The sequence below is a fragment of the Netta rufina genome, assembly GCF_964035555.1.
Source record: "Netta rufina genome assembly, chromosome: 6".
In the NCBI taxonomy this organism is placed as follows: Eukaryota; Metazoa; Chordata; class Aves; order Anseriformes; family Anatidae; genus Netta; species Netta rufina.
In genome coordinates, this window is record NC_140129.1 from 32,622,471 (window position 1) to 32,866,263 (window position 243,793).

General features: G+C 53.3%; 17 protein-coding genes across 18 annotated transcripts; 12 read left to right on the forward strand and 5 right to left on the reverse strand.

Moving 5' to 3' along the window:
• Window positions 1–17,149: 17,149 nt before the first annotated feature.
• Window positions 17,150–46,653, forward strand: ESYT3 (extended synaptotagmin 3; the record flags this gene model as incomplete). Its single annotated transcript, XM_084288606.1, has 23 exons — window positions 17,150–17,461; window positions 22,187–22,228; window positions 23,078–23,212; window positions 23,302–23,378; window positions 29,349–29,415; window positions 29,956–30,045; window positions 31,137–31,192; window positions 33,272–33,392; window positions 34,442–34,615; window positions 35,191–35,273; window positions 36,233–36,281; window positions 36,919–37,008; window positions 37,643–37,705; window positions 37,803–37,871; window positions 39,103–39,168; window positions 39,933–40,019; window positions 40,857–41,006; window positions 41,544–41,986; window positions 43,158–43,247; window positions 43,353–43,484; window positions 44,982–45,087; window positions 45,713–45,762; window positions 46,617–46,653. 23 exons carry the CDS (start codon window positions 17,150–17,152, stop codon window positions 46,651–46,653), a joined length of 2,589 nt encoding a protein of 862 aa, XP_084144732.1.
• Window positions 46,654–48,076: 1,423 nt separating this feature from the next.
• CEP70 (centrosomal protein 70) lies at window positions 48,077–60,331 on the reverse strand (the record flags this gene model as incomplete). The annotated part of the gene is made up of 17 exons (XM_084288607.1): window positions 48,077–48,210; window positions 48,595–48,674; window positions 49,527–49,641; window positions 50,952–51,120; window positions 51,650–51,796; window positions 52,470–52,640; window positions 53,297–53,399; window positions 54,504–54,578; window positions 55,199–55,287; window positions 55,681–55,780; window positions 56,460–56,519; window positions 57,660–57,829; window positions 58,148–58,328; window positions 58,635–58,758; window positions 58,913–59,012; window positions 59,496–59,834; window positions 60,311–60,331. The coding sequence occupies 17 exons, from the start codon at window positions 60,329–60,331 to the stop codon at window positions 48,149–48,151; spliced, it is 2,106 nt and encodes a 701-aa protein (XP_084144733.1). The 3' UTR covers window positions 48,077–48,148.
• Window positions 60,332–62,122: 1,791 nt separating this feature from the next.
• FAIM (Fas apoptotic inhibitory molecule) lies at window positions 62,123–65,510 on the forward strand. The gene is made up of 4 exons (XM_084289612.1): window positions 62,123–62,248; window positions 62,526–62,754; window positions 64,101–64,150; window positions 65,030–65,510. Exons 1-4 carry the CDS (start codon window positions 62,138–62,140, stop codon window positions 65,177–65,179), a joined length of 540 nt encoding a protein of 179 aa, XP_084145738.1. The 5' UTR covers window positions 62,123–62,137; the 3' UTR covers window positions 65,180–65,510.
• A 1,664-nt stretch (window positions 65,511–67,174) lies between these two features.
• PARP9 (poly(ADP-ribose) polymerase family member 9) lies at window positions 67,175–77,872 on the reverse strand. The gene is made up of 10 exons (XM_084288774.1): window positions 77,612–77,872; window positions 77,397–77,434; window positions 75,560–76,383; window positions 74,612–74,839; window positions 74,314–74,529; window positions 73,576–73,651; window positions 71,326–71,700; window positions 70,413–70,561; window positions 69,160–69,334; window positions 67,175–67,938 (listed from the first exon to the last, which is right to left on the reverse strand). Exons 1-10 carry the CDS (start codon window positions 77,698–77,700, stop codon window positions 67,649–67,651), a joined length of 2,460 nt encoding a protein of 819 aa, XP_084144900.1. The 5' UTR covers window positions 77,701–77,872; the 3' UTR covers window positions 67,175–67,648.
• A 32-nt stretch (window positions 77,873–77,904) lies between these two features.
• DTX3L (deltex E3 ubiquitin ligase 3L) lies at window positions 77,905–85,832 on the forward strand. Its single transcript, XM_084288773.1, has 5 exons — window positions 77,905–78,197; window positions 78,324–78,553; window positions 79,654–81,189; window positions 81,763–81,980; window positions 84,807–85,832. The coding sequence occupies exons 1-5, from the start codon at window positions 78,026–78,028 to the stop codon at window positions 84,874–84,876; spliced, it is 2,226 nt and encodes a 741-aa protein (XP_084144899.1). The 5' UTR covers window positions 77,905–78,025; the 3' UTR covers window positions 84,877–85,832.
• Window positions 85,833–87,675: 1,843 nt separating this feature from the next.
• PARP14 (poly(ADP-ribose) polymerase family member 14) lies at window positions 87,676–105,731 on the forward strand. Its single transcript, XM_084289297.1, has 19 exons — window positions 87,676–87,886; window positions 87,971–88,077; window positions 88,157–88,202; window positions 88,632–88,706; window positions 89,212–89,406; window positions 90,360–90,647; window positions 92,195–92,431; window positions 93,318–95,572; window positions 96,748–96,984; window positions 97,258–97,479; window positions 98,478–98,556; window positions 98,742–98,891; window positions 99,388–99,450; window positions 100,259–100,426; window positions 101,291–101,497; window positions 101,597–102,190; window positions 103,239–103,384; window positions 104,625–104,799; window positions 104,982–105,731. Exons 1-19 carry the CDS (start codon window positions 87,700–87,702, stop codon window positions 105,269–105,271), a joined length of 5,721 nt encoding a protein of 1,906 aa, XP_084145423.1. The 5' UTR covers window positions 87,676–87,699; the 3' UTR covers window positions 105,272–105,731.
• A 1,841-nt stretch (window positions 105,732–107,572) lies between these two features.
• ANKZF1 (ankyrin repeat and zinc finger peptidyl tRNA hydrolase 1) lies at window positions 107,573–113,206 on the reverse strand. The gene is made up of 15 exons (XM_084288976.1): window positions 113,032–113,206; window positions 112,772–112,935; window positions 112,559–112,661; window positions 112,038–112,222; window positions 111,666–111,781; window positions 111,308–111,461; window positions 110,860–111,082; window positions 110,592–110,693; window positions 110,233–110,388; window positions 110,044–110,157; window positions 109,199–109,472; window positions 108,913–109,024; window positions 108,631–108,798; window positions 108,453–108,523; window positions 107,573–107,839 (listed from the first exon to the last, which is right to left on the reverse strand). The coding sequence occupies exons 1-15, from the start codon at window positions 113,129–113,131 to the stop codon at window positions 107,719–107,721; spliced, it is 2,163 nt and encodes a 720-aa protein (XP_084145102.1). The 5' UTR covers window positions 113,132–113,206; the 3' UTR covers window positions 107,573–107,718.
• Window positions 113,207–113,358: 152 nt separating this feature from the next.
• ATG9A (autophagy related 9A) lies at window positions 113,359–122,091 on the forward strand. Its single transcript, XM_084288771.1, has 14 exons — window positions 113,359–113,479; window positions 113,776–113,819; window positions 114,243–114,307; window positions 114,578–114,739; window positions 114,844–114,985; window positions 115,922–116,670; window positions 116,995–117,148; window positions 117,328–117,507; window positions 118,072–118,317; window positions 118,529–118,749; window positions 119,205–119,322; window positions 119,468–119,690; window positions 119,839–119,981; window positions 120,064–122,091. Exons 1-14 carry the CDS (start codon window positions 113,377–113,379, stop codon window positions 120,067–120,069), a joined length of 2,556 nt encoding a protein of 851 aa, XP_084144897.1. The 5' UTR covers window positions 113,359–113,376; the 3' UTR covers window positions 120,070–122,091.
• Window positions 122,092–122,380: 289 nt separating this feature from the next.
• ABCB6 (ATP binding cassette subfamily B member 6 (LAN blood group)) lies at window positions 122,381–127,803 on the forward strand. Of its 2 annotated transcripts, none has more exons than XM_084289184.1 (20): window positions 122,381–122,464; window positions 122,895–123,427; window positions 123,523–123,660; window positions 123,735–123,924; window positions 124,223–124,315; window positions 124,409–124,601; window positions 124,683–124,804; window positions 124,886–124,995; window positions 125,081–125,146; window positions 125,255–125,380; window positions 125,463–125,539; window positions 125,623–125,686; window positions 125,762–125,847; window positions 125,949–126,006; window positions 126,167–126,271; window positions 126,361–126,535; window positions 126,662–126,774; window positions 126,890–126,984; window positions 127,275–127,343; window positions 127,445–127,803. In XM_084289184.1, the coding sequence occupies exons 2-20, from the start codon at window positions 122,912–122,914 to the stop codon at window positions 127,572–127,574; spliced, it is 2,526 nt and encodes an 841-aa protein (XP_084145310.1). In that variant the 5' UTR covers window positions 122,381–122,464; window positions 122,895–122,911; the 3' UTR covers window positions 127,575–127,803. The 2 variants fall into 2 exon arrangements, with proteins under 2 accessions (XP_084145310.1, XP_084145309.1); XM_084289183.1 differs by lacking the exon at window positions 122,381–122,464 and adding an exon at window positions 122,566–122,636 and having other exon boundaries at window positions 127,445–127,802.
• Window positions 127,804–128,081: 278 nt separating this feature from the next.
• On the reverse strand, window positions 128,082–130,828 carry ZFAND2B (zinc finger AN1-type containing 2B). Its single transcript, XM_084288801.1, has 9 exons — window positions 130,733–130,828; window positions 130,482–130,576; window positions 130,160–130,291; window positions 129,777–129,928; window positions 129,443–129,538; window positions 129,285–129,351; window positions 129,117–129,193; window positions 128,767–128,845; window positions 128,082–128,618 (listed from the first exon to the last, which is right to left on the reverse strand). Exons 1-9 carry the CDS (start codon window positions 130,785–130,787, stop codon window positions 128,580–128,582), a joined length of 792 nt encoding a protein of 263 aa, XP_084144927.1. The 5' UTR covers window positions 130,788–130,828; the 3' UTR covers window positions 128,082–128,579.
• Window positions 130,829–131,325: 497 nt separating this feature from the next.
• Window positions 131,326–144,322, reverse strand: RETREG2 (reticulophagy regulator family member 2). The gene is made up of 9 exons (XM_084289216.1): window positions 144,047–144,322; window positions 141,803–141,909; window positions 137,803–137,833; window positions 136,935–137,070; window positions 135,557–135,641; window positions 134,670–134,807; window positions 134,236–134,330; window positions 133,214–133,349; window positions 131,326–132,814 (listed from the first exon to the last, which is right to left on the reverse strand). The coding sequence occupies exons 1-9, from the start codon at window positions 144,295–144,297 to the stop codon at window positions 132,078–132,080; spliced, it is 1,716 nt and encodes a 571-aa protein (XP_084145342.1). The 5' UTR covers window positions 144,298–144,322; the 3' UTR covers window positions 131,326–132,077.
• A 144-nt stretch (window positions 144,323–144,466) lies between these two features.
• CNPPD1 (cyclin Pas1/PHO80 domain containing 1) lies at window positions 144,467–149,403 on the forward strand. The gene is made up of 8 exons (XM_084289627.1): window positions 144,467–144,568; window positions 144,806–144,908; window positions 146,590–146,671; window positions 146,966–147,086; window positions 147,179–147,307; window positions 147,438–147,499; window positions 147,710–147,827; window positions 147,951–149,403. The coding sequence occupies exons 1-8, from the start codon at window positions 144,500–144,502 to the stop codon at window positions 148,596–148,598; spliced, it is 1,332 nt and encodes a 443-aa protein (XP_084145753.1). The 5' UTR covers window positions 144,467–144,499; the 3' UTR covers window positions 148,599–149,403.
• Window positions 149,404–150,185: 782 nt separating this feature from the next.
• SLC23A3 (solute carrier family 23 member 3) lies at window positions 150,186–153,523 on the forward strand (the record flags this gene model as incomplete). The annotated part of the gene is made up of 11 exons (XM_084289642.1): window positions 150,186–150,299; window positions 150,486–150,646; window positions 150,777–150,872; window positions 151,294–151,521; window positions 151,635–151,758; window positions 151,881–152,028; window positions 152,102–152,349; window positions 152,490–152,595; window positions 152,675–152,842; window positions 152,995–153,090; window positions 153,180–153,523. The coding sequence occupies exons 1-11, from the start codon at window positions 150,192–150,194 to the stop codon at window positions 153,521–153,523; spliced, it is 1,827 nt and encodes a 608-aa protein (XP_084145768.1). The 5' UTR covers window positions 150,186–150,191.
• Window positions 153,524–154,536: 1,013 nt separating this feature from the next.
• Window positions 154,537–183,379, forward strand: NHEJ1 (non-homologous end joining factor 1; the record flags this gene model as incomplete). Its single annotated transcript, XM_084289572.1, has 7 exons — window positions 154,537–154,722; window positions 155,118–155,327; window positions 156,111–156,249; window positions 157,095–157,153; window positions 182,463–182,580; window positions 182,805–182,908; window positions 183,187–183,379. The coding sequence occupies 7 exons, from the start codon at window positions 154,537–154,539 to the stop codon at window positions 183,265–183,267; spliced, it is 897 nt and encodes a 298-aa protein (XP_084145698.1). The 3' UTR covers window positions 183,268–183,379.
• A 3,982-nt stretch (window positions 183,380–187,361) lies between these two features.
• Window positions 187,362–195,195, forward strand: IHH (Indian hedgehog signaling molecule; the record flags this gene model as incomplete). Its single annotated transcript, XM_084288662.1, has 3 exons — window positions 187,362–187,664; window positions 191,869–192,130; window positions 194,534–195,195. 3 exons carry the CDS (start codon window positions 187,362–187,364, stop codon window positions 195,193–195,195), a joined length of 1,227 nt encoding a protein of 408 aa, XP_084144788.1.
• Window positions 195,196–203,028: 7,833 nt separating this feature from the next.
• Window positions 203,029–208,730, forward strand: LOC311210599 (uncharacterized protein; the record flags this gene model as incomplete). Its single annotated transcript, XM_084288597.1, has 3 exons — window positions 203,029–203,455; window positions 208,032–208,192; window positions 208,413–208,730. The coding sequence occupies 3 exons, from the start codon at window positions 203,029–203,031 to the stop codon at window positions 208,728–208,730; spliced, it is 906 nt and encodes a 301-aa protein (XP_084144723.1).
• Window positions 208,731–211,929: 3,199 nt separating this feature from the next.
• On the forward strand, window positions 211,930–241,247 carry CFAP65 (cilia and flagella associated protein 65; the record flags this gene model as incomplete). Its single annotated transcript, XM_084288608.1, has 33 exons — window positions 211,930–212,004; window positions 212,320–212,474; window positions 213,154–213,256; window positions 213,803–213,969; window positions 215,146–215,345; window positions 216,018–216,163; window positions 216,838–217,060; window positions 217,401–217,666; window positions 218,108–218,308; window positions 218,693–219,055; window positions 219,571–219,708; window positions 220,251–220,496; window positions 220,870–221,094; window positions 221,770–221,922; window positions 222,480–222,645; window positions 223,310–223,438; window positions 224,118–224,343; window positions 224,622–224,750; window positions 224,975–225,151; window positions 225,500–225,566; window positions 228,975–229,085; window positions 229,849–230,040; window positions 230,764–230,922; window positions 231,393–231,536; window positions 231,985–232,101; window positions 232,454–232,591; window positions 233,157–233,222; window positions 233,817–234,031; window positions 234,671–234,811; window positions 235,291–235,587; window positions 236,221–236,358; window positions 240,529–240,689; window positions 241,048–241,247. 33 exons carry the CDS (start codon window positions 211,930–211,932, stop codon window positions 241,245–241,247), a joined length of 5,634 nt encoding a protein of 1,877 aa, XP_084144734.1.
• Between the last annotated feature and the right edge of the window lie 2,546 nt (window positions 241,248–243,793).

A 243,793-nucleotide genomic window follows, 5' to 3' on the forward strand; every position in this document is an offset into this window, starting at 1 on the left:
AGCATTAACATCTAAATCAAATAAAAGGTGGATTTTAAAAATTAAAAAAAAAAGTAATGATTTTATATGGAAATGATCTGTGAGCTTGAGTGCTCAGTAATTGGGTATCAATCTCACTGTTCCATGATGAGAGAAAACCCATCAAGGCCTTTAAAATGTAGATTAATTATATTTTATAAAATGGCTGGGAGAAAAACAGCAGTGTCTGTCTGGGTGAAATCATATTTTCAGTGCACAGGAACAGTTTCATAAACCTCAAACTACAGAAACCTTGTTACCTCTGGATTTGTAACACAAGGTTCAATTATTCCAAGCTCCAGTTAAAGTTTTTCTTGTGGTTTGGGCATTTGTTTGGTCTTTCTCCCGCTCAGGGTTTCTTGTGTCTAATAAAAGCGACGCTCACAGGACAGCCTTTGCCTTATGGAGATACTTTAAAGGCTTCTCTCCAGCTGTATAACCACTGAGGATTTTGGTTCTCTCTAAGAGTTCCCTTGCTCCTTCTGTTTAGTTGGAAAGAGCCAGCAGGTTTAGAAGTCATCAGGTGAGATGTACACAAACAGTCATTTCCTCAGGAAGTCAGACAAATGCAGAAAACCAGGAGTTTTTGTACTATTGTGGGTAAATTTCTTTGTAAATGTTGTAATTGTGAAGTGCTGCCCAGCAGTTAGTAAGTGTGTAACTTACACAGTTCTTGTAGGGACCTCAAACAGCAGATGCTCTGAGGGCTCCTGTTACCTCTGAAAATCGGAGCTGTTGCTGATACACCTTGGCTCTTTGTAGAGATGAGTTTAAGGCAGAATTGTTGTAAAAGTTTTTTTGTACTCCTATTCCCTGCTTCTCCTGCTGTCAGCCTCTGCGCTAGTTACCCACACTTGTTGCTCAAATGAGTCTTATTCTTCAGGCTAGCAGAATACAGTGATAAGAAAGCCCTCTCAAAAAGCCAGACACATCCGATAGGGCTATTTTGTGTCACTAGCACTTGCAGCAGCTAATTGTTTGTGAGGGACTCTCCAGATTTTGTCTGTGTGACCACAGCAGGGACTCGAAAATTAAATCAAGCAGCTCCTGAAAAACTCCAGGTGATTTCAGAACACCTGCAGGAAGTATTTTTCCAAAGCAATGGTACATCAAAAAAAACATCTTCTGATGAGCTGCTCTCCTTGTGCCAGACAGTGGTTAGTTCCAGCACACTCATTTTTCCCATCCAAAGGTTAAGCTGTGTCTGAGTGAGGGCTCTCCGGGGTGAAGAGCAATAGCACTTTATTCTGTCTTTAAAGAAAACTTCCAGGACCCAACCCTACTGTTAGTTGAGCATATTTCTTAGATGTGTTTTTTTTTTTTTTTCCTGCTGTTTAAGGCCTTTCCTACTACTTCAGTCAGGTTTTATGAGTTTTTAATTGCACAAGGGACTGAGTTAACTGTGCTTTATTTTTAATCGGCTGATTTTATCTGGCTTCAGAATTCTGAAGCAAATTATCCCTTTCTCACCAGCTAATTACTGGTTTATAATCATTTCACAGTGTGGAGTCTCCAGTAATCCAATATGCGTTGCCTATAAATCAACAATGCACTTTGTCACCTCAGGGATACTGCTTGTATGTATTGTTGGCTGAGTTTCAGAGCAGCAGATGAAGAAATGAAGGCTTATTTCCCTTGAGTTTGGATTTGCATGATTAGTTCTCTGTGTGTTACCCTGAAATGGACATCAAGTATCAAGAGAAAATTGCTTTCTTTTTTTTTTTTCTTTGCTTCCCTGCCTCTGAAGCACCCTTCCCTGCAAATAGCATCCTGTTTCAGCAAACTTGCTGCTCCGAATAACGCAGCAGGCACAGATGGCCCCATGCAGGTACCGTCGGCAACCCCAGGCAGTCATTTAATGCATTTGAGCAGGAAGGCCAGCTGCAGCTCAGGATGCTGAGAAGTGTTGATGAACACACAATGCCCACCACCAGGGGTAGTAGCCCAAAAGTTTCTGAGTACCCTTGTAGCTAACAGACCAGGGGCTCTCAAATTTGTGAAGTTTAGTTCCTTCTGCTAATAACCCCTCACGTCAGCGCAAGGAATACTTCCATCCAGTGCTGGAACACAGTGCAATTTGTATTAGCTGTCTGGAAGCACTGTGGAACAGCTGGAAAGGAACAAAGAAGCTATGAGTGCAAGAACAGTAACATCCACCTTAGTCACTCATTTATCCCTTCTGCAGTCAGCTCTCTGTTTGTCTACACTTTCTCAATGTGTCCTTCCACCTGGGAAGCACTGAAGACCCCGTTGATAAGTCCTCCTTCAAACCTGCCTTCCAGAAACACAGAGCTGGGGTCCCAGCCCAGCAAGGCTCTGCTTCCACATCTCTCCCTGCTGATCTGCACCACTGGAAATACCAGTGTAGGGAGCCAGGGGCATTTCGGTGCTGGTTCCAGCACATCACCCATCATTTTGCAGTCAGTCGCTTTCTGTGAGTACACTCACATTCTTGCCTTGCCAAAAGCAGGTTGTATAGAAGCTGTAGACTTGTATTCATGCTGCATTTATGCATGCTCTTGCTGAGAAGCATGATTCAAGTTTAGCTAAAATTCTGCAGAAAAGGCAGGTTTCAGTTCAGACTCGTCACCGATGTCTGTGTTGAAGGTGGGCTCACAGTGTCCACATCCAAATTGACCTTGATTAAGACAAGCATGCACAGCTTTTTTTGTGTTGCAGACCTCCTGCCTTTGCAGAGACATGCGTAAGGACTCATGCATTTTAGAACTTTATTTATGCAAAATAGAATTACAAGTGAATAAAAATGACAATTATATGCAATGAGTGTTCCTGATTACCTGATTAACCAGCAGAAAAAAACAAACAAACAACAGAATAGAGATCTGAAAGGGCACCCCTAGGTATCAGGGTGAAACTTCAGCTGATGTAAACTGATCCAGCCCTTTCTTGAACATGCACAGAATTTTAAACGTCTTGTTAGTAGTCTGCATTTAGGAACTGAGAGAAGAGCTTCATATGACTTCAGTGTTACAAACGAGTGCCAGAAGGCAAGACTGCTGGCCAGATATTCAGCCAGTGTGCTCGGTAATGCCAAATGCAGACGTTTAAAGCTCATGAGCCAGATCTCCAGAATGTCTGAAATGTTTTAAAATCAATTTGCTATTCTTTCTCTTTTGTTTCTGGTTTCTGAGCTGCAGTTTATGCTCAGAGTACATGTTCAAGCTTTTTCTGAAATTATGGAAGCTTGAAACAATTTAAAATGATTAAGTGACACAGTTCTTAATTTATCAGCAAAAGGGTCATCTGTAACAGTGCTGGACGCTGTGAGACTCAGAAATGTTTGTAGGTGTCTTAAATCTTTCCTGGTATCAGTAAAGATCAACCAGCTTCACCTCAACACTGGTTTTGTGCCTAGTCCTGTTTTTAGGGGAATAATCAAGCCTCTGAAAAAGTCATCCCCCTTTGACGTTATTTGATTTCTTCTGCCTTTCGGTGTAGTCTGAAGTTGCTGGCTGCCATCCTTGGTGCTTTGTGGTCTGAAGAAGTTGTAATAAGAGTAGCGGGCCTCAAAAAAACTTCAGCAGTGTATCTATAAGCACGAAACTGTAAACAGCAGAGTCTGTGTTATCATTAAACTACTTTTATTGTATTTCATTTGAAGATTCAAACACTGTTGGTCAGAAGAAATTCAGGCTCACAGCTAAACTGAGTGTACAGATTGTGGCTATGTCTAGAGCTGTTGTTGGGTTCATTATCTTGATGTATTTATTTAGACTCTTTTTATACCAGTAGGCAGATAAAAGGAAAGTTACTTTTGCAGAAATGGCATGCTGAATTTTCTTCAGAGGTTTGGAATTTTAGCTCTGATTTGCCTTGGCTGAAAACAACAGGCATTTTGTCACTGAAATCAGTATTAGCCCTTTTAGGCTAATCATTTCCGTGCTACATTCAACATTTGCTCCAAAGACATGTATATTTAAGGTGATAGATAATTTGGAACTTGGTGCCTGGGAGGGCACTTGATCCTCCTAGCCTGGGATTGCACAGGAGGAGCCTGACTGTAGCCTGCTTTCCTTGAAGAGCCTTTACTTTGTTCAGCTGTTAAATGCTGTTAAATGTTCTCTGTTAAATGCCGTTCATAATGGCATCAGATGCTGCTGGGAATCACTGAGGGACCAAATGGCAAGACATTCAAGTACCTAACTCCCTCTGGTGCCACGGGCAGTGAAGCATCCAAATATCTTCATAGGTTTGAGCCAGAGAGCTTTGCCAGAATGCAAACAAAGGGATCTTTAACCTCAGACGTTGCAGCAACTCGCTGATTGTGGACAGTCCTCCTTTCAGTCTTCCAGGCCCCACAGGTTGTTTATGCTTGTTGCTCTGGAGTGTGTTAGACTGCCAAAGGGAGAGAGTGACATTATTAATTTATAATAATCACTCTAAAAATAACCAAAAAGCTCTGGAAAAAATATCTGGGAGGAGGCAATGGAAAAGCACAACTGTTCTATCTGTTCTCTTAACCTCACAAACATGCCAGATCACAATGAAAATCTCCTCTTTAATGAAACAGGGCGACATGTCTTTCATTGCACTTACAAAATTATTGAAATTTCCCACCCTTTATAGTGATGACATCTCACACAGAAATAGAGCAATTCCTGTACCTTGGGGAAAGATGTGATGAATTATTACTGTGATTATGGTTGTTATTTAAGTAAGTGTCTAGAACACTTCTGGACACTCTTCCAGAAATTGGAAATTGATGTACAATTGAATGTGACTGCTAAGGTGGATTGTATATATTAAAATATTAAAATATTCAGGTAGAAGGAATAGATAAGGGAAGAAAGTGCCAAAAATGATGAACTGAAACTAGATGGATCTGTCTTATAGAATCTAGTTGAAAAATATTTTCCAAAATGGGCTCTGCATCAAATCAGAACAATCCAACTCTCATAAAGTGTTGATAAAGAAAACCAAGGGGTGCACCTGTGATAGAAAGATGTGCCTGTGTTTGGTCACAGACTTTTTTTGGCTTTAAACAGAAGTTACTGGTTGAAACTGAACACATTGACCATGTGAGAGGTCATGATAGTCTCTTATCATTCAGACAAGTGAATATACCACTCTGTCTCTGTTAAAGTTTAAAAATGTGAGGAAGTGATGTTCACAGCTTGATTTCAGGACACTGAAAATAAAGAAATCCAGACAGTATAAAATAGTGTCAAATATTTTGACACAATATTTGTCTCAATAGACACAAAAATAACTATTTACAACAAATTATTTTTTTAACCTTCAGGGAGAATGAGACCAGTTTGAAGTCATTTATATACAGTTTAACACTGAAAAGTCTTACTTGTGTATGGACTCTTATTTGTTTTTCATAATTTCTATGTTTGCCTGTCTTTATCTTGATACCATTTAGTAACCGTTGTACTGATATGTTTAACAGAAGCAGTGTCTGTAAACACCCAACAGAAGTCTAACAGCACAAAGCTTTCCACTGACAGCAACGGGATAACACCTTCTTGTCGTGGAGCAGTTTTGGAAGGTCTGTTTACAGGTAATGTACCTGAGGCAAATTCTGAGACTAGATGTGAGTGGAGAAGACCCTGATAATGTTTTAATTTTATCACTCAATTTAATATTGGTGTTACTCGTTCTTTGTCTTCACTCATGGTAGCCAGATCTCAGAGATGTACTTGGCTCTGATGAACTTCCCTTCAGCTGGAAGGATCCTTGTGCCTTCATAACATTTGAACCTCTGAATATGTTAAGGAGTGCTGGCTTTTACAAATACTCCCCTGACAAGTCTTTTTCAAATACATTCTTTCTGTAACTGACATATAACATGACAGTTTTGCATTTTCTTATCTTATAGTAGATACTGCCAGGAGGATGTTTTGTTTCTTATAAATTTGTTTCTTTCTTTTCTCTTTCCTTAAAGATATGATTACACTTCTGGTTTTCTTCAGGAAGAAAGGCATGACCGTTTCTCAGGCCCATTCTGTCAAGATAATGTGTTTTCCAACTGCTTATTTGGAGGCTTTTTAATATCTTTTCTTTGAGATTATCACCAGCAGCTCAACTCTAAATGCATTGCTAGCCATTAATAATGTAAGTACCTGGGTCATCACCTTACTCACATGTCCAGGTAAGGCAGAAAACAGATCCTAATTTATTTAAAAAGTTTGCAGCTGTAGAGTTGTCCTAATGGATGCAGTGTAGCTGATGTCTTAGTGGGTGCTAGCATTGGCTATTTGGCCAATGGCTATTCTAATTTAGATCCTGGTTCTGATTTTAGACCAGCTGCTGAGAATTCCTATAGAACTGTGCTAGTTTCTACCTCCTGATAGCTGCATTGCTTATAGGCAAGATTTTCGGAAAAGCTACAGATGTTTTGTTTGATACTATGAGAAGGACATGAACTTACAGATTCCGTGCAATTGTAAGGTGTCTCCAGCCAAGCACCCAGAATTTCTAGTCAATTTTAGAATTATGGCTTGAGTCATTTCATTAAAAGGCAGTAAGTTGTATCATAAAACTAATTGATTAAAAACTTACTATTTTTGAGTTATGTACCTTAAGCATTTTGAAATCTTTTGACTTAATGTATTTTTCTGCAGCTACTTGAGTAACGTAAGAGGGAACAGCTTGTTTCCTTTGGAATGGAGATACTATTTGTGAAATAGCCTTTCAAGGAGTGAGTCACTGGTGAAAGGAGGAAGTTCATTAAATATGCACTCATGAAAACTGTGAGGAGAAATTGAGTTTACAGTTTGTCAGAAGGAAAACTGGGTGTTTTAAAAATCTGGTAATATTAAATATGGGATCTTCAGCTGCCACATGAAATAAATTCCTTCCTTTTGTTATGATATATGTGGCATTTAATCCAAAACATATCTAGATTGTCTAAAGTCTAGCATCTCAAACTGCTTAGCAAAGCTCAGTCCCTGCTAGAAATAAGTGTAGTATGAAGTATTTGATCAAGTGGCATGTAATTAACTCCAGGGCAGAGCCATCTCCACAGTGGTGGGGGACCTGGCAGTAGAGTGTGCACAGATTGCAAGGGCAGGCAGTGGGACATCAGGTGCACACCCAGAACCATCCCTTCCTGCGTGTGCCTAGGGTCTGGTCTGGCTGTGAGGCTGAGGTGGAGCCAGACGCCACCTCTCCTTGTGCACATCCAATATGCCTCTGGACTGCAGGCACAGGAAGGGCCCTCTGTGAGGTACCTCTCACTCCAGGGAGCTCAGAGCATGAGTCCTGCGTGCCCATGCTGGAAGGCAGTGCTGCAGTGAGAACACACAAATCCTGTGGGCCAAGTTCAGTCCCGGGTCTCAGCGCCTCTGAATTCAGTTGGTGATTGTCAGAGCAGCTGAAAGTCCTCTGGAGGCTTGCTGACTTCAACTAACAATGTCACAACTTTAATTAAAGCCAAGCTCAGAGATTCATTTAGGACTCTTATTAGACGTGAACAGTGAGAACCTCTATTTCTGGACTTTGTGTCTGAAACATAGGACTACTCATTCAGAAAAAAACCTGCTCTTAACTAATGAGTCTTGAATGACTCATGACAGCTTCCATGCAGCTGACCATAACATTTTAATCTTTCCTTCAAGGCATTTTCAGCATCTTCTGCCAGATTCAGGCCTGCCCTCCAGTGGATGCATTTTTCTACACTTTGATCTGACTTTAGTTTGCTATGAGAAGGAAAAGCATTACTTTAAAAAAAAAAAAAAAAAAAAAAAATAATTAAGTCTTGTGAGCCTTTACTTTGCTCCCCTGAACAAAAGAGGTTTTTCACCTATAAGATAATTTTCAGGAATAAAACAAATGGAAGAGAGTTTGGACAGACAGAATAGACAGAGTTACTACTGTGTTTCCAGCTTGAGATCTGCATGACTTTATTGAACTTGGAGCTCAGAAGAGGAACACTTTCTCAGTAGACAGAACTGTTGGCTTTTTCACACTCAGTAATGAATGGGGCATCCCATCTCACCAGATTTTGTTGGTAAATGAGGTAAATAGATAGCTTAGATAACTTTAGCCAATCTAGATATCTTTTTTTTTTTTTCTTTATAATACATGAACCCCAAATTTTGTAGGAACTCTTTTGAGAGGAAGAGGAGGTAGGATTTTTGTTTTGTTTTCTCACAGAATAAAATAATCAATCTTTCTCTTTTTTGTATCAACAGGCTTTTCTGTAAGCAACTACTGGAATCAGGAAGCCATAAAAGACTGGGAACTGACAGAAAGGTAAGGAGAAGAACATGGAGCAACTGTATCTCAAACAGAATTCCTGCAGTGGAAGACCACCAACTCCCACAGAGTACCAAACAGAAGAATATCAGTTTATAAGGACAGGGTAACTTAAGATTCTTCCAGCAGCAGAGAGTTTATGCTCTCTAGTATTGGGAGAGTATGAAGAAAAACCTGATAAGCTGGAAAGCTGAATTTACACAAAGTTAGGGAGAACACTAGGAAAGCAGTCCTATTTTTCTGATGGTTGGAAAATAGCGGGCATATGCTTTTTGCAATCTTTTTGGCAAGATCTCTCAGCTGAAGTGCTGAGTAATCAAAATGATATTTTCTATTTCCTTGGGCGCACTTCTGTTCACACCTTTGTCATAAAACTGCTGTTCTTGGAAGAGCAGATTGCTCCCAGCTATGCACACTCCCAGTCAGTGCCTTATTTTATGGTATTCCTACAGCACCATGTAAAGCTGAAGGTTTTATAGGCCTGATTTTCCATCCTTTATCTTTACCAATAATGCTTTTCCTGCTTATTCCTAACTTACATTGCCATCTTGCACGTACAGTCCACCAGTGGTACAAGCCTCCATGGCTTGGTTGTCCACTTCACTGAGCAGTGTCTTAGAGTTGGAGCCTTAGGATGTTCTGAGTCCTCTCTCCTGCTGAAATGAGGAAATTAGCCTGGTGAAAAAATGGCATCTTATTCGTTGTGCCAAAAAAATAAAGGGGGGAAGGTGAACAAAGCTAGCTCCAAGCCACAGAACTGAGGACACCAAGACCAAGGGACACAAAGTCCCTCCCCCCAATTGTTCCACTCTTACACAGTGTACTGTGACAGAGATACAAATTGTCACTTCACAGACAGCAGGTGGGTGACTTCTTCACTTTTTTTTCCCTTTCTCAAGCCCTTCTAGAGTCTACTAAAATTCACAAAAGGATTGCACTGTGCAAAAAGTAAAAAGTGCAAAAATTAGTACAGCCCTCCTACTAATAATGTTCCCTAGTATTCCCTTAACATCTGGTTTAAGGAAACTGTTTCAGCCTGTGACACTGCCCCTCCTTCCTTCCTCACTTGAGCCTTCTCCTTGCAGGGGGATAATTTAATCTCTCACTGACAAATACTTCCTCAGGAAAAAAAAAAAAGTTTTATTCCTTAAATTTCATGTGTGTTAAATTTAACCTACCTGGTAAAGAATGGTTATAATGAATATCACGAGTCTGAAGTTTTAGAAACAGAGGGGCAGAAGCTAGCAGTTGATGTGATGTAATTTTCCAGACAAAGGGTTTCTCTAGTGCAAGTACACAGTGAAAACCCGTGAATTTGATTTCCAGGCCTCCAAGTGGTCACATTCACATGCTGCTCCCTAAACACCCATTTGTTTGCATTTCATGTGCAGCAACTGAATGTACTCTGAGAATGAACAGTGTTGGCCATCTGAAATCAAACTCATAACAGACCAAGATTACATCAACAGCTACCTCTTCCTAAAGCAGAAAATACTGTTTTTATTTGACAGTGTAATTTTTTGTTGTTTTTTTTTGTTTGTTTGTTTAACATTTGAAGCGTAGGCACCAGAGCAGGAAACGATAATTCCAGTTAGTGCAACCCCAGAGGTAGTGCTAGCTTCCCTGATTGAATAACACTCTCTCCTGCTGCCCGAATAAGACTGAGACCACAAACACACTGCAAACATTGTCTTGGAAACCAGAGACCAGCTAGGATTCCTCATTGTATTAGTGAGCCAGTCGTTTAACTTCTCTACCCTAGTTTCCGCTCTTGGAAATGGGCTTTAATAGCATTAGTGCTGTGTATCTTGAACTGCAGGTCAGACAATCAACTCCACCGTATTAATTTGTCTCCACTAAATGCAATGGAGCCAAAATAATTTGCAACAGCTGATGATCTTACTCTGATATCCCTCAGTGCTAAGCGTTTACTTACTTTTCTATTTACTTCTCGTCTACCCAGGAGTACTGATCTCGATATACCCCTTATGCCCATTACACACCTTAAGAAGTAATACTTATGGAAGATTTGGGTGATGAAAATTGTCTTTGGGAAGAGTTTTATCTAGGACATAGCTTAGCAGCCTCCAACAAGGATACAAGCACCTACTTGCAGGAGTCTGGTAGAAAAGACTCGGAGAACCTGAGCTATTTTGCAAGGCCCCTACTATTCTATTGCTGTCAGCGACTGACATGAGCCACACGCTTAGCATGAGGTGGGGTGCTTACAGATCGATGCAGAGCTGTAGTGGTGTCTCTGCTGTTGTAACCAGTAACCTACCTACGTAACTCTTGGCTGGGTGCAGGACTGCTGACATTTAACCAGTTGCCAGGCTCTCAGTCCTGGCCAGCAGAGGCCACTAAATGATTATAGGAAGAGCTGTTGTAAAACACCCTGGAGGCCTCACTCAGCATGCCACCTTGCTGGAGAAATAGTATCTGGGCTGGGGGGTTTACTAAAAAGAAAGAATCTTGCAGAGACTTTCGAACTTTCCAAGATCTTGAAAGTAATCTTAAGATGAATATTCCTTTAGCCACGGGTCTGTGCTCTGAGTGGGCTGGTACTTGCAAGCAGTGAGCTGGAGCAGATGCACAGGGAAATCTATTTATAAAATGAGATCCGGGATACCCTTCTCTGTATGCACAGTGCTAGGGAGGGCTTTATAACTACAGTGTGCAGTTCAGTACAGTTGGATGAAGACAGCCTGTCAGCATGCTTATGTCAGGGTTTCAGGGTAAAGAGGAGATGTCACCTACCATCCTTTTTGGATGGACAATAATAAAAGCCCAGATGTAGCCCACTGCACCCAGCTGTCCGTGTCACAGGGATGAGGTGAAGTGGTTGAGGTGGGCTTCGTATCTGCTAAGCTCACGGCAATCTGAAGTCCTCTTGGTGGGGATTTTGTGTTTGTGAGCTGCAGTGTTAGCTTACTCCAAAGTTATCTTTCCTCAACTTTTTCTCAGTCCCTTTGCATTTATAAAACACAGTAAGTACTATCATGTGCCTTTCCTGAGTCCAAACAAATAATCATTCTGTGCCTAAGCTCTTCCAGGTTTAGGGTACGTGTTGCTGCACACAGAGATATGCTGGGTAAAGAGATCCAATTTTCTCTAGTAGGCAATTCCTTTAAGTCTCAAGTTTGTGTGCTGCGGATACTCATGATGAGCTAAGAAAATTCATCTGAAGATTCACCCAGTGCATGTCTTGAAGTCCAAAACCCTAGCACAGAATAGAACTGCCTGCACGAGGAGGTTTCAGGATGCTTTTGGATTCGGCACTGGTTCTGCTATGCACAAGCTTTTCACTGACCTTTCTAGAGCTTTGAAGGCAGCACCTCCCAAGATCCAGACCTTCATCTTAGAGCATCGTCTCTTTCCTGAAAGCACACCCTGAAAACAGGTGGTAGGAGCTCTTCAGAGGGAGGCAGGCAGGCTGTGAACATTTCCCTTCCTCAGAAAAGGCTAAACATGCTAAGCAGAAACGCAGCAGGAGCTGGGAGGCAAGATGTTGTCGTTGTTCCTCGGCAATAACTTGGCTCTAGGAAAGTGGCTTCTGAGCGACTGAGTTCCCAGCACTGCGCCAGCCTGGCTGCGCCGCTGCAAACTCTGCCTGTGCTAGCTTTGGCAGCCACGCTCCAAGTGGGAGACGACGGGCAGGTGCTCCTGTGTCAGGATCCATTACGATGAAGGGATGGCTGGGCAGGCAAAAATGCAAACGGCATTCCTCGTGGTTTCACATGTGTTGCTCCTGTTGTTGCTCTGCAGGCCCCAATCTGATCAGTGTCCTGTGCTGTCAAATACAGACCAAAGGCATGAATAGTGCTCTGGGAGATCTTCACTTTAAATGGATTTGTGGAAAGTGTCAGCTGTACAAAAAAGCCCTCCAAGAAACTTAACCAAGAAGTTTCTCTTTCCTGGCTTCACCGTTGACGGGGAGGTACCAACTGGGACAGCAGTTCTGTGGTTTGTACATTTGCTTCCTCTGCTGCTTGATGCTTTTAATGTGTTTTGCAAAGGTTGAGCACTAATTCCTTAAAGAAGAGGTTTCTGTGAGCTCAGTCAAGGTCTTTAAGCATTTAATATATAGCAAAACATAAGCTGTAGAGATTACAGGCTAAACTATAAATTATTAATAAGGTTGTTCTGTAACTTTGTCATGCACTTGAAAGGCAATTTTTACAGTGTCAGTAGCCTGTGCTAGCATGCTCTTTCACACAGCAAAGTAGAAAAGGATTTAAGGATGTGGAGACATATTTTTCCCAGGGGTATTTTGCTTGCTTTTCACCAACTGACATAACAAAATCCATAAAATATTTTATCCTCCAAGAAATGTGTCGAACTAATTTTAGGCTGTAGACATTGTATCTTGTGCTCACGGATCCTGTTGCAGATACAATTGTTCAAACAACAACAACAAAAGGAATACATCTATGTTATGACAAGGGAAAACTTGAAAAGAAACAATATATTTAACTGACTGTGCTGAGATTAAAGTGTATAGTGCAATAATAGAAGTCGTACTTCTGTGAAGACTTTTAAAAATAAACTGAAGTTCCCCTGGCTTATTTCAGCTCTCTGCTGATTCTGTTATATGGGAAATACAGTCAAATTTCAGCAAGATTTGACTTTTCAGCTGAGAAATTATTTTTATTCAATTCTGATTGTAAATTACCTGCCAAATTGGGTTTGTATACTAACATTAATGATGGGATGCAAATCTACCTTGTGATAACATCCAGGGATAAGTCATAGGCAGAGAGGTCATAACTACTCTCAAATAATTTCTGCTCTAGCTCTATTTGTAACCTTTCTTCCTGACGTAAAAGTTTTTCTGTTCAGCAGGTGGCAGCAACTGCTTATGGGTCAGTGCAGGCTCCAAGATGACACAGAAGTGTTTTGATGTCACTTGTGAGGAAATCTGAGTCATCACCAGAGCCAGGAAAGTGACAGCTCCAACTCACAGGACATCTCTGGAAGCAGTGGAAAACGCTCTCTTTGCTTTAAGTGAAATTTATTTTTTCATTCCAACCCTACAGTTGTAGATCGTGGTTTATATTCTTTCGCTTTCTTGTGCCTTATCTGCAGTTATATAATTTGTGTATAAAGGATGTAGCTTCTCTCAGCATTCTGCTAACCCAGACTGCAAATCCCAGTGTCAGAGCAGTGTGGGATCTGCTGGCAGGAGGAGTGAGGCTGGACAAAGGATGCTGTGCCACGCCACTTTTTTCCTCCTGGGGTACGTACTCTGCATCCCACTGCACTGCCCTCACGCTAGTGACCCCTCTGTAGCAACAGCAAGTGGATGTGTGAAATAAATTGCTCTTACTGCTTTCACTACTATATTGCCAAAAGTGCCATCAGATCAGTGCCTCTCTGTACTGCCCCTTATACAGAAGCAGAGAGAGAAGCCATGAGCCGGGCAGACACAAAGCACGGTATGGGGGAGGCAGCACAGTGAAGCAGTCTTTAAAAATAAGCATCATTTAATCCCAGCACCACTTTTCACATATTCCCGAATAATGATGTTGTCTTCCAGCCTTCTGCATGTGATTATTTCCCCCATGAGAAGTCCCTGTCTCCAGCCAGAACAACATACCTGACCAAACTGTGTAGCACAGGTTCACTTGAGTTGTATAGCTCAGATTTTATTTCTGAACAGAACCTAACAGAATGGAGAAGCCACAGCTGTCCCTGGGAAGATGTTCTCAGTAGGAGTCTTTGCTCAAGAGTGGACAGGAGTAGCAGTCGCAAGGGTTTTGCCCTGTGATGGGTAGAGTCCAGGTATGGCTTTGCTTGACAGGATGAACAGTGCCTGGACAGAATATGAAACCAGGGGAAACTAAACAATAAGGGAGTAACTGCTTTAATCAGGTCTTGGTACAGAAGTCATTCTGTTAATGCAAGGAATAAGGTTTTATCCTTACATAAGTGTTTTCTGTTTTGCTGCGGATGCATAGAGAAAAGACATAGTGCACCTTTAGTATTCAGTTGCATTAATGTGGGACATTCCACACTGGTCACAAGCCTTGCAGCTACAAGAAAGTTAAAAAGTTAGAAAGTCATCATCAGTAAACCCTCTGATATCAAACCAGTATGCAGTATGGATTTTTCAGATTAATTCCTTTGCATATTCTCTCTAGTTAAAAGAAAAAGCGTTGGCAGTGGTTTTTCATAACTCCCCACCTTTAAAATGGGTTGCCTTAGTTACCATGGCCAGCTTGAGAGACAGCAAATTTAGTACTAATACATTTTTAAAGCCTTGCAATTTTCTGTAAAAGCCCTGTGTCATAATCAGCTACAACGTATGCATCTATCATAGTGCTAATAAACTACGGTGGTGATAGCTAGTCAGATTAAATCAGAGGTCAAGCTAGACAAGTTTGGGTGACAACCTTAATGACTGGCCTGCGTACATGGGGAGAAACATTGTGTAATTTCCTTGTACTAGAGAATGAGACTAGCTTCAAGTGGCTCAAAAATCTGATGCTTGAAAGCAGTCTGCTCACAGTCAAGATCATACTTTCCCCAACAGGAAAGGTCTTAAGTTGTCCTCTTGATTGGTGATTCAGTATTTCCTTTGACATTTAATAAAACAGCAGGAAACGATTATTCTTTAAAAGGTAACTACTATCCATCATATACAGAGTTAACAGAGGTCTCAGAGTATTGATTTATCTCATTCTCATGAGCACAGTACTTAGTCTGAGTTTTCTGTGAAACCTGTTTTGATAAAAGCAATTTTTCATCTCTTACTCCTCTTTTTCTTTTGTTCAGTTAAAATTTTTAGTAGTATGAGTTTAAAGAAGTATTGTGGTTTTTTTTGTGTGTGTGTGTGTGTGTGTAATTTTTGTTAAAGTTCCTAGAACCTCTTTAGATATAGAAAGGAATTGTCTCTTCAAAAGGTAAGAGGCAGCAGCAAAGGAACACACAGTGCCCACTAAAGCGTGGTTATTTTTGAGCTTGGGGTCCTGGGGGACAGCACATGATGGAACATGGAGTTCTGCCTTCATGGAAGCATCTCCTTCACTAAACAGCAGCTGCTGGATGTCTTGCAGGACTGAAAGTGCTCTTTTCATTTCTACAGAGAGCTCTCTTATTCTACTTTAACTAGAACGTATTTTTTTGTGATCAGCTGAGTGAAGAATAAGAAAAACAACAAAGAAGTAATTTATTCATGAAATTGGCCACTACGTATTTCACTGCAGCCCCACTGTTTTAGTACTCAAAAAGCTGCCACCTGTCGGTGCTTCTAAACTGCATGTAGTTCTCTGAGTTTGAGCTAAATATCTCGAACGCTACAAGAGTAGTAACTTGAAGGAGGAAAATGATGGATTTACCTTTTATTACAGCTTCTCCTGGTAGCAAAAGCAACTTTTAAGTCTTCGAAGCCCCCATTTAATTTAGATGATTCTATTTTTCTGAAAGGTCAGACTTCGGGGCTCGGGGTTAACTGTGAGAAGGCTCACTCCATGACTGAAATGTCACACTGAAAATGTTTTACAATGCTCTAAATGGCAGTGGGGAAAAGTAAATGACAAGTCAGCCTCAGTTTTTGGTCAGGGGTAGAACAAAAACAGGTGTATTTTTGCATGTGAACATACCTCCTGATAGATGTAATTGTGCAAACTCAGCACTGCATGTTTATTAATGTATGATATCAGAGAAGGCAGATACTCCTTCACCTGTTAGACCTGTTGGTTTTTGGTGTCTCTTCTGTTTTATGAAGAGAAATGCCCTCTGTGGTCAGACCACTGGTCCGCTTGCTCTTGGTGGCAATAGAAATTGCTGTTTTGGGAGAGAGTACGAGCCTGGTCGTTTTCAGAAGTCCTTTTCCTTCAAGCCTCCCCCGCATCCACAGCTGTGGGGAGTACATTTGTTGGCTTTGTTGTTTGAGAATTTGTCTAATCCTATTTTGAACCTGCTGATACTGTCTGTCTTGCAGCCTTCAGCTTCTGGAGAGTTACTGCCCACTGCACAAAGTCCTTATGCATGCTCTAGGCACGTTTATCTTTGCACCACCCCCAGGAAGATGAACATAGTCATCCTCCTTTTGCAGAAGGGGAAGATTTGGGGCTTGTTTCCCAAAGTACCTGTTAATAGATGTCTCACGCATGAGTTTGCCTAATGTGAGGCATTTGAGTCCAAATGTTTTCAGATGCCTGAACTGATTTCTATCCGAGATCAGTCATGTGTGATGAGTAATGTACAAACTAGGATCGCTTGCAGCACTGTTTGATTTTTTTGACTGACCCATTATTAAACGCCAATTCCATGGCAAAATTGGGGTCCAAACCCTGTTATCCAGCAACAGGGCCTCCTTTTCTTGGAGCCAGGCCCACTGTTTGCTATGAAAAGGGGCCGGGGTGAAAGCTGGCACCACTCACGGATGTTCTCGACTCATCTACCACACAAAGCGTAGCCTCTGCCTAATGCAGGGGAAATTGCAGAGGAAAGCACAGCCTGGACCTGTCTGTAGGATCGCAGCGTGTCTCCTAAGGCATATATAGGGTGGTCTGGGATTAATCTGCTGAGAGGAAACGCATCTCTAAGCGCGCCTCATGATTCCCAAATATCTCTGCACCCCCTAACGCATAATTCCCCTTCTTCCAAAGGGTGAACACCCCGGGTACCCCCCTCAAAACGAGAGGAACCGGGACCGAGGAGCACCCCGACTCGGGAGCAGCAGCAGGCGCCCCGCACCGACAGGCGGCTCCTGCCGCCCATCCCTCCCCCGCAGCGGGCTCCGGGCTGCCCGCAGCCGGCTCCCTGAGCACCGAGCTGCGGGGCGGGGACGGAGGGGTTCCCTCCCTTCTCTTCTCTTCCCTTTTTTTCCCTTCCCCTCCTCTCGCCGCCGGCTGGAGGCAGCGCACTCTGCCGGGGCGACCCCTGGCAGCCGGGGCGCGCCATGGAGCCCGCCTCAGCGCCCTCAGCCGCCTCAGCGCCCTCAGCCGCCTCAGCGCCCTCAGCCGCCGCCGCCTCCCCGCCGCGGGCGCTGCTGTCGGCCGCCGGCCGGGCGCTGCTGTGGCTCGGTCCCGTCTATCTGGCCGGGTACCTGGGGCTGAGCGGCAGCTGGGTGCTGCTGGGGCTGGCCCTCTGCTTCTGCTGGGGCCACAACCGGCGGGGGAAGCGCCAGCGGCTGGAGGCAGCCGCGGCGCTGCTGGAGGATGAGAGGCAGGCGGTGTGCAGGGGGCTGGCGGCCAGGCACCTGCCGGCATGGGTGAGTGGGGGTCGTGGGGGTGCTTCTGGGGGTTCTTGTGGGGGTTGTGGTGGTTCTTGTGGTGGTTTTGGGGGTGGTGGTGGGTGCCGGGGGCTGCCAGGGGTGCCCCGTGTGGGGAGTAGCTGAGGGGAGCGCCTGGGACCCCGCAGCATCCTCCCGTCTTTTCGGGTCTTGGCTGGCAGAGCAGGGACCAAAATCAAAGTTAGTTTTGGTCAGGAAAGCTGTGTGTGGTTCTGAGTGTGTCTGTAAAATGGGCTGCTGTGCCTCAGAGAAACCTTCTGAATGCGTGCTGCTGCTTTGTGGCTGTTCCCGTCTGGGGATATGCTTATTTGAGACCTCATCCGAAAAGTTTCCTCCTCCTCTCCCTGCCGTCATTTAAAATAAATAATAATAAACGCATCTATAGCATGATGCACTCTGCTTGCTAAAGCGATAATAGTAATAAATCTATAACGTAACATACTCTTCTTGCTGAAAGCCACAGGTGCTTACCTTCGAAGAGACATCTCTTGGTGGTGCGGACAGCCACCCTCCACTTGTTTGCGTTTATTCCTAGCCATCCCCGGCTTTAAAGCAAGGAAACTTGTAAATCCAGCTGTGCTGCTGCTTCTGGGTCCGGGGCTATTTGCTCCGTGCCCTCGGTTGGCTAATGAGAAAGGATTAGTGGCTTGGGTCTGTTTCTAACCATCGTATGCTTAGCATTAAGAAACGTGCCAGGAACTGGTTGGGAAGTGCTTTTCCTGGCAGGGAGAGACCATCAAAGAGCTCTGTTTGCGAGGCAGCGATGGACAGTCAGCATTGTGCTCTGCAGCCCTTGGTGCTCCTTGGTACGGTGTGAAAGGCAGGCAGTGCTCCCAGCAGCTCCCGGCAGAGCTCACACAGCTCCCTGCTCCTCTTCCCCCTGCCAAACACAGAAGTTTTTCTGCTTGTTTGTTTTCACAACGTGTTTAACACCCCTCGGAGCAGCAAGGAGCAGTGTGGTGCTGTCGGCTCTCGGGCAGGTGCTGCGGGAGCCGTGCTGTGACATCCTCCAGCACCCTGGGTGTTAGGAGCAAGAAAATGGATCCCTTACTTGTCACCGAAAAACCGGGGTCAGCCCCAACACACAAACACAATCTCAAGCCTTTAGTTGTGGTTGGAAATGCCCATACCAGTGCGTGTGCTTTTAGTTCTGACCTTTATCAGTACTGCCACATCTCCTCTCCTATGCTGATAACTTCTGTTCAGCATCAGCTGGCATTTGCTTACACAGTATACTTGACTTTTTTTTTTTTTTAACTTCCTTTCTAATTTTCTTTCTATTCCCTTCATCAGCTTGATCTTCTGCTTCTTTTCCCCCTGTGCCAGTCCTGGAGGCTGCTTCTCACCTGCTGCCTGTTCGGTTTATTGTCTTTGGTGTCATCGTTTTTTATCTTTCTTTTTTGACTTCAGTGTTCACAAGCCTTCAATTGAAATATCTCTAAAAAAGTCCCTTCTGTTCTTCTCTCCTGACATGCAGGGGTGGGAGTAGGATTAAAATTCAGGTGGGAGCATGGGTTGGAGCTGCAGTGCAACGCTAGGAAAGGCGCTGGAGGTGCGGAGCGATGGCTTTGTCTTAGGGGCTCGGTAAATTGTTGTCTCCTCAGGAGCCCTGGAGTGAAATGAGGAGGATCCCTTCAGTGAGGAGTTAAGGCCAGTGGCTGATTGCACCGCTTGGTTAAGCGCTGTGCCCGTAGGAGCAGCAGCACAGGGGCTCCTTCAGCTGTGGCTCAGGCTCTGCACAGTCCTGGTACCAGATCTAAGGAGACGCGTTTGTGTCACTGCCTTTCCTTCAGTGGGGACACCAGGAGGGTTTCCCTTGTCTACCCACCCAGCTGTTTTAGGGAATCTGCAGGGCAGTGCTCCAGCAGCAGCCTCTTGGCCAAAACCTGCCAGTGAGTTTGGAGGAGAGGCATTCCTGTGCCACCTTAGGTGGCTGGAAATCCGCTGGGGTCAGGCAGAGTCAGATCTATGTCTTGGAGAGGTGAGGCTGTCTGACTTCAGCCCAGGCAGCATTTACCTTGGGTTTTGTAAAAACCACTCGGTGCCCGGAGCAGAGGCAGCGCTGCTTCCACCTCCGTTCTGGCTCCGTGGTGGTGGTGGTGGTGGCGGCGGCTTCTCTGTGCTGCTTCTGCAGCTGCAGCAGCTTGCAGGTGAGAACATCACGGTGTGCTGGGTTTCCTCCTGGTGCCAAATGCCTCATGCCAGGAGAATTTGGTATTGGAGGTACAGAGCAGTCCTTTTAAAACTTGGGCTGCCAGTTTCTTGCTCAGGCTTCTTTAGACTTCAGACACACTTTTTTGTCCCTGCACAGGGAGCTAAAAAATCCATCTCCTTTTTTTTTTTTAAAACAAAAACAAAAACAAAAACAAAAAAACGGTGATGCTGAAGGATACATTCCTTTGTTGTATTTGAATGGATTGGCGCTGTCGTGTCTCACATGGTTTTTGCTGTTGCTGGGATCATTGGTGTGGCCTCCTCCGGGGCAGGGTGGAGCCTTGCAGAAACTTACACTTCTCCTTTACTCGCTAGTAATTGCCCCTTACCTGGGGTTTTTGATCTTCAAAGCTCTTTTCAGATGCTAAGTAATTTCTGCAGCATTCCTGAAATATTGGCAAGATGTATGCCTGCTTCTGTAGATGATTTTTGATAGTGAGATTTGCCCAAGGGCACGGAGTATGCCTTATTTTGGGACAGTGCAAACTTTGGCAGCTCTTGGTGGCTGGTTCTGGGCTTAGTAGGAAATATTTTGTGCTTCTCCTGTCTGTGCTGTACCGATTGCAAGCTTGGGAGCAAAACCCTGATGCCAGGGCTCCTGCTAGTAACAAGGGTGGGCATTGAGTCTGAACTCCCAATGGAATTGGAGATGGTTTGGGTTATGTTTTTGTCTTTTGTGCTTTTTCCAAAAAAAATATTAGTACATTTAAGTTGCTTGAGTAAGCAACTGGGTCAGGAGGAGAGCTTGGTGGTGCCACCGAGCTGACCTAGAGCAGAACTCGTCTTCTGGTAGACCCTAGCAGGACGTGCACGTTGTTGTAACGCCCTATGGACAGGCTGTGCTCAGAGCTCGTGTCTGGGTGACCTAAGGTGTGCCACAGCGATCTGTGATTCACTGTGGTTGTTTTGGGGGTTGCCCTCGGCAGCCCAGTTGGGCATCTGTGGCTCAAGCAGTGGGTTTTATTTCTCTTTTCATTGTGGTGGGTCTGGCTGCCACCTCCATCTCATGGTTTTTGCCTGTTTCCTCATGCTCCAGCTCCTATCCACTGGTTTTGCTTCTTGGATACTTCTTGTGGCTACATCTCCAGCAGCTGTGGCCCTAGTGAACAGTCCTGGCAAAGTTCAGGGGTTTATATGGTGCTACACTTCTCCTTTTAATGTTGATGGGTCTCACAAGTGGGCTGTGAGTTCGTTTTTGGGATCCAGTGCCCTGAGTGGTGCCCTGGGTCCTGGTCTGTCCTCTTGGGCCACATCCTGTACCTCTGCACCTCTCCTTCACTGAACCACTTCCATCCCTACTCTGCCCTGCCTGGGACTGATGCAGAGCCATCCTGCGGGTGCTGTGGAGCGCTGCAGGGCTCGCCAGTCACATTGGAGCTGGGGAGCTGCTGCCCTCAGTGCACCCAGGGCCCTCTGGGGAAAGATGAAAGGCTGGCAGGTGAATTGGAGGTCCCCCGATTCACATAACCCTCCTTCATGTGAAACATCAGCTGCGTTGTGGTGGTGTTGATCGTCCCTTCTGGTGCTGTGTTCCCGCTCTATCATGCGGATAGAGCCAGGTAGGAAGGCATTTCAGGGAACCTGCATCTTCCCGTTCAATGGAAAAGCTGCTAGCTAAAGTATCAAAAGAAATTGCTTGTAAAGAATGTGGTAACATCCCTTTGGTTTATAATGTAGTAATTGGAGATCATCTGAAGCATTGTTTGAGCAAGGGGAATGGGCTCTGAAATCATACATCAGGCTAGAGGAAAAAAGCAAGCTACTGTCGGATCCATCCGAATGTCTCTGAGCACCTCTCCGAATGCTGCTAAATAAAGCAGCAAACCTCTGCCTGAAGGGTGCAATTCACAGCTCTCACGTACAGAGGTAGTGCATTGTCCTACCCCGTTCCTGCATCAGGCTAGATGCTGGGATAAGGAGTCCCTGTGCATCCGAGTGCTTTCGGAGAGCTGAGCAGCTGAGAAGCTCGACAAGTCCTTCCCTTGTGCAATATCCTTCTGCCAGCCTGGAGCACCGGCTGAAAATACCATGCCCAGAAGACTTTAATGGGGGATTGCAGTCAGAAGACCGTGGCTCTTTGCTCAGCAGCCCCTTGGTTGGGGCGAGCCAGCACATGGGGTGAGCCAGCACAGGAAACAGGTCCTGTACACCTCGTGGTCTTGAAGGGAAGCAGGTTCTTCCCACTGCATGACCAAGAGGGATTAGGAATCTAACGCTGCTGTTCAGCAGGAGCAGGATGTGACTCCTGCTTTAATCACATAAATGCGCCCAGAGGCAGGCTGCTGCATCAGCACACCTCTCTTCTTTTACCTTTTATTATTTTCGCAGTTTTTCAAGGCCGCAATAAATTATAAATGATGTGTGTATGAGGGCAGAGAGATCTCAGCTTACTCTAAATCCTGTTCTGTGCTCTGTGGTATCTTTTGCATACGATGCAGTATACTGAAACGGGTTGCATGTGGCACTCACTTTATTTTTCTCCGCCTCCAGGTCCATTTCCCTGACGTCGAGCGAGTGGAGTGGCTGAACAAGGTGAGGAGCTCTGAACTCCAGTTTCTGAGGCCCTCTGCTCTGAGCTGAATCCCAGCACAAACTCCACTGGCCAAGCCTGACAAAATTATCACATCACCACAACACATCACAACCATATCAGTGTCTGTGTTCAAGTCTTGGAGCAGGCGGAGTTGTCACAGGCTTTGGTGAAAGCCAAGTGTGTGCCTGGCTGATGTAGGTTTGATAAATTTAACCACAGCGCTTGTGAGATTTAAAAACAAAACAAAATTGCATGTGTGTACATGTGCATATCTATGTGAATATATTATTACTTTAGCAAAAGTAATGGTATTTCCTCTTGCTAGAGAGGTTCCTGGAAAGCTCTGTGCCAGGTGCTCCTATCAGGAGTAGTCAAGCTCTCACTGGAACTGACTCTGGGACTTTAAAAGCAGAACAGCTGAACGTGTAACTCAGTATCTAGTAACCCGCCTGTTTTTCTTTAGCAAACTTTCTTGTGGATGTGAAAGCTCACCTCTTTCCTCTCTAAATAAACCTATCTGCAGGGAACTCTGTGACACTTCTGAGTAATTAGAGACTACTGCGCTTCAGAAACTTTAACCCTGGGCTTTGCTGGCTCAGCCACTGTGGTTAGAAGCAGTCAACAAGCGCCGTGCTGTTGAAAACTCACCCTTCGGTTCCTAAAACATATTCCTTTTCTGAGGAACTGAGATGAATCTTTCCGTAACCATGACTTAAGAGCACAAACGTTACTTGGTATTTTAAAAGGGCAGACATCGGTAGCCAGGTGTTCTTTCTTTGCCTGTTTCTCAACTAAGAGTATCTTACACAAAGAATCTTCAGTGTGTTTTTGCTTTTGCTGTACTTTAGGTCCTCATACAGGCCTGGCCGTACTTCGGGACAATCATGGAAAAAACATTTAAAGAAGTTCTTGAACCCAAAATCAGAGCAAAGAGCGTACATCTGAAAACATGCACCTTTACCAAGATCCACTTCGGCGAGAAGGTAGTGTGACTGCTTTGCAACACTGTAGGACTCTTCTCTTAGACTTAAGGGGTATTAACCACGCCCTATCTTGTCTGTCTTTATTTCAGTGCCCTAGAATCAATGGAATAAAAGCCTACACCAAAGAAATTGATAGAAGACAAATTGTCCTAGACCTGCAGATATGGTAACATTCCGTCCTTGCCTATGTCAGTGGTTCTTAATTCACTGCCTACCTGCGCGTGAGTTGTCATGCTGGACTGGACACATGGTCCGCTAAGGTCAGCATGAGATGGAGCTGCTTATCTTGTATCAGCCCAGAGTGATATGAGATAATCTGTCCCCCAGCTGGATGTCCCCATGTGGTTCCTCTTCAGTCCAACATCTATAGTTCTTCTGGAACTACTTGCACTGTTTTTTTTTAAATTCCTTAAGATTAATCCTCTTATTTTACTCGCTATGTGTTCCTTGTGCCACCCAGCATTTTATTTGATTTTTTATTACAGCTGTTCTTTTAGCAGAAAACTGCCTCTAGCTCTATTAACAATAACAACAACAAAACCAGATAAAACATTTGATACATTCCAGGCTGTTTTGAATGAACTTTTGTGTTTTGTTAACACTGAAGCCACCAGAGAGCTAAACTTTCTTCTGGTTTTGCCTGGAGAATGGAATTACTGGGGGATTTACCACTTGCGTGCTGCTGTAGTTCTGCAGTGGGTTTTTGGGCCACCTAGTTGAAATGGTTTTGCTTCATGGTAGTGCCAGGAAAAAGCAGTGTGAAACTACGGGCTGTCTTGGCAACAGCACAGAGCTGCTCAGGACCGTGCCTGCCGCTTCATGTGGCAGCATCCCCGGCCCTGGCAGGGCACTGGTGCTCCCTGCAAGACAATGTGCTCGGTTTTCAACAATGTTGTGCTTCAGCACAGTCAGTGAAGTGCTCTTTGTAATAGCCAGACCAGTTTTAGGGCCTGTGGCAAATCATTTGTGTTTTCCACATTGAGATCGAAGGTTTCGATACCTTTAAGGCTCTGTGGGAGGTTGCTGCTGTTCTCTGTTAAACTACTTCTGCAGGCTGCTTCTCCCACATACTCATTTTCACTGTCTTTTAACAACGGTAATCTGCAGAGGGATTCCCCCACCTCCTCATCCCTGTCCTTTTGGCAGACCCAGCAGCATCTCCAAACTGGCCACTCACTTCTTTTCCTCCTCCTGACAATAACTTAACCTGATTTATTATCAGATAACCCAAGTGTTTTCTGTATTCACATAGGAGTCTTCAGCCTACCTTGTCTCTCTGATAGGGAAAGCTTCTGGGCTGTGTTAAAGGCTCAGCTTCTCTTGCATTAACAAATTAACATCAGTTTCTGCAAGTGTGCATTGTACAGTTGCTGCAGAAGGTCGTGTACTACTTGCAGGAATGGCGAGAAGCAAATCTGTGAGCAGTGGTGGTTATTGACCTGCTTTTTTCCAGGTTGCCAAAGGAACTATTTTCCCCCTATTTCTTTAATCAAAGAAATTGGCAACCTCTACTTTTCTGGAGCCAGGCAATCTCCTATCACAAAGCAGTCGCCCTTAGCTACATGAATGGTTGTGAGTGTTTGTGTTAACGCAGCTGGTGTTGGGAGAAGAGCTGGTTAGGGGAGATGGACTTGAGCTGCCCCAATGGGAGGCTGCAGCCCTTTGCACAACCTCTGTCATCACGTGCCAGTGAGTCAGGTTTGGGTGGCTGCTCACCAGTGTGAGTCCTCTGTTTTTTTCCCACTTAGCAGAGAGGGAAGATGATCCTTTCAGTCAGACCTGTGCTGATGATGTTGAGAGGGACTGGCTCCATCTGGCTCTTCTGCAGCCAGAATCTTGGCCAAGCTCGAGCTTGTTCTGCTGCCTGAGTGCAGGATGTGACCCTCTGCCTGACCAACTCACTGGATTTGTTGCACATCAGCTGCCTCATTTTTATGTACAGAGTCTTGAGCAGTACTAATGGCAGAGCTTTCTACTCTCACCTGGCCCCTCATCCTTTCTCGTGTTCCCTCTAAGGACAAAGGTGAGATTTAAATGGCTGGTCTCATCCAGAGAGCTGAGCCCCGGCGTACCAGCTCTGGAGGCTGGAGTAACGTGCTGTTGGTGCCAGTGTAGCACTCTTGGCAATGCTGAGGGCACGTGGACTGACTTCCCTCTTGGGTTAGATTTTGGAGAAATGTAGTTATGGCTCAGTGGACATTAAAGAGCTGACACGTCTGCATGTTATTAACGTGACTCCGTGGTGCTTGCAGGCATAATTTGGTGGGAGTTTCCCCTCTGCTGAGCCCACGTGAGCTTGGCCTGTTGGCTGGCTCATCGCTGCGTGCAGCCCCGCTCAAAAACTCCTCCTGTGCTGTTGCTGCAGCGGGGAAGGCTGAGCTGCTGTGTCACATGGATGTCGTTATCCAAGCTCCTGCTCTGCCCCGCTCCAGCACTGAGTAACCCTCTGCGTTAGGCAGCATCCTGCCTCCAGAGATCTCATCACACTCAGTAAACGCAGCAGAACAGGAGGAGGTCCCTGATTTGTATGGGCAAGACCCGTCAGCAGAGCCAGTGATGCAGTACATCACATGGAGTTACCAAAAGGAACTCGAGAAGCTGCTTTAATTAAATCTGTTAATAACAGCTTACGTATCTCTGGCATCAGAGCACCGGGGAAGGTTTTGTCATTACAGTCTTGGCTGCCCCAGATGGGAAGACTGCACCTGAGTTTTTGACAGGCAAACCAAAGCTCAGTGGTGAGTGCTTGTGAGCAGCACAGAAGGAGCACTTAAGCTGTCTTGCAAAATCTTTCGCTTGCTCTCTGAAATAATGATCCCAATTGGTGTAAATTAAGTGGTTTACGTTTTGTCATGGCTCATGGGACCGAGCGGAAATGTTGAGATAATTGCTGCTTACTCTGGGATCTTCTGTACGGATAAAATTTGTCATTTATCTGTCTGAAAGTCCTGGTGTCTGTCTGTTCTGTCTGTGTATCCACTTGCTGCACGAACAGAGCTGATCTACAGCTCTCACATGGCACGTCAGGGATCTTGCAGTGGTTAAATGATCTGGACAAACTGGGATCTGAAATCCTAGGTAGAAAAAAAGATCTGGACATAATAAGAATATAAGAATTATGGATATAATATGGATATAATATAATATTATGGAATATAAGATCTGGACAAACTGAGATCTGAAATCCTAGGTAGAAAAAAACTTTCCTGTGCTCTTGGTTCTCCAAATAATTTGCCCTAGATAGAAGTCATGAATCTGTCTCCTGAGCATGAGGAGCTGACAGTTGTGTTCTCCAGATGAATCAGTGTCAAAGCTTTCCAGAAATGTTCTCCAGAAGTGCCTTGTTCAAAATAGGGACTTCTCAAGTGCAGCCACTTGACCTCCTGCAATCGTTATTCTTCCCACTAATCCTGCAATTCCCCGAGCTACTGTGAAGCCATGTAATCATTTGGCTCTAGTCATCAGAGATTTGAAGTATCTGAAGGCACCATTAGAAGAGTGTCTTGCAATCCAACTGCTACGTGTTTTGTTAATCTGATTTACTACTCTTACCATAACTTCTATTGCAGATGTTTTGAGCGTTCACTTCCTTGCTCTTCCATGGCTTTTACAGTGCATGAGATGTAATAGAAAAATGACTATTTATTTATAAAATAAATACAAATATGCCTTGAAGCTTACTCTTCAAAAAGAGTATCTGAATTTCGTAACTGGCAAGTTTGCAACTCTATCCAGATGGTCTCTGTCATCTGGTACAGGACTGGATAAAGTAGTCAAAAGAAGCACGCAACAACGCTTGGAGCTTTGGTGGGGTTTGGGCTAACTGAGCTTGTGGGATTTTTCGAGAAACAAAGCATTTTGGAAGCCTCTCAGTTTTGAGCAGAAAAGGAATGCTTGCTGCCAGGAGCCTGACTTCAAAGACAGAAGGGGAAAGGCAGACACGGGCTGTTGTTTCTCATATCTTGTGGTACTTGGTCACACTTTCTTGTCTCTTATTTGCCCATTACTGCTTCATCGTTGTCCTAGGTCCACAAACTCGTCAGTATGCGCTCCTGTAGCATCTGTGCCTTCAGCCAGCAGGCTGTCCTCGTATCACAAACACCATGGGCCCAGCTTTTCCAGCTGGGCGCAGAAGAAATGCAGATAAGGGCACTTCTGCAAGCTTCCCCGCTCCTCATCCGTGGCGTAGGTGTGCTTATCTACATCTCTGTGCGCAATGCAGGACTTAGGAGAGAAACAGGTTCATCTTCCAACCCCCAACAGGCAGGCAAAGCGTGCTCCTGGGGATACCAGCACAAGGGCTCAGCCCTACATGCCTGAGTGCCAAGGCTTGAAGCCCAGCAGGACAGCTCAGGCTGCTCTGTCTGGGGGAGCCCAGCGAGGTTATGCCAAGCAGAGGGGACAAAGGAAAGCAGGAGCAACGTGGACTGGAAATAAGGAGTAAAAGTGAAGAGCAGAAGGCATTCTTCCAGGCACCCCATTGTGGGAGTGGTGCTGGTATGAAGCAGACTTAAGGGTGATTAAAGGCTCAGGCTCTGATAAAAGGGGTGAAGGCTGCTCTGACATTCAGGATTGCAAACCTGATTGCACGCATTGATGTGTTACTAGGGAAGGAAGATGTCTAGGGCTGGGTGGGAAGAGTTTTTGGCTGTGGAGAAGCATAAAAATTGTAAATTGAAACACAACACGCATTATTTGTTGCGTTGGACACTGGCAATTAATCCTCTTCGCTTAATTAATGCAAATTGAGGGACTCGTTTTGGCTTCTCATTTAGATGTTTTATTGTGACAAAGCTCTATTAGCGCTCAGTGTAATGAACTGTAAGATAATATCAAAATTGTGTAAATGTTAAAATAAGTGTGTTTAATTATCTGACTAGCTTATAAGGAAGATTGTGTTAAAGTTGGCATAGCCTGTGAGGTTGGCTACTGGGAAAAAAAAAGAGAATGCTCCAACATTAAAGGCTTTAATTTGAGCATTTTGAACTTCTTAGGTTCTGCTAAGTGGCTCTCTAAACAGAAATTCAGGAACTTTGCTTGCAGAAATGGAGACAAATTCACAGAGCTGCATGTTCTTGGCAAGGGTTTTTTTTTGGTGGTGGGGGAATCTGTCTGTGCAAATTACAGTGTGAATTAGCAGCAACTACTGCACTATTTGCCCATATACCTGTGGTCAGAGCAGAAAAAAAAAAAAAGGCCTTTTCCTTTGATTGTGGGGTGAAAGTATGCACCCAGGCAGCAAGCACAGCACATTCATTGTGCTGTGGTACTTTTCACCCCTCTTTACCTGCAGGGCGTTTGTGTTTGCACCCAAAAAGAGCTATTTCTCAGAGGACTGGAAAGGAACTTGGTAGCTCCCTTCAGTTGTTTTCTGCCAGAGGCATCAACAAATCTGCTGGGTTCTGCTCCTAGGGGAGTGGCTATTGTTTTGTTTTTTTTTCTTGCATAAGGTGATGTTTGCACTTTTATTAAAGTCTAAGGTGGTTTCCAAATTGCTACAGTGCCACACTTGGCATTCATTTTATTTAAGGTCTGATGTTCTCCATGGCAACTGACCAAGATCTCATCTTAAACCATTGTCTTTTAATTCAGCTTCAAGGAAACCAGGTTATTTTTAGCGATGCGTTTGTCCTTCAAATGGGCTTTTTGGCTGTGGCAGGGGTGAGCTATAATGTACAGGGCCCCGTCTGTGATGACAGTGTGGCTCTGCATCAGCTCAGGAGTTGGGTCACCGGGTTGTAACACAGCTGGGATCAGGCCTTTGGCAGAGAGGGGAGCAAGAGGGCAATTGCCCTGACTTTGAATTTCCAATGAGCCAGTTGTTCCCCTCCTAGGGAGCAAGAGCAAGCTTGCCCCAGCCAACTGCCAGTCTTAAGAATGGGAAGGTAACCTAGAAAAATGTTGCTTTGACATTTTGCAGATAATCAATGTCCCAGCTGACTGCAGGGTTTCTGTTGTGAAGATCTTACTCTTGTTCAACGTGCTCAACTTTCCCTTTTCAGATGCTTAAAAATTAATCCCTGCCTGTGATGTCAAGTTGCCAATCATGTAACTCATTTCCTTTACACTCTGTACAGCCCAAATTTGCTCATCGAACTATTGCAAACTGTGGAGTAACGTGAGAACTTTCTTTCAGTTATGCAGGAGACTGTGAGATTCACATGGACATATCGAAATTTAATCTTGGAGTGAAAGGCGTACAGGTGCGTGCCGTGCTGATGCTCTTTTCAAGGCCACGAGCAGCAGGAGGTGGCGTGTCCCAGTGGGCAGGACTCTTGACTGGAAAACCAAAGACTAGTAGACATGGGATGAAAGCCTTTATCTGTTTTGGCTGGGGAAATGGTGTCTTGGAAAACACCTTAAAAATAATATTTAGGTTCTTAGTGTGACTCTTAAACAGGTTCATTGCTAGAGTATTGAACTCACAAGGGCCAGCTTCTGCCATTGGAGTTCAAGAAAATTGCGTGTTGCTAGAGAACTTCAAAAGAAACAATTCTGTTAGGGTGTTCATAACCTGTTTTAGATTAGACCAACAACCTGGCCTTGCAATACTGAAAGCTATGTATCAGTATCAATTAGTAGCAATGATTTGAGAGAGAAGGAGGTTATTGTTAGTAAATTCCAAGTAAAATGATTTCAAGCAGGGTTTTTAAAATTATTTCCATCACTGAAAAGCTCGGTTTTGAAACTGTATTCTGAGAGTATCTTCAAACTTGATTCTCCTTGGTCTATTGCATTTGCAGCTGTACGGGACACTGCGAGTGATACTGGAACCTCTTCTAACCGATGCCCCTTTTATTGGAGCAGTGACCTTGTTTTTTATGCAGAAACCGGTGAGTCACTAGTGAACTGTACTCTGCAGCCTTCTTGATTCGAGGGCTGTCTTAGTGCATGGTTTGGTCTTCAGTGAGCGACACAAATTGTCCATTGCTAGCAAGCCAAACTGCATACCTGTGAATACCCAGCAGTGTGGGTACTTGAACAGCAGATTCCTGGTTGCTAAATGCTCGTCTTAAACCCCTAGAGGATGGGAATGAATTTGCCCTACTCTCTTGTAGTAGTGCCTATAGAATTATTTCTATTCTTTGGTCTAAGAAGGGGAGGAATTTCTGATGTTGACAGCACAGCAGCCATTTCATAGGCCTTTGCTGGAAGGATCCTGGCAGATGAAATTAAAGTCTTCCCAGACATGGATTTTAAATGAAGCCATCTTGGGAACCATTTGGTCATGGCCATGCTTTGAAAGCTTGCCTGTTTAAGGTCACAAGTGCTTTGTAGTTGAATTGTGGTTAAATAAGATATGATAAACCTCCTAGCCTTGCTTAAAAAAAAATAATAATAATAAAAAAAAATTAAACAGTTATAGCACACAACTCTGCTTGATTCTGGGTTATGCTCTGCTTGAGTTCCTGGCTGTCATCTGCTTTTGATATTGAATGAGGTAGTTTTGAGTTTGTATGTAGCAGCATTATGTAAACAGATGAAAAACTCCTTTGTTTATTATGCGAACAGAAATACAGATTCCAGTGGTGTTTGTAAATTTCCCTGCCTCAGGGCACAGGCCAACCTCTAAGTGAAAGGTGAGGAAACAACTTCACAGTCTAGGTAAAGCTGCCGGATTTACTGCTCATGACCCTGGGGCATCTGCCAACAGGCATTGCTAGGGGCTGAGTGCTGTATTTTCCCGTGCTTGCAGGATAAGTCCCAGTGATACCTTAATTTCAGGTATGGCAGGTAAAATAGATAAGGGAATTGCTATCAGCTGTTGATTTTAATATATAAATATAGTCATTTGCTGGCGCAGGTTTGGCTTTCTTTAAACAGCCAGCTTTGTTTCAGAAGCATTTGCTTCCTCTTTAAATTCATTTGTCCTGAGATAAATTTTAATGTTCCTGTATCATTTCTCTCCCTGTCCTTGTTGTAGCACTTGGAAATCAACTGGGCAGGCATGAGCAACCTCCTGGATGTCCCAGGAATTAAGTAAGTGTCTGTTTTGTTTCACTTTATTCCTTTTTAAAAAACCTTTGGGAACTGGGAAGGCTTTCTCCAGTAATCTTCAAAGTTATTCTCAAGAGTGATGTGTGGAAGGAGTTATGCTGATACTCGTGCCATTACATCTGGCTGTGGAGTTCACAAACACTTGAGTAGGGTGCTCGTACACTATGTCAAAATTCCTTTTTCACTTCACTGCATTTGGGATTTAGGGTGGAATTAGACCATTGTAGTTTTGGGGATTTACTATAAACTGAAAAACAAGCCCTTCTGTTTCTCATGTGCTGGTTACTTATAAAGGTAGTTGAGCAGATCTAGGTAATTGGCAGTCTGTGCTTATGTTTACTTACCTTGAAGTGAAAAGAAAGGTTAAGTATCACAGGGTTGCAGTCCTCTGATGAACTGAAATCCAATCCATGATAAAGAAAACTGCAACATATTCAAAAGGAGAAATGTTCCTCCCGTTCTAAGTAATCTGCTCATCCATTAGGTTCTTCAGAAAACCTAGCTGCTCCCCAGGGCCTCTTAGGTTGATCTTGTACATAAACTTGCACAGCAAGGATGAAAATCTCATGGGTTTTCACTGCTGTAAGTTTCAATCTGCTCCTCCAGGCTGGAGATTGACATTTTCCTTTTTTTCTCGGTATAATGAGAAAATTCTGTCACACAAGAACAAAATATACATTGGTTACTCAGCCACTGCCTTTCTCCCTTTAGAAATGAACACAGACACCAATGCTTCCCTCCCTTCCACTGCAGCTCTTGCTTTGCAGATACATAGGAAATGGCTGGCTACTTTAGGTGTCAGTTTATGCAGTAAAGGGCCTCTGAAGACCTTTGATGTCAAGTGAGAGGAAGCTTTCTTTTTTTTTGGTTTTGTTTTTTACTTAATTCAAGACCTGAAGTTTGCCCTCAGAGCTCCAGTTTTTATCAGGCAAATTAATCTGTTCTTTTCTGATGCAGCTTTCCTTAATCCTCGCAGGGAGAAGGTATGTAGGTGTTCCAGCCTACAGCCTCTCATATAATTAAGTGCAAATTTGGTGTCCTAAATGTTCACTCTCTGGTTCTCTCACAGGGATTTGAACATAGAAACCTTTGCTTGCTCATCAACACAGCACATGAAAGCCATGAGCAAATCATGTGTGCTGTGAACAGGCTGAAATACAGGTTGAGTAAGAGCTCTCCTTTTCTTTATTCACCTACTTAAGAGTAAAGATACTGGATGCAGATATCTGTCCTCATGTGCAAGCTGCGTGTAGCTGAGTATATCATAAGACTGAAGAGAAGGGACAGTTTGTGATATTCCTGCAGAGGAATTTGTCAGGAAAGCCAATAGTTTGAACAAGGGTTTTCAGACTCCTGGTTTGACAGTGGGAGTAGGAGATTTACAAAAATTCTTTCTTTGTGGATCGGTCTTCATCCATGAACTGGGACAATTTCATTGCATGGCCTTCCCTGAGAAATGCCTTACAAGCACTAGATCTACCAAGAGGATGAAAAAAAATCTGATGTTTGGTGTGCTCAGGTCTCCCTCTGAATATTGTCTGCTGCTCATTCTGAATTGTAGTAGCATGTTGAATTCCTCTCATTAATCACCCAGAGAATATTGGAGGTCTGTGGTAGCCATACACTTCTTGCACAGGAAGAACAGATCAAATTAGTTTTCCCTGCCAAACAAACATGGCAATTCCAAATAAAAGATTTAAAACTAGAAAGCTAAAAATGAGTAAGTGTTAGATCGGACTGGAAAGTCCATGCTCATCTTCTGCTCTGCAGCAGCTCAGTTGGACTGGAATTATTGTTAGGAGATGGCCGAGCTTTCCACAGTGATGTGTATCGATCCTTGGTGATCAATTCTGGTGTTAAACTGCTGTCTCCCATCCTTTTGGTCTAAGCTAAATGTCACAAACCCGAGTTTCTTCCCCTACTCTTTGGGGGAAGGTGGTCTGTATTGCTCATTTTGCAGTGCCTCCTGTTTCTTGTGCTGTGCCATGTTCTTTCATTCTAACTGAAATGGTGATTTGATTGTAGAGATTTAAGTTGTTTGTTTGTTTTCCTCACCTGCAGTGTAATGTCAGACACGCTGATTCAAGATTACATTGCTTCACGGCTGGTTCTACCAAACAGGATCACGGTGCCTCTGAAGAAGAACATGAACATTGCCCAACTGAGGTTCCCTATCCCACGTGTGAGGGTTTTTTGGTTTTGTTTCTTCTTCAGTGAGGATGTTAATCTACCTGAGTGTGCATTTGCTGCAATGCAGACACATGCAAACTTAGAGTGTTGGGTTCCTGCACATCCATTTCTCATCAGCTGTTTCAGCCTGGACTGTAGGCTTTCTGTAGGCACTATTTCAGGAATACAAAAGCAAATATTGGGTAGTTCTTAATTTGGTGGGGGCGCAGGGAGGCACTTAGCTCCCTGTATATGGCCTAAGAAGTCCGTTAAGACACAGATATTTACCAGTTTAAGCTGTTAGTCTCATTTGAGAATACCACAGGTCTTCAATTAGAGAAAGTAAATGCATGAGCACTAAACGTCAGGCTACTTAATGTCTTTACTAATGCAGTGAAGGGGTGTAAATGGGAGTATGACATCAGAGTATGACATCTCTTCATGAAAGAAAAAAAAAAGTTCTGAATGACAAACAAACCCAAACAAGCCCCAACCTCCTAAATGTTTGATGCATCCAGATCTCTGGTCTCCTGTCAAATACCTAATGTATTCATGAATGAGAGTAATGATAAATGAATGACGAAGGGCTGCTTCCTACTGAAGACTTCCATCACCGAATTGAAATTGAATGGCCTCTCTGCAATAAAATATGAATCTGCCAATGAATACTTGGTTCCATCTTCAGTCAGTATGAATTGCTCTTGACTTTACACTCAATTTAACTGCAGTGTATGATCCTGAGTGTATATGTATGTTTCTGGTTTCAAAATAAGTTGAAGGCTATTTCCTACCCAACTGTCTAGATTGAATTGTGTATCTGTTTAAGGTTTTTTCTAGGTAAATGATGAGAAAAGTGATTGTTTTATCACAGCTGTCATTTGAAATGTCTCAAAATACATGTCTTTGAAAACCTGTCATGCTGACTACCCTTGTTGCCTGAAATAACTAGTTTTAGGAGGTAACATATTATAATTATCCAAAGATCACATTTTCACAACCAATTTCATCTCTTTTTTTTTTTCTTTCTTTTTTTTTTCTTTCTTTTTTTTTTTTTTTATCCAGGGAGTAATAAGGGTTCATCTGCTAGAAGCTGAAAACCTTGTCCAGAAAGACAATTTTCTTGGTGCCATCAGGGGGAAATCTGACCCGTATGCTCTTCTTCGAGTTGGCGTGGTGCAATATCGAAGCAAGACAGTTTCCCGAGATCTTAATCCCGTTTGGAATGAGACATTTGAGGTACTGAATCTTTTGTTCTTTCCATCTACAGGATGCACAGCTGTTTACATCCTTGTGTTTGGAGGACCTACTCTTAGCTGACTGCACTGGAGCAAGTGGAATTCCTTGTTACTTGATTGATGAGGCATTTCTGTCTCTTAAACAAATCAAATCTAAATTGCAAACCTGAAATGGAATTCAGGTTGATCTGATTTACGTATGTGGGTTTTTGGAGGACATGCAAAGCATTTCTTTAAATATCAATCAGTGCAGCAGTCTGATTGTGCAACTGTATTCTGCCCTAGCATTGGTATTCTTTTTGTATAGGGTATATTGAGCTCTTTTTGTTTTTGTCAACAGTGCTTATTAGGGATATCAGTTTGACAGGTTTAAGTTTTAATTCAAAGCCAAGAAAACTGTTTTTAAAATATTTTTGTCTATAACCAGTTGTATTTGTAACAAGATCAGCCACAAAACAGCAGGGAATGTCCTTAATGTATTATACAGCTGTAAAGCGTCATGTTCTTGTCAACAGCCTGAGTAGTGAACCCGTGTGAGTGCTTTTTATTTTTAATAAATACATCTTTCTCCTCCAGTTTGTTGTTCATGAATTGCCTGGTCAGGACTTAGAAGTCGAATTATATGATGAAGATCCAGATAAAGATGACTTCATGGGCAGGTAAATCAATGAAACTTTCTTTTTGTTGCTCTTCAAAAGGATCTAGTGTTCTGAAAAGTCTGCTCAATAGATTTTAGAAAACAATTCTGGAGGTTATGTCCTTTCTCTTTCATATCTTTAGCCGTAATCAAGTGCAGTCTAATTGGAATAAGGTCTTGCTGTTGTTTTGTCATGGAGAAATATCCTTATGGTGACATTTGGCATCCATTTTTAATGCAGAAAATGCAAACGACCTGAAATGACTGGTGGCCAGAAAACAACACTCTTCATATCAGATGACAGATAAGAGAGGGGCATTTATGAATAAGCTGTGGATTTCTCAAGTGGGACATTTCTGATGTTCTCAATAACAGCACTTAGGGAAAGGCAGAGATGGTCATGATCACCTCCAGAGAGAGTATGTCAGGTCTTGCTTCTTAGGACGAGTTATCTTCTTACTTGTTTGATTTAAAATAAATGAAAACCCAAAGAAAGAAACAAAACAATCCAGTCCTTGCTCAGATCCAGTGATCTCTGAAACGGAACACCCAGATTGTTTATACAGGAAGTTTGAAGTTGAAGGAAGCTATTCCCTTTGTCCAAATATTGTCATCAAGTTATTAGTTCCTAGTGCAACTAGCTTTGAATGAGTTAGAGAATGGGCCCTGACTCTTGCAGGGAATCTTAACCACCATTAGAGTTGGTGGTCACTACATGACTTAAGATTTATTTAGAATATATTTCAGTTTTGGAAGCATTTCAAGAGGGAGAAGGTACTGTGTGTGGAATTATGTGCGCCACCACACATGCACACAGGTAATATCTAGAAGTTGCTATTTGGAACATCATGTGGGCTTTTTTTCTCAGTAGCCATGGTTTCTGTTTTTTTTTTTTTTTTTTTTCCTCTTCCCTTTGTCCACTAATCAGCAACACACCGTCTGTGTAAACATATGCTGAAATGTTTGCTTTGTGTCTTCCAGCTTGCTTATAAGCCTTGTGGATATAATGAATGACAGAACTGTTGATGAGGTAAAGATTGCAGTTTATTTTTAAATGTGGTTGTGGTGTATGCTTATGTGTACTCATTCATGTTCTCCATATGCTACTACATTGTTTCTGTGTGCTTGAAGCTTCCTTGCACACTCGCACTGTGGTATTTTCTTTTTGTGAAGCTTTCTTTGCTCAGAAAACTTGAAGTAGCCATCACAATAATTTTAACGATCAGGCTGACAACCTCAGATAGCCCTGAGGTTATGCTGAGCCAGCAGTGGGTTGCTATCATGTATCCTGTGTGTACCAAATATTTCTGTGAGGCTACAGATAAAGTTTGGTGAAGCGGTCTGATTGCTGAGGGAAGAAATAATCAGATTGTATCATGGTTCATCCTGCAACCCAACACTGCAAACTATGCCAGAGTGCCTGTCTGATGCTGCTGCTGGTTGCAGATATCTGTTTGCACTGCGTGTGTGTGGGTATCTTACTTTCAGTGTTTCTGGGTTGTGTTCCCAAGTAGATGGCCATGCTGCAATCTAAGTCTCAAAAATTGAAGTTAAGAAGCTCAAGGTACAATTTGTATTGTCTACTGTACTTAAGTCCCAGAGTCTGCAACATGTACAAATTATTCTGCCTCACAGTTCTGAAGTTACGCTTTGTTGTCTCCATTTAGTGGTTTCCCTTGAGCAAGACAACAAGTGGGCACTTGCATTTAAAGCTGGAGTGGCTTTCACTAGTAAATGACCAAGAAAAGCTACATGAGGTGAGTATATTTGCCTAAAGGATTCAGATGCTTTGATCCCTGGCCAGTGATCAATAAAGGAGCATGTAAAATTAGGATTCCTGGGCAAACTCACAGGAGTTTATTTTTGTTTGACAAAGTTTTGATGTATTTTTTTTCCTGTTTCTCCTGGAGAAGAAGGGTGTTTGTTTGCCCCACATGCCTTGGTAACACAGGAGCCACTAAAATCTGGCAGATCTTTTTACTTAAACCAGCAAAACTTTGTTTGGCCAACTGCAAAGTGGCCTCTCGTTCCCTTCTTTGATCCTTTTTCTCTTTCCTCTTCATCTAGGATCTGTGCAGGACCCCAAGCATCTGTATACCTGTACTAGTCTAGGCAAATTGCCAGCACCTGGGAATTTGACCAGTTCTGCACTAAATAAATTGAAGGGCATTAAAGTGAGCAAATAGCAGAGACTTGTGCCTTTTCTTATTGGTCTGCTTGAAACCATCATGCTGTAGGGTATTGGCTCCTCTAAATTGCAAGTTTAAGGAGAAAGGTGAAGAGCTGCTTAGCTTAGGGAAACTTTGAATTTGTCTTGTGCTGTATGTTGTCCTTGATGAGTGATCATGCCTACCTTGTTTTTGTTTTGTTTTATTTTCCTGGCCTTCACAGGATAAGAAGGGTCTGTCTACAGCAATTCTGATAGTCTACTTGGACAGTGCTTTCAACCTTCCAGTAAGTACGAACAACACGCAGACAGCCTTCACTCTTAACCCTTTTTTTTCTGAAGCCCACAAATTAATTGGTTTTAAACTCTCTTTTACTAATTCAGAAAAACCACTTTGAGTATTCGAATGGTGAATGTGGAGCAAAGAAGATCAAAAATAACAAGTACCTCAAGGTAAAATTTCATATTCTTCCCCCATGCCTGCAAAAACACCTTCTGGTTTATGCTGTATCATAGCAACTGAAAATAGCTGTTGTTAAAAAGAAATATTTTCTCCGCTGTCAAAAATCTGTGACCGCTGGTTCAAGATAGTTATTGAAAGCCCCCGCCCCCAGTGCAAGGCTAGGAGGACCAAGGAGGGATGCAGCACAGGAATATTTGATTGTGTGTGTGGGTTGTCTTTTTTTTATGCTTTGGAGAGTAAGAGGCTCCAAACATCAGAGCAAGTCATGCTGTCCTTTCTGCTGCTGCAGGGCTCTTCCAGATGGGAGAGGAGGGAGCAGAGGGCTGTGCTTGTTCGTGGTACCCTTCCCGTCCGTTGGAGACCTGACCCACCGGATTCTTTCCCCCTGATTTTTAATTCAGAAGCAACTCTGTCATTCATGCTTCCTCTCCCTTTGCTTATGGTTACGTTTTACACCTCAAATACTGGATTTTACTGCCATGATACAAATTGTGAATGTAGGAAAGAATGTCCTTCACCCTGTTCTCTTGAACAGGCTACGCACAGTCATGGCTCTGAGCTGTGGGTAAAGCTTGCCTGTCTTCAATGAGTAGCTCCCCTCCTAAATGTGATCTTTACAATTCAGATGAGTTACCGGCACTGTTACGCCACACACATGGCATTCAATAATCCTTAATTCTGGACTTCATTGTAAGCACTTGTTTTCTCAAGACCAACTCCTCAGTGTTAACATCTGTAACGTTAGTGCAAAGGAGCACAGTACGAGGGCTTCCGTATTACTACTTCTGAAAAGGAGTTGTTACTTGGTACCAAAGGTTCACTTGTAGCTGCTTTACAGCATGTTCTGAGCCTAGGAAACCAATTCTGAGAGTCCTATTTCACCAAGAAATGATGAAGTGTCTTCAGTGTGGGGTCTTCAGACCCCACAGTGTCTTCAACACTTTTTTCTATCCGTTTTCTCACAGCTTCTGACAAATATTTACCTATTGAGACCTAAACATGTAGAGCTTTAGCTTAAGTGTGAACTCTTGATGCTAGAGGGTAAGGCTGTGTTGTGTTACGGCTGGAGTCTGCCCTGCATGCTGCACTCTTCAGATGTCTCTCATCTGAAAACTACTGCCAGCTTTCCAGTAATGTATTTCAAGTAAGAATAGTAGTTTGATTTTGCTTTCTGTGAACTATAAATCCTCTTTTTTTTTCCCCCCTTATATTATACGACAGAAGACAGAAAGGGAACCTTCCTCCTTTGTCCTGCTCACAGTAGGAAGCAAGACTCATAAAAGCAAGGTGAGGTTGTTTGGCTCTTCTGCTTGCTTTAAACACCACCTATTTCATGGGTGACCACCTCCAAGTAGCCCCTAGAAGGGGACAGGACCACTGTAGCTCTGTGAACAGCCGAGGTTGTGGTGATAACTGCAGAGGCCAGGAGGCAGGAAACAACCCACATGTGGAAGCACACGCTTCAGCTTTCCTTTTCCCTTGCTGCCAGTACCTGTCACCTGGCAGAAGGAACTGCTTCATGGAGCAGCCTCAGCTGGAGCCCCCTGGGTGGTTTCTGTGCTCTTTCATCCTTTAAGTGGATGACACTGAAGCTGTCCCCTCCCACTCTTCCCACAAGCTCTGCACCCCTCAAACTGCCCCTCTAGCTTTCTTACCCTTCCCTGCCAGCTTGCTGCAGTTTTGGGAGCTGGCTCTGGGTGTCTGCGGGCTGGAAGCTGACTCTCTGGGCGGAGAGGTGGGAGGAAGGGAGCAGTGCCTTGCTGCAGGTGGGGCAGGCTGCTGGTCCAGGCAACACCGGTTGGGGCCAACTGCAGCTTGCCTGACTCGTTCGTCGGCGTTTCCACACCTCACAGAGCTTGTTCTGGTTTTGCCAGAGACTTGGCTTCTGCACACTTCTGACCTGGAAATTTCACTCTCTTTTTACAGCTCGGGTATAGCATCACTGAATAAAACAAGGAGGTCACTGTGCCCCTCTCCAGTGATCAGTGTGACAGTATTCTTTGCTGCTTACAGAATAAGCTAATACAAATGCCACAATCTTCTCGTTGCAGACCTGCAATTTCAGCAAAGATCCCACGTGGGGCCAGGCTTTCACCTTCTTTGTCCACAGTGCTGATTCCCAGTCACTGCATGTTGAGGTAAGAGAAAAGCCTTTCCTTTGGAAACCCAGTGGACATTCACAGGGAGACACCTCCTTCAGAGTGGATGTGATCTCACTGCAGGTTGTTTCTGTCTGCATATACCAGCGTCCTCCTACTTAAAAATTGGAAGGAGCAGCTGGTTTTGCACAGGCAATTCCGTTGGGTGATGCTGTTATCTACCTTTACTCTAGGATCAGATAATATTTAATATCTTGGTACAAAATATGGGACATTTGTGACTGAAAATTGCAAAGGAGGTTTTAGACAGATCTGCATGCAGTAAGGCCGTGAATATTTTGCTGTCAGAAATCAGAGTGCTCATAATTCTCAGCCAGAGTGTATCTCTGCACCTAGGCATTTAGGCTCCTTATGAAGTCGTGTATCTCACTGCCTTACATTAAAGTCACAGCCAGTTCTGTGGCTGTTCTCTGGGCTGCAGAAGTGGATTTAAACTTAGAAGGCATATTGAGGCTAGAAAGGCTGAACTATTACTGTCAGAAAAATGACTTGTGAGGGTGTAGATCAGTTGTCATCCTAGCTGCCTAGAACATTTTCTGCAGGGCAAGTAAGGAAAGTCAAGTAAATTCTAGGGCCTATGTTTTCTGCTAGGGGAGTTTCTTCTCTGTGTAGTTAGAGGTGGAATTTTTACTTCAAACATAGTAATTTGTTATACTTCTGAAATACTGGCGTCACTTATTCAGAAGTAACTACTCTTGATAATACGTCCTGAAGTAAATGAGCTTATTTTGGTCTGTCTGAAATACCTTCTTTGCTGTTCCCAGCTTTCCAGCTTGTCTTCTAATAAGAACAACTTTTTTTTTTTTTTTCCCCTAGATAAAAGACAAAGATCGGGATAGTGCCCTGGGAACTTCAGTGGTATGTCTCTCCCACTTGCTTAAGGACCCAAACATGACTCTGGATCAGAGATTTCAGCTGGATCATTCCAGCTCAGACAGCTTCATTAAGATGAAACTTGTGTTGCGGGTAAGTTGTTCTTTCCTGTATTCACCTGACTTCCCCAGCGGAAGTCTCCAATTCTAACCAGGCAAAAGAGATAAAACGTGGGAGAGGAGAAATGCAGCCTTGCTTCACAGATGGGTAGAAGTGTGACAGGATCCTTAACTGCAGTTAAAAGTGCAGGTTGGAGCTGAGAGCTCTCCCCTGAGGCTTCCTAAAACTTAGTGCAGTGGCATTGCCACAAGCCTTTTCGTGATGTTAAGGAGTGGAACTGAGAAAATCTAAGCTGGGAAATCAAACCAGCAAGGTAGTGAGAAGCACTAATGCTTAGGAATTGTTTTCTCACGGTGTTCTGGTTCAGTGTTCAGACACTTAAATATATACACAGGAGGAAAAAGGAACACAGTGTCATAGCCAGTCCTGTAGGCCTCCTTCATCTCTACTGGCATTTCCTGCTTTCTAACACCAGTAATGTTGTGGTGAAATTTCATCCTAGCTGGTAATGCTGGTGTGAACACCAGTGTTTTGGGAGCAGTGCTCATTTCTCTCCCTCATGATTTTTAGGCCTTGAATGTTGAGGAACCCGATCCACAGAGCATCAAGGCTGGTGGCAATGCCTCGAAGCAAGGTCCGGTGCATGTCACAGAGAAGGGTGGAAACCAGCAGAAGTTTGTCTCCCCACCGAAACCAGAAGTCTCAAAAGTACCTCCTGTGAGCAAAGACACTGCTGTGCTTGAATCCCTGCCAAAAAAAGACAGCAGTGAAGACCTGGACACAAATGACAGTTCAGCAGTGCCTGTAGCAAGTGAAACTATTGCTGGCCTTAATGAGACGGAGAGCGAGCAAAAGCCTGAGCATCACCTGTCATCAGCACTGCATACCAGAGCTGTGGTAGTGCCTACCTTGCCGATTGTAGAGGAACTGAGGCTTGCACCCAGCGTTACTTCCCTGGGTTCTCTGCCTTCTTCTTGCTTTGAACTAAGTAGCAGCAATCTGGACCTTCATAAGTAGGTGGTTCTCCCAGCTGAACTGTTCTTCTCTTGAGAAGGTTTCGTGTTTATAGGTTGCTGTTGCATAAGTTGAGTTCAAGTCATTTGGAGTCTTGAGTCTCACATCACTTTACAAAGAACTGGCCTAAGTCAACAGCAAACAATTACAGGGGTGCTGTCAGATTCAGTGTAAAGTGAATGTGTGTCCTCCTCTGGCTGTCCTAAGGGGTGCTGCACGTGTTGGTTTTGTTTTGTTTAAGAGGCTGTCATACCGAATATCCTAGGTCCCATAGTTTAGTACCGAAGGTGCCTTTCAACAGGAGATTGGAAGTCTGCATTGTCCCACTGCTGCACAAACACAAACTTATGATAAGCATATCTGGCTGCTTCAAGTTTTGGATGCTTAAAGTTTTGAGGCTCACAATGCTGTGAACAAACTTTTCCTAGATAGATTTGCTTGTGTGCACCCTTCCTGTAGCGTTAGGTATCAGGCTGCAGGTATTCTGCTCTGCAAAGGGGGTTGGAGAGCTGGGTCTGTCCCTCCGAGGGTGCAGACTGGAGCTAGTAGAATTCTTAATGAATGGAAGCAGCAAGGAAGGTCTGTCTTGTTTAGGAGAGCATCAGTTATCAGCTTGAACATCAAACCCAGCTACAGCTGTTCAATTTAATACTTATATACTGGCATGTAAGTGAGGTCCTGTTCAGAGCTAGAAAATAAGCCATTGTTAAAATATTTTTAAACAATGTCTTGGATTTGAAACCACTTTGGTAACATGCAGATTGAGATATAAAAAGGGTCCCATTTTATATAAACAAGCATCCTTGAAGGAGTTGTGTACAAAAACGTACAAAACATGTGCTCATCTGTACTTTATTGCTCCATCTACAACAGGCCAAATAGGTGGGTTTTTGGCTGTCTACACAACCCTTTTGGGTCTTAGGGCAGGTACCTGTGCAGAAGTAGGGCTGGGCAGTGCTGGCACTAACGAGTGTTGTTTCTGGGGTCCAGCTGCTTTCTAGAAAGTAAAGCATAAGTTGTCAGAAAGGAACAGTGCCCTGAAAGCTGCTTCTAGTGGAAAATGCATCACCAGCTTCTGGAGCTCATGTGCTGTTTCGTGCTGCTAGGTCTGTGCATGTGGCCTGTTAAATAGCTGTGTTTAAAAGCTTTTCCTGTGCAACTGTCTTACAGCGGGACTGAAATGCCTCTGGGAGAGATTCAGCTCACGGTGCGTTATGCTTCAATACGGCAGAGTCTCGTTGTGCTGGTGAATGGCTGCAGGTAATGCCAGCAATTGCTCGCCTCTATCTGTAAAGAGAAGGGGAAGGGCTCCCTGAGCTTGCGGCAGGCATTCAGCAAAGCTGAACACTGTATTTCTTTTAACAGAAACTTAGTACCCAATTCCAATCGTGGGGTAGATCCCTATGTCCGAATATACCTGCTTCCAGATAGAAGATGGACGAGCAGGAAGAAGACTTCCGTTAAGAAAAAAACTCTGAACCCCCAATATGATGAAAAGTAAGAAAATGTTAATTATGATTGCGGCCGAAATAGTTACTATCTCTGTATAAAAAGGAAGGGCTCACATACCGTACGCACCTGCTGCACCTGAATGATTTTCTCATGAATATTTTCAGGTCTTCTCAAAAAAATGGCATTTTAACTGTGATTTGCAAGTCCTTAGGGCTGGCTTTGCTCCACATACAGTATTGTCACATCCTCCCACCCCCTTCCCTGATCCTAGTGGATGCAGGCTGCTCTTGCTTCTTTGCTCACAGACATTCCCCTACCCATGCCCTCTCACTGCAGAGACAGTTCTGAGTGCTGGTGGAAGCAACTTAAAACGTTGCCACCTCTTTGCCAGTTGCCACATCCACAGTTCTGCCATGGTAAAGGAATGTGTTTTGTACAAAGCCAGGCACAGTAGACCTGGTCTGAGAAGCGGTGCTAGTCCAGTATTTAAAGGTACAAATAATTCATGCAAATACAAAAATATTGGGTGATCCTGGATAATTAACTTCTTGTTTCATTGTTAGGTCCTTTCTATGCATGTCTGTAGGTCAGAAATGGAGAAAAAACCTTTTAAATATTTCCTATTAGCACTCCAAACACCAGTCTCTCCAGTTGTGGGGTCTGCTTCAGCCTATCCTCATGAGCTCCCCTGGCAGGTACTCCACTTAGTGCCAGCGCAGCTGTTGGGAGCAGCATCCTTCTCATCCCCGTTGGCATGTCCTGCACATCCTCTATTACTTATAACAGGTTGAGCAATACTTAGCTCCAAAACACATTACCTGTTTTACAACTCTGACTTGAGGAAAAACTATTCGGGTGGGCAGAACCTAAACGATTTAGCATGGACAAAACTGACCTGGCATTTGATGGTGTGTGCCAGAGCCATGAGTCAGCCCCATTAAGAATTTAATTGCCACAGGTTTCTTTCTTTGTCTTCTCTTAATGTGGTATAAACCTACTTTGTAAACTTGGGGGGGTGGCTCAGCTATTTCCTCTGAGTAATAAAGGTTGCATGGAAAATATGCTGATCTTCCATGAAGGGGAAAACCGATTGGACATGGCATTTCATTATGGATGCACGTTTTCCTTCATCCCACTGGCACGGTGAACAGTCTGACCAGCAGAGTGTCATAGTCTTTCGTAAGGCTTGGAAGAAATATATATAAATCTGTGTGTGTATATATATATATATTTTTTTTAAATATTGATAAAACTAACTATAGAATTACCTTTTCTGTTCCATGGAAAGTAACCTGTATTCACATGTAGATTGTAATCAGCCCTCCAAAATTGTGCTAAAATATGCTGTGGCTGGACAACAATGTTCTCAAGGCTTACAATTGGGCCGTAATGACTTCTTAAACTTCAGGTGTGATTCGCTTCCTGTAAAGGTCATTGTCTGAAGCTACAGTCCTTCTCTGTTGGAATTGTATTTTGGCCACTGATGCTTACAGGATTTCAAGTTTTGACTTAAAACATTCCTTTCCAATTTTTTTCTTTTAGGTTTGAATTTTTTGAATCTTTGGAAGATGTCAAGAAAAGGACACTAGACGTTGCAGTGAAAAACAGCAGGCCATTCATTTCACAAGAAAAAAAGGAGCTGGGGAAGGTAAGATTAAACCAGTGGCACGACTTGTTTACGAGATCAAGAGTTTGAGACATTCCTGTAATCTTGAACTGCAGTTCTGGTGACTTACTATGAATAACAGAGCTAGCAACCTGGAAACAACTTCCTGCCAATTTTTTCTCTGATATCAGGCCATATCCCTGTGGAAGCTGACGTGGTTTCATGTGATTGATCTGCCACCCTGCTTCCTTTGGGAGTGTTCCTGAAATACATGTTTCCTGGGATCCCCTGCTGCCTGCTGGGGGAATAGCTCCAGGAGTTCAAACATGAAGCTGAGAAAGATGAGATTAAAACAGAGAAGTTGCCAACAGCACTTCAAGTTCTCTGTGAACAGCTTTGCTTCTGTGAACAGTAAACATGAATCCTTTCTTCAGTGATAGATACGTTTCCAAAAAATGCTATTAGGAAACTGAGCTTTAGAGGTGAGGCTGGCTGATGCCTGTCTTGGGAATGCAGGAAGCTTGTCTCCCTTGAGCCTGGGCTGCAGCCCTAGACCTTCAAAGTGGAACTGAGTTGGAGTGCTAGATTAGCTAACCAACTTGTATTATATATATATATATATATATATATATATAAAAAATTTAAAAAAATTTAATGTTTTTTAAAGGTGCGGATTGACTTGTCACAGGAGGACTTAATCAAAGGGTTTGCACAATGGTAAGTTTGTTCAACTTCACACTTTACACCCTTGCTAATGGCTTTGCTCAGAGTTGGTGTGGTGGTGGAAGGGCTGCGTGTTTTGGTGAGCAACAATTATAGCTTACCTGCAAACGCAGGACTAACTTGAACTAATCTGATAGTTTTATCTAAAGTTTATGTTAATCTGGTTAGCAGTGTGATCCCTACCCTGTGAAACGGTTTTAATAAGAGGTCTGTATGTCAATTATTCTCAGTCTTCAGCATATTTTAAATTACATAAAAGCCACTGGGACACGTAAGAATTATGTTTATTAAAGTAAACCTGCAACAAATAACTTGGATAAAGATCTTAACTAAATTAACACTCTGATCAGCAATATGTATGTATGATAAAACGTTAATTACAAAGCACTTATATAAGCTGTTTTAATAAGCCACTTGCAGTTCTGCTTATATGGTCATTGTAGTTCAGACGTCAACCTTAAGTATTGGTCTGAGGCAAAGATTGAGAACCAGTGCTTCGTCCTTCTAAGTCTCTAGTTAGTACCAGTCACATTTCCTCCTTTATCCATCAGTGAAGGAGACCAAGGAATGTGGTGTGTGTAGTCTAGTAGCCTGCCACTAGTGTGGGCAGCAGAATAGGAAAACCAAGTTCCCCATGCCCAGCTCGTGTGCATCTTACAGAAGCATATGGTAATAAGAGAAAACTGACTCATTCAACATTCCCAGTAAAGAGCTGAAGTTTGAGGCCATCTCTGAAGCCTCCTTCACCATGCTGCCTGAAGTGCAAGCAATAAAGCAGCCACATTCTCTCACTGCCACTTAAAAAAGTCAAAGCCTTAAACTGTTTGCTTATTTTATCTGTTTTGCAGGTATGAGCTGACAAGAAGTAGACGCAAGAAAAACTGATTTCTTCTCATGTACATAAGTTACTAATTTTTAAAATTTATATAGACTGTATATATATATTTTGTAATTAAAGTGTTTTAAAACAGTAACTGCAAACTTGAAGCCAGCTGCTGTTTAGGACATGTAAATTTAACGATCCTACTCAGACTAGTTCTTAGTGATGTAAAAAAAAAAAAAAAAAAAAAAGAGTTGTGGAAATAACTTCTCTCTAAATAACAAATTATTTATTTTTGCTGTTTCTGGTGTATTCCCCTAAAGAACTGGTAAATATGAATATGCTCTTAAGGAAGCACTGTACCTAGAGCAGATTGCCAGCTATCTGTGATTACTTTGTTCATAGCTTCATTTCCACAAGAGCCTATTCATGTTTTTTAACAATATCTGAAATCATTATACTTTTAGAAGAATAATTTTTTAAACAGCATCCTTCATCTGACCCCTTCAAATAAATTGTTTAAGACTATTAAGAAGTTGTTTTTGAGAAGCTAAAAAATTGATGTTCCACTTCTGAAAAGCATCTTATGCAAAACCACAGCCACAACCTGCTATGAGCTTCCAAAAGCAGGGAGATTAGGTTACCAAGATATCATTAAGGTTTTAGTTTGCGATGCCTTAACATGTTTTGTTCTTTGTTATCCCTCTCTTACATTTCAACATCTCATAAGCCTTGATAGTAAAGCATTCTGCCTGCAGAACAGCAGAGTTTTGTAAAACTAAGCTTTATTAATATTGGAGCAAAATATACCAAAATATTTTTGGAAGCTTGGTGTATTTGTTTGTTTACAATAAACTTTGAAATGTCTTGCTTAAGGAAATTGAACTATGCCCTTCTATAGAATATGAACATGGTAACTTCAACTGCATGCTAGGCAAAAAAAACATAAGTCACCACCTGAAGTAGGTTTAAAATATTTTCAGCGTAGATTACATGAATTCAGCCTGTCTTAATCCATAACCAGAAACAACACTCACTGAACAGCGGTTTGCAACACAAAGCAGGAAACCTGAACTTATGCAAGTACGTCAAAAGAGGATAGTCACTAACTCAAATCCCAAACTTATCTGAAGAGGTAAGCAGTATTTTTAAAATGAGCTCTCCAACCAACCAAGGTAATGATGGAAGTGTCACTGCTAAGGCAGTTAGAGCACCTGCACCTCATGCTTACCCTTTTGATTGCAGCTGGTGTAGTTAGTGATTGTGTTTGTTTTCTGGTTTTGTGCTGTGTTCAGTTTCCTAGATCAATAGTGTCTGTTGGTTCTCTCTCTGGGACTGCACAGACCAGTTGTTTGTCATTATTTAAACTTCTCTTAAATTGACCATGAAACAAGAATTCAGAGAAATGAAGGAATGCAGCGGCAAAGCCAAGTTTTTATTTATGTGAAAAAGTGTGAAACTTCATTAGGATAACAGAGATTAGAGGTAGCCGTAATGGTATTCGTCAACAGGCTGCTTCACGGGTTACATAAGTCTTCCTAGAATAGACCAGACTAACTCTTAACTAGCTGCCAATTTCAAGTTTTGTACAGTAGGTAAAATATCATCCAGGTTACTGATCTCTGGAACAGAATGAAAAGCAAAATGGTAAGACACGTACATAGAACACCCTCAACTTCAGCCAAAATTCTAGCTTAATGTTAGATATACAGCTAGTGAGCAAAAAATACAGAGAATAAGCTCCTCAAACCTTTTAATGATTTTAGGAAAAAAAATAGTTTGTGAGTAATGCAATTGAATGTAAATCAACCCCATTTTTAATGAAAACAAACTTATGTTGGCCACTTTCTCAGGAAAGAGTGAGAGTGAGGCAAAAGTTAGCACCTTTTGTCATACTTTGTGTTTTGCTGCACACCAGGAGTAAACAAAATAGGTGTTAGCTATTTAAAGTCTTAAGAGGAAGCTTTGGCACGAAGATAATTACAGCTGCTACAAATATTACTCACCTAGAAGACGGAGCAAATCTTGAATGAGAGCTTGAAAGGGTGGAAAGAAGCACTCATGTTCTTCTAGCTTATTGATTATACTGAAATTAGTAAATAAGAATATCAGATCAAAGATGTAAGACCATTTTAAGCTCACCCCGTTGGCTGTCTTGCCACACTGTGTCATTGCTTTCTGAAAACACTGCTGCTTCGTAGGATGTAAATGCATCTACACCAAAAACGCATTCTCAAGTTCTGAAAACTGCAGGCAGCAACTATTAATTGTCAAAAGATTCTCTCTAATTTCACTATTTCTGCCCTATATACATCCTTCCTTTCCTTCTTACGTAGCACCATGTAATTTTTGGATAGGAACAGTAGCCCATGTATGCTAAATATACGGCTTGGGGGTGGCTGATGTAACTGCTTCAGAGGTGGAGGCAAGGAATATTTTACAAGCAGCTCATCTCTAGTCAGAATTGTGAGAAGCATAGAAAGGTTGAGGGAGTTAGTACTGTCACATTATTAACTGTGTCAAATTTACTGCTGCAATTAATCTTTTTGAACATTTGTATAGCACGTTCTCAGTGCAAGCTCTCACAATTTGCTACCACGTGTATGTTCTCAGCTGTTGACGATGAGAGTAAGATTTGTCCAGTTCCCAAAATACACGGGTAGGAAGTTTGAGGCATACATTCTCTCAGCAACTAATACATGTCAGTGTTAGACCTGAAGCCTTGAAACACTTTCAGCTCCCCACCAACACGCAGTAGTTGCTGTGTCTCCTCCTGAAACACAGTTCCATGTAGGATAGTAGTGAGTCCTGAACTGTCACAGCTCACTGGTTTTGAAGCAAGTGATTAAAGTCACTTGCAGTATCAGACTTAGACAGGTCTCTCAATTATCAAGTTTGAGGTTTGAAGAATTGTTGTAGATGGAACAGCCCTAAATACCTGTGAATGTCTTGGGTCCCCAGAAGCTGCTGTACCTGCTCATTCACATTCTCGTTAATGATGTCACACAGTTTCCCAACAGTATCCACTACCACAGTGGGTGGAACTGAACTATCTGGAAAACAAACATTCATGTTTCTGGTAACAGTAAAAACAGGAAAATAAGCCACAATTCAACTCTTAAAAGTACCCAGATTTTACTCAGCTTTCACACCTCTTGGCCTATGAGTTTCATCATTCACAGAAAGCAAAGTGCCTACATTCAGAAATAAACTAATGTTACTGGGATGAGGGAATCTCTCATTAATCCTTTAGTAGCTAAACACTTGTCAGAGCCGTACGTTCTCACAACTGAAATAGTCCTAAAGTCTTCCCTACACTGTCAGTGGAAAGCAGCCAACTGAAAAATATAAAGAGGTTATTCATTAGGTTCCTGTAACATGACAGAAGTGCACTGTAGGGGGCTAGGCCAACAAGGAACTTGCTCATCCACACTTTGTGAATAGCCAGAACTTGCTTGGGTATTGTTTTTAACCTGCCTTGACTACTGTGATGAAAGGTAAGGGGCTCTTTTTCCTTCTCTCACTCAGTTTCAGAACTATTTGTGGAGGAGATTTCTGCTGAGCTCCATTGCTTTGTGACTTTTAGGGAGATGAGAAGCCTCCTCAGTTTTGTGCTGGTGGCAGGCAAGCAGGCAGGCAGTTTGCTGCTCTCTTTGACTGAAGCTCTGAAGACCTTAGTCCAGGAGCCTTGCCCTCTGGTTGTATACCCTGCAGCACAGCCAAGCCTTTAAACCCATGAGCTCAGGGAAAATTAACAGCTGCTGCTCTTCAGAAGTACAAAACCAGAAAAGAATGGGCACCTGGAGGTAACTACTGCAGGCTTCTGAGTACTGGCACTTACGTCTCAACATTCAACACCACAAGTTTTTTTAAAAAAACAAACAAACAAACAAAAACTTTAGGAGCATTAGAGGTAAGTTCCTGAGGACTGGACGTACTTACCCTTGAATGAGTTACTGAGGAGAAATATATAGCAAAGGTTATATAGATAACAGCTGTTCCAAAATTATTGAAAGAAGCAACACACCATTCTTAACTTATTTTTCAAGTAGAGAGTGAAAGATGATAAAGGAGAATTACTAAGTGAGTGCAAATGAAACAAAACTACAGCAAAAAAAAAAAAAGACATCTCATGTTGTTCCTTTCTCCTTCCTCTCTGGTATTTCTCAGTGGCTCCTAAAGGCTTACAAGTTTTTTCCAACTCCCAATAACTGACAGCCCGTTTTTATATTTCAGTGAAGGATAAACCTAGTTTTCTCATTACTCAGCAGCTCGACATATCCTCTGTACAGAGCTGGCCTTTCACGTATCATCTTTTTCCTTTGGAAATAGTCTGAAGGAAAGCCAGGCAGTAAGCCCTTACCTAGTTCCAGGAGCTCGTGGAGATTTCTCATAGCGTTGGTCAGTTCCCCCAGTTTTGTGTAAACCTCATTCATTCGTGGATAAATGCCATTCAGAGAATTCACATCAAACAGCTTCTGGAAGTGCGAGATTATTGCATACAGTGCCGGTAAGGATGGCGTCTGGCTGTTCTGTAGTAAGCAGAAAGAGTAAATTGGCAGTGCTGTTGCTTAGCAAGGATTCTTCTAAACCACGAAACATTCTTAAAAGTAGTCTGTGAAGAAAACCAGGTGTTAACCTCCCTTATTAAACCAAGGCATTTCAAATATTCTTAAAGCCGAAGAGTTATTTTGAAGAGGGTTTTCAGACAGATATCCAGCAAACCAAAAATATTCTTTAAAAATACTCTTTTGAAAGTTTTCTGTTGCTTATTATGTCTGTTTATATATTCTCAATGCTGACAGAGAGAAACAGACATAACAGGATAATACCCAAGACTACAGGGCAATGCAAATTCATCATTGGCCAAATGACTTTGATTAAAGCAGTCTTCCCCAGGGTGAATTTATCCATTATGTTAAAATAGTCTCTGACTATTGAACATCTTCACACACCTATTTCTTAAACTCCACAGGGCTTTCAGATACACAGGTCTGATCAACATGCAGAGAATGCATTTTAGTAGGTAACTTTTGTTTATAGGACTCTGGTAAGAATTACCTTTTCCTTGTTTTCTATTTCTTCCAAAACTGTATCTACAATGAACTGAAGGTCTTGAACTCGTATGGATTCTCTGCTTTCCTGTGGATCTGTGGTGTGCCAGGGCACCAGTTCCAGAGTCAGTTTTCTCAATGACCTGTGTAAATCCTTTTAAGAGGGAGGGAGATAGGGAGGGAGGACAGCTTATTATAGTAACTGCCTAGAGTTGCTTTTACTACAGAGATAGACTGATCCTCTGTTTCTCATACGCAGAAGTATTTCAGTTTTAGAAACAGCAAGGTCTTAGTTTTCATGGAATTTAAGCATTTTCTTGTTTACATTCTCTGAATTCAAACAAACACTGATATTCTGAAAGTGAAAAATACTTCATATATTACTGCCTCAGTGAAATAAGAAGTGTTGGTCACAGAAAGCTTGGTTTTAAACAAGATTACTTCAATTGTATTTAAATCAAAAAGTTACTGTTCTGGTAAGGCAAAAGGGAAGGAGAATGTGTCAGCATTTGCGTGCCGAATACAAAAACTCCAAAGCCTACACGTGGTCCTAGGAACTCAACCAGTGAATGAAAACATTTACATAATATACACAGAAGAATTCATCTGGCCTGCATGTTTTTCACTTTACTATGCTTTACAGTCGTATGAACATTTTTAAAACTTTCTGCTGTCCGTTTAATACCAAGTCAGACAACAACAAAGGTTACACACACACACAAAAAAAAAAAAAAAAAAAAAAAAAAAAGAGCTACGTACAGGGAAGCACTGAGGGGTTGTCAGCAGATGAAAGGAAGAATATAAAGCCAAGCGCGATGGTTCCTTACCTTTAGGGCCATTAGTTGATCTGCCCACATTTCTATAGTGAGTGGAAGGTGCTCAAATCCACATTCCTGTCCATTCTCTTTGACATAATTTTGTACTGGCCCTTTACTGCGCCTATATATTAATGGAGGAGCTCTTGGACTTCGTATAATAGAATCAATATTGGACAACACCTTCAATAAAAAAAAAAAAGTTATTGCTCAAATACAACATTTTATAATAAAATCTCTCACCATTAGAATCGTGATTATCTAAACATTAAATCATAAACATCTCCAAAAAGTTACTATCGATGAATTTTATAGATGCATTCAATACATAACAGAGTCAAACGTTTTAAAATATGGTAGCTAAAAGATATGTGAAAGTAATGCAAATAAGATTTCCCACCGAGAGATACTTGATGTTCATCTCCTTGCAACATTGTTACTTCCACTTTACATTTTGCTAATTTTTACTATATTTGCTCTTTCTTTACTCAAGGTGAAATAAAGGCTACCACCTCCTCAGGCATATTTAGAACTGTAACATCAGGATGTGATTTACACAGGACCTTGATCAGATACCCTCTCCTAAAAGGACTTGGGACTAAATCATTGATTTGGTGTTTACCAAGCTAGCCTCTGCTTTTTTGGTGTATTTTCAGGTAGTTTACACTAAGCCCACATTAACCGCCATATGCAGAACATTCCACATGTTATGGACAGGGCTTTACGTAAACTCTTCGATTCAAAATAGCAAGCTTCAGTTTACATAGCTAAACAAAACAAATGCATTATATTTCATTATGAAAGTGCTAGATACACACAGTACGATGAAATTTGCATACCTGTAAGTACTGCTGGCTCACTGCCTGCAGCTGGTCTGCTCCTGCAGTACTCTCAGGCTCTTTCTTTTCTTCTGTTCCTTCTCCGATACCACTCCCTGAAGACCTGCATGCCAAATGCATACAGTAGGTTACACAAATAGCCTTAGCAGAGATACAACATTCAAATGGATTAAAGAACCAGGAATGTAGCACAAACTTACACCTACAAAGTGAAGTCTCCATTTTATAATGCCTGCCAATACCATTCATTCAAACTGAGCTAGTTTAAGAACATAATAGCTAATGTAAGTATCAGAAATTTATCTCAGGTCTCCAGGCTGATGTTATTCGAGACCGCATGCTAATGGAGAGGGGACAATACTAGATGTGCAGTTATTACTTGAAGTTCTACAGTGGCTTTAGAGGTGAAACCCAGAAATTTACTCAAAATAGTGAAATTCTATGCACAGTCTTTATCTACTTCTGCATGAACATCTTTCCTGCCTTACTATATGTAACTCACTACCCTTCTTGTCAATTCTAAGGTGACCTTCAGTCTAAAACTACCGTCTAAATTACACCCAACGCATGAGAGAAATGATCATTTAGACATACACAATGTAAAATGAAGAACCAAATATTTTTAAAGTAGGATCTTCTTCAGATTACGTATTGTGCTACAAAATATGTAACATTCAGTATGCATGTGCATGAATGCTTAAGTGAAATTCCAGATCAAGACACTTTGTCAACACTAGATGTCTAATACCTTTAATGTACTTTCTTGAAACGTTCAAGAAAAAGAGAAAAAATTCTAAGGGCAATATGGACATAACCTCATGTAGCTGCAACAGTTTGCCAACTCTCATAATACTCCCTCATTCACAACCCACAGCACAACCAGTAACTTGCTTTGGAGCTCACAGAGGCAGCAAACACCACTGTTGGGTCCTGCCCATACTGCCTGTGGGAACACTCAAATCCCAAAAGACAAAATGAAATTACAAGGACACACTGCTGTGCCCCCACCTGGGCACCATGCCATCACTTCCTGAATCCATAGGGTGTCTTCAGAGATGCACAAGTGTTTGTTGCCCATAAACCTGGCTCTAGGGAATGGCGATAAGGTACATGCTTTACAAAGTATTTTCTACATTACAGATTGCAGAGTATCTTTGCCTTTAGAAACTCAGAGGATTCATGGAAGTTACTGAAGAAAAACACTTACTGGATAGTTTTCTTTAAAATTTTCTCTAGCTTCTTCACTCGGTGCTTGTAAAGTTTTAATTCCTGTGCAGTAGGCCTGTTGGAAAGAAAAAGGTCCATATTATTTATGTGTCTTGCACTTGAAGGCATCCATAAAACTCAGCCAAGCAAAAAAGTAAGAAAGCTCTGCCAGTACGATGTCTTTCTGGAAAGGAAATTCTACAGTTACTGCCACGCAGAAATGTTAATGCAGATAGTAACTGTAATGCACCACCAAAAACCACTTTTGCTGGCCTAGGTTTTCTTACTAAAGGAGTCTGCATCTCTATGTTGACCAGCAAGTTTTAAAGTGGAAATCAGGCTTAGCAGTAATGCTATTAGTGGAAAGACTACATTTTTGTGAGTGTTCTGGGTCAGCCAGCTCACCAACCCGGGCTGTACTCGTGCGCATTTTTACTGCTTTCGCTAAATAAAGTGCAAATATTGATGCAATTGTCCAACACAATGCACTGCACAATAATAACTGATACTATTATTAGCTTAAGGAGGGCAGGTTGATTGTTGCTGGCCTACTAGAATATGAATTCTTTTACAAATTGCTTTTAAAGGCAGATTTCACACTACGCTTTTACAATTGCTGGTGCGTTCAATTTCTGTCTTTGTAAAGCAAAGCCTACTGAAGTGCCTTTACAAAGGATGATATTTATCCTTTCTCACCTCGTTTCCAAATCTTTCTTGAGATTTGCATTTTCAAGCACAAGCTGTTCATTCCTGGCTTTTGCTTCAACAAGCTGATTCTGGAAAGACTGCAACACAAACTGCATTATTTCTTTTATTTCACTCGTTCCATAATAACAAGCTCGAGCACTTTAAAGCATGTATGTGTTAAGAGAGGTTCCCATTTGCCTTACATAGCAAGGCAGCACGGATGAGGAAATAGTCAACTAAGATCAAGAGCTTGCTGCAGGAGACCACAGGTGGAGAACCTGTGATTAAAGAGGTCTTTGCAGTGCTCAGCAAAGACTCACAATATAGCACTGAATCTTTGCATAAATAGACAGTGAACCCTGCCCAGAGAGTTTACAAACTATGAAGACAAGAACAAGCAGATAGAAATCAAAGACACATGTATTTCTGTGTGGATCTTCAGGGGTTACCATTTAGAGATCTGCATGGACTTATTCTTAGCAGTTCCTTACCGTCAGCAGTGCTCTATAATTAGGAGTAGCATCCAGATTTAAAAACTCTTCCTTGCTTTTTACTTCTCTCTGTGCATGATCTTCATCTTTTTTATATTGCCTATTAGGAAGAATAAACTCTCACAGTTTATTGCAATTCAATTACCTCAAAGCTCTAAGTTGGTTTAGTTAGCAGTTATGTATGATAATGTTTCCATAAATTGAAAAATAATCAGAATAGAAATTTTGCTCTAAGAGCCACTGCTCTCCTCCTCTCTCACTCTGTGAAGCTGTTTCATCTACTAATTGAGTACACTTATTCCTCCAGAGAAATTCCAGTACAAGCAAATCCCATTTCAGCTTTCAAGATAATAATCTCAAATTACAGCAACGTCTCTCAGGTATCTGCTGGTTGCTCTGTATCACATAGGCACCATGATGGAGCTAAGAAGCTGGAACTTTTTTTTTTTCCCCAGTTGAGTGAGCACAGCTAATGCAGTAGTTCTTCCTGTAAACCACTGCAAGAAGGGAAGAGGAAAAGCAACCAAAGGCTTGTAGCTCAAGTGGCTAAATACACCCGCACTCCTAGCTGCACTGGCCTCCTGATCTAGCAGCTGCTTAGACTAACTGACAGTTATTCCCGGGATGAATCCAAACTTCCAAGACCATTAGAGTCCCTTGCTGTTTCTTACATGCTAGTGATGACATCTGGAACACAGAACTTTTACAAGTTTTCCGAGCAGTAAGCAGAAAGAAAAAACTTTGAGCAGTTGGACCACGAGGCATTACGTGAGACCTACCTTAGCTCCTTTTTCATTTGATTGATTTGAGATTCATAGTAATCAATCAGACAAAGAAACCTGAAAAAAAAAAAAGGGAAAAAATGCTATCATAATTTTCAGATCTTTTAAAAATAATCATGTCCTAAAGATACTATAACCAGCCCATTGGAAGAGGACATCTTGCACAACTGCACTGTTTCAGAAGTGACTGCATCAACCAGTAGGTTCTCCCTCATATCCAAAAAAGAAATGTAGAGGCATTAACCCTATATTAGACTCAAAGTGTTAAAATTACTCAAGACAAGACAAAAGCTAAATCCTTCTGACAGCTTCCTTGCCTTCTGCCTGTTTTCCCAGCACACTTTAACAGTATGGCACACTCAGTTCTAGGGCTACAGTGACCAGAACGAAGGGTCCCACATAGCCTGAGAACAGGGATATCCAAAAAACTGCAAGTGCTTTCCAAGAAGTGGTTGCAAGAAAATAAAGCCACAGAAAACTGGACAGCTGAGAAACTGCCTTTCCTCTTGAGCCACTCTGTGATTTTCTGTTTAGATACAGGTGAGAAGACCCAGGGAACCAAATTCAGTGATCCTTTTTCTCATTTAGTGAGGGCACAGCAAGAAAATGTCAGAAGCACACAGACAAACCCTTTGAAATTCTTCCTAGGTTAACATTACTAGTCAGACTTGGATGACCCAGCCACACCAGCACAACTAAGTGACAGGTACACCAGGCCTAAAAACTGTCTAATCTCTGATTATAGTAGACATGTAGAAATTTTATTCCACGAAACATATGCTTAGAATATTTTTATAACTTGCACAAAAGTACCTGGGAAAACTTACAGCATGCCTGCAGTTAGCAGTTGCAAAGACTGCTTTCCCACACTGTTTCTTAAATTTACATTTTAAAACGTTAAATCCCAGAATGAAATCACCCTAGCAGATGCTGAATGTCCACAGTGAATCATTCTTCTCTCTTTGCTGACACCTAGCGTATGCAGTGGCTGAGAAGTTTTACTTTTTGCCATCCAGCTCACATTTATCATGCAACAACAAATTATTGCATTAATGTACCTTTACAAGGCTTCATATTTCAGCTTGCACTCCTAAGGTATCCAACTTTCTTTGTATTAAGTATCAAGAACAATTATTCTAAAATCTGTTTCTTCGTTTAATGCTACAGATCATTTGCCAATACAAGAAAATTTCTTACTGCTGATCCAGAAGCGACTTGGGAGCTCTTTTGCAAAACCGGCAAAACATTTTGGTTTGAGTGGCAACACGCTGCTGCTCCTCCATCCCAGCTTTGCACAGCTCCTTCTGCAAACGGGCAATAATTTCTTCCTGTTCTTGCAGCTTTTCCTGTTGCTGTTGATATTTTGACTGTGAAGAGATTATAGGAGCATTCTGAAATTAGAATAATTTGCACACCGGAGACAGTGCTCTACTAACCCAAGTAGCACTTGGTCCTAAGGAAGCTTAGCACTTGCTTTTTAGACATACTGAAGAGGCATTGGAAGAAGGGTTCATATTTTTTCCAATTTATTATAAGAAAATGCTTCAAAAAATGTAAAATCTTACCAATGAATAACATATTAACTCTGACACAAGACTCGTGTTTATCTTGACCTATTTAAATATTTCTAGTGCTTTCAAAAGAAGTCAAAAGTTTGAGTCCTCAGACAGCACTGTGTGAATTACCTGTGAGACCTGCTGATCTTTTTGAAGTTCTTTGACTTGATTCTGTTGCTGGCAAACTTTAGCTATCGTCTCATCTTCCAGCTGACAAATTTTTGATTTAATGTTTTTCACCACGTTTTCCAACTCATTAGCCCGTTGTTCTTGTCGAGATGCCCGACCTCGTTCCTGTCGTATCTCATCTCTAAAAAGATAAATCCTTGATTCAAATTAAACTCATTTCACTAAATACAGTGAAGGATGTGCAGGCCCGACAAACATTATCTGATAACACCCAGTAATAGCCTACGGCAGCAGATATAGTAAATATGCTGCTGTGAGACAAAGCAGCAGATTAATTACGACAAAAGCTCAAGCAGATCTAGGCCAGCATTGCTGCATACTGGACAAAAATCTCAGGGAAAAGGTCTCAGGCCTTGGGTGTGACAAGCTCCACCTGGCAGAGCTTTTGCTCTGCATTAGCGAGTAAATTCCTTCTGCCACATCTCACCTCAGATTACGATTAGCCTCCATGAGGCCTTGCATCATCCTCTGGTGGCGGTCGGTGTCTTCCACCAGTGTTGTTAATGCAAGCCTTATTCCCAGAGAAGACTGAGTATCTATGACGATCATATCTGGAAAAATACAGAATAAGCAAAGTCTTAGCAAAAGGCTTTTAATAACTGAAGAAGACTGTATCACCGCTACCAAATGGAAGTGATGGCTTTAGAAATACCTTATGAATTCTGGCTTGGTATGCAAGAACTTGTAAAATTGGCTTTTCCTTACCTGATACATTTCTGCTGTTTTGGGGGGCAGCAAGACTCACTGGTCTCAACCCATGCCGCATTAATAGCTTGTTTAAGTTTTCCCATTCGGCTTTCTCCTGCTACAGTTGGGAGAAGAGGCAGAAACATGAATCCTGAAGACAAGCTGGTGGCCTCCTATTCCTCTCGTCGTGCATACAGTGGAAGACACCCAATGCCCCCAAATAAAAACCCAAACCAGCACAACAACAAAAGCACTAGAAGTAACGGACACACAGTCACACCAAGCCACAAAAGCCACAGTCGCTCTAGGTGGATTTGTAAGATCCATAAAAAATATTGGGGAAATAAAAACGCTAAACTTAACACACAGACCATCCAGGTTATTTTGATCACTGTTATAAGAGAAAAATACAAGATCAGGCCCCAGGCTCGGGCTCTCCTCTGGCGGCAGCGCCTCAGGGCCAGCCCTGCCTCACCCCCTACCTCCCGGCCGGGCACAGCTTCTCGGCAGCCGTGCACCCGTTTTGCTCCGTGTTTTATTTTTATTTTTTATTTGGTTTTCACCGCCCGGCAGCCGGGCCACCCCGCGCTCACCCCGGTACCTCAGCCATGGCGAGGAGCGGCCGCTCCGAGTGCGGGGAGCGGGGCGACGGCGGAGAAAAGGGGAAGAGAAGGAAGGGATCGAGCAGCTGGGAGGGATGGCAGCGAGATGGAAGGCGGGCTCCTGAGGCGATGGGGCCGGGGATGGGGATGGGGATGGGGCCGGGGATAACGTCCCGCCCGCTCTCCCGCCCGGTGGCCGTGAGGGGAGGGCAGGGAGGCGGGCTGCCGCCATTTTGAGGCGCGGGGCGGAGCAGGGAGCGGAGCCCCGCTGAGGTAGGAGCGGGGCCGGGCCGGGCCGAGCGCGGGCTCTGGTTCTGGTTCTGGTTCTGGTTCTGGTTCTGATCCGGATCCGGGTCCGCTTTTCTCTCCCTCAAGCACCGCCGTGGATGGGGTGGGCAACAGCCGGGGGTGGGTTAGGGCGGCTGCGGAGCCCGGGCTGCTGCCGTACTGCGTTATTCGGCTGCCAGGAGGCGGCACCACGGGCTGCAGGAGGAGCTGCGGAAACGCGGCTATCGGGGTTTAACTGCAAAAGAATGATCTTTAGCGATAAATTCTTGTTTTTGTCCTTCTGCACGGCACGTTAGAGGACGAGGCAGGCTCTCGGGATGGTGTAGGAGGTGCTGGGAGAGGATTTGTGTCTGTGTGTGTGTGGCTGGTGGGGGAGCCCTGTGCCCTGGGCTCAGTACCTCCTGCTGTACCCACACACCTCACAGCAGCGGTTTGGGTGGGTTCCTCACAGAGACCCTATTTCTGCTTTATTTATAAATAATAAACAAGCCCTGTACAGGACTGCATCCCTTGGGGGGCTGCTCACCTGGGCAACGGGAGATGCCATGGAATGATGCGGCCTTTGCTTAGGGCACTTTCATCTCATCAAAGACAATAAATGATCTCTGAAACAGAACAATTTATTTTTTTTTCGTTTTCAAACAGAAACGGTTGTCACTACTGCCAAAAACACAAACAGTCCTACAGCAGTGTTACGCACGTTTTAAAATAGATGCTTCAGTCAGACTGAAGGAGGTTTAATTTTAAGTGCATGCTTACCATTGTGCTGAAAAGAGACCCTAAAGCTTACAACCTTAATTCATTTTTTCACTAGAAAGTACAGTTATCAAAAAATCAGTTGTCACTTTAATTATAGCTGTTGGTAACTAATAACTCCATTGGGTCAGAGTGAAAGAGCTTGCTTTAGAAGTGCCTTACGGTATTCTTCGGCTTGTGAAGTGTGAAAGTACGATTCCCTGACAACCCATGGGAGTTTCGTTATGGCTTGTGTAATTAGCAGCATAGCTGAGTCCTTTCCTTAACGCGGATAGGTCTAGCACAAACTGATTTGGTTAGTCAAAGCAATGTATTAGAAATAAGCCAGCAGTGTTGTAAAACCACAGTCATTGTCAAAACAAAACCCTTAAGCGAGAAGCAAGTGATTTATTTGTGATGAACGTAGCTGTTACCACAGAATTGCCAGGTTGGATTGCTACCAATGATTGTTGAAAACTTCGGCGATGATTTAGAAAAAACAGCAGGTGAAAGTTGTTCTCCTCTGCTATTTCATGTCCCAAGGTGGCAGTAGCCTCTAGTTACCGTTTGTGACTGAGGTGTGGAGGCCTGGCTTTAGTTCCTGCTTTGGTCAAGCTGTTTCCTTCCAAGCTTTTGTCAGGCAAACCATTTTTCCATCAAAGAAGTGACAAAATTGTGATGTGCTACCAAAGGCAGAGTTAATTGCACATACTGATTTTGTAAATTAATACTTTTATCTGCCTTTTAGTCCAAAAGTGTATTGCCGCTTATATTTCTGGTAGTGCATGACAGTTCATGACACTTTAAAAAATAACCATGACCTTACCTGGAGAAACAAGGAAAATTTAGCTGTCAGCACTTTCCTGCTGCTATTCTGCTTTTCTTTTTTTCTTGCTGCTAGTTGGATTAAAAGCCGTTTTGGTTACTATGGCATCCCGCGAGGAGATTACTGTCTATGAAGATGAAGTAAGGTAAAATATCAGAACTGAGTATGAACAGCTTTTGGAAAGATATCCACCGTTCCAGCAGTTGCTTATGACTGTATCTAAACTTTAAAATCATTTAAATGGAAGGATATCTTTCCCAGTCTTCTCCCCTGTGTGTGTTTGTGTGTGCAGAGTTGTATCTATGAATGATGTAGGTAATACTTATGGGAGATTACAGACAAATTTGTTAAAACAGAGTAAATTATAATAGCTAAACTGGTCATCCCAACTATTTTTCAAGCTTAGAAGCTAAAACAGTTTCTCAGAGACCAAATAAAATACTGCATTTTAGTGCCTGCCAAGAAATAATTGTCAAGGAACATCTGAGCTCTGAGTACAACTTTTTAGCTATGCTGTCACCTGAAATGGATGTTTTAGAGGTTAGACGGATATATGTCTTTGTACGGCGTTTGTCAAAGTGAGTTTATTTACCAGTTTTTTGTGATATTTTTGTAAAACATGAAATTGTAAGTAATTGTGTAAGCTTCGTCTTTCAAGTCTCATTTCACAGCTGTAAAAGGCGACTTGCCTGAAGCAGTGAAGCTTTGAACTGTAGTCATCAGAACTCTTTCAGTGACAACTAACTTACTTTGTTGTGTTTCCGTAGGTCTCGGTACAGCCACTTGGAGAAGATGACAGACCTGGTGGCTGTTTGGGAAGTAGCTCTAAGCGATGGTGTCCATAAGATTGAATTCGAACACGGGACCACTTCAGGAAAACGTGTTGTCTATGTTGATGGCAAGGTGAGCTTGCTCTGTGCTCAAAATTCGCTGAGATACAGATCATCTAAGTGCACTTCCATTCAAAAGCCATCAGAACAAACAAAAAAGACTAATACATGCAAGTGAGGTATATTCAGTTGGCTAACTTTGCCTAATTTAATGAACTACATCATTTCAGTTAGTGTTAGGGTGTGAGTACTGAGCTATTTCCTCAGTTCTGGTTCGTTTTGTGTTAATACTAAAACATGTTTCCAGGTTTGTCCATGAATACCCATGGTCTTTATTTTCTTTTCCCCAGGAGGAAATACGAAAAGAATGGATGTTTAAATTAGTGGGTAAAGAAACATTTACTGTCGGAGTAGCCAAAACCAAAGCTACTATTAACATTGATGCAGTCAGTGGTTTTGCATATGAATATACTTTGGAGATCAACGGAAAAAGCCTCAAGAAATATATGGAGAACAGGTCAAAAACAACAAATACTTGGGTACTGAGCTTGGGTGGTACAGACTATAGGATTGTTCTAGGTAAGTAAATACTGAATAACTTCATGTTGCTGCCTTCCAATAAACTTGTGTGCACTAAATAACTGAAAATTAAGAGAACGCATAGTTCAGTGGCTAACACTATTGGAGAGAAAAATCCTGGGTGGTCTGGAACTTCAGAATTAGATGCCAATGACAGTCAAAAATAGCAGTCTCGTTAGGTCTGTGGGAGCCTGCTGTTAGTTTTCTGTTCTGCAGCACCGTTGTTAACTAGGTAACCAGTAAACAACGCTTTCCTTTCAGAAACCATAAGCCAAAGTCAAGGAGTCTTTAACTGAAGGAGTATGAAGGTGTTACCCTTCATTTTTTGATACATTAATTGGCTTGATATTTTCTGCAGCACTTTTTAAATGCAAATTCAATCTAGAATTTCCAGATAATGCTTTTTCACTTTCTCAGCAGCAGGGCAGTACATCTGTTTTCCTCCACCCCCCCTTTCCAAAATACATTATAAGAAGATGGGTGGGAGGGAATCCACTGAGGAATTTGTCCATGGCATCTATCAGGAGAACTTCCTCTTGGGTATTGCTGTATGGTTAAACCTGGATACAAGACATACTGGGCTCTGATTTCTTCCTAAGCCTAAGGACAGAATGAACTGCCCCAAGGTGACGATGTTGACGGGGAGAAAGGCAGTTTTAATGACAGAGATAACCTGGTCTCCTCAAAGACATTTTAATTTCCCTGTACTTACTTAAAAGGCAAGTAATATTCAACTCTCTGTTGACGGTCTGTGGACAACAGCGTCAGTAATGTAATTTAGGAGGTTCCAGAGCAACGTAATTTAGGAGGTTCTGCTGGGAAAAGTAAAAATGTACTGTTTCAAATGAAAATAAGAATCATATTTAAGGTGATACTTCAGTTTTCAAAGGAATTTGAATTTTCTTAAGAATACAAACAGTACAAATAGATGTTAAATAATGCTGCTTTTGAATTAAGCCTATCTGAAAAAAAATGTTAGCTTCATCGAATAAGCAGTACTCAAATAATTAACACAAATGGCTTCATTTTTGTTTTCAAATTTTTCTGTTAAAGAATGTCAGAACATTGCTTACAATATTGAGAGCAACGCAGTGTTAACCGCCAGGGCTAGAGAAAGGTAAAAATGTGTATTCACAGCAAAAATAGTTTGCCCATTGATGGCAGAGCCTCCCATCTTTCTGATGTTAGAACAAACTTGTAGCTCAGGTACTGCGGTTAATTAGGAACTTTTCTGGGGAATTAAAAGTAACGTACAGTAAATTTTAAAAATTCTCAGATCTCCCTGTCTGCGGGGGGAGGAGGGAGAGTCTTGTTCTTTTTACTTTTTGTTCTTCTTTCCTTCACAGAAAAGGACACAATGGACGTGTGGTGCAACGGTAAAAAAATGGAAACAGTGGTACGTGATCATTCCCAAAGGCTTTTCCTAGGCTATGGCTGTATGACCAAAGCTGACCAAAATCAGCCACAGCACGTATCTGTAACGGGCTAGCTAAGCCCCAGCGAGGAGCACGGTACTTCAGCAGGGAGTATGAGCATACGTTGAGATAGACAGTGTGCTATTGCCTGTCCTGAACTTCCTTTGCTGTATTTTATAACCAAGAACATTTTATATCCTGACTTAACTGTTAATATACCAAAAGTCTAGCCGTATAAGGATAAACAATGCTTTACGCTTTTTAGACAAATCTTCTGGGCCAGTTGTCCAAGGTTTTTAGGGAGAACACGTAGAGGGGAGTGGGAGGGACTCAAGTTTGTCACAGACTCTAGAACCACCTCATCCAGACCCGCTCATGTTAGCGGTGACTGGGAGCTGAACACCCGTATTCTTTTATGGGTGCTGATTTTGGTCGATCTAGAGATGGTCCCTAACACTTTGGGCTTAGGTAATTTTGTTGGAACAAATAAAATCTTCTTGCCACACCAGCATTAATGTGTAGAGCAGATGAGCTGTTAAAAGGCTTCACATATTTGGTGCCTTTATTTTCTGATGGTTCTGTGCAGACTTCCCCATCCTCGAAGGATGTGCTTTCTCACCAGAGCTCACAAACTCAAACGTTGCCATTTCTGCTTACGTGAAATCTTGATTGTCATTTTCACAAACCTTTAACTGGCAAAGCTGCATCTGCGATTCTGCAGTGTTCTTCAGCAACCACCCACGGCTACTCTAATTACAGGAGCTACAAGTGGTCATGACCTTGGTAACAGTCTGATGCACTGAGCTTTTATTCTTACCGAAATACCACGTCTGTTTTTATTCTTGTCTCCTTTCTCCCAGGGTGAATTTGTAGAAGATGGGACTGAAACTCACTTCAGTGTTGGTGACCACAGCTGTTACATTAAGGCTGTCAGTAGTGGAAAACGAAAGGAAGGAATTATTCATACTCTTATTGTGGATGACAGAGAAATCCCAGAGGCTTTGGAGTAGCCTCTGCTTAACCGCTGGCTGTAGGACTAAGATCAGGAATTTCCAATTACTGTGGTAATTATTTGAATAAGAGGCATTTGGATAATGCCCTCGCTAATATGCTTTACTTTTTGATTAGCCCTGAAGTGGTCAGGCAGTTGGACTTGCTGATCGTTGTAGGTCCCTTCCAACTGAACTGTTCTGTGCGTAGTACTTGGCACACCTAGTTGGTGCTGGGTTTAGTTTCTAGGTTCTGTACCTGAAATTAATCTTTTTGAGGACCAGAGGAACACAACTGTATACAAGCTCTTACATTACCATTTTAAAAAAAAAGCTATATAGAGAAAACATGTGACACTAAGTGCAGAGAAGGCAGGTACAGTTATGCAAATATACATACTAGGAAAAAAAACCTTGCTATAATAAATTGCTATAATAAAAAGCAAGCTTAATATTCAATAAGATGCAATCCTTTAAACACGTGTATTTGGAGGGAGAAAGCACATACTGAGCATCAGAATGAGCTGTTAAAGTTCTCTCAGTAATTACTTTTTTTCCTATTAAACTGACTTCCAGTGTTTTTCAGATGCTGTTAGAAAAATAGTTACATAAATCAATAAAAAGGTTATTAAAGGTTGGTACCAGTTCTTGCGTAACTGTATTCAAGTTGTATTGTGCTATGAAAACTTGTTTATCTAGAGCAAGAGGAAAGATGATACATTATGAAAAAAAAAAAAAACTAGTTTTTTTTTGAAAACTGATGCTTGTTAGAAATTTTTGCAGTAGTTCAGAAGCTCTGGGCTGAGCTTCTCGAAAAACAAAACAAAACACACCACCACCACCAACAACAAAAAAAAAAAACAAAAAACAAAAAACACAAAAACACAATAGCAAGTTTTCTCCCATGAAACATTTTAAAACTGAAACCTCTTGAAGGAAGCTGAAATAAGAGTCTATTGTGCGCTGTCTAATCTGAAATCTAGAGCGCTCTATTTTTCTGGAAGTAAGGTGTGACTAAGGAAACATAAGGAACATGTCTCCAATTGCAGCAGCCTTAAGAGTTCAGAACTAGGTTTTTAGAACTTATTTTGTTTGGGGCTTTTCACCTGTTCCTAGCATTGGAAATATTACCTTGGGAATTCCAGGTACAGATGGGAAATCATTAAACAAAGCATTTGAAAATAATTGTTAAACACTGATTACATTTGTATTTTAGGGTTCAAGCCTGCTCAGTTAGCACAGTGCTTCACAGGCAGATGAAACACTTTTTGTATGATAATTTCACTGTTGTTTCTTTTTTTTGTTTTGTTTTGTGTTTTTTTTTTTTTTTTTTTTAATAGTTTTGTGCAAGCCCTTCTCCCCAGGTAATTACAGTTTTTAACCACAGGTAACTCCTCAGTCTAAAAGCAGACCTGACATTGACAGCTGAGCTCTTATTTATGTATTGCATCACTGTTACAACCTGTTAAAATGTTCAATTGTGGATGTAAATGGTGGTTCTAAATGCTTTGGATTGTACAACCCTGCTAGTAGCTTTACTTTTGGATAATGGATTTGTCTGATATCAGGATGGTTTAAAACAATTTCAGGCTTTACTGCAGAAGGTTTTAGAGTACCTGAGAGCTGGACAAAATCCTTTTCTAAATTGAAATGAGTCTCATAGTTCTTAGGTTTTACCACTTACTGTCTTCAGGTCACTGCAGCAGCAGTATGGACATGGCTAGCTACAATGTTGACGCTGTAATCTCTAAAAAGATATCGGTAAAGGCAGATTATTAAAGAACAATTCTAACTGTAACTTGAACCAGTTCTCTACTTTCATTGTAGCCTTGCAAAGAGATTGAATGCCACTGAGAAATCTGTACCATAAGGAAAAAAATATATTAGCTGATAGTATCGTTCATAATTTTTATTTTGAATACAAGAATCTACAATGATTGGAATTTCTTAACCAAAACTGTAATAGCAACTACTGTTAGAAATCCTGAAGCGTTGCTTCATGTTTGTCGTGTGTATTTAACAGCACAGCCCTAGGTGGAAAACAGCATTCACCTGATACATTGTCCATTTCAGTCAAAAGAAGATTTAAGAATCAAATCAACCTCAGTGTTTTGGATTTCACTATTACATGAAATATCTTAGATTAATAAAGTATAGTAGAAAAAAAGACAACTTATACAAACATGTCATGTGTAGTCACGTGCTAAGAATATTAAGATAAATGTTGAACTATTTTATGATGCTTTCCATTCTATTTTCATACACAGATGAACTCAGATTGTTCTGATCTCCTTAAGGTACCAGCTTACTTGTCCTCATAGATAGTTCAGAGCTGTCAAGAGGTTCTTTGGTCACAAGGCATTACTAGGTAGGGCACCCTCTTGAGGTCTTAAGTACCAAACTTTGTTCTAAGGGGGACTTCACCATAGCTAGCATTCTGCCTAATGCTTACTCAGGATGCTGCTGGTTTCTGCAGGGGTCCACGTGCCTCTACTTCACTTGGGAGCAAGTCAACAAGTAATGTGGAAGGGCCTGAACACTGTTGCAAATGACAAAGATGCCAGGATTGTTTTCATCATCTACTAAGCTGTCATACATCTTAGTGGCATCTCCCTCCACTGCTGGTGGGATAATGTAAGACTGCCTGCCTCCAGTGTATAAGCCTGTTAACACATCAGCCTCAAACACATACATTTTTGAGTCTTTTTCCCAATCCCCTCCATCCTCAATTAGGCTTTTTGGGTTCCTTTTAAAGTAAATGCCAGCTCCGTACCTTTGATCTGGAAAAGAAAAATATTTTGAGAAAAAGGTCATTAACAATAGGTTCTTTTGGGGCGGTAGTGCTAAAAGACTGCTTTTTTATTCAGTATTGCATTTAATGTTTTTGCTCAGTATGTCAGCCTCTTGGAAGTAAATTTATGTTAAGTGACTTTTGAGGCTAGCGCTGAATTCCCATTGAAATTACAAGCAATGACAGCTGGTGGCCATTCTGATTTACTATTACTCCAGTGATGACTATTCTGATTTAACTGGTAAGCCGGTAATAGAAACATGAAGGGATAATGTATTTGTATCAAAACTTATGTCACCATGTAGTGGGATTCAGATATGCACCAAAGAAGGTAAGACTTTAATAATGTAAGCTGCAAAAAAGCTTTGGGATTTATACGGGGAGTACTGCATAAAAACGCTACTATGTTGTGGAAAAATGCAGAGAAATAAATGAGACCTTCATATTTATTACTTCGAAACTGTGACTATGTGCTATTTTTTTTGCATAGACTGGGAGAAGCAAATACACATTTATTTAGTTAGTTTATTGCCTGAAATCCCAGTTCTGCGTTTGACAAGCAACATATCACATGCTACTGCCCTCCATCTATTGCAGGGCGAGGCACTAAAAGCTTACTCTTTCTGTTTCTGAAGTCATCTTGAACACCGTCTATTAGACCATTTCATACAAACGGTGGCAACGAGCTTTCTGTTTGAGTGTTTTTACCTACTTTCTTCCTAAGTGTCCCCTGCTCTAGTTTGCCTGGTACTCCACTCAGTCACTGCTTCCTCCAATCGCACCTGCCTTGGGCAGGGCATCAGACCAGGCCTTCACCAGTACCTCCCAGCCTCAATTCTGTGATACTTTTGAACGTGTTTTAAAGCATCGAGCTGATAACTGTCTGTTTGCAGCAAGTCAACGTGGACTTGGACCTTTACAGAGTGATACAACAAAACAAAACTTGGACATGGTGTTACATGTAAATTAACAATTCTGTCAGCAGCGGCTGGGCTAGACAAGAATCCAGGTTTATCCTCCCAGAGCTTTACTGACTACAGTACCAGGAAGGGAAAACACTAAAATCTTGGCTATGTGTATAAAAAAAATAATCTCGTAAAACCCTGGTAAGAAGCACTTCTTGTGTAAGACAGCGCCATTCTTTCTGATTTCAATCCAAGTTCAACAGTAAGCCACTGTTCATTTTGATCAAAGGTACAAGTTACATTACCTGTTGGTGGCGAATACATTCTATGAAATCCTGTCTGGCATATCAAGGTACAGAACTCCGCAGGAACGCGTTGGTACAGCTTGTGGGATACGTTGGAGGAACCTCCTTTTTCTTCTATATTTTTTTTCATTTGTTGGAAGGCAGCAGACAGGAGAGGATTACGGATTTTTTCAATCTGTAACATAAGTCTAGCGTAAGCAAACAGAGCGGTATCCATGACATGCACAAGAGCTCTTGTTCAGGCTACGTTCTTCAATGTAAGAACTTTAGATTTAAGTTACATGCACTGACCACATAGGAGCCATGCTGTTATCCAATGCCTCTCACTGAAATCAGCAGGAACGTATCTTACTGTACCGATTTCCTGCAGTTACATTGTGCTGAGCAGACTGAGTATCAACCATACGTGAGAATAAGCTTTGTGGGTGCTTACAGCCTAATCTTGTAGGCAACTGGAAGTGTCCTGGCAGACACAGAGAACCTCAGCTCTCAGTGATCAGAACTTTACAGCTAATGTAAATTGGACTCTCAGGGAAATAGTTCCATTGATAAGACAGCCTTTATGTTAGCTCGTGTCTTGAATGCACAGCTGCATGCATGCAGCATGAGGAGCATCACAAAGAACTCCAGGCAGCTTGCTATGATTTCAATGCTGATACTTTCCCCATGTGAAAGGCAGTTAGGCTTGTGGCAGTCTGCTTTCCAGTTACCTGCTGTTATCATTAGACAACTCTTCACAAATTCACGTATTTCCCTGTGTTGCACAACCTCATGCTCCTTCCATGAAGTAAAGCAGTGATAACCAAGCAAGATCCCAACTTCAGCAAACTACTCACTGAATCATAACTCTGACAAGTTCAATTGCTGATTTTGGAGGTCAAGATCACAGGAAGAAAACAGAGATACTGCATTAAGGTGTCCTGGAATACTATACTTATGTAACATTCCAATCTCATATTTCTCTACAGTCCTTTTGAGGAACATCTGGAGCATGAAAGATGAGACAGAACATACAGAACAGCTAAAAGGACTTCTCAAAACTTAACCACACCTTTTTTCAGTGATTATTTGCAGTATGTTCAAAGTATTTTTTTATAGGGAATAAAACAACATCTATCTTAAGGATTAGGACAAGCTGATCTTAATTTTAAAGGCAATATATTGAAATAGTTCAAGTTTTTAAAGCACATATTAAACAAGTTACTTCAAATATATCAGTTGAGATTTAATTTTGCCATGAATACCCTCTTTACCTTATGAATGTGAAGCCCAGCCTTTTCAAATTGTTTCTGTCTGTCCCTAAACTCCTGAAGGTGTGATTCTACCTGTGAAATCTGGAAGCATTTAGCAGCATTTGTCTTGTGAAGGGGTCCTTCTGAAAGCTGATCTGCTTTTGGTTGGCCTGGAAACAAATAAGGAAGTAAAATTTGTATATATCGTAATATCTGAAGCAAAGAAAAGGAAGAAGGATCCAATGCATTATTTTGGTAGTTTAGTTAAGAACAAAGAATGTTGGATAGTCTCCAAAGTAATGCCAGAGGCTAATATCGAGAGGAAATTATATATATATTCATATTACTGCTGTGTTTATTAGGAAAAAAAGAAACAGAAAAAGAGAATCAAAATAAAATAATGTATCTTTTCCATTACATCTCTCTACAGCCAAACTTTCATACAGTGGTGTCTCTATTAAATTACTATACAAACACAAGGAACAATGGATCACGCTGTAGCATTTTGTAATTCCACTAATTCTGTCGACTGTTAATGGAAGTCAAGGATGCAGCCCAGTGGTACAACTGTAGCTAGCAAAGAGCTCAGCAAAAAGTACGTGTTAATTAAGTGTGAATTTTGTAAGTCTCCCGTGGTCAGGCTTTAAAGTTAAGCTGTTCTGAAGGAAGCCAGCCTGACGGCTGGCTGTGCAGCAATGGTCAGCCCCTGGATAAACGGTGCCCTGCTGGGAACACTGCCAAGCAAGTGACTGAAGGCAGTAAGCTAACAAATGGTCTTTCAAGGGCTTGTACGATAGCAGTACAGAAATACCAGTAATTAAAGCAATGCTCAGTCTATGTGTGCACTGAATGCACATCTCAGCAATACCCAGGTGCTTCATACTTTACCCTATTTATGTGCTTATTTACTTAATCATTAATTTACTTTACGCACCTATTAGCTGCAGTAGCTCCTCTTGTTTGGCTGTAGTCTTATCTTGCACACGAAGCAGCAATTTCTCAGCTGTAAGCACTGCATCAATGACAGCATCAGGGGGGCCGTGAAATTCCAGGCTTGCCTTCCCACCTCTCACTTTTTCTAATACACGTACACCAGAATGCTGCTCTCGAGATAGTTCTGCAAGCTCCTTTTTACCAAGGCTAAAGATGAAGTTGTTTTCAATACAAGCACAGCGACTCTCCTGAGCTTGTATTATGCGTTGGACCCACGATTCTGCTGCTTTCAGTGCAATGTGTGTGCTCCCCTTAAGTTCGATAGCCGGTTTGTTATTGGGAGTCTTCTTCATGCTTTGACTGTCTGACTCTATACCTGGAACACAAATTGTTTATGTAAGTGCATTGGAAGACTGAGGAACTTTCAAATACTTTTACACATTCCCATATATAATCCAAGACACTCAGTGCAAAAAACATTCTACTACTCTGATACATCCCAAAAAAAAGATTAGATACCAGAGGTTCTACTGGAAGAAAAAAAAAAAAAAAAAAGTAGATTTGTTGTGTCTTCCTCTAAAGGATTTCCAGTAAGTTTAGCACTGGCTGTCATTTTTCGTTGTCTGCACATTTTCTAAGGGCGCATCTAGTTTCGTTCCTATCAATGTCAAAATGGCAAATCTTGTAAGTGAAACGGCCGAGTAATGTCAAAAGTAACAAAGGCAACATATCCTTCTGAAATTTTGCTCTGGAAAACACAGTTACCTGGTACGTTTTAGATTTTTTTTCTAAGCAGGAAGTAAATCAGTGCCATTATATATTTTATTCATGCATATCCTACATGGTTACGTTGCAAGTGACAGTATGATTTCAAACTTTTCAAACTTTTCCTACAGTGGGTATAATCACTTTAGTTATTATTCAAGGCTTCTCTGCATAGGCTTGGCACATTGGTGACTTGTACCCTGAACATATATAACTATTTCCAAGCCTAGGGGAACAACCCCACTCCCCTGAACTGAAAATATAGCCATAAGCTCCATCATGTGTAATCCTCAACTCCCCTGCCTTCCCAGCAAGGTCCCAGCCAAAAGTTAAACTACGATGGAACCCAGTAGCAAGAACACAAAGGACGAGCTTCTTGGCACTAAATCTTATCACATTTGCTTAATGCGATGAAGGTGTGAAACGCAGTCATACGTGCAGCCTAAAATGTAGTCAACAAGGGCCAGCCTAAATTTTATTGCATTTCTTTTTAAATTTAGCCAGAAGTAAATATCTGGGAAAAAAAAATCTGGAAAAAAATCTATAGAAACAAACGGTTTCCAATGCTAAAACCCCAAAAGAAGGAGACTGGTAAAAAGGCATAGAAAACCTTCCATTTAGAGCTGTCTTAGCAATACCATTTTGGCTATGTTTGCTCTCAAAATAACTAAAAAAAAATGAGTATGTGTAACAAACAGATCCCAAGCAAATCCATGAAACGCAGTCAGACTCAGCAGACCTGACAATCACTACTTTGAGGTATCCACATCAGATACTTTCACATCCTCTACATGAATCCCTGCAAACACGGAGGGGAGACACTGAATTGAGCCTGCCCACAGGTATCTGAAAGCATCTGTCAGAGCAGGAAGGAGCGGCAGTCATCGCTTAGAGATGCAGCTTGAGGAGCAGGCTGATGGAAGCAATCTACAAATTTGTGTCTAGCTTGGTAAATTAATTTGAAACAATCCTCCTTCAATTTTTATGATACGCACTGGTTCCTGGCATGGTGGAAATTGTGATGAAAAATGACTACTTTGAAGAAAATATGTAACTATCACAGATAGGTTCTTCAAATTTAAGGAAACTTCAAATCTAAGGAAACATCATTTTGGACATAATTATCTCCCATCTTGAATCTAACTTCAGAAGACAAAACACTGCAGTTTGAGGAGTTTACAAAGGAACTACAAGTGCCAAGTTTAGTCACCTAATAATAGTAAAAAGCAGACTAAATTATTAATCTAGTAAGTCTTCACATAACTTTTACAAAATACAGTTTCAGAGTAAATGTAACCTTCTCCCTTGATCATTACATCCCTTTTAGTGTTTACCAAACACTAGAACTATCAACATGCAAAGTTCTCCTGCATTTTTGCCTTTGCCCATGACACATACACAAAGTGAAGTTTAAAGAAATGTGATTTCAGATCCTCAAACCAGGACCACTCATTCTCTCACAACACCCCTTCTGTTCATGACTTACTTGGATGACTGCTTCCATAGTTATACTGCTTTTCTTGCTCTTTTCTTTCTACCGAATTAAGTTTTCTCTGAAAAGCCTTGAAAGAGAAAAGTTTAGGAGCAGTTTGTAAGCTCTGTTATCGAACATGCAATTAGTCTCTTCAAAACTCTGTTTGGTAAGCAGTTTACAGTTCTAATTACGCAACAAATTCTGATAGCATGTTAACAGTTCGTATTTATCAGCTTTTGCCAAAATTTTATTCCTGGCTATCAAATGCATTTCTGCTCTTCTAAGTCTCCTAAGGTAAGACACCTTACACATTGAATGGCACCTTTCCCAATACCTTGTGGCTGTGGTACATGTGAAATTCAGCAGATGAAGGTGTCCACTACTTGCAATTTAATGTTGACGAATCTTTACTAAGTTTTAAAACTATCTCCCTACCTTTACCCCAAAGCTCCTCTTCCTGATCTCACTTGGAAAGCCCCAGAAGCACTGCTCTGCTAGGCAGTGGATTTGGCATCTGGTAAATTGCTATCAGATCACAGGGTGAAGACTTTTGGATTAGTGAAGAAAAAAATAAATATTTGTAAAGATTAATACCTGTTGATGAACGACAAATAGTTTGATAGGGAATCTGCCACTCACCAATACTGTAAGTAGTATGGAATTCAAATTATTTTAACTTGTAGTCATCTATTGAAGTATTTTTTACAGTTGTTTTGGGGTCACCTTACTGGCAGTTAACAAATTTATTACCTGATAGGAAGCACTGTCATCTGGGCAAAGGACAAACTGCACATCTAACATATCGGGGAATTTCCTGGCAAAATTTGAAACCTCTTCAATCATGATCTCCGCCACTGTTTCCTCCGGTAGCATTACTGACCAAATCCCCTTTGCCGGAAAAAAAACTGAGGGGGATTTCAGATTCTGAATGTAATACAAGCATTTGGTAACTGCTTCTTTCAATTGCTGCAGGAAAAAGAAGTGTTTTAGTCCTCGCATCACTCAACATGAAAATCTTCAATTAAAACCCAGTTTAACTGATCATCACCTCACACAGTAACACCATGTGTCTGTATTGTTGCCACACAATGTGCAGTACATGCTGGCAGGGTAGGTTATACCCTTTTGTTATTATGAGCTCCTTGTAAGAAGAAGAATGCCTAAGCTGAGACAGAATTTCCTCTTGAAGAGCTGGACCCGCTTTGTGCATCATTGGCGATGAAACTGGAGAGTAAAACATGCCATCTGAAGACACGGAGCTAACAATGGCTACAGTCTGCAAGAAAAGAGTTCAAAGTTTCAGTATACCTTGAGTTTTATACTTGCAAGTTTTGCTACAACAGTGAGCATTCTTTCCAGGCACAGTTCCTTTAAGAAATCCCAGCTGCAGCAGATCAGCTTTTTGATAGTTTCTCTCACTACTGCTAAGCACAGTGCTGGAATACATCAAAGTATACACCTACTAGTGGCAGTAAAGGTATATATTTTTATTTAGAAGTTTTAATGATTTTAATCATGTAATTGATCAATTAATCATTTAATGATGCACCATTGAAAGGTAAGGTTCACACCAACTGTTTAAGTTATTTTCAGCTGACAGCTATGACAACATAAATTATAGGAAAAAAAAGACAAGGCAAAGCGTAGACTTCTAGAGAATGCATGATAAAATGTGAACTCCTATGATACTACAATAGAAAAAGAAAACATATGGATATATTATTATTTATTACTTATTATATTATCATCCAATATTTAGCTACTTACTATTATCCTACAGTAGCATGTATACAAAAAAAAAAAAAAAAAAGAAGCTTTCTAACCCATTTAAAAATCTAGCTCCTTGCAGATATAGCTTATTTATCTTTCATAAATTTTCATCAAGATGAGATGGCAATTTCGTGGACCAGTAAAACGTGTTCTGTACTCTTGGCCCCCAAAGCCCGTAGGGACTCAGAGGCAACCCCACATTCAATATATTGCAGGATGGACTTACCTCTTGCTCTTCAATGTGTCCTTTTAAGATACGCAAGCGACAGTTTCCAACTATGACAGGTACAAGATCACTTGGCGAAGCTGGAGCAGTTTCCTGAAGCGAATTGCTATCGCCCAGAAACTTTTCGCAGGCCTTTTTCATTTCTGCTACTGTTTCGTCACAAATGTTCACCAGACGGACTTCCTTGAGACTTCCTGGTGGGTTACTCTCAAAAAATCCCTTTATAGCCATTACAATCACTTGAGCACACAAATTGAGTGGGAAGCCAAAAATACCTGAACTCACTGCTGGGATAGCCACAGAGTTTATACCATTTTCTGGAGCATTAGCGTATTTCAGGACATTCACAATAGCTTCCTCAAGCAGGACACAACATTCTGCCTTTTGAGACATGCACCACCTTGGGCCAACTGCATGAATAATTTTCTTACATGAAAGCTTCCCTCCACCTGTCACTGCTATTTTGCCAGTTGCGAGTTTTCCGTATTTATTAATATAAATACTGCTTTCCTCTTTTATTTCTGGCCCTCCAGCACTTGAAAGAGCAAGAGCAAGGCCTCCTTCATGTGCTAGGTATTGATTGGCTGCATTCACCAAAGCATCGGCTTTGTGTTTTGTAAGATCATCTTTACAAACTGATATTTGAATTCCCTGCTTTAGTATTGTTCTGTACACTTCAGCAGTGGATTTTACACTTCCAAAGGTGAACGTACAAGCAAACTTTTTGTCAATGAGATTACTTAGACACTGCTCTCTTTTCTTAAGAACTTCATAAGCATCTTTGTTGATTGGGATCATCAAGCTGTCCTTGTCCATTCTTGGCTCTAGGATACAGAATAATATAAAGTGAAATCCAAGAAACCTCTGAAAAAAACTTTTATATATATACACACACACATATATATAATATATATAATATATACACATATATATAATGTGTGTGTTTGTTTTAGAGCTCTGAATTTCATCTTAGTCTCACTGCTTACTAATATTTTTGTTATAGTCTGATCTTTTCTCTTCCTTTTTCAGAGGCTGAGTAAGCACAACTAAGCAAAGAAATCAATGCATTTACCACTAAGACTCCAGTTGAAAAAGCAAATGAGAAAAGCCTTGCCATAATCAAGGCTTCAAAACGCCTGCACAAGCAGAAAACACTTCTCCCCTCTGAGCTTGTTTTGGAGGCTGGCCCTTCTCTGCCATCTTCAGGGTGTTCGTGGCATTTTGTTACTGATTTCCAATAATGTCCAAGGGTCTGTACAGCACCTCAGGCCCTTGCAGAGTCTGACCCACAGCCACGCTGCCAGAGGAAGGCTTGTCAGCCCATTCATTCTGTCATCAAGCGGTCTGCTCTTACATCCTGAGAGCGAGTTCTTTCTTTGGAAGGAGCTTAGGAATTCAGAAGGGCTTTTAAAACCACTTTTTTTTAGGAAACAAATTAATGTAACAGAGTAGGTAAGTGTTTGTGTTGTTCCTAGGGCTATATAGTCTCCTGATTGCAGGTGTCAACAGAACTACGTGCAGTAGCAATTTTAATTAATGTAAATCAATTTGTATGAGTTTAATTAAACTTTCATTGGAGTATGCTACTTATAAAAAGAGTCTAACAGCATGCACACCAATTCATCAAGGCACTTCTGAGCTCTGCTTGATAAAAGAGATGCAAGCAAATCCTGCTGAAGTAACGAACAGTAACGTTGACTCACGGCTACGACCTACTTATATGTTTAGGGTTGTTTTTAGCTGTCCCATGCCAAAGTTTTCCAGCTTGCTGGTTGTAGCTGCACTTGCAAACAAAATGCAGGAATTTGCTTTCCAGACAGCGAAACGCAAGGCTTACCTGAGCTCCGAGAGTCTTCTGGGGTCAGCGACTGATGACTTTATCGGGAAAACAGGAAAGAGAAAACAACACATTACTATTGAATGCGCGGGGTTCTTGCAGAAACGGTTCTGTTTCAAGCCAAACCAGCACCCCCAGCTTTATAAAAAATATGTAGGAAGCCTCCTAACACCTAAAACGCCACTCAGAGAGGAACTTACAAGGGATGAACTTACAACGAGCGGCCCGCTGCAGCTGAAGCATCCACACCTTCGCCTAGCACAAACCGAGAGAAGTGGGTGATGAAAGGCCAACTCCAGCTCATCCCGAGCCCAGAGGACAGCGGCACTCGCCCAGCACTCACTTGGTGACCCCGCCAGGGAAGCTCTCCTCAGGCTCTCGGTGCTGGAAATGGGGCCGGGGCTGCCGCCGGCCGCCCTTTAGACCTGGGACGGGAGAAGGCAGCCAGGAGGCGGCTGCTGCCCCAAGCTTTTACCTCACGCCACGGCTGTTCCGGCTGTGCCCCAGAGCCTCTCCCTCAGCTCCGGTCCCGGCCCCACAGGCGGCGGCTCCTCATCACCTCAGAGCCAGGGAAGGACGGCCCCGAGCGGCGGAGCGGGAAGCGAAAGCGAAAGCTGGCGGCGGGCACCATGGCGGCGCCGCTGCTGGTGAAGCTGAGCCCAGCGCCTGATGACGGCGAGAAGGCGAAGCTGAAGCTCCAGAGCTACTTCCAGTCAGGGAAACGCTCGGGGGGAGGCGAGTGCGAGCTGCAGGCGGGCCCCGAGCCCAGCACCTACCTGGTGTACTTCCAGCAGGAGCGAGGTAGGGGTGGAGGGCGTGAAATGGCTGCCCCCGGGCACCATCTTGTGCCCGCTGTGGTGGGGCGGGTGGGCGAGGGGTGGCTGTGGCTGCATGGGGTTCATCGCCCAAACGTCCCTCTGCCCGCAGATAAGAAGAATGTGGAGTCCCGCACTGACCACGTCGTGGACATGGGTGGCAAGTGCCTGAAGGTCAGCATCCAGCCTGAGAAAGGGGGCCTGAGTGGGGACCAGTCGATGTCGCAAGCCACCGCCAGCTGCTCCCAGCCATACCACATCTCCCCACCGCCTCGGGGGTCCGGGGAAAAGCAGGCTGCTGAAGGCCAGCGAGACACCGCAGCTGAAACCGTGACCAAAAAGGTAGGCTAGGAAGAGGTATAAAGCAGCATCACAGCCTGCCCTGCTTGTGGTCCCGTGAGTCCTTTGGGAAAGGCCAAACAGTGCTGCTTCCTGTCACACTCCAGTGTTTCATACCACACAGATGTTAATCATGCTGCCTTAGTCAATAAAACTGGGGTAGGGAACAGCTTTTGATGGTTTTGGCACTGCTGCTCCATAAGCGGTGCCCTGGTGGGTTTCAGGGGGTAGCATGCACCAAGGACTGTTGCCAAAAGGTGGAAGAATTGCATGAGGTTTGGATCTCTTCCTGGTACACAGACCTCCAACACTACTTCAGCATGGTTTGCTTCCCTCAAACAGCTCTAATTACTTCCATCCCATACCTCAGTGTTACAAAAATTTGTATGGGGCATAGCGCAACGAATGTTTCTAACACTTTGAACTAAAAGTCATATGGAAAAGGTCAACTGTGCTTTAGGGCCATGGTGTAAGCTGTAGGGCGAGTCTATAACTTACATGATGCTGAATGATGCTCAACTGAGACATTGACACCCGACCCAGAGAGCTTGTCTTGTTCTGCATCGTAGCATAGATGCAGCTTTGGGGTATGTCACGTGCTGACTTAATGGTTATTTGATATCTGTAGCATTTAATGCAAATTCTCTTCTTTCTGTGCAAAGTAGAGATGTGAACGTGTTTGTTCAGAATCCTGCTTTGTGCCTTAACCCTGAGTTACTGAATCATTTCTTTTGGATTTTTTTTTTTTTTTAAGGAGTGAAAATGACTGGGAAGTCTAATGTAATAAAAAAGAACAATGTAATGTAATGTCTGTGCTGTTGAAATGTGTAGCCTCTCACGCTAAGTAGCAAAGTTTCTTGTTCTTTGTTCCCATAAAACTGATGACATTAACAAACTTCAGTTTTGCTGCTGATTTAGAAGCAGATTGCTTTACTCTGATGTAGTGTCTGTATACATGGCATAAAAGAAACACTGTGCAAATTTCTCTATGTTAATCTGGCCCTACAGAATTGTGTCAAGGTTTTCATTACTCAAACTATAGAAGCACCAAGCTGAGAACCTTAGGGAAAAAAAAAATAAATGTCTTCTTGTCTTCTCTTTAGATTTTTCTTACAGTATCTGCGATATTGAATACCAGTATGTTCACTAAACAGCAAAGGGAGAAAATTGCTCTTATGTGTCCAAACCTAAAAAGAGAAGGAAATCCTGATGTTGACGGCTATGAGAAATTAACAGGAGACTACACAGATATTGAAAAAGCTTATCATTACTTTAAAGATATCCTTGCAGGCTACGACCAACACCATGATTTTTCACATACTGGGAGTAAGAATGGTTTAGAAGATGGGAATGGTCTGAAAAATGAAGAAAGCGATGAGCTTACAGTTCCATCAGCTCTCTATGAATATTTCTGTCATACCTGCAAAGATCAAATTAAGGAACTGAATGAATGTTTTGGGGTGCATTTAAGAAATAAAGATTGTAACAATGGGTACACAACAGTATGCTTCACTTCTAATAAAAGTTCTAAAAGTTCTGCATCAATGCAAAAAGCTAAGGATTTTTTTACCAGTGCTTTTCAGAAAAATATCAAAGATGTGCAACAGGAAAAAATTTCCCTAACGAACAGTTACCAGTTAAATGAGACAATAATGAAATTAAATAATAGATTCAGTAATCTTCTTGCCAAACAGGAAGAAAAGCAACTACTCCTCCGTGGTCCAACAAAAGAAATTTTGAATGCCAAAAAATTTCTAGCAGAGGAAATGCAGAACAGCCAAACTGAAAAGAATGTGGATATACCATGTGAATTGTATACCTACAGGAACGAAATTGCAGTTGATGCTTCTGTGTTCAATCTGTTGGAAACAGCATTAAGAAAAGAAATTGAGGACATTAAAGAAAATTTTGATACTATAATGGAAAAGAAACACAGTTCAGATAGCCAGAAGATGCTCATAATATTTAGGCCAAGGTCCAAAATTTCTGATAGGTTTTCCCATGCTATTGAAGCTTTCATCAATGCATTTCAGAATGCCTTTGCAATGTTAAGAGAAAAACTCATCAGCTGTAAACTTTCAGAGTATCAGGAGCAAAGATTAAATATGCTTGATGGAAAACAATTGGAAGACCTGCACGTAAAATTTAAGAAGAAGGAAGACAAAATAATTTTATATGGTTTACCAAACCATCTCGATGCTGCTGAAAAGCACATCATGAAACTTCTTAATGCTGGAGGCTCTGCAGAAACTAAAACCAGGACACCACTCGGCAACAAAGAAGCTACAGGAGTGTCTGAGAAGAAATACGGTGACAGGCAAAAGAGTAGTTTTTCTTCCAAAGAGGAGGCTAAGGCAAAGACAGAAGAAGACACCGATAGTACATGTCCTATTTGCATGGAGGGAATGAAAGATAAAGTAATACTGACAAAGTGCAAGCATGCGTTTTGCAAAGGTTGTATCACAAAGGCCATGACTTACAAGCAAACTTGTCCTGTTTGTAATACCGTCTATGGGGTCATGCAAGGAAATCAACCCGAGGGAGAAATGTCATTTGAATTTACTTCTTCACGTCTTCCTGGATATCCCACTTGTGGTACTATTGTGATTAACTATGATATGAAAGGCGGGATTCAAACTGTAAGTATATTTAAAGGTCCATACAATACACTGTCCCCCCAGCAAAGCCAATGTTGAGTGTAAAATTCTGTAGTTCTCCATCTTTTCTATTTGTTTGCTACAAATCTATGGAGTGGTAACATATAAGTAGAATCTGGTATGTTTAATGAGGCTTTTCTGAGCCATTCTCTTAGCAAATGACAACAATTGACAAAACTGAAGAGCAGGTTGGCTTCTAAATTTTCCAGCTGAGAAACCAGCTTATGTTCCATGTTTGGGGTCATGACTAGGAATGAAAATGGGATGAATGAGTAAGTCAGGGGTGGGGTGATGAGTATTTGGGAAATCAAAGAGGAGAAAAATAACAATAGCAATGGGATGGATGTATGAGTGATGAAAAGAAAATGTGAATGAAATGTATATAAAAGAAGTTGTATAATGAGAAAAAAACATTTAAAATCAGTCATGCTGTGTCCTTCTGAATGGATCAAAGAGAGATAAAATGTACTGCGAAAGCTAGGATGTGTGATTTCCACACTTTGAAAGAATTTATGGTAACACGATGCATTTTTGTTCTGTTTTTCTACAAAACAGAAGGACCATCCGAACCCAGGGGCACCTTATCAAGCGGTTTTTCGGACAGCGTATTTACCTAATAATAAGGAAGGGCGAGAAATTCTGCAGCTCCTCCAAAGAGCCTTTCTGCAGAAATTGATTTTCACAGTGGGGCAGTCACGCACTACTGGCTTACAAGGTGTTATCACATGGAACGATATTCACCACAAAACCTCCATGTATGGTGGACCTACAAAGTAAGTGGTCTTTAAGTAATTATAATGCTAGTCAGATGCGGCAGGATGGCTACCCTGTACGCTTTCCACATTAGAGCTTTCAGATTTTTCATTGTGCTGCAAGCCACGGGCAAATCTGATGTATCTGACCTGGCTTGTTGCTAAAAAAAGTGATAGTGGAAGGTTCTGTGGATTCAGACTTGAACCACCTTCGCGGCCTTTGAGTGCTGCTAGTGCAACTGGTGATAGGAAAAGCACGGGCAGCACTGCGTGCAGCAACAATAAGCATCAGAGAGACAATTTTGACAGTTGGAACAAGGATGAGTTTAGTTTTCTGTTGCCCCTTAGGCCACTCATTCACCAGTCAGTTGTGTGAGGTACTTAATCAGCTAATGCCTGCTATGATTAGAAACTATCTGTGGTACAGGACAGGACGGCACTCTGCTGAGAGCAGCTAAGGCTTGGCTCCTGATCTCAGCCTCTTCTGCTACCAGCTGTTACCAGGAGGTGCTGGTCCAGTACGACAGCAGAAAGAAAGGCACTCAGACTCTGTAAAGGATCATTTGACATTCTACTTGGAATTAAAGGTGTAAAGAAAGAGCCAGTAGTATCGATAAGGTCATGCCCCTTTAAATACTTGAAACCCTGAGATGTGCAGCATCGAGGAGGCTTCTGATCAGGGCACAGCACACCACGCGGGCTGTCTCTAGAAAGGGTTTCCCCATTTTAGCCATTTCAGCTAAAACAGGTTTTTCTTAGAGGAAAACAACTCTCCAGCATTTCTTGAGAACGTCTTGCTGTGCTGCTGGATAAAAGCAAGGCCACGCAGGTGGTGTAATCGCTGGCTCTGCGTGGGAGCTGCCCTCAGGCTCCTCTGTTATGGTTTGCTGGCTGAGGTTATCCTGTGGCCGAGGAATGTGCATGGCACAACAGAAACTGAAGGCTGTGCTGTACGTGCAGCACTGGTACATGGATCACTAATTCCTCAATCTGTAACGGCCTTCTGGTCAGGATCACGACCTTCCACCCCTTGAGGCACGTACAGTTGTCCTTTCTTAAAGATGTGCCTAATTAGAGATTATATCAGGAAGCTGTTTGGTGCTACTTGGAAAATTGTTAGTTTTCAATACATTTATAGGCAGTTGCTGTAAATAACACTACGAGAAAGATGACAAGTAAAACAAATACTGACTGCAAGAATAAGTGGAGGGTAGCAGTGATGGGAGGGCTGGGACCGACAAAGAAGTTTTACCATCAGGCCATACCCCTCATTCCATGTCCACTTCAACAATTGTGATGCAAATTTCACCAAATTTCACAACTCTGAGTTGTGCAGCACTGACTGGGCCTCTAGTCAGGGCACGGCATGCCACGCAGACCCCATCCAGAGATGGGATGGCATTTTGGTCTTTCAAGCCATTGCAGGATTTTCTTACAAGAAGGCAACTCTGTTGAGCACTTCTGCTGTAAAACAGAAAGAATGTTCACACGAAATCTTGCTGCACTTCTAGATAAAGGCAAGGACACGCACGTGGTGTGGCTGCTGGTAACGAGGGGGAGTTGCCTGCAGGCTCCTCTGTTACAATTAGCTGGCTAAGTTAATTCTGTGGACAAGGCTTGTGCACAGCACTGGCTGGTCAGAGTTGCTGCACCTACAAATCAGCCTCCAATGCATTCTCAGTCATGCCGGCAGTTACAGCCCTCCAGGGTGTTCTCTTGTGTTCCCAGGAAATTTTGAATCTTCCCAAGAGAATCACTCTGTAAATAAAAATATGATGCTTCTGGGTTATTTTAATGCTGTTGCCTATGAAAACAGACATTGGAGCACAGCTGTCTGTTGAATGTGGCAGTTGTCGTGGTGAGTAATATGAAAGCCCAGGACTGAATTGTCTCTAGAATGAAATAAAGTAGATTAAACAATCCTGCACCCCTCACGCATGTCTCAGGAAGAACCCATTTTTTGATGACACTTTCTGCCTTTAAGTCCTCCTGTCTTTAACCTTTTCTTGGTGACCAATGTTGAAGGAATCATTCATCAGTAAGAGGCTTTGGTGCTTTGAATATGTGTACAGGGACACCTTGATTAGAAAACTAGCAACTGAAGCAAAATGCTTCTAACTAGATAAACAAAAATAATGTTGTCAAAGCTCAGAATATAGAATTGGATGCTGGGTTTATTTTTCTTTTTTTCTTTTTTTCTTTTTTTCTTTTTTTCTTTTTCTGTTCTGAACACTCACAGCTTATGTGTACAATAGTAAACATCTTGGTTAAATACTGGTTAATTCTGTAGTAACATGCAAACTTGATTGACAAAGCTCTAATCATGTTGTAATACATATAACAAAAGTATTTTGCTTTCACTTCTCAGGCTCTATCTGAGAGTTTAGAAGGAAGCTTGGAACACTCATTTTAAGCTTGTTGAAGCCTCTCAGGGTGAGGCGTCTTCCAACAAGCTCTAAAGATCTGTGCCTAGAGATACGTACTCCCTCCTGGACTAGGATCATAAAAGAGCAAAAAATATTAATTTTGGTTTATCCTCCACTTTACTGAATGCCCCCTTCTTATCACTTGCTGTGTATATCCTTTCGGTGACATGCTACTTAAAATTCAGAGGTGCTGTTATATTCGTGTTTTGAATGCTCACTTGGAGACACTTCTAGTCTGTTTTTCAGAAAGATGCATATCTGAGCGCCCTATAATTTGCAAGGCCTGCCTTCTCAGTAGGGTGAGAAGTGTGTGCATGAAATTTGTAAAGTATTTTAAGAGATTTTGATGTGAAGGTTCTGTAAAACTGTCAAGTGCTTCTTTGCACAAGTATCCCAAACAAGTCTTTTCTTCTTCTTCTAGTTTTGGCTACCCTGATCCTGATTATCTGAAGCGGGTTCGATCAGAATTGAAAGCAAGAGGAATTGAATAGAGAAACGTACCAGTTGGCATCTTTTAAGTGTAGTAACTGAACATGCAGCTGTTAATTCACCAATTAGGTTCTAAGAAGAAAGTTAATTTGTTCAACTGCTATACTTAAATTGCTTGTATTTCACAGTCAGCTAAGAAAAGTAATCTCTTCTGATCAAAAGATAGATGTTGTTTTCATGCATTATTTGCTTCTGTGAACAATGCTTCCCTATATGCTTCCCTCTTTGCAGAATTTGGGTCTCATGAGCGCAGCATCTGTACTAGCATTTGTCAAATAGCAGTTTGTGTATCTTATTCTCATTTTACCACTAAATCTTGTCTGTACTTGTTCCTACAAGTCTTCAGTCTGACCTCCAAAGTGGCAAATCCATTACTAGCTTTTCTTTGACCAAATACTTCTGCTTCATGTTTTTATACCAGTCGTCATGGATAGCATCATGTAATCTGTGCTGGAGGATTTTTGTGCAGCTGTTACATTATCAGCTGTATATGGCCATGATCTTTTGTTTCTTTTCCTTTTCAAGGTAGATACAGCATTAATGGTTTGGGTTTTAAACATGAAATTGGCATGGATAATGTTGTGTGATAGGTTTTGTGGATGCTGCTATTTTTTCACCTCTGTCCAGAAATGCTGAATGCTGAAAGTCTGGCTGGGACAAACAGAAACTGTTTGTGGTCATCTCTGGTAATGAGTTCCTGGCTCCATGCCTTTCATTGTATTTAAGCTAAAATACTGCTTTTAAGTCAGTTTTGCATGCAACACTATACTTCCCATTGCTTCCAACGTTGATTTAAATATTAGCATGAAGATAATTTTGTCACACTGCTTTGAGCAGTCCAAATAGCTGGCCAATTACCTCTGTGGTGGTAGAAAACAAATAGGTTTCACTTGATGTACCGTAATTTTAATGAGTTAAACTATTTGTGTAAGACATTACATATAATAAATAAAATATATAGTTATCACCTGATCAGTTTTGCATTCTTCTGTACAAGTTTTTCTTCCTGTTTTAGAGACATACAGTTCTGTATTTTATTTTATTTTTTTTTGATTTGGGAGTTTCTCAGCAACTTCTCCAAAGTGATTTGGACCCCACACATCCTCTTTTTAAAAGTAAGTAAATTCCTTCCATGGTTAATAGGCAGCACTACCTTACCACCATGAATTTCAGATTTCCTAGCAGTGGGGACAGTTTGGTTCCCATGTGAGCTGAGATGACTTTCCCACTGTGTTTTGTTTTACTGTATTTAGTTTCACATTTAATGCTGTTGCAAGCTTTCTCCATTTTCTGTGCCCTAAGATACCAATATACCAGTTGCTTCTAAATGACCATGTTTTCATGTGGATCTGCACACTGAAACCAGCTGTGAAGTTCAAATCTCCTTGGTTTTGTCATTAGGACAGTCTTTTCACTTTTGAGCCCAATAAGCCAGTTCATCAGCGTTAGACCCCTGTCTGAAAATTCACCTGCCTCCATTTTATCTATGGCAAAGTGTTACGGGCTGAGAGCCAACAGAGGAGTAAGAGCCCTGCCAGCTGTCAGGGAAAGTTGCCAAGCCTTTATCCTGTAATTAGAGCTGCACAAGACCTTTATCTTTGAATCATACCTGTGCAGCTGAGGAATAAATCTGTCTGATTTAGTCAGATATTTTGTCTGGGGTCTGGCAAGGGAGGAGAGCATGTACCCAGGCTACCTGTTGAGAGAGCAGCATGCTAGGAAACAAAAGATTATTCGTTCACCGAGAGACAAGGGAATTCCCATGGGGTCTGCTTGGCGGTGTGTGTGACAATACCTATATGTATCTGACATCCATCTGTGTTTGTCATATTTAAGGACATTTTGGTTTTTAGCCACTTCCTAGATGTGCCCTCACTGATGTTAGGGGAACGTGTTTCCATTCCTTACCCGCTGTTTCAGTGCCTCATATTTGGGCACAACAATAAAATACACAGCGAGAAGCTTCCTTTAACTGTATGCTCTGTGACTGGGTGCCGCAGCTTGAGTGCTGTGTTCAGTTTTGGACCCCTTAATACAAGAAGGACATCGAGGCCCTGGAGTGTGTCCACAGAAGGGCTACGGAGCTGGTGAAGGGCCTGGAGCACAAGTCCTGTGAGGGGCAGCTGAGTGAGCTGGGGGTGTTTGGTCTGGAGAAGAGGAGGCTCAGGGCAGACTTTCTTTCTTTCTACAGCTGCCTGAAAGGAAGGCGTGGGGAGCTGGGGCTGGCCTCTTCTCACAAGTAACTAGTGGTAGGACTAGAGGGAATGGCCCCAAATTGTACCAGGGGAGGTTCAGGTTGTAAATGAGGAGACATTTCCTCTCAGAAAGAGCAGCCAGGCGTTGGGACGGGTTGCCCAGGGAGGTGGTGGTGTCACTATCCCTCAGGGTGTTCAAGGAGAGGTTGGACGTGGTGCTTAGGGACATGGTTCAGTGGGTGACATTGGTGGTAGGGGGGTGGCTCCTGGAGGTCTCTTCCAACCCTAATGATTCTGTGAATCTGTGGGTGTTGTGTATGGGTCAGGAGAAGGAGAGGCTGCTGCCTAGCATGGGGTTAGCAGGGGATTTTACTTCACAGGAGGAGGAAGAGCTGCGGTACCCCATGGCCACTACAAGCTCAGCCACCGATCGCAGCGTCTCTGGAGCTCCCCGCACCCCTCCGCGCGGCGAGGAAGGGCCCGGGAGCCGCCTTTCTCCTCAGGGCCGCCCCGTCCCGTCCCCTCGCCCCGGTGGCGGGGCGGAGCCGTGCTCGGTGGCTTTTTCCTCGCCGGGGAAATGAAAGCGAAAGCAGCGGGGGCCGAGGGACGGGACGAGGCTGCGGGGCGGCCATGGCGGGGCCGCGGGCGGCCGCCTTCCCGCTGCTGGTGCGCGGCGACTGGGGAGCGGGCGAGCCGCCGGCCGCCCTGCGCAAGAAGCTGCTCCTCTATTTCCAGAGCCACAAACGCTCGGGAGGCGGCGAGTGCGAGCTGCAGGGAGGCCCCGGCCACCTCCTGGTCTGCTTCGCCCACCCCGACGGTGAGGGTTTGCTCTGAGGGGCGGTGGGGACGCGATGGCGGCTGCCCGCCCCCCTCACCCTCACTGTGTGCTGTGTGTTGGCAGTGAGGCAGCGGGTGCTCGACCGGCCGGGCCATGAGCTGGACCTCGGGGCTCGGGGGAGGCTGTCGCTGCTCGTCACCGAGCCCCCGGTGGACGGGGACCTGCTGCAGGTGAGGAGGGACCGAGGGGGACACACACGGGGGGCTGCAGCCGCTGCCTCCCCCCCTTAACCTCTCATTCCGCCCTCAGGAGCCCGGCCCGGCTGAGGAGCCAGCGCGGGGGGCTGCGGGAGGAGGTAAGAGCCCCCCCGTGCTTTGTGCCCCCCTGGGTGGCGTTTGGAAGGGATTTTCGGTCACAAAGCGCTGCCCTGAACCATAAACTCCTCTCCAGGCACAGCTGGAAGGAGCTGGTGAGGTTCTGGCCGAGATCAGCTCCTCCAGGATGGGGTTTCCTCAGCTGCACGCCCATCTCCGGGACATGCTCCTCTGTGGGGCAATGCGCAGGGTGGGGGTGAGGGTCTGATGTCTGTTGCCATCTCTATCTTCTCCTTTGGCTGCATCCCTTGCTGTTTTAAAGCAAACAGCAGGCAGGGAGCTCACCAGGAAAACCTTACCGAAGCGCCTGGGTTTTCAAGGCGCTTCCCTCCAGAGGAGGGAGGTCTTGCAGGTCCCACGTTCAGCAGCACCGTAGCCAAGTGTTGTCATTTATCTCTATTTATATCTAGTTAATGAGCCCTGCGCGTCTCTTCCCACTGGCAAGAATGAAGATGCTTCTGTGTGCCTTCAGCAGGAGAAAACAGGTAAGGATGCCACCTACCAAAAGACCAGCGTGTTCATACCTCAGGGGTTTTCATCAAGCTTTATGCTGCAGCAGTGCCTTAGTCACCTCGATGGCTTCTGGTGTTTGTCTAATCTAGTGTAGAAATCATTATCTTAGGCTAAAAGATAAAGATACATAGATCTTCTTCTCCCAAGGTGATGACTTCCTAAAGGGACTCACACAAATCAAAAATATATATATATATGTACTCAAGTCTCTTTAAGAAACTCTCCTACTTCACTGAGTGTCTCAGAAAGTTCAGCTCCTCAGGAAGCACGCAGTGGATGCTGACCCCTTCAGGGTAAGGATGTCGCTGCCCAGAGAAGGGAAGCCGTTTCTCCTGCTATGTTGGTAGGAAAACTCACAGCACTGATACGCTGGGTTTGTTTGGGCTTTAAAGGATGTTGTGTAACAAAACTGAATTACTGGTTATTTGTTCTCTTCATTTCTGCCTAAAGGCATCAGGGTGTGATCTTTCATTTTAGAAACACGTGAGAATCTGGAAGCAGAAACAGACTCCAGGAATTCTGTCATAGTAGTAACCACTGCCCCTGGGGAAGAAATAGAAGATGAAGTTGTGGAAATGTACTTTGAAAATAAAAAGAAGTCTGGTGGGGGGGCCATCAAGTCCTTGGTCAGAAAGGATCGGCTAATTTTCATCACTTTTCATGATAAAGAAGGTATTGTTGTATCTTATGGCTGTTATATTAATAATGATCCCTTTTAAAAACAGACCTCTGCTGGTGGTGGATTTCTTTGTGGGCATTTCTATGATAGAAGTGTCATGTTATTCTGGAGAGTGACAGGATGTAAAAGCAGTAGGTGTGCCTGCCTGTCCAATTTAGATATGGTTTCTGGCAGTGTTTGTAATGGTTATTACAAGGAAAGAAGTGGTTCTCTAGACCCGTCCCAAATGCTTGATGAAGGTTTACAGAGAATAATACAGGAAAGCTCATGTCAGGAGCACTGCAGAACAAGTCAGCTTTATTTCTTGCTCAGGAGACAGTATAAAGCATAGTGCATAAGTTAACTGCAGATCATAAGAAAGAAAAGAAAAAGTATTTACGTATTAATTTCAGTTGCCAGGGTTTTGGAGACTGGGAAGAAAAGAGGCAGTAAATTCAAGGTATTTGTAAAACAGAGGTGAATGCTCGCCTCTGTTTAAAATAAATAAATAAATAAAGTTTAAAGTAGCCTCAATTTATCTGTAATTTTCCTATGCTTTGCTCCAGGCTAACGTAGTGTTGACTACTTGTTAGCAAGTGAAGGACGTGTACAAAAAGATGAAACTGTTTCTGCAGAAGAAATAGTCATATCTGTTAAATGCACAGATAAGCAGGATGAAGACCCCTTTCTTTATTTGCTATTATATCTAAAACAGATACCTAGAAAACAGTTTTTTTTGCACTTGAGGACAGTAACAGGAAGGAGGTAGTGCTCAAAAATAATTCCCCCCCCCCTTTTTTTTTTTTTTTTTTGGCCTTATTTCTGTTTCTTCTTTTATCTTTTCTTCATATGAGGAAAATACGGCTGGCCAGACTTGAGAGTATAGCTTTACAATATTGATCTGCTCTCGGGAGAAAGGAGGAAGATGAAAATCACATCTTTCTTGTTTGTTTCCATGTGGAACTAGATGCCCAAGAAGTCTTGCAAAGGGAACATCACTCAGTGAAGAAGATCAATCTGTTCGTGAAGCCTTGGCAAGTGGAGACTACCCAGGAGCCTTTCCGAGTGGAAAACTCTGAAGCATCCCTGCATTCCCCCTTCGTTGTGCTTGAAAATGTGCAGGAGACAACAAAAGATTATATGTTAATTATGCTGGTAGAGAACATCAGTGGCTTGTCAGAGGAAGATGGGCACTTCAGTGTGGAAATGATACCTGAAATACAGGCTGCTGTAGTTGCTTTTACTGGAAGTACAGGTAAGGAGAAGTCTGGGTTGCAGATTTCTCTCACGAGCTACTTTTCTGTCTGTGGGAGGGAGACTAAGTGGGAAGTGAAGAATATTTTGTCATTGGCTTGAGAAAAAATCTGATCCTGCGTCATTTTAAATGAGTAGTGGCTCTAGGAATGTTGATGATACCCTTTATCTGTAAGGTATAAAGGCCTGTGTAAATGAGGAGAGTGAACAGGAAGGGTAGGGCTAAAAATAAACTGTATGAAAGCAACAAAAAGATATGGTGTGTCTTAAAATAGATCAATGGTCAAGGTTCTGCTTGCCAAAAGGTGCTACGTGTAATAAGTTTGCATGGGTTTAAGGGCAAATCAAACAACTGCTTAGAACAGACCCTTTTGTGGTAATTAGATAGACTGCATCATGCTTGGGAAATTTCTGTGCTAAGAAATAGTTGGAGGTTGGTCGAGGATTAGGGAAGCAGCAGCATCTTACAGCTGTTGAGATACCTGCTGTGGCTGTTGCAGGATATTGGGCTGCATGGAGTGGTCCCCGCCAAGATTTCTGGGTGACACCGTTAACAAATCCCATCCCAGGACAGGGGCAACAGCAAGGGGTGTAAGCCAGTGCCATATCTGATGATGTCGAGAAAACAAAGCTTCATTTCCTGGGGAAATGAATTAAACTGACAGCAGGAAACTGGCTGCAGCCTTCTGTCAGTGCTGCTGTGCTTCAGCACACTTAGGGACAAGGTGATTTCACATGCACTTGAGTTTGGGTGAGGAGGGGGGACAGGAAAGAAGAGAGAACTGTTTCTTCTGTGGAGGAAAAGCTGGAAGTCTCTTTAGAAGGCAGAATGTGATGAAAAGAAGTTACGTGCCAGTTTAAATCAAGCTCATGGGAGCGGTTGTAGTACTGGTAATATATAAGAATGAAGTTGCTCAGAAATCTTAAAGTTGTGAAGGGATTAGTCAATGGTGTAACTAAACCAAATAAGCTTTTAAGTTTTGACAAGGCATGGAGTTTTCTACTGTAGAAGTTGGATAGAATTCGCCTCTCGTTGTGGTCTGGTCCCAGATTTCTGGTGTAGCCTGGAGGGAATAAGTAGATCATTAAAATACAGGTCTGTCAGGCAAACACACACCTAAAAGTGACTTGTTTGTCTCTTACCATGGTGATATCAGGGTGGAGAAGGGCCAAAATAATAGGATGTATTTATCTTAAGAGTTTAAATTTGGATTCTTTCACTTTTGACTTCTGTCTGATTCATTGTGTATAAATGAACCTGATCTTATTTTCTTTTGGGGTTAAAGAGACCAAGTGCTACTCACTAGGAAAACTAATGATGAATTCTGTCTGCAGTCATTGTACCTCAGTTGTGATCAACCTTCTGGTGAGGAATAGGTGACAGAAGCTGAGTGTGTGCAAGCAAGTTAGCTTTGTGGGCACCACCATTTTGACAGATGCTTCATAATTCAGTTCTGTGGCCAGTGCATACAGTGATAGTCTGCTCACATCAGAGCAGAGAATGAGCTATGGGTTTGATCTTGTTTCTTTCCTCTCTTCTCTTTCCAGATACAGAGGAAATTGTTAAGAAGCTAAACCAAAACCAAAGAGTAAAGAAACAAAATATTACTGCACGTTGCCTTGAGTTAACAAAAAGTATTAGGGCTGAAAATATACCCCCTAACACACCCAGTGACTACATAACTATCTACTTTGAAAGCAAAAAGAATGGAGGTGCACAAGTGGTGGATGTTCAGCAACTGCACGACGAAGGAGCAGCTGTCATTACGTTCAGCGATCATAAAGGTAATGCAGAAATGCAAAAACCTTATTTCTTGTAGTCCTCTCCCTTAGCAATCAAAATGCGGATTTGCTGAAGAAATAGCGACTTTGCCCTCATAAAACGGCAGATCTGCTGCTTTGTAAGCAGATCTCTGCCACCCAGAAGTGCAGACTAAAGTTTTGGACCAGCTGGGTATGATGTATAGAACTCTTCTTCTTATATAGTTTGTTTTTCACCCAGATCTCTCCCCTTACAGAGTTCAGGTTACATTTTAAATTCATTTGGGGAAAGCACAGCCCACACAGTGCAGAGTCTTCATCACTAGTTGCCCAATGGCAGTGTGTGCTGTCTGCCTCATCTGAGGACAATGTATTGAACATTTTTTTGGCTAGACAACAAGTTACGTGGCTTGTCCAGCCAGTGCCAGAAACATGAGCTTCTGTGGAAGGTGGAGAAGGGGAAAGGTGGAGGAGTTGCAGAGAAGAGGAGAGCTAAGGGAAGTGGAAGAAAAGAAGATAGCTCCTCAATTTTCACCCAAAAAAAGTATCTGTGATTTGATACTGCTGAGTAATAGCCCAGAAAACTATTGAGTTGGCCACTTTGAGTAGAGCATAACAGAGATGGGGACAAAAACAGCCCTGTGCTATATTTGTTTCCTCCTGGAGATGGACAGTGTTGGTTCTTAACTGGCTCTCCCTAGTTTAGTTTTTGGCATTTAACACTAGTAACTCTTCAATAATTCGGAATTCTTTTTATCTGGGAAGGTAGGAAAACTCGTGTAAGACTCTTCTTATGCATAAACATTAATACATATTAAACTTTTTTTTAACTGTTGCTTTACTATTTTTCAAAGATCCTTGGTTTTAGGTGCTAATGTTATTTTTTTTTTGTCTGCTTTGCTTGTTTTAGATGTAAACAATGTCTTGGAAAAGCAGCATTTACTCAACAAAACACCCATCTCTGTCTATCCTTACTACGTGTCACTGGGAACAGCTCTATATGGAAAGGAAGGGCCACCAATAAAGATGCCAGATCCAGTTTCAGTGCCCCTGGATCCCTACATCTGTCAGTTCTTACGGAGAAAAAATGGCCTAACTGAGGCGATAAGTTCCAAACTGGCAAATTATAACTGTGAGATAACATGGCCTAAACCCAGTTGTGCAGAACCAGAAGTTATCTTGAAGTTGTCTTCAGCTGCTTTGTCTGAACCAAAGAGATCAGTGGCTCGACTGATCAGGACATGGAATGAAATGGTTTCCACAGCATTTTCACGTAGCATATCAAAGTATGTAGCCATTAAATACCAAGTAAGTGCAGAGGTGTGGGAAGCCATTAAAAAAAGCTTTGTCCACGATGAACTTTTGTTAATCCCATGTGTTTCCAAGGATATCCTTGTCCTAGTAGGTGACAAAGATGTTCTAAAGGATGTTGAACAGGAACTGAAGTTTCTCATAGAAAAAACCACCAGAGAAATCGAACGACAAAAGCAAAGAATTGAAGATATAGTGGTGCTAAATCCAGGGGATTTTGCAATTTTACAGAGTACTGGTCTTGAAGAAAAAATTCACATGGAATTCCCAGCTCTGCAGGTAACTTACGATAGTACGCAGAAGATAATTAACCTGTGTGGAGTGCCCGAGGAAGTTTATAAAGTCAGAGGGGAAATACTGGTTAACATGCACAAAATGGCAAAGAAAACCATTAGTATCCATCCTTACATTTTCCAGTTTTTACAAAGTGTTGATAATGAAACCCTGTCACAGAGCCTGTTCATGTCAAAACAAATTAGTGCCTTTTATGAGCTTGGCACAGATGCTGTCATCTTGAAAGGGAATGGTGCTAAAACTCTGTTAAAAGCAGAGGAAGAAATGAAAAAGGAACTGGACTATAAAAGCATTGCTTTGGAGGATGAGTCAGTCCTTGAGAAGAAGGAATGGAAAATGCTCACCCAGCAGAACTACTCCAATGAAGCTGTAGTGGTCACGCAGATAGGGAGTGAGATCATTGTTGCTGGTTGTTCTCAAGCAGTAGGAAAAGCCTATGAGGAACTCTTTGACTTCATAGATGAAAACACACAAATAGAAAAGGTCATCGGAGGGAAGCCCACCGTAGTCATCATGTACTTTGAGAAAGAGAAGACCTCTGTTCGGGATGACTTAAAGAATAAAGGTGTGAAAGTGGACTTTGGCATGCAGGCAAAACGCAGAGTTATATCCTTGAGTGGGTCAAGAAGAGAAGTGCAGAAGGGAGCCGCCGTAGTTGAGCAAATCCTGTCCAGCCTGCATTATAAGCGTGTGGTAATTAATGAGCCAGGAGCCAAGTCGTGTTTCAGAGAAAAAGAACACTTCTTTGTTGCCTGTTCGAAGCAAGATTTTAACTGTCTAATCAAGCTGGAAGAAGAGCCAGAAGAACAGCTGGAAGAACAACAAGGACACAGTAACGTAGGCAAGCCCCTTATGCAGGTGACCATGCATGGAGTTTCAATAGGGGTTTATCAAGCTAACCTGTGCACTCATCATGTTGATGTTGTGGTGAACGCATCAAACGAGGACCTGAAACACATCGGTGGCCTTGCTGAGGCGCTGTTACAAGCGGCTGGTCCAGAGCTGCAAACGAGGTGTGATGAGCTGGTGAAGAATTACGGCCGACTGCAGCCCGGCTGTGCGGTTATCACAGGTGCTGGGAAACTCCCCTGCAAAAACATCATTCATGCTGTTGGGCCCCGGTGGAAAGGGGATGAAGCAGGAAAGTGCATGTATTTGTTGAAAGAGGCAGTTAAAAAGAGCCTACGACTAGCTGAAACGTACAACCATCGTTCTATAGCTTTCCCTTCTGTAAGCGGAGGGATCTTTGGCTTCCCGCTGCAGAAGTGTGCAGAGACAATCGTGTCATCCATCAAGGAAACCTTGGAAGAATCCAGGGGGGAAAACAGCTTGAAGGAGATTCATCTTGTGGATATCACAGCGGATAAGGTTCAGGCTTTCACCGAGGCACTGAAAAAAGCGTTTCCGGGTTCTGAACCTTCTTCCAGATCAGTGCGTGAGACCAAGGCAGTTCGTCTGCCTACCAAAAGGAAAGCTCAGACCAGCACAAGCTTCTTATCGGTAACAACTGAGGAGGGGCTTAACATCAAGCTGGAAAAAGGAAGCATTGAAGATGCTACAGTAAGTATTTTAAGTGGTAGGCTGTTTGTCCAGCTTGAAGTAAAGCACATTTTAAAATATGGGAGGGAGGGGAGAATAAAACAGAAACAAATGAAAAAAATTGCAGTAAAAAGATGGTGCTCACACAGAAACAAAACGGGGTGCTCAGTGCTGGTTAACACAAATGCCCTGCCAAGTGGCTTGGCTGCTCTCAGATCCATCGGATCCATCGTGTCCCCGAGGCAGCGCAGCCAGGCACATCTCATCCTGTGCCTGTACTGAGCCCTCTGCCCAGAGCCAGCCAGGCTTGCCCGGTGTCTGTAGGATATTGATCTGGGGAACTGCTGCCCACTATGTCACTGGTGAAGGCTGGTATGCTGTGTATGGCTGCTTTTTCCCCGTGAAGAACCAGCTTTGCTATTCATTCAGTTACTTCCAGCATTGATGTGCTGTTAAGTGGCCTGGGAGCTACTCTACTGCCATCAAAATACAGATACAGAATCCTCTCTGCAGCGGTCAGCTGATCCTTCCAGGAGCAGATGCGTCCCACAGCTTGTGCATACAGCTCCTCCAGTTGTCCAGAGCAGAATAAATATTTTAAAATGCATAGAGAGGTCTTTTCCTGAAGAGCTGAATACAGTGCTTGACACAATGCCTTTTCTATTTCTCTCCCTTCTAAATGAGTGCTTTTCTCACTTCTCTTTCTCCTTACATTTCCTCCAGTCTTGTTCTTTCTCAGCTTCTCCTTCTTTGCACTGACCAGGCATGTCAGCTGTGCTCCAGGCTCAGCAGACACAGGGGCTGAGCTGGAGCTTTGTCCTGCATTACCTCTGTGATGCTGGGAGGAGGGCAACTTGAATGTAGTCTTCTGGTCTGTGAGTCTCTTAGGGACTAAACCTGCATGAATGTCTTTCGAATGGAGGTAGAGTTCTGCATTCCTGGTCTACTGATTCTAATTTTTCCTTGTCCAGTGAAACAAATTTCACTGTTAACTCATCTGTTATGCTGTTTCAGGTAAGCTCATGGGATTAGAACTGAGCACAACTCTTCTGTTTTATTCCAAAGCTTTGTTCATTCCAATTGCTGCCCCAAAACTTTTCCTTGTAAATCAGCAGGCAGGCTGTGTTTAATTAATCAATGTACAACTTTTTAACTTGACACTTAAGAGCTGGAGATTTTGCTTGTGTGTCTTTCAGACGGATGCTGTCGTCGTCACTGTTGCCAAAGATCTACAACTTAGTAACGGGCCACTTGGCAAAGCTTTGCTAAGCAAGGCAGGGACAGTGCTTCAGGAGCGCTTACATGAAGAGGGCCTACAAAAAACAGCTGATGAAGGGTCTGTGTTCACAACAAAAGGTTGCAATCTAGATTGCAAATTTGTATTTCACGCTGTCGCACCTGGATGGTCACAGAAAACTGCATCTCCAAAGAAGGTATAAGAGTCTTTATTTGCTGAAACTCTTAATTTGACTGGGCTTTGTAGTGGATTTAATGCAACCTCTCCTTTGAAATGAGGGAGATGAGTGAGTTTGGGTTATACTTTTTTTCTAGCTGTGTAGCTTATCCCTTGTTGTCTAATACATTCCTTTTGATGTGTATAATCACTGCAGTTTAATACCAAGAGATAGCAAAAAGGTAAAGTGCTGAATTGCGTATTCTGGAAAAAATGTCTTTCAGTAACTGAAAAAACGAATTGTGCTTTGCAGGTCTTGGGCAACATCATCACAGAATGCCTGCAAACTGCTGAGGAACTGTGTTTAAAGTCAATTACTTTCCCAGCAATTGGGACAGGGAACTTGGGATTCCCAAGGTCTGTTGTTGCTAAATTGCTGTTTGACAAAGTGTTTGAATTCAGTAATAGAAATAAAGTAAATTCTCTTAAGGAGGTTCACTTTCTGTTGCATCCAAAAGACAAAGAAAATATTCAGGTGAGTTACCATGTTTTTCTCTCTCTATTACATGCTGTTTTATTTGGGTCTATCTCACAACACGTGGCTTTCTGATGTTCTCCAAAGAATCTTCAGGCTGCTTGTTCTCATACTCACAGAATAAAGAAGAGCACAGTTTGCTGACGGTCTCTCTACCCTATAGTGAAAGTTCTCCTCATGGTGCTTCTCCTGATAGTCACCTGCTTGTCCTGAACAGCCCTGCTTGTTTGCTGTCCTTTCCCATTCCTTGGCAGTAATACAGATGAAAGAGTAATTACTCTTTATCTTGTGAAGCCACATAGGGCTCACCTACAGGCAAATTTGCTGCAGCTTCTGCATAGATGTCTTCACTCTGGGGGGAAAAAGGAGTGATTTCTGTGGGTTTAACTAATGTCTTTCAGGAAGAATAATTATGCTAGGACTGTGTGCAGGTAAACTTCTCCAATAGAAAACATACCAGTGTTCTGCATCCCTCTTTCTCCAGTATCACGTTAGTATAGATTTTTGATGTCTGTGCTCAAGTTGCCCATTTAACACATCAGTCTTTCAAAAGAGAGCAGTCACACTGTGAGGTAACATCCAAGTAAATGTTTTGGTATCTGATGAGTTCTGCCACTTAGTGCAGTATCTAATGCTTTTTCAAAGGCTGAACTTGAAGGCTGCTGTGCCAAAGCCTGAGCTATTGTGCACAGAGAAGAATGGAATTAGCTGCAGGACTTGAGTTAGAGTGTAAATTAGTCCCTCAATGTAAGGATGACATTTGTTGATGTATTGCTTTGACTTAGTTGTCTATCAATTCTGTCTGTTGCTCACACAGAATAACCGTGCTCTCTGAGAGCAACAGTGTGTCCAGACTTGCCATCAGCATTGTGGCAGATGATATGAAGTAATTTGCATTAAGTTCTTTCTACATGTCTCTTTCACTTTACTTTTCAAGCCCTTGTTTCTACTGTGTAACTTAAACTTCTACAGCAGTTGATCGTAATTTCCTTCTCCAGGAATTTTCAAACGAATATGAGAACCGATACGGGAATGGTGTAGACAAGACTGCTCCAGATGAGACTAGTCAAGGCACAGGTAATGTTTTTTGTTTTTGTTTTTAAAGAAATTGTGTCCACGGTGGCTTGTTTTATTTATTTATTTTGCTTTTGAATATTCCAGAAAGCCAAACTGTGGTCTGTAGGGATTGTACCCATGAACAAGTCCCCTGTCTTTTACCTTGTTGCTCCCTTCTGCTCAATGTCTGTATCTCTTTTCTGCAGCTTTCTTTGGTCCCATTTCAACCCCAGCACAGGATGTATATGAAATGACAATTGGCTCCATCGTGTTCCAGGTGGCTGCTGGTGATATTACCAAGGAAAAGGGAGACATCATTGTAAACATAACAAACCAAAGTTTCAGCCTCAAAGCAGGTATCACACGTGGAAACAGTACTTGTGGTTGGAAGGGCTGAATAATGAGAGCAGGGAGTGTGGTTTCTTTTTATTTATTTATTTTGTCAATGTTTCAAAACCTCTTGTTTCACAGTGTGGTTTCAGTTTTGCTTCTTCGGGTCCAAAAGTCCTATTAGGAAGTGTCTGAAACTTTGTTGTCCTGTGCTACAGGATAACATGATAAAGACTTGCAGGAAATTGAAACTAATAACGTTAATATTTCAGTAGAATCTTTTTATAGAACATCTCTTGCACTAAGGAAGACTAACCTCGCTGAGGTTTTGATCACAGTGAAGCTTTTTGGTGCTCTAGACATTTTGAATTGAAAAGCATAAGCCTAACTTTTAGACAAAAATGCTTCTCAGTTATAACCTGTACTGTTACCAGAAATGAGAGAGTAAGTGGTATCCAGTTCTGCCTTAGATAGGGCTTTAACAGGAGTAACAGAAGAATCACGTGCCTCTTCTCATTTAAGGTGTTTCTAAAGCTATTCTGGAAGGTGCTGGGAAAACGGTTGAAGATGAATGTGCTCAACTAGGTATGGTGCAATGTTTCTGACCTTTCTGAAGGGGTTCAAGCATGGCAGGGAGTTTGCTGGAAGGCATTAGTAAAGAACTAGATCTATCATCACATCCTCTTATTCCAGTAAAGCTTTGAGTGACGTAGGCAAATCAAGCCTACAGAGAGCAGAGCCATGAGCAGGGGATGATGCTGGCAGAATTGCTGATAGGAGTCATACTTCACTGGGAGCAATTCTCTACCTGCAGCTTCTTTCCTCTTCCCTGAGTGCGAAAATAAATGTTTACTGTTGTCTTCACTAGCAACCCACTGCCATATCCTCTGTGTGATCAAGAGGGAAAAAGTGAATTAGGATTCTTGCCTCAGAAGGGGCATTTATTTGTAGACCAAATTCAGCTCGTGAACAGCAAACCCAGTGAATGGGGAGTAAGAATGAAAAATTATGTGGTTTGAAAGCCTGGTTTGAGATGGGAGTTAAACCCCTGTTGTGCAGACAATTCAGGCTAAGCAGCCTGAAGGTAGGTGGCATGCTTCTTTGTGTAAATACTGAGTATAATACCTAGTCTGTGTGAATACCTTCACATTTGCAGAGCAAGTTTGACAAATAAAGGCACACAAAACTTATTTGCCTAACAAGGCAAGCATTTCTTAAATATAAAGTGAATTCCTAGAAAGTAAAAATAAAGAGAGGGGGCTTGATCTTGTGTGGAAGAAGACTTGAAGCTTATCCTGGGGCTTTGTCATCATTTATTTTCTCCTAATGAGGATTGGTACACATCTACATTGTAGATAATTGTTGATTGTTTCCTTTCTCCTACTTGTTTCAGCCTTGCAACCTAACAATGGTTATATAACCACCCAAGCAGGAGGCCTGCCATGCAAAAAAATTATTCATGTTGTTAGCCAAGATAACATCAAGGTGTCAGTCTCCAAAGTGCTTCAGGAGTGTGAACTCCAGCAGTATGCCTCTGTCACCTTCCCAGCAATTGGAACAGGTTTGTGTCTCCCTTTTAGAACAGGTTCAGTGTGTGCGATTCTGTTGATCTCATGACTCAAGCGATGAGTTTGATTTGTCTGGAAGGGTTGTTGTTTGTTTTTAAAAACAAAAAGCCAAGAACGAGAGCATTCAGACATTAAAACTGTCACTGGAATATTATGAACTCTTAAAGCTTCACTCTGCAGTCTGCTCATACACGAAAAGTATGAGTGATCTAGAGCTGATGCTTCCTTAGCTGATCCCTTGCTAACAGGGGTTCAAAGGTACGTCCATCCTTTTATGGAGAGCCATAAATATTTGTCACAGCAGCCTGATATGCGTGGGCAGCTCATTAGAGAACATCCAGGGAAGTAATTCTCCATTGGTGAAACCCATAGACGATAGAATTCCTTCTAGCTGATGCAAAAGTGGGACTGATACAGGTGGAATGTGAACCTATCAAAAAAGGCAGATTGTCCTTTTTTTGTTTCATGTTGTTTTCAGTTAGTTCAGTAAAAATCCCCATTCTGCATTGAGTGGATCTCTTGCATGAATGAAAATAGACCTGTTCTTGGAGCAAAGATTTTCCTGCTGGCCCTCTGGCCTTTCAGTTAGCCAAGCCACATAATCTGCATCATAACCTTATCAGTTGCCATGTCAATAATAGTAAAATTCCATTTTTTCCCTTGCTGGAAAGATGGTCTTGAACTTCCTCTTCCTGATAGACTGAAACCTTTTTTAAATTGCCAGCCCAAAGTTACTTGTGAGTCATTTGTGATATAAATGATTGTGGGTATGAACATAACTCTTCTTTTAAAGATCTTTTAGTCTGCTGTAAGTTATTAATTGTTTTTAAAGGCAAAATATTTATGACTTGTTCCAGGTCAGGCAGGCTGTCTTCCAGATGTAGCAGCTGATCAGATGATGAATGCAATAATTGACTTTGCAAAGAGTAACACCACTCCATCTGTGAAAACTATTAAAGTTGTCATCTTTCAGCCACATCTGCTGAGTGTGTTCCATACAAGCATGAAGAAAAGAGGAAGTCCTGGTAAAACTAAATCCAAATCGTTCTTTTCCAAGTTAACATGTAAGTAGATGTTGCTCCTAAATAGAGGTTATAGATCAATCTTTAATGTTTACCATTCTCGGCTGGTACTAATTACAGTATTTGTGTATTTCATTGTAGCATTCCTGAGCTCTGAGAAAGAGTCCCCAAAGGGAAAACACAAAGCAGTTTTGAAAAAGAAAATTGATCAGGCTGTTGTTCAGATTTGTGGTGAAAACAAAAAACAGGTGGAAGAAACAGAAGCCTGGTTGAAAAGTGCAATTTTAAAGGAACAGTTTCACAGAGAAATCAAAGATGACTCTATCTCGGATTTTGGTGAAGCAGAGCATGAGGAACTATATGAGCTACAGGAAAGTCTAAATATTGTTCTTTCATTGACAAACAATATCATTAAAATTTCAGGCGTTAGTACAGACGTCTGGTTTGCTTATTCAAGTATCCAAAACATGATCCACAGGGTAAAAGCTGCTAAACAGGAAGAGGTCAAAGCAGAACTTTTAAAAAATTTAATTGAGTGGAAATATTTAGAAAAAGATACCTATGTGCCATTTGACAGGCTGACAAATATGCACTTGGAAAATGCTTTGGAAGAAAAGAAGAAAGAGATTTCAGTCACGATTCAAAACAAAAAATACACAGTGAACATAGCTGGTAAATATGCTATTGATGACCAAGGACAACAAAAATCCATTACGCGTATTGATAAATCTGAAGGTAAGTAAAAGCAGATTGACAGGTTGATACTCAAACATGAAACCAGGTTGCGTCTAGCCTAGTAAGAGTAAGAAATAAGAATATGTGAAATCCTGCTGGGAGCTTTGTGCGGGTCAATTTCTGGAGAATGTAGATAGGAATTAGTGGGAAACAAAAATAAAAGAATCATGCAGATATTTAAAACTGTTAAAAATACAGTTAATATCTTCAGAGGTTCATCCTGCTGTCACTCAGTTTTCCAGGGGCACATTTTTAATCTTCACAGGAACAATTTATTTTCCATTCAACACTGGAAAATGAAAGTTGACAGGTTTAAGTAGCCATCCAATTCCCAGTGCCTTAATAATTCAGCCTGCACGTTCTTTCAAATATCTATTTATTTTTGTTTTATTACCAAAAAATGTCACTCTTGAAAGGATAAAGCCCTCTTCATTTGATGGAACCTAATGTGCAGGATGTTCTTAGCGTATGCATCAACGTTAGTGTTTGACAACAGAGCTCAGTACCAGGCCTCTCATGAAATGAGAGAGGGGAAGAATTCTACCTTACAGACAGTATTTTCTTGGAGTTTTTAACTTAAAGTCTCCCTTGTTCAGATGCTTTGTTCCTAGTTGAGAATTAACAGTACCTGTTTCCTTCCTAATGTGAGCAGAAAGCAACTAAAGAATGGATTGATTGATGTGCTGTGCCCATTCCCAAACCCTTTAAGTACTCCGTATTTTTGAATTTGATCCATGTCCTTGAAAACTTGTTTTGCATGGAAGGCTACTGGCGAAAGGTGTACTGCAAATGGTTCCTCTTCAGTTGTGAAGGAGAACAGGTTCGTCTAGGAGCTACCTATTCGGGCACATCAACTGCCAATGCAATGACAACCTGGGAACTGAAACGCTCCACTCCTTTGGTTGGTTTTAAAAGAAATATTCTTGGATGACAAAAGCCAACAGGCACTAGTGATAAGCTAGGTGTATAAGTTTTCAGACGGGGTTGTAGCAGAGCATATTTCTCATTAAGTAGGGGATTTGGGTAATTGATTGTGTTTCTCCTGCAGATCAAGAAACCACAGTGCTCCCTGAAACGTGGGATGATATGCAAAACCTGCAAGTCAGGGTAGTGGAACTAAAACCAGAAACAAAGGAATACAAAGAGGTGGCAGAAAGGTTTCTAAAGACCAGTCAGCATCTAAAAATTGAAAAGGTAAAAGCATGTCATCATTTCTAAGCATAAATACTTTGATAACGACTCATGAATAGTGACTAGTAAACAGTGGAAAAATAAATTCTGTTAGGACTTGTGGGACAAAATTCTATGGAAAAAGAAACAGGCACAGTTTCATCTGCTTTCCTAATTGACTTAAAATATGTTTTTAATTAATTATCTGAAGAGGATGCACAAAAAAGTACCTGCACAGGTATTTAATGTGATGTTTATGACATTCAAGCCTGTTGCAAAATATCTCCACTCTCAAGAAGCTGCTGCTTCTGACACCAAGACTTCTGACGCTTGAAAACATGTCAGGTAGGGTAATTTTAATGGAAGCGTGTATGGTCTGTGTTCATGTAGCTACTATGCATTTCACTCTTCCGCTTATTCAAGTGTCAAAACTCAGTAAGCAGAGGGGATTCCCTATGCAGAAACAAGTGAAAAGCAATTTGTTAATGAAAGCTGTTACTGCTTAGGTCTACACGAATACTCTTCCTAAAATCTTCCTGTTTCAGCACTACTGACTGTTTGCTTCTGGTAGCATAGGAGCATGCACCAGACTGGTTGCCAGTGTGTTAATCCTCTAGAGGGTAACCCTGACTTGAGCTGGCTTGATTATATGAAGCCAGTTTTGACATTATGTTGGTATCCAGTGAATTTTCTGCAGTCAAACTGTTAGCTTCAAGCATTAGCTACTCCTAAAGTGGCAAGGCTACATACATCTGTGTGTGTGTCACTTACATAGACATCTACTACTCAGCAGTCAAGTTGCACGAGAGGTTATTCGGGACATTTCCCCAAAGAATAAGAAATTAGTGGCAGTAATACAATTTGTTTTACCAACTTTAATCAGCATCAATTTGATGTTGCATCAAGCTAAAGTTTTTGGAGAGAGTCTTAAGCAATTGCTTCTAAAGTTTCATTAGATCACTTTTGCTATAGTAGAGCAGAGCGTTTTCTGCCTACCTTGGCAGGTAGGTGTTTTGCAAGTTTCTGGGTCATACACAAAACTATCCCATATTATTTCCCTGTTGCATTTTGGGTTGGGTTCTGCTGTCTGTTGTGCTGAAATCTGGAGTGATGTGCCTAAGCTATTTTATAACGTAGCCTACATGTGTTGTAGCTAGGAGTAGAATCTTGGAACACTGAATCGTTGATACACTTATGCTTTTTATGATGACAAGCTTAAAAAAGAAGTTTTATTTTCAAAACGTCTTATTTTCAAACTTTGCAGATTGAAAGGATACAGAACCCATTTTTGTGGAAGACCTACCAAATGAAAAAGCGTCAAATGGCTGAAAAAAATACCAATGGAGATAATGAGAAGCTTTTGTTTCATGGGACAAGTAAAGAGTCGTTAACCTTAATTAACAGTACTGGATTTAATCGGAGCTATGCTGGAATGCACGGTAATGTGAATTTCAAAACTGCTTGTTTCCCTGAATAGGGCTAGGAATAACTCATGTGTAGTCCTGCCTTGCATGCAAAGTGTTTTGTTTTGTTAAATCTCCCTATTGCCATCATTAGAACTTGTGAATCTCTTGGCGGATAAGTGTTATTAATGAAATACAATTTATTTTTCCGACTGTAGCTGCAAACTATGGAAATGGAACTTACTTTGCTGTTCATGCCAGCTATTCTGCCCACGACACCTATTCTAGACCAGATGTGGACGGAAAGAAGTACATGTACTTGGCCCGAGTACTTGTTGGAGAATATTCTCAAGGGTCCAAAGGATCAATTACTCCAGCAGCAAAAAGTGCTGGCAACTCCGTGGAACTGTATGATAGTTCAACTGATAACGTAAACCACCCATCCATGTTTATCATATTTAATGACATTCAGGCTTACCCAGAATACCTTATCACTTTCACTAGATGAGCAGTTTGATTGCAGCAAAGTTTGTATGTCTCTTCATTTTATAAATCTGTCCTGCACATTAAATACATATATATAGATCAGTGAAAACAAATAGTTTTATCAAACTAATTTCTTAAAGCTTGTTTATATTTAAGCAACCTTTGGCAATTTTTGATAGCACTGCCATAGACTACTTTTTTCCACTTGGAGCCATTGAACCTATCTAACAGGAGTTCAATTTGACATGTAACCTAACAGTAGTTCTCAGTAGAAATCCTACAACTGTCTACCCCCCTTCATGCTATCTTGGCCTTTCCATGCAGCCTTCTGGCCATCCTAGTTGCAATAACGAGTGGGCAGTGCTGCTGGGGGATTGAAAGAGACATTCTCTCAACCACTGACTGCATGGTGTTGCATTTCTGGTAGCTTCTCATACTCTATCAGAAATTATAATGCTGTCTGTCATTTACTGTGGATTTCAATAAAGGAACTAATTGTAGTTAATGGCTTGTGTTTGCCTAAAACAATCTCTCGAGATATTTAGCGTTGGTTTTCAAAAGTTCACTTTCAGGCAGATACTTGGGGATTGAATTCTCTAATACGGTGTTGCTTGATTTTAACATGATAGCCCTGGGCACGTCAGGAAGAGGTTCTGTAAACCTCACCCAACCCCTTCAGAAATTGGTTAATACCCTAATTAATTAGGTATAGCCTAAAAGAGCCATGAAAATAAACATAAGGAGGGTGTTCCTGCTCTTGTACACTGCCTCTAGTGCTCTTCCTGTGATCTTAAGGAGAAAAGATCATGGCAAAGAAAGGCAAGGGGTGTGTGGGTTGGAAGAGGGGAGGGGAGGTTTGTTTGTGTGTTTGTTTGTTTGGTTTAAGGCCTTTTTGATAAGGCTTGAGGAAATGGGTTATTTCAAAGAGGTAATCATTAACCAAGCCAAAGTTCAGAGTTTCACTGGGGGCGGGGATGAATCAGAGCAATATAATCTCTGTAGCATGGTGATAGAATGAAAAAATACTTCCAGCAGCATCGGGTGGCGTGAGATCTACTGTGAAAGCGGAGTGCTGCAGCACCTCTAACTTTTTAACAGTTCTTGGTTCTGCTGAATTTATCAGGTAACCTGCACTGTTACCAGAAGACAGAGAGTAAGTGTTACCCAGTTCTGCCTTAGATAGGGCTTTAGCAGGAGTAACAAGAATCACGTGCCTCTTCTCATTAAAGGTGTTTCTAAAGCAATTCTGGAAGGTGCTGGGAAAGCGGTTGAAGACGAATGTGCTCAACCAGGTATGGTGCAATGTTTCTGACCTTTCTGGAGGGGTTCAAGCATGGCAGGGAGTTTGTTGGGATGATTTCTCAGTGCCTGCTGCACATCCATCTGTCTTACGCGTTGTGTCACATCAGCTAGTATTTAGTCAGTTAATGTGTTATTTGTCAAATATCTGATGGGTGAAGGAGAAGACATTTCTCAAGAAGAGAGAGCGTCTAAGCCTATGTAAAGAACTAGATTTATTATCACATCCTCTTATTCCAGTAAAGCTGTGAGTGACATAGATCAAATCTACAGAGAGCAGAGCCATGAGGAGGGGACAACACTGGCAGAATTGCTGATAGAGGCAGTCCCTCTGGGGAGGGACGTGCTGGGCCAGGACCTTGGGAACAGGCTGAGAGCCCCACCGAGCCCCTGAGGAGCACCCCTTTGTGTCCCTTTGGGGGCAGCAGGCAGCTCTGGGGGGAGAAGGCAGCAGGATGCTGTGCTGGCAGCATTTGGGGTGTTGGGATTGAGGTGCAGGCAGGCAGTGCTGACCCTGTGGCTGCAGGAGTAGCAGGGGACGCTGGAGCAGGACAGGCAGACCCCACTGTGTGTGACTGGAAGGATGGGGACGTGCTGGACGTGCTCCTGGAGAACATGGGCAGCCACAGCCCAGAGCACCTCGCCCTCTGAGGCTGGACAGGGTCTGCACTGGGGAGGACGGAGCCCAGACTCGGGGCGTTTTGCATTAATCCCCCAACACAACCCAAACAGCTTCCCTCACACACACACGCAGGGTTCAAGGCACCTCTTTATTGACAACGCAGGCAGAAGAGGTAGTTACCAACACCATGATGCAGCTGAGGTCCAGCGGCGTTTAGGAGAAGGAAGGGTAAAGCACAGCCTCGAGGGGGCCTGCAGGCACGAGGGCTCAGGACCCCATCCATCCTCTGGCCACAGGCAGCAGCTGCAAGGTAGCCATGAGAGCAGCAGGCCGGGGCCAGGCCCCAAAAAAGCCCTGTCCCTGCGCACCAACCCAGCCCGGCCTCCCTGCTGTAGCGTCCTCCCTTGAGCAGCACTCACACCCACTCCTGCCATAGCTGCTGCAGCGTGATGTGGCCACCTCAGTCCCTGCCCAGCGCTGCTCCCTGGCTCTCCTGCAGCGCTCAGCTGTGTTTCCACCGCCTTGGTCCTTGGAAGATGGCCCCAGGCTTACGTGTGGGCAGCCCGGGCCCGCCGGTGGGTTTGCAGGCAGGCGGTGGAGCAGAAGGAGAAGTCGAGGTAGTGGAAGGGAATCCGGCCCAGCAGGGACTCCCCGCAGTGCCAGCAGCGACTGTAGGAAAGAGAGAGGTGGCCCTGAGCGAAGGGGATGCTTGCAAGAACAGCAGGGGGACAGACGAGGGACGTTTAGTGGCTGAGCTAGGGACTGGGAGGTGAAGGAGCAGTCCCACAGCACCAGCGTGCGCAGGCGCAGGGTTCACCTAGCGGCCTGGATGCGGCACGCTCCCTGGAGGAACTGCTCTGTGGAAATACCACGAGGCACCTCGAGGCAGGCTGAACACGGTGGAATTGGGCCCCTTATGGGGTTGTTAAACCCCCTCCAAGAGCAGCACATGCAAAGGGAAGGGACTTTGCAGGTGGGGTGAGAGAGGGGCAGAAGGGAGGCTGGGGGCCTGGCTGCAAGTAGAGAGAGCCGTCTCCCGTAAAATATTTTAGGGGGCAGGGGAAGAAAGTGAGAGAGCTTTTATAAAAGCACTGCTGGGAATAGAGTGGACAGGGATAGCTTTAGACTGGGAATAGGAACTGGAACAAAAAGGGCAGGGCACGGCTGTGCTGACCAACATCACACTAAAAGCAAGGGCCAGGGCCTGGTTGGAGGGAGCACTTCTGGCCAGGACTGACAGCAACCACCCTCCTCTTGACATCCAAGCTGCCTGGGCTGGTACCTGATGTTGGAAATTGTTGTGGCCCCGTCCTGCTTCTGTTCAGCCAGCCTCTGCTCAGCAGCCAGGGCCCTCTGGGGAGCAGAAGATAGGTCAGCACCCCAAGAGCCGCTGTGCTGGACCCCACAGCATCAGCACTGCCCCAGCCAGGCTGGATCCCGTTCCCTGTGCCAGGCATCACCTTCTCCCTGTCGGACAGGGCTGCGAACCGCTGCTTCTCCCCTTCCTCCTGCTCCCAGCGCTGCCGCTCCTCCCGCTGCGCCTGCTCCCTCTGCTTCCTCTGGGCTTTCTGCGCCCGCTTTTTCTCCAGCTTTTTGGCCTCCATCTCCAGGGTCAGGGGCCCCGGCACCTGAGGGCAGCACGGGTTGGGGCTAGTCAGCAGCTCCCAGGAGCAAAAGGACGAGCGGGTAAGGAACAGGACGCTTTGCTCTGGGTCCCCCAGAGGGCGAGGGCAGGCACGCACCTTGGCCCGGCCGTAGTCGTACTTGTCCGGATGGTCCACCATGAACTTGCGGAAGGTGTTGCGGGTGGGTTTGTCAGCAGAGACGCAGTAGGGGGTCCTCTCCTGGCGGTCTCTGTGCAAAAGCAGGGAGAGCAGCTCAGCCCTGCCCTCTCCTTGCCTCGTGGCCCGCTGGGCTGTGAGCACAGCGAGCCCCTGAAGGTGTCCAACGGGTACAGCGGGCTGGCGTCTCGCAGCCAAGAAGGGGAAAGGCTGCACATCCCCACCCCGCTGTGCCCTGCGGCCTTACCTGAGCGCAGGGTCAGCCCCAGCTTCCAGCAGCAGGCGCACAGCCTCAGCCTTTCCAGCACGTGCAGCCACATGAAGCAGGGTGAAGCCGTCCTCGTCCAAGGGCTGGTTGAGCAGGGAGCAGGGCAGATCCAGGTGCTGTGCGTCCTCCTTGTCCTCGCTGTCCTCCAGGGGCCCCCTGCTCTCTGGCATGCCGAGGAGGTGCTGCAGTGTCCCCACGTCCCCCGTCTTGCAGGCTGTGAACAGGGTATCGCGGAGCTGGGTCCGAGGGTCTCCTGTGAGGGAGGAACAGCAGAAGAGTCTGATGCTACAGGGCCGTTTGGCTGCCAGGGCAGAGCAGTGCTCGGGTCCGACCAGAAAACCAACACGGTGCTGTTTAAGGCATCGTCCTGACGGCTGGATTTGGGCCCTGCAGGACATCCACACCTTCAGCATCCGTGACAGGGCACCATGGCAGTGCTGAGAGCAGCCACGCTCTCTGCTGAGATGAAACCCACCCCGACCCCACGCCCATGCCTTAGCCAGGTGCTGCCTGCCTCACAAAGCAGGAGCCAGGGGAACGGATCTGGTGTCCCTGGGTACTTTCCCTTCTGCCATCAGCTTGTAGGCTCTGCAGGGAGCTGACCAGCAACCTCTCAGGCCTGCTGTCACAGCACAGCCGCCTGCTGCTCCCTAAATCCCACTCACCCCAGCAGAAACAGCACGCTCGGCTACTGCTCTGCTCACACTCCTCCCTCGAAGGCACGTGGCTGCACTGCAGCCTCTCTGGCACCCAGAGTGACAACTTTTTCTTCCTGCTGCTGCAAAGGCCCCAGCACACAGTGCCCAGCTCCAGACCCCGCTCACCTCCAGCCCAGGGAAGGGGCTCAGCCCCAGCCTCTTCCTGCAGCTCTGCCCCCAGCTCCGGGCCTGGCTGCCCACCCTGGGTATCGGAGCATCCCGTCTCTTCGGCGTGGAGCCCTGCACAGGGAGAGGAGGGGTGAGGGAAAGGGCCACAGCCCAGCCTGCACCCCAGGCACAGCTCTCCCCCCTCACCATTCTCCACTTTCTTGTTCCTCTTCTTCCTCCGCTTGCGGTTTCGCTTGGGCATCACTTCGAACTCCCGGAGGTCTAAGGTCCCCAGAGTCACTTCCACAGTCTCCAGTTCCCCTGCGGGGCTCTCTTCCTCCTCCTCTTCCTCATCCTCTGGGGCTGAGGGAGGTGAAAGGACACAGGCTGAAGCCCCACACCGAGCACGAATCCTTTGGGGCTCCCAGCCAGGCACACCTCCCCCTTCTGCCCAGCACGAGGCCACTCTCCACAGAGGACCCGTTGCAAGGATGCAAACCTGTTGGCCCTAACACCAGCCTCCTCCTCTTGCTCAGAGCCACGCCACCCTTGGCAGCTCAACTCACCGCTTGCGTCCTTTTGCAGGGGATCCGCTCCAGCTGCCCGCTGCTGCTTCTGCCACCCTTTCCGGGGGGACCCGAGGATGTCCTCCAGTGGCGTGTCCTTCCCTAGGCAGTACGGGTGCTCCTGTCATTGCCCGGGGACAGGGAGCACCCCGGGGATGGATGGATGGAGGGCAGGAGAGCTGGCGCCTCCACCCCGTAACGCACACGGGGTCACGAGAGGGACCGTGGCACCCCAGCTGCTCTGAGCACCAGGGCCGGGCCGACTCACCGTACACCTGTAGGGTGGCCAGCGCGGCGTGAACCCGCAGCACCTCCCGCAGCGTGGCCCTGCGGGTGCTGAGGGGGATGTGGCAGATGCGGGGGTCGCCCCGGCTGAGCGGGGGGTTCCTGCCGCCAAAGAGCAGCGCCCGGTTGTGACGGGGGGCCCGGAGAAAGATGCGCTGAGCCTCCTCCAGGTGCTGCGCCCAGGCTGTCAGCAGGTCCTGAATGTCCTGTGTAGGGAGGGGAGGCACCGCGGGGTCCTGAGCACACAGCGTGGGCACAGGCAGCTCTGGAACAGGCACGGACCCAGGACAGAGACGCCCCAGTTGCACCCTGACGTCCTCGTGGAGCTCACAGCCCGCACACGACCTCTGGCAGCAGCACAGCACCCTCACAAAGTGCTGGCCATGACCACCTCTCCCTGCCAAAAGCTCAGGGCTGCAGTCCTTCCTCACCTTAAGCAGCGCAGCCTCGTTGTAACGCCGCAGGGAGGCTCCGGCAGACCTGGGTGCTGACCCTGGGGTCTGGGCGTCCCGGAGGCTCTGGGCTGTGCCTCGCCGGGCTCGCACCGTGTAGCGGTGGAAGGTCTTGTGTTCCTGCACCTGGGGGCTGCAGAGAGGGGCAGACGTAAGCAATGGGAGCTGTGCACAGAGAGGAGGTGAGCTGATGCTCCCTGGGACCCCAAAGGTTAACATTTCTCCTGCAGTGCAAGGAGGTGCTGGCCTTCAGGGAGAGAAGAAGAGCCCCTTCAACACCTGGACCCACTTGTCTCTGCCCAGAGGGGCAACCCCAGCCCCGTTCCCCCGTACTCACCCCCGGAACACAGCTCCTGCGAAGTGCCCGCCACCCATCATCAGCACAACCCAGCAGGTGTTTGTGCTGAGGCTCTGCAGTGACGCTGCCAGCTCCTCCGGCTCCTCGCTGCCACCCTGAGACAGACACTGCTGCTAGCACCTACGGGATCCCCTTGCTGTCCCCCAGGACAGAGCACACCCCCCTGCTGGCACATGCATCACCCCAGCCACACTCCTGGGAGCGTCTCATCGCCTGGGGCTCTGACCTGGCGAGCAGAACCCACCCCTCCCATAAAGGGCCCCCAGGGATTTTCGGGCAGGTGAAAGCTACACCCCAGTGCTCCCCCTCTTCTCTGCGTCCCCTCTCCCAGCCAGCAGGGCTGTGACTTGCCTTCCCCGTGCTCAGCACGCAGCGGTAGGCGGAGAGGAGCTGCCCGCTCGCGTTGCGCAGCAGCACCTTGTGGGAGCGGGGCAGCCGCGGGGGCCCGGGGCTGCTGCTGGCTGGGGGCTGTGGTTCGGACTCGCTGCTTGCATCCGAGCTCTCCGAATCAGACCCCGAGATGCTGGAAATATCACCTGCGGGGAAGATGAGATAGGACAGCGGGGCAGGACAAAAATCAGCAAACAGCCTCCCCAAAAGTTTGGCCCTACGGACCTGCCCACAGCCCTAATATGTCTTGTGCAATACCCTACGTATCACAAGGAGGCCGTGGGCAGGGGAGATATGGGGTCTGGGGCTCTGGACCCCCAGCTATGCACCAGCAGGGCTCAGGAGCAGCGATGAGGCCTCCAGAAGCCCTCAGCAGAGCTGTGAACCAGCCCAGGCAGCTGAAAGCTTCCCCCCTGGGCAGAACAACTCCAGAGAGGCCCTTGATGGGCTCTGGGCCCTGCTGAGGCGTCCCCATTCCTCACCTGCGCTGCTTTTCTCCTCAAACACCTCCATGGGCAGTGTCCGGCGCCCCAGGAGCCGCTGCTTCAGGTTGAAGCGGTGCCAGTCGAGGCGGTAGTGCTCGACCTGCGGGGATAAAAGGGGTCAGCCGGCGGGGTCCCGGAGCCCCACAGCACCCACCCCAAGAGACCCCACACGTCCCAGCAGCCCTGCAGGGCGCTCGGACCCCTCCTCACCTGCTCGTCCCGGCTGCTGAAGCGCTGGGAGCAGGCTGAGCACCACAGCCCCTCGGGCACCTCGGGGACATCGGGGACATGGGGGACATCGGGGACATGGGGGACATGGGGCACCTCGGGGACCCCGCCGCCCTTCTCCTGGCCGGGGCTGGCGGCAGCTTGCCCTGAAAGAAGCACAAAGCAGCTGTGTAGGGGGGGCTCGGGGACCCTTTATGGGGCTTGCCAGGCAGCAGCAAGCCCCCGAGGGGGTCCCCACTCACCCTGCCCTGCCAAGGCGAAGCGGGTGACAAGGGACAGCCCGTGCAGCAGCGCGGCGTCCTGGGCGGCGAGGAACACCGAGAGGCTGCGGGGCGCCGCCATCCCCCCCGGGACCCCCACGGGGACCCTTCGGGGACCCCCCCAGAGGCTCTCCGGGGTCCCCCCCGGCGGTGATGGCAGCCCTAAGCCCCGTCCCCCGCTCCGCCCCGCTCCGTCACATCCTTCTCCTCCCCTACCGGCCGCCGCCATCCACTGGTCGGAGCTGTGGGGCGGCCCCCGAAGGGGGGGGACACCGGTGGCGGTGGTGGTGGCCGAGGGGGGGGGGGGTGTCCTCGGGGGTCCCGGCCATGGCTCAGCTGGAGACGCAGTACCAGAGGCTGGAGAGCTCCTCCACGGAGTCCCCACCCGGCGGTGGAGACCTCCTGGTGCACGTCCCCGAGGGAGCCAAGTGTGAGCCGGGGGGAATGGGGGCACCGGGGGGTATCGGGGGGCACCGGGGGGAATGGGGGGGAACGGAAAAAAGGGGCTGGTGTAGGGCCCGAGGGAACGGGGGTGGGGGTTTGGGGTTACGGGGAGCATGGGTGGGAGGCTATGGGGTCAAGGGGACTGTAATGGGAGGTTGGCAGGCTGCTGGGGGAGCAGGGGTAGGGGTTTGGGGTCGGGGGGCACTGCGGGTGTGGGGTTGTGGGGTTGGGGGCAGCGGGGTGGTGTTGGTTTGCTTGCTCACCCTGTCTCTCTCCCTTCAGCTCCGTGGCACCATATAGAGAACCTGGACCTCTTCTTCTCTCGGATATCCTTTCCCAGCTGGGCATGGCTTGGAGCTGGGGTGGGGGCTGCCCCCATCCCCCATAGCTCCAGAGGGGCTGTGGGGTGGCAGACCCTCTGTCTGCGGGTGTCCCTGTGTTGTCCTGCGCCCGAGAGCTTTCCTGAGTTTGTGCCCTGTGCTGGGACATAATCCTTCTCTGACAGCTAGGTGGGGGAAGAATGGGGTTGGGTTGGGGCTGGGCTTGCTGTCCCAAGGGAGCTTTAGCAGGGCATTGTGCATTTCCATGCCAGGAGGGAACCAGCTCCCTGCTGAGGAGGGCTGGGAGGCCTGTAGGCGATGGAGAGGGATTTGGCTGAGGGCCTGTGGTCGCCCGTGGGACAGCAGCCTCTCCGTCCTGTGTCAGAGGGAAGGGGCCTCCAGATTCTTCTCCTTGACTGTAGCGTTCACGTCTATAACCTGCACCAGAAGAATGGCTTCACCTGCATGCTCATCGGGGAGATCTTTGAGCTCATGTAAGTGCAGGCTGCCCCTCCGTTGGGGCTGTGACAGCTGCTGGGGAATGGTTACCGCAGTTGGGTGGGCAGGAGGATGCCCTTTACAGTCATCTTGTCCACCCCTCGATAGAGTTACCCGTGCCGAAACCTTCGGTTCATTTTGGGGAACTGTTGCTGTGGCAGTGCGTGACCCTGCGTCTTCGTGACGTGTCACCCTGTGTCCTGCCTGCTTCACGTTTTGCGGGGGCAGAAGCGTGATTCCCTCACGGCTTCTCCCTTTCTTCACAGGCAGTTCATCTTCGTGGTGGCGTTCACCACCTTTCTGATCAGCTGCGTGGATTATGACATCCTCTTCGCCAACAAGGCAGTAAATCACAGCCAGCATCCAACTGAGCCCATTAAGGTGACTCTACCTGATGCCTTCCTGCCTCCAAATGTCTGCAGTGCGAGGTAGGCGCTAGCAAGGGGCACGTGAGCCACTGCTCTTGCTTCTTCAGGTACTAAGATCTCCTTCCCTGGGCTCGATTCCCACTCTGTGCTCTTCCTGCTTGCAGAATCCAGGCAAACAGCTTCCTCATCTGCATCCTGGTGATAGCTGGAGTTTTCTGGATCCACCGGCTTGTCAAATTTATTTACAATATCTGCTGCTACTGGGAGATTCACTCTTTCTACATCAACGCCCTCCGCATCCCCATGGTAAGTAAGTAGCTGGGCCAAGGGCTGCACGTGGTGCTGCTGAGGGAAGCGGGAGGCGTGTGGCGAGAAGCAGCTCACCTCCACTCCTCTCCGTGCTCAGCTTCTCCGGGAGGCTTGTGCTGAGCTCTTGTCCCCCTGCTTCAGCTCATCCCAGCCTATGTGACTGCATGGCAATCCCTCCAGCAGCCAACTTACTGCCTGTGAACCCCTCTGCCCAGCTCTCCACCCTCTCTGTGTTGGCACGAACTTCTGCCATCTGCCACCCAGTATGTTTATTCTCCTGCGATGGCCTTTTCTGCGGTGCCTTTCAGCAGAAGGGACATCAGTGAGGGCATTCTCAGGCCTCCCTGGGAAGCAGAGAGCAGCAGCTTCCTCGTTTACTGGAACTGTGATGGGGAAACTGGGGCGTGGAGCTACCTAGCTGCTGAAGACAGGCTGATCAGTGTGTCAAAGCTGGGCTTTGAGGCTTGCACGTACATCCTCATCCAGAGTCCTTGCTCTGACAGACAACGCTGAAGGGTGTGTGCGCGTGTTTTGAGGAGAGATTGTGTCTTGAGAAAGATGGGGTGGAGCCACGAGGCTTGGGTTGTCCCCAGCTTTTTCACAGGCTCCGTCTGGGGTGCTGGTTGAGTCCCTTCCCCTGTCTGTGCCTTGCTGCTGACTCCAAACACAGGACTGTGAGCTCTGGGAGGATCCACATGAGACTGGGCCTGTGCTCCTGCCTCCCCGGCAGCTGGAAAACAGCCACCTCCATAAAGTGAGGGGGAAAGGGCACTGGGGCAAGGCGTGGGGTTTGCTCGCTGCTGCAGGCTGAGGCAGTGCAGGAAGAGGTGCCTGATGGCAGGATTTCGGCTCATTCATGCCCTGAGGGGCGCGCTGGGACCCGCTGTTTGGGTGGGCCCAGCCTGCCCCTAACCTCGCTGCTTTCCCCTACAGTCCAACCTGCCCTACTACACCTGGCAGGAGGTGCAGGCCCGCATCGTGCAGATCCAGAAGGAGCACCAGATCTGCATCCACAAGAAGGAGCTGACAGAGCTGGACATCTACCACCGCATCCTCCGCTTCAAGAACTACATGGTGGCCATGGTGAACAAGTCGCTGCTGCCCATCCGCTTCCGCCTGCCCCTGCTGGGAGACACCGTCTTCTACACGCGGGGGCTCAAGTACAACTTCGAGCTCATCTTCTTCTGGGGGCCTGGCTCTCTCTTCGAGAACGAGTGGAGCCTGAAGGCCGAGTACAAGCGGGCTGGGAACCGCCTGGAGCTGGCCGAGAAGCTCAGCACTCGCATCCTCTGGATTGGCATCGCCAACTTCCTCCTCTGCCCTCTCATCCTCATCTGGCAGATCCTCTACGCCTTCTTCAGCTACACGGAGATCCTGAAGCGGGAGCCGGGCAGCCTGGGGGCCCGCTGCTGGTCTCTCTACGGCCGCTGTTACCTCCGTCACTTCAACGAGCTGGACCACGAACTGCACTCGCGCCTCAGCAAAGGCTACAAGCCAGCTTCCAAGTACATGAACTGCTTCATCTCCCCGCTCCTCACCATCGTGGCCAAGAACGTGGCCTTCTTTGCTGGCTCCATCCTGGCGGTGCTCATCGCTCTCACCATCTACGACGAAGACGTGCTGGCTGTCGAGCACGTCCTGACCACGGTCACCCTGCTGGGGGTGGGCATCACGGTGTGCAGGTGAGGTGGGTCCGGGCTGCCCCCGTGCTGAGGGACTCCTAGGTTACAAGTGGACGTGAACCTGTGTGAGTGAAGGGCACGGCTTGGGGGCTCGGAGTGGGGCAGGCAGGAGAAAGGGGGAGCTTGGATGCTGTGGAGATGCCTTCAGGGATGATGTGATGGTGTGGGGGTGTTGCTGGAGCTGGACAGTGACATCCCGGGGCTGGGCAGGCAGGAGGGGTTGGGTTGGAGTGAAGGCCACAGGTGAAGCTGCGATGTGGGCCAGTCGCCCTGCCACCCCAGGACGAGGTCTTCCAGGAACGCTGACGTTTTCCTGCCCTGCAGGTCCTTCATCCCCGACCAGCACCTGGTGTTTTGCCCAGAGCAGCTGCTGCGAGTCATCCTGGCGCACATCCACTACATGCCTGACCACTGGCAGGGCAATGCCCACCGCTACGAGACCAGGGACGAGTTTGCCCAGCTCTTCCAGTACAAAGCGGTGAGCCTGGCACGCGAGGGGCTGGGATGGAAACTCTCTCCCATCCCTGGGCTGGCAGAGGATCGAGGCAGCTTTCTCAGAGACCCCCAGCCCCAGAAAACGGGCTGGAGCTGGCTTTGGGGCTGGCAGCTTTCTTGACCTCCTCAACCTCGCGCTGAGCCCGCCGTCTTTGTGCTCAGGTCTTCATCCTGGAGGAGCTCCTGAGCCCCATCATTACGCCCCTGATCCTCATCGTCTGCCTGCGGCCCAAGTCCCTGGACATCGTCGACTTCTTCCGCAACTTCACGGTGGAGGTGGTGGGTGTGGGCGACACCTGCTCCTTCGCCCAGATGGACGTGCGCCAGCATGGCCACCCGGCGGTAGGTCCCGCAGGGAGCAGGAGGGCAGCGTGGGCCCCACACATCGTATCTGCTCCTTCAGGCACTGAAAAGGCTGTAAAGCACCGCTCCTGGCAGCTGGGCTGCTTTTGCCCGGGAGACAAGGAGCCTAGGGGAGATGGGAGATCCTTTCCCTTTGGACAAAACCTACTCTGGAGTGAAAGAGGATCGGTCTGTGTGCTGTGCCTGGGGATGCGGGTTGCTCATCAGGAAGGACTCCCTAGTGAAAGGGACAGGAGCTAGGGAGGGGTGGTCTCGCTGTGGCAGGCAGCTTTTAAGAAGTTATTTGTTGGCTGTAGCTGCTCTTGCTGCGGCTTTCAGCTCCGTTCTTTGTGACTGGCCCTCATCTCTCTAGTTCCCTTGGATATTTTGGGGTGGGCTGCAAGGGCTGTACTAATACAGGGCTTTTGGTACAGCGCTCGCCTTCTGCACGGAGCCGTGGCCCAGCTTGTGCTGGTTGCTTTACCCAAACCAGCTGTGGGATTCCTGGGCTCGGCACGGGCATAAAGCACATCCTGACCCTCTTTATCTCTTTGTGCTCCGCAGTGGATGTCAGCAGGAAAGACGGAGGCCTCCATTTACCAGCAGGCGGAGGATGGCAAGACGGAGCTCTCCCTCATGCACTTTGCCATCACCAACCCCAAGTGGCAGCCGCCCCGTGAGAGCACAGCCTTCATCGGCTTCCTCAAGGAGCGGGTGCACCGCGACAGCAGCGTGGCGCTGGCCCAGCAGGCTGTGCTCCCCGAAAATGCCCTCTTCAGCTCCATTCAGTCCCTGCAGTCGGAGTCAGAGGTGCCTAGGAATGGGGGGGGGGGACGTGGGGTGTTCCTAGGGTGCCAACAAGCTGTAATAATCGGACCTTCTGGGCAAAGTTTGCCCTCGGCTGTGCTGGGATGTGAAACGTGGTGGATCAGGACTCGTTGGGACTGCTTCTGGCTCTCTAGGGAAGGGCCTCCAGGTCTCTGCGCAGGGCAGTGATTCTCCCTCCGTTTTGACTCTGCAGCCTCACAGCCTGATTGCCAATGTGATAGCGGGCTCCTCGGCGCTGGGCTTCCACGTGGGCCGCGATGGGCAGGCTTCTCGCCACCTCTCCGAAGTGGCCTCGGCCCTGCGCTCCTTCTCCCCGCTCCAGTCTGCCCAGCAGCCCCCCAGTGGCTTCCAGACAGCAGGAAGGGCCGGAGAGGGCACCCAACCTCGGGGTGCCAGTGCCATGACGGCCTCTGGGTAAGCTGCAGGCTGGAACGGGGTGGGAAGACCAAGCACTTGTAGCTTGGGACAGCAAGGGCCATCTACACAAGGAGAGTTAGGCCCACAGGGTTATGTTGTCCCCAAGAGGTGGCACTGGGGCTCTGGTGTTCTCCTGTAGGGCCCACAGTGTTGAGAAACCCCTGGTGGGGAAGAGGCAGCCTTCAACCCTTCCTGGGGATGAAGGGTAGGATGGAATAGGGCCTGCCCTGGTGCTGGGTGCTGCTTGCTCTGGCAGTGAGAGGCTGATGAGCTCTGAGCACAGAGGCACAGTGTGGTGGTGTTCCTGGAGTGGGGGACTTGGGGGGATGCTGCAGAGCTCCTGTTCCTATCCAGCATGGGAGTCTGAGAGCCTGGCGTTAGAGCAGAGAGGGGTCTGGAGGGGTGATGGGGGCCGCCTGGGCAGCAAACCTCACTCGTGTTTCCCGTGGCAGTGCTGATGCGAGGACGGTGAGCTCGGGGAGCAGTGCCTGGGAGGGTCAGCTGCAGAGCATGATTCTCTCAGAGTACGCCTCCACCGAGATGAGTCTCCACGCGCTCTACATGCACGAGGTGAGCAGCCTGAAACTGGGCTGGCCGGAGGGGTGGCAGGACCGGGGCGTCCTTCCTTGGGGGTCGGAGTGAGCTGCGGAGAGGGCCTGTGGGGGAATTTGGGCTCTCCCCACGTGGTTGACCTGCTCGTGTCTTGGCCCCGCAGCTGCACAAGCAGCAAGCCCAGCTGGAGCCCGAGCGGCACACTTGGCACCGGCGGGAGAGCGACGAGAGCGGGGAGAGTGCCCACGAGGAGCTGGACGCTCAGCGGGGTGCCCCTGTCCCCATCCCTCGCTCTGCCAGCTACCCCTTCTCCTCGCCGCGGCAGCCTGCCGAGGAGACGGCCACGCTGCAGACTGGCTTCCAGCGGCGCTACGGTGGCATCACAGGTACGAGGGCCACAGCAGGGGGCTGAGCTCCAGGCCCAAATCCCACAACCGACGCCCTGTGCGGGGTTGGCACGAGCGACCTGCTTGCCCCAGAAGACTGACGGCCCCCCTCTCAGCTAACTGATCCCCCTCCTCGTCCCTCCTGCAGACCCCGGCACAGTGCACAGAGCCCCGTCGCACTTCTCCCGCCTCCCCTTGGGAGGCTGGGCTGAGGACGGGCAGGCAGCGAGACACCCAGAGCCCGTGCCAGAGGAGAGCTCGGAGGATGAGCTTCCACCGCAGATCCACAAGGTAGGGGTGAAGGCTGCTGGCTCCGGATACCGGGTGAGGGTGCCGGTCCCAGGAAGGGCCACATCCCTTCTCTCTCTTGCAGGTATAGCCTTGTAGACTGGGGATCTCATGGGGGATGCAGACTGGGGACCGCCTGGGCAGCAGGATGCGGCGTCAGCCTGGTTCTTCTCCCATCCCGAGGGGACCGGGTGGTCGCGGGCTCCGTTTTATTGCCATCCTTTTGCCGGAGAGAGACAAAGCTGCCGGGCTGGCGGCTCTGCGGCGGCGGCGCCTTGTGTCCAGCCAGCGCCACTCTGACTCTCGTGGGGTGGACGCGTGTGTGAGTACATAACCTGTGTCTGTGTTCACGTCTGTGTCGTCTGTGCCGGAGGATCGCTGCGGAGCCTGGGACAGCGGACGGGACGGGACTGGCAGCGACGGGCGCGGAGGTGGCGGCTGCTGGTGGCAGAGACGGGGAGAAGGCACCAGCTCCAGCCGGCCACGGGGAGCTGGGAGCTGCCTCCCGAACGAAGGCAGGGAGCTGGTGTCCCCTGGGGGCACTGCCTGCAGCCCTGGGGGTGCCCAGCGCCGCGTTCCCCCTCCTAGAGAGGACCAATGTTGCGCCCCTCCGGCTGGAGCAGGACAGCAGCGGGGCAGTCGCCACCCGTTTGCCCCAGCACCCTGCAGCAGGATGCCCCCAGCTGCTGCTCTGCGTGTCGGGCTGGGACTCAGAGCTGCTGGGAACAGCTCCGGGTTGCAGGGATGCTCCAGCTCCTCCCCGGCTCCCATGACGGCTGCCCTGGCGCAGGCACACAAGGAGGGGACCTTGGGGTGGCAGTCCTGGCTCTCTGCTGTCCTTCCCTGCCCTGTCCTGGGGCTAAGGTGGCACTTTCTGCCCTGCGCGGTGCCCGTGGGATGTGCTCGCAGTGCCAAGGAGCCCCTGGCGTGGTGCAGCCTGGTGTCACCCGGGAGTGCACGCAGCCTGCTCGGAGCCCACGGTGGAGGTCTTGTGCTCTGTGTATCGATTCCCTGCCCGCTATGCCCAGTCCGTGATGGGTCTGTTTTCCTCTCGTGGCCATTTCTGTGGTATCCGGCCTTCCCTCCTGCCCAGACAAAGGCTTCAGTGTGTCTCGCATCTTCCCCCAGGGGCTCCTGGCTCCGTCCTTCCTTCCCGAGGCCATCCTTCTGCTTCAGCTGCTGTGGAGGCCACATGCAAAGCAGCTGGCTGGTGCCTCGCGTGGGAAGGAGGGGTGCCCTGAACCAAAAAGGGAGAGGCAAACCCTAGCCCAGCCCTTGGGGGAGGGATGGAGGAAGGCATCAGGATCCTGGCTGCGCAGCGTGACCTTGGCCAAGGCCCCGAGATCATTCTGCTTTCCCTCGCCTCTCTCCCAGTGGCAGCCCGTGAGGCTCTGCATCTCGGCTCCCCAATGCCAGGCTTTGCTTCCACCTCGCTCCCCTCGGCTCCGGCAGGGATGCTTTGCTTTTGCCATGCCCAGCAGCGCTCTGGAGCTCCCAATCTCCCATTCCTGGAGCGCAGAGGGTGACCTTGCTTCCCCTGCCAGGTTATTGCCCCCTGCCCTTTGAGCCCGGGCCAGGCGCAGGGTGCTGAGCCAGCTGCTGCTCCTGTGGCACCGAGGACAGGGTGGAGGCGGTGATCAGGGCTCCTTCTTCAACCCTGGGCTTCCCTGCACCCCTGGGACCTGCGAGTGGTGGCGATCTCTGCCAAGCTAGGGAGCAAAGAGGGAGCAAAACCTTCCCAGCCTGTGCCACCCGGGCTCCCTCCGGGCAGGGAGGTGACCGAGGTGATGTTCCAGGGATTGCACAGGCTGGGCACGGATGGCCTTGAAGGCAAGCTCAGCCCCGAGGGCTGTGGGATGCCACATCTGGGTGTCCTGGCATCACTGCTGCCGCTTCCCAAGCTGGGCAGCTGGAGGCTGGCTGCGTTTTTGGGGCAAGGGGGGGAAAGCCCTGTGCCTTTCCCCGGGCTCGAGGGAGGGAGAGGCCGGCCAGGAGCCCCTCGCCGCATGTCGTGCTTGTGTGGTCGGTGTCCCGTGTGCATGGCGAGCCGCGTTTCCTCGGCCCCGTGGGCATGGGGGTGCCCGGGGAGCCCTCACGACGAATAAAAGCTTATCAGGGGTCTATCAGCCGTGTCCGTCTGTCTGTCCGCACCGGGGGGGGGGGGGATGCTGCGGTGCCAGCAGCACCAGGGCTTGTGCTGCCCAGGCACCTGGGGGGGGGGGGGGGGTGGGATGCTGTGGGGTGCTTTTGGGGCGCTTTTGGGGCGACGGAGGGGGACGCACAGGGAGCCTGGAGGTGCGCAGGGCCTGCCGTGGTTGCCAAGAGCGGCTGGAAGGAGCTAAATATAAATTCATTTATTTATATCCGACTCCATCTGTGCCGGGGAGGGGAGGGGAGGGTAGGGGGGGGGCGCACCCCGTCCTGCCCGACCTCTCCCCGGGGGCTATCAGCAGCCCCAGGGCCGGGCTGCCCGCGGAGATAAGAGGGTGGAGAGGGGGGGGGAGGAACGGGAACGGGGCGAGGGGAGGGGAAGAAGGGAGGGAAGGAGAGGGGAGGGCCGGGCCCGGCGGGGCGGGGAGCGGCGGAGAGGCGGTGCCAGGGCCTGGAGGAGGCAGCGAGCCCGGGAGGGACACCGGGAGGCGGCGGGGCCGGGGGCAGGTGAACGGGGACGGGACGGGGACGGGACGGGACGGGAGGGGACGGGAGGGGACGGGGGGCGGCTGCCCGGGGGGCTGGGGAGGGGTCTTGGGGTTGGGGAGGGCGCACGGCGTGCGCGCAGCCCGGGGGACGTCCCCTAAGGGCACCCCAACATCGCCCCCGTGTCACCCCCCCACCTGTAGGTCCCTGGTGGCACCCATCCTGTGCCCCCCACCCCCCACACTGAGCCCCCTCTCCTCCCAATTTCTCTCCCCGCAGCCCCCCACCCGGCGAGGATGGCGCTGCTTTGGGGCTACTGCGAGGGCAACGGCTCGGTGGCGCAGGCGTGGGTGCAGGGGGGCTTCCAGCCCTGCTTCTTCTTCACCCTGGTGCCCGCCGTGCTGCTCAGCGTCTGCCTGCTGCTGGGAGCCCTGCAGTACGCCTGCTACCTCCGTTTCGGCCGCGCCATGGAGCCCAAATACATCCCTCGCTCGCCCCTGTACCGTGCCCAAGTCCTGCTGTCCCTGCTGCTGGCCCTGCAGCCCTTCGGGGGGCTGCTGTGGCAAGTAGGGGGGCCCGGGAGGCTGTACGGGTACATGGTGCTGCACGCCTGCCTCTGGGCCCTCAGCTGGGGCTGCGCCGTGGCCCTCCTGCAGCTGGAGCGCACGCGGGTGCTGGCGCACGACCGCACACGGGGCCACGGCACCGTCCTCCTCCTCTTCTGGGCGCTGGCCTTCGCCGCCGAGAACCTGGCGCTGGTGTGCTGGAGGAGCCCGCTGTGGTGGTGGGCGCTGGGGGACACCAACCAGAAGGTAAGAGGGCAGGGAAGGGGGTCGGTGGGCGCCCGCCCACCCCCCGGGCCTCACCTCTCCCGTCTCGTGCCCGTCTCGAACCCTTCTCCCCCCAGGTGCAGTTTGGCTTCTGGCTGCTGCGTTACGTCTGCACCTTCCTGCTCTTTGTCCTGGGCATGAAGGCGCCGGGGCTGCCCCACAAACCCTACATGCTGCTGGTCAACGAGGAGGAGCGGGACGTGGAGAACAGCCAGGTGAGTCCCGGGACCCCGGGAGATCGGGGCCGGTTTTCTTGCTCGGTGACCCCTCTCTCTCTGCGCTCCCCCAGCCGCTGCTGCAGGACGCGGGCAGGAGCAGCTCCACCTGGAAGGATTTTCGGAGGAAGCTGCGGCTGCTGGCGCAGTACATGTGGCCGAAAGGCAACCGCCTGCTGCAGGGGCTGGTGCTCTTCTGCATGGCTCTCATGGGGCTGGAGCGGGCCATCAACGTCTTCGTCCCCATCTACTACAAGAACATCGGTGAGGTGCCCGGGGATGGTTGTCCTGGCTCAGGGACGCCCTGTCCCCGCTGTCAGGAGGCTTGGGGGAGTCCTCAATTTGGCCATCACAGAGCTCCTCTGGCACACCCCAAGGGATGCTGCATTTTGGGACGGCCGCCCTCTGCTTCACCAAGTGCTGGGGGTGGACACGAGTGACCCGGGAGGGTGCAGGGACCTGGCAGGAGCTGGGTGCTGGGGCTGGAGCTGGGTGCTGGGGCTGCTTCCCGTGGGGCACCCAGCGGTGCTCCCTGCCCCGACACGTGCCCAACTGTCCCCAGTGAACGAGCTGACGGAGGGTGCCCCCTGGCACACCCTGGCCTGGACCGTCTGCATCTACGTGGGGCTGAAGTTCCTGCAGGGCGGCGGCGCCGGTAAGGACGGGGTGCTGGGGACAGACAGCGTGGGGACACCGCGGGTTGGGGGGACCCCATCCCCACCCATTGCCCCTCCTTGTCCCCCCGCAGGCTCCACCGGCTTCGTGAGCAACCTGCGCACCTTCCTGTGGGTGTGGGTGCAGCAGTTCACCAACCGGCAGGTGCAGGTGCAGCTCTTCGCCCACCTCCACGGCTTGTCCCTGCGCTGGCACCTGGGCCGCCGCACCGGCGAGGTGCTGCGCAGCGTGGACCGGGGCACCAGCAGCATCAACAGCCTGCTCAGGTCAGAGCCAGCCCGCGGAGCTGGCCGGGCTCACCTCTCCGACCGGCCTCGCCTGATGTCCCCTCTGTCCCCTCCCTGCAGCTACATCGTCTTCAGCATCGTCCCCACCGTTGCCGACATCGTCATCGGCATCGTTTATTTCACCTCCGTCTTCAGCGCCTGGTTCGGCCTCATCATCTTCGTGTGCATGAGCCTCTACCTGAGTGAGTGCGACGGGGAAAGAAAAAAAGGGGGGTGCCGGGCTACTGGCCACCCCGCACCGACACGGCCCCTTCCCACCGCAGCTCTGACCATCTTCATCACCGAGTGGAGGACCAAGTACCGGCGGGACATGAACACGCGGGACAACGAGGCCAAGTCCCGGGCCGTGGATTCGCTGCTCAACTTCGAGACGGTGACAACGGAGGGGCGAGGGTGGGTGCTGAGCATCACCCCCCCGGCGCTGGGGAGGGTGCTGAGCCCTGCCCTGCGTCCCGCAGGTGAAGTATTACAACGCCGAGAGCTACGAGGTGAACCGCTTCAACGAGGCCATCGTCAAGTACCAGGCACGGGGAGCTCCGCACCGGGGTGGAGGGGATGAGCCGGGATTTTTGGGCGGTGACGGGGCTTTGCCGTGGTTCGGGGGGGCTCACGGAGCACCTCGCCTCTTGCAGCTCTCCGAGTGGAAGGTGAGCGCCTCGCTGGGCCTCCTCAACCAGACCCAGAACCTGGTCATCGGCATGGGGCTGCTGGCGGGGTCGCTGCTCTGCGCCTACTTCGTCACCGAGAACAAGCTGCAGGTGAGGCCGGGGCCAGCCCTGCCCCGGGGAGGGGGGTCCTGCCGCTGGGGGTGACGGCCACGTCTCCTCCCGGCCCTTCCAGGTGGGGGATTTTGTCCTCTTCGGCACCTACATCATCCAGCTCTACACACCGCTCAACTGGTTCGGGACGTACTACAGGTACTGCTGCCCCCTCCCCGGGAGCGCACGGCGCGCGGCGAGCTCCCCAAACCCTCCCCTCCGCTCTTTGCCCCCCTTTCCAGGATGATCCAAAACTCCTTCGTGGACATGGAGAACATGTTCGAGCTCTTCCACGAGGAGCAGGAGGTGAGGGGGCTGCATCCCGAACCCCCTCCCCGGGTGCTGGGGCTGGTGCTGAGGTCGGGGCGCTCTGCCCGGCAGGTGAAGGATGCGGTGAACGCCGGAGACCTGCGCCTGGAGGCCGGGCGCATCGAGTTTGAGAACGTGCACTTCAGCTACGTGGACGGGTACGGGGCACTGGGCAGGGCAGGGGTGAAGCCAGCCATGGGATCTGGCACGGGGACGTGGGGGGACGGGAGGTGGCCCTGAGCTCTGCTCCCTCTCCCAGGAAGGAAATCCTGCAGGACGTCTCCTTCTCCGTGATGCCTGGGCAGACCCTGGCCCTGGTGAGAGCAGGAGCGTGGGATTTGGGGCAAGGAGGTGGTGGGGACGAGGGGGTGAAGGACCGGCCCTAAAGCGGGACAGTCCTTCCTCGCTCAGCCCCTCGCATCCAGCAGCTGGGGGGGGGGGGGGTCCTCTGGTGTCCCCCAAATCCTTTGAGCGCAGGTGGGACCCTCGGGCTCGGGGAAGAGCACCATCATCCGCCTGCTCTTCCGCTTCTACGACGTGCGGGGCGGCTGCATCCGCATCGACGGGCAGGACATCTCCCAGGTGAGCTCTGCAGGGTGGGAAAGGGGGCGGCGGGGCACCGGGAGTGGGGTCTGAACGAGCCTTCCCCCCCCACCCTACAACCTCCCCAGGTGAAGCAGGCGTCGCTGCGCACCCACATCGGGGTGGTGCCCCAGGACACGGTGCTCTTCAACGACACCATCGCCAACAACATCCGCTACGGCCGGGTCCTGGCCACCGACGAGGAGGTGCAGGAGGCAGCCCGGGCCGCCGACATCCACGACCGCATCCTTTCCTTCCCCGACGGTGAGCACCTCGTGGCTCACGGGGTGGGGGCTGCTGGCCCTGCTCTGCCTCTCCCTGTAATCCTTCTGGGTCCTGCCCCTGCCTCGGAGGGAGCAGCACATTTTATTCCTGCCCTTGTGCCCTCAGGGTACAGCACCCAGGTGGGGGAGCGGGGGCTGAAGCTGAGCGGGGGGGAGAAGCAGCGCGTGGCCATCGCGCGCACCATCCTGAAGGGCCCCCGCATCATCCTGCTGGACGAGGTAAGGGCAAAGCCTCCCCCCCCCCCCCCCACTCCTTTTTTTTTGTCCCAGCCGTGCCCTGCAGCAGCCCCCTTTTTGGCAAGCTGCCTCCCGTGGCCACGTCCCTCTCCCCCAGGCCACCTCCGCGCTGGACACGGAGACGGAGAGGAACATCCAGGCCTCCCTGGCCAAGGTGTGCGCCCACCGCACCAGCATCGTCGTGGCACACAGGTAGGGATGGGGGGAAGGGGCTGATCCAGCTCACAAAGCCCTCCTGCAGCGGGGTGGCAGGATTTCGGAGGGCATGGGGAAGGACAAGCCCCACAGATGTGCCACAGCATCCTCTGGAGCAGCGCATCCCGGTGCTCAGACACCTTTCCTGCCCAGCTTGGGGCATCACCAAGGGTTCCTTGGGCTGGCTGAGGAGGAGCAGGGACTTTCCTCACCCCCCACCCCATGGGACAGCAGCTCCTGGCGCTGTGCAAGCCCCTTTTTACCCCACCCCCGGCCTCTCCCCGCAGGCTCTCCACCGTGGTGGGCGCAGACCAGATCCTGGTGCTCAAGGACGGGCGGATTGCAGAGCGCGGGAGGTGAGCGAGGGAGCCGGGGGGGGCTTGGTGCCACCTACCCACGGGGACCCCGGCTCTGGGGCTGGCTCAGGAGCCTGCAGCCCCCCCCGTTGTCCCCGCAGGCACGAGGAGCTGCTGCAGAAGGGCGGCGTGTACGCCAGCATGTGGCTGCAGCAGCAGCAGGCTGGGGACGAGGGCGAGAGCAAGGAGCGGCGCACCGAGAAGCCCCCCGGCAGCAAGAAGGGGCCGTGAGGAGGGCCGGGGGCTCCGCTGTGACTCCGAAGCAAGGCTCGGGGTCCCCGTGGTGCCGGGGGACCCCCGCCGGCGGCTGCGGCTCCGTGTGTGCGCCAGGAGCGGCAGGGACTGGCTTGGACACTCCGCTGCGTTTGTACCCGTTTGGTTTGCTGGTGTGGAGCTCCTTAAACCTGGTCCCTCCCAGCTCCGTGCCTGCGTGCTCTGGGCAAGGTGCCTGCGAGGCTCCCTGGGGCTGGGGGCTGCGCTGCGGGCAGGGATGGGGACAAGGGGGGGGCACCGCCTGTGCCAGGGGGACCCCAGCAGCCCGTCCCTGTCCCCATCCCACCAGCACCGAGGGCTGCAGGAAGCAGGGAGCAGTGCAGCCGGTGCCCGCTTCGTCCCCCCCGTGCTGCCACCCCCACCGTTGTGCCCCCATTTGCCCCCCTCCAGCTCGCAGCTCTGAGCCAGCAGCCTCGGCTCCAACAGCCACTCTGCGCCTCGTGCTATGCCTTTTATTTTCTCCCGAGCAGCACTCGGACGCGTTTTTCAGCGCTCCTGCAGCACCGGGCACAGCCCCACGGGCAGGAGCAGGGAAAGCTGGCGAGGAAGCAGCACGGGGCGGCACCGACCTCCCCCAGGGGGCTGCCAGGACGCGACCCCAACCCGGGGATCAGCTCCTGCCTGCGGGGCCAGAGGGTGCTGCTGCTCCCAAGGGGCTGCCCTGCAGCACGGCTGGGGCTAGAGGAGGGGATGAAGCCCCCCCAAGGCCAGCTGCGGGCTCAGCACCCTCCGTGCGCCGCCGCTCGCTTCGGCCAGCGTGCGCCTGGGCTCTCCCCAACCCTGCCCCTCCAGGGGAGCACCGGGGGGGTTTGCTGCACCCCCTGCACGCGGGGCTGAGCTGTCCGTGTGCGTTTGGGGAGAGGAGATGGTGCCGGGCTCCTGTCAGCACCCAGGGTGTCCTCACCGCATCCCCGTGGGAGGCCACGGCTGCCCCCGGTGCCACCACCTCCGCGGGCGCACCTCCTAGGACATGCTGCAGTTGGAGGGCTTCGAGCCGTGCGCCTGCGAGGGGAAGGAGCACGGGTGAGGAAGGCAGGACCGGAGTCTTCCTCCAGCCTGCAAGGGGCACGGGCAGAGCTCGAGCCCCCTCCCCGGAGCAGAACCCGGAGGGTTTGAGGATGGGGGGGATCCCAGGATGGGCCCCGCTCACCTGCCGCTGCAGCTGCTGGTACTCAGCTTCACTTGCTGACAGCGCCTGTGCCAGTGCCAGGTCCTCCTCCTCCTGCGTGCTGGGGGGGCAGAGGCGCAGCGTGGGCCTCGTGCCCCCCCCGGGGCAGCAGCAGGCGGCGTGCCCCAGGACTCGCCGTGCTCATCGCCGACCAGCGGTCACGAGCGCATCTCCACCCCCCAGCACCCGTGGCACAGAGCACAGCTCAGCAGCGGCTCTGGACTCGTCCCTGTGTCCCCCCCCCACGCAGGGCCATTGTCACCCCCCCAGCCCCATTGTCACCCCCCCCAGCCCCGTGACTCGGGTCCAGCACCGCGTGTCCCCGGCTGTACCTGGGCGGCTGCGCCGTGCCCCGCGCTGACTCCGCCAGGGACAGCTCCAGAGCGCGCTGCAGCGCTTCCTCCTCGCTCTGAAACAAAACCCAGTCCGTCAGCAGGAACCTCCCCCCGAAAAAAAAAAACCACCCCAAAACACCCCAAAAACCCAGCCAGCCCACTCACCAGGCCGTTCTGCAGCACGGCAGCTGGCGGGGAGGTGCTGGGGGCCTGGGACGCGGCCGCTCTGCCCCTGTAGACGGGGGAGAAGCTGGGTCAGCGCCGGCACGAGCGGGCACGGGGAGCGGGGAGCCGGCACCGAGCAAGGTTGCCACCAAACCTACCTGGCCGAGGGGCTGTCTGCGGGCCGGGCAGCTCCACTGCTTGCTGTGCTCGCTGCTTTGGAGGAGGACGCCTGAGCCCTAGCGAGCGCGGCGTGCCTAGGACAGACGGCGGGTCCGTGAGCGAGCGCCCCGCCACCACGGGGCACCCCTGGGTGCTGAGCACCCATGGCGAGGATGCTGGGTGGGTGATACCCCCTCCCCGGCATCCTCTTCCTCCCAGCCACCCCTGGAGGTTGGTGTTTAGCTCCGGGACGTGCAGCAGTCCCAGAGAAGGGCCCAGGGGCAGGAGGAACTTGGTTTCTCGCCCGTCACCCCGTTGTCCCCGCGCCCTCACCCAGCTTTGGAGAGCGAGTGGCCGGCCCCGCTGCAGTCGTGGTCCAGGGGGTGCCGGTGCTTCAGGCAGTAGTTCTTGTGGCACTGCTCGCAGATCACCTTCATCATCTCCTTCTGCTTGCAGCCGGGCTTCAAGCACTTGTTGGTGAAGATCTGCGAGCGGCGGCGGCGGCGCTGAGGGGGGGCTGCCCCTCGGTGCCGCTTTTTGGGGTCTGTGGGGCCCGTCTCCCGCTAGGAGCTTTCCTCAGACGCTTTTTTAGGGTGCACTCCCACACCCACCCTGCCCTTCCTCCGGCCCCGCGTTGCCCCCTAAGAGCTCCCCCAGCCCCGAATTCACCCCACGAAGCCCTATGGGGGGGGGTTCTCCTGCCCCGGCGCTCCCACCTTGCGCTGGCGCTGCGCGGGGTCGGCCTTGCAGTGGCGGTCGATGTGCTCGCCCACCAGCACGTCGGGCATCTCCCCGCGCCTCACGGGCACCGGCGTGTTGCAGAGCGGGCACACGGGGACCTGAACGTCCTGCGGGCGGGGCGAGAAAGGCGTCGGGGGCACGAAGCTTTGGGTAGGTGGGTGGCCACGTCCCGCTGGTTTGTCCCAAGAGGGTGCCGGGCACGGCCCCGCGCAACCCTCTCCGGGTGTCCTTCTGGTTGTTTTTTTTTTTGGGGGGGGGGTCAGGGAATGAAGGTCGCCCCCTCCTTTTTGCGCTCACCTTCTTGTAGGCGGAGGTGCAGGCGTGCTGGGCGTAGGCGACGTGGTCGGTGCAGAAGATTTGCTGGCAGGCGTCGCACTTGAGGGGCAGGAAATCTGGGGCGGGGGGCGAGGGACGGGGACGCTCAGCTGGCACCGCGCCCTCCCCCCCCCCCCACCGCGGCTCCGCTGCGCTCCCCCCTCCCCCAGCCCCGTGTCCCCCCCCCGCCTTTTCCCATCCCCTCCACCCTTTCCCATCCCCTCCATCCTCACCCAGGCGCTGGCAGGGGGCCCACGAGCAGTGCTCCCCCAGCTCCGGGAACTCCATGGCGGCCCCGAGCCGTTTCCGTGCCGGCGTCACTCGGGGCGGGGACGCGCCCGGCGCCACCCCCGCGCGGTCACGGGGCGGCCCCACGGGGTCCCTGCCTCCTGCCCGCGGTCATCCTACACCCACCCCACTAGGATGCCGCAGGGGGCACCCCCTTACACCCCCCTATAACCCCCCAGACCCCGCCGGGGGGGTCCTGCCCAGGCTGGGGGGCGCGGTGCCGGGTATCCCCAACCCATCCCCAACCCGCAGCCGGAGGGGGTTTGCGCCACGGGGAGGGCTTCTTCTTGCTTTAAATATTGTAGGGTTTCCCCTTGTCCCCTTTTATTCCCCTTTCCTTCCCTTCCCCTGTCTCTGCACTCCCCCCATTCATCCCATCCAGCTCCCGGCTCTCTTCGAGGCGCTTCTGAGCCTGCAGGTGTGGTGCCAAGGGAGCAAGAAAGGGTTGGGGAGGTAAAAGGGGAGCTTGGGCAGGGGTCTGGGCCAGGGGGGACGCACGAGAAGAGGGGCGGCGGCAGGAAGAAACTGCAGCAACGGAACGGGGCCAGGAGCGAATTTCATTGATTGCCAAAAAAAAAAAAAAAAACAAAAAATAACAACAAAAAACCAAGCAACCAAACTCCACAGCCACCCACCCGGTAACACAACTCCGATCCGACGGGGAAAAAACAGCGATCGCCCGACACCGTGCTCCAGCAGCGATGTGAAAGGTGCCAGCGGGGTGCAGGAGGGGTTTCTGCTTCACAGCGCCCAGCTGCTTCTGGCCCCTGGCCCCCGAGAGCCGTGTCCGACGGTGCTCCCCCTCCCTGCCTCCCTCCCCCCCCCAAAAACTGAACCAACGGGAGTTAAAATTATTTACACTTTCAGCCATTTAAAAACCCAATCAAATAAAAGATTGCATATGTCCTACGGGGGATCTGGGTGTTAGCAGCAGCTACAGCTAGCTCGGTACTCGGCGTGCAAAAACGAAAAGACAAAACAGAAGACAGACCAAAATACTGCACCATTACTAGGAAGCGTTGGCTGGGGTTGGTGTTTCCATCGTGGCGTAAGGCTTCTAGGAGCCGGCTCCCCCCCTGGCTGCGGGGCAGGGGTGGCTCCCGCTCAGCCAGCGCAGGGGCCGGGCTCTAGAAGGATGGGAAGGATTCGTTATTCCAGACACAGCACATTAACACTGACGCGTTTCCAGCCCGGTCAACACAAAACACCGAAAACCCGCTGCGCGTTGGCCACGTGAGCTCTTCCTTCTTTCCAGTGACGACGGAGATAAAGGGGACGCGTGAAGGAGACCTAAGACGTAGACGCTGCTGGCATCGCTGCCTCCTCCTCGTCTCCTTGCTTTGGCAGCTCAGCGGGTGCGGGAGAGGGGGAAGCCGGAGCCGGAGCAGCAGGAGACTCTTCAGCTTCCTGCTCCTCCCCAAGCCCCAGCTCCACATCCATTTGCTCCAGCTCCCTCTGATCCAGCAGCTCAAAGTCTTCCGCTTCCTCCTCCTCCTCCGGTGAAGCTGCGGTCTCCGTCTCCACCGCTTCGCTCTCCGACAGCTGCGCTTGGAAGCTCAGTTTCTCTTCGGGCTCAGTGGGGAGGAACTCGGAGAGGGAGGGCCCCTCGCTGGCCTCCGAGGAGCGCAGCAGGGCAGAGAGGGTGTTCTGCACCGCCGTGGTAATGGCAGTGGTGACGATCTCCTCGCTCAGCGTGTCGATGCAGATGCCCAGGCCCGGCGCAGGGACAGTCTCGGGCTCCCCGCCGCCTCCTGCCGCTTGCCCGCTCCCGTTGAAGTGCGTATTTACAAAATGGAGAGGAGACGCGAGGCGAAGGATGGAGAGCTCAGAGTCCGCAGCCTCCTTCTCTGCCGAGTCCAGCTCACGGGCAGCGTGGGCAAGCTCGGGACCCAGAGGCACACCGAATGCATCTTCATCGCTCTGTGGTCCCAGATCTCTGGAATGATATTCTTCCACGGAGGGAAACTCTGCCAGGTCCTTGGAAAACGACTCCTCTGGCTCGCTGTGCAGACTCTGCTGATCCAGGTCTGGAAGGCAGCGGCATTAGGATCAGCATTAAGGCACGGGTCACCTTGCCTTGACCCAGAGCACTGACATTGCCCATCTACCTTCTCCCTGCTGACACGCTAGGGCTTGCTTTTGAGCCTTCTTCCCAGCAGGAAGGCGTCTGCAGTTATTCCCTGCTCCTAGTGGCACAACTCACCTGCAGCCTTCTCTTTTTTTCCCATCTATGTGCTCTGTGCCCAGGGAAGACCAGCTTCCCCAGCTCACGCTCCGCACCCAGAGCACTCCACTAAAACCCGTGGGCTCAGGGAAATCCCCCTGCAAACAGCTGGGTTCTCTCCCTGTCCTCCCATTCAGAGGAGCAGCTGTTGTGGGACAGGACACCCAGGGGAAGGGAGGCAGCAAAATGTCCCATCATGTACCTTCGGAAACATCCGTCAGCTGTGGGGTGGTAGCCCTTGAGACAGAAAAGCCCCCGCTCTCCAGGATGGAAGCCTCCTCGTCAGAGAGCTCAGAATCTGTGATCGACAGTGCCAGGGCAGTTTTCTTCACATCCACCTGCATGGGATGAAAGAGGAAGAAGTTCCTGGATGTCTGACTCCACGCAGAGCTTCCAGGCAGGTTTTTTTTTTTTTTTTTGGCTTTTGCTGGAGAGAGACTGTGCAGGGACAGGATGATAGCAGGAGGGATCTGGGCAAAGGTTAGCCTTAAATCACCGGCTTTCCTGCAATAATTCATTGCCTGAAGCTTTGCTGGCTCTCAGTGAAGAGCCTGAAAGAGCCAGAACAAGATGGGATCATCCTGCAGGAGTATCAGAAGGCTTGAATCCTTCTCATGCCAACGCCAAAGAGCAAAATCCCCCTTCCCTCTTACTTTGACACTAGGCCCAAAGAAGTCTGCCACATGTAGCAGTGGCTCAAGTATCTGCATCATTTTGGAAGCCCGTTTCCCACCTCACAGCCCCAGCTCCAAGCCCAGAACTCCTGCAAAGGCAGGCACTGGGCCCATCGCTGTGGTGCACGCATAGAAGGGTCCCCCCCGAGTCTGAGCTGAGAGCAGGGGACTGTGTAGGAGACTCTAGCACTGCTCGTCTTCTTTTTCTCGTGGTGAGCAGAAGGGCAGCCTCCTGCACATGACACAGGGCAGCTGATTTCCTCCGGAGCCTTCTGTCTTCTCTGAGCACGAAGCACGAGCATCAAGGCAACTCAGCAGGTGCCTGGAGCGTTGCTCCCCCCATCCTGCCTCACCAGCCCCGTGATTCTCAACGCCCCGAGTGGAAACAGTGCCCTTCATCAGAGCATCCCTTCTCCCTCGGGATTCTTCAAAGGGATTTCTTGCTCTGCTCTTTAGCAGTGTGGCTGCAGTCGCACCACGCCCTGGTCCTCAAGCTACGACAGCCCAGAGAGGAGGGGCTGGTTCCTGCATAGCTCTGCTGTGCTCTTACCACCGGGGAGAAGCCCGAGAGCTCTGCCTCGCTCTCACTCTCCGTCTCTGCCGTTGGCTCATCACCTGCTGCAGGCTCACTCTTCCCTTGGCGCTCTACGAGGAAAAGAAGAAAGGCTTGCCAGGAGGCTGAAAGAATTTTCTGCACATCGCTCATCCGCTACTCCTCTGTAAAACCACGCAGCTTTCCCAGAATCTAAGAGTTCCTAGAAACAATCACAATCTGCTGCTCTCGTCTGCTGTTCCCAGGACAACAGGCACTTACCCGCCCAGCTACTCTCCCCCAGACCCTCAGGTTTCAGCCTGTTTTCCCCTGCTCTGTTGCAGCCTTTCCACACAAACTGTAGTCAAACACGCTCTCCCCTTGGCCCTCTGCTCGGGCTCCACCCCGGGAGCACAGGGCCAGCAGGAGTCAGAGGGAAGGTGAGTCCTTACTCTTCTTCTCGTGCTTGTGGTGCAGCGTCTCTGCCTTCATACTGTAGTCCAGTTTCATCAGGACAGGCTCCAATCGCGTGTACATCCTCTGGATCAGCTCGTGATAGACCACCAACGGCCAGAGAAGAATGCTGAGCACTGCAAACACAGGAGGCAGGGAGTGGGAAACAGACCGAGCACAACGCAGCAAATTCACGGGGCGCCAGCAACCCTGCATCGAGGGACGGGCAGTTGAAAGGGATCTGCTCTCCATCTGATTGCCTAAAATCCTCACCCTTGGCTGTTCTTACTCGTTCCAAAGCAGCTTAATTAGACAGGTTTTCTTAACCAATCGATTTTGTTGAGGTGAAGCACAAGCCCTCCACTTCAGCCACTGTGTCGCAGCCCAAACGTGCAACAAAGGCCCAGAAATGGGGCGTTTACGACTAAAAATCATCGAAACCTTTAGAAGAGGAGCAGCACAGAGCTCAAATCTAAATGCGCTAGCAGCAGAGCACCTGAGCCATCTTCACAGTTAGCAGGGAATGATAATGCAGGTAAAAAAAGCCCTAATTGCTAACCATGCAGTTTCTTTAATAACTCAATCTGGATTTGCCCACTCTAGGAAATGAGAGACTGCAGCTTTCTGCTCCTCTGGGACCTCAGCAGCACAGCCCCACGGGTAGAAGAGGAAAGCAACGTTTTAATGGTGCTCCCTCTCCTGCCTTTGCAGTTGTACTGCACGCACACACCTCATGGGAGACTTCCCAGAGCTCCCTGCTCGTATTGATTTGTCATCTAGCGCAGATGCCCCCAGGAAAACCACACGAGTGTTTCTACCGGTGAATCAACAGCACGGCTGGGTCACGTTTCAGCTTAAGTCACAAGGGAGAGCTGCTTATACTCACAGATGATGTAGGAGATCATGATGCCTGGAACATAGTGTCCAACCACAGCCAGAATCAGGCAGCCCGAGCAGACGCTCATGCAGAACTGAAGGAAGAGAGGAACAAAGAGAAGTGACAAGAGGCAGAGAGACATCTAGGCAGCCAGCGCAGGAAACCCAGCTGGAGCAAAGAGAGGGATGCTCCTCACAAAGTCAGCACACCCACCCTCCCCTCAGCAGTTAAAACTGTTTGTTTTCTTGCCCAGCCTTGCAGAGAGTACACTCAAACGCTGGGCTGGTCGTCACAACTCAGATGGGTCGGCTGGGTTAAGCTGCAAGCGTTAGAGGTTCAAGCACAGAAGGACCTAGGTAACCCCAGACCCCAGTAAAATGATTCAAAACTTTATTGGGTGCTCCTTTCTGGACTAAATGGTGTTCCTCGAGGCTGGGATGGGATATCACCAACTGGCATTTTAGAGTACATCTCCTCTGCAGAGTTTCAGCATTTTCAGCAAAGCCCATCCTGTCCTGACAGAGGCACAAAGCTGTTACAGTCACCAGACGACGTGCCGCTGCTATGCAATAAAATATGCAATACAAAAATGCAATAATGCTGGGAAAGCAGCAGCAGAACCCACATTCCCACCCAACCCCACTGGGGATGGGGAGAAGGGAGAACAGGCACCCTGCACGCCGGGGTAGGGGTTAAGATCCTGCCTGCATCCAGCAATAAGGAGGTTTGTTTCTAACGGAGAGGCCCTACAAAAGCTAGGGCCCTCTAAGGGCTTTGCTCCCTGTGGTCGTAGTCCCCTGCCAGCTGTTGCAGGGACAGCGTTTTAACAGCAGAGACAAAAACCCACTCCTGGCGCACCGGACCCCAGTAAGCTCGACATAATCCTCGTGGCTCATCCGTCCTATTTCTGGGCTAAGGTAACTCTTGTCTACAAACCTGTTCCAAACAACACGTCACAGCCACCAGAGCTCATGACGAGTTTCCGTGCACTCAGGAGCACTGCTGCACGTGGGCTTGGCTAGCTACAACCTGCCAAATAGGTAGGAGCAGCCTAAAGGGTCGAGTGGAGCCTAGGAGAGGGGCAGAGCCTGGAGAAGGAGCCCCTTTCTTCTTCCTACTCCCAATCTAAGAGCTTTCTCTGCACGCTAAGGAATAAAAACACCTACAGTTAGCCATTCACAGAAGGCACCGAGTTCTGCTCCAGTTTACAAACACTGGGAGCCAACTACTCAGTATTTAAGCTTCCCGTGGCACAGAGTCTGAAAGGAAGGAACAGCAAACGTTAAGCAGGGATAGCAACCGTAAAAACAGTGATTTGACATTCCTCCACCTCCTAGGCAACGGAAAGAACAGCCCCTGCACAGAAGAGTAGGTATCTCCAGCTTACCTTGGCAGGATTTTGCCTCTTGTACTGTAGCAGTTCCTGCAGGTACAGCCTGAAGGTGACCCAGCTCTCTGCCAGGCAGTGGCACAGCTCAGGGACACTGAGCAGGTGAGGCTGTGCCCCTGAAGTCACCCCCTCGCTAGAGACAGACAAGAGCAAGAAGACAACCTTTGAACACGGGCTGCTTGGTGCGGGGGTACAGCTGCGCGGGGAAGTGGAGATCCCTGCCCCAGGCTTGGCCACACCGACTGCATCTGCAGCTGAAGGCTGGAGGACGCTTGATTTGTAGACGTGTTTTGCTTTTTAACCAGGAAGGGAGCCAGGAGGCAGCTGAGCCAAGCAGCAGACACCGTGCCCCAGCATTCCCGTGCCCCAGGCCCAAGATGCACGGCAGGTTTTGCTCCGAGCCACACAGACAGAAGTGCTGGAGGTGGCACCGGTTACGTGGCCGTCTCCGGCACCACTTCGAGGGGAGGGAAGTGCAGTGCTCAGACCTGTAACCATGGCCAAGCACGGGCTGCAAGCTCCGCTGCCACAGGCAGCGCTTAGAGCCTGCAAAAGTCAGCCTCAGGGATCTCCTCCGCTCTGGAGGATTCTTAAAATAGCCCAGGATAGATCCAGGAAAGAAACCCGAGAGGTCCTAACATCAGCAGCACCTGAGCTTTATTGCTGCTTCACCAGCATTAACTTTCCCCAGAGTCTCCAACTGTGGCTCCGGAGCTGCTAAACAGTTTAGGAGAAACCACTACCAGGGTTTCACAGGAGCCATGCAGTCTCCTGACAAGAGCAAAGAGGGCAGGTGAGATCACCACGCTGAGTTAAGGCATCTCCACTCTCCCCTTCCACCAAGGGAGCACGTCGCTGAGCTTACCTGTCCCCTCCTGGCTCCTCTGATGGCTGTGCTGTAGGGAGAACAGAGATCGGTCAGCCAAGTGAGAAATAAAACCTGACATTTTTACCACTCGAGCAGAGCACAGCTGGAAACACATCGCCTGCAGCCAGGGACGCACCCTGGGGACCTTCTCCGTGCTCTCAAGCAAGCAGGAATCGCCGGCTTGGAGTCTGCACCGCGCAGGCTTCACTCAAGTCTGAAGCCCCACACGTTTGGGCATCCCCTTGGGATGCGGAGCCACCCCTGAAGACAATCGCAGCTGCCCAGCCCTTGTCATTCCCCCAGGACTGCCGGCACCGTCCCTGAGCTGGGCAGCGTGTCAGCTCCCTCCCCGGAGCTCCATGTGGAGCTGTGTTCCCCTCTGCCCAGCCCACAGTCCCTGGCAGGATGCGGCGTCCAAATGCCAGAGATCTCCCTGCTGCCTCTGCCCTTTCCCGTGGAATTAAGCACCGAATAGCAGCCTCATGCATAATTAGCTAATTTTAGGGCTCTTTTGTCTCCTGACAGCCCTCCGTGCCAGCAAGGCACGGATATAACTGCCCTGCTAAGCCTGGGTAAGAAAGCTTCTCCCATTCCCCTCTGCACCCAACCCAGAGCTGAAGGGAGGAGCGGTGCTTCAGTGGCAGAGGCCACACGCAATCATGCTCTGCTTTTAGATGTACAGGGGGAAAAAAAAAAATCCCAAATATTTCTATGACAGCTGGGACTCCCAGCCTGGCTGCCCACGGATGCGGGTGTCCTGCGGAGCGGTGCCTGAGGATGTACAGGGCCCGGAGTCCTTCCAGCAGCAGAATCTTTGTGAGGATGCCCACAGCGAGGCCTCGGTGATGTCGTGAAGGCTTCTCAAGGTCTACACAACAAGGGCTTAAAAACGCCACGCGAGCAAAAAGGGGTTTGGAGCCTCCCTGAAGCCATCAGAGGGCGAGAACAGCAGCGACTTCCCCAAGGAAAGCGGCCCCGTCACCATTTTCCCAAGGCAGGGGACGCCGGGCCAAGTATGTCAGCCTCCTCCGAGCGCTGCAGGCACTGCAGCAGAGCAGTGGAGCGGGAGGCCATCCGCAGAGGGGAGGAGGCAGTTCTTTGAGAGCGTGACCCAGATTTCCAGTAATCGGGCCTGACAAGAGGAGCCAAGCGCTCCCAGCCGCTCCCCTGCCCGCTGGGCGCATCAGGACCTCAGGCTCACGTGAGAAAAGGGCGTCAGGGATGCAGCTGCACCCCCCCCGGGGCACTCGCTTCCCTCTCACAACCACCGCTGTTGTGGGAATCTAAAGCTGCTTACTGGCAGCGCGCAGCAACCCGGCTGTATCTCAAAGCCTCGTCTTTTAGCTGGGATAAAGCACCAAAGAAATCACTTTTGGCCTCGGCCCAGCTGGGGCTGCTGGCCACGCTGGTTGTACCAGCTCCTGGTTGTACCGGACGAGGTGCGGGGACGCTGGCTGCTCCCTGCTGGGTGCCACAGAGCTCCTCTCCTCTCCTCTGCCTGCCTGCTTTAGTCCGAGCCATCCAAAATATGCCAGCAGAGGGAGCGAAACGGTTCTCGACCGCTTCCAAAGGCTTCCGAGAGACTTTTGGGAGCTGCAGAGCGTTTCAGCGGGCCGCAGTGCTCACGTGATTTCGCCTCCCTGGCAAAACGCAGCCTGTCATTAAAGCCAGCAGCATCCTCCTTCCTGCAAGAGCGTGACCTGCCCGGCTCAGCGCACCGGGGCCTTGCACCAGCCGGAGGAACGCTCCAACCACCGTAAAGCCAGAGCCGAAACCTCGCTGGCAGCGCTTCGCACCGGGCTGTGGATTAATGCAAACCGCTTGACACACTCCAGACCCCGCTGGGAGAGAGCAGTCAGCCACGCAGGAGTCGCAGCCACACGGTGGTACTGACAAATCCTCGCTGATGGATGGATTCCTTGGCCCTCACAGGTTTTCAGCGCTTCCCCAGGCAGCATTCTTCATCCGTGTGTACGCTTCAGCTAGAAGGCAGGGGCCCTTTTTAAGGAGTGCCAGTGTTCAGCTGCAACACAGCCATCGCTGGAGCTCTGCTGCACTAAACTCTCCCTGAACCACGGCTGCTGAATGACAAGGCTGTGAGAGCCAGCCCTGCTTGGTTGCTATCTCAGGAGAAAACAGGAGGCTCTTCCCGAGTCCCTGAACAGTATTTAGGAAATCTTGTGACTACGTACGGAGAAAACACCCTGCATTCCAGCTGGAAACACGCAGTCCTGTCTGACAGGACCTGTAAAGGTTGTGCGTCTCAGTGCCATTAGCGTGCCCCTGCTCACAAAGCGTGAGTAAGTGGCAAATAAATGCTGAGGTTTTAGCATTCCTTCAGAAGCGATGTTATAAGCAGTCACCCGAGACACGCAGACCTGCCACAAGCTGAGGTTTGTGTATATACGTGCCAGTTCTCCAAGGTGTGGTGCTGACCTACTTCCAAAATGCTCCTGGAAAGGCTTTCAGGAAGCACCGAGGAGGAGAGCCACAACGCTACAGCCCTGCTGCAGCGGGCGGCGCACAAAAACCCCTAAGTATTTAGCGGGGTCAGATCCTGAGGCCCCTCAGGAACGCGGAGCACTGCTCCTTCCTTGTGGAGGCTGGGGAAACGGGCTCAAATCTGGGGACTCTGTCAAATCTGGGGCTGTGAGCTCACCAGGTACACCAGAAAACTGTCCCCGGTCTTTGCTTCCAGCAGCTGGGAAGCAGCAAGGAGCCAGAAGGGAGTGAAACGCAGGGAAGAGCAGCACTGAGTGCGTTCAGCAGGACGTGCGCTGCCTTCTTACAGAGCCGGTGTCACAGGAACTGCTGGTGGAACCCCCGGCTTTGTGCCTTGCTTTTGTTTCTGTGCCTTTGATGTTTTTGTTTTGTTGTTGTTTCCATTCCTCGCTGCTCTGTATCACACAAACGGATTTCAGTGCGGATTTCCTATTCCCTCTGTGACAGCACAACTTTCACAGGCCTGGTGCTTTCTGGAGTGCTTCTACCCCTTACCTGCCTCAATAACACCATTCTCTGCTGGACACCAAGCCTTTGCATTTCTGGCCACGTTTCAAGCGAGATGTTTTGGGTTGGCTTTAAACCATTCCCTTAAAAAAACAATGTGAATAAGCAGGAAATTAAATTGGCCATTCCAGTTTGGCTGCCTGGTTACCTCAACCGCACAAAGCAAACAGTATTGAGACGACAGCTGAAACGTATCTAATCTTATCAGGGCTTCTGTGAAAGCACCCTTTAAGTCAGTACCCCTCTAGGTCAAATAAAGGGCACCTTACAAACACGCGTATAGAGGGGCTTTCATTCAGAAACCCTCCCTGGAGCAGAGGGCCGAGGATGGAGGGCCCCAAGCTGCCTTTGAACAGCAGCAGTAGGCAGGTCTGAGTCCAGCTGTTGAAAAAGAAACTCTGGTGAAGGAGGCACTCGAAGCAGACAGCGGCCTGCCATGCCTGTCAGCGCTGTGAGACCGCTCCTCTCGTTGCTTTTGTGCCCGATGTTGGCAAAGAGCCTTGGATAAAAGGGGGAGATAAGCCCGAGAGGGGCTGCCCTGACCTCACCGCCCGCTCTGCTACCTGCCGCCAGGGCTCTCAGCTGCTCTGCCTCTTCCAGGGCGCGAGCCCACGCTGCACTCAGCTAGCACCGGAGGAATTCAACCCCCCGGTTCCTTCCCCCAGCTCAGGGCCGAAACGCTCGCGCTCTGTGCCACCTGTGGGAGAGGAAGGATGCAGCAGAAACACCGCATCATCCCCGCCAGCAGCCCGGGCACCCTGAGTCACGCTCACCAGGAACTGCGAGCAATTCTCTCCGTCCTCAAGGACCCGGCACGCTGCTTCCCACAGGCAAAGGCTTGCCCAGGGGGTGCCTGCTGGTGCTTTGACACAAACAGGCAAGAGGCAGCAGCGCCAAAGCCTGAGGTTGCAGCAGGATTGGGGCTCTAGGAGAGGTGGCTGTGGCCACGTGAACCGTGAACCGTGTCGCTAGCTCCAGCGCTACCCACCTGAGAAGTCAAACAGGAACCTGGGCTTCCACCTCTCCAGCAAGAGGACGCCGAGGAGCGACATGCTGAGGAGAAAGAGGGGTCTCAGGGAGGTGGAGGAAAACAACCTGGAAATCAAAGGAGAAATGGTTAGCGGGGAGGGGGGGGGGGGGAAAGCGAGCAGATCCGGCAGAGCAGACGCATCCGACGGCCACGGAGCGACGCAGCGAGCGCTGCAGGCACCCCCCCGCCCCCCGGCGCTGTCAAATGGCGCCTTTGCCCACGAGCAGACAGCCGCCTGCCAGCCCCCAGCGCTCTCCTCCCCTGCCGCCGAGCTCCTCCTCCGGTTGTAAAACACGGCCAAGGCTCCGTAGTACGAGTGCCTCCCAAATCCTCAAGGTGGAGGCTGCAGATAACGGCAGCACGAAGCGCCGGGGCAGGCCCTGAGGCTGAGAATCGGCCTCTCCTCTGCAAATTCGCAGCCTGCTTCCCCTCGCCAGGCCCAGCACCACCCGAACAGCACCCAAACAGCCCCTGCACCTGCTCTTTCCTCACGAGCCTCTCGCTGTTTATTCGGAGCCCAGCACTTAGCAGGCTTAGCCGCTCACTTGACTCTATCGTAAAACCTTTCACGGCCCTCAGCAACACGTTGGCTCGAGCCAAGCGCACAGAGCACTCGCGCAGCCGCGCGATCCCATCACCCAGGAGCTAATCTCCCCAATTTATGATATGTCCAGGACATCTAACTTCATAAACTCAGCGGCGGAGGTCCCAGCTGGCCATCAGCATTCCCCCTTTTCTCCAAGGGGGACGCCTTCACCCTCTGCCCAGCATCAAGAGCCCCTCTCTGGGAAGGAAGGGCAGCTCCACTGCTTCACCTTCCCCCTCTCCAACCAGCACACGTCTGAAAACACCACCAAAAACACCCAGAACTGGAGAGCACAGGGGTGCAGGGCTGTGCTCCACAAGGCACAGCCAGCTGCAGGGGGCTCCGGGCCACCGAGGACACCCACACGCCGTGACCCGAACGGCAAAGGTTTCATCCTTTCTCATGGGACAGCAGCTCTGGGAGAATTTCCTCCTGTTCCTCTGTTTATGGGTTTCAGATGAAGGATACTGGCCGAATCCTCCGTGGGACTGGAAATAATTCCTCCCCAGCCACGATTTTCAAACCTCTGTCCTCCGTCAATTATTCTGGGCGCTCCGAATTTCTCTCCCAAACCCTTTAGCCACCGCTGTTCGCATCATCTCCCCCTCCTGACAGCTTCGAAGCCTCCGCTCCCTTCCAGCCTCCTGGTTCAGCACCAGAAAACCGCAGGGAGGAGGGGGCAGAGCAGAAGCAGCCCCTTCCTCACAGCCCTCCAGCTCCTTCCCTGGCCCGTTTCCACAGGGGGGTCCCCATCCTCCCCCCTCCGCAGCCTCCATCCGACAGGGTGGATGGACAACACCGACCGAAGCCCCGTTTGGGGACGAAACGAAGCCAAAAGAAAGGATTCATTTTTAAAAATAAAGAGCGAATCGAAGCAGAAACAGGCCCCTGGGGGGCCCTGGGGGTATCCAGGGATGCTTTGGGGGTACCAGGGGTGCACTGGGGGTGGCAGGGGGAGTCCTGGGGGTAACCGGGGGAGTCTCGGGGGGGTCCTGGAGATATCTGGGGGTGCCCCAGGGGTATTGGGGGGGGGTCTCAGGAGGTCCTGGGGGTATCCAGGGCTCCCCCAGGGGGTATTGGGGGGGTCCTGGAGATGTCTGGGGGCGCCCAAGAGGTATTGGAGGGGTCCCAGGGGGTCCTGGGGATATCTGGGGGTGCTCCAGGGGTATTGGTGGGGGTCCTAGGGGTAACTGGGGGGATCTCAGGGGGGTCTTGGGGATATCCAGGGGTGCCCCAGGGGGTATTGGGGGGGTCCTGGAGATATCTGGGGGCTCCCTGGGGGTATTGGGGGGGTCTCAGGGGGTCCTGAGGGTATCCCGGGGGTGCCCCGGGGGGCAGCGGGGGGATCCTGGGGATATCCAGGGGCTCCCCCGGGATATTGGGGGGGGTCTCAGGGGGTCCTGAGGATATCCGGGGGGGGGTCCCGGGGATATCCAGGGGTATCGGGGGGGGGTCCCGGGGGTGCCTTGGGGCTACCTGGGGGTGTCCGGGGGCGACCTGGGGGGGGGGTCTCGGGGGTAACCGGAGGCGTCCCGGCGGTAACCATGGGAGCCCCGAGGGTGCCCTGAGGATAGCCGGGGGTGTCCCGGTGCCTCCCGGTGCCCCCCCCATCTCACCAGAGGCCCCCTCCGAGCGCGGCGGCGCTGAGCAGGCTGTGCAGGGGCCTCTCCCACACCAGCAGCCGCTGCGCCGCCGCCAGCGCCGCCTCCCAGCCCCGCAGCCGCTGCCGCAGCGCCGCCGCCAAGCGCTCCACGGCCGCCTCTTCCTCCTCTTCCTCCTCCTCCTCCTCCTCTTCCTCCTCTTCTCCCTCAGCCACCGCCGCTGCCGCCGCCGCCTCCTGCCCTTCGTCAGCCCGGGCGCTCGCCATGGCGGCGGGCGGCGGGAGCGGGCGGCGCCGCCTCAGCGGGACCGGCGGCCGCGGGCGCCGCGCGCATGCGCAGCCCCCGCTGAGGCGCTGAGGCGGGCGGTGGCGGGGGGGGGTGTGCGCATGCGCAGTGAGGGGGGGCGGAAGGGGAAGGGAGGAGGAGGAGGAGGAGGAGGAGGAGGAGGAGGAAGGTGGCGGCGCTGGGATGGAGCTGGGCGGGCTGCTGCTGGATGAGGAGGGCGCCTTCTCGCTCAGCGGCTTCCAGGAGTTCACGGTGAGGGCTGGCGGTGGGGAATTGGGGCTCAGCGGGGGTCCTGGGGGCCTCACCGGGGTGGGGGCGGCCCCCCGGCGGTGTAGGCCTCATGGGGGGGGGGGCTGGGCCTCAGGGGGTGCTCGCCTCACGCCGTGTTCGCCTCACGCCTCCCCCCCCTTGTTTCTCTTCTCGAGGCTTTCCTCATCGTTCTCATCTCTTTTTTCTCTCTCTTTTTTTTTTTTTTTTTTCCTATTCTAGTTCCTGCCCCGGCACCAGCAGCTGAGCGAGAGGGTGCGCAAGCGGCTCTACTATGGCTGGGAGAAGGACTGCAGCCTGGACAACCTCTCCAGCCCCGTGGCGGGTGAGCGCCGGGCGGGAGCGCTGAGGCAGCCCAGGGGACGGGAGCGCCAGGCACCCGCTGCCTCCCCTCTGCCAAATCCCCTCCCCCCCGGCTGCAGGCAGCACAGCAGGAAGGGTGCCAGGGCCTCACGGCCCTCGTTCTCTGTTTTATTGCTCTGTCTGGCCCGCTGCTGCGTGTTTGGCAGCTCGCTGGCGTGCAGAGTCCTTCGGGTCGCTTGGCAATGAGGGCTGTGTCCCTGCCCCTAATCCCTGTCCCTTCAGCACGTCCTCGTGCTCCCAAAATATTGGGGCAGCAGAGGGATGAGGGGCGCCTGCTGCGTGGTTGGCTTTTCCTCCTGTTGCTCCAGCAGTGCTTGAGGGAGCGGAAGGAGGCTGCTGGGTTGAGGCTCAGGTGATGGGGGAGAGGGGCCAACAAGGGGTGTTGCTGTTCCTGTCAGCTGCCTGGGAGTCACAGTGGCTGACACAGGCAGTGCCACAAGGGCACGAGGCCTTTCCCCGGGGCTGACTTCATGCCCTGGTGCAGGACGGGACCACTCCAGGGACGCTGCCAGTGTTGGAAGTTCAAAGGGCGCATTCCTGGCAGGCTGTGTTAAGGGCTGTTAGCTCTCAAGATTGCCTCTAGCCCAGGAAATGCCTCAGCTGCGGCAGCTGGGGGTGGGGAAGGCACGCAGGGAACATCAACACAGGCTTTCAGCCATCCTCTGCTGGCTGCTGTCAAAAAATAGGATGTAGGGGTGCCGGGTCTGCTGTGCTGCTGCTACCTGGGGAGTTTAGGGCACAGCTCAATCTCCCTCAGCATGCTCCGGCTGTGGGATGGGGCAGCGATCAGCTGCTCTCTGTGGCGTGACGCTTCAAAGGCAGGAAGCTGCTGACGTTGGGGTCGGAGCTGTGTCTGCTTGGCGGTGGCTGCCAGCAGTCGTGGGGCTTGGCTGCCCCGGGAAGGTCCCTTTCAGCCCCGTGCCGTCCCCTCAGCTGCTGGAGCGATGCAGAAAGGAGAGGTGAGGTGTGGTGCTTCCCTTAGGAGCTGGAAACGCCGGGCTGCTGGAAGGAGCTCTGTTCCCAGCAGCAAAACGGAGCTGGAGCTGCCTGTCAGGAGCGCTCCCTGCCAAGCAGCAGCCCCGTGGTGCTGTTGGGGCTGCTCCCAGCTGGTCCTGTCGCAGCGGGAAGCCAGACAGGAGTTGCTGACGCCGTCTGCCAGCAGCTGTCAATCTCCGGCCTGTTGGGTGCCGGAGCGCTGAGGCGCATCCACAGGCGGTGCAAAAACAGGCTGAGAGGAGGAGCTGCGGCGAGGGGAGTCCCTTTTGTGGAGAGCACGATGGGTTGAGGCACAAAAACGTGCCTCAAAGCCTGCCCTCCGTGGTTCCTTGTCACAGAGGGGAGCCAGCTCCTGCAGCAGCCTGTTTGGCTGATTGGTACCTGGGAAGCCGCACGGGAAATGAGGTGTGCCCAAACCACGCCGTCCTGCCTGGAGCGAGCTCTGACGTGGCAAACGGGAGGCAGCGGGGTGTGCAGGCACCCCACATCCCCGCCTCCGTGCCCTGGGAGTCCCGTTGCACTCACGGATAAATTGTTCCTCGTAGAGGGAAGCACTGAGACACGATGGGCGTGCGGGGGAAACGGGGAGGGGTGCGGGTGGGCTGAGCCCCGCGGGGCTAACCCTCTGTGCTCTTCCTCCGTCCTAGATATCGCGGTGGAGCTGCTGCAGAAAGTGGCTCCCAGCCCCATCCGCAGGCTCCAGAAGAAATACGTGTCCCACGTGTCTCGGTAAGAAGCAGAACCTGGCCCTTGCTGTCCCGTGGCAGCTCTGGTTTCACCGCGACTTGCTTCTGTCCCCCGGGCCGGCGCTGGCTCTGTGCTTACACCCTCTTGCTGCAGCTGAGGACAGCTGGCATGGAGCAGGCAAGGCCGGGACGTGCCGCAGCCACGTGGGCTTAACTCTGTGTTTGCTGCAGCTCCGTGCAGCTCCGTGGGGAGGGAGCAGTCAGGTTGTGCCGCGGTGGCTGGGATCTTTGCAGCCTGGAAATAACTTCGGGGATGGGGCCTGCCTTGTCCCCGCAGGGAAGCTTGCATCTCGCCCTGCTCCATGATGCTGGCCCTGGTTTATATCGAGAGACTCCGGCACCGGAACCCCGAATACCTCCAGCAGATCTCCTCTTCAGACCTCTTCCTGATCTCCATGGTGAGCAGCGTGGGCCGGGGTGTCGGTGGGTTGGGGGGAGGCCTGCGGGAGTGCGGGGGGGGCTGAAATCCTCTCCCGTGCGCTGTTTTTAGATGGTTGCCAGCAAGTACCTGTACGACGAGGGGGAGGAGGAGGAGGTGTTCAACGACGAGTGGGGAGCAGCGGGGAAGGTGGACGTCCAGACCATGAACACGCTGGAGATGAACTTCCTGAGTGCCATCGTAAGCGGGGCCGTCGCTGCGTCCCCTCGGTTTCGCGGGGAGGGGGCAGGATTTCTGCTTCTCCCTCAGCCCCGCGAGGGGCTGTAAAAGGATGCGGCCAGGTGCTGACCTGTCACTGCTGTCCCCACAGGACTGGAGCCTCTACACAGACCCCCGGGAGCTGTTTGAAGTGCTGAGCTGGCTGGAAGGACGGTAGGTGTAGCCCTGAGCCCCTGGCTGCTCGGAGCTATCCCTGCTGCAGCGAAATAAGAAGAGCTGGGGGTGCCCACAAGCCTGCGTGGGGCTCTGCAGCCTCCCACAGCCGTGCTGCCTCGAGCGGGGTCTTCTCCAAGCCCAGCTGGGCTGCAGCTCCTTCAGGAAGGGAGCTCGGTGCCGCATCCAGCGTTCCCTTTTTCCCTGCAGCGTGGCGGAGAAGCAGGGCACGTGGCGCGGCTGGTTCACCTACACGGATCTCTGCGTCCTCATGGAGCAGTCGGCGTGGCAGCAAGCCTTGGGCCAGTTCTACCAGCAAGTGCTGAAGGTAATAGGGGCGTAGGGCCCGGGAGGCGCTGGGTGCGGGGCAGGACTCTTTTTTTTTTTCAACTTTTTAGTTTGGTTTTAGCCTGCTGGGGGGCTGCGGGGCTAACCCTGAGCCTCTCTGCAGCTGGCCTGCCTGCTGGGCGTGCTGTACCTCACCGGCTTCGCCTCCCTCTTCGCCTCCGTCGCCGTCGTGCACCGCGCTGTCTGCACCAGGAGCTCCAGCCCCGCAGCCCTCCGCCCCGCCCCGTTCCCCGTGGGGGCTGGCTGCCAGCTGGGCGCTCGGCCGGCCCCAAACCCCGAACGGGAGCAGCCCCAGCTGCCCGCCGACGTCCCCCCGGGTGGCGGCGGCAGCAGCAGCCGCTGCTTGGGGGACAACGAGACGGCCGAGGAGCAGCGGCGCCGCGGCGGCGTCACGGCCACCGCTCTCTACCTGTGGGGCAGCGTGATGACGGCTCTGTCCTACCCCAAAGCCCCCGACCTCGCCCCGCAGCGGAGCCCTCCGCACGCCCCTCTTCGGAAAGTGCCCAACGCCTGCGAGAGATCCAACCGCACCGCCCCCGCCGCTGCCCCCCGCCAACACGGCCCCTTCGGACTCGACGCTCTGCCGGCCCCTCCGGCCCTACACTGCCGCGCCTGCTCGGCCCCCGCGGGCCCTGCGTGGGCCAAATCCCCCAACCGTGAGGACTGGCTGGACCCCCTGGGGCTGAGGCAGTGCTCCTTGCACACAGCCCTGGATCTCGGCAGAATCAAGAGCTTTATTTTTCCCAGCTAGGAGCGCGGGGCGGCCCCGTTCCCCTCCCCTCCTAGTGTGGCACAACTCTCACTTTCTTGCACTTCTGGGATCCCCGATCCCCGGGGGCTGCGTGGGGCTCGCTGTCCCTGCGTTAATTCCAAACCAGCAATTTGTGTGTCCCCTCCTCCCCCGCCCAGGGCAGGGGGCGTCCTTCACTTGGGGTGCTGCGGAGCTTTGGGGTTGTTGGGATGGGATGGGGCGGAGTTGGGGTGCTGGAGGGTAGGAGCGGGGTGTCCTGGGGCTGGGATGTGGTTATAGGGGCGCTGGACCTCTTCCTATAGCAGGGGAGTGGCCCTCGGTGGTGTGGCGTGGGGCAGAGGTTGGTGTGTGGCATGTAGGATGCTGGGGCTGCGTGTGTGGGGTGGAGGGGTCGGGGTGGGGACCCCGGTGAGGGCTCTGGGAGGAGGTGAGGGGAGAGGAGGCAGGAAGAGGGGGAGCTGAGCAGCCCTACAGCTGCTTGGGGCTGCCGGGCAAATTCTCAGGGGTCACAGCGAGAGGCAGCCCCCAAAAAGCTGAGCCCCAGGTTTAGGATGTGCCCCGCTGGGCTCGGAGCTGTGGGGCTGGGCTTTGTCCTGTCCTATGGGCCGCTTGGACAGCGGGGTGCGCCGCGACCCCATCCCAAATCCCAGCTGGCTGCGAGCAGCAGTGCCTGACCGCTCCTCGGGGCGGGGAGACGGCGCCCGCTCGCCGAGCAGCCCCTTCTTTTTACTGGGGGTTTTACACCTGTTTTTCACTCTTTTTGTAGGTGCGGATCTCTTCCAATAAAAGTAGTTCTTGCTGTGCACCCGTCGCCTCCCAAACCCCTCTGCCTCCTTCTGTGTCGCACCAGGCGGGTCCGAACTGCTCGGGAGAGCCGAGCCCTGTCCTGCGGGGCCCCAGAAGGCCCGGGTTTTGGTGACAGGGGGACAGGAGGGACCGTGGGGAGGTGGCAGAGGAGGTTCCCCGGCCGTGGGAGCGCATGGGCTGCGCTGCTCTTTGCTCTCCGCCAGCCCTGCGGTTAATGAGTGAGCCACGAGCAGCGAGGGCTCCGTGGTTTGTCACTGCCGTGGTCGCTGCCCTGTGACAAAACACGGGCATCCCTGGGGAGCCCTCCCCTCCCCGCGATTCGGTGCCCTCCCGGGAGCTCCTGCCAGCACGGGGCACGTGCTGGACGCGCACCAGAGCTTTCCTGGGGCCCCACGGAGGGGAGTGGTGGAAGCTGGGGGTGCCCGTGAGGATTTTAACAGCCCCCCAGGGCGTGATGGCAAGGAAAGGGCAGAGCAGGAGGGCCGGGAACGCTGTGCTGGGAGGGCCAGCGCGGGCTGGAGCTGGAGGATGGTTTTGGGGATGCTGCGAGCAGGGATGGATGCAGAGGGGCAGCGTCCGGTGTGGCTGTCACCTGGTCCTATCCCAGTGTGACACTCGCATTCCTGGCCGCCGGGGCAGGTTACTCACCAACTCAGGTTAATGGCTAAGCCCGGGGCAGCTCCCGCAGGAGGTGGAAGTTCAGCCCCGTCTGGGCTGCGTGGAGTCCTCGGGGGTGTGGGCCCCTGCCCCACAAGGTGGGGGAGGCAGCAGGGGGGTGGCAGCAGCATGAATGGGGGCGGCCAGCGAGCTCCTGGGGCCGGCAGCCCCGCTCTCCCGGCCTGCTCCCCGCTGAAGATGTGCTCCTGGGTGCTGAGCTGCTGCTTGGCCCTGCAGGTGAGGGGGGCAGCAGCGAGGAGACGGGGTGAGGGGAGAGGGCTGGGGGCAGGACGAGGATCCCAGATCGCTCGGGGGATCCGGTCCTGGCGTTCTGGGTGGAAAAAGGGACGGCGGGGCGGGCTGTGCGCCCGCAGGGTGCTGTGGCACGGGGTGTCACGGCCGCCCGTCCTCTTCCCCGCGCAGCACCTCGCCGTGCAGGCCTCCCTGCTCTGCACCTTCCACCTGCTCCTGCTGCCTGCCCTGCCCGAGGGGCAGCCCCGCACCCCGGCCGCCGGCGAGCTGCTGGCACGCAGCCTCTTCGCCTGCGGCGTCTCCGCGCTGCTGCAGACCTCCCTGGGGAGCCGGTGAGAAAACGGGGTGACGGGGGCGCAGCCCTCGATGCCGGGGCACGGAGATCCTCCAGCACCCAGGGTTTGGGGAGACCCCAAAGTCCCCTTTCCTTCCCTGACGTGTCCTTGCTGTCCCCCTCCCCAGCCTGCCGCTGGTTCAAATCCCATCGTTCGAGTACCTGGTCCCGGCCGTGGTGCTGAGCTCCCACCTGTCCCGCACGGATGGGAACGGGAACGGTGAGTGCAGCCCCGGGGCCTTCTCCCCGCACCCTGCAGGGCCCTGGGCCGTGCCCGTGGCACCGCAGTGCCAACAATGTGCCACCAGCCGGGCAAGCACCCTGGGCTACTCCCCCCTAATCACATCCACAACCTGTTTGGGGCCACAAATGCAAGATTAGGGGCCTGGAGCCACCCTCCCAGGGTACGGGCTTGCAGGGACGGGGATGCTGTGCTGCAATCCCCATCCTGCCGTGCTGCGTGCTCTGCAGGCTTCGTGCCAGGCAGGCTCCCAGTGCCTGCACACCTCGCATCCATCCCAAATTCCCTTCCAGGCACGGCTGCGGCCTCGCTGCGAGAGGTGGGTGCTGCTGGGAACCCATCCCGCTCCCCCTGCACCCCAATTCCTCCCTGTCCAACCCCTGCCACGGGGTTGCTGCGAACAGCGAGGCGAATCTGCCCCCCCCCCGGGTCTCATCCTTTCCTCCGCAGGTCTCCGGAGCCGTGGTGGTGTCGGGGCTGATCCAGCTGGCTCTGGGGATGTCGGGCGTGTGCGGCTGGGCAGCGCGGCGCTGCGGGCCCATGGTGCTGGCCCCCAGCCTCTCCGTCATCGGGCTGAGTGCCTACAAGGACGCCGCCTCCCTCTGCTCCTCCAGCTGGGGGGTAGCCCTGCTGTAGGTCACCCCCAGGGGTGCATCCCTTCTCCGTGGGAACGGGGCGTCCCCGTGGTGCAAAGGCACGAATTTGGGGCCCCGCCTCTGTGGCACCGCTCTTCTTCTCCTCCTAGGCTCATGCTCCTCACCGTCACCTTCTCGCAGCACCTGGGGTCCTGCCGCCTGCCCTTCTGCGCCTGGCCCCGTGCCCCGGGGGGCTCCGTGGAGCCGCCCGTCCCCACCCTGCGCACGCTCTCGGTATGGCTGCCTGGAGCCCTGCTCCTCCCTCTGTCCGCAGGCTCCTTTCTGATCCCGTAAGGGTTGGGTGGCACCCAGTGGAGCAGAACGGGGTGTCTGAGCTTCTCCTTGCTGCCTCACAGGTACTGCTCCCCTTTGCTGCCGTCTGCGGCGTCTGCGCCATCCTCCAGCACCTCCGCGTCCCCTGGGACTCTCCGGACCCGGCCACAGCACGCTTCCCCTGGGCCAACAGCACCTTCCAGCCCCCTTGGCTCCAGCTGCCCTATTCAGGTGGGGTGGAGGCCGGGCTGGGCGAGGCTGTTTCACCTTGGCAACGTCACCTGTCCCCTCTCCTCCGCCGCAGGCGAGTGGCCGCTGCTCACCCCCCGGGCGCTGGCGGTGGGCATCGCCATGGCCGTGGGCTGCAGCGTGAACTCGGCGGGCTGCTACGTGCTCTGCGGGAGGCTGCTGAGGGCTCCCCGGCCGCCCCGGGACGCCTGCAACCGGGGGCTGTGCGCCGAGGGGCTGGGCAGCCTCCTGGCCGGGCTGCTGGGCGCCGCGGGGGGCACGGCCGCCAGCGTCGCCAACACCTGCGCCGGCGGCCTCACGCAGGTAGAGGGGCTGGGGGGGGGGACAGAGAAGGGAATGGAGAGGGTTTGGTCGCTGCCGCACCCCCATCCAGCCCGGAGGATGGACGGGGAGGTGTAGGGCAGGGTGTGCTCCCCATCCTCACCCTCTCTCCTCGGTGCCAGGACGGCTCTCGGCTTTCGGTGCAGGTCAGCGCGCTGGCGTGCGTGGCGCTGGGCACGTCCCCGAGGCTGGCGGCGCTCCTCACCCGCATCCCGCTGGCGGTGCACGGTGCGTGTCCCCTCCTCCTGCTACCCTATAGAGCACCGGGGCGTTCCCACATCCCCATCCTGACCCCTGCCCCGTGCAGGTGGGGTGCTCTGCGTCACCTACGCAGTGGCCGTGGGCACGGGGATCTCCTACTTCCAGTACGCCGACATCGACTCGGGGAGGAACATCTTCATCGTTGGTTTTGCCATGTTCATGGCACTGCTGGTGCCGCGGTGGCTCGGCGCGGCTCCGGCACATTTGGCCACAGGTATTGGGGGCGTTCCACAGGGAGGGCAAAACCTCAGCCCCCCGGGGATGGCAGCCACGCGTCTCCAGTGTGCGTTGAGCCCCTGACCCCTCCTGTCCCTTCCCTGCTGCTGGGGTGGGATGTCCCGGCTCATTCTGGCCATGTCCCTGCAGGCTGGGTGCCCCTGGACCTCCTCTTCCTCTCCCTGCTCATGGTTCCCGTCTTTTTAACCGGCTTCTTGTCCTTCTTCCTGGAGAACACGGTCTCAGGTGAGGGGGTGCTCTGGGTGCCCTCTGCCTCTGATGGGGATGGGCAGGGAGGGTGCAGCGGGGAAGGGCTCCCACGGCCCTGCTTGCAGGAACCCCGGAGGAGCGAGGGCTGCTGCAGAAAACCGGGGCTGGCGACGGAGAGAGGGGCAAAGCCAGCTCCGTCTACGGGCTGCCCGCCGGGCTGAGGAGGCTGCTGCCCTCCTGCAAAGCCTTCCCCTGCTGCTTCCTCTGCCCGGGGCGCGAGGAGGAGGAGGAGGAGGAGGAGGAAGAGGAGAAGGAGGAGGAAGATGAAGAGGATGGCTGCCGTGCGGCCGAGGAGGGGACTGCTGCTGCAGGGGAAGGGACACGACTGCTGCTGAAGCCCGGCAGCGGGGAGGCGCAGGACAGGCAGCCAGGCCAGGAGGAGATGCTTGCATGGCACACAGGGGCCTGACTTGTTGGGTGGGGGGGACCCCTGGAGGGTTGTCCCTCCAAGGCAGCTCGAAAACCTCTCCGCTCGATTTCGGAAGCCTCAGGAGAGCCCTGCACTTTCACACTCCCGTCACGGACCTCATTTCCCTGCTTTGGAGGGGAGCTATAAAAAAAAAAAACACCTTCAAACAGCTTTGCCCTGGGGCTTTCCTTTCCAGCCAGGGATCCGTCCTCACCCCGTGGATGCTGTCACCCTACATTGCCCCTCCAAAACCCATGCCAGGGTGCTGGGATCTGGTGTGGGGGGGCACAGGGTTTTGCTACTCATCCCCCACACCCCCCAGCCTGCTCCCAGATTTGGCCACTCAGCCAGGAGCACCGTGTCCACCCCAGGAGGGATGGAGCTCCCCGTGCACCCCCCAAGTCCTTCCTTAACAGCAGCAGCGCAAGCCAAAGCGGGGAAGGGCTGCTCCCCACATCTTTTTGGGCAGCTTTGGAGCTGCCACAGGCCCCTCTCCTGCCCCACGGCCACGCATCCAGGCCCTGACCGTCCCGGGGAGCCGTTCCCATTTCCCCGTGCCGGTGAGCAGCGTGGCGCTGCGCGTCCCGGCGTGCCCCGGCCGCTCTCGGCGCGGAAGAGAGCAGCCTGCTGGGAGCTGTAGTCTGCCCCTCGCCTCCGGCACAGCCTCACTCGGCTCTGCAAAGCCATCTCCCCACGGCTCCGGGCTGCCTGCTCCTCTTCTCCTCGGGTAACAGCACCCGCGGAGCCCCGGTGCCCAAAAAGCCCTCCGGGGAACCCGCTCCCCCCAGGGCAGAGCAGGGTGCTGCGGGCTGCAGGGGGGCTTGTGCTGAGCTGGGCTGGGAGCTGCCTGCACCCTGCTCCCCGAAACGCCTGTCCCAGCAGAGCTGGGTGTCCCCGGGCTGTGGGGAGGGGAGCTGGCATCACAGAGGGGGCCACGAGGACCGAGGGTCCCCATGAGGCCACGCCACAGAGGGGGCGGGGGGTGAGGCAGAGACCTGTTTGATCTCTTGCAGATGGAGGGCTCCGAGGAGCTGGAGAGCAGGCTCCTGACCCAGCCCTGGGCTTCTGTTTGCTTTGGCGAGTGCGCTTTGATTGCCAAAGCTTGCTTCGGGGACGCTGGCTACGTCCTGCTGCTCTCCGACCTCAGCAGCGTCTGGTACGAGAGTGCCGACGCGGAGGCCGTGGGGCAAAGGTCCAAGGTGAGTGTCTGGGACGTCCAGGGACCTCCTTTCCTCCTCACGCCAGCTGGCGGCCCGGCCCAAACTGCTTGCTGGCACAGCAACCCTCGGGTCCTGTCGGATTGGGGTGCACGCACCCCTCATGGGCAGGCCCCGTGTGGCTGCACCCCTGCACCGTCCCCCTGCGCCCTCCTCCTTGCAGCACGGCCGGGCTGTTGTGCGTGCCTTGCGGGCTCGTTTCACTTGTGGGCTGGATGGGAAGCAGCTTTCCCAGCTCCAGCAGGAGATCACAACAAGGCTGCCTCGGCTCCCCTGCTAGCGGGGACCTCCACACCCTGCCCACCACTCAGACCTCGGGGTTTGCCAGGGTTCAGCTCCCCAGGGCCCCGCTAAACGCCTTATTTTGCCTTTCCCAGGAGCTGAACAAGCGGCTGACGGCCCACGTCTCCTCCTTCCTGCACCGCTTGGCCAACCTCATGTCCCCCTTGCTGGCCGGCCAGCCCGACCCCGCCACCTCCTTCTCCTGCCAGCGCACCGCCGGCGGGCTCAGCCTGAGGTTGAAGAGCGAGCTCTCGGGCCTGCCCTTCTACTGGGACTTCCACTGCTGCCCTGCGCCCGTGGAGATGGTGAGATGAGGGCACCTTCCCCTGCGGGGGCTTGGGGAAGGTGCCCGGTGCCAGCTCCGCTCGCTGGTGCCCCAGCAGGAGAGCCGCCCCCCCTAGGAGCACCCCTAGGAGCACCCCACCGGGCTGCACCCCAGGGTGGCCAGGACCGAGCCTGCAGACCCGGGGCCCATCCCCGGGAGGGTTCCCGGCCCCCCGAGACCCTCCCCGGGAGGGCTCCGGGCCCCCCGGGGCCGTGCGCCCTGCGCGCACCAGAGGGCGCCCGGCACCCGCCGTAACGCGCCGCGTCCCGGCCCCGCAGCCAAAACCAGGGCTCCGCGGGGCTCCCGGGCCGGGGGGAGTGGGCAGGGGTTGGCTGTGGGGCTGTGGGGTCTGGGAGGAGGTGGGCTGCAATGGGGGGCTGTATCTTGCCTGAGCCCTAGCGGGGGACCCCCTTCTGCTTTTGGTTTCAGCTCCTTGGGAGGGTTTCTCCTCTCCCTCCAGCTGCAGTGGGGCGTCTCGGGTCCTGGTTTTTCCCCCGGCCTTGCCTGTTCCCTGTGTAGGAACGTGGCTTGGGGTGCACAGAGCCGTGGGGAGGATTTGGGCGGGCCTGCTGAGGGTTGGGGGACGTATAGGGGGGCTTTCTGCCTCCTGCTGCATCCCAAGGGGTCTGTGGGGCATTGCCACTGCACCCTGTCCCTGCTGGGCTCTTCCCCTGCTGCAGCCCCTGGCTGTGAAGCTGGGGACGGAGGGACGTGTCCTGCAGCCTCCTGCCTCCCTCCTCACACCTTTGGACCCCCCCCCTAGGTGTCCCGCCACCTCGTGCGGCCCCTGATTCGGATGAGCCTGGCGCTGCAGCACCAGGTGCAGGAGCTGAGCTCCCTGCTGCTCCAGAAGGATGCTGAGATTGAGGACTACAGGGAGAGCGGGGCCGCTCTGAGCAGAGGTGAGGAAGGACGCCCGGGCCAAGCGCGGAGCCAGCAGCGAGCTGGCATGCGCTGCTCCCCCTGGCTATCACCCAGCCGGGCTTGTGTTTCATCTCCAGCTGCTCCGGTAGCCAGGAGGCTGGGGAGCAGCCCCTGGGGGGGATAGAGCACGGGGAGGAGCGGCCCCTTGACCGGTAGCCGGAGGATTTGGGGAGTCGCCAAGGGGCTCTCCGCTTTGCTGAGAGCACCTGGCTGCTCCCCAGGAGCCTGCGCCGATGCCAGCGGGGGCTGGCCCTGGAGCAGAGTCAGGCTCCTTCCCGCAGGCAGCAGCTCCTGGAGAGCAACCAGAGGCTCCCAGCTCCGTGCTGTGGGAAGCACAGCTGTGTGCGCGGGCCCCCGTCCAGCACACAGCCCCGTGCTGCCAGCAGGGATGGGCAGGCAGAAGCCCCCCTGCTGTAGGACGTGGTCCTGCCATCCCCCAGGTGTCCCCCGTCCCCGAGGGTGGCCAGAGGCACTGGAGCTGCCCCAGTGATGCTGGTGGGCAGGTGGCCTCTCGCGTTTCTCTCGTCCCTTTGCTGGCCAGGTGCTTCTCCAGACAGCATCTTTGCAGTGACGGGGTAAAAGTGATGCTCTGAATGAGGCAGAGCGAGGGGTAACAGTGGCTGGGCCCCGTCCTGCTCCAGAAGCTGGGGGAAGGCACCAAAATCTGATCACCACCCTCTGCCAGGGCAGAAACCAGGCTCTGGGGATGCAGGGCTGCGCTGGAGGAGCAGCTTGAAGGGAGTCCCTGTGGGCTGGGGAAGGTGAGGGTGGGCTGGGGGGTCTGGCCAGCCCTACACGGACTGATCCCTGCTTTCCCTTGCAGACCGCCTGAGGACAGAGCCCTTCCAGGAGGAGCTGTTTCTGCAGAGCTTCATGGCCAGGGTAAGGAGAGCCGGCACCAGTAGCCCCAGTGCGTGCCGTGCTGGGCTGGATGGGGAGCACTGGGGGGTGGCTGGACTCGGCTGGAGAGGGGCAATGCTCACTGGTCGTGCACAGCCAGCTGCCTGCAGGGCTTCTGAAAACCAGAGATGGTCCCACTCTTACAGGAGAGGCATCCAGCACGGGCAGCTTTCGCTCCCCCCTTGGTTATGATGGATAGAGATGAATTCATTGCTGGCCTGGAACTGGGAGGTTGCCTAGGGACCGATGATCACGACCAGATTACATTCACCCTGGGCAAAGAAAGGACATTCCTAAACAGTAATTTATATCCTCCGTGCTTTGAAAGGGCTAATTTCCCAAAGCAGGGGGAAATTATGAGTGAAATCAGCTAGGAGGAAACGTTTAGATAGAAAAATGTGAATGAAAATTGTGAGCTCTTTGAGAAGAATCTCAGAAGCCACAAAAAGCCACAATTCCACAATCAAGAAAGAGGGCAGCGCTGGCCGAAAGCCCGTTCTGGTTCAGCGGCGAAGTGAAGGTAGCAATTAGAAATAAAAGAGCAGTTTATAACAAATGGGAGAGCGGGAGCAGATAGCAATCAATATAAATTAGAAATTATGAAGTGTAGAAAATGGATAACAGAAGCTAAAGGTGGCGGGGAAACATCACGGCAAAGGACGGGGGGAAAGGGTTTCATTGCGTGCGTTAGGAGAAAAACCCCAAAGTGCGGGGAAGGGCTAAGCCCATTAGCAGCTGGAGGTGGTGAGATGATGGATACTGAAGCAGACGCGGCAGAAGTGCTGGGTAAATGTTCCCGTGCTGGTGCTGGAAGGATGAGGGTGGCTCCCGTGGAAGATTTGATTAGATGATCTAATTAGCTCTGTGAAACGGGCAGGTGTTTTGGGGCCGCTGTGCCATTTTCTACTCGGTTGGCGAGCTGCAAGAGGGGCTGGAGGGGCAGGGGTCCCTCTGAGCGGGGCGCTGGGAAGGCTGCCACCCCCCTCCCGTGCCTGGGTCCTCAAAAAGACGCCGGGCAACGAGCGCGGAGTCACAGCAATGAGCTGAGAGCCCGGCAGCGGGGAGGGCTTGGAAGGGAAGAGCTGCGTCTGGCTTATCAGAAGGAAAACCGAGAGGCGCCCCGCTTGTGGTGTGCGAGGAGAAAACGCCGGGGAGCGAAGGGCTGCCTTTCATCTGGCGGAGAGCGGCAGGAGGCGAGCCAGGCGCTGCGAGCCGGAGCCAGGCAATTTCCAGCGAGGTCGCAGGCACATGGTTCTGCTTCCGAGGGCGATTAGCGACTGGGACGCGCTCCCAAGGGCAGCGGTTGCCTCTCCATCCCTTGATGTCTCCGAAAGCGGGCCGGGAGCCCGCTGGGAAGAGAACCAAGATATTGGGGTGCGTGTGGTTAGACAGCCGCGGCCGGGAGGTCAGAGGAGAGCTCGGCTCGTCCTCCCAGCCCTTCCCTCCCCGCCATGCAAGCTGCAGATGTTGGATGACAGGAGCAGCGAGCACGAGGCTGGCGGGATGCAGGATCGGGCTCTGCTGCTTCACTCCCAGCTCGGGAAGGCTCCGCTTCCCAAACCGAGCTCTCATCCCCCGTGGAGAGAGGAAAGGCCGTGCGCCGGGAGCCCTCCCGCTCGCCTTCCACATGCCCTTTCGCGGGGCCTGCCGTCGCTCTCCCGTCCAGGGCGTTTTAACTAATCGCGGGGAGTTTTCCAGCAAAGCCCTGGGAATATTTATATGTTTAGGAAACGGCGCTTTCACACACGCCGTTTTTTTGGCAAGGCTTCACTTCTGAGCAGCTGCCTGGGCTCGGGCAGCTCTGGAGGGAGAGCGGCGGCCGCGCGCGAGGCGAGGCGAAGCCGGCAGCTTTTATTGGCAAGCCCGGGGGGCTCGTGCAGGAGGGGAAGAGCAGGCAGCCAGAGAGGGCTCAGCGCCTCCCAGCACCTCCAGGCCAATTTGTCCCTGGATATCCCTGTGAGCTGTGACCCTCGAGGTGCCCAGGAGCAGCATGGGTTCCCCAGCACATCCGCCGCTGAACCAGATGTGTCGGCTGCTTTGGCCCGGCCGTGCGGCAATCGAAACCTCTGGGATAACCTCGCAGATACGATCGGTTCAAATATAGCCCCCTCGCCCCAGGATGCTTCACCCCGTGTATTTTTATCTCCCGTGGCCTGTGCGCACCGGGGTGGATGCTCCCCGCACCTCCGGCCGCCCCGTGCACTTGGCTTGCAGCTCGGGGCCCCGGCAAACAGGACGTGGAAGGTTCACGGGTCGGCCTGGCCCGGCGAGGAGGAGGATGTGCCATCAAAACAAGCCACGCTGGAGAGGAAGACAAACAAACACCGGCTTCCAGCGCGCCCGAGGGCGAGCAGGAGCCCCGGGGTTGGGGCTGGCGGGGCGGCGGGGCTGACGTCAGGGAGCGGGGGGTCAGCGCCCCCGGCTCATTGTTCCCTCCCGGGGCTGGGGGGAGCCGGGCGCCCGTCCCCATCCCGCAGGGGACAAGGGTGCAGGTGGGTGCCCAAAGGGGCCACCGGCTCCCTCCTGCCCGGTGCCGCTGGGTGCAGCCCGGCACCTGCCTGCGCTCTGTCTGCCCGCACGGTGCTGCCTCTCCCTTTTAACGGGAGCTAAAAATAAGCCCGGGGAGAGGAGCAGCCGCCGTCTGCCCGCAGGTGACGGCAGCGGTGGGCCGCGCGCGGTGGGCAGGGCGGGGACGGCGTCCATCCCGCAAACCCACGCCAGCCCCGTGCGGTGGGGCGGCGGCGGGGGAAGCGGCCTTTTGGCTCCTTCCAGCCAGGGATGGTTTTAATTAGCGCAAGGTAGCTGCGGCTCCGCGGCTGCCACCGGGCTAGAGCAAAGCTGGCGGCACGGGCGCGGTGTGGGGGCGCGGGGACGGGGCTCGCGCACGTGGTGCAGGGCACGGGGTGGGAAGGGGCTGGTGGTGGCCACGGCTCTGCAAAAGCCAGGCAGGCTGGGCTGGGAGCAGAGCTGGGAGCACGGGGCTGGCTCTTGGGATGATGCTTGGAAGCCCACGGGCGCAGCCAAACCTCGGCACCGCGCTCGTCATCGTGCAAAAGCCGGCACCGAGGGGTGCACGGGGACAGAGCGCAGCATCCCACTTCCCAGGCGGTGGGCAGAGCAGCATTTTGGGGTGAATGCGGGCACCCAGTGCTGCCTGGGGGCCGGCCGCTGCGTGGGCACCGGGCCCTCCCCACGTGTTTGCCGCGGAGGCACGTGGCGGGCGGCGGTGTGGCTTTATTTATTTCTTTGCTTAGGCACAAGCAGGTGAGGGGGGCTGCGGCCAGGGCGCGCTTTCTGGGCTGCCGCCGGCAACCACAGCCCGCTTACACAAGCAGTGAGTCAGTGGAGCTGCACGCTGCTAAAACCAGCCTGGCAACGGGCGCCCCGGGGCAGCGGGCTGCCCGAAATAGCGCCCAGACCGTGGGCAAGGAACAAACCCCCCCCCTGCAGCGGGGCCGATTGCTCCATCTGCCCGTCCTGCCCCGGGGATGGGCATCACCTGGTGGCTTGTTTGGGGGGTGGAGGGTCTGGCCAGCACCGCCAGGCCCTCCTTGGCGTGATGGGGGCTTCCTCATCTGCTCTGCGCCGTGTTATGGCACGCTGTGAAGTGCCGCGCGATGCTCCGCCGTGCCGTGCCGTGCCTCGCCATGCCACGCAGTGCCACCGCGTGCCATCGTGCCGTGCCGTGTGTCACCGCAACCAGGCAGAGGGGCCCAAAAGCCCCTCCGGTGCGGCAGCGGCCCCAGCCCGTGCGTGGGCACCGAGCGCGCGGGGGATGATTGATCTCGTGTCAGCCAGCGGTGGTTTGAGCCCGTGCCAGGCCCCAGCTCAAACGGCGGCATTGAAGGGGGAGAGCCCCTTCCCCCTCCGGAAAGCGGAGCGACTGCAGCGCCTTGTGAGGGGCGAGCCCCCCGCCCCGGCGGCCCCCGGCCCCGCTGCCACGTGCTGGGGCTCTCAGCCCCGTGGTTGCTCCCGGCCCCGCATCCCGACCGAGCTCACCGCGGCCGAATTAAGGGCAGATTTGGGAAAAGAAGGGGGCAGCTGGTGGGGGGATGCTGCGTGGGCATCGCCTGCCCTTGTGCTCCGTCGTGGCAGCTCCGTTCCCAGCCCCGCAGCTCAGGAGGTGGCAGCGGCACCTAGGAGCAAAGGACCATCTGGGGAGGAGAACAAGGTGGCCTTTTATTTTGGCATTTGGGGAGCTGCCCCTTGCCTATCTGATGCCCCTGTGCTCTGTGCCAGTGGTGCCAGCAGCACCTGGGGCCGTTGTGCGCCTAGGGGCACATCCTGCCCCCAAGGGCGCACGCCCCGGCAAAGCCAGAGCATTCCTGAGGCTGCCTGCTCCCTCTCGGCTCGGACCTTTGTGTACTATTTATCTGCGTGAGGAAACAGGGCCATTCATGTATTTCTCTGCCTATTTATACCTCTCCCTTTCCGTATTTAGTGTGTGCGCAGGCAGAGGGGGCAGCGTGCGCCGGGGCGACTGATGTTCTTGGCTCCAGCGCCGGCTGGAATTTCGTCCTGGAATGTCTCCTGAACCGCTCTGAAAACACGAATAAATCTCTGTGTGTTGTGTGTGTGTGTGTGTGTACACAAATATATAGACAACTTATAGACACCGGGCCCTGTGGGGCGTTTGTGAGCTTTGCTATTTAAAGGCACGAGGAGTTATAGGGCTCTCGGCGAGCCCAACACCTCTGTATCAAAGGGATGCGGGGCGTTTTGCTAGCGGCCAGGTATTTGGGAGATATATGGCCCTTGCCCTGCCCTCTCCGGGGAGCTGGAGCTGCCCTGCTAGCAGCACACCCGAGGCAGCACACCCATTGCTCTGATCGCAGCCCGGGGCTGTGTTTCCTGGAGGTGTCCGTCCCATGATTTCCCAGTGGCAGCCCCAGGGGGTTGGTTCCAGTTCCCCCAGTACTCCAGTGGGGTGCCCGGGGTGCAGCCGGGTGAGTTAGGGCACGGATTTGGGCTCTTTGGAAGCACTGCGTGGTCCAGGGCTCCTGGACCGGCCGGGGTTGCCCCCTGAGCATCAGCTGGTGCTCATGGTGCTCTGGGAAAGATGAGGATGAGCAACGGGGACAATAGGCAGCGGGATTTTGGGGTGCTCATCCGGGCATCTCCTTGGTGCTCACGGCTGCCTGGGGAGATGAGGAGAAGCAGGAAAGGAGAAAAGAGCAACCGGGTGCCAAAACTGGGTACCAAACAGGACGCGCACAGCCCGGGAGGGCATCTCCTCGGAAAGCGCTGGGGATGCTGGATGAGGCCCTGGCCAAAAGTCAGAACCCGAAGGGGTGACAACGGGAAGGGTGCAGAGGCTGGCGCGGGCTGGTGGGGCAGGATCAGGCCCCGTGTGGCACGGCAAAGCCCGGCAGTGCCGGGGGCGGCGGGGAGCGGGAGCGCCGTTTGGCCCTGCTCAGGCTAACGCCAGCTCCTTGCGTCCTGGGTGCTGAAAAAAAGGGCTATTTTGGGCTCCGAATGCCCACGTTTGGTCTCCGGCCAAAGGAGATGTGTTTGTGGGTGGGGGAAATTTGAGCAAATTCCTGCCGTGAGCTCTGCACGTGTGCGCGCGCGTGCGGGTGTGCGTAGAGGGGAAATAGAGTTTTCCTTTTTAAAAAAGCACCACTTATTTTTATACAGAACTCCAGAAGGGCTGAACGTGGAAACTTGGCCTGTCAGCAGCTGTCACAGGGGAGCGGGTCCCTGCCTGAGTTTGGGGGGAAACCACAGCTGGGTGTTAATGGGACTGTTAATGAATTAATGTTGGCTGCCGTGTGCGGGGAGGGGGGAGCGCGGAGCCCTTCGCGGCACACGTGCTCCAGCCCGGTGCAGCTCCATGCTCGGCACGGCTGTGCTTTGCCAGAAAGAGCCCCGGCTCTGGGAGCCATGTGCTCGGGCAGGTGGGACTCTTCCCACGTGTCTTGGCTCTTCCAGTGCTCCGGATCGTGGAGAAGTTTGGGGTCATGGCCCCGTGGGGCGGAGAGGACCCCAAAGCGCGCAGCCGGTGTGGCTCTGTTACCGTTCGGCTGCCGGGCTCGGCTGCGCTTGGTGGTGTTGGCAATGCCTCAACTGAATCTTTAAGTCAATCTGGAGGAAAAGAAGGGGAAAGTGGAATTGCAGCTGGTTTATTTCTGGGCTGGGAAGCGGGTGCTGCGCCATCGGCACGGTGCCTGCAGCGATGCCGGCCGCTGCCCGGTGCTGCTCTCTGCAGCCCTCCGGGGGTTGTTCCTCTTGCTAATCTCCCCCAAAATATGGAGGAGCACCCATGGGGAGGTGAGAGCCCAGCTGTGGGGCTCAAAGATGTGTTTGCACAGCTTGCACACCTGGTCTGGTGGGAGGAGGAGGAGGAGACCGTGCTGGGACACTCCTGATACCGGCAGGGCAGGGAGGAGCAGCACCGTAACCTGGGTGAGCTAGGAATGGGGAGAAAGCAGAGCCTTGGGGAAGAGAGAGCAAATTCCTTTCCATGAAGGTCTCCGTTATCCTCCGTGGACATCCCCATTCTTCTCCACGGACGCCTCCTGCTGCTTTCAGACTCTGGGGGGGAGATGGCAGCCGTGGGCACCTCCTGGGGGTTCCCCCTCTGGCACCAGGCAGCCGTCGAGAGCATGAGTTGAGAAGAAGCGTGACCGTGCTGAGGGAGGGATGCCCACCCCAGGGAGGGATGCCCACCCCGAGGAAGGGCTGGCTGTGCTGAGGAAGGAATAACCCCATTAAGTAGAGGTGCCCATGCCCGGGTAGAGTCGAAGACGCCCAAGGGGCAGTGGGGGGCACGGGACCGCCAGCTGAGGATGCTGCTATGGAAGGAGGCTCGGATTAATTAAGATCGAGGCTGTGTGTGCTGGGAGGAAGGCTGGAAGAGCCCGAGCTCTTGGGGACTCTGCTTGCTGCAACATCTACAGCCCGCTGCTAGACCCAGCCCATGGGCTGAGGACCCGGGCTCCGCTGGGACCTGCCTCTTGGGCACGTAAAGGGCCCCCAAAGGTGCCCAGAGCCCAACCTGGAGGGGCTCTGAGGCTCCCCTGTGCCTGGCCACAGGCTCCCAGGGCCCGGCTCAACCTCTGCGGGGCCCAGAGCCTTCCCAGCCCCATCCCAGACAGACGGATATCCCAAAACCCACTGGCCGCAGAGCCTGCCCCAGGGGCCCCCGCTTTCGGTCCCTCTGTCTGAATGGGGTGGTGTGCGTGTGCCCAGACTGTCCCCTCCTGTGACTGTAGGGTACACATGGCTAAATATACGTCTGTGCAGATACAGGAACTCAGAGGGGCTGAGGGATGCTCCCTTTCTATACCTCTTTTCATGGGGAGAGCTAATGAGATTCATGTCATTAAAGGGGCTGATGTTTTGTGGGATGGGAGCCTTTTAAACGGGATGTGTCCTGGCTTAGTCATGGCAAATATTTACCAAAAAGAAAAAAAAAAAAAAAAAAGGGAAAGAAAAAAAAAAAAAAAAGGGACTTGCCATATAAAATTAGAGTTCTGAAAATAGTGTTCAGAGCAAGTGAGAGAGAGGAACCTAAAACAGAAAATACAGCCCAGTCTGTTCGGGAGTCAGGGGAAAAAGAGAGAGAGAAGGGAAAAAAAAAAAAAAAAAAAAAAGCCAGAGATAAAACGAGAGAAACCTCGGCAGTAAAAACAGCATCTTGGTAAATAGACTATTAAAAAAGTTCTGACCTGCTTTATGGCTTTCTTGGCTGCCGTTCAGCTGAGCTGCCCTGGCCGGCACGGAGGGAAGGTAGCAGGAGCCGGCGTCTGTGTGGATGCTCAGAGCCCTGGGACGCGGGGCGTTAAATTTAGCCACATAATGATGGCCCTGAGGAGGCAGCCTTTTGTAGCCACGCTGTAATTACCGCCTGGCTTATAAATTTTATTTTGCTTATTATGTTTCCTCCTCCTCCGCTGGGGAAGGGGTGTGTGGGGGGGCTCCCATAGCCCCATGGAGCTGTCTGGGGAGCGAGGGGTGTGGAGAGGGTCCCCATGCCCTGTCCTGCTCCCGGTGCTGGTAACGGGCTCGCCCTGCATTTGGGATTTTGGGGAGATAACCCCATGCTGGTAGGGTCCCCCGTGGCCATCCCAGCCTCCCCGAGCCTCAGCACGGGCAGTGGGAAAGGTGGAAAGGGCGAAGATTGGCCCCAGCCCCCTCCTCCTCCGGCCACCGCGCTGGGATGGGAGCCGGTGCAAGTGGGGGGCAGCTTCAGGCCGGGCAAGAACGTGCCAGAGAAGGTCTGGCCCCCCTCTTGTTTTCCCAAAACAAAGGAAGCAGCCTTGCATTGCTGGAAGTCGCGTGCTCGGGCTGTGCTGCCTTGTTATCATCCGATAACCCGGCGACCCGGGGGCTGCCCTGCTCCTCACCCGCCGGGCTCGCGCTACGGGATGCGAACAGCTTCCGCACGAGCTGCCCTTCGCGGGGGGACGTTTTCCTCTCTCCGGGTGGGGAGGCAGCAGGGGGGGTGCCGTGATGGCCCCGGCTGCCCCGGGCTCACCCTGCGATAGCCCCGGCCCCGGGCAGCGCCGTCGGTGCAGGTGAAGGCAGAGGGTGGCAGAAGAAACCCAAGGGTGGCAGGTGCCTCGGTGTGCACGGTGGGTGCCACCCCGTGGGAGATGTGGGGCTCTGCTGCCTCCTGCTTCGCCCCGTGGAGCTTCCCCACTGTCCCTGTCAACCCCACGGGGTTGGGATCAGGCTCCATCCCATCTCCCTGGGGATTTTGGGGCAGCTGGTGTCGTGAGGAGGGGGCTGGCTGGAGGCACCCCGAGCCCCGTGGCCGAGCCATGCTGCTGGGCAGGGTGTGGGGCTGGGGTCCCTGGGGAAACCATGATGCTTCTGGGGAGGGGAGCCTCACAAACCACCAAAGAGCTGGGAGCAGTGCCTGCTTTCCCTGCCAGCTCTGCCTTTTCTCCCAAACTCACACCCTGGGACCAAGGCACCATGGGGACCTCGGTGGTTGGGGTGCCCAAGCGGAGCCGCCTCATCCCAAAGCAGCCCCGTTCTCCTTCCCCATCCTATGAGGGCTCTGTTCAGCGCCAGGGTGACCCCAGGCAACCTCCATCCCTCGCTCAAGCGCCCGTTTCAGGGCAGGTGGAACAATACTAAATCAGCTCCTTTGAAGCCTCCCGGGCCCGCAGCCCCACGGGCGTGCTGCTCCCCGTCCCTCCCTCAGCAGCTGTGGGCACGCCGGGGGCTTGGCGCCGGGCGCCAGGGCTTCAGCACCGAGGTGGTCGCGGGAGCCCTCGGGGCTGCGCCGCTGGCTTGGGAGCCCGGGTGGGGAGACAAAGCGCCCTTTGAGCCCTGGGAAGAGGTGTGCGTGTGGAGGTTAGTGCCCTCGGCCCCGGGGGGGGAAAAGAGGAGAGCAGAGGCGAGCAGGGCTGGCAGCATCCATCCCCGCCGAGCACCGGTGCGCAGGAGGCTCACGCCTTTCCGTCCCGGGGTGTCTGCGTACGTCACGCTGTGCGTCTTACTCATCAGGGTGTTTTTCTTTCCTTGTTCTTGGGTCTTTCCCCCCCGCCGCCCCCGTGATGGATCTATAACGCTTACGGCTTTTTTTTTTTCTTTTTTTTTCTTTTTTTTTTCTTTTTTTTTTTTTTCGATCGCCAATTTGGGACGTCGCAGGCTCCCTCGGAAAATAAGCTGTATTTTTAGTGCCTGCCCGCCAGGCCGCCGATCCCGCCTGCCCCTGCTCATCGCTTACTCACTATTTGTTTAAACTTTGCTTCTCCCCCGCTGCCGCGTCCACTGCGCCCTGCCAGCGGGCCCCGGGGGCGGCCGGCGGCGCGCAGGAGCTGAGCGGCACGGGCGGGAGCGCGCCGAGCTTGTAAAGGGGCAAAAAGGCAGCTCCAATCTGGCCTTTATTGAGGTCTGGGCTCGGGGAGCGCTGGAGCAGCCTGCCCTGTAATCAGCCAGCCACCAGAGCTGGCCAGCCTTGTAATAAAGCAGCTCTATATTTATTTGTTCTGTTTATACCCTGCTCTGTAATAAGTTGGGAGCCCTCCCCAGCCCCCTTTTTTAATTTTATTTTATTTTTTTTTTCCTTCGGGAAGCTCCTCTGGGTCTCCAAAGGGATCAGCCACCCCGCTCGCAGCAGATGCTCCAACCCCGTGCCCACCGCCCCGTCCTCTCCCCAGCATCCCAGCCCCGTCCCCTCGTCCCCCCTCTCTCCCCGTGCCTCTCCCAGAGCCCCGCGTCCCCCCCGCATCCCCGCAGCCCCCCTGCCCACCTCCCCCCGCCGCTATTTCAACCCTGGGCCTTTTAAAAATGGGTCCATTAAAGGCAGCTCAGTCGCCCTTGTGCCGGCGAGGCTGGAACACTGACAGCCTGTTCGCCCGCGTGTCTGTAATTAAGCTCAATCTCGGGGTGAATACAACAATGTGACTGCACTGAATAATTCCTGGAGATCCTGACGCCGAGGAGGAGTGTGGCCTGTGAGCGGCCCATTCACGCCTGGATTTCTATAAATACTTTACTATGTGGCACTAAGAAAAACTTCAAGCCCTCCCCCTACCCCCCCCCCCCCTTCTTCTTTTTTTATTTTTTTTTTTATTTTTATTAGTGCTACATAATATAGTAATTGTGCGACTAGAAGGTTCCTCCTGTGCCTGCCCGGGGTTCACAGGCCTGGGTGTGACCTCGCGCTGCACCGGCTGGGTGCAGGAGCCTGCTGCCGTGCCCGGGGACCGCTGCGTTGTGGCCACCGGGGCCACCGGCCTCACCAGGGGGCCACAAGTGGCCCGGGGCACCCCCAGCCCGGAGCTGGGGGCTTGGAGCCCAAAGGAGGCAGGCTGGTGGCATTCGTGTCCTCATCACGCTGCTGGGAAGCGGGTGCCTGGGTGCCAGCGAGCTGCGGGGAGGTGGCTGATGGCAAATCCACCCATGCTGCGCGTCCCCCGTGCAATGCAGCCGGGCTCAGCTGGGTTCTGCCGCTGGCTCTGGGGACGCAGGGTGCACGGCGTGTGACAGGGACGCGGCAGATGGCGCCCTGCCATCGCCTAGCACGAGGCTGGTGGCCTGCAGAGCTGCTTGCGTGGGGCTGCGGGGTGGCTTCTGGGCTGCATCTGCATCCCCGTGCTGCATTTGCATCCCTGTGTTGCCCCTTCGCATCCATGCGCTGCGTCTCCGCGTCCGTGCGCTGCGCCTGCCTGCACGTGCTGCATTTCTGCACCCGTGCGCTGCATCTCTGCGTCCCAGGCACTGCAGCCCCGCTGCCCCTGCCCCTGCTTCGCCCTGGCTGCAGCCTCCGTGGCGGGGATGCTCCCGAGCAGCAGGGCAGATGCCAGCGCCGTGCCGTGCGGAGGCGCTTTGTGCCCATCAGCGGCACAGCCAGAGGCACGTTGCAGCTGTCACGCAGTGGGGTGAAAGGGGAGCTTTCCCCCATCGCTGAGCATCAGCCCTTGTCCCCTGAGATGCTGCCTGTCCCCTGCTGGTGTGGGTTTGGAGCAGGGATGTGCCTGGGGCAAGGGATGAAGGAGCAGAGCCAGCGGGGTGCTGCCCGGTGCTGTGCAGGGAGCAAACATCAGCGGTGACAGCAACCTGCCACGGCTCAGCTGCTCCCGTGATTTATTGCTTAATCCCTGGCAAGGGTCGCTCTTTGCCTATTTATTTATCATCTGGCTGCGAAGCCTGTTGATATTTGGTGTTTTTGTATCCACCTCAGCTCTTGGAGTCATGGGGTTGTAGGAAAAGGCGAACCGGCTGTAGAGGGTCATGGGGTCTCACCTGGCTCCTGGCAGCTTCCCACAGCAGGGTGCTGATGGCAGTGGGGCTGTGAATGCCAAGCAGAGACCCCGAGAGCTCCTTGTGCTGCGGGCACACCTCTCGAGCTCTGCCCGTTTAGGGTTGAACACGTGCTTTGTATTTGGTGTGGGTGCCCTTGGACTAAAACTAGAAATTGCTTGCTCGAAGTGGTGCCGTGCCATCTTCTTGTGCCCACATTTCCCTGACACATCCCCTTCCCCAGCCTTTCAACCCCCAAATCTTTGCGTGGCGCCGCTCTGCCTTGCTCTCCCCACCGTGGAGCCCGTTGTGCATCTCCCCTCTCCAGCCTGCCCCGCACCCTTCAGCGAGGCTCTGGGGTGCTGGGGAGTCCTGGCGAGGGGCTCTGTCCCCGCAGCGAGGTCCCCGTGTCCCGGTGGCACCCCGTGGTGCAGGTGGCCGTGCCCCACGGAGCTGTGCCCCAGCCGGAGCCGTGGGACCCTTCCCCTGGCTCCGGGCAGCGCCGGCCCGTCTGCAGGCTCCTGGGGGCTGCTGCCCTCTCTCTGCCTCTCACCGGGGCGTGTTTACGGCTCGCAGGGAGCCGGCCTGCCCCGATTCTCCCCCCCCTCTGTGCCCCTCATTTCATACATCCACATATATCCATACAGCATTTGATACCGGTTTTTATGGGCATTTCCATACGTTTTACAGACACAGCCATTACAGAGCCAGGTTTCACCCGAGAAACCTCAGGGGAGCAGCGCACTGAATCGCCTTAGTCTTGGCCCCAGAACAAGGCTCTCTTCTCTCCCTCACCGGGGCTGCCGCTATCAGCGCGGGGAAGTGTGGCAGCACCGGGCCCTGCTTTTGGTCCCCGAGTCCCCCAGCTTCACGCTGTGCCGAGGAATTTTCCGCCACCTGGGTGAATCCCTCTTTGCTCTCCCTGCCTGGTGCCGCGGGGACCTGTCCTCGCCGCGTGCCCATCCTCGGCACAGCCGTGGCATCGTCCAGCCCGGCTCTGCCCTGCCTCTCCTATTAATAGCAGCTCCCCTCGCCCCTTCCCAAATCTGCCGGCAGCCCGGGGTCCGTCCCACTCTGTTTTCCTCAGCAGGTCCCGAAAGCAGGAACCATTTGTGGCTTCCCCGGCCGGCGCGTCTCAGCTTGGCCTCCAGCGGGTGTTATTTTCTCTGCTGTTTACTGTTCTTCTGTGGGCTGTCAGGTTTCCGCACCGGGGGAAGGCTTGTCAATGGGGTGAGGGGGGGCGGCGAGTCCGCACGGAGGGGCTACGGGCATGGGGGGGGGGCCCGAGGAGCACAGACATGGCCTTTATCGCAGCCTAAGGGATGTGTGGCTCATAAATCCGACCCAGGCAGATAGGGGATAAATCATCCCCGCTCGGGCATCGGTGGTTACCCATGGTTAGAAATTAACTTTGTGTTGGATGGGTCCCAGGCCGTGGGATGGGAAGGGGAGGCTGCTCCAGGCACTGTGCCTCCTGCCCGGCCCCCGGGGCCAGGCTGCAGCCACGGGGGGCAATTAGAGCCCCAGCTGATGGAGCCAGAGGATGCTGCGGCCGAACCTGTGCTGCAGGCACCCACGCCAAGCGGCACCAAAGCCCCCAGACCCTATTTCCCATCCCCTCTCCAGCTCCCTGTTCTCCCATCCCAGAGCTCCTGGCGGCTCCACGAGCATCCCCAAATCCCCCCGCGGCACCGGGACGTCCCGGGGGGCTCCGACGAGCGCGCCCACCTCTCGTCCTTCTGCTCAGCCCCCTGTGCCCACCGAGGGGGACGAGGGGCAGGGCTGTGTGTGGGGACAGCCCTCCCACTCCAGCAGCAGCCAGCTCGGCTGGGCTCGCCCCTGGCCCGCTCCCTAATAGCTCCCCAGCTTTCCTTTCTAACGAGGCTCTAATTGGAAGCCGGTTGCGCTTCCCTTCCCCTCTCCTCAGAGCTCTCCAGTCCCAGCGCTGCAGGGCGATTAGGCTGAGGTTTGGTGTTTTTTTTTTTTTTTTTTTTTTTTTTAATATGGCAGAATTATTTTGGAAGGGCCAGGATCGTTACATGACGGGCTTCTTGAAAAACCCCAGGCTTCGCCTTTCAGACGGGGCCTTTTCAAGTGGTTTTGCACAGTACACGTCTCTGGGCAGCGACCGTCTCGAACAGTTACTGTTAATTATAGATGCCTCTTTCCCGCTCGCCCATTACTCAAAGGATTTTTGTGTGTTTTAACAGTGTTTTACATCAGCCTGAATAAGACTCTATTCACTGTTTCCGAGAGCTGGAGCTCGGGCATCCCCTGCTGCATGTGCCGGGCTCTCCCCTCCCTCTCGTCCTGCCCCCCGGGGCCGCTGGGGGCTCTTGGCACTCGGTGGTTTTGCAGAGCCCCCCGAGCGGTGTAACATCGCGGGGGGGTGGTGTTGCCTCCTGCTGACCGAGGTGGGTCCTAGGGGAGATCTGCGTGCGCCCCGGGGCTGCGAAGCCCCACCATTTCTTCCAGCTGGCCTCCTGCGCTCGGCCCTATTCCCATCAGAAGAGCTCGCCTCTTCTCCCAGCCAAGCTGCTTCATCCATCCCTGGGGGCAAACTTTGCCCCAGCTCCCTTCCTGGTCCCGCTGCCGTCCCCCAGTGCGCTGGGCTGGGCGTAAGGACCCCTTTCAGGGCTCTGTGGGCTGTGAATCCCCACCGCAGCGCACCCCACGGTGCCGTTTCTATCCCTGCCCCTCATTTCTCAGCTCCCCAGCTTCCTTCCCAGGGGCTCAAAGCCCAACTCTGCTTCCCAGGGGCAGCACCCCGCTGGCCCCATAGCTGCTGGGGCCACCGAGCTGGCTCCCTTGGGCACCTCAATACCTGGTGCCAACGTCACCGTCGCAGCGAGGGCTCTGCCACCCGGCACAGCGCACTGGGAGAGGGGGCAGCCCCCGGGCAGACCCCCAGATGGGGGGGGGACACACGGTCTGGGTACCTCGGCAGCCCTCGTCTCCTCCAGCTCGGCATATAGGGCGCTGTGGTCAGGCCCATTTATAAAGCTGGTAAATATATCGGCAGGGTTTGTGTCCCCTCCAAAGGTCAATATTTGTGCAGAGTTTAATTTTAACTTAACAAGCAGTTGTTTGCAGAGGCTGCCCTGTTTGTGTGTGCGTGTGTGTGTGTGTGTGTGTGTGTTTTCCTTCTGTGCTTCCCCGCGGATCGATGCTGGCGGGGAGGCGTGCAAGGGGCGTGCGTGCGTGCGTGCACCCGCTCACGGCGCACGGGGAGGCTCCGGGCTGGGGGAGTGCAGCTCACGGGCACTGTGGGGACAGGGGGCTGTGGCCAGGGCTATAAATGCAACCCACAGACCTCTGCTGGAGGTGGCGGCGGGCGAAAATGTGCCCCGTGTGGCTCTCGGCACGGCAGCAGATGGGGACGGTGGCTTCCCAGCCTGTCCTGCCCGGTGCCGCAGGCTCGGTGCAGCTGGGCAGCCGCACGGCCCCTGGCCTTCCCCTCGCCGTCCCCTCGTGAGCCCCTGTGGCTTTTGTGGCTCTCGCCCATTTTTCTGGCAGCCCTGAGCTGAGCGCGTCGGTCAGGCCGGCACTGGCTTCGCGCAGGGCTCGGGGTCCCAGCACTGCTCCCATGCTCCAAAAAAAAAAAGGCAGGGAGCTCGTGTGCCTGCCCTTCTAGCCAAAATCTGGTGCCATGAAGCCGTCTGCATGTCCCCAGCTGGGACCAGCAGGGCTTGGGGAAAGGCTGTGCGCCTCCCCCTCTCGCCTCTCAGCCTTCGGCACCCACGATTTTGGGGCAGGAAAGGGGGGACGTGGCCGGGAGAGGCAGCAGGGCCGGGAGGGAGCTGCTGGGGCTCCGTGTTTTGCAGCCCGCCTTGTGGGCGCTGAGGTTTGGTTTCCTCCTTTCTGCTCTTTTCCTCTTCCTCGCCAGGCCCCGGGGCTGCCAACCTCGAAGGGAGAGCGGGCTGCGAGGGACGGGGCAGGGGTAAACACGGGGCTGGGGCCGGCCAGGCGGTGGGTGACGGAGGTGAGCTCATGCCCTGACGTCAGCCCTGTGGCTTTGGGGACAGCCGTGGTTAGGCTGCCCAAGGAGGGGCGGCTGTTTTCCTGCAGCTCCGCCGCGCGCTCCCGGTGCCCGTCCCTAACTTATAAACCTTAATGGCCGGTTTAAGAGGTTCCTGCCATGGGCACCTTGTTGCCACTTTTAGGTTTTTAATTTGGAAACTTTCCCTTCTGTGGTCGGGGGAGGAAGGACTCGGGTCCGCTTTGGGGCCGCTCGTCAGGACTCGCGGGTGCCGAGGAGACGGTCCGGGAGGGCTCTGTTCCCGGCACCGGTGCCGGGTGCTGGGTCCCAGGTGCAGCAGGGAGAGCCCTCCTGAGAGCATCCGAGCTCCTAGGTGGCACTTTGCAGGCCTTGCTGTGGCTCCTGGGAGCCGCAAGGCAGAGAGGACAGCTGGCTTGGCAGAATTTGCACCCCGGGGATTGAACTCCCCCGGGGTGGGCACCCGGAGCGCTATAAATAACGCGCGGAGCCGGAGGAGCAGAGCGAGGAGTGGCCCTGGTTTACCAGGGCGTTCATACCAGGCCTTTCAAGTGGTTCCCATGCATCTTCCCCGCCAGCCATTTGCACATCTGCTCTCCTGGGGGGGCCGCAGGGCGTGCCGGCGGGGAGGTGGGCAGCGCTCAGCCCGCGGGCAGCCCCCGGTGCGGTGCCACGTGCGCGCCGGCATCATGCCGCTCGCCAGCCCCAAAGCAGCCCTGCCTCTGCCAGCCCTGTAATTGATTCCTGCTCTCCTGCTCGGGCTGGGGCCGTGGATGTGCAGGCATCCGCTTTCGGAGCCGTGTTTTGAGTTTCGAGGCGTTCGGAGAGGTTCTTCTCCCAGCCTTGGCTCATGGGATCCGGGGGGGACCTTTGCCTTGCCCAGCTGGCAAAGATCAGGGCCACGGGGAAGGTGGGGTTTTGAGCTGTGGAGGAGGACTTCCTAGCCTGGCGCTTGGTAGGAGATAGTAAATGCTGTGGCACGTTAAGGATAAGGTTAAAGATAAACCAGTTATCAGGTTGGAAGGTGGGGATGGTGGGGAGAGTCACCCAAGCACAGGGAGCTGCAAGCAGGCACCCTGGATGCTCCCCACGGCCCTGTTCTGCAGTGCTGCTGCTGACAAATAACGCTGCACTGAGCGAAAATCAGGGTAGAAAACCAGCTGAAAATGGCAAGGCTTTTTAAAAAAAATAGAGATATTTGGGCAACCAGCACGGTTTTGCTGTCCGGAGATGGCAGGGGCAAGGCAATGCGGAGCGCAGAGAGCGGCGCGCGGAGCGGGCAGGGGCCGGAGAGCAGGGATGGGAATGGGGTCGAGAACAGAAAGCAGGGAGCCTCGGCAGCCCCGGGCACCGGGACAAGCCGGGAGAGAGGAGCAGGGAGGAAACGTCCGCGCGGCAGGAGGAAGAAAGGCTGGCAGCGCTCCAGGCCTGATGCCGGGGTGGGTGTGATTTCCTCCGCGCTCCTTTCATGCGTCGCGAGGACTGCACAGCAGAAGGATGCCGCTGGCCCAGGGGCGAAAGTCTGGGTCCCCTGGTCGCTAAGAGGAGTGGGGACATGCTCGGGGACCCGGCTCGCAGCTCCCCAAACCCCCTTGTGCCCCTCGACAGCCCCGCCGGGTCCCCATCCCTCTCCCGGAGGGCGAAGGTGCCCTGACAGGCTGTTTTATTAGCAGCAGGTGCCTGAAACCCAACCCGCGGCCCCGCGCTCCCTCCTCTCACCTGGGGATGAACCCGGGCGGGGGGCACGGCTGCACGGGGCCAGCTCCCCCCGGCCGGGAAGGGTTCCCCCCAGGAAGCAGAGCGGTGCCGGCAGCCTGACGGGCTGCTCCTGCCGCGGGCGACAGGCGCGTAATGCGTGATTTCACAGCAGCGCCGTGCCGGGCTCGCCTGGGGCCATGATCTCCCCCGCTCCCGGCTCTGTCAGCTGGGATTAGGGGCAAGATTTAGGCTGAGAGCCCTTTGCTGCTGGCTGGAGCGATGCCGGGGATGGGAAAACCCAGCCCAGCACCTGCGGTGCGCGGCAGGACCAGCACAGCTCCACGGGCTGCCTGCAGCAAATCGAGGCGATGCTGAAAGGAGGCAGCTGAGGGCATCCTGCCCACGGGGGCCACTCGTCACCCCCCCGTGCCACATATCCAGCCCCCGGGCAGCCCTCCTTTCCCCTCCGCCCTCGCGCCGTGTCCCCGCAGCCCTGTCCTCTCCCAGCGTCGCTTCCTGCTCGTCTCCCTGGACCCTGGCGCTTGTTGGCTGGGCTCCTGCAGCTTTGACTTAAGTTTACGGCGGGCTGGAATGCAGGGCTGCTGCTGGCCTCCCTCCAGCCTAAACATCCCCACCCCGTTGTGCGACACGAGCTGATAAGGGCGAGCGCTGCGAGCGGGCAGGTATCTCGTGCCCAGCCCGCGACCTTACAGCCACACGGCCTTGGAGGCTGGCATTTATCTCCCGCGTGCGCGCCGTCTCCCGGCCCCGAGAAATGTTCTCAGCATCCCCGGAGCTTTCGCCCCGGGCCAAACCCACACGCACGTTGCCCGAGACCGACTCCGAACAGGCTCCTTTGATGAGCGGGGCTTAAATATATATTTGGCATTCCAGCGGCAGCGTGCCGAGCGCGGCCCAGGGTGTGAAAGTGTTTGCTTGACAAACTCCGGGGGCTCTCGCCTCTCTGCTGGCCCTGGGGACTCGCAGGAGAGAAATGTCAAGGAATTTTTCACCTCGCTGCTTCGCTTGGTGTTTTTATTTTGTTTTCCTGCCGGGAGTGCATTTTTAGCTCTGGCGAGCGGTGCCTGATGGGCAGCCCCAGAGCCTGAGCCCCTCCTTCACCGGGACAGGTACAGAAAGGGGCAAACATCACCCCCTGGTCCTGCTGGGGAGAGGGGACGGCCCCACGAGCCTGCTGCTGTCACCTCCCTGCTGGCCCTGGCCCATCCACGGGCACCGTGCTGCAGAGGCTGGATGTGGGCACCGGCAGGAGGTGCCCCACAGCCTTCTCCAAGGTCCACGGTGCTGGAGCAGGGGGCTGAGATGTCCCACACGGGGAGGAGGAGGAGGAGGAAGGCAGAGCCTCCCCTGCCCATCCGGGGACCTGCAGCTCTGGGAAATGGGGAGGGGGCTGGCAGCAGATTCGGTTTCAGAGCCCGTGTCTGCGGTGCCCGCCGCAGCGGGTCGGGATCCTGGGCGGCTCTTGGGGAGTCTGTGTCTGTGTGTTCCCAGCTGTCCCCGGCGTAATCCCTCCCGAAAGAGAATCCCCTGCCCTGCTGCATCCCCCTGGTCTGCCAGCAGCGCTGCCTGGCCCTAAATCACCCGCTGCTCCCAGCCTGAGGGATGCTCCCGCCATGGAAATGGGGGTGCCGTCCCCCAGGACAGAGCAGAGGGAGGGTCTGGCCTCTGTGGGGCAGGGCTTGGGGCCCCCAGGGACTGTGTGTGAGAGATTGGGATGCCGGGAGGCTATGGGGTGAGTTTTGGTGCTCTGGGGACTGCAGGACAGGGATCGGTACCCAGGGGGATTTGGGAGCAGGGCTTGCTTGGGATGCTGGGGTCTGTGGGGCTGAGATTTGGGTACGGGGGGACTGCAGAGCAGGGCTGGGGTCCCCGAGGGTTGTGGGGCAGGGGGCAGGCTCTGTCCTTGGGGGAAAATCAGGCTTGGCTCGGGCTCCCCGAGGTTTCCTTCTCGGCCCAGTGAAGAATTGCTGGCTTGTCTGGCGGAGCGCGGGCCCGTGGATTTCCTGGGCAGCGAGTCCCTTTCATGTGGCCGCTCGCAAACTCTCATGACATCACCGGGGGCTGCTCCTCCCGGAGACAAACCCGGTGCTTTTTAGGGGTTTGCCGCCCCCTCTACCCACCCCCTTCGCCCCGGCCTGTGTGTTTTGGCCAGGGGGGGACCTGGGGAACCGCGTCCAAGAACGGCCGCTCTGGCACGGAGACGGCACGCGGGCAGGGGGAGGGCAGCGCGTCCCCCTCGCTGAATAAACATGGGCTGGCCGGGGCTGGAGGGGGCTTTTCCAGGCTGGACCACACCCCGGGGGGCTATTTTTTGCCATGAATGAAGGGGCTGTGTGCTCGCCGGGCAGCCTGGCCTCCTGCCGCTGCGCCGAGAGCGAGCCCGACACTCAATCCTGCTGCCTGGCCGGGGACCAACATCTGCGCTGAGCAGCTGGGCACCGCGGGGACACCTGGGCACCGCGGGGACACCTGGGCACCACGGGGACACCTGGGCACCTGCACGGCTCGGCGCTGCCCGTGGGGACACATGGGCACTGTCCCCACCTGTAGGGGCATCGCCTTCCAGCCCCAGGTGGTCACCATGCAGAAGGGGCACCTTCCTCACCGGGGCACTGTCTGGAGGGGACACCTGCCCCCTTGTCCCCTCCCCGGGCCCCGTGGTGCCGTGCCAGGCACGCTGCTGGCTGCACAGGAGGCAAACTGAGGCTGCCACCAGGCAGGGGGAGGTGGCAGTGACTCAGTGGCGGTGCCAGCAGCGGTGCCAGGGCTGCCGGGGCGCGCCAGACCCAGTCCTGCCGGCCCTGTGTGCCCGGTGAGCCGCCTGAGTCAGCCCGGGGGATTCGCCCTGCTGCTCCCCCTGCGTTTCCTGCTGCGGTTTCGGGTGAGGACGGGGCAGCGTCCCCAGGGGTTGCCCCTCCGGCCGGGTGCGCCCACACCTGGGAGGAACTGCGAAGCCACCGGGGCAGGGCGGCCCCTGCCCTGCAGCTCAGCCCGGTCCCGAACGCACCCAGATTCCCCCCAAAGCCCCTAATCTCGCTTGGCTCAGCCCCAGGCTGCTTCCTCTCCGAGCCCTGCTATCACAGCTAATCCCCTGCGTGCCGAGTTCGGGGCCACGCTGGGTGCAAGGTCCCCCTGGGTCCCCCTCGCCACCCCCAGGTTTGGCTTTCCAAGGGGTTTGGGGACTGCTGTGCCCGTCCCCCCGCTGCTGGCACCGAGCTGTGGCTGTGCTCCCCCTGCCCCTTGGGCAGCCTCGCAGCCCCCGGGGGAGCTGTGAGTGTTTGTTGCCTGTCTTTGCCGGGTGGAGCTGGGGTGCAGGATCCCACCCGTGGCCGTCCCTTATCGCCGTGTGGCACCCATGTGATTCATCAGGTGTGGCTCCGTTTCCATCACCCCACTTTGCAGGAAGTTTCCTGGCCAGTTCCCCCGTGCGCCCTGAGCAACAACAAGGCAGGATGAGCTGGCCAGCCTTCCTGAGAAACCCTACAATAACAAACCAGCGCAGCGTGTCCAGCTTTCCTGGACAGACAATAATAAACCGGCGTGAGCTGGCGTGCTTCGCCGAGGAACCCTACCACAATAAGCCCGGGTGATGTGTCCACCTTTGTTGAGCAACCCTCTGGCAACAAGCTGGCGCGAGCCACCCGGCTCCCTCGCAGAGAGGGGTCCCTGAGCTGTCCCCTGGGAAAAACTGGGGGTGCCCGGCCAGCAGCTCTCCATGCGTCCTGCTTCGAGTCTTCCCAAGTCCTCCTGCCTCGCCAGGACCTGATTTAGGCACCTCCTTGCCAAGCAAGCACCCAACTCACGCGCTGGGTGCCCCTGGTGCACACCGTGGCTCCTCTCCGAGCGGAGCGCAGCGTCGTGCCGCTCGGGGAGGAGCTGCAGCAGTGCCTATACCCTACCCCTGCGCTGCCACCAACCCTCCTTTTCTCCCAGATTTGTCCCTGGGAGCTGGAAGAGCAGCGGGAGGGGAGGGCAGGGCAGGGGCAGGACCCCCAGCATCCCCGCGGCCTCCCCGGCGCGGCGGCGGCGGCACAATGCGGAGCCCCCTGGGCGCGGGGTCTGCGAGAAAGGCTGTAACCCAAGCCGTGAAAGCAGCACGAGAGGGGGAAAGAAAAGGGTATTGAGCGGCAGGCTGCTGCGGTCGCCGGCCAGCATAGACCGCCGGTTGTTAAGCGGGTGCCTCGCTTGCAAAGGCTGCCTTGATGAAGTGTGAGCCGGCACTTACGGAGGGACGCGGGCAGGCATCCTCGCTCCATCTTCCGCTCACAGTGCCGCTCTTTATGCGCCTGACATTTGCTCGCTGGAAAGGCCCCGAAAATCGGGGGAAAGGAAAACATCACCCGCGGCAGGGCCCGAGCAGCTCCGGGAGGAGCGCCGGGGCCGTGCCGGGGCTGTGCCGGGCCGTGCCGTGCCGTGCTGCCGGGCTGCCCCGGCTTCGCCGCCCGCTCTTCCCCGGGGTGACCCCGTCACCTCTCGGCAGCTCCGGGCTGCCTTCCCCAGCCGGCACAGCCGCTTCCTGCCAGGTGTGCGAGGTGCTGGCTCCGTGCCTGGGAAGCCCTGGCCATCCTGCCCCTGCCTGCGCTGCAGGAGGGACGCGCTGCTGGCTGCTGCGCCGCATCCCCAAGGGCTGGCATGGCACGAGGTGCTGGGGGCTGCGGGGACAACCCTTGGGCAGGTCCCTCAGATGTCCCCCGCCGGGTTGTGCGGTGCCCGGGGCGTGCTGCAGGTGGCTCTGAGGTGGGGAGGAGGGCTGGAGGTGGAAAGGGGTATGAGCATCCAGCCCCCCGCCCTCCAGCTGTGTCCTCCCGCAGGTGGGATCCCTCGGTGTTGGCACGGGCTGGGCAAGCGGCTAGCAGAGCTCACTCCTCATCTCTCTGCATCCCAGCGTGGATCCCAGAGTGGATCCCTGCCCAGTCTGCAGAGGATCACGGGCGGCGATGCCCAGCGCGCCACGGGAGCGCACAAAGCCTGCGGCAAGGGAAGGTGACAGCAGCGTGGCCACCAGGCACAGCAAAACCCCAGCCCTGGAGCCATCCCCCTGCCCTCCAGGGGCTGCTGCAGCATCACCAGCCCCTGCATATGTGCCAGCAGGGCAGCAGTGGCCGTGCCCATCAGCGGAGAGCCAGCGTGCTGCTCCCAACCCACTGCTCCACGGCACTGCCAGCCCGGGGAAGCCGTGCCCCCCCCCCCCCCCAGGCCCACACCCCTTGGCTCCCGGCCCCGGCAGGAATTATTAAGTGTGCCCCTGTGGAGCATGTGCTGAGGCTGGCCACGGGAATGTGGGCAGATCTGACATACAAGCCACAGCAGCCAGGCTGTAATTTCCAAGCGGGCCCCGTTCGCTCTGTTTTCCAGTTAAAAATATATTAAAAAATAGGAATGTGGGGTTGGGAGCAAAGAATGTTGGTAACCGCTTCGAACGTCTGGTGTGATAATGAAAGGGTCAGGCCCCGGCTTTGAGCACGACCGATTTAGACTCTGCTGCTTGGCACCGGCACGGGGGGGGGCCCAGCCAGCCTGCAGCCCCGTGCCAGGGGTCGGTGCTGCTCCTGCACCGGGGGCACGGCGCGGGGCTGGGGGCCGTGAGCCCCTCGGCCACGCTGTCGGGGGCGCATCCGAAGCCCCCAGCTCCCCGGAGAAGGGAGTTGGGGCAGGGTGGGCGAAGCAGGACGGCTGGGGATGGGTTTGGCACCCTGCCTGCTGCTTCCACCTCGCCCCACCACCTCCCCGGAGCAGAGCCTTGGGCTGGGGGCACCACGCGAGGTTGGGTTCATCTCCCCACGAGCGCAGCCCGATGCACATCCCATTCCCAGCTCGGGGCAGCTCCCCCTGGCTCAGCTAATCGCGGTTCAGCCCGTGCTGCCGAGCCTCCCGTGCCGGTGTCTCAGCCTTGAGTGGCTCCTGATAGCGGGCACGGCGCTCGGCCTTGCGGCCAGGCAGTCATAACACCACCAGAGGTCGAGCTGCTGCCGTGCCCCCCACCGTCTCCGCGGGGGGAAAACCCTGCAGGCACCCCGCTCCTGCCTCTTCCCTGCCTCGGGCGTTGTGTTTATCCTGCAGAGAAGGGATGGGAGGAAAACAAGGCGCTGGCAGCCAGGGCTGAAGGCGCAGCGGGGACGAGTTGCTGCAGCAGGGTTTGCTCCAGGGATGCTCTGGGGCTGTGGGGTAAAAAGGGAGGGCAGGTGCCCGTCCCCAGGGCTTGTCCCCTTGCTTTGGGGACACCTCCTTGTCCCTCTCAGCCTCCGGGGCCATCAGGCGGCCGGTGGCTGGCACAGCACGCTCTGCTCCCTGCCGAGTCAGGGCTTTGCAGGGGAGCTCTTCCAGCCCCGCTCACAAACCCTTTTCCCTTGGGGTCTGCGCCAACGCGGGCGAGCTCCGGCAGCCCGATGGCTCGGAGCTGGCCAGTGACTCCCAAATTCCACCCCGGGCTTGTGGTAGCCACATTTAGAGCCGAGCCCTTCCCAGAGGCATGGGCAGGGGGTGCCCTGCACCTGCGGCCCCGTTTCCCACCCGGGGACCCCTCGGCGGTGGGGACACGCCGTGGGCAGTGGTGCCCGGGGGCACTGACCCGCGCGGTGCTATCTGGGACGCTTTGCTCGCCCCGCCGCCGGTCCCGGCTTTTCCTGGGAGCTGCTGTTTGCTTTTCTCTGAATTATGACTCCTGCCTTTGATCTGGGCTGTGTCGGCCACCCGATGCCAGCCCCTCTGCTGCCTTTGAAGTGCAGTCGCCTTCCCAGCACCGGGCGCCTGCTTTTGCACCCTCGGGTGCAAGTTTGGCACCGTGGGGCTGAGCCATCAGGGCTGGCACATCCCAGGGGTGTCCGAGGTGTCCGAGGTGCTCGGCATCCCTCCTCCTCCCCGGCACCTTGTGCTGCTCGCAGCTCGGAGGCCGGGCAAAGCCGAATCGGGAGGTTTGCCCTCTGGCTGGCAATCCCAGGGATGCTGGCAGGGCGCTCGCACCAGAGCATCGCTCCCTCCTGTGGCAGCGGGCAGGGCCACAGGAGGTCCACGCGGAGAGGTTGGCCAAAAAAGCAGACCCCAGCGGCATTTGTGGCCTGATGCTGAGCGATTTTTGTGCCTCTGCTCCCAGCAGCAGGGCTGAGACCTGCGGGGATGGTGCCTTTCTGGCCACCAGCACTGGCATCAGCTCCCTGCCCGGCGGGGAGCACCGGGGGGGTCTCAGCCTGCCCTTTCTGCCCTTGGGAAGCCGGGCGCACGCTTTGGACTCTGGCCTTGAGTGGGTCTGAGCGTCCCCATCCCCTCCCCGCTCCCCTGGCCGGGAGAGGAACCGGCCTTATCTGTTACACTTTGTTCTCCTGCTGTCTGGGTGTGGAGCCCGGCAGAGATTAGTGCCAGACCTTTGACACGCACAAACACGCACAAACACACACACACCAGTAACCACGCTCGCCAGGGAGCCCGGCTGCACACGCATCCCTGTGCACACTCGCTCACTCCCTTGCACGGCTGCCCGTGCACATCCCTCCCCCGAGCCCTCCCTGCAGTGCGCAGTGGGCACCCAGCACCTCTCCATCACCATCACCTGCAAGAGCTGGGGCAGCCGCTGGAGCCACCGGGGGGGCTTGTGCTGCACGTGTAGGGGATGGCTGTGGTGAGGCAGGACCTCCTGGTCACCACCACGTGCCCGGGGTCCTGCTCGTGCCCGAGGCTTGTGGTCCTTATCGGCTTATCCCCGCTGGGGAAGCCACAGCCCTTCCCGTGCGATCTTATCTCCGGCGGCGTTTCATGAATGGCTTGCAGGCTGTGGCCGTGCTGGCCTCCTCCTAACGGGAAAGCCGCAGGTGTGTGCGTGGGTCGTTTCCCAGCCCGGCGCTGGCGGCTGGTGACGGTGTCCCCCTCGCTTTGTCCCCGCAGAGCCTGCCCCAGATCTGCGGTGCCGGGGACGGGCAGGCGTTCGCCTCGGCCCTGCGGCAGCTCTACGCGGCGGTGATGCTGCAGGAGGCCAAGCAGGCTCGGAAACGGCACCACTCAGGTGAGGAGCTCCTGGATGCGAGGTGGGGGCACGTGGGGCACCCTTTGGGCGAGCCCCCATCCCCGGAGAACGGGAGCAGGGAGCTGGGTTGGGGGCAGCCTGCCCCTTGCACGTGTCCCCCTTTGCTTTGGGCCGAGCTCCCCTCGCTCCCGGTGTGGGTTTGGGCACCGCCACGTGCTCCCTCGTCTCAACCCCAAATTGCATCTCTTTGCTCCTGGCACCAGAGGACGCCGAGGGCTCGGCACCCGCTGCAGAAACCTCAGGGCACCCCGACCCGCCACCACAATCCCCGGAGGATGAAACAGCGCCTGCGAGCGAGGGAACCACGGTGAGCACGGTGCTAGGAACAGCCTGGCCGTGCCAGGGGCCTCCAGGTTGGCATGGAAAAAGCCACACTGTGCGCTCCTGCTGGTCCCAACACCCAGCTTTCGCCCCCCACACCGTGCATCCCAGCCCCGTGCCCGTGCAGGGCAGGGTGGGGGGCTCAGCTCGTTTCCTACCGCGTCCTCCCCCCTGCACCCTGGTTGCGCACACGTGTGTGACGGTGCACATCCACCGCATGGGGGTGGGGGGGTGTCACTGACGCTGCCTCCCCTCTGCCCCCAGCTGACCTCCTCCCCGGCGCAGAAGCCCCGGCTGCCCGCGGCCAAGGCCAAGCCGAAGAAAGCGAAGGGGCTCTTCGGCTGAGAGGTCGCTGCCACCACGCGAGAACACCTGCGAGAGGCAGAGCAGAGCACGGCGCATCCTCCGCCTCATCCGCACCTCCCCGGGGACGCTGCCGGGGCCGTTCCCCGCTCCCGAGCTGCCTCCAGATGGGGACGTGGGCACCTTGTCCCCCCGATGATGTCTCAGGACAATTTTTTGGTGCCTCTCCTTGGGTGCAGCTCCCAGGCTGCCCACGCTGGACGTGAGGGGAGCGGGAGGGTGCTGCTGCGGGGGTGCCAGCAGGGCAAGGAGACAACGCAGCCTGCTCCCGTGCTGTTTGCATTAAAGGGCTGTGTCTGGGTGACGTGTCCTCCCCTCCTGCTCTGTCCTTCAGCCAGCAGTATCCAGACAGGGGTGCTCGTGAAGGAGATCGCTGAGTCCTGCCCCTCCATACCCCATCCATCCATCCATCCATCCATCCATCCATCCATCCATCCATCCATCCATCCATCCATCCATCCACCCACCCACCCACCCACCCTCTAACCCTTGCTCTCCTCCTCCAGCCCTTGTGTCCACACGCATCCTTCGGAGCCGGGATGCCACTCCTGTGCCCAACCAGGTCCCAAAATAGCCAGCCAAAAACGGGCAGCGCCGCGCACCGCAGGGACCCCTGCCCCTGCCTGCCCCCAACTCCCCGGGGCTGGGCTGGCCGCAGCCTCGCTGCCTGCTCTCACGGGCGGCGAGGGGGAAACAAAAACATCCGGAGCAGCCCCCGTGTCTGTGGCAGGGGAATGAAAGGGCCTTTGCAGGGCCGCAGCCGGCCAGTCCCAGGGCGAGAGGTTTTTATATTTCCTCTCCGAGGGAGCAGCGTGCGGGGCAGGGTGGGTGGTGGGAAGGGGAAGCCGCGGGACGGGGAGCTTGTGCTGACAGCCGTAACCAGCTTGTGTCATCTGCCAGCATCTTACGTGGGCAAAAAAGCACCCAGGAGCTGCCCCCCCCCTTGGACAACCTTTGGTTTGGGGCTTGGGGCACGGACCTGCTGCAGGGACAGATCCTGCCCCGCTCCCCCAGGGGAGGGACGGGCTGCAGGAGCGGGGATGAGGGTGGGGAAAGCAGGAGATTGGAGCTGTCAGCGGGGAAAAAGAGCTCTGCTGATGCCCCCCAGCCCCCTGCCAGGGCAGGGCAAGGACCCCAGCCCCCGTGGCTCCAGCACGGAGCCCACCGGTGCCTGCCTGGCCCAGGTTGCCGCCGGCCCCGGGGAGCGTCACCGCTCATTGTCCCATCCCGTCCCGCTGGGGTCTCCTGCCCTGTCCCCACCCCTCCTCCTCCCTGGAGCCGGCTGGATTTGAGCTCCCGACACACATTAAAGGCCACAAGTTCGGCCTCGGCCTCCATAAATTTGATTCCATAAATATTAGTTTTCGCAGGGTTTAATGAAGCCGTTATGCCGGGCACGGCCCAGCACCCCGACCCGTGCCCTTAATAAGGGCTCTGTGGCCTCGATTAAAGGGACCTTTCAATCGCTGTCAAGTATTTTTAGAAAAGGAAAAGAAAAAAAAAAAAAGAGAGAGAGAGAGAGAGAGAGAGGGGAGAAGAAGACGACCAAGGCAGCGAATAGGGAGAGGAAAATCCCAAACTCGTTTGGTGCAAAAATAGAGAAATAGCACCACCTAGACTGCCTGCAGCACCCCGCTCCGCGCCCGCCCCGCGCTGCGCCCGGCTCCGGGCAGCCCTGCGGGGCCTTGGCCAGCCTGAGGGGTGCGGGGATGGGGCTTTGTGGGGCGGGGGGAGAAGGGTTTGGGGATGGGGACCCTTGTGGGTCAGGGAGAGAGGGGCTTGGGCAAGGTGAGGACGCAGCCGGGAGCGGTGCGTGGGGACCGGGTGTCCTGGTGGCGTCTGAGAGTGGCCGAGGGATGCTGGAGGTGCTGGGGGTTACAGGGATGGAGCCCGCATCCCTCCCAGCTCTGATTCCTCAGTGATTCCTCCCCGTGCCCCAGTGCCAAACCCTTGCCAGGAGCAGAGGGGCTGCTCTTCATCACCAACAGGGGTCGATGGGCAAGAGTGATTTCGGGTGTCCCCATGCAGGAGCCCTGCAGTCCCTGCTGCACGGGGACACAGCGGGCTCTGCATCCAGGGGACTGCCACTGCTCACCACGGGCAGATGCAGGATGCTGCCCTGCATGGGCAGCAGCCGTGGTTGCAAGCCAAGTCAGCTCCCCGTCCGAATTTGGCTGTGTCAGGTCTGGAAGAAACAGCCCTGAGTCCCTGTGGGGAGAGGGTACCCGCGAGGGTGAGCACGTGAGCACGGCGGGGAGCTGGGCTCATTTCTCATCTCATGGGCGAGCAAAGCAGCCCGGGGACCTTGCAGACTTAACCCAGGCTCTGCTTGTCCCGTGCCTGTGATGCACGGAGAGCTGTGCCCTTGCTGCAGCCCCAGGGAAGGCAGAGGCGGGGATGGGGAGTGGTGCCGGGACAGGTCTCTGCTCTGCCTGTTGGCTGCCTGAGGATGCTCTGCTGGAGGAGCCAGCCGAGGAGGAGATGTGCAAGTGTTGGACGTGCAAGTGTTGTGGCTGGGGGCTGCTGGCCAGCCCTCACTGCTCCATCACCTGTGATTGCAGCAGCAGGACATGCGAAGTGGCCGGGCTTCGCAGAGCTCTGGGCACAGCTTTTGGCTGCGTGGCTACCGAGCACAAAACCCAGATGGAGAAACCCCCGGCCAGCTTTGCTCCCGCAAGGGAAATGGGCTTTTGGGGCCGCTGGGCTGCAGCATCCCAAGCACACGGGTGCTGCGGGCTGCATCCCTCTTACCCAGATCTCTCGGTGCCGATGAGGCCAGCGCAGACCTGAGGGCAGAGCCGGGCTGCAGGCTGGGCTGCTCCAACCTGGCCTTCCCGGGTACCCCTCGGAGCACCCCGCGCCCCGTGCCCACCAAAGGGCACGGTGTGAGGGGGCATCCCCGTGAGGGTTGCGTGTGCAGGGGTGTCCCGAGGTCACCGCCTCACCTGGGGACGTCCTGGGGAACCAGCAGGGTGCCCGCAGAGCCCTGCCGGACCCCTCCCCAGCGCACAGCTTGGGGAGAACCGGGGGGGGCCCCGCGAAGCCTCGCTCCTGAAATCAGGGTGTTGTATTTACTTTCCCCTTTTGGCAGCTAGAAGGGGAAGCCCATCCCAGCCCCTCATTGTTGTCTCAGCGAGTTAATCAGATGCCATAATCCTGTTGTGGAAATATCGGGCCTCCCTGGAAACAATGGGGAGCGAGAATATTGTGGTTAAATTTCAACCAGCTGCCTCCCTGCTCTGTTTGATCCCCGCCCGCAGGCCCGGGCCCCTGGCGAGCAGGCGGCGCGGCGGGGGCCGGAGCCCCGGGGGTGCCACCCCGTGCCCACGCCGCGCCGGGGGAGCCCCCGAGGGGGGGGCTGCCAAGGAAAAAAAAAAAAAAAAAAAAAAAAAAAGGGTGCAGGGGGGGGAGCTTGGAGGTCCGGGCGCGTCCCGGGGCGGCCCCGGGGGGCAGGTGGCGGCGGGCGGCCCGGTGGGGTGGGCTGCGGGCCCCGGGGCTCGGCCGGGGGGAGGAGGCTGCGGGCGGCCCGGGGCAGGTTCCGCGGGGAGGAGGCGAGGGAGGGAGGGCGCAGGGAGGCTGGGACACGGGCAGGGTGCGGTCCTGGCGGTTCCCGGTCCCGGATCTCTTCAATTTCCCCTCTCACTCCTGCCCGGGGAGCGGAGGCAGCGGCGGCTCCGGTCTCCGGCTCCAGCCCCGCCGCGCTGACCGCCAGGGCGCAAACCGCGGGGGGCTCCGGGCAGCGCCGAGCCCCGCGCCCCGCAAGCGGCCGCTCTCCTGCCAAAACAAACGGCCCTTCGCTATTTATTGCCGCCGCCGGGGCACGGCAGCTCAGAGCGGGCCGACACCGACACCGGGCAGCCGGAGCGCACCCGCGCCGGGCACCCCGCTCCTCGCCACCGGCACCACCGGCGGCACCGCCGCCGCCACCGCCACCGCCACCGGCACCTGCCCGCCGGCTGCGCCCCGCATGGGGAGCCCCGGGGCGGGCGGAGGGAGCGGCGGGCGAGCCTAACGGGGCCCCCGGAGCCCCCGGAGCCGCCGGTCCCCCGGGCCGCCCCGGGGCCGCCGGGCGCGCCATGAAGCCGGCGCGGCTGCTGCTGCTGCTGAGCGGGTGCGCGCTGCTGCTGGCGCCGGCCGTGCGCGGCTGCGGGCCGGGCAGGGTGGTGGGCAGCCGCCGCCGGCCGCCCCGCAAGCTGATCCCCCTCGCCTACAAGCAGTTCAGCCCCAACGTGCCCGAGAAGACGCTGGGGGCCAGCGGCCGCTACGAGGGCAAGATCGCGCGCAACTCGGAGCGCTTCAAGGAGCTCACGCCCAACTACAACCCCGACATCATCTTCAAGGACGAGGAGAACACCGGCGCCGACCGGCTCATGACCCAGGTACGGCCCCGCCGCCGCTCCCTTTCTCTCCCTTTTCCCCTGCGCCGGGCACCTGCGGCCACCGGTGCCCGGCCGGGTGCCCCGGTGCGGCACGGACGGGACGGGGAGCGCCGGAGCAGCGCCCCGCCTGGGCTCGCCGAGCACCCGGACCGTCCCCAGGGGTGGCAGCGCCCTGCCCCGCTGTCCCCAGCCCGTGTCCCGCTGTCCCCGAGGTCGCAGTGCGCTGCCACGCCGTGCCTCCAGCCGGCGGCGCCGGGACGCGGAGCTCCCCGGAGGGGCAGCACCCTGCCCCGCTGCGCCCTGCCCGCCCTTGCCCTTCTGCTCCGGGTAGCGGAGGGCAGAGCTGAGCCCGCAGGAGGCGAGGGGCACGCAGGGCTCCAGGAGCACCTTGCCGGCCTCGTCCCACGCTGCTGCCGAGCCCCCCTGGGCGCTGGTGCCCCCGCTTCTCCCGTGCCCCCCGGGTGGGATGGTGCGGGGAGCCTGGCAAGGGGAAGCCCTCGGCTTGCAGTGCCTGGGGAAGGGGAGAAGCCGGCGGTGCAAACGCCCTGCTGAAGGCAGCCTGCAAGTGTCCTGGGCCAGGGGAAGGAGGGGCACGGGGGACAGAGGACGGCGGCGGGTGGCGGGGGTGATGCTGGACGAAGGTTACTCTGTGTTTTAATATTGCCAGGAGAATGCCTGAGGGTTTCAGGAATGCAGATAAGGAGCCGCACGGCCTTGCTAAGAAACCCGGCCACCAGCTTCAGCACTGGGTTACAGCCCGACTGAGCTCCTGGGGGAGACGGGGGGGGAGCCGGGGCTGCCCGCTGCCCACTGCACCCCCTGGTCGGGGGCTGGCGGGCGGGTGGGTGAGCTCCTGGTGGCAGGAGCCGAGCGGGGCTCTGGCCGTGGACTCTGCCCGAGGTGTTGGTAACGAGGAGAGAAGTGGCTCGGGTGCTGGCTTGGCAGCTCTGTCACCCCGTGCGCCCCAAAGGGCAGCTCCCCGGGGGCAGAGGCTGTGGCACGGGGCGGTTTTCAGACCGGGGGCTGCAGCAGAGGGGCTGAATCCAGCCCCCCGTGAGCTGCACGAGCCGTGGCTGCTGCTCACTGCAGCCTGCATCCCCTGATGCAGAACAGCTCCTGGGATGCTGAGCTCTGTCACTCATGCAAGTGACATCTCATGGCTTGGATTAGGGACAGGAGCACACCTCTGACTGCGTTTGCCCATGAGACTGCTCCCACCGCCTGCCCTGACCCAGACAGTGCCCCTGCCCCCCCCAGGACCATGTCCCAGGCTCCGTGTCCCACCTGCCAGCCCCCTCCTGCCTGCTGCCTTGCTGGCAGGGCACCTGGAAGCTCCCTGGCTCTACTCAAAGGTTACATGTGCTGCCCAAGTGAGGGCTCTCAGCCCTGCGCGGTCCCTGCCACTGCACATCCGTGCACGGATGGGCACCCTGGTGCCTGGGGCAGCCGGGCAGAGGACTGTCCCCACTGCCTGGCACGGCTCCTGGCAGCTCGCTTTCATCCCACAGCCCTCTGGGCTCATCCCTTGTCCCCTGGCTGTGGGAGATGCCCCCAGGCGTGGGAGCTTTGGCACCGTGCCCCGCGTAGCTCTGGGCTGGGAAAGGCCATTGACCCAGCTCCTTGTCCCTTCCCCCAGTGCCTTGGCTTTTACTGCTGTTGACTCACTTCAAACCTGTTTTCTTTCCCCAAGTCCAAGGGTCTGGGTGTCCCAGGCAGCCTGACGATGCCGCCTGCTTGGGGGGGTGGGTAGCGCTGCTCTCTGCCCGCCTTCCCTTTATCGTTTCATCTTCCTCAAGAATTCCAGTGTGTTTGCTCTCGCTGGTCCCACTCGGAGGTGCTGAGATAAGGCTGGAGGCAGAGCCTGCCTCACCTCTCCGCGGCAGCCTGGCCCAGGAATGTCCCGGGCCCCCTGCCCCCACGGTGTCCCCACCCCAGCCATCACCCCTTGCAGACACTGCTGTGGCGACCACCCTGGCGGCGGTGACAAATTGCTCTTGGGGACCTCGGGAGAGGACCTTGGCTCCCTCTGGGAGAAACCCCACCCGGGGACAGGTGTGGTGTGATCCTTCTTCTTCTCCTGGAGAGATTTTGGGCAATTTTGCTGCAAGCAATTGCCCCCAGCCCCTGTGTGAGGCTGAGGTCCCCACCTGAGTGTCCCAGGGTCCCCAGTGGCCGTGTCCTCTTGGCGCTCTGCCCTTCCTCCAGCCCTGCTGCCTTCCCAAAAGGGTGACATCCCCTGCCGTGGGACAGCGCAGAGCCTAACCCTAACCCTAAACCTAAGCCCTACACGTGGCTTGGAGGTGTCCGGCCACCTGTGACACCACAGGGACGGGCTGTGCCCTCCCTCACACGCTGCCACCGCGCACCTTCCCCAAAAACCCTGCCACCTGCCTGTCCCTCGGGTTCCCAGCTTGGACATCCCAACCCCTCCGTGGTCCCCAGGGATGTTTCAGCCCCCCCGGGCTGTGCGCTGGGGACCGCAGCCTCCTGGATGAGCCCGGAGAGGAGCCCTTGCGCCGCTCCCCATCGCCGCCCGCTCCCTGCGCATCGCCACCTGCCCGCCCTCGCCCACCGCTGCTTGTCACTGCCCATCCCCGCCCGGTCCCTGCCCTCCGTACCTGCTCGCTGCCGGTCCCTGCCCGTGCCCTGACACCTGCTGGCCGCCCATGGCACAGGCACAGCCGCTGCTGGGTGCTGCGGGGACCCTGACAGCTCGGGGAACTGGGGGGCCCGCGGGGGTGGCACCTCCGGGGACAAGGGTGGCACAGGTGGCACACGCTAGGACAGGCTGGGCTGTCCCCAGGGGCTTTGTCCCCCACCAGGAGACAAAGGTTGGAGGGTCTCGGGGGGCGTGCAGGGGTTTTGCCCTGCAGGGAGCACCCGGAGGATGGAGGGGTCGGCGGAGAGGGCGCAAAGAGGGGACCGGAGAGGGGTGGCGAGGGGACACCTGGAGCCGGGACCGTGCAGAGGATGCAGTGGGGTGTGGGGGGCTCACTGCCTGCCTCCGTAGGGCGGCCCCCAGCCCCTAAGCCCCCTCTCTGCCAGCAGGGGCCTTGGGAGCTCCTTGTGCCGTGCGCAGAGTGGCACCACGGCGGTGTTTGGCGAGGACAAAAGTCGCTCCCCTCCCTCCTCCTCCCCTCTCCTGGGCACTGTTTGTCCAACACCTTCCCAGCTTATCTCCCCACACCCAGGGAGCCACGAGACGAGGGCAGAGGCGCTCCCCCGCCCCATGTGGGGCAAAGACCTGCCTGGCACTGCCCTCCTTGGGGCCTGGACCATGCCAAGAGCAAGCGGGGTTCCCCAGGAGCAGCAGCACCCTCCTCCCCCGGGGCAGGAGCTGGTGATGGGGACAGGCTGAGGGCCCCACGTGCTGGGGGCAGCTCCCTGCAGGAGTGGTGCTGGGCCCTTTCTGAGCCAGGGCTTGGACCCAGCAGCAGGTTTTATAGCCCTGGTTCGTGCTCTCGGGGACAGTGTCTCATGACTTGCTTGTGTCGCTGCCAGCGTGACGTCCTGCGGCACCGAGTTCCAGCTCAGCAGTGACAGCACGAAAACATCCCCCACGGTGTCTGCTTCTAGCCCGCTGCCCGGCTCTTTCATTTAATGTTTCCCAGGACTTGCCCCATACGGGACCTTAATGGCTCTGTCCCCCTCTCTGGCTTTACAGAGCTCTCCTGTACCTCCCCACCAGCTCTTCCTGGCCGGGCAGTCCTCGTCTGCTCACCCAGTGCTGTCAAGGAGCTCCTCGATGCCACAAACTTCGCTTTCTTTGTACCTTTTCTATCTGCCCTCCATCCCCTTTGCAGCCTGGGCAGGGGCCAGCGGTGCAGGCTGTGCTTGTGAGTCAGGGGCACAAGGGGCTCGTGCAAGGCTGGAGCAGGTTTGGAGCTGCAGCTTGTGGGTGGAGACGCTGTGCTGGGGGAAGCGGTCAAAGGCACCCAGAAATCCAGGGCTGGCGTCCCTGGGTTGTGCTTTGGGGTGAGAAACCCTGGCAGGGCAGGACGAGGCAGGGCTCAGCTCACTCGTGTGACCTCTGTGGCAGCCCTGGGGCTTGGGGACCTGCTGTTGTCCCCTGGGGTTTCCTTGTCAGCTGCTTTTCCCCATCCCTTGGCTTCGTGGAGGCACGCTGGGATGCAACCTGCGAACCAGGAGGGCAAATCCCCGATCCCAAAAACCCTTTCGCTGACTCTGCCCCTCTGCCCCGCAGCGCTGCAAGGACCGCCTGAACTCCCTGGCCATCTCCGTCATGAACCAGTGGCCGGGGGTGAAGCTGCGGGTGACGGAGGGCTGGGACGAGGACGGCCACCACTCGGAGGAGTCGCTGCATTACGAGGGCCGAGCCGTGGACATCACCACCTCGGACAGGGACCGCAACAAGTACGGCATGCTGGCTCGCCTGGCCGTGGAGGCCGGCTTCGACTGGGTCTACTACGAGTCCAAGGCGCACATCCACTGCTCCGTCAAGTCAGGTAAGGCTGGGGGGGGGCCCTCCTGTTGTAATGTGCCTGGGGAGCCTGGCTGCTGGCTGAGGAGGGGGTTTTGGGGGGGTGCTGGGGGCTGCGGGAACCCAACCGGGGCCGGGTGCTGCGGTCGCTGCTGTCTCTCGCTTCTCCTGTGCGCTGCTGAGAGGGGTTTCCGAGCTGTGATTTGATGGGGTGCAAGGACCCCCCCTGCCGAGCGGGGTGGTGATGGGGAAGCTGTGCCCAAGCTCCCGGAGCGCCCCCCGGGTCCCTTCTCGGCTGCGAGCCCGGTGCCGGCGGCGCTGCGGGCGTGCGGCAGAGGGCAGCAGCGCCACGCGCACGGCGGGGACGCGCAGCCAGCCCCACGCCTCGGGGCCTCGGGGCAAAACGGCCGTGCCCACGCGTGGAAACAGCCTCGGCGGTGCCACGGCAGCGCGGCGTGCCCACGGTCACGGTGTGCACCCCCCCGGCCGTGCGCGCACCCACGCCCGAGGAGGAGCCGCGGTGGCCGCTGCGGCGGTGCCGCTCGGTGCCCCTCGGTGCCGCGCTTCGCCCGGGTGCTGGGGGGGGGTCCCCAGGCTCGGCTCCCACCGCACTGTGCCTGTCCTGCTGCCCTAGCCCGCAGCCAGCGGCCCGACACCCCCAGACGCCAGGCTGGCCCCCCGCGCTGACCCGCTCCCCCGTGCCGATGCCAGGACGGGCGCATCTCCGGCCCGCGATGGACGTGGGGCGACCGCGGCGCAGAGAGGGAGCGACGCAGCCCCGGAGAAGAGGGACAAAGCGTGGCACAAGGACCGGGGCTCCCGGTGCCCGGCGGGGCTGGCCGGAGAAACGGGGCCGGGCTCCGAAGCGAGGACCCTGACCCCAGTGCCTTGGGGCCGGCCGGAGGAGTGGGGCTGTGCCCCCGGAGAAGGACCAAGGCTCTTGAAGCCCAGGATGCTCCCCTGGACTGACCGAAGACAAACGCCACGGCCCAGGCAGCCGAGCGGGGCCCTGAGACCCTGGAGGGCTTCTGGAGGCTGGCAAGAGCCTCGTGGCTCACAGCGGCTCCCCGGGGCTCTGTGTCCCCCGGATTTATCCCCAAAGCCGTGGGGTGCGTGGTGGAGCCTGTGGGGTGCCCATCCTGGTCCCCTCCAGAGCTGTGTACAGAGGGCAGCCGGGCTGCCCCTGCCTCTTAGTAAATGGCTTTTATTTTTGTACGGATGGCCGCGTGGCCTGTTGTATGTATTGCGTCTCGTCGGGTCCCCCCCTGCACCCGCACACCCCTCCGTGCCCCGTGCCTGTGCCCCTGCTTCTGCCAGGCGCCCCCCTTGCCCTCCTGCCAGCCTCCCCCTCCCGTGGCTCTGCCGCCTGCCCGGGGACGTGGGGTGCAGGATTTGGGACCTGTCCCTTGCTGGGGAGCAGGCACGGGGCGGACGCTGCACCTCGTCTGAGTAATAAAAGGATTCTGTCCCAGAGATGGATGCCTCTCTTCATGGGCCTTGGGGGCTGGGATCTGGCTCTGCCCGAGGCTGGGGAGGGATGGGGGGCAGTGCGACCCGGGGGGAGGCTGTGGGGTTAGGTGGGGACCTGGGAGAGGGCCCCAGGGGCTGGGAGCTCGAGGCTGGGACCATCAAACAGACCCTAAGGCTGTGCCTTGGGGGAGCTGGGGCTGCTGGGGGGCTGAGCATCGCTCCTTGGGAAGCCAGGGATCCCCTGCTGGTGCCAGCACCTGGCTGGGGGTACCCTGGGTGCTGGGGACACTCGGTGACTTGTTTCACCTGCAGAGGGGCAGTCCTTTTCCCTGATTCTGCCTGGGGGTTTTGACACGTCCCTGCAGCTGAGAGAGGGTTTTGGTGCAGGGAGCAGGGGGTGAGGGGGCGGGCAGGAGGAGCAGGGGGCTGCAGCACGGAGTAGGGGCGAGCTGCGGTGCCGGGCGCTGCGCCCTGCTGCCATTCCTTGCTGCATCCTCCCGGGGGGGCCGTGGGTGCTGCACTGCAGGGCACGGGCAGGCAGGGAGCGCCCTGGCACCCAGGGAGCAGCCGGGCGCTCTGCTCCTCTGCCTGCCACCGGCACGGGGCTCTGCACTCCCTCTTCAAACTTCGGGTGCCCCTGCACCCAAGGGTGTTCACCCTGCGCTTTGCACTGGCTGCTCCCTGGGCCAGGAGGGTTTGGGAGCCCTGCTTTGCAGCGTGGTCACAGCGCCCTGGCCCTACACTGGGGAGCGGGTGCTGGCACACACACCAACCCCAAAAATGGCACGGGGAGGGCCCCCAGGACTGTGCGCATGGGATCCGTGCAGGGTGGCGATGCCAGAGCAGGGGGCAAAGCCGGGCAGCACGGGGGGGGGGGGTCTCTGCATGTCACAGGGGAGAAGCTGGGGGTCTCGCAGACGGGTAACCCTCCTCTCCTCTCCTCTCTCTCCCTGCGCAGAGCACTCGGCTGCTGCGAAGACGGGCGGCTGCTTCCCCGGCCGGGCGCTGGCGACGCTGGAGAACGGCGCCCGGACCCCGCTGTGGGCGCTGCGGCCGGGCCAGCGGGTGCTGGCGATGGACGGGGCCGGCCGCCCCACCTACAGTGACTTCCTGGCCTTCCTGGACAAGGAACCCCGCGCCCTCACCGCCTTCCACGTCATCGAGACGCGGGAGCCCCCCCGGCGCCTGGCCCTGACGCCCACCCACCTGCTCTTCGTGGCCGAGAACGCCTCGGCGCCCGCCGCCCTCTTTCGCCCTACTTTTGCCAGCCGCGTGCGCCCCGGACACTTCGTGCTGGTGGCGGTGGGCTCGGGGGGCTGGCAGCCCGCCGAGGTGGTGGGGGTGCGGGGCCGGACGGACGTGGGGGCTTACGCCCCGCTGACGAGCCACGGGACGCTGGTGGTGGACGGCGTGGTGGCCTCGTGCTTCGCCCTGGTGCAGGAGCACCAGCTGGCCCAGCTGGCTTTCTGGCCCCTCCGGCTCTACCACAGCCTGCTGGGGTGGCCGGGGGCGCAGGGGGACGGCGTGCACTGGTACTCGGGGCTGCTCTACCGCCTGGGCAGGCTGCTGCTGCCCCCCGACAGCTTCCACCCGCTGGGGGTGCCCCAGGCGGAGAGCTGAGGGTGCGCTGGCGGAGGAGGTGGCCGCGGGGCGGCTCTCAGGGGGGGGCGGCACGGGGAGGTGCCCCCGGCAGAGGGGGGCAAAAAGGGGGCTGCCCCGCACGCCTCCTCCGCGCCCCCTCCTCGCCCCCGTGCTGGTGGGGGCGCCCCCGGCGGGATCCACATGCTGCTATGTGTGTGTGTGCGTGTTTGACGTGCGTGTGCGTGTGCAGGGTTAGCTCACGGCGGGGGTCTGGCAGAAAAAGGGGAGCAGGGGCCCAAAAGGGCTGGAGGGGGGGCGGAGGAGGGAGCTCCCGGCAGCTACAGCCCGGCTGGACCCCGTGGAGAGGTTTTGGGAGGGGGGTCCCGGGGTGCTGGGGGGGGTGCCGTTCCCTATGGGCCTGGCACAGCTCTGGCACGGGACCCGGGACTCGGTGGCACGGGTGCTGCCGGGGCAGAAGGCTGGGCAGCGTGACCCAAACTAGCCCAAATCCACACCTTTTGCACCCCAAAACTCAGAAACCCCCCCAGGTGCTGGAGCACAGCCCTGCCTGGCCTGACCTCCCGCCCCCCCCCCCCCCCCCCCCCGGCACCCCAAACCCTCAGGGTATCTCATTGCTGCTCACCCGGGCTGGGGATCTGGCCAGCGCCCCCCAAAAAATCCCCCCAAATCCCCGTTAGAGCCTCGGCCTCCCCAGCAGTGGGGGTGATGAGGGGGCCGGGGGGGCTGTGACCGGTGCCCCCCCTGCGGCATCACGCGCCTTTATTTATTTATCTGCTCTTTTTATGTACCATAGCCGGGAGGCATCGCGGGCGCGTGCAGGGGAAGGTGGGGACGGGAAGGGCGGGCAAGCTGTCTGGTGGGGGTGGGGGTGGGGGATTTCTTATTTTTTTTTATTATTATTATTATTGTTATTTTAATGAAAAGCAGAAATTATTTAAAGATTATTTTAAAGCACAGGTTTTTTTATGGTGATTGCTGTCCAGAGAGGAGAGAGCACCGAGCCGGCAGGTGTCTTTTTGTCTCTTCACTGGATGTACCTTTCCCGGTCGGGGGCACGGCCCAATAAATCTCTCATCTCCCAGGAGGCTGCTCCGAGCTCTGCTGTCGGGGGAGCCAAATTCGGGTTGGGGGGGGGGGCATCGCCTTCAACCTGTAGCCCCCAGCCCAGGGCAGAGCAAGCTGAGAGCCACCGCAGCACCCCTGCCCCCAGTGCTGCCCCCCACTACGTGGCACACGGGGGTCCCCACAGCAGCCTGGTGCTCACACCCTCCAGCCCTGTCCCCTTTCCAGCTCACCCCACAGCCCTGTGCCCCACACAGCCCCCCCGTGCACCCCTGCCCCATCCCCAAGCCTCCCCATAGCGGGGTGGGAGCGGGGGGTCTTTCCCCAGACCCCATGGCACGGCGAGCGCGGAGCAAGCCGGCGGCGGGCTGTCAGCGAGGGCCCTCCTCACCGCGGCTAATTTAAGGGCTCGGCGAGAACGGCTGGGCTAATTTAATTAGGTTCTTATTACAGGGAAGGACAAATTGGTCCCCAGGGGGGGGGCGGCGGGGTCAGGCCTTGGAGAGCCGCTTTATGGAGTGAAATTTCCATCGGGCTTTCGGCTCTGCTCCGGCCGTGCCCCCTCGCAGCTCAGCACCAGCCTGGCTGACGGGGACAGGCACCCCCCAACAGCACCGGTTGTGCCCTTTGGGGATGTCCCGTGGTGTTGGGGGAGTCTCCAGAGCCAGGGTTTTAGGGTATCTGTGGGCATGGGGGAAATGAGATCTGCCCGGCTATGAGGCTGCCGCAGGGCTCTGCGGGCTGCTTTGGGGTGGAAGCGGGGAGAGTGCGGGGTGCTGGCTCCGGGCTGCCCCCAGGGCATGAAGAGGAAGGAGCCATAAATAAGATTTGGGGCTCTTGGCCCTCCTGAAGCCCTGTCAGCTGCCCCATAGAGCCGCGTGGAGAGCGCAGCGATCCTGGCGGGCATCCCACCGGGGCCCCCATCCCACCCCACCCCATCCCACCCCACCCCATCCATCCCGTCCCACCCCGAGGTGGTGATGGATAGGGCTGCCGGTGGGTGGCCGGCAGAAGGGCTGGGCACCACAATGGATGTCCCCTCCATCAATTTGTCCCCATTACCATGTGAATGGGGGGCGGGAGGGAGAGGGAGGGCATGCGGCGGCGGGAGAAGCCCCCCACATGCTCCCATCTGGGGCAGCGCGCGTCCCCCCCTCCCTGCCTGAGCGCTTTAAACCCAAGCCAAGACCCCCCCCCCCCCCCCCCCCGGCCCCAAATCGGGGGAGGAGAGGTTCCCACCTCCCATTCAGCGCCTTGAAAAGGTTACAGGGCCCGGCCTTGTTAACAAGAGGGGACCCCAGCCCCATCCCCGCCTCCCCCGTCTGTCCCTCGCCCCCCAGCCTTCTGCCGTGGCGCAGCCCCGGCTATGGGGTGGCAGCGCCGGGGGGGTGATGCTGGCGGTCCCCCCAGGCAGCAGGCACCGATGTTATCCCATACACGGTCCCACAGCTGCTTGGCGGAGCTGGGGACCTGTAGGATACGACCCCGGGAAGCCCTGCAAGCATCCCACAGCCACCTCCTGCCAGGGGGGTGCCCCGGGCTGGGGTGTGCGGGTATGCGCGCACGAGGGAGGAGGAAGGATCTCCTCAGGGCCCTTTTCCTTAATAAATCATCCCTCTGCATCCCCCGCCCTCCCTCCTGCTCCAATAACTCCCGGCGGGGCCCCCCAGCCACAACAATGCGGCTACGGGGACGATTTATTTTCCTAATGGTGCTGCTGGGGAGACGATGGGGGGGGCGGCCGGGCCGGGGGGGTCGGGGGGGGGAGGTGGCAGCACGCTCCGGGGCAGGAGTTTCTAATTAGGGAATGAAATTTGCTGGAAGGCTGGAGGAAGATGGATTCGCCGCCTGACAAGGGGCCTTTCAGCTCATCAAAGCGCCCGGACGGGGAGGTAAATTAAATTATTTCTAATTCTTCGCTAACCTCCAGGGAGTCGCCCTTCCGCCAGGGGAAGGTGGGAGCGCTCCTAAACCCAGCAGGACTGAAGTGGAAAGGAGCTGGGAGCTGGGAGGGGAAGAGGATGCCGAAAAGGGAGGGGGTGGGACGGGACAGGCTGCGCTGCCAGGATGGGGAGGGAAGTGGTGGTGGCAGAGGGAAGAGCTGCGAATGGCCAAGAAAGCACCAAATGGCTCATTTGGGGGCAAGTCCCCCACCCGCGGCTGTCATCCCAAAGGGACCTGAACCCTGGGGGGGTTTCGGTAAAGAGCCTTCTTCTCCGGGCTCCACTCAGGTCAAAGCCAAATCCAGCGCTGTCAAGGCACGAAAACACTTTTGGGGCTGCACGGGGTTCTCCTAAATCCCACATTCTTGGAGTCGTGGTGCCACCCCGCCACCAGCCCCCCTCCCCCAAAAAATGCCAGGAATACAGCTGGCAGCAGCACCGAGGAGCTTCTGTGCCAAGCCAGGGGCTGCATTTCCTCCAAGACCTCCTCCCAGCACCCAGGGAAGGGGAATGGGGTGGGAAAAGGGGGGAACAGAGGGGCTGGGGGGGCCGGGCTCTGCGGCAGACCCTCCCCGCAACTGTGCCGGGCACAGGCGCAGAGCGATCGGTGCTGACCCAACGCTCCAGGAATTTAATTTGTTTAATATATTCCCTGGGAAAGAAGAAAATAAATAAGTGGCACCTCGCGTGCCCCCATGTCTCACTCTGGCGGCGGAGGTGTCAGCTTAACGAGCCGAAGCCCTCAGCCTGATTAACCAGCCGCTGCTCCCGCTAATAGGGAGCCACCGCGCACCCTGATGGATGTCACCAGAGCGTGAGCCCCCCCCCGGGAGGGGGTACCGTGCCCTCCCCAGCCCCCTTGGGCTCTCCTTTCCCCAGGGTGGATCACCCTGCCCCACTGCTCTATAGGGCCGGTGGGGTGGCAGTGCCAGGGGAGACAGATCCGGGGCTGCTTTTGCATCTAGGGGTGAGGGCACAAGGTAACCCACGGACCCCTTTCTGTGCCAAAAGGAGGAGAGCTGTGCCCTACACCCACACAAACTTTGTCCCTTCCTTTCCTCGCTCAGCCCTAGAAGCCCTGCTTGTCCTGCCTGTCCCCCCTCCTCCCGAAGCACCCCTGGGTGTCACTGCAGGGACGTCGCCAGCTCCTGCCACCCCATGCCATCGCCACCCCCCCCCCCCCCCCCGCCTTGGGAAAGGGTTAATCAGCAGCCAGGGAGACAGGGCAATAAATGGCCGTTATCTCGTTAATGAGCTGACATTAATTAGAGCCCAAGGTCCTGGGAGGAGCAGCCGATTTACCCAGTCACCCTGGGAGCGGGCTGGGAGCTGACTCCATGGAAAGCCCATTAGCAGGAGGTGAGGCTGTGCGGGGGGTCACCCTGCACCCAGGGCCCTGCCTCGCTTCCCAGCCCTTTTGGGGAGCAGCTCAGGACCTTGGGAACCCAAACGGGAGCTGGAGATCCCCGAGCTGCTGGGATCCAACTGCTTGCTCTGGCTCGTGCTGCTCCGTGCAGCCTTCCCTGCGCCCGTTTGCCGTCCCCCTGCTCCGGGAGGGGAGCTGCCAACACGTTTTTCTGCTCAGCCTTGCCACGTCCCAGCAGAGACGGGGCTGCTTATTTGAGGAATCGCTTGGCTAAATAAACAGCAGCTCAGAAATCCCTGCAGGAGGCCTGTCGGGGAGGGACGGCGCGCTGTTTGCTCTGTTAACCCCTTCGCTTGGGGCAGGTACCTTGGCACCATGGAGGGATCGTGGAGGCTGGGCGTGGTGGGCAGGGGGCTGCGGAGCTCCTCACTGAGCCAAGACGTGGGGATCTCTCTCTGTGTCCCTTAGGGCACAGCCTGGAGAAGCCCTGGGCAGCCTGAGGTGGGCTCAGAGACCCCCAGGATGGGCAGACCCCGAGAAGAAGGGGGTGCAGGCAGGGATGGGGGCACACGACGCGGCACAGCCTGGGAGCAGGCGCGCACGTGGCTTTGGTGGCACGCCTGGCACTTGCTCCTGCCATCTCTGGGAGACACCTGAAGGGATTTGGGGAGCCCTGGGCCATGCGGACAGCCGCACCAGTGCTTTCTGCAGAGGGGACGGCCACCAAGCAGCCAGGGACAGGGGGCTGGCCGTGCCAGGTCTGACCCCGCAGAGCCCGGCTCCCACCGCTGTGGGGCTGATTAGGAGCCATTATCTCCCCGGGCCACCGGCAGGTGACTTCGGGGCTGTTCATTTTGCCACAAATCACCCCGGGGCTGGCAGTTTATTTACCTTCCCCACCAGCCTCCTGCAGCTTCCCAGAGCCCGGAGATAGGGGTGGCCTGCGAGGGGCAGGGCTGCGGCGCTGCTGGTGATGGTTAGGGCCCCAAAAACCTGGGGAAGTCACTTCCAAAGGCAGAAAGCCCTGGCTGGAGGAGCAGTTAATCCTTAGCAAGCCTCCTGGGGACAGGGAAGCTCCTGCAAGACTTAGCAACTCAAAGCTTGGTAGGAGCAAGATGGTAGAAACCCACGCCTGCCACTGCCCAAACCCACCAGAACGGCTTGGTGTTAAAGCACGGTCTATCAGCAGCCAAAATGATGGGTTAATCGGAAATTAAAACAGCCTCAGCATGGGTCTTGTCTTTGTCGGGTGCCTGGGAAAAGGACCTGAGCCTGGGAAAGCGAGAGCCTGGTCCCAGTCGGCAGCTTTTTATCGGGGTGTGTGCTTTCCTCGGCACCCTGGGCTTTGATCTCGGGGCAGTCGGCGGTGCTGAGGGGTGTTACGTTGCTGCCCAAGGTGACAGCGAGGAAACGGCGGGGCTGTAAAACTGAGCTGTGCTCCCAAACTCTACCTGTCCCCCTCCACGGCTCATTGCTGAGCGCGGAGGCACCGCTGGCAGCTGGCGGGGGAAGGATGCGAGGCTGCAGGGCCCTCCCTGCACGGGGTCAGGCTCTCCCTGGCTGATATCCTGGGGGCTGTGGCCTTCGGCTGATGCTCAGGGTTGTGTTATCTCCCGTGTGCAGCCCCTTCTGCAACGGGCAGAGGTAAGGGAGCAGGCCCCAGCCACGCTCGCTTCTTGCAATCCCCAGATCTAGTTAGCAGCCAGGTGAGCTGTCACCGGAGGGCCCTGATGGATGGGAAAGCAAGTTCCCTCCTTCCTGGGGCTGGAAATGAAGCTAATCAGACCTCGGACACCTTAATCCAGCTCTGATCTGATTAATGACCCCGAAGACTGTGAACTCATCAGCACCCTGGCATCTATCACCGCCCGCATCCCGCCCCTTCTGCTGGCCACCTCCTGGGCTCTGCTCTCATCCCTGCCTGCTGGGTGCTCCTGCCCCAGGCGCATCTCTTGCAGGGCCCCAGCATCTGGGTTGGACTCTCCTGGAGGAGGGAACTCCTTCTATTTTCCTCCTAGATTTCTCTTCTTATTGGGAATTAAACGGCCCTGCTTGCTGCTGACCTGGGCTGGCCGTGGGGCTGATTCCTGCCCTCCCGGGGAGGCAGCTGGAGAAGGGCTGTCGGGCGTCCGTCCCCATCCAAAGATTTGGGGCTGCTCCACGGATGGAGTAAGCTCCAGGCGAAGGAAGGAGGAAATTATCCCCCTATAGGGGACCTTTGGACCCCGGTGCTGCGGGTGCAGGGAGCTCAGTGGGCTCCAGGCCAGGCTGGATGGGCTCGAGGAAGGGAAACCCCTGGGGCTGCCGGGCAGAGGAGGCTGGGGAAAGTCCCGTGTGTGCTCCTGCCTTGCCCTTCCTTCCCTGCATGTCTGCTCCGAGCCTCTGAGGGATGAGGGATACCGGGGAGTGGACCCTTGCTCTAAAATCTCAGGGAATCCAGCAAGGGTAGAAATGGTGAAGGGGAAGGAAACACAGGGCTGGGAGCTCCCTTTGGCTCCGATAATCCTCCAGCAGGGCTGTGGTAGTGGCCTCACTTGCCTTCCAAAGAGCAGGACCCATTGCTGGGCAGTATCAGAGGCTTGTCTCGCTGCATCAGCATGACAAAAGGTAGGACCTGGGCACAGACAAGCACAGACCTGCTCCCAGATGCTCTGCCTCATCCCAAAGGCAGTGGAGCTGCAGTAGCTCTGCTCCAGCTCTGCCCCATCTCCCAGATCAGCCGGGGCTCTCCTCTCTGTCTGTTCCTGGTGGTGCTTTTCATGCTGTCTCTTGCCTGGAAGAGCAAAGACCGGGCAAATGAGTAAAAACCTCCCTGCCTGCCCTGTTGGCACCTCGGATGGCTGTGGGTGATGCAGGGAGGGGGACGCCGCGTGCGGCCAGCTCAGCTCCACGGCTGTCCCTGTCCCAGAGGGGGGCAATGGGAAATAGCAGGGCGACACAGAGCACTTCTCCTGCCTTCCCAGCCCTGAGGTGCCCAGGGCAGAGCCCCTCAGGGCTGTGGGTTCATGCACTGAAGCCCCTCAAGTCTCACCCCATCTGAGCAAATCCGTGCCCTCCGGGGAAACCGAGCCCTGCAGCTTGGGGACCCCCTGGGCACGGAGCTTGTGAGGCCGGGGAGGTGCAGAAACCTCCGGATCGGGCCCCCCCGGGGTCCCACAGCGCCGTGCCGGAGGCTGAGGACACCGGAGGCTGGAGGCCAGCCGGGAGGGAGGCCGGGCCGGCGGGGCGGGGGGCCGGCGCGGAGCCAATGGGGAGCTGGGGCAGGTGGAGGGGGGGTTCAAAAAGCCCCCCCGGTGGCCAGGGGAGAGCGAGTGCCCGGGAGGAGGAGGAGCGGAGAGGAGGGCTGCCCCCGAGGGCAGCCCCGCGGAGCGGAGCGGGGGCCCGGGGGTGGATGCCCGCCGGTGCCGGGGCTGGCCCGGGGCTGCCCGGCCGGGCGCTGCCCTGGCAGGCGAGCCGTGCCGTGCTCAGGGGGGGCCCGCCATGCACAAACCCATGGAGAAATCCCAAAACTTCAGCATCGAGGCGCTCCTGGCTGAAGAGCCGCCGAGGAGCGCGTCTCCGCCGGGGCTCAGCCCCGCGGGGAGCCCCGGGCCCCCCGGGCGCACCGACACCCCCTCGCCGAGGGCTCCCCAGCTCTCTGCGCCCCTCGTCCCGGCCGGTTTCGTCCCCAAACCCGGCTTGCTGCATCTCCCCGGCCCCGGGCTCGGCGCCCTGCCGGCTCTTTACCCCCCCGCCGTGTACCCGCTGCCGGCCCTGGGGGGCCAGCACCCCGCTTTCGCCTACACCGGCTTCCCCCACCTGCCGCCGCCCGGCGCGGAGCACCTGAAGGCGGCCGTGGCCGGCTCCTTGCCGCTGGAGCACTGGATCCGAGCCGGGATGCTGGTGCCGAGGCTCTCCGACTTCCACGGTAAGGGATCCTGGACAGCCCCCCCGCCTCCCCAAAACCTCGGGGCTGGGGGGTCTCACCGGTGTCGCCCCGTCGGAGGTCGGGAACCCACGGGGCCGGCCCTACTGCGGGGCTTTTTTGCTGTGCCCGGCCCCGCTCCCCTTTGCGGGGTCGCACGCGCAGCGCTGAGACCCCCGTAGTGGGGTCCCAGGATGCGGAGGGGGGGGAATCCGGCCCCATTGCCGGCCCTGCCCCAGCTTGGGGCTGTAGGGCGGCACGGAGGGGGGATGCCGGCCCCGGAGCTGCCCCCGGGGGGGTCTCTGCTTGCGCCCCCCCCCCAGCCGCCGGCACCGCACGGCTGCTGCAGGCTCGTTGCGCCCTGCCGCTGCGGGAAGGAAACGAAAAGAAAGAAACGGGGAGCGGGACCGGCACCGGGAAACGAAAAAAAACAACCCCGGGCTGCTGGAAACGAATAATAATGCACAAGTGGAGAATGAGCGTAAATCAGCCCCTCCCGTGCTCCCTCGTTAAGTTACACGTGGGCAGGCTGAGGCACAAGGGGCTGTTCCCCTCCCTTGACTGCTCTCCCTTCTCCCTGGCTCTCCCTGGGGCTGTGGGTTTGGGGTCCAGCTGCAAAGTGATGGTGGGGGCACCTCGGGGTGCAGAGCATGCCTCCGAGCTTGGCTTCTGGCTGGGGTAACGTGGACGGGTTTGTGCCCGCTGCTGTGTAGGCTCTGCTCTCAGGCCCTCATTCTGCACCAGCTCGTTCATCTCCAGCCCCTTGGGATCATTTGGGTTCTCGAGGGTGTCTCCAGCTCGTCCTCTTGCGGGCTTGCTGCAAGATTCAAAAGCAGGTTGACTTCTCGTAGTCACCACCACCACTTGCTAGATTTTGCCCCAACGTGCTGGCTGTTGTGTGGGGATGGGGGCCGTGGGGAGGGTCTGCAGGGACAGGAGGGGACATCTGCGTCCTGCCTAGGGCATGCTGCCTGCACAGCCCTTCCTCACCCTGATGAAGAGGATGGTGAGCTGGGCAGGAGCCTCCCGCTGTCGGCACAGGGCTCCTGGGCTGCCTGTGGTCCGTGTGTCCCTGTCACATCACCCAGCCCGGACGGATGGACACACAGAACTGCCTGGATGAAGTTTCCAGGGTGCGTGAGGACAAGTTTCTGTGCTGCTGGTGATGTTTTTCTGGGCACTGAGCAGACAGCTGGGAGAGACGCATCTGAAAGCCTCCCAGGACTTGTTCTGGAGCACCCTAGGGGGAGATCACCCTTCTGATGTATTTGTGGGAGATTCTAGAGCCAAATCATGAATTCATGAAATTTGGCTTTGAGTGTAGAGATGTTCTGCAGGCGCTGCATGGTCTGGTCTCTGCGGGATGGTCGGGGTGGTGGAAGGAGAGGGACAGCCCCTGAATGAAGCAGCAGGCTCTGCTCTCACCCGCCCTTGTTGTAGGGGAAGGCAGGGTGCTGGGGGGTGCCTTGAGGCAGTGGGCACCTGCACGGAGCAGATCTGGGTGCTGGGCTGCTCTGAAAAGTGCTGCTGCATACAAGGGTGCCTTCCTCACCATCTGCCTCAGAGGAGAGGCAGCCGGCGCCTGGGTGCCTCTGCTGCAATGCGGAGTGAGAGGGCAGGCAGGGAAGGTGCAAGGAGCAGGCATGTCCTCGCTGCAGCCACCCGGGTCCCTGTCCTGGGGGCTCGGACTCGCTGTGAGCAGCGGCTGCCCTCCTGAACTGCTCGGGGAGAGCGTTTGGCACCGGGGTGCTGCGTGCATCGGTATTTATGGGATTTATTCGCGGTGTGGAAATGCAGCAGGGTGCTGGGAGCTGAGAGCAGAGCAGGCAGCTGTAGGAGCAGAGCGTGGCGATGCGCAGCTGCAGGGTGGGAGCTGTGGCGAGGCTCTCAGGAGGAGCACAGGGCTCCCTGCGGGGGACCTGGTGCTCGGGTGCCTTTCTAGGGGCTCCTGGCTGGTGCCTTCCGAGGCTCTCATGTTCACAGTGGTCTGGCATCGGCAGAAAGCACGGGCTGGGAAACAGCAATTGGGAGCCAGCGATGGAGGAAACCAGGGGGTGGAAGATTTTGGAAGGTCCCTTACCCACCCTGTCCCATGGAGAGCAGTGGGGGCTGCTGGCAGACCCCTGGCCCTGGGACCCCCTCTCCTCCTGCCAGCCCTGCCATCTGGAGAAGCACCTCCAGCTAATTTCCTCTCCTTTATCTGCTAGCCCACGAAGCCAAGCGAGCTATAGCTAAACAAACCAAATTAAAACCAAGTGGGTTAATATCAACCTCGGATTAGGCTCGTTATCAAGTAGACGGAACTGTATCGAATAAGCTAATAATTCTTTATAAGCTTTATCTAATTATCCGGGAGGCAGCTGTCCTGTACAGCTCCCGGCCACGGAGTCGGGGGCTTTCTCAGCTCCAGGCCAGCCAAAATATTCGTTGATTTTTGCAGCCAAACACCAGGCACCCATCTGAGGGTCCTGGCCATGCTGAAGGGATACCGAGATGAGCTGTGATCCCGCAGGAGATGTACGGGCAGGTAGGAAACCCTTTGTCAAGCAAAGGCACGATGCTGAGGCAGGAGCTGGGTAAGGGGGAGAGCCTTCCCGACGGGTTGCTCTTTCTGTGGGGTGGAGGTGGTGGTGGAGAAGTGCTCACAGCTCGGCTGGCAGGGAGCTGAGCGAGGTGAGCCCTGGGGGGCTGCTGTCCGTGCCATGGGGCAGGGGAAGGTTGCACCAGGCACACGGTTAGGACGGGCATTTCCCCTTTGCGTGGCAAACTGGAACACACCCCTCCTCTCCTCAGAATCCCCGTGCTGCTGGTGGTGGCTTTTGGTTTGGCCAGGATTGGGGCAGGATGGATTAGGGGATTCTAGGAAGTCACGGGCTGTGGTGGGCACCGTTGTGCCGAGCCCAAATGGGAGACACTGAGGTGGAAAAGCTGGGGCTGAAACCTGGGTAATCGTTTGGTCTACGTCCCGTTTAGATTGGTCTGGATTTGGACAAAATTTCTGTTCTTTTCTTGCCTGACCAAGCTGTCCTCAGTGTCTTATGTTGTGGAGAGCGAGTCCCTTTTGGGGGTGCTGCTAAAGCAAGCTGCCCGTCAGCATCCCCTGAACCCGAGCAGACGGAACTCACTCTGCTTTTGGGGTCAGGGCTCGTTTCTGTGCCTCTGCTCTCCCCACATCTGGCCTTGCAGGAGGCAGCACGGGGGAGCCTTTTGGGGAGGTCTGGAGAATTTCTGTGCTCCCCAGGGCATGGGCTCAGAGGCTGAGAGCCCAAGACTCTCCATGTTGGGGTGGGAGAAGCCAGCTCCATGGCCCTTTCCTTAGCAGAAGGGGCCCTTCCTGGGTCTGTTCCATCCCGTGCCTCTGCTGAGGGTCTGCAGAGACCCATCCACAGCTGCAGAGCTGAGCTGTCTTCCCTCTAACACTTATTAGAGGGAAATATTGCCCTGGGTGCACGTCAGCACCATCGGCACAGCATCCCTCTAACCAGTCCCTCGTTTAAATGGCCAGAGGCTGCGAGGTGGATCTGGCACCGCGGCTCTGCGGGTGCAGGAGGGGGGTCGCGTCCACCCCCTGCTCATCACACAAGAAAAAAGTTTGCAGAGCCCCAGCCCGGCCCTACATCTGCCTGTTTGACCTGTCCCACCCAGCACCCAGGTACCCGGGATCCGACCTGGATGGCGCTCAGTTAATGCCCCCTTCATAAATTCCTGCGCCGTGCGTCACCGCCCTGTTTGTGCAGGGCTTGGTGGACACCTCGGGAGATGGGCAGGTCGGGATCAAAGCTGGAATCTGAGGAGATAACGAGGCTGCTGCTGCCCCGTGCCCCGCGAGGAGGGCAGTGACCCTCACCCGCTGCGCTCAGCTGGGTGCTGCTGGCCACCTGCTGAAGAAGCAGAGGTGTTTTGGAGATGGATCCCCCTCTGACAGCCATCCCAAACCCACGTGTGTCCCTGTGCCCAGCCGGGCAGGAGTTTTCGGAGCTGATGCCTGGGTTTCCGACGAGCTGGTGGAGGGAGAACGGGGGCTCTGCAGCAGTGCCGTGGGACGTGGCGAGGACCTTTCCCGTTAATGCCCCCCTGCACCGCTCCAACCCCTTACTCCCAGCTGCAAACCTCTGGGTTTGATTGCCGCTGCGGTGCCGGGAGAAGCAGTAAAAGCCAAACCCTGGAGGGGGGGACAATAAAGCGAGCGGAGAGGAGATAAGCAGGGATCAAACACGGCGCGGGAGCCACCCCACGCCAGCCTCTCAAAGGCCCCTTTGTTCCCCAGCCTCCTGCTCGGGCTGAGGGTTGAGCTATCAGCCCTGCGCGGGGCGCACGGAGCCCTGCGCCGCAGCCCTCGGCGGTTGGGCAGACACCTGCGTGTCCCGGCAATAAAAGGAGCTTTAATTCCAGTCCCAGGGCTGATCCCAGTTGCACACCGAGGCCCGATAACGTATCTCGCCAGGCAATAAAGCCATTATTGGGGCGGGAGGCGATGGAAGAGGCGCTCGCCTTCCTCCTCGCGCCGGGCTCGCCGAGGGGGTGCCCCCATCGCCGCTGCTCCCCCGACCCCATCCCCATCCCGCTGTCTGTCCCGCAGCCACCCCGCAGGCCGGCTTGATGGGGAAGTGCCGCCGGCCCCGCACGGCCTTCACCAGCCAGCAGCTCCTGGAGCTGGAGAACCAGTTCAAGCTCAACAAGTACCTCTCCAGGCCCAAGCGCTTCGAGGTGGCCACGTCGCTGATGCTCACCGAGACGCAGGTACCGTGGCCCTGGCGGGATGCAAGGGGGAACGGGAGGCTGCTGGGGACATGGGGGTGGGAATTTGGGGTGATGCCTGCAAAAATGGGAGCCTGGGGGGGTTCTGTGGCGCAGGGAAGGTGGTGGTGGGGAGTGGGGACGGGATGGGGCAAGGGGGGCACAGCTGCACGGGGCTGGGTGCCTGTGGCCCCGGTGACATGGGCACTCTCCTCGTGGGCAGGTGAAGATCTGGTTCCAGAACCGGCGGATGAAGTGGAAGAGGAGCCGCAAAGCCAAGGAGCAGGGGGCCACGGCGGAGGCCGAGAAGCCGCGGGGGCTCGGCAAAGCCTGCGAGAAGCTGCTGCCCGGAGAGCCCCAGGGACAGGCGGGCGAGGGCCCCGAGTTTGTGGGGTGCAGCCCTGGCTCGGGCTTCCTGCACTGCAGCGCCGCCGAGCTGGGCTACGGCCCCGATTCCTCCTGCTCGGGGGGAGAGGAGGATGAGGAAGAGGAGGACGAAGAACTGGGCGCCGCGGAGAGGAAGATGGGCTCCGTGTTGTGAAGAGGGGCCGGGCTGAGGCGTCGGGAGCCTCTTTGCTGGCAGCCACAGACTGTGCCCGTGAGGGGCAGGGGGGCCGTGGGGAGCCTGCCCCCTGCTTTAACTTATGTGTGTTTGGATCCTATTTAACTCGTAATTATTCCTCTGTGTGTATCTGGGGGAGTCCCCACACCCCGTCCCTATAAAGCTGTTATCCCCATGCCTCTGCTCTTCCTTAGGGGACAGGAGCTCTGCCCTGCCGCTGCCCCCATACCTGGGGCATCAGGGGGTGCTCAGGGTGTGAGCCCCCTCCTGCGGCTCTAGCATCCCTGGGGGGCTCAGATCAGCCCCTAGGAGTGGGGTGACAACAGCCACCCCCTGCCACCTGCCTCCCCAGGAGCCCTAGGCTTAGGCTGTGACCCCAAAGTGAGCTGGCTCCCCTGGTCCTCAAGGTATTGGAGGGTCCTTGCAGACCCTATATATATATATGTGTGTGTGTCCATATATACATATATACACTTCCCTCTACCTATATACACAAATTTCCCAAGGTTTCTGCACCCTTTCTGGGCTTCCCCGGGGGCTGCTGTGCCACCCCATCACATTATGGGGCTGCACGAGTGGGGTGGGCTGGGCTGCCCCTACCCCGTGTCCTGCTGCCACCCCTTAGGGCTGATCCCCAAGCACCATGGGCTTGGGGACAGAGGGGACAGGGATGCGTGTGGAGAGGCACGGCTGGGACAGAGGGATGGGGAGGGATGGAGATGAAGGGAAAGAGGAATGTGGGATCGGACAGCGGGTGGATGTTGGATAAATCCTACACGGGGGGACAGTGACCCGCAGTGGCTGCTGGCAGCTCAGCAGCTTCCCCTGGGTGCATGGGTTCCCCTGTCCCTAGACAGCACAGCCCCGGGCACCGTGGGACCCTTCGGGGAGTGTCTGGACCCCAAAACTGCCCAGGGGAGCACGGAGGGATATGGGTGGAGGTGGGCAGCGTGGGGAGGGGGCGAGCTGGGATGGCAGGGGCAGAAAGGGACAGGGAAGATGAGGGCGAGCCGGGAAGGAGGAGGGGAGCTGAGGGATGTCACAGACTTGGGACCGTTCACCTTGAGGGGCGCTGACAGGTTTAATTTCCAGAGTAGAGCCATTAAAGTGATGGATGGCAGGCGTTTGTCGCACGCAGGCCCTCGGCGGCCACAGGAGGGTTTGTTTGGTGGCTGAATAACATAAATAACAGATTTATGGGGCTGCTTCTGCAGGAGCCAGGCACTCGGCCAGCGCTGGGGGGGCTGGAGGAGTTGGGGTGCTGATTTACGGCTGCGTAGCCGGGTGGCTCACGCCCTAAAGGCAGAGAAATGCCATAAAGCTGCGTCTCCTCCTGCCAGCCCCGCTCTGTGCCACGCTGCTGCTAACACCTGGGGGGTTGTCTGGGTGTCCCCACTGGGGACACGAGGGTCTCCCGCACCTCGAGGGGCATCCTGGGGGGATGTAGGGGTGACCCACGGGACTGGTACCCGGGATACCCCATGGGCTTGTGCCCCCCTGCCCCTTCGCCACCCTCAGCCCCATCACTTTTGGCACCCGTTATGTGGGTCACTGGTGCTCCAAGGCCGCATTGGGGGGCTCCCCCATCCCTATACCAGTGCTCCCCAGCCTTCTGCACCCCGTGCCCCCACAGCACCCCACCCGTGAGCCCCGCAGCCGCCCCCTCCATCTCACCACCCCACAACTCTTCAGCACCCCTGCTACCAGCCCCACCAGCTCCTCCTCCTCCGGGACCCATCCTCCCGTCCCCGTCCCCTGGGCACCCCCCCGCCCCAATATCTGCCCCCATAGCCCCCGGATCCCGTCCTCCTGCTGCCCCCTGGCGGCCCCCGCCGCCCCCCGGCACGGGCTGGCCCCGGGCGGCCGCCGTCGTTGCCACGGGAGCCGGGGACGCCGCGAGCGGTCCCCGCAGCAACGGCACCGGGAGCGCACCGGGAGCGCACCGGGACGGCACCGGGAGCGCACCGGGAGCGCACCGGGAACGCACCGGGACGCGGCGGGGCGGCGCGGGCGGGGAGCGGAGGTGGGACGGGACAGGACGGGACGGGAAGGGGGTGGGATTGGGGGGACGGGGTCGGGAACGGCGTTGGAGGAGGGATCGGGATTGGGATCAGGGGTAGGGGTCGGGATTGGGATTGGGATCAGGGTAGGGGTCGGGATCAGGATTGGAATTGGGATTGGGATGGAGATTGGAATAGGAATTGGGGTCAGGATAGGGATTGGGATCAGGATAGGGATCGTGACTGGGGTAGGAATTAGGATTAGGATTGGGATTGGGATTGGGATTGGGGTCGTGATTGGGATAGGGATTAAGATTGGAATTGGAATCGGGATTTGGATCAGGATTGGAATTGGAATCGGGATTGGGGTCAGGATAGGGGCTGGGTTCAGGGTTGGGATTGGAATTGGGATCAGGATTGGGATTGGGATAGGGATCGTGATTGGGATAGGGATTAGGATTAGGATCAGGATCGGGGGCAGGATTGGGATTGGGGTCAGAATCGGGACTGGGTTCAGGGTTGGGATTGGAATTGGGATCAGGATTGGGATTGGGATAAAGATCAGGATTGGAATTGGGATCAGGGTCAGGACTGAGATTGGGATTGGAATCAGAATCAGAATTGGGATCAGGATTGGGTTCAGAGTTGGGATTGTGATTGTGATTGGGATCAGGGTTGGGGTCCGAGTTGGGATTGGGATTGGAATTGGGATTGGGATCGGGATCGGGGTTGGGATCAGGATTGGGATCAGGATTGTGATCAGGGCTGGGATTGGAACTGGGATCAGGGCCAGGCTCCATGGACTGGGGCTGCACTACAGCACAGGGAGCTGGGCAGCGCCCTGCTGCAGGGAGCATCCTGCAGGCACCTATATGGGGCTGTTGGGGCCATACAGCAGGGCTGTAGGGCACAGCCTCACTGCCGGGCTGAGCAGGGCCACCGTGGGCCGGGCAGGGCCATGCTGTGAGAGCCCCAGGAGAGCTCTACCCCATGGGGCTGTGGTCGGTGCCGGGGGGCTGCTGTGCCAGGCAAAATGTGGGCATTGCTGGAGTGCTGCAGCACAGCCTGTGCCCTTCAGGGAGCTGTGGCACCCTGAGAGCTCTCGGGTCTTGGCAGCAAAAGCTGCTCGGGTGCTGGAGCAGCACGTGCGGAGTTTTTTTTTATTCCTCACCTTTCAGATGCTTGCTCAAGCTCATGGGGAGCCCCCAGAGTCGGGCTCGTTTCAGAAGCTGCACTGTGGCTGCGTCAGGAAGGTGAGTGGTGGAGCAAAGGGTGCCGTGGTCACGGGTGGATTTACCAGCAGAGAAGGAAAGGGGAGAAAAACAACAACAACAAAAAATAGCTTTTGCTTCCCTAGTTCATGCCAGCCTTTAGCACCCGTTGTTTGGGCTGTGGCCAGGAGGTGTCCCCTCTGGTTTTACGGAGCAGCCCTGGAGTCCCCAGCAGGGCTTTGGGTGACTCCTGGAGCTTTTCCACAGGGTGGCTCTTCCCACCCGCCCTTTGCCAGAGTCAGAGATTTCTCCTCCCTCCCTCACAAAGTGCTCCTGTGCCTGTTGCAGCTCCCCAGGCTGTCTGCAAGAAAGGGAAGGAAGAAGAAGGGAGTATTCTGGGGCATCGAAGTGGCAGAAACACTCAGGTGGCGCGGCTGGGAGCTTGGAAAAGAGACCATCAAACACCTGATCCTGAAAAACGTTCACGAGAAAACCCAGAAGCTGAGCTACAGGTGCGTGGCAAGTTTCCTTCTCCTTTTACTCCCCAGGCTCTCGCTGCATCTTCATCCCTCCTGCTCTAGCAGTCACTTTAGCACCTTTTCTCAGCTGCGTTTGCCCCTCTTCCCTTGGGCTATGTGCTGCAGGCAGCGCACGCTCGCTGGCGTGGCCGGATAGAAACATGCTCATTCAGATGCACAGCCCTCGTTCCTGGCAGGAGTACTTTAAATGAAATGCCTTTTTAAAATTCTGTTTTGCTGATACTTCTGTCTGTGAGGCATTTCCAGTCTAGTGAGATTTTAATCGTGGATGTGTGCCAGCCCGGCACTAGCACGTCCCGACACCATTGCTCCCGGGAGTCCCGCTGGGTGTTGGGACTCCAGCACTCCCTGCTCTGAGCCTCGAATGTTTCTGCCCTCACCAAGAGTTTGGCTCATGCTGCACGGCCTGGGAGTGTCAGATATTGTTCGAGGAAGGGGTAGGTATTTAGAGGGAGTCAGTTTTCAGGACACTTGGGCTCTGTTCCTATTCCTGCTGAGTTGCAAAGTGGCCTTGGGGTCGGCTTTGTAAGTTCCTTCTGATGGTGGGGGGTGGCACTGCTGGAGCCGTTTGATACTTTATTCTCTTTTCTGCTAAATCAGCATCCTCTGCATGGCACCAGACAAAATCTCTTGTTGTGGTTGCATTATCCAGATGTCCTTCCACGCGCTTCTTCATCACTGTTTTCCCGCAGCCGATTGCTCTGAGCCCTGGCATGTCCTTAACTCTGCCCATCATTTTCCGGCCCACTGAAAAGGTAAAGTGGCAAAACACCAAAACTCCTCTCGGTGCAGGAGACTTGCTTTCTCAGAGGGATCACTGCACGTGCTGCAGTGCCCGAGGTCTCTCCTTACCTGTAAAAGTGGTGCTCAGGAGCAGTGAGCACGGGGGAGCATGGAAGACACTTAATCTAGGCACTTAATCGAGGACTGGTATTTCTGTGCTGGTGGAGATCAAGGAGAGGCTGTGCATGCTTCAGTTAGCCTGAACTTGAACCTTGAAAACACCGAAACTATCAATCTGCAGCAAAACCACTCAGGTGAAACAAATGTGGCCCTGAACTGCGCTCTCAGAGGGGTGTTCATGTGCTCCCCGACACGGCGAGGAGCACGCCTGAATGCCTGCCTCTCTGAGTGCTTCTTAGGCTCCCTCTCCAGCACAGAAGCTTTCCCTGGTGCCCAAATCACAGGCGTTTTTGTTGCCAACAGCCTCCCAGCGGTGAGGGTTGGGTGATGGGTGTTTGCTGGAGGAGCTGCAAGGGGGACCCCATCCAACTGCTGTCTCCCCTTGCTCTCCTGTGCAGAGGGACTACGAAGACAGCATCTGCTTTAGGAAGGCCGAGGGCGAGTTCTCTGTCACCCTGCGTGCCACGCTCCCGCGCCCGTGTCTGTCCTTCCCGGCGACTGTCCGGCTGCCCGTCTGTGCTGTCCACAGCGTCACGGAGACGACATTCACCGTGCGCAATGTTGGGTGAGCGGCGCGTGGCTGAGCAGGCCCCCTTTCCGTTTTTGTCGGATATTTGGCTACCTTCCTGGGCTTTCGGCTCGTCCCCGTTGTTATTAGACCTTCTGGCTGTCTCAGCGGTCGGCAGACCCCTGCCTCCTCTGAGATCAGAGCAGAAAAGGCAGCGGAGATGGGAGTGTGGATTGGGTCTTGCTGTGGGCACATCTTGGCATTTCTCATCTCTCTGATTCCAGCGTGCTCTGGGAACCGTTCACGCGCAGGAAATAGTCAGTGACCAGCAAGTGTCCCACAGAGAACATCCCATGTCCACAGGAAGGGCCTGGGCTTCTGCTGAATCAAAGGCAGCATGCCCACAAAAGCTGGGAGAGATGAAGAACCAGCTGGAAGCATTTTAGTCTTGCTGTGACTTGGCCTCTAAGCAGTGGCAGGATTCTGTGGTTTGGAGTCATCCTTTAGGAGCAAAGATGCTCCCAGCTAGCAGGGACTGTCTTGTTTTAATTGCAGCAGTTTTATAAAGGGGAAAGCAGAGGAGAGGTTTGCAGGTAAGAAGGAGGTGTACTTCAAACCATTTGCAGTGAGTGACAGTGAGAGCAAAATACCTTTTACTAGCTGAAAAACAGCCTGTGCTCCCCAAAATATTCAGTTGATCTGGGGTAGAGGATAGGGATGGTGAGCAGCACACTGCTCAGAAGCAGTATAATAGAAAAGCCGATGCTACACGGTCATGTTCTTTGCACAAATCAAACAAGCTGAGCGAGCTTGCTCCGGAGAAGAACTGGATGAGGTGTTAGGAAAAGAGTTCAGTCCTCTCCTCTCACCTGTGCATATAACAGAGGAACAAATGCTCCTTTGGAATTAAGTAGCAGCCAACGTAGGTCCAGGAAGAGCATGTGCTTCATTCCGGAGCTGATTTGTGTGCTGTCACATGGTGAGGCTGAGAGATTTTTTGGCCATTAATAAAGTCTTAGGATGTAACAGCAAAGATTAATTAAAGCGTAAACACAGCATTTGCAGGCATTAGAGACAAATTCCTTCCCAGCATCACAAATTTGGCCAGATGCACGAGGGGTTCTGACGTTCAGCATCGGTTGCTTAACATCCTAAGTGAGCAACCCCCTGGGAAAGGCACGATTGCACTGGCAGCAAAGGTTTCATTCATCTCCAAACGTCTCTCTTTGCTAGTGATCTCATCACCGTGTTTGCCTGGGAGACACCCAGCCCTTTCTACATGATCCCTGCCCACGGCATGCTGTCTGCAGGCGAGGAGTGCCCCATCAAGGTGGTCTTCCAGCCCAAGGTGGCTGTGCTGTGTGACGTGGCAGCAACCTGCTGGTTTGGAGGTGAAGAGAAGCAAAAGAGGACTCTCCAGCTAAAAGCCCGGGGTGAGTCATTTGTGCAAGTGGTGCTCAAAGTAACGAGTGTTATCCCTAACCACAAAACAGCATTCCACGGGGATGCATTTGAGGCTTGAGCCCTAGGTGGCTCACCCGCTGATGAGCAAACGAAGCCTGTGGTTTGAGAGTGAAATTCTCTAATATGCTGTTGAGAGCTTGGAAGTGACAAGAAGAGACAACAGAGTCTAACGTGCCCTGTGGCATGCTTTGGCCAAGCTGACGTTTCTGCTCCCTGCTTAAAGCAGCAGATGGGAAGAAACGAGATGAGTTTGCTGGTGGAACAGAAAAACCTCCAGGAACTCCTGGTCTTCCTGCACTCGGTTTCTCATGGCTGTCTTTGCCAGCTGGAGAGACAGAGGGATGTTCTGAAGCTTTCAGGATGCGAGCAGGCTATAATCTGGAATAACCACGATGGTTTCATTAACGAGCCGGTGCCTGAAGTGCCTTATATGGCCACTGACAAAGAAAAGATGGGGCTCTGTTTGGTAAACTGAGGTCGGAAGGGAGCTGATTCGGTTTAAAGCAGGGCCAGCTTTGAAGGCGGATCCAACCTCAGAGTTATCTGAGGTTAATTAGAGGCTCGTCTAATTGAGAGTTGAGTGTCCAAGGGCGGAGATTCCACCACGCTCTCTTAATGCAGTGCATTATCTTCTTTAACAGCCAAATACCCCTACCTGCGGGTGAATGTGCTGGGGGAACAGTGTGAAGGTGTAAAGCCTGGGAAGTTTCGGGACGTGCTGTGCTTTGGATCCGTGCCAGTGGGCACTACGGTGGAGAAGCGTGTAGAAATCTTCAACTTGTCTGTGGTATGTGGAGAGGGAGACTGCTTCTTGTAAGAGGTTGACGTGCTGGCGCGTTTCCCTGGGGGATGTGGTTTTGGGAATATCCCTTAATGTTGTGAAAATAGCCCAAGTGGGAGTCTGAACAAAGCAGAAATGAGGAACCTTCCACTGCCAACAAGGCCGTTCACCCTTGCCCTCTGCCTTCCAGCTACGGCACTGGTAACTCATCCATTTGCAGCCTGCTTCTCACTGCTCTTGGTGCAGATCAGGCAGCCGCTCTGGTCCTTCCTGCAGCTCTCCTGCTCACGCTGGACATGCCCATCAGTCCCGTGTGGCAGCCTCAAATTGGTCTGCACGTGTCCGAGGCAGCTGATGGGTCTTCAGTGGGCTGCAGCCTGGTGAACTGCTCTGAGTCCAATGGGCTGCGTTTGAGAACCTTGTCTGTGTGCCAGCTCAGCCTGCTACAGACCCCTTAAAAGCTGGCTGCACTGACTGCTGACATGGGAGGCAGCAGTGCTGGGTCTTCAAAAGACTCTGGGACTTAGGAGTGGCAAAATCATTTTGTAATCATTTGTTATACTGGCATTCATTCTGCAGTAGTGGCCAGCATACCCAGGTAAGGATCAGGACCTTCTTTCAGGGGCAAGAGGAAGGAGTTAGGGCATCACTCTGGAGTTAGGGCTCTTCTCTGCTTGCAGGTTGATGCACCGTGTAGGATAGAAAGAGCAAAAGACCCTCTGCTCCAAGACCACGTCTTCTCCTGCGATGTGTCCCACAGTGTTGTGCCTGCCAAAGGGAAGCTGGTCTTGTGCATCCGATTTCAGCCACGGACAGTGGGAGAGCACAGCACCGATTATTTCACCGTCATGTCGGCTGGATGCCTCCAGCAGGCGGTTCTGAAGGTGGTTGGCTCATGTAAAGGTATCACAGTGAAATCCTTCCACGGTCCTCTCTGCCTTCCTCTCAGCCCTGTAGGGAAAGGGCTAGTGCCTGGAGAAGGACGAGGGACTGTCACAGCCCTCAGACTTACCTTCTGCTGCCATCCAGGCTGCCCCTGGTGCACTCTTTGAAGTTTAGATTTGCTGGAGACAGATGTGAAGTTGTTGGCAGTGAATATCCAGCTGTGTGCTAGGACTGGTGGGCTTGCTAATGAGATCACTCGAGGTTGGGAAGATCAGTTAGGTGCAGCAGTGGTTTGTGACACGCTGATAGGAAGGAGATGCGACAGGTCCAGGATCTGTCTTGCGTGTTTTCGTTCTAGGTCCTTTGGTGTCCTTGCACCAATCCTCTGTGGACTTCGACTGGATCAATCTTGGGGAAAGTTCGATGCAGATCCTGAAAATCAGCAACATCTCCGATGTCCCTGCATGCTACCAGTTTGATATTGATGGCAGGGGGAGTGTCTTCTCTCTGGATCACCCCTGCGGAGTCCTGGAGGGCACGACGACACGAGCACTGAAGGTGACCTTCCGACCTACTCACCCCATCAGCTATCACCGCCGAGTGGTGTGCCTCGTCCACCACCAGGTACGAGAGGCAAAGGGTGGTATCGGTGCTCTGACAGCTCAGAGGGCTTCTCTGGTGTCACCCACCAGGGCTGGCCTCTCTCAGTGAGCATTCCCTGGCAGTCTATTCCCACTGCATTTACAACGATGCCCGTCCTGGGCTCGTGCTCTGCAGGACCTGCAGGAGCAGAGTTTCATGCCCACTTAAGTGTCCGAGTGAAATTTTGCTGCACAGCTGTGCACGGAGTGCCTTCAGCATTCCTTCCACTTGCCTCAAAGTTCGTGGGTCACATCAAGACAGAAAGTAACCAACAGTCAGACTCAACAGAGCAGACTCTAGGGCTTTCCCAAGCATGCTTTTGGGATTGAGGTGCTAGGCTAGTGTAACGTACAAAGCAATCACAGAACGGCAGCTTATTTCTTACAAACCTTTCCAGTGTTTTTGTGTTGTTTTTTTTTCCAGGAACCCTTGTATGTGGACTTCTTTGGTACCTGCCATTCAGACACAGCTAAGCCAGCCATCCTCCAGGCAAGACATCTCTCCTGGTTTCGGACCAACATGGTGAGGGGGCTGACCTTCTATCCCCCCGATATCCTGAGTGCGATGCTGAAGGACGGGATGTTGCAGATGGATGAAAAAAGAGCCCTCATGCTGCCTCCTGAGGTACGGGTTGCCCTCCCTGAAGCCTAAGATGCCCCAGTGCTGTTCCCTGCAGAGGCTGGGCTTCTGTTGCACAGATCGAGAAGGACTTGCAGGTGCCACCCTGACCTCCTTAGCAGCTCTGCTGGTGACGTTCCCAGCACACACTAACAATATCTGCGTTGGTTGGGTTTAACTCAATCACGGGGGCACCTTTTGCCATGTGCAGCTTTGGAGTGAGGATTGGCTGCAGATGGGAGCATCCTTAAAGCCTTTCTGCTGTCCTGGGAGCTGTTACCCAAGGGCATTTTGCACGTTGTTTTGCTCACGAAGGCAGTCAGGACTCTAGTGCCTTGTCTCCCACGGGCACATTTACCCTGCTCTCACTGAGACCTTTCCATCCTGCAGATCCCTCCGGACAAGCCCCCCGAGGAATACGTTGAAGCCAGCTCCATGGCTGAGTATTTCTGTGATGGCACAAGCAGCGACCTGGCCCTGTTTCCCCCCCACGTTAGCGTCAGCCCCAGGGAGTACGATTTTGGTTGCTGTGTGCCGCTCCACCAGGTAGAACCTCTTCCTCTCTGCGTGACCAACCACACCAAAGGAAAGATCACTGTTGCCTGGACTCCAAGCCATGGCAGTGCCTTCCAGGTGACACCCGAAATCTGTGACATCCCGCCTCTGAAGTCTTCAGCCTTCCGCGTCCTCTTCCAGCCCACTCAGCTCAACAGCCTTTATGCGGCAGAGCTGGAAGGCTTCGCCTTCTACAAGGTTAGTAGAAATTGCTAGGACCAGTTAATCAAGAGGAATTAGGAATGAGCAAGAGACTTTGCAGGCTAAAAGGCCTTTTGGGGAGTTAAAATTCAAATGGAGCCTTTCATGCTGAATTTGGCAAACCTGCATCCTTTCTAAGATCCTCTGGCCACTGCCGTGATACACTGGTGGGTTAATATTTCTCCTTCATCTGCGTCCTGGCAGAAATAAGTCAGCAAAACAAGCCATAGCTCATGCATATAGACAGCAGTGATTACTCTTTTTGTGTGGTGAATGTGAAGTAACGCACACTTTGCTGAAGGAGAACTTGCTGTGAATAACTGAACCGCTACTGTGGGCGGCAGTCTGCAAAAGGGTGGGTGTTGAGGCCTGGGTGATGGGCAGCAAACAGCTCCTCAGGCCCAGGGGTGTCAGTGAAACAACCTGCTGCCTGTGGTGGTACTTGCACGCGTAGGCACCTTGCCATGCTTCCCTCCTACGTGCCCTCAGCTCTGTCTCTGCTGTGCCTGCAGGTTCTGAGGCAGTACAGCAACATCGAGGAGGATGCCACCATCTGCCCACCCTGGTGCCTGACTGTCAGGCTGAGGGCGCACACCTTCGAAGCAGAACGGGAGCACTTCATCCCTCAGTACGTCCTTGACGTCCCCAAGGTGCGTGGCTGGTTGATGGACTTAGACCCCACTCAGGTGCCTCAGACACTCTGCACGCACTTACACAAGTGGAGAGCAGCTCACAGAGCCCGTGCTTTTGGAAGAGAAGTGGCTTGCAAGGTGGCGTGGAAGTTTTCCTGTCTCTTGTCGATGTATGTGTAGCACAATAAAGTATTGATTCTGTGAGGTCAATGGAGCAAATTCCAGCCTGTTGGATTGCTGTACATGCAGAGATTGCAGGTCCCAGCAAGGAGCTCACTTTTTGGAACAGAAAGCCTTGCATAATGGGAAGTATATTCATTAATCACATGCGTGTATGAAAGGTGAGAATTGCTGTGGGAAGGGAAAAGACCATACACTGTGTACCCTTGGGTGATTTGCTTCATTTCCTTGAAGAGAAGCAGTTACAGAATTCTCCACAGGTTCAGGATGGTGCTTATTGAAACCTGGGATTCAATTAAAAACAAACAAACAAACAACTTGTTCTTTAAGCTGGCTTTATAAGCCTCATGCAAACAACCCTTTTTGCTTTTTTCTCCTAGACTTTTCCTCCCGTGGCTTCTGACACTGACACCTACTGCAGTGTGCTGCTCTCCAACACGGGCACCTCCCTGATAACCTTCAGCGTGAACCACACTGCTTGCCCCTCTGTTTTGGTCAAGCCCCACTCAGGACACATCATTCCAGGAGGCCACCAGATTTTCTTTCTCTCCACTCACCCAGTTAGCACAACCCCGCAGCAGCACGTCCTGCCCTTGCAGCTGAACTCCTGTCCTGGATACACCAAGGTAGGGAGAGGGAAGTAGAAGCTGGTGAGAAAGGTTTCTTCTGTTACATCTCCTAATGGCTAGTTTGGATTTTTCTCTTTGGAAATAGGAATGAAAGAACACTTTCAGCATTTCAGGTGGCAATCCACATTGCATACAGAAGATGCTTGCCATGCCAGACATGCTGAACCCCTTGTTCCCTTGGGTCTCTGTCTCCTGTAATGCACTACACTGTGCTCAGGGACCTCCTTGGCAGCCCAGTTCAGAGTCCTTCCTGTCCTCCTTCAGCCCCAGTTTGTTCTTGCTTCCTTCTTGGCAGGAGCCACATCTTTGCGAGGTCCATCCAGAAGTCAGCCGAGACCTCTGGTCTGATACTTTCCTCCGAATTCCACAGGAGATTGCCATCAGGAGCTGTGCGGAGTCCCTTCTCTTGCTCTTAGAAGGTGATGGGAATCTCTACTTCAAGCCCATCTATGTAGGGACCTCCTCCACCCGCGTGTACACCATAAAGAACTGCACGAGGCTGCCCATGGCCTTCACATGGAAGATCCAGCAGTCTGACAGCAAGGTCCTCTCTGTCAGGCCAGCCACAGGCTTCCTCCAGCCCTGTGAAGCCATGGTAAGTTCAGGTTCTACCAAAACCTTATTTTGCTGTCTGCAGTACAGCTGTGGAGTGTTTAGAGCAGAAATACGAGGGCTGCGGATCATTTGGTCATTAATGCCAAGCTGGGAGGGTATCCCCTTGTCAGTGTCTTAGCTTGGGTTGCCAGCCAAAATCTGCAGTTGTGCAGCTTCCCATGACCTGGATTTGCCCAGACGTGATGACATCCTCCTTGACTACAAGACCAAATGAGTTTTAAACAGGGACTAGATAATGATAATGAGTTTGAAACAAGGACTCCAGATGGGTCTGGGTAACCACACAACACCAACTGCATTTGGCACCTGGATACATTAATAGATGGAGGACAAATGAGAGCACAGGCGAGTTCATTATGTTCTTCTGCTGTTCTTCTACCTGCACACTCAGTTTCTAAACCTTTACTGCTTTTTCTGAGTACTTTTTGAGAGTAGTGAGGATGAACAGATCTCCAAGGGCTGATTTTAAATATCCAAATATGAGCCTTTGACACAGGCAGAGGTGATGGAGGACTGAAGTGTGTCCAGTGCTCTGTAGATCACTAGGATAACTGCAGTGGAGGAAGGGGCTCTGCACTGAATTCAGCCATTGTGTATAGGATTGGCTCTGGTCTGGAGCTCCTGGAAGCTCTCTCCTTCCCTCTTGTCATTCCAGGCTCAGGAATGGACTTTTACTCCTGACAAGGTGACCAAGTACCTCCTGCGAGCTGTGGTGTTCGTGAGCTGGAAAAGCCCAGCCCCTGTGTCTCCCAAAAGCGTGCATTATACCTTACGGATTGTTGGGGAGGGAGCACTGGGCACCATCAGGGTAAGGAACTGGGACCCACTGGGTAGCAGGAGTGGGACTGGGTTGGGGTAGTCCACAGATCTGTGTGGCTGCCTTAATTTTCAGGCAGGTTTCCTAAGGAACCAGAGCTAAATAAAAGAATGCTTTGTAAGTCACTTCCCAGTGACATCGGACAGTTGGATAGAAAGATCTTAGAGATATTTAGTCACTGTAAATTACATGCAAGTGGATTGTCAGCTAAAAGAGAGGAGGGCTTTTGGTGCAGTCATGGAGGGGCTGGCAGACAGAGACACGCTGGCAACCTTTGTGCCAAGTGCAGCTGGCCAGCTAGTGTCCTCACAGCCCCTAGCATGTCGCATCCTACCCAGCCAGCCCAAATAACACTAGGAGAAAGCCTTTGGAGTCCCTTGCAGCCCTGTTCCAGCCTCTCCTAGGGCATGCGAGGCCCTACACAGAGTAGGGAGCTCTTCACACTGCGTGTTTTGTGCCAAGGGATCAGCACGGTGGCGAATTGAGCAGTGCCTGCACTTTTTCACTCTGTGTAACAGTCACCTTCGCATGCTGGGCTTGTGTTCCAGGTACAGAAGGAGCACCTGGACCTTGGAAATATTCTGGTTGGTGACCTGCAAAGCTGCAGCATCGTGCTGCTGAATGATGGGATCTGTTCTCTGAAGTTCATCCTCAGCGTGGAACAGCTGATCACCAGGCCTTGTGACCCTGAGGAAGTCCGCAGCGATCCACTGGGTACTGTAGAGAATTAGCTTGGAATGGGGCCGTGGTCTTCTCCTCTTTTCTGCAAAATCACACTAGCATGAACGCAGAGGTCGGGCTGCTGTCATGTTAACTTTGCAAAGCCTTTCTCAGGAAACATACACACCTTCCCGTCCCCATCGCTGACTTGATCAAAAATATCTGTGTTGGCTTCTTGCTCCAAGTTAATTTTATCTGTGTGTGTGTGTGCATAATTCTGAGTAAAATCAAAGCAGCAGTGCTGGTTCTACATATACTAAGGCCTGAAGAAAATGTTTTTCATGGGCTATTACATTTTAAAGATCCGATTTGGAGTACATATAGTTAAGTTGGCTAGAATAAGTGAGAAGAAATGCTGGGAGACTCGTTGGAGGGATGCGGAGACCAGGCACAGAAGTCAGAGGGAGCTATGCCACCTAGCGCAGCCCTGGGAAGATGGCAGGTGCTGGGGCTTGCCCTGCGCAAAGGACGTGAGGGTGCTTCTGCACGGAGGTGTACGGGAGGGCAGAGGGCAGTTCTGGAAATAACACAGGCAGGGTGTGCACGGTCACTCACCCTGTGTGTGAGTGTGGTTTGCATCTTATGTTTGCTGAATACATGTGCGGTGTAAGAGACACCAGTGGTACCAAGAGCTCACGCCACCTCTTTTCTCCCACAGCTTTGGAGCTGGAGCCCTCCAGAGGGACGATCCCCGCGAGGTCAAAGGCTTTTGTGAGAGTATCGGTCAGGCCAGCCCGTCGGCTGCATTACACCTGGTCAATCAAATATAATATTTGCACCTCCACAGGTAAGAGATGGGTGTTTGGGGGAAATGGGAGAAATTCACTCCCTCCCAGCCAAGCAGACTGTGCCACAACAGGCTGATGTATCCTGAAATATATTCCGAGAGCTTCATGCAACCAGTCCTATGTAGCAGAGGTCCTTTTTACAGGTCTGGATTGGTCCATATATGAGGCAAAATGTGCTAGAACTAGAAAGGCATGGAGAGTGGCAGCAGGGGTATTCAGAGGTGAGGAGCAGTATCTGTACAAGCAGAGAGCAGTTAGACAAGGAGTTTTCACCTTGGAGAATAAAAAATGGCAATGCCACATGGATGGTACAGAGAAAACAGGATTAAAAAACAAAACAAAACAAAACAAAACTATTTTTTATTTGTTTTCTTCCCAGTGTGCAAAGAAGGGGTGCTTGGTAAAGTGATTGGGCTGCAGGCTTAAATCTAAAAAGTCTGGAGTTGCATAGAACTAAACTGTGGAAGTACCCTGTCGACAAGGACCATATTCATAGACTTTAGGTGATTTCTGAAAGCAGAATTTAAGTTATGGCTGGAAGTCGGTGGTTCAGAGGTTTTCAAAAGCTGCCAAAGAAAAGACTGTGTGCAAGTTCTGTGCTTTCTTTGGCCCGGGTTAGGGTGTCTCTCCAGTCTGCTGTTGCAGACAGCTGCCCCTTAGTGGTGTTTCTCTCCCAAGCTCCGGAGCTTGCAAGCACGAAAGAAGAGCCACAACCCCTCTGCCGCGTAGAAGCAGCAGGTGTCTACCCAGCCTTCTGCGTCGCAGATGCCTGTTCAGCAGGGAGTGCTAGCGGCGTCAGCAGGTTGTACCTCTGGAGGCTTTTCTCCCTGGACAAATTGAATGGCTACTTGGAACAAGACCCAGTTCCCAGCGAGCTCACCTACAGAGTTCCTACAAGGCACAGGTGAGATGGCCCAGAGGAGCTCTCGGTTGCTAGCACAAGCCCTACAGAGATGCTGTGGCTGTGGGGCTGTTTGGCAGTGTCCTGCTGCGTGGCTCTCTGTTATTTTACTCTAGCCCCTGCAGGCAGGTCCACTTCTCTGCTTACCCTCCCCAGAGAGGAGCAGCACAGACAATAATTAAATTTCAAGGGGACTCTAGAAGTCTCTGCTCAACCTCTTGCTCAAAGCAGGGATCTCAATTTCATCTTTTTTTTTTTTTTTTTTTCTCTCCTGGAATCAGCACGTGCTTGATCCCTCCAGTGTACACTCCTTTCGTGGTGGATTTCAACTTCGGGGCTGCCCCGATAGGCTCAGAGCCTACCCTGGTGGTGCTCCTGCTGCTGAACAAGGGCGTGATGCCCGTGGAGTGGTAAGCGGTGCCTGCTGGAGCTCAGGGGTCTCTCTGGGGATATGGAAATGCTCACAGGGGCCGTGAGATGTCTGAATATCAACGGGGTGGATTTTATTGGTGTAGCTTGTGTTGTGGGGCTGTGGGTGAGCTCGTTGGCGGGTCTGGTGGGGGGAAGCCTGACTGAACGCATGGACCGTGGCCCTGGGCAAGCTGTCTGTCCTTGTTGCTGACTGGGTCCCTAGGGCCTTCCTCTTTCCTTCTGATCAGAAGATGGAGATGGAACACTGGGCGGAGGACGCTGAGCTCAGCCCCCGTGAGCTGCACCAGATGAGAATTCAGGATAACCAGCTCTTCACCGTTTCTCCAAAGTCAGGGAAGCTTCTTCCAGGACAAGAGGAATGTGTCCAGCTCTCACACAGGTGATGGCAACTGTCTGTACTTCAGGGACACATCCTGCATGACAGGACAGCAGAATCCCCTTTTTTCCATACTGGCTCCTTTCCCTTCACATGCCACTTGCCCACTTTCACATGGTTTTGGCCTAGAAACTCAGGTTCCTAAATTGGTGCGTGACTAAAATCAACATTGCATCACTTTTTCCCACCCAAGCACAACTCTCCCGCTCCCTCTCTCCACGGCCCTTACGCAACAGTGACTCTTTAGCAGGGAAATGAGTTGTCTCTAATGTACTGTGTGACCCCGATTCGATCACCATGGACACAAGGTTGGTGGCTAATGGTTTTTCTCTTTTCTCCTCGTGCTGCTAGACATGATTTCATTGGCACCGATCACCTCCCAGTCCTGCTGAAGGCTTCCTATGGCCATGAGATTCTGGTAAGGCAGCAGCTATCTCCTGCTCCTGTTTGCAGAACAGCAGGTGGGGACCGAATGACACTTTATTTTTTCCCTGAAGCTACGTGGCAGGAAGAAGGCTCTGGCCTTCCCCTGGAGCCTGCACTGACACAGGGCCGAGCAGAGACATAAAAACTGCACCCTGACAATGCTGTGGTTTCAGCACCGTGTGCTGGGGCAGTGCATTGGCAAAACGGCCCTTGGGTGTAGGAAACCATCTGCTGGTTTCCCCAGAGCACAGGTTGCAAGAGGATGTGTGGACGTGTATATATGTATACATATATATAAATTACATACACATATATATTTTTTAATATAGTCTTAACCTGTATATTCTATCGGTGGTGTTAATACAGAACGGCTTCCTCCTCCAAACGAAGCCCAAAGCAGCCCTCCTGGGTCTTACCATCCCTGTGTGTTTTCCACACTCAGCTGTAACTCCCGGACAGGATCTCTTTGTTTCTCGCCCTCATTTCATCTGCTGCACAGCGAGTTCTTCCGTGCAGTGATCCCGGAGTTTAGCTGTGCAGCCCGTCCTGCTTCTCTCGGATGCCGTTTTCCTGATGCTCCCCAGCTCTCTCCTCTCTTCAGAACCCCTTGGGAGGTGCTTTTCTCCCCACGTACCACCTGCAGTGGCTGCTGTCTGGGCACACGCGCTGGCACAGGGCTGGCAGAGCATCCTCCAGCTCTGGAGGCACGGAGGCAGCTGCTCCCACTGGCCCAGAAGGTGCTCCCCGCATCCCCGCTTGGTCCTCCCCCTTCTTTCTCCTTGCCAATAGCCGAGGCGCTTCCTACTCATTCTTCCTGCTTCGCTGCTTGCTAAAGCATCCCCGAGCCGATCCGCTGTGTGTTTTCCCTGGGCATTTCCTCAGGCCTGGAACTAATTTGCCTCCCTCTCTCAGACTGTCAGTTAGAGTCAAAGTCACCCTGTGCTCTGCCGGGCACAGCTCATGCCCGGCTGAGCCTTGCTGTCTGTCTCTGAAGTTTCCTATGAGACCATTGTGTTCGCACATCTCTTTTATTTTTCTTTTCTTTCAGGACTGTTGTCAGCTGAAAATCCAGCCCTTTGACCAAGCTGTTCAAACAGTGGCTTAACTGTGCCTTCTCTCAAAGCCCTTGGACGGGCTCTCTGTGCTCTGCCTGCCTGGCACAATCCTGAGAGTGGCAGCCAGCGTTTCACCAGCTGGCCAGGGAGGGATAAGGCTTTGGAGTACCAGAAGCCTATAGGGCACACACCTTCCCTGGCGTGCTTTCAGTCCTTACAGCCATGGCATGAAGAGGTGGTGGAGATCACCGTAGCGGTGCTCGCTTGCCAGGGCTGTAGCAATCCTCACCTGGGAACTGAGTGAAACTTGCAGAATATATGCTGATCTTAAGGGAAGTAAATGCTGTAATGACAGCCTAAAAATTAAGTTTGGGGAAGGGTTTGGGAAGCAACAATAAGCAAAGATGGAGACTGTCAGACTATGGTAATGTCTGGTCTTTCTGTCGAAACCCAAATTGCCTGTGATGTGAGCCAGCTGAACACTGATGCATGTTTTTTTTTGGGGGTGGTCCAAAGTCACCTCTGCGATGGCTTTACACGCACGGGCAGTTTAACCTCCCACTCTGCTTCCCCAGCAGAGGGTCTGCTGCTTCTTCAGGAGTCCCCATCACTGCTCCCCCCCTCCTTTCAGTCCTGTGGCGACTGGGTTTGTAGGTGCTCCGAAGGAATCAGACTGATTTCCCACAGGCAATTTCTTCTGGCTGCAGGACGAAGTTTCTGTGGGACTTGTTTGTCACCCAATTCCTTCCCCAGGAGGGAAACAGGGCCCCAAGCTGCCTCGTGCTCTCGTGGCTCATCCTTTGCCTCATCTCCTTAGCCTGCCTGTAGCAGTGCAGCTGTGACCTTGTTCTCAGAGCTCAGGGACAGTTTGGCTGGGCACAATCTGCAGCCCTCAGCACTTTTAGTAGGAAGGGCCCAGCTGGCTGCAGGTGCTGCAGGGCTGTAGGCTGCTTCCCAGAGCTTGCTGGAGGGAAGGGCTGGATCTCAGGGAGAAGTGCTCTCCGGGAGGGGAACCGATTGCAGCAGCTCTTCACGTTTCTCCGTTTGTTTCCCTGTAATAACAGTCCTCTAATTGTCGCATCTAAGGAAACTGATGATGGTTTTTCCTCAGCAGTTTTGGTCTGGGGGAATCAAAGGCAGCCTTTTGACACAGGTAGTGTGAGTGGGTGGTTCACTCCCAAAGCTCGGGAAGGTTCCTGGCCCTTTTTCCCTTGCAATTTGAAAGTGCCAGCTATTGTCCTTCTGTTATTTGCACTGTATCTGGCTTGCCGAGGCCCTTAGAAGCTGAACACTCATGTAGTGCTTTGAAAAGATGAAAGAATGAAATCCCATGCGGGACTTTGTTAGCGTTGTGTTTCTAGTCCTCTCTCCCCCATCGCTTTGCTTATGGAGCCGAACTGGAAGGGGTTCTTTTGAAGAAATCAGCACTCCCTGCTGTGTTTAAACAGCTGATATGGTATCTCCTTCAGGTGTCTGTCCAAGGCATCCACCCAGCATCACAAATGTCTTCTCCATCTTCTGTGTATGCGCTTGAAAAGTAGGCATGTCCTGGGCTTGGCTAATTGCGTACTGCAGTGACTTCGCTCCCTTTATGCACGCAGAGGCATTATTAGCTCTGTGACTGCTTTGCAGCCTCTGTCTCTAGGCAGCAGATGGCTCAGGGGTGCTTTGGGGTGATCCTGCTGGAAATCGTGCACCGTGACTCATCTCCAGCCCGTGTGCGGTCTTCTCAAAATACAGACTCCTGTGTCTCTGCCTTTCCATGAAACAGCTCTTGCAAATCCCTCTGCTTGGCTTGATGGGGTGGCTGCTCTGCTAACAGGTTACTGTTAATCATTACTTGATCACCTGAAATTCAGCTGGCATCGTCTTGCAGCCTTTGGACCCGGTTATACACAGTCTTGGAGCAGCACGTTCTGCAGAGGGAGGACATCCAGATGGTCCCTTCCAAGAGGAGGTCCTTACTTAGCTAAAATTCTGGCTTAGGATTTAATGGCCAAAGGGTTTGGATGTCACAGCTGCACAGTCTACCACGTACACTTTCATTCATGAAGAATTTCTAGTAATTACTTGCAAGGAGAAGCACTGAAGCTGGTGCCTGATATAGAAGGGAGAAAGGCACTGTGTTGCTGACGCAAGATGCCAACCTCCCAGAGGAAAGCCAACAGCTGAGCAGGCTCTCCATCTCCTTGCCCCCATCTTAGGACTCACTGTCGTGGTATTACCGAATTTCAAGCTGTAAATGTGTTGCTCTCAGTTTGCCAAGTCCTTCCGAGCCCTTGTGTGGTTGTTAGCGATGGGGCCAAGGCTTTATGAGACAGTGACCATGTTTCTTCCTGCTGCAGCTGAACTTCAGAGGTGTGACGGTGAAGCAGGACCAGCGGTACGTTCATTTTGCATCCACTAAGCACCTCTTCACACCCGTCGCGATTGGGACTTCCTACCCCCCGACACAGGTGAGCATCCTGGGGCCAAACCCAGCAGCAGGCAGAGGGAACGAGCTAGCAGGTTACTGTGCCCAAAGGAGCAGCAGGGGCTGAAGCATTTCCCAGGAAACAGGGTGGTCTCCACAGGGCAGCACCACAGCAAAACTCTGCACCTAGTAGTAGGCAGAGCCTGGAAATCGGTGCCAGGAGCTTGTAGGGAAAGTACCTCTCGTCACCTCCAGCTCTATGGGATTTGGCATTTACTCTAGCCAGAATGCACGTGAGGTGTGTTGGGCTCTTCCCCTGTTCTCTTGCGTTGTAGCTAGGTGAAGACTTGTCTAGCTGCTCCAGGCACTCTGGGAATGAATGCTAATTAGTTTCTTAGTAAATTAATTGAACTTCCTTAAACACTTATTCAGCAAGAAGAGGTAGCTTTGATTCCGTTCTGCCTAATTTACTTGGAAAATGAACAAGTCTGAACTGAATTAAGATCACTTTAACAAGGGTGTTTCTGCATTTCAAGTAATCCACTTTACAGTGATCCCTTTAGCTAATTTGTATTAATTTTCTCCTAGCCTGAACTCACAGGGAGCCACATGGAGAGGCACTGTAGTCATTCGTGTACCTGCGTGGTGATAAACCTCTTAGAGTCTCGGGGATAACTCCTGACACTATGAGGTCTCCTCGTGCTTAGGAGACAAGCTGGCTAATTACTCGTGGTTATCAGAGTCCCCCGGGGAAGTGTTGACTACTTTTACTTGTGCAGGGTGTAACGAGCTATGATTCCCTCCAGGTTTATGAACTCTATAATGGTGGCTCCATGCCAGTGCTGTTTGAGGTTCAGCTGGACAGCATCATGAGGATCCAGAAGGACAATTTTCAGCATCCTGTGTTCGTCTGCTTAACTCCCAGAGGAGAAATCCCCCCTGGCACAACCGGTCAGATTGAGTGGATCTTCTCACCGCTGGAAGCCAGAACATACTCGGTAAGGCCCTCCTTGTGACTGCCAGAAATGGCTTCTTTCTGCTATCCTGTGCCAAAATTTCTTTAGATCTTGTATTGATGGCTCCATTCCTCCAAGAAGCAGAATCTGAGAGCAAAGAAATGACTGCTCTGGTCAAGAAACAGAGCAGATCATCTCATAAGTCTCTTCTCCCCAAAGGACACATTTCTTCCACAACCAGAGCCATCCCAGCACATATTTTTCAAGGATCTAATAGTGTCCACGGGGGTATAAAAAGCTCTCTGGAATCAGCCTTTCCTAAGGCCATTGACCTAGGCTGCAGGAGGCAGGCATGGCCAGAGCTGGAGCACAGCTCCACTAATGGTGGTTGCATGAGAGAAAAAGAAAAGAAAAGAAGAAGAAATAAAACAGAAAACAAAGAAAAAATCCAGTTTTTGTTCTGAAAGGGAGTCCCTGCCCATCTCGTACAGGACTTGCTATCTGCCTGCTTGACTGACCTTCCTGGGTTAGCAGGAAAGGCCACCACAGAATCACAGAATCACAGAATTTCTAGGTTGGAAGAGACCTCAAGATCATCGAGTTTGACCAGAGGGGTCAAAGCCTAAAAGAGCAAAGAAACACGGAGTTCTCTTCACCCATGAATGTGGTTTACATAGAGGCAGTCCATTAGCAAGTACGCTGCCCTCTGGCACATCTCTCCCAAATATGACTCTGGTCTTAATGTTTTTATTCTGTCCAAGGCAGGTTGAAGTTCCCATCCACATCCTGGGGGGGCGTTCAGCTCTGATCACCTTCCAGGGAGTAGGCTACGACCCAAATACCACAGGAGAGAAGTCCACGTTCAGCGAAGTCCTGGCTCCTTCTGTCCTCCTGGGTTCTGCCAAACTGACTGTGCCTGGGCAGGTAAGTCCAGGCATGGCGATAGGAGCAATATGATCAGCCCAGAAATGCATGAAAAAGACTGAAATATGCAAGTGGCCCCATCTAGCAGTAGCCTGCATTGCAGAGGAGTCCATGGCAGTGTGGTGGGCAAGATATTCCCTTCCAGCAGGTCACCTAGAGCCTGATCCACTAAAGCTGTTCTGAAAGGTGCCTTCTTTCCAACTTTGGGCAGTTTGTATTGCTGGGAGAAGAGTAAGCTTTTTAAGAGTAAGAGTAAGCTTTTGTTTTTTTGTTTTTTTTTTTACCAGAGGAATGTAGCACTCATTCCAGTTGTTATGGTAAAGGTCACCGGCTAATATATATATATTTTTTTTTCATCATTTTTTTCCTGGACTTTGCTGTACAACCTGAGGATGAAGGTGTGGCTGCCCTTCCCCGCCTGCCATCTCCCTTCCCTGGTGCTCTCCCCGGTTTCACCCTCTTTCCTGCAGGCGGCCACCTTATCACACCACAAGATTTGCTTCGGAAACATCCCAGACTGCAGCAGAGCGTGCCGGCTCGTCTTTCTCAACAACATCTCAGAGAGCAAGGCTGTTGTGTTCGCCTGGAAGATAAACACTGTTAAAGACAGTGGGGTGAGTCGTTTCTTCTTTCTCCTCTGTTCTGCCCAGGGGACAGGGGGTGGATCTCTGTTGTGCCACAAAAAGCCCTGCCTCTCCATTTTCACCCAGACACTGGGAAAACATCCTGGAAACTGGATTTTGTACCAGTTGTTGAAAGGAAAGGGCAGAGAAAAGTGGAGGCAAGGGTAGGATAGGAGGAAAAAAGGCAGGAATTCAGAAAGGGCGTCTGAAGATTTCAGCGAGGGTATGGGAACTTCAAACCAAAGGATGTGATGAGCCTCAGGGCTCCATCCACCAGCAAAGTCTACAGTCACTCCTTGAATATAGCTGCTGTATCCCCCTCATGCCACCTACATTTCAGAAGGGCACAGGGAGAGAAATCTCACCGTTCTGTATTTCCTGCAAGGCGAGGGTGTGCAGCAAGGGCGCGGGACAGAGAAACAAATTTTGTTTTCCCCAGGTGTTGCAGATTGCTCCGGAGCAGGGGGTGATGCAGCCTGGAGAGAGCATCCCCTGCTTCATCACGCTGCAGCCTTTGGGGATCGCTTCCTTGTGCAGCATAGATCTGGTGTGTGAGGTGAGCCCCGGGGGGAAGGTGTGTATTCCCAGACACAAGAAGGCACCGTTTGAACAGAACTGGCTTCCAGTGGGAGCTGGACACTTAAATGTCAGTGAAAAGCAAGTCTGGCTTCTGTAAGACTGGTGGGGGCCCAGCCTTGCAGTGCTGTCCCTCTGGCCAGTACACTGGCCAATTTTCAGGTGTCCTTTGACAGCAGACTGTGTCTTCTCTGTATAAGCCTCCCAATAACACCGTTCTCTCCCCTTCCTGCCACGGGAGGAAGGACTGACAGGCATGAACTTGAGCCAGAGGCTCTGTTGGTTGCAGCTCCTTTCTCGCCCTGCTCCCTCAGCCATGCTTTGCTCCGCAGGTACACAGCCAGGAGGCCCTGCGTCGGCATGAGAGGGAGCTGAGAGAGTGGGAGAGGGAGAAGGAGCGGCAGGCGGTGGAGTTCACCATCACGGAGAAGGACCTCAGGGCTGCGAAGAAGCCCAAGTCACCTGCAGGGGTGAGTGCTGCCAGAATTTTACAACAGCTCGGAAGCAGCAGCCAGGGGTCAACAAGAAATATTCCTGAAGAAAATCCAGGCAGGAGGACGCAGGGCTCTGATCCACTCAGGTTCTCGCAGCCGGTCTGCGGACAGTGGGAAATCTGATTTTGACTTCTAGCCAAGAATCCTCTTGCATTCTCTTTAATGTTGAGAGAGGGGATAGCAGATGTGGAACCTGAAATTAAAATGATTTTTTCCGAATTACCTGACAACCTCTGAGTTTGCTACTGACCATCTGGAATTTGGAAGGGCGTGAGAGGCCTTAGGGAAAACAAAGCCAGTGGCTCTGGGAACTGCTGGTTGGATTTAAAAACGGGGAGAAACACTGGAGTGAAGTGTGTAACTACCTTTAGGAATGGGCACAGTGAAAGCTGGGAGGATGAGATAGATCGCTGGGTTTCAGCTAGGGCAAAGCAAACCCAAATCCTCAAGAAATCCTCAAGGCTTGTTCTGCTCCAAATCTTTCCCTACACTGTGACTTCTCCATTTATTTGTTTATTTCCTTATTTTTTTTTTTTTTAAGAGATCATCAGATTCTGCTGAGACAGAAAATCTCCCTGAGCCCTCAGCTGTGGTCAGGAAATACAAGGTAAGTATTTAAGTAGTGCTTTAGGAAAGTAAGTACTGCTTTAGGAGAGAGGCAGATGCTGGATCTCGCAGCGTGGGAGCCTGGGCAGAGAGCACGGCAGGGTTTGTAGCTTCAAGGCTTTGGGACACAGACTGTTTGGAGGAGCCAGGAGAATCAGACTGTCTGGCTGTGTCCCGTGGGCAGTAACTTTCCATCTGGGGTGAACGGGAAGGGAAACTGGAAGCACGCAGCCATGGCTGGAGAAAAGCGGAAAGGTTTCAAATGAGCAGCAAAGGTGCACCTGGGCAGGGGGGGTGGTTTCAGGGCTGGTTTTGGGTGAACAGGCTGGAGTGCAACAGCCCCGAGGGCCCAGGGGAGATACCCAAAGCCTTGCTGTCGCCTGGGGCTGGTGCTCTGGGCAGCAAGGAGGGGGCAGGCACGGTTCCCAGCGTGGCTCTTTGTGCCTGACCGGGCTGCTGCAGTGCCAAGACCGTCTGAATTCTGCCTCCTGAGCATCACCTGGTGGCTTCTGGGCTCTCCAGTTCTCACACGTACCCCAGCCCACCCGTGGGTAGAGGAGCAATTGAGGTCTTGCTGTTTCTTTCTCTCCAACAGACGCTGCCCCCTATTAAAAACCACCCAGTGCCCAATCTCCCTGCGGGACACTTGGACAGGAGGCTGTTGCTGGACAAAGAAGCCAGCCGGGTGTGGGTCAAACCAGAGCCTCCCAAACCCATCCTTTTACACCTCGCTGTGACAGCCAGGTCCCACTCCACTGAGGACTTCTTCAGGAACTTCCCCTCTGAGTTCCCCAAGTACTTCTTGCCCTGGTAAGAGACCTGTCCTTTTGGCTCAGCATCTCCACCTGAGCCAGGGCTGCCCCGAGCTGATACCCACTGAAATTACCTGGAGCTTTGCTCTGCTCCTCTCCAGTGCCTCAGCATGGGCCGGAGGGGCTTTGCTTTCCCTGATATGAGCTGTCATGGCCTTTTTTTCTCTCCCTCTCTTGAAAGAATAGCCTGGTGTGGTCCAGGTCCTGATACTTAAAGGCCCCAGCATCAGGGCCCTGATACTCATGGGACAAAACCCAGGCTTAAATCCCTGCCAGAGGTGCCAGGCATGGGAAGGGCAGGAGTATTTAACAACGTGTACTCTTTGGAAACCACTGGGCTTGGGAAAGCCTCTGTGGGATGCTGCAGCCACTCGTTGACACTAACGTGAGCCAGGAGCCACTCTTTGGGGTGCTGGGAGGAGAGGCAGCCCATCGGGAGATGCTGCCAGGGCTTAGTCCTCCTCTTCTGTGAGCGTCCTTGCTGCTGTCACGTGCAGCAGCTCTCACGCCTCCCCCAGCACCCTGCGCAGCTCCCTGCTTGCCTGCGGTGCTGCTGCTCAGCCAGGAGGCTGCAGGGCTGCAGGAGCTCGGTTCAGCAGCAGAACCCCCGACGGGACAAATCCCTCTTGCCCTTCAGCCACCTACCCTTGGAGAGCAGGCCTGCGGACGGGGGTCAGGTCAGCGACAGGATGGAGACGGACCCCAAATGGCTCTCCCTGGCTGCTGCCTCCAAACAGGAGCTGCAGATAGTGGCCGACGTGCTGACGGGGGTCCTCAGGTGCGTGTCCCTTCACACTCGCCCCATTCGGAGCCCCTGTCCCCCAGGTGTGTGCGTGCAGCACGGGCTAACCCCACGGGATCTGTGCACTGACACTGCTCCAAAACTGAGGACGCAGCTTGCCTAAAGCTGCCCCGGGGTCTGTGAATCCTGGGGTGGCAGCCAAAGGCAGGGTTTTGCTCCCCAGCTCTCTGCGCAGTGCTCGGTGTCACTGCCCTGAACCACGCTGCTCTGCCTGCTGTGGTCTTGCCTTGCCAGCAGGCAGCACCCTGCAAACGGGCAGCACTGGGGTTTGCCTGTTCTGTTTGTCAGCTGCAGACATCTAAATAAAAAATACCGGGGAAGCAGCAGTAGTTTCTTTAGCTCAAGCCATTGATACCAGCCAAGGTTTTCCCTCTGACTTGTTACTTGCAGTGATCCCCTGGGGTCACTCGGATACCTCATTTTCTGGGACTCACCCCTTATTTTCTTCCTCCCAGTGGCCTCTTGGAGAACACCCAGTTCCAAGACGCAGCGAAGAGATGTTTGGATGAACCCATCCCGTATTTCTCCCAGTTCCGTTGTAAGGAATCAGCAGAGGCACAGGACGGGGGACAGTGCACCACGGCCCCATCCAGGGGCTCTGCTTCCCCGGATCTTTACACTGAGGAGAATGGAGAGAGGGAAGAAATGAAGCAAGAATCTTCTCCCAGCAAGGAATTTCTGGAGTCCTGGGAGAGGCTGAGTGAGGTTTTTCACCACGAGCAGTTGAGGGAGCAGAAAGAAATGCTTAGCAGGTGAGGACAAACTCACACGGAAGAGATTGAAGTTGCACTGCCTGGCCAGAAACCCATTTCTCCATCTGCCCTGTAGCCTTTTGGGGTATTCTGTGTGCTCTGTGGGGACACCCATCCTAGCCCACCCTCCCACCCCTCTCCCAAGCGCAGTCTGAACCGTGCAGGCTTGCTGCGTCCTGGTGCAGAGCACGGGGCAGCACCAGGATGCTGGCTCTGCGTGACGTCTGCTTTACACCTGGATGCTTCTGGCTACGTTGGACGTCAGCAGGCAGCGTGTGCCTACCTCGCCTTTTATTTTTACTGCAGTATTTCATCACGTATTTACTGCGGCTACACCCTGGCACGCTGCTGCGGGCCATGAGCACATCCACAGACACTAACTACAACCCAGCTTGGAGGGGAAAAAAAAAAACAGTAAAACTGCTGTTACCCTGCTCCGATCAAGGTCAGGGCTGGGTGCCAGCTGGTGGCAGTTCTGGGAGAAGGGTCAGCACCCGAATGCTCAAGGCTGTGGATCATTGTGCAGGAAGCAGCCTGTGCTCTTCTGCTGTGCCTGGGGGGAGCCACAGCAAGCAGCCTTCCTTATCGGCTCTCTGATAACCATCCTCTCTGCCTGTACTCTTGTCCCTCCAGGCATCCAGCCTTTGGGACCCTGGCGGAGCTGGTGCTGGAGAACACTCTGCAGAACATCCTGATGGAAGCCAGCCGTGGGGAGGTGGTGCTGACAGCCCGGCCCAGGGTCATCGCGCTGCCCCCCAGCCCTTTCCGAAGGTAGCAGAGCGTTTCTGTTCTCTGCCGGGGGCCAGGAACTGGGTTTGGCCAGGCCTGGGGATAAGGACAGGGAGGGTCGTTGAATGGAGGTGTCATCTCCAGAGCTGCTGAAGTCTTGTCCAGACGGAGAGTGGATGTTCCCTGTGATCCCTCGGGGAGGGATGGCTGTCTGGGGGGAGGCAGCAGCAGGCTGCACTCTCCCCACTCCAAAGGCAATCTCTTTTCCTTCAGGATCACTGATCCAACACCCCGAAACTCAAGGACTTAGACATGATACAACGCGCTGCTCGAGCCCTGCAGGCATGCCTGGTGCCTGCACCCTTCCTCCCACCCCTGTGAACCCCAGAGCAACTCTGAGCCTCCCACAGCACGACCTGAACTCGGCCTGCTGGCCACCTCCAAGGACATACGCCCTGCCTGTGTCCTCAGCTCCAGCTTAAATCCTCCAGCAGCTCCACAGCAATGTTCACGAGATCTTTTTGTGGCTGCCCATCCATCCTGGAGCCCTCAGCCTGTGCCAGCTGGGAAAGGAGCAGAGCCTGCTTTGGAATAGCACTGAGGAAAGCCGAATAGCTCCCCAACAGGGAGCAGGGAGCTGAATCCTCCTCCCTGCCTTGCTCCCGTGGCTGCTCTGCGGGTCCAACATCCAGCAACCCAGCCCGTGCGTGCGGCTGCGGGGTTTCCAGCACTTTTGGCAGCCCAATAAAAGGAGGTTGGCCCCTGGGGGCGCAGATCCCGATGTGTAATATCACCTAGTCAGTGCCTCTGGGTTTGTGGCGCCCAGGATCGGCTCTCCCCTTTTTAAAAGGCTCGGTCTCAGCTGGGGAAGGAGCGGCTTTGTCGCAGCCGGGAGGTGGCAGTGTGAGGTCTGGGATAGCCCCAGTGCCAGCGCAGAGCTCAGGGCTGTGCCCGCTGCTCCCAGCACAAGCTGCAGGCTGCAGGCTGCCCGTGCCAGGCACCGGGGGGGCCCTGGGGCATCTCCCCCCTCCTGCAGCCCTGGCGAGCTCTGCTGCGCCCAGGCACCCTGATGGATGCCACGATGCTGCCGGCATCCATCCTTCTCCAAGCCCTCCTGCCCTGCCTTTCCAGGGCCACGTCTGCATCCTCTCCCCTTGCAGCCCGCAGGAAAACCATGCGCTGCGAGCTGCTTTTGCCCTGCTTGGCAGAGGGCAGGTGCCTGCTGCGCCCCGGGGTGCTGCTGCTTCGTGGTGCTCTGCTCGGCTCCCTGCGTGCGGAGCCGTTTCTGAGCCCCAGGGCTGAGCTGTTCCTCTTGCAGCAGGTACAGCAGAGGCACTGCCAGCTCCTGAGCTCAGCCCGGGGGCTCCACGTGGCTCCTGGATCCTTCTCACCAGGCGTGCAGACCCTTTCCTCCCTTCCCAGCGCCACCTCCCTCCTGCCCAGCTCAAGCTGTTCGCTCCGCTCGGGGTGAATCTGCCTGGTCCTGGCTCCTCGCTGGGATTTTCTCAGCACAGATCCCACGACTGGCATCCCCAAACGGGTAACGTGGGCAGGGGCAGGAGCCTCGCCATCCTCCTAGATGCCCGCAGGAGCCCAGGGGCAGCCTGGTTCCTGTCCTCTGGTTCCTGTCACCCAGAGCCACTCGGCGTGCACTCAGCAAACCCATTAGCACCCATCGCCCACTTTTCTCCTTTTATCCTCACCCTCTCTACAAATACACTGGGAACAGCCCCTTTTCAGGGTTGGAAAAGCCCTCTTTCTTCTTCTCAAGCTGAGAACGGCCCCCAGATGATCTTGGAGGACACACACGTGTGTGCGCACAGCCTGGTGTGGCCACGAATCCCTCCAGTGCTCCCCTGCTGCTGCCTCGGCACCGGGCAATGAAGCTGGGTGCTGGTCCTTGTGGCGGGGCTCCTGTGCCAGCAGGAGGGTGGCTGAGGGCGAGCAGAGGGCTCCCCAAATCCTGGGCTGGTTCTCAGGAGCCTCAGCCAGCAGGCGGTTCATGCGGCACACAACAGGCCTTTTCTTCCTGGCTGTTGGTCCTGGCTCCCAGGGAGGGGTGAAATGGCCTTGGGGCAGGTGGGCAACAGAAGCTATCCAGCATCCCCTTAAAACATTTAACACCTGCTGAATCGTGCCATTGTCTGGGAGATAAAGGGAAGGGAACAAAGCTGCTCTCCCTTTTCCCTGCCAGGGTGTCTGCGGGGCTCTGCTGTCCCACTGCAGGGGGGAGCCTGAATCCCCCACCAAGACCCACTCGGGGTGACCCCATCTCCACCTGGGAATGGGAACAGTGCCAGGGGACAGCCCCCCGGGACCCACTGGGCTTCAGCCCCTTCTCCTCCCATACAGAGGCTTAGGAAGGGCTGGTCCTGCCCCAAGCAGCATCTGCACGGCCAGGGCGATGTCTGGAGAGCAAACCCATGACGGCGAGCTTCTCCAGCCCCTTGGCAGAGCTGGGCAGAGACCCCTCACCCCTGCTCTGCCGTGCCCGAGGTGCTCGGCTGGCTCGGCCGTGGTGCTTTGGTACCTGGGAGCGGTGACTTTTTGGGGTCAGGATGCTGCAGGTGGCCTCTGACGGAGCCAAGAGGTGCTCTGATGTGAGCGTTGTTCCTCACGGGGCGGCACAAACCCGTGGCTGGAGTGAGAGGAGGCTGAGCCTGCCCGCATCACGGCCAGCCCCGTGGGTGCGTACGCAGGGGCTCGGTCCCTGGCACTGCCTGCCAAGGAAGAGCACGCGGAGGCAGCTTCTTTCACTGGCAAAACTCCTGGAGAAGAGGGGAAGGGTGGCTGGTGCCAGCCCCCAAAGCTCCTTGCTGTGCCTGGGCTGGGCGGGCAGCCTGCGGGACCCCCCCCCAGAGGCAGCAGCAGGCAGGAGGGCCGGAGCCCGCCTCTCAAAATCCCGACTCTGCCAGGGACGAGTCTCCAAGGAAGCAGAGCTGGGTGGCAGTGGCTGATAAGGATCTGCCCCTATCCCCTTACACGTGGGAATCCGTTCGCTGCGACCCGCGAGCAGGCTCCCAATCCAGGAGGGGTGAGGGCGGCCGGTTCTCATGCGCTCCCAGGGGCCAGGACACCTGCAGGTGTCTGCCGTGGGGGTTAAAGCAGTGTAACGCCCTTCCCCACCCGCAAACGCTCCCATCTGCACAAACAAACACACCAGTGCACTCGCACAAAGGAGCTTCTCCTGCCACCGCAGTTGCGCTTCATGCTCTGTTATCCAGGGAGCTGCGGGTGCCAGAGGCACCCGGAGAGATATCCCGGCTCCTGCTGAGGACTGGCAGGGCTGGGGAGTATTTCTAGCCTATTTCTGGCCCCCACGGGCTCTGCACGCTCCCCAGAGAGTCACCGTGGGGGTCTCAGCCCACGGTTCCCTGCCCGGTGGCTGTGCAGGCTGGAGCAGCCCGGGGCTGAGGTGACCCCACGGCGAGGCAAGGCGAGGCGCACGGAGCGGGACACGTCCTGTTCTCACAGCGAGCTGGCTGCCGGCCGATGGGGCTGCGCTGGGAACGCTCCCAGAGGGCGAGCACCCAGAGGGTGTTCCATCCAGCTCTGCTCTGCTGCCCAAATCGGGGGGCCGGGGGCTCCTGGGAGCGAGGCAAGCATCGCCCCGCCGTGCCCGAGGTGCCCTCAGCACGAGGAAGGGGCCCGGGGTGGGCGCCAGGGGGTCCTCGCCATCAGCCCGGCTGCTCGGGGGAGGCGGTGGCTTTGCTCTCCTGCCCCAGGAGCTCGCTGCTCCCTCACCTTTCGGCAGCCCAAAGTGCAGCAAGGAGCAGCTCCCAGGTGGGGCACCCCGCACCTGCCTCCCCCGGCCCCCCTGCTCCGCCGGCCTGCTCTCCCCTCACCCCTGGCTGCAAAGTGAGCCGGGCAGGTGGGTGGAAAAGTGACAGCTGGTGTTGTTCCAGTGCAGGTTAATGAATGTCTCCTCCTCTCCCCCCCTCCACCTCCTCCTCCTCCTCCTCCCCGCCGCCCGCCCCAGCACCCAGGCTCCTGGCTCCTATCAGCCCATCAGGCTCCCATTAACAAAGGCAGCCCTGGAGAGTTTGCATAGAGACCTGCTCTGCCTCTAATCTAGGTGGGCTAATCGCCTCCCTTGCCCAGCCTGCCTTCCCTGGGTCAATATTTGCTCTGAGCAAACACAGAGCCGTGACAGGTGTGCTGGGGAGAAGGCTCGCGGCGCGCAGCCCAGCCCTCTCGCCTGTCTCTGCTCAGTCACATCTCTCCGGCCCCCCGACCGCCGGCCAGCCAGCGCTATTTTTATCGGGGCTATAAAAGCCCCATCCAGCCGGCGTCACCCTCATTTTCTGCTCGGGAGCCGGAGGGGGAAGGCGAAGCCGCTCACCTGCGAGCTGCCAGCGTGTCACCGGAGCCAGGTGAGGTGCTGCAGCCCGGCACGCCTGGGCCTGGGTCCTGCCAGCAGGGAGCTGGGCATGGGGGTCCCGCTGGGGGCACCCCAGGGGTGAGCACTGGGAGCCCGGAGGAACCCCCCAGCGGGAAGGGGACGGGCTTGGGGGATGCCATCCAGGCTGTCCCCTTCCCTAAACTTTCTCTTTTTCTCTCACCTGCATTTTCTATTCCTTTCCGTTCCCCTCCTCCATTTACTTTTCCCCTTTCTTTCTTCCTTCCTTCTCTCTCTTTTTTTTTTTTTTTTTAATTATTTTTTTTTTCCACGGTCCCTCCCCACCCCGCGGTGCCCGTTTAACCCGCCCCTGCTCTGTTTGGCTTTCCCAGGCAGCAGGTGTGGAGCATCCAACCACCCGGACTTTACCCCGCCGGAGCTGGCTCGGGGCAGCAGCGAAGACATCGGCACCCGGCCGGGGATGCGGGACGGGGACGGGGCTCCTGGCAGCACCCCCAGCCCACCCTGTCCAAACCCGGAGCGACTTCTGCACTTGCCTGGCGTCGAGCCCCACGTGCAAGACCTGACCTGAACGTTTTGTTCGTTCGGCTCGCGTTAGGCAGGTCCAGCCCGTCTGCAAGCACCCGCGCCACGCCGGGGCGGCACGGCCCGTGCGCCACGCGGCTCGCAGCCCACGCCGAGCGTGCACACCCCTGCGGGACGCGCCGGCTGGTTTGCAGCTGGTGCGACCCCGTGAGCGTGCAGCCCGTGGGACACACACGCAGCACGCAGGGTGGCACGGGTGTGAAGCTCTCAGCAGGCAGTGCCCGCAGAGGACACAGCGTGCGTGCACCACGCGCGAGCGCCACGGGATGGGCACGCAGGGCACGGGACCCCCGTGCCGTTTGCACACGTGGCAGTGGTGACAGCCGGCAGTGCAGGCAGGGACAGGTGGGACACACACGCTAGGTGTGCCCAGGGCAGGAGAGGAAAGCCCCCCACCCGTGACACGCTAGGCACATGTGTCCCAACTGCCGGCAGCAGCCTGGCCGTGCGCCCGCCGGCAGCAGGGCGCAGCTCCAGGTAGGTCTCAACGGTCTGCTGGCACCGAGGGAGCCACCGGGGAGGGAGAGCAAGAGCAGGGCAGAGGATTGGAGAGGTCGCATCCTTTTCCTGCCTGTGTGCTGGGCTGCCCGGGCCAGGAACGAGGTCCTGCTGCTGTCCACGCTGCTATGGAAGGGGCTGGGGGGACCTGGCAAGCTGCGGGGGGCTCCTCCAGGACAGCCCCCTCAGTGCCCACCCCACGCTCAAAGCACGCAGTAGGGCTTGACCTGGACTTCTGCTCCCCTTCCTGGCCAGCACAGAGCCCGGGGCTGCTCCTTGTCCTGCGGAGACAGCGGGGAGTCCTGGAGAGCTGGGACAGCGATGGAGCAGCCCAGGATGCGCACCGTGCCTCTGTGCTGGCCGTGCCTGGCTCTCTGCCTTTATCCTGAGAGCCCCGAGCAGCTCCTGTCCTGCCCCCAGGCACTCCCCACAGGCACTCGTGCTTCTTTTTTTTTGGCATAGGATCCAGCTGTGCCCAGGGATGCGCTGAGCTTACCGGTGGGTCGTGAGCTCTGCCTGTAGCATCACCAAACACCACAAAAGCTGAGCCTTGTGCTCAGCTCGGGCTGATTCCTGCTGCTTTCCCCCAACCCCACCTGGTCCCCGCTCCCTCCTGGGGTGCCTCTGCAAGGGATGGAGATCAGGCACGTCCCCGAGCAGACGCTTGGAACATCTCCAGCAGGTGTGGGGGGGGGAAAGCATCAAAAAGCACAGGGCGAGGAGCCCCCCCACCCATCTCCCAGTAGCCAAGCGCCCATCCCAGCCTGGGGACAGCCAGCACACGGCGTGCTGACACTGCCCAGAGGCTGCCCATCACGGCCCTGCGGCTGCGGGCTGCTCCGGGCCACGTCTCTGGGCTCTGTCTCCTGCCACCAGGCCTGGCAAAGTTGAAAAGCTGAGAAAGCACAACACATGCCCTGCCACGCACAACCCCCTGCAGCTGCCCCGGGATCAAACAGAGCACGATTAGCAGCGCTGAGCAAAGCCAGACCCCGCTGCCCGCGCTGCTCCAGCTGCCGCACGTGCATCCCCGCGGGGGCACAGCCCCGCACAGATCCTATCTGGCGCAGCGGGGCACGGGAGGTGCTGCCCTGCCGCCTCGCAGACTCCGGGCTCTGTGGGGCTGCGTGGTGCCCTAGCACAGCCCGAGTCTGTTAGAGACCATGGGGTGCCCCAAAAAAGCCTCTTTGGCTTTTTGGGGTTTCCTGGCAGTGGCTGGAGCCAGACCCAGTGTCCCACAAATTGCCCCCAGCTCCCTTTCCTCACGCACCGTCCCCAGCTCCCGTGCCACAGCCAAGGCTGTGCCGGGCTGGCAGGTGACAAGGCACAGGGGAAGCGGTGTCACCACGCGCTGTCCCCACCCCACCAGCCCCAAAACGGCCATTTGCATCCCGCGGGGCTCCCAGGGCCCCGAGCTGGGGATTTGCATGGTGCAGGAGGATTTGCATGGTGGGGAGAGCAGGGCGCAGGAGGAGCGCTGCGGAGGCACGTGCGCCCCAGCCTGCGTTTGCATAGAGCTGTGTTTGCGTGCAGGTGTGCGTGCGTGTGCTTGCACACGGCTGCGGGTGTGTGCACGGCTCCGTGCGTGTCTGTGCGCCCTCGTTGGGTGCTGGCCTCACGTGGAGCCGGCCGTGCCCGTGCCGTGCTCGCCGCCCCGCGTGCCGCTGCGTGTGCAGGGCTGGCTGTGGGTGCGAGGAGAGGCGTGTGCTGTTCCTTGGTGAGCTGCGTGTCCTGCCCAGCCCGGATGTTTCGTGCCATCCCAGGATGTGCTCAAGGCAGCCGGCTGCCCTCTGCACCCCGGTGCCACCCGGAGGGGACAGCCCGGGGACCTGCCGCTGCACCCAGAACCACCGGGGATGTGTGGGGACAAGAACAAAGGGAACCGGGGGCTGACCCCCTCGAACAGCCCACCTCTCCCCAGCCTGTTCACCACGGCTCTGCCATGCCTGGAGGAGATGCTGGGCTGAGCAGGGGCTCCCTGCCCCGGCAAGGTCACCGTGTCCCTGTGCTGGCACCACTGTGGGTGCCCAGCCA

Coding starts and splice junctions, on each gene's coding strand:
- FAIM (XM_084289612.1), top strand. CDS start 62,138: ATGACAGACCTGGTGGCTGTTTGGGAAGTAGCTCTAAGCGATGGTGTC. Junction 62,755..64,100: donor AGACTATAGGATTGTTCTAG/GTAAGTAAATAC, acceptor TTTCCTTCACAG/AAAAGGACACAATGGACGTG. Junction 64,151..65,029: donor GTAAAAAAATGGAAACAGTG/GTACGTGATCAT, acceptor CCTTTCTCCCAG/GGTGAATTTGTAGAAGATGG.
- PARP9 (XM_084288774.1), bottom strand. CDS start 77,700: ATGAGCTGGAGTTGGCCTTTCATCACCCACTTCTCTCGGTTTGTGCTA. Junction 71,701..73,575: donor CTATGGAAGCAGTCATCCAA/GTAAGTCATGAA, acceptor TTTGTGTTCCAG/GTATAGAGTCAGACAGTCAA. Junction 70,562..71,325: donor GGAGCTACTGCAGCTAATAG/GTGCGTAAAGTA, acceptor ATTTGTTTCCAG/GCCAACCAAAAGCAGATCAG.
- DTX3L (XM_084288773.1), top strand. CDS start 78,026: ATGGCGGCGCCGCTGCTGGTGAAGCTGAGCCCAGCGCCTGATGACGGC. Junction 78,198..78,323: donor GTACTTCCAGCAGGAGCGAG/GTAGGGGTGGAG, acceptor CTCTGCCCGCAG/ATAAGAAGAATGTGGAGTCC. Junction 78,554..79,653: donor CTGAAACCGTGACCAAAAAG/GTAGGCTAGGAA, acceptor TCTTCTCTTTAG/ATTTTTCTTACAGTATCTGC.
- PARP14 (XM_084289297.1), top strand. CDS start 87,700: ATGGCGGGGCCGCGGGCGGCCGCCTTCCCGCTGCTGGTGCGCGGCGAC. Junction 96,985..97,257: donor AAACTGCATCTCCAAAGAAG/GTATAAGAGTCT, acceptor TGTGCTTTGCAG/GTCTTGGGCAACATCATCAC. Junction 102,191..103,238: donor GCGTATTGATAAATCTGAAG/GTAAGTAAAAGC, acceptor TTTCTCCTGCAG/ATCAAGAAACCACAGTGCTC.
- ANKZF1 (XM_084288976.1), bottom strand. CDS start 113,131: ATGGCGGCGCCCCGCAGCCTCTCGGTGTTCCTCGCCGCCCAGGACGCC. Junction 111,462..111,665: donor GCAGGAGCTGTGTTCCGGGG/GTGAGTACGGGG, acceptor CCCTCTCTGCAG/CCCCCAGGTGCAGGAACACA. Junction 109,025..109,198: donor GGGGCTGACCCTGCGCTCAG/GTAAGGCCGCAG, acceptor GCTTTTGCACAG/AGACCGCCAGGAGAGGACCC.
- ATG9A (XM_084288771.1), top strand. CDS start 113,377: ATGGCTCAGCTGGAGACGCAGTACCAGAGGCTGGAGAGCTCCTCCACG. Junction 113,820..114,242: donor TGGACCTCTTCTTCTCTCGG/ATATCCTTTCCC, acceptor TGTAGCGTTCAC/GTCTATAACCTGCACCAGAA. Junction 119,691..119,838: donor GCGCTACGGTGGCATCACAG/GTACGAGGGCCA, acceptor TCCCTCCTGCAG/ACCCCGGCACAGTGCACAGA.
- ABCB6 (XM_084289184.1), top strand. CDS start 122,912: ATGGCGCTGCTTTGGGGCTACTGCGAGGGCAACGGCTCGGTGGCGCAG. Junction 124,996..125,080: donor CGCTGCTCAACTTCGAGACG/GTGACAACGGAG, acceptor TGCGTCCCGCAG/GTGAAGTATTACAACGCCGA. Junction 125,687..125,761: donor TCTTCCACGAGGAGCAGGAG/GTGAGGGGGCTG, acceptor TCTGCCCGGCAG/GTGAAGGATGCGGTGAACGC.
- ZFAND2B (XM_084288801.1), bottom strand. CDS start 130,787: ATGGAGTTCCCGGAGCTGGGGGAGCACTGCTCGTGGGCCCCCTGCCAG. Junction 129,539..129,776: donor CACTCGCTCTCCAAAGCTGG/GTGAGGGCGCGG, acceptor CGTCTGTCCTAG/GCACGCCGCGCTCGCTAGGG. Junction 129,194..129,284: donor CCGTGCTGCAGAACGGCCTG/GTGAGTGGGCTG, acceptor GTTTTGTTTCAG/AGCGAGGAGGAAGCGCTGCA.
- RETREG2 (XM_084289216.1), bottom strand. CDS start 144,297: ATGGCGAGCGCCCGGGCTGACGAAGGGCAGGAGGCGGCGGCGGCAGCG. Junction 134,331..134,669: donor CCACAAGCACGAGAAGAAGA/GTAAGGACTCAC, acceptor TTTTCCTCGTAG/AGCGCCAAGGGAAGAGTGAG. Junction 133,350..134,235: donor TCTCGGGCTTCTCCCCGGTG/GTAAGAGCACAG, acceptor CATCCCATGCAG/GTGGATGTGAAGAAAACTGC.
- CNPPD1 (XM_084289627.1), top strand. CDS start 144,500: ATGGAGCTGGGCGGGCTGCTGCTGGATGAGGAGGGCGCCTTCTCGCTC. Junction 144,909..146,589: donor CCTCTCCAGCCCCGTGGCGG/GTGAGCGCCGGG, acceptor CCTCCGTCCTAG/ATATCGCGGTGGAGCTGCTG. Junction 147,087..147,178: donor ACCTCTTCCTGATCTCCATG/GTGAGCAGCGTG, acceptor CGCTGTTTTTAG/ATGGTTGCCAGCAAGTACCT.